At 41.9% G+C, this 288,358-nt stretch overlaps 1 protein-coding gene across 3 annotated transcripts; it reads right to left on the reverse strand.

Annotated features, from left to right (window-relative positions):
• Positions 1 to 124,108: 124,108 nt before the first annotated feature.
• On the reverse strand, positions 124,109 to 229,397 carry HDX (highly divergent homeobox). 3 transcript variants are annotated; one of them, XM_027839902.1, is made up of 10 exons: positions 229,282 to 229,397; positions 201,073 to 201,219; positions 194,975 to 196,087; positions 184,063 to 184,116; positions 167,501 to 167,647; positions 156,776 to 156,983; positions 148,323 to 148,402; positions 141,713 to 141,796; positions 129,307 to 129,429; positions 124,109 to 124,234 (listed from the first exon to the last, which is right to left on the reverse strand). In XM_027839902.1, the coding sequence occupies exons 2-10, from the start codon at positions 201,217 to 201,219 to the stop codon at positions 124,109 to 124,111; spliced, it is 2,082 nt and encodes a 693-aa protein (XP_027695703.1). In that variant the 5' UTR covers positions 229,282 to 229,397. The 3 variants fall into 3 exon arrangements, with proteins under 3 accessions (XP_027695703.1, XP_027695711.1, XP_027695717.1); XM_027839910.1 differs by lacking the exon at positions 229,282 to 229,397 and adding an exon at positions 228,702 to 228,732; XM_027839916.1 differs by lacking the exon at positions 201,073 to 201,219.
• Between the last annotated feature and the right edge of the window lie 58,961 nt (positions 229,398 to 288,358).

Here is a 288,358-nt window from a genome sequence, read left to right on the forward strand (position 1 = left end):
CTGTTTTAGCTCTAGATTGCATCAAGCTGTCCATACTTGCTCACTAGGTGCCTCTTTTGATTGGACCAAGCATTTTTAGCTGAAGTGATGGGTCCTATTTATGGTTTAGAACAGTTTGGGTTTGGTTTTCCTGCGCAAAACTGAGCCAGACAATGCTAGACTTACAACCACAGCCTTACTAGCGTTGAAGTCAACTGAGCTAACTTTCAAATGATTTCTTATACAATAAAGCCTCATTAAACCACGCTACACCTATTCCAAGTTGGCCATCATATGAACAGGGATTCAGATAAAGTTTTCCTTTGTACTATCTATGAAAAGAAGAGGCTGAGAAATTTTAAATGTACCAGTTGTAAGGGAGGTATTTGCTTAGATACAAGGAGAGAACAGATTGGTTTTGAGAATGATAGCAAGACCTAACTACAGATAATCCTTTCACATCATTTGAGTTACAGTATGTTTTTTGAAAAGCAATAAACCTGTACTTTTAAAAAATAATATTTAAGTTAGACCTTTAGTTCAAACTAGCTTTCTCTCTAAGTCTAATCAGGTTTAACTTCAGACCACAGGCACATTATATCATGAGTAGAGCTGAGGAAACATGATTCTGGTCCAGGGAATGGTCAGGACTTTAAGCAAGTCACTTAACCACTCTGGCTTCAATTTCCTACTTTGTAGAAGAATAGGGTTGCACTAGGTGACTAGGTCCTTTCCATCTCTAAATCTATGAAACTATGAAAACCTTCACTTGGATGTACCACCAGTAACTCAAATTCATCACGCCCCAAACAGGTTTTCTTTCTGCCTAAACCTGTTCCTCCTCATGATTTCGCTATTTCTGTCAATGGCACCTCCATTCACCCAGTCTCCCATGTTCTTTACCTTGAGGTTGCATATCTTTAACTCTTTTCTCTCCTTTACCTTTCATACCAAGTCTATTACTAGATATGAGATGAAAACCAAGTCTTGCTGAGTCTGCCTCTATAATGTCTCACATCTCTGGTCCCTCTTCTGTTCTCATTACTACTACTCTAGTGGAAACCTTCTTTAGTATCCAAGTGGGATATTACAACAGCCTTCTAATAGGTTTTCCAGCCTGTAGTCTAGCTTCCCTCCAATCTATCCTTCAGACAGGCTTGATCATATCACTCCTGTGCTCAAAAAGTTTCAGTGATACCCTTTTAGCTATTGAGTAAAGATCCAATTGTTATTTAAGGCCTACAATCTGGCACCAATCTACCTTTCTAGGTTTATCTCATATTACTCCTTCCCATATGTTCTGCACTTCACCAAACTGAACAACTGGATGACACTGTGCCCTTCAAATGTGCCCTGATATTTCCCACATCAGTGCCTTTGCTCATTTGTCCTATGCCTAAAAGGCCTTCCCTCTCCCTCTTCATCTGTTGAATTCATATCCCTCCTTTGAAACCCACCCTAAATGCCAGCTCTTCCTCAAAACCCTCCCTTATTCCCACTGTGGGTGATAATCTTTTCACTCAGATTTAAATTAAATTTTTATTTTGTGCTTTCCTAATACACTTGTTAGGGAATATAATGTACTATAATCATCCACGTATATGTCTTATTCCTTAAAAGATCCATGAGGGAAATATAGTGAAAAGTGTCAGACTTGGAGTCAGGAGAGATTTCAAATCCTGCATCTGACACTAGCTATGTGACCCTGAACAAGTCACAACCTCTGCCTCAGTTTCCTCTTCTGTAAAATGGGGTACCTACCACACTGGACTGTTGTGTGGGTCTCACAAAATGATGTATATAAAATGCTTGCCAAACCTTAAGTGCTATATAAATTTTAACTATTGTCTAAACTTTATATCACCTCTTATACAGAGTATAATGCCCAGTACAGATTGAGTATTTAATTTCACAAGGTGGTTGTGAAGATCAAATGAGAAAATCAAATTTGTAATGTGCTAGCACAGTGCCTGGCACATAGGTGCTATATAAATGCTTATTCCCTTCCCCCTTCATTTCTTACTGCACATCACTATACCATTATCTTCCCATACCATAATTTGTCCAGCCATTTCCCAATGGATTGCCACCCTTTGGGGTTCTAGTTCTTTGCTATAACAAACAGAGCTGCTGTAAACATTATGATACATATGGGTATCTTTCCTCTCTCTTTAATCTCTTTAAGGGTACAAACCCAATAGTATTGTTGAGTCAAAGTGCATGTACAGTTTAGTGATTTGAGAGGCATAGTTCTAAATTTATTTCTAGAATTATTGAACCAATTCACGACTTGGACAGCAATGCATGTGTTCCTGTTTTCTCACAACAATTGTCATTTTTCATTTTCATCATTTTTGCCAGTGTAATTGCTATGAGATAGAATTTCAGAGTTATTTTAATTTACATTTCTCCAGTGATTTGGAGCCTTTTTTGAGACGGCTGTTGATAGCTTGGATTTCTTACTTTGAAAACTGCCTAGGAATGGCTTTTATTCTGCTTAATTATATTTTTTATGAATTGAAGCTATTTGAGGACAGAGGCTCTTTCATCTTTACCTTTGAATTTCCAGCACCTAGCACATTTTGTCTTTCCATCCAAACTCTCCCTCTTCCTAACTTCCTTATTACTGTCGAGGATACCACCATGCTCTCAGTCCCCTAGTTTTATAACATAGGTGTCATCCTTGACTCTTTATTCTGTCTCATTCCCCTTATCCGATCTGTTTCCAAGTCCTGTTGATTTTACCTTTATGACATCTCTCATACTTGCCCCCTTCTTATTCCATTGCCAGTACCCTGGTTTAGCCTCATCACCTCACTCGTGGACTATTACAATAGCCCCATAGTTGGTCTCCCTGCCCTGAGTCTCTCCCAACTCCAAACCATTCTTCGCTGAGCTGTAAGATTAATCATCATAAAATATAGATGTGACCATGTCACCTTCTCCCCCCATTCAATTGTTGTTGTTCGTCCTTTGTTTTTGTAGAGGACCAATGACTTGCTCGTGAATTGGATTTAAGTGAGTCAGAGTTGCACAGAGTTGTCAGCCTCACTATCTCTTCCTGAGTCATCAAAGTCCAGTGGCAAGACAAAAGTCAAGACAACTGCAGATGGCCCAGGATGCAGTGAATGACCTTGGTGTCTTTGATGTCTGACCAAGTTCTAAGTGCTCCAGTGGCCTTCATGGCCTTTAGAACAAATTGTTCTCACCCACCCTTTCCACTGGGAGATGTCTTCACATGCTGGGGGTAGATATCTCCCCTAACTCACCCATGGATTTGAGGCCTGTCGGTTACCCCTCAACCTGGTTTAGCCCATTTGCTGAAACGGTTTTACTGGAGTGTGGCTACTGAGAATGCTACAGCTTCTTGGAGTCACAAGCGAGAGTTGGGTGGCAGATGGATACCAAAGGTGAATGAGCAGCCCTGGAAAGGGCTCAGCAAGTCCTCACTCCAGTGGTGCTAGTCCTCCTTGAACACCTCAATTCAGTAAATGCCTGTGGTTCCCTATCACCTGCAGGAATAAATATAAAACCCTCTGTTTGACATTTTAAGCCCTTCATGACCCAGTCCCTTCCTACCTTTCTAGTCTTCTTACACCTTATTTCTCTTCCCCCTACCTCACCCTGCAACTGTACTCTGTGATTCAGTGACACTGGCCTCCTTCCTGTTTTTTGAACAAGATATTCCGTCTCCAAACTCTGGAAATTTTTTCAGACTGTTCCCCATGCCTGAGCTGCTCTCCCTTTTAATCCTCCTAACTCCCCTGGCTCCCTTCAAGTCCCATCTAAAATTCTGTCTTCTATGAGAAGCCTTTCCTGATTCCTCTTAATGCTTTCCGTCTATTGATTATCTCAAATTTATCTTGCTTAGATCCTGTTTGTACATTTGTGTTTCCATATTGTCTCCTCCCATGAGCTTCTTGAAAGAAAGGATTATTATTTGTCTATCTTTGTATTTCCAGTGCTTAGCACACTGCCTCGCACACAGTAAACGCTTAAATGCTTATTGACTGGCTTAATTGTACATAGTAGGCATTTAATAATTATTTGTTGACTCCCATTAGGTCAGGTAGGACAAAGTAAGACCGGGACAGGCATCTGGTATTTGGGTAATCAAAGTAAGGAAGCAGAGGTAGTTTGACACAGAAACAAAACTGGTCAGAGAGAACTTTAGGATAAAGCTATTTAGTATACTGGATAGCTCCTAAGGAGAGTTTTGAGGCCCTACTGAGGCCTTTTTTTTTTAGACAATTGGGGTTAAGTGACTTGCCCAAGGTCATACAGTGATTGAGTGTCAAATGTTTGGTCTGAGGCCAAATTTGAACTCAGGTCCTCCTGACTTCTATGCACTGCACCACCTAGCTGCCCCTTATCGAGGCCTTTTAAACCTTAGAGCTGAAGATCTCCTTAGTTGTATTCACCCCTTGGAGGAATTCCTTACTTAACAATGGGGCCTCAACCACATGTGCACCCTACTTAGTTTCTAGAAACCAGGATTATCTTCATCCTTCTCCAAGAATTTCCAGTTTCCATAGCAAATGAGAAACTACATCACTGAATCATAAAGTTGAAAGGGACCTCATAGACCATTTAGTCTAACCTTGTTGTTGTTTGTCTTTTCTACTCGAAGAGGACCAATGACATTATGATGTTGGGGTCAGGGTACGATGTGTTTAACTGGCTCAAGAAGGCTTTGCCACAGGTAGGGCACACAGTCCATTTGAACATTTATGATGGAAATGTCTCTAGATTTGCTCATCTCATGTTTCCTTTGTGCTATGGAGATTTTGCTTTGCTCATAGAGCATAGCACTTTCTTTGATGTGGGCATACCACACTGGATGGTCATTTGCCAGCCTCTCCCATGTCTCACAATCAATATTACAGTTCTTCAGAGAGACCTTGAGAGTATCCTTGTACCTCTTCTTCTGACCTCCATGTGGGCACTCGCCTTATGCGAGATCTCTGAAAAATAGTCTTTTAGGTGAACTTGTGTTTGACATTCAGGCTTCGTGGCCAGCTTTCAGAGACTTGGTATATAGTACTGCATTTGCTCATCTGGGCCAGAGCACTTGCAGACATCAGGATTGGCTTGGTGAAAATGGTGGGGAAATTCAGAAGCTGCTAAATGAAAAAACGAGACCTCCACAGGGTTTACCAGTAGGACAGTTCATTTGTTTCTAAGAAAGCAGCATTTAACTGCATCAAAAGTAAAGTGCAAGCAAAACTTAGAGAGATGCAGGATTCTTGGCTCAGGAAGAAGGCAGATGAGATTCAGTTTTATGCTGATAGTAACAATCCAAAATGCTTCTACAATGCCCTGAAGGTTATTTATGGCCAAAGACTTTTGGTACATCTCAGCTACTCAGTGCTGATGGAGCCACACTGATCAGTGACAAGGACATAATACTGGAGAGATGGGCCAAACACTTCCATAGTGTTCTCAACAGACCGTCATCAACCAATAGTGAAACCATTGACTATATACCTCAGATTGAAGTCAGTCCATCTCTAGCCAAACTTCCAACTGAAGGAGAGGTTTTGAATGCCATTAGGCTCCTCCCATATGTCAAAGCACCTGGTGCTGATTCCATTCCAGCAGAGATCTACAAGGCAGGGGGTCCACTGCTCATATAGAAGTTAACTGAAATCTTCTGAGTTATATGGCAAGAGGAGGTTATCCTCCAGGAGATCAAAGCTTCCTCCACTGTCCATCTCTATAAAGGAAAAGTAAACAGGTTGTCCTGTGACAATCACAGGGGAGTCTCTCAGTCATTGCCAGCAAGATTCTTGCCAGAGTCCCTGTTAATCTAACCTAAACCTATGTAGGAATCCCCTCTACAACATCATGAACAAGTGGTCTTCTAACCTCAAGACCTCTAGTGAGGAGGTTCCCAATTATGAGGAAGTTTTCCCTTCCATCAGAGCTATATCTGCTTCTCCACAACTTTTACCACCCTCACTCTTCATTGTGGCCTAAGGAGTCAAGTAGAACAAGGCTAACCCCTCTTGCACAGGACAGACCTTCAGGTAATTGAAGATGGCTTTTATTCCCCCTCTGCCCCCAAACAAGTTTTCTTTTCTCCAGGCTAGACATGATGTCCAGTTTCTTCAACTAATCTTATGGTATCATATTAAAGCCCCTCACCATTCTAGTCACCTTCTTCTCAGTGTTCTCCAGCTTGTCACTGTCTTTTCTAAAACATGGTACCAAGAAGTGAACACAAGACTCCGGATGTGATCTGGCCAGGTCAGAATATAGACAGATTATCACCTTTCTAGCCTTGTCTACTTGTCTACTGCAGCTTGTCTGCTATGCCTATAATAATTAATTAGACAAAGGGAATGCTAGCAGGCACATTCTTGTCTAACTTGGGACTGTCTGTGTGTGTATGTGTGTGTGTGTGTCTGTGTGTGTGTGTGTCTCTGTGTGTGTGTGTCTGTGTGTCTCTGTCTCTGTGTGTCTGTGTGTGTGAAGGGAAGAAAGGAGTGGGGTAAGACAGTCGCCTTCCTTATCACTAAATGATTTGTCTTCATGGGTCCCTATCTTTCTTGGTCCAGGCATCGAGGCTGAGGACCTGACAAGTTGAAACAAAGTAAGACTAATAAATCAGCAACCATCCAAAATGGTTCTTCCATCCTGAAGAGATTTAAGAATTATTTTGATTATTATTCTTTCTAGCATTCAATTTGAAACTATAAACCTTCAGTAATAGGCATTCAGAATGCATTTAGCTCAGAGGATCAGAAGATCAAAGATTTAGAAGGGACCTTCTAAAACAGTTCACTGAATTGACCTAAAGTAGGATTTAGACAGCTTTTAAAATTAATTTTATATGAAAGAATCCCATAATTCATTTGAATTATTTTAGAAAACATATCCTACGTAACCAGAGAAAAGTCTTTCAAAAGTGGCAAAGCGACCGCCTCACTTCTCTGCTAGTTACTGCCCTGAGTATGATCTGGTATATTTGAATGGAAATTTAATTAAAGTCAGATTGCAGTATACTCTGAATCAGAAGTCCAACAACACAATTGCTTTTCTAATGAATTTTAATCACTTTGAAGAATGGAACTCAAGCCAAATAAAATCTTTTCTTAAATCCTTTCTTTATTACAACTGAATCTAACATAGTGCCATTGGATTGAGAAAAATAATCTGATTATAAACATAAATGTTGTACCGTAAGGCAGAGCCTTTTGTGCTAAACATTCAAATTAAAACACCTTTCACAGGCCTTGAATGCCATAGCAAGGTATAGGGTCCATAGGAAATTATACTCTCCATTTCCCTCCTACTGAACATTTTTATATAGGTAAAAATCTTGTGCAAAAGAACACCAAAGAGAACTTTGCTCAATGGAACCAAGAGTGTGAATGTTAGGAAAAACAATTGAGAGAAGTATTGCCAGAAGAATTGGCCAAAGATGCAGAAATATCCCAGAACTACAACATGCAGCTGGAGGGATGAGGGAGAAACAGAGAGAAGGATGCTATTGCAAGTTCCTCCCCCCACCCCAGTTGCCTTGGTGACAGGTAGAATCATTTAAGTGCTGGTTGTATAAGAACTTCCCAGCCATTTTTGAATACTGGCTGGTGGCACCATTTCCTTCTCCTCCTCCCACCCACTGCTATCCTGAGTCACTGTGTAACATAACTCTGGCTTCCTGGTCTCTGCAGCAACACAGGGTCCTGCAAAGCATGAGGCTCAGAGCACCTGCCCCAATTTGCTATATCCTACAGACTGTTCTTCTGTAACTACGAAGAGTAACTAAGTTAGATGCTCTCAGAAATTTGGTAGCTTTGTATTTTGGAACTTTACTGTAGTCTTCTGTGGACTTGCAGTCAGGAAGACCTGAGTTCAAGGACCACATCAGTCACCTTGTGTCACCTTGGGCAGGTCACTTAATTCATTCTTCAGACTACATACACCACCATGCCTCAGCTGCTTCCTGACCGCTCTTGTGGGCCCCTTCTCTCATTGGTGAGTTCTTCCTGGAACCTCCATTTTGGGGAATGGTCCAGACCAGCCACCCCTCATTCTCTGGCTTTAGCCTCCATACCCCCCAAGTGGGCACTCCCCCCCTCTGCTTTTCAGTATACCTTTTATTGTTGTTATCTTCCTCCATTAGAATGTAAGTTCCTTGAGGGCAGGAACTGTCTTTCTTTTTGCTTGTATTTATAGCTCCAGTGTTTAGCCCAATACCTGGCATATAGTAAGTGCTTAATAAATGCTTGTTGTTAACTGATTGACTGACTTAACCTTTCTGAGCCCCAGTTTTTCCATCTGTAAAATGGGAATAATTATAGCATTTACCTGGCAAGGTTGTTATAACACTCAAATAAAATAATGTATATAAAGTATTTTGCAAACCTAAAGGTGCTATATAAATATGAGTTATGATTATTATTATTTTCCTTAGGATTTTAATAAAATTTAGAGATATTTGGAGACAATTTGAAAAAAAATTATAGTTTCAGTTTTCTACAAAAGGAATGGAAAATATTCATTTGCTATTCATGGTGTTTTTTCTTGAAATGTGTTAGAAGGTAGATTTTAAGTTGCATTGTTCTGTTCCTTTGATGAGATACATGTATGTGTGCATATATATGTATATAACTTTTGTTTGAGGAAGTAAATTTCTTTAACATGTAGTCCTTCATACTTAGAACTAGGCACTATATATGTAGGTATAAGAATGAAGATGTTGAAAATGTTGGTTTTTTATTAGCAAAGACAGTAGTGTGGTGTTTTGCCCTTATAATTGTATATCCATTCAGCAGTAAGTCAACAAACATTTATTAGTATCCACTATGTCAACAAACTGTGCTAGGTGATGGGGAAGATGAAAAGATAAATAAGACAGTCTTCACCCTCAAGGAGCTTGGAATCCAGTATACTGTAGGCTGGGTCTATTGAGGAAGCATGATGAATGGTAGAGGATGGAGCACTGGACTTCTAGTCAGAGAGATCTGAGTGCAAATCCTGCCTTAGATGTATACTAGTGGTGTGACCCCAGTCACAGAGTCACTTAACTCCATCTGTGCCTCAATTTCCTCATTAGAAAGATGAGGGGGGTTGGACTCTATGGCCTTTAAGCTGGTTTCCAGCTTGAAATCAATGATCCTCTGATCTCTTAATGTGTTTGCTCTGAGTTTATGCTACAGCCAGTGAATTCAGAGAGGCATTATGGCATAGTAGAAAGAATACCAGCTCTTGGAATCTGAAGAACTCAGTGAAATTCCCTGTTCTCATGCTGATTAGCTGTGTGACCTTGGGCAAGTCCCTTCCCTTCTCTGAGCCTCAGTGTCCGTAGTCCTCCCTACTTCATGAGGTTGTTGTAAGATCAAATGAGATTATGTATGTGAAAATACTTCACACCTGTAAAGTGTTGTGTAAATATCAGCTACTATTTCAGCAGGAAAGGAAACCCTTTTAAACTTTTTTAGAGGTGAAAGAACAGTTAAAATTCTAGTTTGTTCAGTACCCCCCCTTCTCCCTCCCACCAGCTGGCTGCATGTCATTGCTAATTCTTCCATTACTTAATCTTAATTATACCTCCTCCATGTAAGGTAAGTGGTAAATTAGTGCAAGAGAAGTTTAAAATGACTTATCATTGCATTGTTTATATCCACTGGGACAGACACAAAATAGGAGTTAAATTAATAGGAGTTAAATTATCCACAATTACCATACACCCCCTCTACTTAAAATCCATCAAAAATTAGTAACCATATGTTTTCTGATTGCCACTTTCCTTACAACTAAATGCTAAAACTAAAACCTTAGGACACCTTAGCCTGCTTAAGAAAATGGAAGAGGTATTATTTCAAATAATATGTTGTATGTTAAGCACCTCGATTTCAAGATTGATTCGTTCAACGACCTATCATTGAGTTTCGGCTGTGTACAAGGCAGTGGCCTGCATGCTGGTGGGAGAGGGGGGTTAAAGAAATGAAAGATATATACAGTCTGGGCCCTCAAGAAGCTTACCCTCAAGTATAAAACATGCACACAAACAATTATAATAATGATATATTAAGTGAATAAGAGCAGTAGAGAACCAAAGTACTATGAGAATGCAAAGGAGATCTGACCCTGGGGGACTAATGAGAACATACAGGGAAGGCAAGAGGAATGAGGAACAGGTTCATGGAAGGGAGTTGATGAGTTCAGTTTCTAGAAGAGGTTAAAGGAATATTTCCTTAAAATCCCAAAAGTGGGGTTTTTAAAATACAGCGTTAAGTAAAAAGGTGTTGAACAAACCAAAGCTGGCCCCTCTAGTTTCCTTGGCCACTATTCTATTTTTTTCACACTAAAGAAATGCTATAGTAGGTTACTTCAATACATAATCCTCTCTATTCAAGACACATAGCTCATGATAAAGAACTGCACTTCCTCAACAAGACAGGGCCATGAAACCTTAAAAAGAGATTCACCCCCTTCCCTGAGGTGTGGACTTATGGGAGCTGAACTATGGAAATGAAGGGAAAAGATCATTAGTAACTATTTGTCAAAAGAGGAGATGCTTGAAGCCACTCCTACCTAACCCCCCCCAACATCAGTGACTAATGTGTCATTTAATAAATCATTCCTCTATGCCAAAAATAACCTCAAAGAGTTGATGCATGTACCAGCATTTTTGTACTCACTGGCAGAATCTGTTTGGTTAACCAGAACACCTATCCAGTACCACTTAAAATTCTGCCATCAGTGAGCAGGTAGGTCACAATCTCTTTGTGGTTCCATGTGGGTGATTTCATCAGTGTGGAAATTCCATACACTGGCATGGGCAGTATAATACAAAGTTGCCTGGGGTCACTGAAAGATTAAATGACTTACCCAGGCCCAGACAACCAGAGTGTGTGTGTGTGTGTGTGTACATGTGTGTGTGCATGTGTGTCTGTCTGTGTCTGTTTTGGAAGGGGAATATGTTTAGATTTGAATGCAGGTCTTCCTGATGCTGAGACCAGTCTCTGAATCCTCTGTGCTCTATTGCTACTCCAAGTCTTATGCCCACACAATGCCCTATTTGCCAAAATCATCTACCATTGGGCAATAGGCTCATTCCATTCACCTACAAGAAGCACTTTTTTCTTCCTGGCATTTTGAAGATTTACAAGTGGTTCTATTTAGGTAATCTTTACCAAATGACTAAACATATTGAAAAGATGTCACTCAACTTATCAGATTCTTGCTTTTTGGTTAAACCCATGAGGATGATTGATATTTATAAGTACTCACTGTAATGGTGGGTGATTGTGATACAGCTTTTCATCCCCTATGGCCTGAATTCGGACCACTCATTTATTTCACATAAGTCTTAGGATAGGAACACTATCACTCTTGATTTCAAACTGATTCAAACCAATATTTAAACCATTATTATAACCAAATATGGCTACCTGCATTTGCTAATCCCCATCCAAGAGGGTATTGAATGTTTGCAGTTTTGTTTTTAAGCTTGCCATTACTTTTATCCTTCTACCTTTCTATAGTCTGCATTTGGATTTCTATACCCGATAGATAAAATAAAACTCAATACATGATGTACAATGTGTCTTATTTATCTGTAGATTTAGATTTAGAAGTATTCATCAAGGTAAATAAAATGATGTTGTTTTCCCAGATAGAAATGAAGCTGTTGGAAAATGTTTAATCAACTTGACTTTATAACCATTATAGAAATGAACTGTGTATCATCCCTGCTACATGGTCTGGCAGGTCTTCTTTTTCAATCACTGGAAGAACTCCTTGTCTGGAGCTCTAATCTTTTTTTCCTTCCTGAATCACTATACCCTAGAACTAAAAATAAAATTCATTTAAAAAACAGAGCATCCTGGTTAAAAGAATGTAATGCAAAATTTATTTGAACTAGTCGATGCAATTTCCCCCTCAAGTCCAAGACAGTGCTAGCTAGCAACAGTTCCTCCTGGGAACGGATTGAAGAGGCGCAACCTCCATCCATTTCTGTATTCCCTTGGCTCCCTCTTCCCAGACTTACACCACACTCAAGCAAAAAATAGCTGCCACCAACCAGCATTGCTTTGATTGTGAAATAAGGGGACCTTCTACCACACTATGCCCTAAGAGTACATAGGTATGGGTATATCTACCACTTAAACTCTGATTCTGTCCTTCTCACTTCTGTGCCCTTAGGGACTTCCATGCCCTGAGCAATTTGGTCTCACTTGTGCCGACAGAAATAGTGGCAAATCAGGCCCATGAAATCATCTAGTCCAATGTTTCTCAAATGATACTCCACTGAGTCTCACGATTCTGTAAAATATTCCTAGGTATTGTGTGTGGGGGAAAAAATGTGATAGAGGAAGAACACAGCAAATGCACTCGTTCTGCTGTGCTGCTCATCTGTGCATGAAGCTAATTCTGAGGACCGTTGTAGATTGGTCTAAATCCTATAAAAGGTACAGGGTCAAATCTCAGAGATCCCTTCCAGTTCTGAGATGCTATGAAATTGATCATGTGAACAAAGATTTTTTTTCTTACTGATCAAGAGTCAAGCATGGAATATGCCCAATAATGACATGCAACCAGGTGAATGTCACTCTGGTTCATTTTAGACTATTATTGTTTCGCTAACAATTTTTTTGGTAACAAATTAACAACCTGAGTATTTCACTGGTACCCAGGAAGGATAACCAGAAGGACCCCTAGTGTGTTGGGAGAACACGAATAGAAACTGCACAGGATAAGAAGGCATGAGTGGATTGTAATCTACACCAGCAAAAGAGGGAGCACCATATTGATGAGATCTCAGGTATTTAACTATTGATGAAGTATTGTTTTGCTATCTGGAGAGGTAAAACTTGGCCCTGAAGGAGACCACAGAACAGTGTGATCCAATCCTGTACAAGGATTTTTAAAAAATAGCATATAATCAGCAATTAAAATGGGAAACACTATCAATCTGAAGAAGAGTTGATATAGCAGATGATATATTCAAAGCCATTATCACAATACTATGCAAATGCAGGCATTTGCAATGCCTTTGCTTTTGTTGATGGACACTGAATTTACTCTGGCAAGGAGAAATGCTATTAGAAGTGAATGTTAAGTCATTAGAGCCAGCTGGCAATTTTTTAAAGCAGTCCACTTATTCCTTCCCCTTGCAATTCTCCCCTATCATTCCCGCACCCCATTCAGTTACACAGGTAGTTAAATGGAATGGGCAATATTTGGTACTCACCTAGTATAAATTGTTACTTGCTCAGGATAAATGCCCATTTCCCAGCATAGAACATGTAAAAGGTGAATTTGGAACTGGATTCACAATTTAAAGACTCCAGACACCCAGAGATTAGAGATTTCATCACAGGGAAAAATGCACTATAAATGTTTATGCCAGATTGCTCATATAAAACACCCAGCAGATAATGCATTTCAGACTGTGTCTTTATGACTATAAAACATGGTTGGATTTGCCACAGTTCAATTTCATTCCCATAGAGGTATGGCTTTTGCTTCTTAGCTACACAATTCTGCTTCATGAATGAGCCACACCCAGGTAACTGACCACATGCTAGAATCTACACTTAATTAACATAATGGTCTCTATTTTTTTAACATTTTTATCAGGCACTTAAAGGCATAGAAAGCATGTTTATCAAATTTGCATGTGTTTCAAAGTTTGAAGGGGTAACCAACATACTGGATGATAAGAGCCAAAGAGATGTGAAGAGGCTAGAACAATGTAGCTGAATCTAATAGGATGAATTGGGAGTGAGGGAGGGAGGGAGGTCTGGATCTATGATTTCATCAGTGTGGTGAACTTCCACTGTGGAAACTGATGCAGACCACAGACAAGAAGTCTTCCATAACTTAGGTTCTTAGAGGGTTGCCTTAGGGAGGAGGTGGGAGGGGAACTGATAGGTTAGATGATTTATCATAACTAGTATGTGTCAAAGACAGGATTTGAACTCGTCTTTCTGGCTTCAAGATTGGCCGTCTAACTACTATATTATGCTGCTGTCAAAATGGGGAGATTTAGCCTGCTCTCAGGACTTGGAGGAGATGGTAATTAACAATTCCATTCCTTCCGATGAGGTTCCAGACTACCAGGACTTAACTTATTTTTGCCTATCAGAATTTGCCCCACTGCTGCCTTCTAAGGTTCTTCAGGACTTGCAATCTATACCCTGCAATCCCCTGACAGAGGCATGACCTGTTCACGTAGCCTAAAGACCTCTGGATGTTACTATCCACCCCACTGCTCACCCTTAGGCCTTCTGAACCTTTCCATTTGCCCTGCAGTTTGATTTTTTTTTTTAATGTATTATCTCTCCAAATTAGAACCTGGGCTTCTTGAGAGCAGGAACTGTCTTGAATTTTTTCTCTTTGTATCCCCAGCTCTTAGAACAGTGCTAGGCACATAGTAATTGCTTTATAAATGATTTTTCAGTAATTCATTCATTGATTCAAGGGAAACATGATAGCTTTCTTCAATATTTGAAGGACTGCCTTGTGACTTATTCTCCTTGGTCCCAAAAGGCAGAATTAGGAGTGATGGGTAAAAATTGCAGAGAGCTTGATTTAGGTTCTATATAATGAACAATTTCCAAACAATTAGTGCTATCCCAAAGTGGGATGGACTTCCTGAGGAGATAGTGTGTTGCCCTTCATTAGTAGCTTCAAATAATTAATGGTCATGGATCTTGTCAGGGATTCTGGATTTGGGTTGGGTCAGATGACCTCTGATGTCCTTTCTGACTGAGATTCTATGATTCTTTGATGCTGCTATCTTGGCTCTGTGAAAGGTTATTTGTGCTTTACCAACTTCTTATCTTTCAAACCTCTATAGGCTAGACAGAATTTAATTCCCAGATTTCTATGTCAAAGAGTTTTATAGAATGTATATTGATCAAATGAAATTGGTAGAAATTGTATGTCCAACATATATACATGTGAACTTGCCCACAGAAAAGAGATGTAACTGCTTTCTTAAAATTTAAACATTTCTCAAGTTACAGCAACTCCACTCAAGTCCTCCTATGCTAATGTCTTATGGCGGGTGTAGAGGTGGTCCTGGGTTCTCAAAGGTGCTGCCATCATAGCACAAGTTCTGGTAGACCTTACCAAGAAGAATAGGTTTCTGTGGGTCCAGTAATGAACTATATGTCATCCAAGGACTAGTCAAGCTAGGTTCAGAGAGGCTCATCACTAAGTTGGTTGTGGGGCGATGAATTTTTTGGCTGTAGTAATTCTTCAAGACCTTCTACTAATGCATAGGTGAGGAGTACCTACAGCAATGAAATCACAGTAAGAAGAATTTAGTGTAAGCAATGCAGCAAGCACTGTGGAGAAAATAAATATGGGGAAGGCCTCTGTTCAGAGAACTAAATTTTATTATTAATCATCTAAGAATCAATCAATCAATAAGCATTTATTAAGCACTTGCTATGTGCCAGGCACTACTCTAAGTAGGAGGAAAACAAAGAAAAAGTGATACAATCGCTGCCCTCAAGGAGCTTACATTTTAATGGAGGAGACAACATGTAAATAACTCGGTATATACAAGATACAGATAGAGTAGATGGAAGGTAACCTTAGGAAGGAAGATACTAGTAGCTGGGAGGACCAGGAAAGGCCTCCTGTAGAAGAAGGCATTTAAACTGAGTCTTGAATGAAGTTGGTAATTCTAAGACACAAAGGCAAGAAGAGGGAGCATTCTACGAATGGGGGACAATCAGCGGAAAATCATAGACATGGAAGATGGAGCATCATATGTGGGGGACGGCAAGTAGGCCAGTGTAGCCAGACTGTAGAATACACAAAGAGGAATACAGTACAGATAAGAAGCCTAGGAAGGGATGAGATTGTAAAGAGCTTTAAATTCCAAACAGAAGACTTTATATTCAATCCTAATGGTAAAAGGAAACAAGTGGAACTTACTGAGGAGGTGGGTAACATGGTCAGATCTACACGTCAGAAAATCGTTTTGGTGGTTGTGTCAAGGATGAATTAGAGTGGAGAGAAACTTGAGGCAGGGAAAGCAACTAGAAAGCTACTGACATAGTCTAAGTTAGGGGTGATGAGAGACTGAACTAGGGTGTTGGCTGTGTGCGTGGAGAGAAGGGGATGGAAGAGAGAGATGTGGAGGTAGATACAAGATTTGCCAATGACTGGGTATGTGGGATGACAGAGTGAGAAGTCAAGGATAATATTGTGATTGAGAACTGGGATGACCAGTGGTACCATCAACAGTAATAAGAAGTCCAGAATAGGAGTGAGTTTGGAGAAAGAGATAATGATTTCAGTTTGGGGTGTTGAGTTTAAGATGGGTATGGGCTATCCCTTACAAAATGTCCAGTAGGCAGTTGGTGATGTAAGACTGGAGCTCCTAATATGGAAATGTTTTGTGTGACTTCAAATGTATAATGGATATTGCATTTATTCCCTTCTCAATGGGTGTGGGAAGGGTAGAGAAAGGGACAGAATTTGGAATTGAAAATAAAAATTTAAAATTTAAAAATGCTAGCTATTATTAGCTATTGTTTACATAGTTAAAATAAAAAAAAGACTGGAGCTCCAGGGAGAGAATAGGACTAGACAAAGAAGTATGGGAGTCATTAGCGTAGAAATGATCATTGAAGCCATGAAAGTTGATAAGATCACCAAAAAATGAAATAGGGCCCAAGACAGAGCCTTGAGAGATGTCCGTAATTGGTGAGCATGTCATGGAAGAAGATCCAGCAAAGGAGACTAAGAAGGAGCCATCACATAGGTAGGAGAAGAGCCATGAGAGAGCAGTATTATGAAAACTCCAAGAGGAGAGCATATCCAGTAGGAAAAGGTGATGCAGTGAATAAAGTGCTGGGCCTGGAGTCAGGAAGACTCATCTTTCTGATTTCAAGTCTAGCTTCAGGCACTTACCAGCTGTATGAACCTAGGCAAGTCACTTTGCCCTGTTTGCCTCAGTTTCCTCATTTGCAAAATGAGCTGGAAAAGGAAATGGCAAACCACTCCAGTATCTCTGCCAAGAAAACCCCAAAAGAGGTCACAGAGAGTCAGACACGACTGAACGACAACAATGAGGAGATCATTGGTAACTTTGGAGAAAGTTTCAGTTGAACAATGAAGTCATAACCTAAATTGGAGAGGGTATAAAAGAGCAAACGAAGTGGAGGCACTTAACGTGGATGACTTTCCATGGAGTATAGCTGAGAATAGGAGGAGAGAGGTATAGGATGATAGTGAGGATGATAATATCTAGTGAGAGGTTTTGGTTTTTTTTTAAGAATGGGGGGACATGGTCTGTTTGCAGGCATCAGGGAAAGAATGAGGAGATAAGGAGAGATTGAAGATTAGAGAGAGTGGGAATGATAGTGGGGACAGTCTGCTGGAAAAGATTGGAGAGTGTGAGTTCAAGGGTGCATATAAGGGAGTGGGTCTCAGTAAGGAGAAAGGCTACCCCTTCATTAGAGTCTGGAGTGCAAGAGGAGAGAGCGGGGGATGATAGTAGAGGAACAGGAGTTGAGGAAAAGAGGGAGCTCTTGTCAAATGGCCTTGACTGTTTTGGTGAAAGTCCTCCACTGAGAGAGTAAAGGAGGTGCAGTGAGAAGTTTGAGGTGGGAAGAGAAGGTTTGAAATAGTTGTGGTGAGTGGGATAGGAAATCAATTAGGAGTAGAAGGTTTACCAGCTGAGATAAGATAACATTAATTTGTAGTAAACCCAGTTAGCATAGTTCTGTGATTTCCTCCAATTCTGTTCAACATCATGTGAATAGGAACAAAGGAGGCAAATGGTGGGAGTAATCCAGGATTGGGATTTGGTAAAATGTGCTCAGCAACAGGACAAGGGGGCAAAGAATTCAAGAGTACAGGCCAACATAGAGTTGAACTGCTTCATTAAGAGCTGAAAATTGTAAATTGTAGTCAGTACAAGGGCAATGGCCTGAGAAAGAAAGGAGGCATGGAGGATCACAGTGAGGATGAAAAGCAGTGTTATGGGTCATAAACTTTGAGTGATTGTAAGCTCAAGGGTATGATTGGCCCTGGTGTAGCTGATGTGGCATAGAAGAATATACTGTTCATAGGAGTTGAGTAGACTGAGGAATTTAGAGGTTAGAGTATTTGAGGGAACATCACTATGTATACTGAAGGTCCCTAGTATGCAGGCAAGAGTTGAAGCAGAGGACTATACAGATGATCTGAGGCATTGAGCCTCTTTATCATGTTTCCTTCAACCAAGGCTCTTTCCTGCCCTATATCTATCCCAATATGTCAAGATGAATCCCTTAAAAACCTTTTATCTACCTCCTAGACTGACCCTAATCAAAGGATTCCAGTCAAAAGGAGGCAGAGAATAGGATTGCACTGTCATAGAATCTTAAAGCAGGAAGGGAGCTGAGAGGCCATCTAGTCCAACCTGTTCCTAAACATAAATCCCCTCCATAACAGCCCTTACAAATGGACATCCAGCCTAAACTACGAGTCCTTTCATCCATCTTCCAAATATTATTTGAAGACAAGTATTTGAAGACAACTAGCAAGTCCCTGTAAGTCTTCTCTCCTCCAGGAAACAGTCCCAGTTTCTTCAACTGATCTTCATATGGTATAATTTGAAGCCTCTTCCATATCCTGGACACCCTTCTCTGGATTATGTTCCAGTGTGTCAAAATTCTTCCTAAAAAGTGGTGCCCAGAACTTAATGTAATCCTCCATGTGTGATCTGATTAGAGCAGAGGACAGCAGGACTACCGTCTCCTCCAGTCTGAGCAGTAGGCCCATCGATGTTAGCAGCCTAACACCACTTTGTCTTTTTGGGTTTGAGTGTCACACTGGCAACTTAGATTGAACTTGCAGTCAATTGAAAGACTCAGGTCTTTTTTCACATGAATGGTTATGTAGCCTCATCCATTCTGAACTTGCAAAGTTTATTTTTTAGAACCCAAGTTTGTATTACATATGTGTGTGTACATGTGCACATGTGTGTATCCTTTACCACTCCTTCACATATATGTATATGTGTATGTGTGTATATGTACATGTGTGTGTCTATGTATACATATACACACATATATGTGTGTGTATATATATATGTATACATAATTTCTAACTGGGCCTTGCACATAGTAAATGTCTGTTGAATTAAACTGAATTGAATTGACCTCCCTCCTGGATGAAATTAATTCATCAAACACTATTCTTTGCATCTACTCATTCAACCAATTCTGAGTCTACCTAATGGTATTAGTGACCAGTCCATCTTGCCCATAAAAATACTGGAAATGACTGTTAAAAATCCAGGTTCATGATTTCTATGGTCCCGTCCTGATTGATCAGTCTTGTAACCATGGAGATTTTCCAATAGGGATTCCAACTTGGGATCTTTCTGACCATGTTGCTTCTCAGTCCATAATTCGGTCCTGTCCTCTATTAAAGTATGACCCTTGGCTTTGATCCTTGGACAGATTGCTGGCCATAATTGCTTCATTACCTGGACCTAAGCTGCAAGCTTAGTTTGCAGAGCTCTGTTCTAGGATTCATCTTGGTCCATGACACCTTTCTCTTTCCAGAGTATCTCCATTCTCTGAAGTCTTTGCTTCCCTTCAGGGGATATACAGCTCCAACTCAGTACATCTTGTTCCTTAGCCATCCAGAATTCCTAGGTCTCTAACTCTAAATTTTTCCTTCACACCTACACTACTTCCATCTGCCACCCACTGGGGGAGATAGGCAGAGAGATGGGTAGGTGGATAAGTTTTTTTTTCTTTCATATTTGCAAAGCCGAGTTGGTTGGTAGTAACAAAGCAAACGTTTTGAGAAACTATAAAAGTATTTCTAATATAGTTTGGAACATTGGAGCAGAAGATCAGACCATATCTGGATTACTGCATTCACACTTTATGAAAGACATTGACAAATGGGAACATTACAAAGGATGGTGAGTAGGATAGTGAAGGGATTTGAAACCATGTCACATAAAGATTGATTGAAGGAACTGTGGATTTTTAGCCTGGAGAAAAGAATACTTAGGGAGCACTTGATCAATGGATACTTTAATTCTTCAGTCAATCTCATTAATGGGTGTGTTTTCTCCAGTGGTACAGAGAGGAACCCATCTGTGCCTTCTCACCTTGTGTTACTCTTTTCCCTGTTTTATAAATCTCTCATTGGGACGGGGAGAAGGTCCCTAAGCATTGTTCTGTGAGCATTCCTCCAGATCTTTTGATATTACATGGGCACCAATGAAACACATGGGTTCCCCATCTATTATCTCTCATTCTCAAGAAGTGACTGACCCAATTTCCCTTGTGATGACATTTTTTATGAATTTTATGTCTTTAGGGTATGCAGTACTTCATTGGATTAGAAATGTGGAATGAAAATATGCTGCAGCCCATTTATACTCACCAAATTTCTCTTCATTTCTTGTTGGGCAACTTCTTTTGGAACTACATAGTCTATGATTCATAACCATTTAGCATAGCTGAAGAATATTAGTGTTAAAAAAGATGGGCTTTTGTTTCAAGGAGAAGCTTGGAGTAGAAGTCCCTAAAAGCACTTTGTAATTTACCAAATACTATCATATATATATATATATATGTATATATATATATATATATATGTATAACACACACACATATAAATATATATATACACACACATACATATACATATATTCTGATGGATCAGCTCTATGGGTTGGCCATTTAACTGTACATCATGGTCTGAACAATAAGAATTCTTTATAGACTTGATTTTTCCCCACAAAGATAGGCTAAATTCATTTGAGTGATTATTAATCTTATTTAGTAGGCTCTACAATATTCCAGGGCCTATGCATTCAGCACAGTATCATGTACAAACAGAAAGACCTTACTATCTATAGGGAATCTTTCTTCTGTTTGGATTCTACTCTGGAAATCTATGACAGTAGCCTAACTATCCACATAGGAAAAACAAGTGAATAAAGAATGCATATTGTCCACACTATCCAGTTGGATGGATGACTGATAGAACTGGCCCATGAGTACATATGTCTTCGATAGACACAGTAAGTTGTTTTACTTATCAGAAGTACTTACTTACTTACCAAAACTGAATAAGAGGAGATCAGGCTGGATTGCCTGAAAGCCATATGGTCCAAACAAGAAGACCCTATTTTTTAAACACTAATATTCTTCCAGGCACCTCTCTAAGACCATATGTTAGAGTTGGTTATCAATCTGCTGTTAAAGGGAGGATCCTTACTGTGAGTTCCCTATACCAATGAAATCATAAGTCTTATCCAAATTCTTCTAGTTCTTCAGTGTGACTTAGACTGATGGAATGTCATAGTCTGAAGAACTGGAGCTGGGTATCACTCAAAGAGCATTGCAGAGGTGCGTCGTCGTTGTGAATAGGTTGCAACACATTATTAATTAAGAATAGCCCGAGAGAAGTAAAGATTAAAAGAATATCATCACAAACATTAATAACTAGGAAAGAAGGTGAGCTGGGGCAAGGGAAAATGGATGGATGATAACTCAGCATTAGCAAGAGATCTGGTGAAAGGCCCCAATACACTGGGTGAGCCCTATGTGAAGGAATTCTGGGAGGAAATGGACTAGAGTGGCCCAGGATGAGAGGATAGGCACGGCTTTTGATCTGTACCTTTAGAGGTAATACCCATACTGATGAGATCACAGAGTCATTGGAATATCAGTATGTGAACTACTCAATTTATGCCTCCAAATATGCTTCCTTTTGTTGAAACACAACTTCATACTGACTCAGACTGAAAGGTAGAGCTGCAAGGCACCTTAGAGAACATTTAGTCCTGTTTCTTAAGTTTGTAGTTAAACCCAGAGTGGGGAAGTGACTTACCAAGGATCATACAACTGATTAGTAGGGGAGCTTGGATTAGAAGGCAGGTCTCTTGACTTGCAATCCAGTGTTCTTTCTACTACTCCATGCCACCAATGGACAGTTTTGATGCTGGCTAAGAAGAGGGGGAGCCTCATTAGAGGCTAACTGCCAAATAATTCCATTGACCATAATTGACTGACCTGCCCTTCAAGAAGGGATCAAGCAGTGCAAAAAACTGCCTTCTGATCAGCTACTTTGGATCTATCAGCAGCCTTGGTTTCAAGAACTCTAGATTCATTAAATCTACAGTATTATTCTGCTGCCACATTCTCTTGGTCGATTTGCTTCCCTGACATTGCTAATTAATGTAGATAAATTAATTATGCGACGCTTTCTATTGCTCTATAACATTGTTGAGCAATAAAGACACTTTTGTTGCCTCATTTCTACTTGTAGTTTCAAGTAATGACTGTGGGAGTAATGCACATTTTGGTAGTGCAGAAAATATCCTCTAATCATTCAACCATCAGCTTTTAAAATTGCTTTTTACTATGCTCCATAGGAGTTGATTTGCCACCTTTTAAGCTTCATGCCTCCTTTCTCCATGTTGCTAGATAATGGGACAATACCACCAGCAGCTTCCAAGGTCATGACCAGAATCTCTATTTTTTCTGCTTTGTCTCAGGTTTGGACTCACAAGCAAAATCTTAACATTCCTATTTACCTTTGACCAATGCTTTTCATAGCAGGGAACAGTTCATTGTACATTTCAGTACTTTCTGACTTGTGCTCCACAGTTTTCTGAATAAATGAGGCCTCAAAACATTTTTGTTTGAAGTATGTAGGTATGATAATTGAGGCCAAAGTAGATTCTTCTTCCCTTCCTTTCCTTCCCTTTCTCTTCCCTCTCCTCCCCTCCCCTGCCTTCCTTTCCCCACTCTGGCTAATTGTTCTAGTTTTCCATTTTTTTTTTCAACAAAATAGTAAAGTAACTGATTGAAACATTCAGTCAACCAGCTAGTTGATCTGTCAAAATGTGCAAAACAATTTTTGATTGACTTTTCATCCCCAGAATTGACTGAAATTTTCAGTTTTTTGGGTGTTTAAAGACACTGCCTTGGTGTCCTTATTTATATACAGCTAGGTAGCTCAGTGGACAGAGCTTTGGGCCTGGAGTCAGGAAGACCTGGATTCAAATGTGACCTCAGACACTTACTAGTTGTGTGATCTTGGGCAAGTCACTTAACCTTTGATTGCCTTAATCCACTGGAGAAGGAAATGGCAAAGCACTCCAGTATCTTTGCCAAGAAAACCTAGTGGACAGTACTGGCATGCTATGGTCCATGTGGTCATGAGGAGTCAGACATGACTGAATAAGAGCAGTGACAGGAAAAGTCACTCTAACAGGCCTCTAGAAGAAGATCTCTTTAATCAGAGAGTTTTAGAACTGGAATGGTCATAATCTCAGAGTGGGAAGGAGTTCCAGAGGACAGTAAGATCAATCCATGTGTGAATGAGAACTCCATCTATAAAACACTAGCCTTCCTTGACAATCTAGACCCTACAGGTAACTAGTTGTGTTGTCCTCTGCTTTAGAACCCATATTCCCTTGGCCTCTCGTGGACAACCCTGGATTGTCCCTACCAAATACCTTCTCTGTTCCTACTCATATGCTGTTCTACATGCTAATGAAGGAAGTCACGTAACCATGCTGACTGGGTCCGCACTAAATTTATGTATTCTAATTTCCAACTGGGCTTCTGCTGCTTCATGACTATCCTTTTATTCTGCTGAAGAGTGTACTTGTACATGAAGTCAAACTGGCTCTTTGTGCATGCCATGTCCCTTTCTAGATGATAGGATCATAGATTTAGAGGCAAAATCAAGTCAAACACTAAACCATTCTTTTAATAATATGTCCTTAAAATTTGCAGGGACTCCAAGTGAAGCTCATTGACCTATAGTTTGGAGACTCTATCCTCTTAAAAAAGATCAAGGCACAATTTACCTCTCTTTATTCTTGCACTTCCTCCGCCATTCTCTGCAATATTTCAGAGATCACTAGCAATGTCTCAGCAATTTCATCTGCCTGTTCTTTGGGTACCCTGGGATCTAGTTTCCTGGGGCCTGGTGACTTGACCTTATCAAGGACAGCTCCTTTTCCTCTCTCCCTACAAATGTTGAATATCAACTCCCCATCCCCATCTTTGTTATCTTCTAATTCCGAAGGTCGTTTTTCCTTTGCAAACAGAAGCATAATAAAAATTTAACAGTTCTGCCTTCTGTCTGTAATTCATAGAGATCATCTCATTAATCTCTCTCATTTAACAGAGGAGAAAACTAAGGTCCAGCAGGGTAAAGAGACTTGGCTAAAGTCACATAGACAGTTGGTGGCAGAGTCAATGACAGAAGTCACATCTCCTAATTCCCAGCCCAGTATGCCTGCCATCATCCCCTGCTGCCCACTTGTAAGAGCTCCCACTCATTCTTCCTCCCCCAATATTTAATCAGTTGAAATAAGTTTAAGTTTGGAGAACTCCTGTTGATCGAGAGTAAGAACTGGCTGCCTCTGACAGTTTTCCAGCCTACTCTTAATTTTAGTCAATTATCAGAAACATCTGCATCGTTCATGAGGCAGCAGAGAGCAGAAGCTAAACCAAATAAGGCTAACCATATTGGACAATTGGCTAGAGAATACTTGCACAAACACTCCATTTTCCTTGACTGGAAATATGTCTAGAAGGGCTGGGTAAACAAATGACAAATGTGGAGGCTCGATGAAAACTTGAAAAACATTGGTATCAAATATTTGCAAATGTAGAAGACATCTGGGAAATCTTAACAAAGTCTTCAAAACTGATTGTGGAATATGCACCCCCAGAGGGCAAACACTATCAAAATCATAATTGGAAGCAAAATTGATGGTTTGTAGCAAAATCCTATCTTTCAAACTTTTAATACCTCAAAGATAAGGCAACTGCTTTCTCAGAAGCCCAGAGCTGCCAAGGAGCTCCCAAGAAGGGCCTCACAAACTGCTACTCCCATTGCTACAGCTTGTCATCAGCTACAAAGCCCCACAACAGCCCTGGGAAGCACAGTGCAAGTAAACTCTTCCTTTTTGACAGAGGGGGGAAACTGAGCCTCAAAGATTGCCTGAAGTCACACAGCTAGTAAGTGGTAGAGCCAGGACTCTCACCAAAATCTTCTGACTCCACAGCCAGTGCTCTTTCTACCACGCCTGCCACGTTAGCCCACCGACACTGAAATTATTTCCTAGAGGTATTTGTCTGCCCTATTCTTAGAGAACTCTAGGGAAGAAAATAACATCTTTACTCATAGCATATTTGAGCACCTCAGCATCTCAGAGAGTTGAGAAGTTTCTCTCTCCTTTCTCCTGCTGTAATTAAAGCACATTTATTTTCTCTCCATTTGACTTTGGTGAACAGCTGGCCACCCTGCCCCCACTCCCCCTACACCCACCTAATATGATATCTCTTCAACTATTTGAAGCCTGTTGGTAAGCAAACACTCCAGAATAAATGTTCCCAAGTTTCCTAGACTTCTTTCATAGACACAACGCCTTTCAAATGAATAATTCTGGCTAGTTCCTTCTGGTCCTCTTTTCAATACTCCTTATCTCCCTTAAGCCATAGATGCCAAAACTGGATATTTTATTCAAAACTATATTCTGAAGGAGGCCTAATCAATGCTTAGTATAGTAAAGAGGATTATCTCTTGGCCCGTTCATGCTATTAATAAATGCTAGGATCATGTTCACTATTTTGTCCATACAGCATTCCATTACTGGCATGTTCAACTTGTGGCCCTCTATGACCCCAAGATGTTTTTCAGCTATGCTTTGACATAACCATTCCTCTTTTATTTCTGTGTACAGTTTGATTTTTGTCCCTAAATAGACTTGTCTTTAATAAACAGAATCCCATTTATTTTTACCTATTTCAAATTACGAATATCATAGACTATTAGAACTGGAAGGAACCTTGTAGATGATCTTGTCCAATCCTCTTATTTGACAACTGAGAAAACTGAGCCCCAGAGAGGCAATACACCTGAGTTCACACTGGTAGTGAGTGGCAGAACCAGGGCTAGAATTCAGAAGGCCTGACTAGTAAGATTATAGATTTAGAACTAGAATAAACCTTGTAGTTGTTCAGTCGTTTCAGGTCCAACTCTTTATGACCCCATTTCAAAGATACTGGTTTGCCATTTCCTTATCCTGCTCATTTTATAGATGAGAAAATTGAGGCCAACAGGGTGAAGTGACTTGCCCAGTGTCACACACCTGGTAAGTGTATGAGGTTGGATTTGAACTCAGATCTTTCTGACTCTAGGTCCAGTGCTCTATCCACTGTACTGCCATCTAGCTGCCCTCAGAATGGGCCTTAGAGGTCATCAGATATAACTTTCTCATTTTACAGAGGAGGAAACTGAGGCCCTAAGAAGTTAAGTGACTTCCCCATAGATACAGAGAACATAAGTGAAGAGACCCAGGATTCAAACTTAGGCCAGCACTGTGCCATGTCTCAAGCTTGTCAAGACTGGTGACTCCATCTTATTTTTCCCAAGTCAAACTTCTACTGGCCTTAAATAAAGCCACAAGTGAAGGCTTCTACCATGATTCCTAGGTTGCAGTACTTGGCTCAATTGGAGAATAATTAGGCTGTTCCTCTACTCTTCACTGCTCTGCTCATTTCATACTGCCTAAGTGGCACAGTGGATATAATACTGGGCCTGGAGTTAGGAAGACTCGAGTTCAAATCTGGCCTCAGATACTTACTAGCTGTGTGACCTTGGGCAAGTCACTTAACCTCCGCCTTAATCCTCTGCAAAAAGGAAATGGCAAACCACTGTGCTATCTTTTTCTTTTTCTTTTTTTTTTTCACTCTAGTATCTTTGCCAAGAAAACCCTGCACGAGGTCATGAAGAGACTGAAATGACTGAACAACAACAAGAAGCAAGACCTGTATGTTCCAGGCCTCTAGCAACACTGGTAAGGTAAGAGGCTAATTCTCCACAACTGCTAAGATGCTGTAGGACACCCACTGCTCTGTTTCCATGCGCAGACCACTTGGACTACGCTTTTCTCCAAGGGGATTCTTTCTCTGAGGCCCTGTCACTTACCTCTATTTATTGGCGTCCAAGTGGTCCCTCCCCTCACTCAAAAGTTTCTACCAATCTCAGATGCAAAGAAGCCATAGTACCTATGTGGGCAGCATTTCACCTTATGCCAATGCATTTTAGGGAACTCATCTAGGCCAGTACCATAGGGTAAGTAGGGAGAGAGAAAGAGGAAGAGTGTCTAGAACAGAGGGTCAGGGAGGGGTTTGCCACAATTAAACACTTACAATATTTAAAAGTAAAACACTTACAGAACTAATTATAAAAAGGTATGTGGGTAGGTGGTGGGGGGGTTATGATATAACACAAGACTCTGGGCTAACAGGGGAGGGGAGGGGAGGGAAGACCTGACAGAAAGAAAAACAAACTTCATCATCATCACTGGGAATGGGAATGAGAGGAACTTGCTCATAATGTGGAGAAGGGTTGAAGAATGGATCAGAAAGCAGAACTCAACAATTTTACTATATGCAAAAATATGATTACAACATAAAGATTCACACTTTCATATTTTTATGCATCTGTGACATTATTAATGTGGGCGGGGACCCCCTCCAGTGACACAGCTCACAATCCTTCCTTGCCTGCCTATCTTCTGTGATGCTTGTCCATGTTCTCCCCTAAATCTGTCACAGGGGATCCACTTAGCGTGCTAAGAACCTTCCTTTTGGCACCTTGTGTGGATATCAATGGTGTATGTAGGCAGTCCAGTTCTTATCCCTCCCTCACATATATCAGTCAGCAAACAGATCAAAAAGCAAAACACAAAATGATTCTTGCACTCAAGGAACATCTGTTCTATTGAGATAGACAACATGTGCACATATAAATACATGCAAAGTTTATGTAAAATCAACACTGGGGAGTATGGGGAAGGAGGAAGGGAGGACATTGGTCAGGAAAAGTTTCATGTAGAAGGTGGTGCTTGAGCTGAGTTTTAAAGGACAGAGGGGATTCTAAGAGATAGAGGTGAAGAAGGAGAGCATTTCAGGTATGAAGATGGCCGGTGCAAAGGCAGATAGACAATGGCGGGGTTGTACATGAGGAACAACAGAAAGGACACAATCTGGCTGGTCTGTGGAGTGCAGGAAGCAGAGTAATGTATAATGAGTCTGGAAAAGTTAGGCTATGGCCACATCTTGAAGGGCTTTCAATGCCAGTGTTTATGTCTGATCCTAGAGGTGATACGGGGCCACTGGAGTATATTGAGTAGAGAAGTGGCATGACCAGACTTGCACTTAAGGAAAATCATTTTGGCAGTTGTGTGGCCAATGAATTGGAGTAGAGACACTTGAGGCAGGGAGATCAATTATGAGGCTATTGCAGTAGTCCAGGCAAGCAATGATAAGGGCTGAACTAAGGTGTTGGCCATATGAGTAGTGGGAAGGGGAGATGTTATGTAGCTCGAAATTACAAGACCTGGCAATCGATTGGATATGTGGGCTAAAGGAGAACAAGGAGTTAAGAATAACATGTAAACTGCAACCTGGAACACTAGAAGGTACCCTTGACAGAGATGGGGGAGTTCAAAGGGGAGGGAAGGGGCTGTGTTTGCAGGGAAAAATAATGAGCAAAGATTTACATAGAGCTAAAATGAGTGGTTGTAATAGAATATATTACGCTTCATCTGAATCCAAAAAAGCAGATCTCATAAAAGGCAAGAATAAAAATAGATTTGGTCAAAAGAGATAAACAGGGAAGTTACATTATGCTTAAAGGCATCATAGATAATAAATAAATATCAATATTAAACACTATGCACTGAATGGCATAGCATCTAAGTACTTAAAGGAAAACTAAATGATTATAAGAAAACCCAGAGACTAATATTGGCGACTTCAATTTGCCTGTTTTAGATTTAGACAAATATAGAAACATAAACAGGAAAGCCTTTAAAGATCTCAACAGAATGTAGAAAAAAACTGGATATGAGAGCTCTTTGGCAGTCATAGAATGGGAAACTTAAGGAGTATATGTGTTTTTCTGTATTGCACGGCATTTAACAATAATTGACCATGTGCTATGGCATAAAGAACTCAAATATGTGTAAAAGCCAGAAGTACTAAATGGATACGTCATAGACCATAATAGGTTAGAGTTGAAACCAAAGCAATAAAAATTGAAATCAATAAAGGAAATATGAACATAGGACACAGAGAGACCAAATAATGTTATCCTGAATAATGAGTTGGTTGAGGAACACTTAATAGAAACAATAAAGAATTGTATTCAAGAAAATAATAGCAAAGAAACAACATATCAAATTGTGAGGGACACAACTAAGACAGTCTTCAAAGAAAGTTTATATATATGAATACCTATATTAACAAAAGAGGGAAAAAGAAAACCAATAACTTCATGTAGCTAAAAAGTACCTTGAAAACAAGAGACTAATAATACCAAAACAAGTACAAAAGTAGACATTTAGAAAATCAAAGAAGACACTAAAAATTGAATACAAAGACTATTTATTGACCCAGTAAATAAAACACAAAGAGAAGATAGCTAAATTGTTGAAATAAAAAACGAAGTGGTATAATTAACAACTTCACAGTAGAAAGGCAGCCACAGTATAATAGATATAGAACTGACGTGGGAGTCAGGAAATCTTGGGTTCAAGTCTTCCTCTTACACAGACTAGCTTATGGCCCTGTACAAGTCACTTAACCTATCAATGACCCAAGCAGCATTCTAAGACTATAAATTGCCAGGAAGGGTACTAATATGCATAGGTAGAAGTAATTACTTCATCAGGGAGTTCTCCATACCAATGAAATTACAGGTCTCTGCCTCCCCCTCTCCCTAACCCAACAACACACATACACACACAATATATGGAAAAAAATAAAATTATCCAAAACTACTCAGTTATATCTCCACAAAACAAAAAAAAACTGTAATTAGATGGATAAATATTCTTAAAATGAAATATCCAGAGCAACAAAACAGGAAATAAAGAATCTAAACAACTTGACCTCAGAAAGAAGAAGAAGAAGAAGAAGAAGAAACAAGCAACCCATAAGTGAACACCAAAGAAAAGACTCCTAGTCTAGGAGGATTTACAAATAAATTCCATCAAACATTTAAAGAACAAATAACTGCATGTTACATCAACTGTTCAAAATAACAGAGAAAGATAGCACCTTGCCAAACTCCTTTAATGAAACTATATGGTCTCTACTCCCAAACTCAGGAGAGAAATAAAGCAGAGAAAGAAGACTTATATGGACAATTATCACTAATAAATATTGATGTAAAAATATTGAATTCAATATTGTTAGCAAAGAGACTATGGCAGTGTAGTCAAATAATTTATTCATCATGAGCTGGTTAGGTTTATACTAAGAATGCAAAGATGATACAAAATCAGAAAAATAAAAAAACATAATAAATCACATTAATAACAAAAATAATCATAAGATTAGGCCAACACATGCAGTAAAAGCTATTAACAGGAGAGTTCACTAAACACTAAGAAGCATAGAAGTGAAAAGACTTGTTTACTGAGAACAAACATTTATTTGAAATCGGGAGTTAGCAATAATTGTAATGAAGAAATAAACACTGAAAACTTTCTCAATAAGTTGAATAGTAAAGCAACAATGCCCACTATCTCCACTTTTATTTGATATAAAGTATTTTCTTTTATTTATTTATTTTTTTTGTTGGGCAATGGGGGTTAAGTGACTCGCCCAGGGTTACACAGGTGGTAAGTGTTATGTGTCTGAGGCCAGATTTGAACTCAGGTCCTCCTGAATCCAGGGCCGGTGCTCTATCCACTACACCACCTAGCTGCCCCTGATATAAAGCATTTTCTAGAAAACTGCTAGTTATTGCAATAAAAATATAAAATTGAGAAAATAAGCATGAGCTAAAAAGAGGTCAAATTATCTCTATTTTCAGGCAATATATGACGGATTATTTAGGGAACCCTAAAGGATCACTGAAAATTAATCAGAATAATTCATAGCCTCAGTGAAATATCAAGATACACAATAAACCTATAAGAGTCATTAGCCTTTCTGCATCTCACTAAAACTCCAGGAGAAAGAGCTAGGAAGAGAAATTCCATTTAAGACAACAACAAAATGCATGAAATAGCTGGAAACTAACAACCCCAGAAAACAATTTTAACAGAAAGAAAAGACCTAAATCAGAGAGACATTCAATGGTTGTGAATGGGCAATGACAAAAAGATTCTGAAAATACTGTCTCAATTATTTCATTGATTTAGAGCTGTAGTAATCAAATTGCCAAAAGGACACTTTAGACAATTAGAGAAAATAATGACATAATTCATTTGGAGGAATAAAAAATGAAGCATGATTTAGGAAGGGATATAATGATAAAAAGTTGGAAGGTGTGGGACTTGGAGCTACCACGTCTCAAATGATACTACAAAGCAGTAATTAACAAAATGATATAGTACTGGGAGAAAAAAAATGGAAAGGTACATCTGTGGAATAGGCAAGACCTAAAAACAAGGACTACTGCAGTCTAGTTTTGTTTTCTTCTGTTTTTTTAACTCAAGAACATTAATTACTTTGGAAGAAACTCTTTATTCCAGCAGAATTGCTAGCTAAACTAGAAAGCAATCTGGAGGAAGGAAGGAAGGAAATGAGCCTTTTTAAAGTACCTACTATGGGGCAGATACTATGCTAAGTGCTTTACAAATATTATTTCATGTGATCTTCACAATTCTGGGAAGAAAGCACTATTATTATTCCCATTTTGCAGTTGAGGAAATTGAGAGAGACAGATGTTTTGACTTGCCCAAGATCACATGGCTGGTAAGCATCTGAGACAAGTGAAAAAGAGGGGTGTGAAAAATAGATTTAGATCAGCATCTTAATGCCTTGTACCAGGGCACTTTGAAATGAATAAACTATTTAAATGTAAATACAGCACCATTAAAAACATTCGAGGAGAATGGGAGATTAAACCATTCACAATTATGGATAGGGGGAAAATTAATAACCAGACAGGAGATAGAGTAGATCATAAAAGAGAAGATATGCTATCTAAAATCTACAAATACACAATCTAAAAATTAAAAGCTTTTGCATAAATAAAGCCAGAGCATCCAGAATCAGAAGAAAAGACATGATTTGGGAAACATTTTCTTTATTAAGCTGATAAAAGTCTGACTTCCCAAATCTATAGGGAATTGACACAAATCTACAAAGTTAAAAGCCATACTCCAACATACAAATGGTCAAGTAACATAAATGTTTCTGAAAGAATAAATACAAGTTACCTACAGCCACCTGGGAAGTTGTTCAAACCCACAAAAAAATCAGGAAAATACAAATTAAAACAAATCTAGAGGTATCACCGCACACCAATCAAGTTAGCAAAGTTGCTAAAAGATGGAGGAGAAAACCTCTTTTGTTGGAGGGGCTGCTGGAAGATAGGCATTAGCACCAATTCACTACTGCTTGAACTCTGAACTAGTCCAACTGTTCTAGAAAACGATTTGGAGTTATAAAAGAAGAATTACTTAATTGTTCATACTCTGACTCAGAGATTCCCTACTTGTGACTCTACCCCAAGAAGGTTGACAGTAGGAAGAGATCCATATGTAGGAAAATGTATAGCAGTATTATTTTTAACAGCAAATATGATGAAAACATGAGCGTGTGTCCAGCAATTGGGGAGTAGCTGAATGAGCTGTGGCATATGCATGTAATGGAATAGTACTGAGTCATAAGGAATGACAAACATGAAGAATTCAGAGAAACATGGAGAGTCTTATATGGCATGATGCAGAGTAGAGAAGGCTGAACCAGAAAAAAATGACTATAAAATGTAAATAAAATCAACCTGGAACAAGCACCAAACTTAGGTCATTTACAAGGTCTTTGTTAGTGGTGGTGGTGGTGGTGGTGTCGTTCAGTCGTTTTTTTAGGGGTGTCCAACTCTTTGTGACCCCATTTGGGATTTTCTTGGCAAAGATACTGAAAGAGTCTGCCATTTCCTCCTCCACTCATTTTACAGATGAGGAAACTGAGGCAAACAGGATTAAATGACATGTCCAGGGTCACACAGCTAGGAAGTATCTGAGGTTGGATTTGAAGTCAGGTCTCCCTGACTCCATGCTCAGCACTCCATCCACTGTGCTAATCAGCTGCCCTTTGTTAGTGTCATACTGTCATCATTAAAAGGCACATCCCTCTTTTTGGGTTAACCCTGAATGAACTAACTGTTGAGGAAAGAAGGAGAATGTACTTTGTAAGGGGGCTTTGGCGTTTGTTGGGCAACATTTGTTGTATCAAAACAAAATGTATCAATAATTGTTTTAAAAAGATGTCATCTCCAGGAATGCATTGTGTCTAAAAGCAGGAACCACTGTGTGGGTTTTCTCCAGTATTCTGATTGAATGGCTGGTGATGGGACAAAGGATAGACCCCACATTCTGTAGGGTGAATCCCCAGCTTTCCTAGCTTTAACCCTAAACCTCTGCAGGGTATGGGGCAGACCTAAGTCTGATTGTCTGCAGTGAGGGCAGCAGTTTTCAGGGCCAGTTCACCCTTCTCTGGGTGCAGGTGTGACCCCATCCCCAAAGAGATTGCAGGAGGGAGAATGAAGGGTGCTCTTCTCCTTTCTAAGCACAGGAGACACCTTTTCTCCAGATACAGGGAGGGGGATAATATCTTTCCCTTCTGTTTTCTTCTAGGATGTTCCCTTTCTCATTCTTACTCATCTTCCTGGCGTTCCCATCTCCAAACTGTCTCTCTCTTCCTGAGCAATTCCTGGCACCAAAAAAATGCCCTCTACCTCAGCCCAGACCTCCTGGGCCCCTAGCCAATCAGCCATGTTCTTTCTGTCAATGATTCGATTGTCCCTGATTACGCAGAAGTTAGATGCCACAAATATCACTATAAGAAATGACCTTGGATCTGAGCTCATATTTCCTAAACATTCAGTACCATGTCAGGTCATTATAAATGCATATTATCATGTGAAATTATGGGAGAATTTCAAATTGGCTATATTGAAGCATCAAATATTTTAGGAGATGAAATAGTAGGCTGCCTGTGTAGTATGAGTATGGGGAAATGTAGGTAGGAAGAAAGGTCATATTTACAATGTTAGGCATTTACAACATTAGGAGATAGAGGAAGGGGCCACCTTTGAATTGAATATTCGGTAAAACTACTTCTGGGTTAGCCTTTCTCATCTAAATATTGATAAAGAACAATCAGAAAGCTTTTTGCCACTCCCATTTTCTGTTGAATGAGCCGGCCAATAAATCCAGGTGGAGAATTGGTTTTATCTTCCTTTCATTGGTGAGACAGTTGTGAGCCTCAGTGTTTGTAAAGTGCTGTGCAAAACGTAAAGAGTTCTATGGGGTGCCCCAGAAGGCTTAGTAAAGTTTTAGGCTATTAAAATTTAAGAAGAGAAAGGAAGGCATGGAGGCCTAGTGCTTACCCCACAAGCTTATTCTGTGTTGGGTCTGGGGGAAGAAGCAATGCTGGAAATAGAAGCAATGGAAAGAATGCTGGTTTCGTAATCAGGAGAGACCTGGGTTCCAATTTCACCAGTTCCTAGTTTTAAGCTATTAAATCAGATGACACAAAGCTAGGAAGGGTCACTAACACATTGAAGGTCAGAATCCAAAAAGGCTGTGACAGAGAAGAACATTAGGCTGAATTTTTTAAAAGGTACAAAACAATAGAGTACAGGAAGACCTGAGACACTTGACACTTACTAGCTGTGTGACCCTGGACAAGTCACTTAACCCCAATTGCCTCACCGAAAAGCAAAAAAACACAGTTAAAGTCCCAGGCTGAGGTTCTAAAAATCAAGTATAAGATGTGAGAAACAGGGTTAAGCAATAGTTCCTGGAAAAATGATCTGGGGGGTTTTAGTGAACCCCAAGCTCACTATGAGTCAACAGTCAGATATGGTGGCCAAGAAAACGAATGTGTCTTAGGCAGCATTAAGAGAGTTCCCCAGAACTAGGGGAGTACTAGTCTCCTCATACTCCACTCTGGTCAGGCCATGGCTGGACTATTGTATTCACTTTGAGGTGCCACATTTCAGAAGGGACATTGATAAGCTGGAGAGCATGAGGGGGCAACCAAGAGAGTAGAGGGCCATAATATGATGCCATATGAGGACTAGTTGATGGCAATGTGATTGATGTTTAGTCTAGAGAAAAGAAGACTTAAGAAGGACATGATGACTATCTACAAGATTTTGAAGGGCTGCATGTCAAGAAAAGTTGTTGTTGTTCAGTTGTTTTTTCAGTCATATCCAACTCTTGGTGACCTCATTTGGAGTCTTCTTGGCAAAGTTACTGGAATGGTTTGCCATTTCCTTTTCCAGCTCATTTTATAGATGAGGAAACTGAGGCAAACAGGGTTAAGTGACTTGACCAGGATCACACAGCTAGTAAGTGTCTGAGGTTGGATTTGAACTCAGATCTTCATGATTCCAGGACCACTATATACTGTGCCACCTCGCTACCTCAGTGATACAAAGGTAGCTTAGTGGGGAACACTAGGTTGATGATAGAATTACTTCTCATTCCCTCTACCCTCTCTTCTTAGGTCTCAACATTAAGAGTCCACAAAGTGAGGTCTGTGAACAGCCCCAGAAGATATCCATTGAGCTGACCTGTCTCTGAAGAGATTATGGCTTTCCATATTGCTGAAAATTGTTGCCATCTCTGAGTTGGGAATTCAGGAATAGGCCAATAAATCCCAGGATAGAAGGCTTAAATCTGTCAGAAGTAAACACTAAATACTACTGGAATAAAAAGTCTCCCAGTTTTGCCCATCTGTTTGTAATCTAATCATTTACATAGCCATATGAACTCTTGAGATTAGCTTTAAAAAATCAAATTAAAAAAAACATTGTCCGGTAAATGATAATGATTAAACGTAATCATCAGGTGTGAGAGGACATGGCTGGCCCATTAATATTTGAGCACCAATGCACAACGGACTCCAGGTTTTTATTGGCTACATATATTGGCTGACAGCTTGATGGATGGTGAAGAACTAGCATTTCTCCCAACCAGGGCATGCACATATTAGTAATTCAACAGCCATAACTTAGTTCTTGGAGGCCCTGGCCTGGATATGAAGGCCGGATTTGAGTCTGTGACCTGACCTATCCTATCAGCCATGTGACCTTGGGCAACAAAGTCCTTTCCTCTCCTCTCAGTTCTGGGTTCTTCATTGGTAAAATGGAGGGAATAATACCAGCCCTGCCTTCCTCCTGCACAAGGGTGGCTGTGAGGCTCAAAATGTGAAAGCACTTTGTGAATGATGGGGAGTCTGGCTGCTCCTTCTGGCTTTCTTTGCTTCTTTTTCCTGCTAAAGTTCCTGGAGTAATGAACTGTCTCTAGCACTCCAATTAATCTGTAATTCGACATGATCTTGTAGTCTTCGCTCTTGTTTCGTGAGCTTGAGTTTAAATCTCCAACTCATCCATGAGCTCTTTGGGAGCAAAGACCATGCTATATACATCATCAGGATCTCCCACAGCCATCAGTGCAGGGATGGGCACACAGTATGTTTTCACAAAAGTCCTATTGTCTGATTGATGAGAGCCTTATAGAAGCTAGATCAAAGAACACTTGTCACTGAGGAGTTAAATTGTGTAAGCTCGACAACTGAGGGGGCTGCTTTTCAATCCCTCAGTCACTCTTTGGCCAGGGAAGAAGTTTAGTACTGTGAGAAACACATGGCCTCTTTTAGCAGAGAGGAAATAGTATTTCAGAAAAAGTTGATCAAAGTTAGGGATAGGGTGGTATAGTAGGAAGCTATAGACTTATGGGCAAGAGCTGGATGATAAGGAAAGCTGAGCACCATAGGATAGGCAGGAGACCTGGGTTTATATCCTGACTGGACCATTATTTACCTGGGTAGCCAAGGGCAAGTTACTTCTGTTCCGCAAGTCTCAGTTTCCTAATTTGTAAAATGGGGATGACAATACTTCGACTACATGCCTCACAGGCTTGTTATGAAGAAAACACTCTGCAAACCTTGAAGGGCTAGAGAAATGCTTTCAATAAGCATTATTACCGACCCCCCCCCCCCAGAATCTAATGGCCCCATCAAGCTCTTCTCTTGCCAGTGGGTCCTCAATGGATTTGTGACAGAGCATGGAGTGGGCCGTGAGAAAGTGAAATGGAATGGGGGTTAAAGAGAGAGAATGAATGATGACTTGCTGTTGAGTGAGTGGGGAACAGTGAGGTGCAGGTGTTAAATACTGGGGAGGAAGTGTAAGGAAGAAGAGATAGGTGTCTAAGTCTGCATCTTAAAAGCTGATTCTGAGTTCAGAGAGTGTGGGAAAGGCATGGTGTCCTTAGGGCCTGCCCCACAAGCTTATTCTGGATTGGACTGGAGCAGGGGGCAGGGTGAGGCAGTGCAGCTGAAAGAAAGAATGCTGGGCTTGTAGTAAGGAGAGACCCAGGTTGAAATTCTAGGAAGCTAGGTGGCGCTGTAGTGGATAGAGTGTCGGGCCTGGATTCAGGAAGACCTGAGTTCAAATTCGACCTCAGACACTAGCTTGTGACCCTGGGCAAGTCACTTAACCTCTGTTTGTCTTAATCTGCTGGAGAAGGAAATGGCAAACCACTCCAGTATCTTTGCCAAGAAAACTCCCTGGCCAGTATTGATGTGATATATTCCATGGGGGACGAGTCGGACATAACTGAACAACAATAAGGTTCAAATTCTACTGCTTCCTAGCCATGCAATTTTGAGCGAGTCACTTAACCTATCTAAGCCTCAGTTTGCTCATTTATAAAATGGGGATCATTAATTTAGAGGCAGAAGGGACTTCAGAGTTCATCTGGTCCAACCACCTTATTTTATAGGTGAAGAAACCAAAGTCTCAAGAAGCCGAGCTGGAATCTGAACCCGATTCTTTCCACTATACTCTGCTGAGTGCCACCCATTGCTGCTTACTTCACTGGGTTGTTATGAGGGTCAAATGACAATGTATTTAAAATGTTATACAAACCTTCATAATAATAGATAGCATTTATTTAGTGCGTTAAGGTCTGCAAAATGCTTTACATGTGTTAGCCCTTTTGATTCTCAAAACAACTCTGTGAAGTAAATGCTGTTATTATCCCCATTTTCCAGATTAGAAAATTAAGGCTCAGACAGGATAAGTGACTTGTTCAGGGTTACACAGTCTGTAAGCATCTTAGACAGGATTTGAACTCGGGTCTTCCTGACTCCAAGGCCAGCATTGTACCATGTACAATTCTTTCCTTGAGGAGCAAGCAGTATACCATATTGGACAGAAAACTGAACTTTGTTACAGTAGGCTCAGACTTAAGTGCCTCCTCAGACACCTACTGAAGTAGGTGTGGGACCCTGAACCTCAGTTTCTGTACCTGTAAGATGGGCATAACAATGCTGTGCTATCTACTTCATGGATTAGAGATTGGGAGCCTTGGGTCCCAGTGCTAATTCCCATGGAACAACATGAGCATTTTGGAAGCTGTCAAGACCAAGGTCTAACAGATGTGAATGCCTGATTGGCACAGAGATTAATTTTCTCAGGGCGACGTGCTGGCCCTGACATGGAACAGACAGCAGCAAGTAGTATGCGCTTGTGTATGTATGTGAGGCAGTCTGTGCCACCTGCTGCCAGGGAGAAATGGCTACATCAGCACTGGTTGCTTCTGATTAAGGCAGGGGCAAAGGGACAAGCCTTCCAGAAGGTTCTGACCAAATTATATCTGGGCCTCCCGCTCCCCCAAGACCTCCCCCCAGACCTTGAATGGATCTCAACAGCTCCCGAGACTAGCCAGGGTGCAGGGGAAGTTGGGAGGAGGAAGCGGGGCTGAGGGCAAGAGGTGAGCAGGGCAAAAACAAAGCTAGGAAAGATGTGGCCAAGCATAGGGGCCCTTTGGGGGAAAAAATGGAAACATCTGTTTCCTGAGTGCACACCTGCTTCTTACTGCCTTCAAGGCCTGACTTCTTGGGTATTTGCTCAGAACTTTGAAGTATCTATTTTGAATCTTAACCTCCCAAACTCCAGAGATTACCCCATGGCCTCCTGGACCCCATCTTCAGCCAGGCAACTGCCTATGCCACCTGGCCCAATGCCTTGCATGCAGTTGGTGTTTAATAAATGCTAGTTGAGTTCTCTTGAAGATGTCTTGGGGGGGGGGCAGCTAGGTGGTGCAGTGGATAGAGCACTGGCCCTGAAGTCAGGAGGACCTGAGTTCAAATCCGGCCTCAGACCAAACACTTGACACTTACTAGCTGTGTGACCCTGGGCAAGTCACTTAACCCCAATTGCCTTAAAAAAAAGATATCTGGGACTAGAGGCCCCCAAACCTTCCTTATGTAGTCACCTCTTGCCAGTACCTTGACACTGCCAAGGCTGTATTTGTTAGGCCCTCACCAACTGCTCTTCCTCCTTCTCCTCCTCCCCACTATTTCCTAGAAGGTAGTACTAAATGCTCCTCTTTTCTCCCCCTCCCCTCTAGCCTCCTATTCTTTAAGTCTTACATGTCTTATTCTTTTGGCCTTTTTTTATCAACGCCTCAGATCCTAAGCTTTGATTATTTGGGTCACCCTTTCCTGGATCTTCTCCAGTCCCCCCTAATCTTACACCAAACAGAAAACTAATTTCCCCAAAGAAAGGAAGTCAAAGAGCTTTTTAATAATAATAATTTTTTGAAAAGCCCCAAAGCTTAAATGCTGAAAAAGCCACAGTTTAACAAAGCTGGGGAGGGCGTCTTTGTCCTCTCAGGCCAATACTGAGTCCAGGGCGGCAGGGAGGCGGCCTGTTTGCTCTTAATTCCTGGCCACAAATGATGGTGTGCCTTGAAGTGCAGGGGACTAAAGCCCAGTAACGAATTACTCATGGTATATGATTTCCAGCTCCTTATCAGCTCTACTCCTCTTCACAGCCAGATGCCATGCAAAGGCACCATTTTACAGATTACTAATAAAGGATTTCGGCAGGCTGCTGGCTTCCTGCTGAATCACTCAGCCGGCCTCAGATTTCTTCCAACTTCCATTGCCACCTACACCATGGAAACAAAGGCATTTCAAGTCAATTCTCATTGCCCTCTAACTTAACCCACCACAAGACAACTTGTAAAGAAATCCCAAGACTGGAAAAAGCAATGGAACAGTTCATTGGCACAGCGCCCACCCTCTGGTGTCTCCTGCAGGACTTGGCCCAGCCTAACTGAAAGGAGAGGGCCAGACATGGAGAGGAAGAGGTAGGTAGCCCCTGGGCCGTTGTCTTCCCTTCCATCGCTTCCTTCTCATGCCTATGGGATGAAGAAAGCAGGCAGCAGGAGACAGAGGAGTTCATTGGCCCTGATGAGCTGGAGACATTAGGAAGCAAACACTGGAGGTGGGGGGGCTGCCCAGGTTGCCACCAGTTAAAAGCCATTGCTTCTTGAGCAGAGGAGATATAAAGAATGTCAGGTGTTGGGAGCAATGTAGTTGAGTTCTTGAAGATGTCTGGGGTTGGAAGCCGTCAGACTCTCCTTATATAGTCATCTGCTGCTAACATCTTGACACTACCAAGGCTCTATCTATCAGGCCCAATGAGACTGAGGAGATAAAGGAAAGTGGTTTTCTAACTCTGTGCTTAGCTGTTCCAGAATGATGGGGTGATATTGGGGGGTTAGTTCCAATCACAAGCCTGAGCTTCACCATTATTTACTCTGGAAGTGGCCTTCAGGGTCTAGGGGTGAAAATGCCTGCAGATATGGCGGGGCTATCAGTCTGCCCAAAATAGACAGCCCCTACATTGTGCCTCCCAGCTAGGGCCCATCATTAAATCAATCAGTGAACAAACATATATTAAGTGCCTACTATGTGGCGGGCACTGTGCTGACAGCTGGGGACCGAGCACCAGAGGGTTAGGACAGTGTCACACACCGTCTCAGTCTCTGCTTTGGTGCTCTGACACCCCCTGCTCTGTCAGGAAATTAAGTGGTCAGACGCTGAGATGGGCCTACCTGGCACCCTTATTGGGCACCCCCCTCTTCCCAGCCGTCCATGTATTCATGTTATCTTCAACTGTCTGGGGTACTCCATGACAGTGCCCCTTCCTTGTCACCTTTCCTGGGGTCATATCTCCCTCTCCCCCTTTCTTTTCTCTTTCTTTTCCCTCTCTCAATATCAAAACTGATGCCATTCTTTCTGGGCCTTGCAAGGACCCTGAAGCTAGTCTGTTAAAGTAGCCAATAAGATGTTAACAGATGATAACAGCTTAATGTGAAGTATCATGGCCTAGTAGAAGGTCAGCTAGACTTGTAGCCTAGTCAGCTACTTACTAACTTGTCTGTGTGCCCTTGGACGAGTGGGTCCTCTCTCTGAACCTCAGTGTTGTCATCTGTATAATGTGGATCATGCTGCTGCATGGCCTATCTCAGCCTCGTAGAACTGAGGCTGAGGGAGGTCAGATGATAGTATTTCTGCTGAGTGCCTTGTAGTTGTAAAGTTATTCTTAGAAATGTGAGCTCAACAGCTCAAATATATCAATGTTACCTCTCCCTGGTAACACATTTGCATCGGAAGATGTAGTTTGGCACTGGATAGAGTGTCTGACCGACTCAGGAAGGATTGGGTTCAAATCCCATCTCTGCCATTTACTAGCTGTGTGATTATAAGGGCAAGTAATGGTTTGTAACATCTCTGAGCCTTGCTTTCCTCATCTGTAAAATAGGGATAATCATACTTGGGCCTTACTGTGAGGCCCCAATGAGACTGAAAACTTTAAAGCCCTGTGTAAATGTCCATTACTATTATCATGGTAGCAAGGGTCTTCAATGACAACCTGAAGAATTGAATGAGGTGGGCATCCAAGTTTCTCCTCATAGGGCCTTTCCTTGTGCTTCTTGCACCATACTTGTCCTGTAGGCTGGGGCCTACTGCACTAATGCTTAAGGCTGGCCTTTCCATAGGACAAGAGCCAAAGGAAGTCCTCTCTACTTCTCCAGCCCATGTTTCATTTTGGCCTTTACCCTCAGTCCCACAGGGAGCTTGCTAAGACCATAATCACAGAGAAGGTGCCAACCCCCATTGAGAGAGGGAGTTTCCTTCCTGGGCAGTATCCTGAAAGCACAGGCTAAGTATCTACTACCATCCTTCTCTCCACCTTACCTCAGAACCCCTCGTTCTGGCTCCTCCATGAGAACTAGAGCTCATCTCCAGGCCCCCTGGGGATGCTGCCTCTTTTCTTCCCCTCCCCTCTCTTATAATGTGATTCTCCCTGACTGGCAAGTGCTTAAGTGCTTGGACAGAAAGGGCCAGGTGATTAATTATGCAGGTATCCTCTGAGGCCTCCCTAGGCAATGGATTCTCTTGGCTAGACTGAAGGCTAAGGAAACCAGCTGACAAGCACTTTGGGACAAATGGGCACTCGGAGTTCCAGTGACCCTCCCCACTACTGGCAGTGACAAGTTTGCTGGTGTCCCTGCTGCTCCAGACAAATGGAGACACTTAATTGGAGATGCATTCCCCACCCCACTAATTGGATAATACAGCTGGGCTCTCCAGCTCAGAGGAGGGCTGTTCCAGGGATGGCCTTGCAAAATGCTGTCTGCGGATGAGGCCACACCTACCCAAGAACTCCCCATGTCTTCAATGGAAAACTTTCCCTTCCTCTTTGAAATAGCTTTTTTAAAAAACCATTGGCCATTGAAAATACTTTTAAAAGCCTTTCATTTGTTTTCCAACGAAGGGGAACCATCAGCTTGCTGTTACAAATCAGGGAGCAAATCCTGACACCCTCACTTGGTGGACAGGGGCAAATCACTTAACTTCTCTGAGACTCTGGCAACTCTAAGATCCTAAGAAAGAAAGGAGTTTTAATTTGTCTGGTAGAAGGCGCTTCCACATAAACAAAATCAGAAGTCTTTGACATATTGACCAACTGAATTTGGAACTGGGTTTCAAATCTTGGCTCTGCCGTTTACTGAGTGTGTGACCCTCTCTGAGCCTCAGTTGTCTTATCTGTAAAATGATGGGTTTGATTAATGACTAAAGTTCCCTTAAGCCTTCATGACTCTGCCTCCGGTAACATGAGTAGTAAAAGGGAGGTTTTCCCACAGAGAACCATTACTAGGGCTGGGAGACTGGAGACTCATAGATGTAGAAATGGAAGGTCTACAAATAGATGTAGACCATCTATTCCAATGGCCTGCTTTTACATATGAGGAAATTCAGGCTCAGAGAGAATAAGTGCATTTCAATTCAATTAAATAAACATTCATTAAGCATCTACTATGTGCCAGGCTCTGTACTAAGCTCTGGGGAGACAAAAAGAGGCAAGAGACAGTCCCTGCCTTCAAGAAGCTTACAATCTGATGGGAGACAATGTGCAAACAAATACATGCAAAGCAAGCTATATACAGGATAAATAGGAAACAATTAACAGAGAGAAGTCACTGGTTGGGGAAGGCTTCCTGTAGGAAATAGGATTTTAGTTGGGACTAAAAGGAAGCCAGGAAGTGACTTGCCCAGGGTCACACAGCTAGTAAGTAAAGTTCTACCTTCTATGAGAAGCCTTTCTCAGTCCTTCTTCACCTTAGTGCCTTCCCTCTGAGACCACCCCCAATTTTTCCTCTGCATACTTTGTTTGGAGATGGTTGTTTCTATGTTATCTTCCCCAATGGAATGTTTGGTTTGTTTTTCTTTATTTGTATCTTTAACACTTAGCACAGTGCCTGGCACACAGTTGATAATAAATGCTAGTTGACTAAGTGGTAGAACCAATATTTGAACCCAGTTCCTCCGGACTCCGAGTTTAATACTATCCGCTACTCCATGTCGCCTCTCCATATGCCTATTCCAAATTAGCCTTCCGGAAGGCCATCATCAAGATGGGGATGGCCTTCTCGTAATGGTCTGTCTGCCTAATTCTTTGCTGGTCCTACTCCTAGGGACCCATTGTCATGGCCATGGCCCTCTACTGCTTTTCCCTATACCACCACTATACCCCTGTCTGCCACCTCCTCCCCAAAATCCCCTTCTAGAATTGGAAACTTGGAGTCACCAGAGGCTGTGCCCAGGTCAGATTCTCTAGGAGCTGGACTTCCCTCTCTTTCCTCATACCTGACCACAGTAGACTGTCCTATATTGTACCTTTCAGGAGAATGCCTGTGACATTTCTATCACCCAAAGGAGACTGGGGTCATTGGCTCCTTCCACAGGGCCATGTGTCTCAAGGGCTGTCCCCTTCTCAATTGAATTGCACCGTGGACCTAAATTCCTAGCTATGGCTCTGATGCCATGCCCAATTTCCTCATCTCCACAGCAGGAGGGCTGGATTAGATGAACACCAGGCCTCCTCCTAGCTCTAAATCTTATATCCCACGAACTGGAATATGGCTGTAAATTGAAAAGCCCGACAGATGCTCCAAACAGGGTTGTTGGTTTTTAAAAAAAAAAAAAAATGGAAAATGCTCCAGAATATTGAACATTCCAAGTACCCCTTTGCAAAGAGTTCAAGGGGCACATAGTAAAATTCTACTAATTGCTTTAGAACTGCAACGGCTTTGCAAACTCTCCATGAATCACTCACAGCTCTCCATCTCCTCTGATGCCTCTTGGGCTCACTCCTCCCTCTCTCCTCTACACCTCCACTTTCATTCACATAACGCATTGTCTGAGTTGAAATAATCATTCTTTTTCACTGCTGGCCTACCCCGCCAGTTTTCTCTGAGTCATAGCCCCATCATTCCGGAGGCCTTTCCAGCCTCTTGCTCCTAATTATGGTCCAAGCTTGATCCCCTCCAGTGTCCCTGGAGTGATGGTGGGCCAGCAGCAGAAGGTCTGTAGCCCTCTAGAGGCAGGGTGCCAATGGTGGGGTGATTAGCGAGGGTGTCCGCCTCAGCGGTGTTCAGCTCCTTGGAGCTAAATGAGAAGCTTCTTCTAACTCCAGCTGAGGGCTGGGGCTTTCATTTGTGATGGGGAAGGATTCAGAACACCCAGCACAAGCTATGATGTATAGCCTCAGGAAGAATGGAAATGCTAATGAGCCCATGAGTAATGGTTTTCTGCTCTGAATGGTATATACTAACTCAAGCTATGCAGAATCACTCACTGGGCCTCGGACTGATTTAAGTCCAAATGTCTTTTTAAAATTAATAACCTATTCAGCATTCCCGTGGCGGAGCGCGGCCACGAAGGTGAACGGCACTCGCTCACTTGGAGAAAGGGTCCCCCAGCTGGGGAAATCTTGGAGATTTGCGATCAAAATTAGAATTAGATTCAGACCTTGATACAACAAATACTTTACAAGACACAGAGTGTCTGTCTAGCTGCGGCCTTTCATCTCAATAAACTCAGTGCATCAACAAACCTGCAATCCCCAGCCTCCCTTCTTGGGCAAGCAATGAAATTCCTCTGTTCCTGTGGGGATGGAGAATGAGGGGTAGGGGTAGTCAGGTGGTAAATATGTGAATCCAGGCTGTCTGTATGACTGTATTTTTATAAGGAGCACGTGTCCAGAGGCTGGATTCCATGAGATGCAGCTTGGCTCAGTGGATAAAGCTTCTGACCTCAAGTCGGGAAGACCCTAATTCAAATCCTATGTCAGACCTTCCCTAGCTGTGTTCTTGGGGAAATCCCTTATCCTCTGTGAGCCTCAGTTTCCTCCTCTGTAAAATGGGGATAATGCTAGCACCTGCCTCACCGGGTTGCCCCGAGGACCGAGTTTCTATACTAAAACCAGATGTTTCTGTCCTGGCTACAAGGGGGTGTGGCTGACATGAGGAATAGAGGAGGTCATTTCAGCAAAGAACACTGTGGCTTCTCTGCCTTGCTGTGTTATAAAATTGTCCGCAGGGCATAATGACATAATTTAAAAAGATACAACTGCTTACACGTGGCCGGGGGGAGGTGTGCAGACCCACCAGTTTATCAGCGTAGGGAACTTCGGGTGCAGTAAGTCCCTCCACAAGTGCAGATTGGGAAATTGTTTCTAATTTATGGTATCCAAGAGTTACCTAGAACAGAGGCTTCGTAACAGGCAGTCTGCAAGACTCTGAGGGAAGCCAGAACTAGATTAAATGTAACTGGGAAATATTTAATAAAATTCAAATAGATCTCTGACCTATTTTATGTCAGAAAAACAATGACAAATTCAATAAAACATAGATAGTGTTAATATATGGTTTTCTGAATTAATCTGTGCCGGTGGGGATGCTTATGCTTGGTTTAGTGCCCCCTCACCCATTTCTATTTGAGTTTGACACCACTGGTCTAGAGCTTTTTGATGCTAACCCTACTATAGCCCACTGCCTCTCCATTTCTGTCATGGGCTCCCAAAATGCCTACTGCTGATCTCATAATTATGAAAGGACCTCCCCAAATTATTTATAAATGGGCTTTAAGCTCATAGAGCTGGGAGGAAAGTCAGAGATTTAATGCTTTGGAAATAGCAAAAGAGGTTTACAGGACACCCTCAGGACCTCTTATTCCCTGACTACCTCAGAGGGAGCTGAAATAGACAAAGACTGGGAGCTGAGTTGATGGTGGACATAAGAGGAAGAGATGGTAACAGGATGGAATGGAGAGCATGCTGTCCGTGAAGGCCACAGCCCATGAGTTTGACCCCAGCTGTGCCACTGACAAGCTCTGTGACCTTGGGTGACTCATTGTGCTACCAGACTTTCCCCTCCATCAGATGGGGCTGGTGATCCTTGCACCTTCCACCTTACTGGAATATTCTTCTCCTGCCATCTGTCTACTTCTTCATTTTTGTCCAGTGAAGATTCCATCACCCATTCATAGCATGGAGGGTAAGAGAGGCATCATCCCCATGGTCCTATTCTTCCTCATTCTTCTATTTTCCTCCCTACTTTCACTGCTTCTTTTTAGTCACACCCTTTTCCAACAAGTCTCTAGTCTTTGAGTTCTGATGGCTCAAGGCTAAGGTCTCCTGCTGCACCCAGGGCCATCTCCAGTCTTCCTGATCTAGATCTTGCCACTGGACCCAGCTGGCTCTGGGCTCTGGAGGAGAGAGTGAGCCTGGTGACTTTGCACGGCCCTCCCTCACTTAAATCCAATTCGCTTGCATATCATGGCATCACCTCCCTGAGGTCACGTTCCTCTTCAAGAACGAAGGTCAAACAACAACAACAACCACCACAACAATACTTCATAATCTTTTTTTTCTCTTTTGGAAATGACATGATTGCCCCTTCTGCCTCCATGTCTTTGGAGGAGGAGGAATCTATTGCTTTGGTTCAGTTCCTTCCCCTACCCTCTGTGAACACCAAAGCAAAGAAATTAAGTTAATCTTTGGAAATCTGTGCCTTTCCTGAGAAGTGATCATTTTCATTTTCTCTCTCTGCCCTTTCTGCTTCCTTATGTTCTTGGAAACTTTTTTGTTATTTATCTTTATACTTTGTGCAACCATCGCTTCTTTCTTTTATTATAGATTTGCTGTTTTTTAAATCCTCCCATCAGTTTGCTCCATTTTGTTATCTGTCATTTGATGCTCTTGGGGTTCCTCTGGACCCCTTAGCTGGCACACTAGAGCTAGACAAAGCCTGTCTGGTTGAAATGAGAATTCATCTGTAAGCTTTAAAGTGAACATAAATGTTCACTGTCATTTTTGTTGTTTAAAAGGAAAGATCGGGGCAATCTTCTACATTGCATTTATTCTTTGAAATTTCAGGATGGAGTTTGGCTGAGCCTTTTGTCAGGGACAAGGTGACAAACATGTTTAGAGATACGGCATTAGTTCTCTATTTCAGAGACATAATCCACACTCTACCCTGCATCATCAATCAGAATTCCTTGGGCGACCACCAGCTGGGAAAGAACACAGTGAGTTGCTGGGCTCTATTTTAGAGTTTATACCCCCTCCCCCTTCCACACACATTTCCCCTTGTTTCTGTATATATTAATCACTCTTTGTTGAATGACTGAGGAGCAATCAATATGAGGAATTAGACATGGGAAGCAAAAGATGTCATCAGTGAAAGGTAAGACTGTAAAGAAAGATGGAGTGGTCATGTAGAGGGAGCAAAGAATGACCGATGGGATAGCCTGACTGCTCTACTGGTATTCATGTAATACCATGACATCTAAAGGAAGTGCAGAAAGAGATGGACAAGAGTGGAATGAGATGGGCAGGTTTGAATGGGTTGCAATCTGCATCAATGGAGGGAGAACCTACACAGATGCAACCACAGATCCAGTGGGAAGCATTGCAGACTTCATCACTGGTAATATTAGTTAATGTTCTCGAACTCCAATCAAGCATCCTATTATCCTAGGGCGGGTGGACCCAAATGGTTGATTTTGAAGCCTTACCTGGTCACACTCCAAGCCCTGACAGTCAGGGGTGGGAAGTGATGCAGTACCCTCATCCTTTTATCACTTGCATCCCCCACCAACCAGACCGAATCCTTTTCAGGAGAACGTTAGAAACCCCCTTGTCGTAGGCAAGAACTTGAGCACAGCCTGCTACTAAGGCATCGATAGCCCATTAACATGATGGAAGCTCTTTCCTGTAAGCATTTATGTGCTGGAACCCCAAGGAAACAAGGAGGTGAAGCAACACATGAAAACAATTATTTTCACCAGAGGTCAGTTTCACATTGCGGCCCATGGAAGGAAGGGATCTACTTAGCAGTGAGCAGACATACGAAATTTCAGGAGCCCCCAAGACAGTTGTAATATTTCTGTTCCCAGTGTTTTGGCAGATACAAGTGTTATCACTGAAGGCGTGTGAAATGGACAATAAGAATGAACAGGAATGTAATTATACTACTCATATGAAGTCGCTCAACTAGAAAATGAGAGGCTAGGCAAGGAATGTATTAGCAATGTAGTCCCCAGAATCCAGTGCAGATAAGTAGTTGAAGCGAACAAGTTGTTATAGCTTAGTGATTGGCTATTTCAGAAAAAAGATTCATTAACTCTACCTGTGAATGCCACCAAACAGGTGGCCACAGAGGAATGAGGGCTCAAATAGCTAATGAAGTATCAGAAGATGGGACTGTTCCATGAAATAAAGAAATGAGGGAATGTGGGAGGGAATGTAGTGTGGGGAAGGAAGGGAGTTTGAGATAATGGGCTTGCTTTCAGAAGATGGGGGTTCTACGACTATGTGACCTTGTTACTTCTTCTTATGGACCTCAGTTTCCTCATTCGTAAAATGAGAAGATTGGAATAGAGCTGATAGTTAAGATTCCTTTCAGCTCTAGCATACTGTGATTCTGAGTAACAAAGGAAAACCCAATGGTGGTTGTGAATGAAAAGCACACAGACCAACAAATGCTTAATTTAATAAAAGACCATGTTTAAGGATACTTAATTCTCCTACCAAGACCAGATTACAAGTAAATATCCCTGTGACTTTTGTCTATGGGTCACATTTTATTGAAATCCATTAGAAATGAGAGAAAATATGTCCATTTGAACATTTTATTAGCCACCATTTTTTCCCAGTATGGTAGACCCAACTATACTTTGAGCTTAAGGCTTATCTAGTTATCCTTTGCGGCAGCTAAGTGGAGCAGTAGATAGAATGCCAGGCCTGAGGTCAGGAAGACTCATCTTCTTGACTTCAAATCTTACTAGTTGTGTGACTCTGAGCAAGTCACTTCACCGTGTTTGCCTCAGTTTCTTCATCTGTAAAATAAGCTGGAGAAGGAAATGGCAAATCATTCCACTATCTCTGCCAAGAAAACTCCAAATGGGGTCACAAGGACGTACTGAGCAACAACAACAAGGCATCCTTTAGGAGAATAGAAAATTCAGTCAAAATTATTTCTTTGAAAGATTTTGTTACTTACTAGCTGTGTGACCCTGGGCAAGTCACTTAACCCCAATTGCCTAAAAAAAAAAAAGAAGAGAAAAGAAAAGAAAAGAAAGATTTTGTTGTTATTGTTTGGATCTGTGATTTCATTAATTTAGGAAACTCCCAGTAAGGAAATACTCTCTACTAATGAAAATCAACAATGATTTTATAACTTATAGTCTCAGGATTTTACCTAGAGAAATAAAAGGCTTGTCCAGGGTCCTGTAGTCAGTATAGGTCAGAGATAGCACTTGAATCCAACTCTGATGCAACCATTTATCCACTGTGCCAAATTGCCTCTCTCTGATTGTGAGCTCTTTTGCCTTTTTTTGTATCCCTACCAGTTAGCACAATGCCTGACACACAGAAGGCACTTAATGAACGTTTATCAATTCGCTGACTCTAAAAATTGTCAGGGAAAAGGGAAATGCGTAATGCTGAGTTGCTGAGTTGTAAGATAGATTTCATTCATTCAGTCACCAAGCAATGAACTCTCAAACATGAGTTGGTAAGAGAAATTTCAACCATTTCTAGACAAAATCACTACAAGATCTTTTGGAAGAGAGCGATGAGAATAATATAGTGAAACCTGGCCAAATGATTAGGTCTTTCTCAAGTTCTCCTGACATCCTGAGAGTACCAGTGGAACATGTGGGCCATCCACTGGCCTGCCCTGCCAACATGACCAATCTATCTTCCTTTTCACTCCTACGTTTCTTTGATATCATCCTTTACTCTGCTTATTTGTCACATGCTACGGCCTTCCTGTGTTCCCGTTGTGCATTTTTTCATTACCCTGTGGATAATGCTCATCATCAGATCTTTAGAAATCGTAGACTATCTATAAAAACCTTACAAAAACCTTCACAGAAGTCACCAATGACTGTGCAGCTCTGGAACAAGAGCTAAAGCGAGAGCCAATTGTCACCTCGACAGCTGGAGTGGTTTCACTGCTGTCAATTAGACATCTGGTGGGCTTGAGGATCTATCATGTTTTGGTGACAATTCACATCAAAGGTCCTGCTTGACCTCTCACCAGGAAATGTCTAGCCCAACAACAGGTCAGTGTATGTTGTTAAGCAACAGGCACCATGTTGTTTAAAAGTATTTCTTCCAGGCTCATCTGCATTTTGAAAAACAAACAAAAAATAGCATCTTTCCTCATCCTGCTACATAGTATACTTTGACACATTCTTTGAGGCCCAAGCTCTCCATTGACTTGCAGGGGTAAATTCATGTGTGATTCCAAATTATAGTCAGAATGGGGATGATTAGCAGAGCCATAACTAGGAATTCTTGAACCCGGGGTAAGGACCACAAATCGAATCTGGAGCAAGCAACATGAAAGGGATGGCAGAGGGTAGTAGGGAGAAGACAGAGACTTTGGTACACTGGGGAGGAGTCACGGTAGAAAGCTATCTGGCAGCTTTTTATTTTAACTAATTGTTCTTTTGAATTAGGTGCTAAGCTCTGTTGAATAATGACCAGAAAGACATTAATTAAGTGCTTACTCTGGACATGGGACTGTGCTAAGTCCTGCTCTCATACATAAGGCAGGAGGGGGCAGATGGGAATTCATGAGCAAAGTGGCACCATGAATGGCAACTGCTTCCCTGGACTCCCTGGCCTCCCTGGACTTGGGCTCCTATAATTAATAAAATGAACAATATTGTCATTAAACCTCTAGGGGTGTTAGGGAACACCAAGTTGTCATAGTTTTAGATTTGGAAGGGGATTTAGAGAACATCTCGTCTGATGCTCTCATTTTACAGATGAGGAAACTGAAGCCCAGAGAACAGAAACAATTTGCCCAAGCTCATCCAAACTAGTCTTACTAGCAGAGCTGAAATTTGAACTCAGGCCCTCTGACTCTAAATCAATTTAGGTATCTAAAGTCATTAGGTATTTCTTCATAAGATCTTCTTTAAATATAATATATATATATTATATATTTTATTGATGCCTTTTGTCTTTGTAGTCACTTCTGATAAAAAGAACAACCCTTCCCAAATTGAACTTTCCATTTTAACAAAGAAGATAAACAAAAATGCCCAGTACAATAACCACATCTGACAATATCTACAACACTGTGCCTGAGTGGTCCTCTACCTCCCTGCTATGAGGAGAGAGCTATGCTTTATTATCTGTTCTCTAAGACTATCACTAGTTTTCCCTTAATGTGGATTTTGACTTTCTTGTCATTTGCATTGCTTGTATAATGTTCTCTTGGTTCTGCTTATTTTGATCTGTGCCAATTCATACAAACCATCCCAGGCTTCTCTGAATGCCTCACCTTCATTATTTCTTACTGCACAATAGAATTCCATCACCTTCATATACCATTGTTTTGAAGGTCTTTTTTTTAGTCATTTCCTTATCAATGGGCACCCATGGCACTTCTAGTCTTTTCTGAAGAGAAAGCTATTATAAATATTCTGATATAGATATATGCATACATATACATACACACATATGTAAAACACCTTTGTTTCTGCCTTTGTTTTCCTCAGGGTTATCTCTTATAAGAATTTTGGACCAAAATAAATTTACTTGACTTTCTAGCCCTGCGAAGTTAACCTTCATTTCAAACACCATGGGAATAAGCCTCATCCCTTCTATGCACCTCCATTACCCTAAACAGAAGATAGCCCCTACAAAGTCCCAACTTGTCACTTTTCTGTATATACTATGGTCACAGTTAAGACCAAGTATAAGGCAATCATTGTCCTTAGCAGTCTGTAGCCGTTTGTACTCCCCACGATGGGAGCTCTCTTGACAGGCACTGCACGGGGAGAAATCTGTTCATGTGTCTCTAAAATGAACCCAGAAGGAGTTCAGCAGATCACTAGTATCAAAGCTCAGGTAACTTGGTATACCAAGCTCAAGCAGGAAGTGAGGGAGTCAGACAACTGAACAGAACCCCCAAAGCTCCAGAGATAATCCCCCTTGGCCAGCTAGCACTGGAAGATGGAATTGGATGAGAGGCAAAACTTTAATTGCCTGCATTTGGATTAGGTCAAGAAAGTACCTTTGGATCTTTACTGGCTGAAAGTGACCATAAGTCTTGGCGCTGTCCAGAGGCCTAAGGTGTCTTGGAAACAGGCCGGTTGAGGAAGTGGCCAGCCCAGGGCAGGCTTGTGTTTCTCTCCTTCCTCCTCCCTCCCTCCCTCCACCTCATTTTTCATTTTGCACACACTCTCTATGTCAGAGAGATGTACGCAGATAGAGAGAGCAGCCTATGATCTAATCACACACACGCAGGCATTACACCCAGGCTTGCTGACGATTTTTAAATATCTGATTGATGTGGTAGCTTAGAAACCAATTGTATCTTTGTAGCTAGCTTCAAGTTGCAAAAATCAATCGCACACTGATTTAACAGATTGCTTCAGTGGGGGAGAAACAGAGCAATCAATGATGATGTCAGTAGGCTCTCCGTCATGCAGACCTGAAGGAGTCCGCTGTAATCGGTCTGAAGCAGGCAGCTTGGCCGTGGTGGCCGCCGCCAAGCTAACCTCCCAGCCAGGCCTTGGTTTCTTTAGTGCTAAAACAATCTGATCAAAACATCAGGAAGAAGCCTGAGGGTCTGAAGGAAGCCCGGCAAAAAATGAATGATTTCCACATCAGATATGTTAGTGAATTGGGGCTTAAAATGAAAACAGGGTGAGACGTATTGGAAGAACGTATTTTATATTCAGAGAACTATATGGAAGTGAATTGGATTTTTTTTTCCCCAAGGGACCCCAGGGGAAGTGGTATAATTGGGCGGGGGGGGGGGGGGGGGTTTGAGTGGAAAGAGAAGCAAACAGTTGTAATTGATATTTGGCAGAATTATGAATTTAAGGGAGGCTTATGTGGGTGATTGCAGCTTGGAGCTTGGAAAAGGGGGCAGAAGGAGAAAATTATTTTTATATAAAGTATTTGGCAGAATCCACCATGTGCTTGTAATATAAATGGGAACATGGGTATTACTAGCTATTCATTCAGCCCATCCTCTGCATAGAGACGAAGAGAAACGAAAAGGACCATTTCTGCAGGGCTCTGAATAGGCGAATAGCAGAATCTCATAATTGCACAGGAATGTGGCTCTCATACCACCAGTAGGATTATTTGAATTGATCTAGCACCTTTCCTGAAAGAACCTGAAGGCTCACCGATGGATTGGCACAGCCTTTTCATCCCTAGGAGGTATCTAGGGGTCAGATCTGCTTGGCCCTAGGACTACATCGAACTGATGTGCTTGGGAACAGTCACCCTGGTAGTCAGGGGGAACGTGTGGGCCACACTGTAAATATTCTGCCTCCCAAGCCACAGGGAGAGTCATGGGGGGAGAGGAGAGAGGAAGGAAGGAAGGAAAGAAGGAAGGAAGGAAGGAGGCTGGGGCAGAGACAGGAGACAGAGACAAGGGAGGTGGAGAGGGATGGAGGAGGGGAAGAAGGAGAGAGGAAAGGAAAGGAAAGGAGGGAGGAGAAGGAAGAGGAGAACAGAAGAAGAGAGAGGGGACTGGAAGACCAAAAATGTGATAGATGAGGCAAAGGGAAAAAAGAGGTGGAAGGGGGAAAGGGAGAAAGGAGAGAGAGAGGGAAAGGGTACAGGCAGTACAGTGTATTGGAATGAGCATGGGATCTGGAGTAAAGGGACCTGGGTTTCAATCCCACCTTTGTCTCTTAGTGTCTATATGACCTTAGGCAAGCCATTTCCTTTAGGCCGCAGTTTCTTCTCTATCCAATGAGGGAGATGGGGTAGATGACCTCTAAGGGTTGTTCTAGCTCTAAATCTGGGACCCTATAAAAAAGAGATGGAAGAGGGGGAAAGGAGAGGAGAAGGAAAGAGGTGAAGAAGAAGGGAAAAGATGAAGAAGTAGATGGAAGAAGTGGTCAGGGAAAAATGAAGGAGAGGGAGAAAGAGGGCAAGTGAGGCAATTGAGAGGGGGGAGAAATCGAATTGATTTCCACTGATCTTGTTAGCAAAGCCCAGTGTATCATTTCATCCATGATCAGTTCTTTCCTTAATTCAAAGCCTGTCTGGGGGTAAAATCTTTATCTGAGGAGCTGCTTGTGTCCTGATTGGCAGCCCAGCAATGGGGACTGAATTCTAGAACCACCCCCATCCCCCCCCCCCCGCCACTTCCACCACCCACCTCTCTCCAGGGCTGACTGCAATGGGCCGTTCTTCACACAGCAATGGCAGACCTGACCCACTGTCCAAAGGATGCTTTGAGTTGTGTTTCCCAGAGTGAAGCTGGCTCGGCTCTGCCCCGGCTGCCCTCTCTCCCCTGATTTCCCTGGTGCCCAATAGCACACATTTGTGAGCTGCCTGGTTGAAGCAAAAGGTGCAGCCTGTGTCTGGGAAACAGATTGTGGGGTTTGAAAATTATTGCTAAGAGATTTAGAAGTCTTAAGAGAAATTCCAGGAAGTCCGAGGCTTCTGAGTAATAGGCAAATGGGGGGGAGGCAGTACCCACCATCTTCTAGCAGAAAGTTGCCCTTTTTTAATGACATAACAAGGTTAACAGGGTCAGCCTCCCTGTAGCCAATTTCTAGCTGACCCTGTCTAATGATGCATGGGAAGCCAGGAGGCAGGGAGAGACTGGAAGAGGAGGCGTCCCCGTGCTCCCCCTGGGGCCCTAGTATGATCATACTAACTCACGTTTCCATAGCACGCCACTGCAATCTTACTCTGATGCTTCATCAGGGCGGGGAGGGGAACCTCGACCATGCCACTGGGTAAGGCAATGAGCCCCGAGGGGGGTGGAGGGGAGAGGGGTAGGAATACAGATGGATCCAACTGCTTCAATAAGAATAATAGCTGACAATAGTATTTTCAGGTCTGTAAAGTGCCACATGTTCATTATCTCATTCTGTCTTCCAAGGACCCTCCTATTCTCTCCCATTCTCCAGATGAGGAAACTGAGGATCAAAAAGGTGAGTTTTTCCCAGGTTCACTCAGCTAGTAAGTATCTGTGATAGGACTCAAACCTAGGTTAAGCCAACACGATAATCACCACACGATTGTCTCTTCAAGTCATGTGAGAGCCCCTGGAGCAAGGGTTCCCCAAATATTACCACCTGTCTCTTAGAGAGAAAGATGGTAAAGTTCAGGCCTCCAGACCCGAAGGCCAGCACTGTGCCCATTTGGGGCTCCCTCTCTCTCCAGGCTCTCATCCAGAGGGTGGCCATGCTTTGCAAAGGTTCTCCTGTCTGGCAGTCCAGGAAGAAATAAAAACTGTTCTAAAGCCTGGCTGGAATTCCTCCTTTGAGTGAGAGAGACCAGTGGGCATGTGTATCTTCCTGCAAGTGGTCCTGGCCCCCAGGCTTGTGGCTCACAGCTCGCTTATGTTGGAAGTTTTGAATGCCGGAGCTGGTTTGTGAGACTCTTTGGGCTCGGCTCGAAACCTGAATGGGCATCTGTTCTCACTTAGCAAAGCTCTGGAGCTCTTCCCTGAATAATGGCAAGGTTCTCGAAAGATCGACTTAGGAAGATAAAACCTTGTCGGTCAGCTTCCAACTCCTTTACTGGACATTCAAGGCCTTGTGAATTTCTCACCCTTGTAACTTTCCAGGATGATCTCCTGCCATTCACCTCTGAGTAGCTTCTGTTTCAGCCAGCTGAATGACTTTCTGCCCCAATCCCCAACCCACGCCCTACAAACCATAGCCCGTGTCTTCGCATCTCTGTGCCTTTGCCTAAGCTGTTCCCCATGTTTGGAATGCGGAGTCTCCCTTCCCCTCTTCATCTGCTCGATTCCTCCCCACCCTTTAAAGCCCAATTGAAGTGTCATGCCTTCAGGAGAACTGTCCTTGCCTCTGCCCCCCAACTCCCCCAACAGCTCTCTGAAATGGCTATCATGGGTTGTTGTGTATTGTAGTTATCTGTATTGATATTTCATCCCTCAGCTAGGTTGTGCAAACCCCGGAGGACTTTGGATTTCCCCCAGCCCCTAATCTGGTGTGCTCTACACAATGAGTCCTTAGGAGTGGGTGGAGACCCACCATGACACCATGGTGACACCATGGAGACACCATGAGGCATCAGCCCAGAACTTGGAGTGACCCCGAGAGGCAGGGATATAGGTAGCAGGAGGCACCCAAAGTGTCCCAACCAAGATCTGTGGCTTAGCTTCCCAGAGCAGAGATCTCAGAGTAGAAGAGATCTCAGAGTAGAAGAGATCTCAGAGTAGAAGAGATCTCAGAGGTCATCTACTCCCAGAGAGGGTAAGGTCACTTGGATAGTGAGTAACAGAATGGTCATTTGAACCTAGAGCCTGTGATTCAAAATCTAACATCCTTCCCACTATGCTATGATGATTATTTTATTAATAATGGTATAGAAATGTTTTACTATAATTAATAATATTAATTCATATTTATATATGTGTATGTACATATGCACATATATTTTTTCATTTAGACTTATAGTTTCATCAATATAAGGAACTTTGAGTATAAAAACTCTCTCCACTAATGAAGATTAGCAACTATTCTTCAACTCATAGTCTCAGACAGTTGCCTGGGACGCTGAGAGTTTAAATGACTTGGTCAGGGTCACACAACCAGAGGCTGTGTCATCATCCGAGGTAAGACTTGAACCCAGGCTTCCTGCTTTCTCTATCCATGAGGTCTTGTTGCCTCACTAATATTTTCTGTGCCTCTTCACATGTATAATTCATGAACTACTTTCCCTATAACAACCCTGTGAGGTGGGGTTAAAGATATCATTATTGCCATTTTCTAGATGGGGAAAGTGGGGCTCTGAGAAATAAAGTGATTTGTTTACTATGGTCTCACATCCAGCAATTATCAGATACTAATTGCTTTAATTTATGGCCCAATCGTCTCTTGCTAATAACAGGGACAGGTTTAGGATAGTTGTTTGAATTCATTAAATACCAGATTCATTTGACTTCCGTTAATAAAAAGTAATGTTGACACCCAAAGATCATGGTAAATCAGAGTCTCTGAGAACTCCAGTTATACTCTGGTGGTATTGGAAGAACCTTTGACCTGCTCACTTACTCATTTACTAGTGTATCATCCAGTAATTTACCAGAATAGTTATTGACTACTCAGACCCCTGGTCACTTAAATCACCAAAGGAGCCGCAAACAACCAGGATTAGAAAGCTGGGTCATTCCTTTAGATCTTCAAGCAGTGGAGTAGAGTGGGAAAAGACCTGGTTATCATCGATGGAATTCACAGAAACATGGGAAGAAAGGAGACCCAAGGGAATGATATGCCAATGGCTACAGTAATGTGAATGAAAACTGCACTGAAAGTCATCAGAAGTCTGATTTAATGCACCCGCAATCTAGGCTTCAGAGAACCAGGTAGGGTCTCTGCTTCCCTCCTTGAAGTAGAGAGGTGGCAGACGACAGCTGAGGAATAGTGCAAACTTTGTCAAATACTAAAATAATAACAATACCATAAGGAAAGAGCACTGGATTTGGTCAGCAGGCCTGGGTTCAGATTTGGCTTCATTTTCTTTTCTCATTGTCATCCTTTGCAAACCGAGTGCATTGGATGGGAATCTCTCTAAGGCCTTTTCAAGTTCTAAATCCTATAATTTCAAAGAAACATCTCAAGGCTGGCAGGCAGGAGATAAGTTTGTGCTTGGGCACTAAAGGCACCCAGAATCTCAAGAGGGATATGCGCCCCTTGTGCCCCATCTCCCAACATGTTTCCTCTGTGAAAGTGGATTTAAATGATCAGCAGAGACAGCCTGGAAGGGGGAAAGAATACACATGTGGGCAGGCTGAGTAGGGTATAGAGGGGGGAAAGGCAGAGCTGCCTCCTCCCCCACTTCACCTTGTCGATAGTGGGGGATATAAGGACTGAGATGAGCTTCAGGTTTATTGGAGGACCGGTTAGAGGAGGATCCTGCCTCTCTCCTATTGGCTGCATCCTCATCTCTCTATCTAACCCCCGGCATTACCGCCCCCCCCCCCAAGTCCAGTGCCTGGGGCAGGTGCCCAGATATGCTATGTCCTAGGGCCAGCCTGACCAATAACCAATATGGACACACATGCCATCCCCTTACCAGCAAAAGACCATCATGCTGACCTTTGCTGGGGCACAGGCCTTGGTGGGTATGTGCTACTCAGGCTTCCCCAAGGTCCATTTCCATTTCCAAGGGGCCCTTTTGCTGCCTCTGCCTGGAAGGGCTGGCTGTGCTCACAGAGTCTTGCCTGCGTCATTCCCGAAGGGAGTCAGAACTCCTGTTTACTGCTACAGCACTGCAGGGAGAATGAAATGCAGTGGGGATGACTCAGGGGTAGCAACCAGGCCCTGGAGATGGGCATTCACTTTTGGAAATGAATGTGGAAAACAACAAAGAGCTACAATCAGTGCCATAGGGAGGAAAAAGCTCTGGCCTCAGAGAACTAGAGCTGGAAGGGACCCCAGAGCCTGTGCCCTCTGAGTCCAACACCTCCATTTTACAGATGAGGAAACTAAGTCCCAGAGAGAGGAAGGAACTTGCCCAAGGCCATATGGATGGTAAATGGCTGAGGAAGGATTTGAATGCAGATCCTCTGAAGATCTGGAGCCAAGCCTTAGCTCTGTCATTTCCTAGCCATGAGTTCATAGGAACTTAGGACCCTTGATTTTACAGGGGAGGAAACTGAGTCCCCCAGCATTGAAGTGACCTAGATAAGATCACACAGCCAGCTTTCAAACCCAGGCTTTCTGACTTTAAACCAGAGCTGTTGCCAATGGTTCTGGTGCCTGGACCAAGCCCCACAAAGTGAACCTGTAGCGGGTGGTACAAAAGACGCCATTGAATCACTTTTTTTTAAACATTGGCTCTGTGAGCAAAGACCCCAATGCTGAGGAGACCATCACTGGGGAAGAGCATATCTACAGAGTGGCCACTGTGGGAAGGGGAAGGAAAGAGAATAAGCATTTATACAGTGCTTGTGAGGGGCCAGGCACTGTGCAAAGGAGGAAGAATGCCATTTGGGAGCTTTCTATTTTCAGTCAGTGAGTTAGCAACAAGCGCTTACTATGTGTCAGGCTCTGTGCTAAGTTTTGGAGATACGGAGAAAGGCAAAAACAGTCCCTGTCCTCCAGGAGCTTATGCTCTAACGTAGGAGACGACATGTAAATATGTCCACACGAGATACTATAGTCCTAATGGAAGGTAATCTTGATGCTGAAGACACCATCGTGGAGTGGGGGTGGGGACCATGTCAGAGGTGGGGGTGGGGTGGAAAAGGCTTCCTGCAGAAGGGAGAATTTGAGCTGAGTCTTGAAGGAAGCCAGGGAATCTAAGAAGCAGAGGTGAGAGGCAGAGCATTCAAGGAATGGGGGACAGCTAGTGTCAAAATACATGTGAGGAATGTATGTGAGGAACAGCAAACAGGTTGGCATCACTGCACGGTAGAGCTCATGGAAGGCCAGGTTAGGAAGAACTTTAAATGGCAAACAGAGGAGTTTAACCTATGACCCTAGAGGTAATAGGGAACCAGAGGAGCTCACTGAATAGGGGAAGGGGATGACATGGTCGGATCAGGCCTTTGGAAAATCACTTTGGCAGTTGAGTGGTGGTTGGATTGGAGTAAGGAAAGAGAGGCAAGGAGACCCATTAGAAGGCTACTGTGATAGTTTAGATGAGAAGTGATGAGAGTGAGAACTAGGATTGTGGCTATGTAGCACGGGAGAGAAGGGAGAGAAGGGGACCTTAGATAAGTTATGTTGTGGAGATAGAAATAAAGAAACTTGGCAAAGGATTGTAGATGTGAGTAAGTGACTGGAGGAGTTGAGGATGGCATTCGAGCCCCGGTGAATGGGAGGGTAGTGATCCCCTCAACAGTAATAAGGAAGTTGGGAAGAGGGGAAAGTCTTGGGGAGAAGGGGGGAATTGTCTCCCCTTCTGTTTTGTACATGTTGACTTGGAGATATCTATGGGCATCCACTTTGAGATTTTCTTTTTTTTTTTTTTTAGCTTTGACAAAGAAATATTTAATTCAAATTGTGCAAGCAGCTTCCCTTCCCGACATTTGGTGAGGTATAATCCTCCATCACCACCGCCTTACACCACCTCAATCTCTGGGGAAGGGAAAGGGGTTAGGTTAGTGAGTGGATAGAGTGCTGGGCCTGGAGTCAGGAAGTTCCAAGTTCAAATCTGTCTTCAGATATTCACTAGCTGTGCGGGATAAGTTATTTCACTTCTGTCTGCCCCAGTTTCCTCATCTATAAAATGGGAAGAGTAATAGCACCTACCTCCCTGGGTTGTTGTGAGGATCAAATGAATTAATCATTATAAAGTACTAAGCATGGTGCCTTGCACATATATAAATGTTAGCCATTATCTCCATTAATTATTATGATAATTATTTATTATTGTGTTCCTAGCTTAGCTCAGTTCTTATATAGCAAAGTCCCAGTTCTAAATCCAAACTCCCCTTGAGCTCAAGTCCCAGGCACCCTGGCTTCTTAGGGCTTCCATGGTGGGTGCACTTGGATGCACCACCCTGCCTGCAATCCTGGCTTCAAGGTCTCCATAGTTTGAATTCCCAGTTTCCTGGGGATCACCTCTGGCACTTGAAACTGAGGAAGACAAACAACACAGAACAGAAACAAACACTCTCAGACCCATTTCTCAGAGTCAGAATAAAAGAGGGAGGACAGGGAAGGAATCCTTCCCCTTTTCTCAGTTCAGTTCCTGGCACCCAAACTGTGGGTGAGCTGGGATCTTCACCCTCCAGACACAGCAGACAAGAGTGATGGGAAAGAAATCAGAAGAAAGGGTGATGAGAAAGAAATCAGTGTCCAATTAAAGGAGGCTACCTTCACTTGAGATCTTCAATAGGTAGTTGACAAGCTGAACAAGGCAGCTGGGTGGCTCAGTGGATAGAGCACTGGGCCTGGAGTTAGGAAGACTTGAGTTCAAATCCGGCCTCAGACACTCACTAGCTGTGTGACCCTGGGCAAGTCACTTAACCTCTGTTTGCCTTAATCCACTGGAAAATGAAAACTACTCCAGTATCTTTGCCAAGTAAACCCCATATGAGGTCCCAAAGTCAGATACAACTGAACGACAATGTGGGACCGGAGGTCAGGAGAGAGATTAGGCCTGAATATACAGATCTGGGAATTGTTTGCACACAGGTAGTGATTAAATCCATGGGAGCTAATGAGATCCTTAAGTGAGATAATATAGCAGGAGAAGAGAAGAAGTCCCAGGACAGAACCTGGAGGGACATCCATGGTTAGAAGGCATGTCACAAATGAAGAACTCACAAAGGACAGATAGGAGAAGAACCAGGAGAGAGCAGTGTCAGGAAAACCCAGAGAGGAGAAGAAGTGATCCACATTCTCAAAGGCTGCAGAGAGGTCAAGAAGGAGGAGAACGGAGAAAAGGCCATTTGATTTAGCAATTAAGAGATCAATGGTGAATTTGGAGAGCTTAGTATTGGTTGAGTGATGAGTCCAAATGCTAGGTTTCAGAGAATTTAGAATTAAGTGAAAGGAGAGGAAATAGAGTCATTGAGTAGAGAGAGATAGTTTTCTCAAGGAGCTTAGTTATGAAGGGGAGAGAGATGTGGGACTAAAGCTAGTAGTGATAGTAGGGTCAAGTGAGGGTTGTTGTTGTTTTTTTAGGAAGGGGGCAACATGGGCATTTTTGTAGGCTGGACAGAAGGATCCAGTAGTTAGGAAGAGATTCAAGATAAAAGAGAATGGGGAAGGTTGTGGAGGCAATCTGTTAGAGAAGTCAGGAAATGATGTGATCAAGAGGGATTAGCCTAGGTAAGGCAAAGGGCCACTTCTATATCAGAGACCAGAGAGAAGGAGATAATGGGGGAAGAGATCTGCGAGATGTGAGATAAAGAGGAGGGAAGAAGGAGGAGCTCTTCGCAAATAGACTCAATTATTTTGTTGAAGTATAAGGTGAGGGCCTCTGCTGAGAGAGTGGGGGAGGGGGTACCATGGTAGGCTTAAAGGGAGATGAGAAGGCTTGGAACAGCTACTGTGCAGAGTGTGAGAGCAAATCAATTAGGGAGAAAGAGAATGCTTGACTTGCTGCCATTAAGGCTCCATTGAGATTTCATTGTTCAGTCATTTTTTAGTCCTGACTCTTTGTGAGCCCATTTGGGGGTTTTTTTTGGCAACGATACTGGAGTGGTTTGCAATTTCCTTCTCTGGCTCATTTTACAGATAAGTAAACTGAGGCAAACTGGGTTAAGTGAGTTGCCCAGGGTCACACAGGTGGTTAAGTGTGTGAGGCCAGATTTGAACTCAGGAAGACCAGTCTTCCTGACTCCAGGCTCAGCACTGTATCCACTGTACTACCTAGCTGCCCCTCAGTTGAGATTAGATAACATAAATTTTAGTGGACCCAGTCAGCATAGTTTTGAATTTTCCTGCAGCAGAATTTGAATAGGAATGAAGAAGGTAGATGGTGGGAGTAATTTAGGGAGCAGGGGAGTCGAATAAACAAGGGAGCAAGAGAATCAAGAATAAAAGACCGTCTAGAGGTGAATTGGTTCAACAAGGGGTCGAGCTCGGGAAGGGAGGAGAGTGTAGCTAGTACTGGTGGTGACAGCCTTGGGAAGAAATAAGGGATAAGAGAAAGGAGATAATAGTGAGGATGAAGAACAGGGTTAGGGGTCATAAAGAGAAGAGAAAGGTGGAATGATAAAAGATAATAATCAGATAAAGGAATTTTGGAGTTAATGAACAAGGAAGTGGACCACTTGATGGCAAGATCAAGTGTAGCCAGAGGTGGAATGGAGGAGAAGGTCATGGTGATTGAGTAGACTGAGGAGCCGGGGAGAGTATTTGAGAGACCATCAGTATGAATGTGAAAGTCCCCTACTGTGAAGGCAGGACGTGAGCAGGAAAGATCGTGAGACGGATACTAAACTTGTTGAGGAAAGAAAGGAAAATACCACAGGGGTCAATAGATAACAGCCACCAGGATCTGAAATGAGTGATAAATTCAAATAGTAGGAACTTCAAAGGAGGAGAAGTTACTTAATGAAGTGGAGTCATCAGGAAGAAACTAGCATCGGTGAGAACCAGAAGATGGAAGAAGTGAGATAGGAAGGGCTTTAAGATGCAAGGAAATCTGTTAATTATGGAGTAGGCATTGCAGAAAACACAACAGAATGAGCAGACAGATCTGGGGTGGGATTTGGGGAGTAATATTGAGGTATATAAGTGGGAGGGAGAGGAAGCAAGTTGGAGATGGAGGAACTTTTCTAACAGTATCTGGGAGCTCTGAATCATTTGATTGTGGTGAATATAAAGGAATGCAAGTATGCTAACCGTTGAGAAGTGAGTTCAAGTGGTTGGAGACACCCACTGAGAAAGGCATGTGATCAGACTGTTCTAGATCATCCCTTGAGATTCAACATTGTGGCAGGCAAGTCGTGATGTGTGTTCTAAGGTGCTATCCGTAACTATTAACAACCATACAAAAGAAGGCTCTGAATGACTAATGATATGGGATATACAGATCAAAACAACCCTTAGGCTCTGCCTTACACTCAGCAAGTTAGCAAAGAGGACAAAAGAAGGGAATAGCGTTAGAGGGGTTACTGAAAGACATTGTTGCTGGAGCTATGAATTGTATAACCATTCTGGGAAGCAATTTGGAATTATGCAAATAAAGTGACTAAAATATCCAAACCCTTTGACCCAAAGACTTCACTGCTGGTCATATATGCCAAGATGGTCACTGACAAAGGCTTCATATACACCAAAGTATTTATAGCAGCACTCTCCATGGTAGCAAAGCACTGGCAACAAAGTACATGCCCATCCATTGGGGAATGGCTACATGAATGGAATGGAATATTGCTGGACTATAGGAAATGGCTAATATGATAACTACAGAAAAGCCTAGAAAGGCTGACATAAACTGATGCAGAGTAAAGTAAGCAGAGTCAAGAAATAATATATACGACTGCATTGGACAATATAAATGGAACAATAATGTAAATGGAAAGAGCCACAACATAACTGAAAACGAATGCTATAAAATTACAAAGCTTTGGAGCTTGGCTCAGTTCCATTACAGAATTGGGGACGGGGTGTCCACAAGTGTGCAATGTTGCATGGAATGCTAGATTCTTTTCGATGTATTGATAGGTTTTGATTTAATTTTTTTCTCTTCTTTAAAAAAAAAAATTCTTTCTTGGGGCAGCTAGGTGGCGCAGTGGATAGAGCACCGGCCCTGAAGTCAGGAAGACCTGAGTTCAAATCTGGCCTCAGACCAAACACTTGACACATACTAGCTGTGTGCCCTTGGGCGAGTCACTTAACCCCGATTGCCTCACCAAAAAAAAAAAAAAAATTCTTTCTTATAAGGGATGGCCCTCTGGGAGGGGGGAGAGGTAAATACAAGGGGAAATCTAGACAATGTAAGAACAAAATGTATTAAGATATATTTTAACAAGATTGGTTTCTACCCCAGCAGGAAGCATTTAAGAAATTAGCCTTCTCATTCCTGAGAATCTAGCCACATAGCATGTCAAAGCTAAAAAGGACCTTCAGAGATCATCTCAACTAAGCACCTCACTTTGAAGATGAACAAATGCAACGCCGCAAAAGAAAGGTGCCTTCTCCGAGTTCCCACAGCCAGGTTGGGCAGAGGTAGGGCCAAAACTTGGGCCACTTTGCCTCCTTTTCCTGCTTGCTGATGTTCTGTCCAGTTTGGGATTTGTTCCCTTGTGCCCTCTTGCCAGTCTGTACTGATAAGCTGAATCTAGCAAGGTGGAATCGGTCAGGATCAAGTGTCAATTAGAAAGCTGTTGTAATAAGAGGTGCTGGAGTCCCAAACTAGGACGCGGGCTGGGTGAACGGAGAGCACATGGGACAAATATGAGATATGTTGTGAAGGTAGAAATGCCAAGATCTAGCAACTGATTGGGTATTAGGCTTACTTAGAATCGAGGAGGACACCAAAATTGCAAACTTGGGAGACCAGTAGGATGGTGGTCAATAATAACAGGCAAGTAAGGAAGAAGGGAGAGTTTGGGGATGACGGCTTCTCTTTTGGACATGTTGAGTGTGAGATGCCTATGGGACATATGATTCAACCTATCCAAGAGGCAACCAGACAAGTCCCTACTGTGTGTTAAGCACTATTCTGAGTACTGGGGAGACCAAGACAACATCATGACCTACTAACCTTCAAGGAGCCTCCATTCTACTAGGGCGGAAGTAGATGCGTGAATGCAGAATATATACAAAATAACACTGTGTAGTTTGAGGGGTTAGGGGGAGCCCTGACAGCTAGGGGGGATAAGGAAAGGCCTCGAATAAGAAGTGGTACTAGAGCTGAGTCTTAAAGAGACGAGATTGCAAGAGATGGAGGGAAGGAAGGAGAGCATTCCAGGCATGAGGGACAGCTGGGGCATAGGCATGGACACAGGGGATGGAATGTTGGCTGCCCTTCCCAGAGTCTCAGTTTCCCCCCATGTGAAATGAAGGGTCTGGACACAATGGCTTTTGAGGTCCCTTCTGGGGCTCCAACACTATGATTCTGAGATGTGGAATAGTAATGATTTTAAGGCCTCCGATTTGTGGCACTTTTAGGCTGTGTGTGTGTTGGGGGGTGGGCAGACAGAAGGGTTTTCTGAAGTAGTGAAGATAACGAGAACCCCCAGAGCCAGCTGAAGTGAGAGGAAATGACAGAGCTGAGAACAGACGGCAATCCTTCACATTTCATCACGTGGGCAGTGGGACATGCCATTTCTTTTTTTAGTGACGCTGAAGAGCAGGAAGAATGAGCAGCAGGAGAGCGGTTTTGAGTTACATGGGCAAGGGGGCACTGCGAGCTGGGTGTTTCCACGGGGAGGGGGGAGGCCAGCAAGGAAAGCTAAGAAGAAAGGGGATGGCTGGGGGGGAGGGGTGGCGTGGAGGAAGGCAGGCAAAGAGAGCCTTAGACCAAAGCTTTACAGCCTCTGAAAGCGCATTGAGGGAGAGAAGCTCAGAAAGGGACAGCAATACATAGGAGCCTGTGTGGCTGAGCCGTGTGTGTGTGTGTGTGTGTGTGTGTGTGTGTGTGTGTCTGTGTGTGTCTGTGTGTGTCTGTGTGTCTGTGTGTGTGTGTGTGTGTGTGTGTGCGTTTCTTTGTGTGTCAAATTTTGGTAGGTGGACTTCATTCTACTTAACCAATGAATGGTTATTGGTATCTTAATATCATAACAATATGTTTTCAGTTGGTATGCCAAAATAAATTCATTTAAATTAAAAAGGCATTTATTAAGCACTTACAATGTGACAAACATTCAACTACTTGCTGGGCATACAAAGACAAAGATGAGACAGTGCCTGCCCTCACGAAGCTTATGTTCACATATAAGTACAGTTCATGATCTTGCAACCCCAACACACACTGGAGGTGTTCAGGCCTTGATCAAGCCTAGTGAATAAATCAGATGTTCCCACCTAATAAATGCATCTTATCACTTACTGTCGGGGTGCTGGTGGAGGGAATTTGATCGATTTAGTCACATGACCCTTACCCTTACTGAGTATACTCAAAATATATACAGAGTAAATATAAAGTGTGGGGGGCAGAGAATGCAGTAACAACTTGGGGAGGAGAGAAGGCCTCTTGGGACACTCAGCTAGAGGGGGTGCTAGTGAGGCAGAGTTCTAGGTCCCTTCTAGCTCTCAGTCTCGAGCCTCCCCTCCTCTTCTGGCTCTCTTCATTGCCTCTTTGAGAATTCATCCTTTCATAGGCTTTAACCCTTCCTCTCTGCTGAAAAAGGCTCTCCACACAGCTTCATGGCGGTTGACCAATGTGGGGGCCAACATTTAGCTGTTCACTTACAATCCACAGTCAGAAGGTCATTCATTGGTTACTACTAGACATAGTCTCCTACTCCAAGTCTAGTAGTCTTCAACATGAGGACCTCAACTCTCCTCCTAGCAAAACTGAACTCTTTTCTTCCATCTTTACCTTCTTCTCTGGGCCCAGAGAGTGAAATGGTCCTCTTCCTTGCTTGCCTTGACACCTGGGCTTCTGCTGCCCTCCTGGCTCCTTTGGACTTTGCTCCAACAATTGGATTCTCTCTCTCTCTCTCTCTCTCTCTCTCTCTCTCTCTCTCTCTCTGTTTCTATTTCTCTCTCACTCTCTCTCACTCAGTCTCATCTTTGTTTCTTTCTCTCCCCCCTTCCCCCTGCCTCCCCTCTACCTCTCCCATCTCTGCTTGTTTTTCTTGTCTCTCTTTCTTCCTCTCCCCTTCTCTCCTCCACTATGGCTTCTTTCCACTCCCCTGCCCCCTCCTATACCCTCATCCCCTAACCCCCACCCCCCAAATGCTCAGTTCTTCCATATTCTAAGGACACCTTCCCTTGGTCCTGTAAACTCCTCAAGCTACTGTTAACATTGCTTTTCTATCCTTTAATGCCAAACTTCTCAAAAAAATGAAAAGCAATATACAACTTGCTGATTCCAGTTCCTTCCTGCTCACTTTCTCCCCAAACCCTTGCGATCTGGCTTCAATCCAAAACACCTGACTGAAGCTGATCTCTCCAAGGTTGCCAGTGCCCTTGAAACTTTAGTGCTTACTGACTACAGTCCCTTCCATTCTCTGCACCTCAGATACCCTATCCATCAGATGAGGGTGTCACCCTCGATGGTCTCCAAGGGCCCTTCTAGCTCTTAGCCCATGCTCCTTCCTTTACCACTTTATTTCCCAGGGCTCACCTTCACATACCCAAACTGTATTACTAGATGCTCAGTCAGTCACGAAATATTGACTTAAGTAGTGCCTATTGTATGCCAGGCCCAGACCCTGTGCTGGGTCCTGGGATAAAAAGATTAAAAAATGAAATAGTTCCTACCCTCAATGAGCTTACATTAGAATAGAATGGAATTAAGTTCTTCGATGTACCCCTGCCTTTACTTCACCTATGCCCCCTCAAAATGTTCTCTCTCCCTATCTTTGCCTGTCAAAATTTCTGCCCATCCTTCAAGGTTCAGATGAAATGTCACCTCCTCTGTAAAACCTTCCTAGATATCCCCTTTCTAATTTCCCATCACCCTTAGTATTTCTGTTCTAACATTCCTCTCTTTTCTGTTTTGCCCGTAGTTTGTGAACTCTTATACCTCTACTAGGCTTTAAGAGCCTTGAGGGTATCTGGGTCTCATCTAGATTGGGCATGACTACGGGGCCCAGGACATTGCAGGCACATAGCAGGTGCTGAATTGGTTGATGTGTCTCAATCTTGCTCAAGGTGGAACCCGTCTCCCTGGGGACAGAGGCAGCCCCATCCTTGTGCTCTAGACTTGCCAGCCTGCCCTGAATCTTGATGCCACAGTGGCACTCTCTCCTCTGACAGTCTGACAACTGGCAGGCGGGCCAGGCTTCCACGTTTGGTTTCATTTCCTTTGCCATTGTGTTCCCTGGAGATCAGGAGTTAATAGCAGCCTCTGCCCAACACTAAGAACGAGCATTCTTGGCTGGTGCTGGTGTGAGGGCTTCCCAGTGGAGGCCAGGCACAACCCCAGCTTCCTCGTGGCACATCCCCAGCCTGGGCCTTACTTCTAGGCTCTGCAGAGAGGGCCTCACTTCTTTTTGGCCTGTCAATCAATCAACAAGTAGTTACCGGGCGTTCACCGAGTTCCCAGGCCTTTGGAGGGATTTGTGTGCTGTTTATTGGGGCTAGTTCTGTCCAGTCCCCTATGGCCTCAAACATGGCTACTTATCATGCAATACTGGGCATCTGAACTATCCAAATTGGGCTCTAATCTCCCTACTGGACCTTAAGTTCCATGTGGAAAGGGAACCTTTCTTGTCCTAAATTTTGTTTCTCCCCCAGGACTCAGGACAGGACTCTGCACACAGTAAGCATTTAATAAATGTTGTTTGGGCTGTATTATATTGTATCAAACATAGGCTGGCCTGGTGTGGCCTCCCAAAGCCCTTTGGCTTTACTCAACTAAGTGATGGGAAGAGGTTGAACATGACCCCATGAGCTCAAGCACAAAGAAGGCAAATCATTTGGGGCCTAGGACCTGGGGAGCTGGGCCAAATGATGGAGAGTGAATACAGCTTGGGCTTTCTTGGTGAGCTCCTGCTTGAACCCCTTATAGTACTGAGGTTTCCACTTCTTTATCTCAGTTGAGTTTCATTCCAACCCTGAAGGGTAGGGACTATAGCTATTATTATTATCCCATTTTACAGATAGGGAAACTGAGTCTGAGAAATAATTTTTTTTTTAATGTCTTGCCCATGTTGACACCTAAGCATCAAAGGCAGGAATTGAACCCAGGCCTCCTGATTCCAAGTCCAAGATACTTCCTACCACACCATGTTGTTTCTTGGCATTTAAGGTACAAAATAGTGACAGGCTACATCTCTGCCCTCATTATATGGTATTTCCCAACATACACTAGACAGAGTGCCCTCTGTTGCCTATAAACAAGTCAAGGTCATTTCTATCTCTACATTTTTGCTCTTGTTATGCCATCTGCCTAGAGTGTCCACCCTATCCCCTACCACAGTTCCAATCCTGCCCCTTTGGCAGTGTCTAGCCCAACTGCCACTTCCTCCATGAAACCTTCCCAACTCACTCCGGACCACAAGGCTCCTGCCCCTCTGAACTCCCATGGTCCTCATAGTATATACCACTCATGTGGCCCTTATTCATAGACCGGCTCATATTATTACCTAGTTTACATTCAAGTCTACTTTCTCCAGGAATTTTATAAGCAGAACACTGGCCTTGAGGTCAGAGGACTCTAGCCCTGGTTCCCCTACTTTCTAGTCATGTGACCTTGGGCAAGTCACTTCCTGTCTCTGGGCTTTAGTTTCCTCAGCTCTAAAGTGGAGCGGTTGGACTAGCTCTTGAAGCCCCCTTCTTGCTCTGCCTGCTATAATTCTATGATCTCCCCAAGACTTACTTTCTTCATCTGTAAAACTGAGAGAACGCTAAAAGCCCTATCTAGATACCAAGAGATGGTTGTGGAGATGTCTATGGAAGAGCCTTGATGAGTGTCAAGCCCTATCCATGTGCACTTGGAAGGAGGCATTCTCTTTCTCTTGTTTCACCCACAGTGCCCTTGGACAATACACTCAAGAAATGGAACTAGGGGGCAACTAGGTGGCGCAGTGGATAGAGCACCAGCCCTGAAGTCAGGAGGACCTGAGTTCAAATCCGGCCTCAGACCAAACACTTGACACTTACTAGCTGTGTGACCCTGGGCAAGTCACTTAACCCCAATTGCCTAAAAAAAAAAAAGAAAAGAAAAAAGAAAGGGAACTAGGCCTTCCCTGGTGATGCAACCCATAGAAATGTGTGACTGGGTGGTGAAATCTCAGTTTTGCTGCCACCAGTCTCTATTTCTGCTTCCTAATTTAACATTTTTTCCAAGTGAATGCTGCTATATAGCATTTAGCTAAAGAGACATGACCCGGTACAATTTGTTCAATGAAATCATTCCCAGGGTTCAATTTTTAACCAGAAAAAGTGACTAATTGTTCTTCGGACACTTAACGCTCTTATTAAATGTCAATAATTATTCTCGGCTTCATCCTATCCAGTTGTGTCTTTGCTGAAGCTATTACATCATTCCAAGGTTTGCTTCAACTTGAGGGGGAAAGTGCCTGCAAGTTTATTGAATTGTCAAAGATTCAAAAAAGAGATTTGCTTGCAGTTAAGACATCCTTAGTCTTTGAATACACATACCATCCTCACCCTACAAAGTGGGGCCTGGGGGCACTTGGCAGGACTCCAACTTCCTGATGGGCTTGGCCATCCCTTCGCACTTACTGACTTCTGGAATGTCAGAGAGGGAGGGGAGAGAAAGAGAAGGGAATAAGCATTTATATGGTCCCTATTAAGTGCCAGGCACTGTGCCAAGCACTTTACAACTATTATCTTCTTTGATCCTCACAACAACCCTGCAAGGTAGATGCTGTTATTGTTCCTATTTTACATTTGAGGAAACTGAGGCAAACAGAGGTTAAGTGACTCAGCCAGGGTCACACAGCTAGTGTGTGTTTGAGTCTGGATTTGAACTCAGATCTTCCTGACTTCAGGCTTAGTACTCTATCCATTGAGCCACCTAGCTGTCTCAGTTCCTCAGAGTAGGAAACTAAGGCCCACAGAAGGGAAATGATTTGCCCAAGGTCACCCAGCTATTAAGGAGCACAGCTACAACTTGAACCCAGGTCTTTTGACTATATCTACATGCTTCCTCAGTGCCCCTACATTCTGCTTCCAAATTGCTCTAAGGTTTTGTGTTAGCCGGCCATCACAAAACCTTAGGGGCAAACATGGATTTGTCAAGGACTGGGCCCTCCATGGAGTTTTTGAAGACAACATTCCTTTGGGGTAGGCCTCAACTTGCACAAAACCTCTGCATCCAGCTCTGGAGGAGGCAAATAGGAAGTTTCGTCTTTAGGGGAGGAGTCGAACACTCAAGTTAGAGGACCTGAGTTCAGGTCCCTGCTCTGACGTTTTATGACCTGCATGACCTTGGACAAATCACTAAGTTTCGTTGAGCCTCAGTTTCCTTCTTTTAAAAAATAAGGAAAATGGGGGAAGCTAGGTGGCATAGTGTTCAGAGCTCTGGCCTTGGAGTCAGGAGGACCTGAGTTCAAATCCAGCCTCAGACACTTGACACTTACTAGCTGTGTGACCCTGGGCAAGTCACTTAACCCCAATCGCCTCACCAAAAAGCAACAAAGAAAAAAAAATTAAGGAAAATGAAAACGTCATCATAGGGTCATTGTGGGGCTCAGATCAAATAAAGTACATAAACCACTACCGAAATGGCTACCTAAGTGGCTATATGATTGTTTTTGCTGTTGTTGAATGACTGGATAGTCATTCTGGGCTTTAACCTGTGTTCTGCCAAATGAGGAGGATGGGTTGATAAAAAAAAAAAATCACCAAGTCCTCTTCCTCTTCTACCACTGTTCCTTCTAAGGCCCCTCCTGGCTTGGAGAATCTCTGTTGTATTAGCCCTTCCCAGCTCTGACATTGTGCATTTCTAGATGACTGAGAGCAGACGGCCTGATCCAAAGGCATGAGCAAATAGCATCAAACAATATGGCAGGGGGTTGGACCAGATGACCCTTCCAACTCTACGTCTTGGATCCTCTCATGTGGTGAGGGTATACAGATACACAGGTTGCTCTCTTAATTATTTCATTAACCTTAAAGGAGGCCTTTTACAAAATCTCTACACAGATTTTGTTCTACTACTCTATGTGAGGCAACAGGATATGACTGAAAAGGCACTGAATTTGGTGTCCAAGGTCCTAGGTTCAAATCCCCTATCTGCCACTCACTACCAGTGGGATTTGCGGCAAGTGACTTTAACTCATTTTCCTTATCTTTAAAACAAGGGGCTGGACTAGATGACCTCAGAAGACCTCTGAGATCCCTTTTGGCTTTACGTTGGTGATGCTGTGATCTGCTTGGGAGTATGGCACCTATAGATAATCATTTTCACCTCCTTTGGCACCAAAGGGTAGGTTCAGTCTGGAGAGAACCAGGCTTCTCATGCTTTCAGCTCAGCACTATCAGGATACATGGGTTATGTGTGCTCAGCATCCCCTGTCAATGAGTCAAGAGGAAATGAATGAGACAAAGATCTTGAAGCCTCGGATAATGGCAGCCCATGGTTCCATGATGCTTCAAATACCATGTCTCATCTGAACCTCACGGACCCTGTGAGGGAGGTGGGTAGATGGAGCAAATATCCTTATTCCCATTCCACAGATTAGGAAACTGAGCTCAGAGAAGTCAAGTGACCAGATAATAAATGGTAGAGCCTGGACTTAGGAATGTAAATCACAGAATCATAGACTTGGAGCTGAAAGGGACCTTAGAGACCATTCAATCCAATCCTCTCATTTTACAGATGAGAAAACCAAGGCCCAGAAAGGTTGAGCAACTTGCCCAGGGTCATATAGGTAGTGTATAACAAAAGTTGGGATCTGAACCCAGATCTTGCTTATTTTGTGTTCTCAAGAACAGAGATTCTCTGACTGAATTTGTTTATTAGTGGCTTTCAGAACAACCCCCTTCTTTCAGGCCAAGGTACCCTGGAGTGTAGGATCCTGGCAATCAGAGTTTCTTTCATCATCGTCATACTTCCTGGTTTGAGGGAATCCAGGCCTGTGGCTTTGTCTTGGAGGAGGGATTGGAATTTTCCCACCAGAGAGAAGGATCCCTTCCCCTCCCCCCAGCTCTCTCCCCTGCCCCTACAACTTTGCAAAGCTCCAACACCAAGGACCGCTCTATGCTTGGATGGGCCGAGGCTGCTAATGAATGAAGAAGGAATGGAAGGAGAGCCAGAAGGGGGAGGGAGGGGGAAACCTGTGGGAAAGAAGATAGAAAATGACAGATGAGTCAGGCTAAGGAACTAGTCAAAAAAGGAAAGAAGAGGATGCAGGGAAAAATAAGCCCGATCCAAGCCCACGTAGAATATTGAATAGAGTCACAGAGACTGAACAAAGCCAGAGAGCAGAAAGAAGCCAGGTAAATGGAATTCACAGACCATCAGAGCTGAAAGGGACCTGAGGGCCCACTGAGTCTAATGCTCTCATTTTACTGATGGGGAAACTGAAGCCCAGAGAAAGGAAGTGAATTCCCCAAGGTCACACAGGTAGTCAGGATTTGAACCCAAGTCCTTCGACTCCAAAGCCAGTGCTCTCTTGCCTATATGCCAGCTGCCTTTTGAGTATAAGAGGAGTGGTTTATGAAGGGCCTGGGAGGGAAGGGAGGAAAGGAAGAAGGAAGGAAGGGAGGAAGGAAGGGAGGGAGGGAGGGAAGAAGGGAGGGAAGGAGGAAGGAAGGGAGGGAGGGAGGAAGGAAGGGAGGGAGGGAGGAAGGAAGGGAGGGAGGGAGGAAGGAAGGAAGGAAGGAAGGAAGGAAGGAAGGGAAGAAATAAGCATTTACTTAAGTGCCGATTTATGTGCCAGGCACTTTATTAAACTCTTTCCAAATACTGTCTCATTTGATCCTCACAATAGCCCTGGGAGGTAGGTGCTATTATCATCCCTATTTTACATTTGACGAAGCTGAGGCAAACTGGTTAAGTGACTTGCCCATGATCACACAGCTAGTGTCTGAAAGAGGATTTGTCTGAGGCTCTTCCTGACTCAGGCCCAGTGCTCTTTTGGCCTCTTAGCACTCCATAAAAAAATGAAGTTATAAAGATGGAGATTTAGGGCTGGAAGGGATCTTAGAGATGATCTGGGAGAAGGGAAATGACCTGTACAAGGCTATCCAGTTAGTGTGTGACAGAATTCGAGTTCAAACTCAGGTCTACTGGCTCCAAATTGCCTTCTTCCTCCAGGCCCTTAGAAGTTTTAGTAACTGTATGTAACACGCTAAATACCTGATTCAAAGACATTCAGAGTCATAGAACCTCCCAGCTGGAAGGGACTGGAGAAGCCATCTATTCCACCCTACTCCCCCCTTGTTTTTAGAGAGGGAAAAACTGAGGCCAGTGACTTACCCAAGGTCACACACAGGAAGGATCCTACATTTACAGCTGGAAGGGACCATCTCATCCAATCCCTTCATTTAAGAGAGGAGAAAATTGAGACCCAGAGAAAGGCAACGATTTCTTTGCCCAGGATACCACAGAGGGGATATAGCAGGAGTGGGATTCCCACCCAGGTCTCTGCCTTCTTAACACTGTCCTTTTTACCCTATACTGCAGGACCTACACAACGTAATAGCTGCTCCCCAGCAGCCTGATGGAAAAATATGGAGACATTTTCCAATGAGACAATATATGTAAAGCATTATACCATGGTAAGCTTTTGCTGAAAATTGGTCAGCCCTTTGGCCTGCAGGCCCGATTCTAATTGCCTGGTGTCTGCCGGTGAGCTTGAGGAGGGAGTACATTATGGACAGAGTTAGCTGCCTGGGTGTTGGCCTGAATGACTGCAGTGGGGGCAGAGGGGCTCGAAGAGTCTCCCCAGTTGCCACTTTTTCTCTGCAAATTGGACTGATGAGCAATACCATCTCTCCCTGGGCAGACAGACTGGGAAAATAAAGGTTCGAAAATTTCAGTGTATTGATGAATCACTGGGAGCCGCTAATGGGCTCCAAGACACACTCAGAACATTATATGGAAGAGATATCATGAGGAAGGTATCCTCTCATTTGCTCCAAACTATATATATCTATAACTTGTAATGTGCACTAAAACCATCCCTGCTCCTCAAGTTACTCAGCTGGAAAATGATGCCTTCACATTTATTGGCACCCAAAGAGAATGTTCCACCCGGCCAGCAGGAGGAATAAGTATAGACTGTCTAACCTTCTGTGTCCCTGCCATGGCATGAGGTGGGGGTGGGGAAAGGAATGAGGAGGGGGGTGGGGCTAGGGGAAGAGATGCCCTTCAAACCACCTTACAGCGTGAGCCAGTGCAAAGAGCCCTGGATCAGCAGGTAGAAGATCGGGGTCCACATCCTGCCTTTGATTTACTGCCCCTGGCCAACTCCCTTCATCTGCCACGGCCTCCCTTTCCTTCTCCATGAAATGAGGGGCTTGGCCTAGATCAAGGATTCTTCATCTTTTTGTGTTCTGAAGCCCTGGTAAAGCCTGAGGACCTCTTTCTTTCAAAACAATGTTGGTAAATAATTGAAGGAAATGCTAAATTTTAGTTAGAGGAGGTTAGTGAAAATGGAATTGTAATTGTTTTCCCACCAGAGTTCAGAGAGACCTTCTGAAATTTGTGGGCTCCCCAGGGTGAGAAATGATCTTTAAGGTACATTCCAGCACTAAACGCCAAGGATCTTAATTATGCAGTTGTAGAAATATAGGGCCAGACTTGAGCAAGGATGGTGGATGAAAGGAGGAAACAGGTGCTATGGGAAGGGCACTCCTGAAAAAATCCCCTTCCCTCTCCACCCCGCCCCCCAGCCTTCCTTTGCATCTGAAATGCTACTATTAGGATCTTTCCTTTGGGATGAAGCATTGTTAGAGAGAGGGAAAGACACAGAGAGACCACTTATTAAACATTTAAGATGGCCCGAGTTCTTGGGATAGAAATACAAGCAAGCAACACAATGCCCCTGCCCTCCAGGAGCTTACATTTTAATTCTAAAGGGGGCTGGAAAGGGGGATATGAGCAGAGTAGAGGAAGGTGAAGGCCTGGATCCAGGCAAGAGAAAGCAAAAGCCCAATGAACAGTGCCCAGGGAGATCCAGAGGCAGAGGCCAAGTCTCCAATGAGGAGGCAGTGAGGATGATGGCAGGAAAGCAGGTGGCATGATCTGGAGGCTGTAGGGATGTGATGCTTGGGAGAAAGGACTCCCAGAAACACTGTCTCTGTACCATCACTACCTATACCTCTTCGACTACATCTGGCCTTATGCTGTCGATATTGGCCTCCTTTGTCTTAACTCTTCTATTTAGTAAGCTTCATGAGGGTAGGGACTGGGTCTTATTCATCTCTCACACACAGGGTCTAGGGCTTTACACAAAGCAAGCAATGAATAGAGAGGCACTGTGGTACAGTGAGTAGAGCCCTGGACTTCAGGTGAGAAACCCTGAGTTTGAATCCTGCCTCATACACTTACTAGCTGTTTGACGCTGGACAAGTCATGTCACCTCTCTGAGCCTCAGTTTCCCCATCTGTAAAAAGGGGTCAGCAATAGCATTTACCTACATAATTATTTGCCAAATAAATACTGGTACATAGTTCTTTCAGCAGAAAGAGAACTCTATGAATTTGGAGTCAGAAGATCTGGATTCAAATTCTGTCTCTGTTGCTTATTAGCTCTCTGATCTTGACTAAGTCCTTCCCCACTCTGATTCTCAGTTTCCTCCTGTGTCAAATGAGGGGGTTAGAGGAGAGGCTCTAAATCTATGACCCTAAGTAAATAGATGTCATGTGGTGCCCAGAAGCAGTACCCAGTGTTCCATGGAGTGATTTGGGAGCTAACTGCCTTGGAAGCAAAACCATCTACTCAATCAGTGAGATCTTTCAGAAGCATCATCATACTCCTGTGACAGCCTGCCCCCCAAAGATTCTGTTTCCTCTGCCGAATGTTTTGTATTTTGTATTTTAAATAGACAGTCAAGTGATTTTCTCCTTTGAGACATCATAACTTTTTTCCTTAGCAAAGTAGCTAGTAAACTCAGTGCAAGGCATTTTTATAATCTTAACAAAAACATCTGCTTAGATTATGAATGATTGTCATGACCAATGTATCATTTACTGTTGCTGTTGAATGGTGTGAATTCTGAGCGCTAGGGAAGTTGTCGATTGCTGATAGATACGCGATCTCAGAAAAATACTATTAAGGCAAGATCAATTTACGGGATTGTTTTATCCCCTTGAGAGTTTTCATCCAGCAGTCTTTCAAATTAATTTCCCTTTGAATTCATCAGTTTTTGAAAATGGTTTTCTCATGTGAGGGGAGAAATGCGTTGTCAATTACGGAACTTTCCATGAAGCCACTCACAGAGGAAATGGGGAAAATGGCTCCTGGTTCCATTTGAACCTACATTTGAGGGGGAAAAATTCTATTAACCAACAGCATCACATTTCCAGGGAGCATGCATAAATAATGCATCAGGAAATGCCATTTTGTGGCAAGACGGACGAGGGAGAGGTGCCCACTTTGAGAAGGAACTTGTAATAGGCTTCTGCCCTGATGAGAACAGCACTCTTCCTTCCATTTATTCCACTAACTGGGATGGCGCAGAGGTCTGAAATTGATTGTACTTTCAGAAACCTCTCTTGACACTGCCATGTAATAATTAAAGCCAATTGATGGTCATTAGTAATGTCTAGACTATTTTTAAAGGTCCAATTTACAGCACAGGGCAAGAAATGGTCTAGAGAACATGGCAGCTGAGGGAACAGGGAGCTGGGGGGTGGCATGGGGTGGGAGTGTGAGTGGGGTGGACACACTGGCTCCATCCAGTCCCTTCTAAAGTCTAAAGAGGTCAGAGCTGTTCTCCGGGCAGCGACACCAAATAATCTGTATGAAATCATTGACCACATGATCCCCAGATATTTACATGAGATGACGGGATCATAGATGCAGAGCTGGAAGGTATTTCTCTCCCCCCCCCATATGTACCCCTTTTACAGAGGAGGAAACTGAGGCCTAGAGAGGTGAAGTAACTTCTTGCCCACAGCTGGTAGGTAGGCAGCAGAGCTGGGATTTGAACCCAGGTTCTCTGACTCCAACCGGAAGGCTCTCTGCACTCCACCATGCTGCACTGTTCCCTAGGCCTAGCCTAAAATAACTTCCTGCCTGTTCTTTGTCTGTGGAATTCCAACTTTAAAGTGCCGCCGCCTCCAGGAAGCCTTCTCTGCTCTCTCTCAGGCCTCCCATAAACATGTCAATTTGCCTCCTCTCCTCTACCTAGCACGTATTGCCAAGGATTATGGTGTCAAACTCCCCTACTAGAGTATAAGCTGCATGAAGGCAGGGAACCTGTCTTTTCCTTCTCTGTGAAATAAGGATAAGAATATCAGCTCCTTGAGGGCAGGGATTGTTCCATTTTTGTATTGTACAATCCCCCAGCACAGTGACAGTCCTTGAAGGCTTGCCAAAGGTTCCTCAGAATCCTCTCATTGGAGGACAACCTACAGTGATTATCATCCTCAGACAAGGAGACTGAGGCTCAGAGAGATTGTCACTTGTCCAGAGTCACACAGCTAAAAGAGTAGATGCTTATTCAAGAAATTAAGTTGAATTGAATCGGACTACACTCATTACTTTCAGAGTCGTGGTCAATCGTCAATCAATCAACAAGCATTTATTAAGCATGCACTATATGCGGGTACTGTGCTAAGCACTGGGGATGCAGAGAAAGGCAAAAGCAGTTCCTGCCCTCAGTGAGCTCACATTCTAACAGGGGAGACAGCCTGGAAACAATTAGGTACTTAGAAGTTATATACAGACAGAGGATGGCGATCTGAAAGAGGAAAGCTTTAGCAACTGAGAGGTGAGGGAATGGAACAGAAAGTCTTAGGGAAATAGGCACTGTCTTCAGTAGCTAAACTTAGTATCTCCCCTCAGTGCCTAGCACAGTACTCTGCCCACAGGAGATATTTAAGAAATGCTGATTGAATGGATGAATGAACTCCACTCTTTTCTTTATCGCTAAGCAAATAAGGCTAAATCATTTCAATAAGCATTTACTATTTACTACTATTTACCAGGCACTGTGTTGAGCACTAGGAATACAAAGACAGAAATGAAATAGTTTCTGCCCTCAAGAAGCTTGCACTTTATTGGTGGTGTCCCTGGGTTCAGAAAGAAATAGGATATATCCTTTCTTGTGCGTTGCCTTCTATCCTGGGCCTTACGAGGCAGGTCTGTAATGGGGAAGCACCCAGTGATCCCTGGCAGAATGGATCTGGGACAATATTGCTATCAATAAAAGTGGCTGTAGCTTCCCTCTTTCACGGAGCTACACCTAGCCGAGCCTTCGCATCTTTCTGGTTTTCGTGGCCTCAGTGTGGTCTGTGCCCAACTGCAGGGGTCAGGGTTGGTCCCCAGATTATGCTCAAAGTGCATATAACAATCTCCGTTATTCAGGCCATAGTGATTGGGAGCTGGAAAGATCCTTAGAAATCATCTGGCCTAACCCTTTCATATTACAGATGAGGAAACTGGGGCCCAGAGACATGCAGTGATTTGCCCAAAGACACACAGCTAGTCAAGGGCAGAGCCAGGAGCAAGCCTTGAGTAATGGGATTCCCAGGCCCCAGTCCTTTCTACTGCTCTCAGTATGTCTTCCTTTCTCCAGCTTGTAGCTGCCCAGAAATCTCAAGCAAGAGAGGAGATTAGGGGTTGAGAGGCTAGGATAAAACTCACAAAGTTGATCAACCTGAAGGTCTGTGAATAATACTGGGATGGCAAGGGCTCTGGGACCCATTGGTCTGAGGAACAGTTGAAGGAATTGAAGGTATCTTTCCTGGAAAAGAGAAAAGTTAAGGAAGGCGTATTTACTATCTTCAAATGCTTACAGGACTCACGTAGAATAGGGAGTGAGTCTGTTCTAGATTGTTCCAGAAGGCAAAACTAGGACCAGTGGGTAGGAGAAGTCTGGCTTGGCTCATTATAAGGACGAACATTCTACTAGGATTGGGCTGCCTCACCAGACAGTGAATCCTCCCTCACTGGAAGTATTTAAGCTAAGAAAGGAGACTTCTCTTTTCAGTGGAGGCATAGGTGGGTTTCCCAGGTTGGGTAGGCCCATTTGGACTAATGACCTTTACAGTACCATCCAGCTTACAGATTGTGTTATTGGATACATGACTCTGCCAACTTATGGCCTAGACAGGAAGAGAATCTGGCTTTCTGGAAGCCTGTCTAGTCACTCTTTCCTAAAAGCTCGGCACAGTGGGGACAGCTAGGTGGTGTAGTAGATAGAGCTCTGGCTTTGGAGTCAGCAGGACCTGAGTTCAAATCCAGCCTCTGACACTTGAAAATTAGTAGCTGTGTGACCCTGGGCAAGTAACTTAACCCCCATTGCCTCACCAAAAAGCAAAAAAAAAAGTTTCAAAAAGCTCTGCATGTCTTGCTGACAAAGCCAAACAGAATCACCGAATCAAAAGGGGGAAAAAATCAACAAGAAGCAAAACCACTCTTATTTTCTAACTCCAAATGAGAATGACAGTCAAGCGCCCCCCTTAGCCATGACTGACAGGGCACTTCAGGAAGACACATTTCAGTGTCTGCTTCCGAACCTAGAACATACTTATGATGGCAGATGATGGAGGGGGGTGGAAAAATGTTAAAATGATCATGAGGAAGAGCTGACTTAAGCAAGGGCTGGTTGGAAGATGGGACAGGTAGACCATAGAATGTTAGAGCCAAAAGGGACCTTCAAAACTGGCCCTTCCAACCCCTTCATTTTATAGATAAGGAAACTGAGGCCCAGGGAGGGGGAAGTGATTCAAACTAAGTGTTACGGGTCATGAGTGGCAGAAATACGACCAGCACCTGGTTCTTCTGAATCTGATTTCCACTCTACTCCTCAAATTGATAAGAATGCCATCTGCTGCCTAGAATATCTTTGGATCCTTGCCCTGCTGCCCCATTGATGAGGGTTTACCCAGGACCTCTACAGTGCCATGCTAAAGGTAAGTAGGTCTAAGGAAAGGACAAGCTCCTTTACAGGGCAATGAGATTTTAGAAAAGTCACTCACCTACCCTGTGCCAGCTTCCCAAGACAGCCTAAAAACAAAGACCATTTCCTGCACTTTCCTGAATGAGACAAAGTATAGGAGAATTACGTCTATAGTATTGTCATTGGCCACTCAACAGGCCAGGTCTCTAATGGGAACCTCCTATCACGTTGTTCCCCAAGCTCCATGCCATGTGGCAGCCTTATTCCAAGGGCCTTCTTGGGTCTCACTGAGGTCCTTTGGGTGAATCCTTGCTGAATTCTGCTCTAGAGTGAATAATGTTCAAGCAAATATAACTCTTGCTCACCTGTAGCTTGATGTGGATGAACTGGAATGGATCCAGAAGAGGAAGACCAAGACGGTAACAAGATGCCATACAAAGATCAGCTGGAAGAGCTTGGTATGTTCATCTTGGGAAAGAGAAGACTGGAGTTGCTCTGCTTGGCCCCAGAGGACAGGACCAAAATGATGGGTAGAAATTGGAGGGAGGGAGATTCTGGAGCTGTCTTCAAGCAGGTGAATGGGCTACCTTGGGAAGGAAGGAACTCCCCATCTGCGGGAGCCATTATCCAGAGCCTAGGTGATCACTTTTTGGGCAATCATGGCACACACCAGGGCTGGTCACGATGACCTTTGAGGTCTTTCCTAGTTCTAGGCTTCAATGATTGGTTGTCCAGGTTGCAGTTCAGAGGATGGGAAGTCTTCTAGGAGGGGCTTCTCTCCCCTGGCCTTCTCCACGGAAGGTTGGCTGGGGAAACCTACAATACCTGTTGGAACCAGGAAGGAAGAGTTAACTCCCAAGGAACTTCAGTGCTACCCATCCCTATGCTATTGCTTTTTATGCACTCTCACTACCGCTACAGGGGCTCACCACCACAAACCAGACCTTATTTCCTATATCTCTGCTTACCACTATTTAGTTGGCATCTCTGTTAAAACAACTTCATTTAATTCAATTGAACAAGCATTTGTTAACTGCCTGTTGGTGTGTGGGGTATTCAAGGAGGATGACACCTCTGGTGGGAGGGCTTGCCAAGCCATTTTCCTGGCTGCTCATCCCCCTTCACCCAACTCTCACCTGTGGCTCCAAGAAGCTATAATATGCACAGGGGCCACACCCCAGTAAAACCACCTCAGCAGATGACCTAAACCAGGTTGAGGGTAACTGACAGGCCTCAAAACCATCAATGAGTTAGGGGATGTCTACGCCAAGCATGTGAAGCCTCTCCCAGTGGAATGGGCAGATGAGAACAATTTGTTTCAACAGCCACGAAGGTGGCTGAAGCAGGTGCTGTGGAGCACCGAGAGCTTGATCAGTCATCGAAGACGCCAAGACCATCCACTGCATCCCGGGCCATCACCAGCTTTGTCCTGCCACTGGACTTGGATGACTCCGAAAGAGAGAGTGAGGCTGATAACTCTGATGACTTGGTGCAAATCTGCCTCACTTAGATCCAATTCAGACACAAGTCAAGACATCACTTCTTTGAAGATGAAGGAATAACAATAGCCCATTATGTCCTAGTCACTGGGCTAGGTTTTGGAAATACAAAAACAAAAGCAAAATTCTCCCTGTCCTCCAGGGTCTTACATTGCTACACTGGATATACGTATATTGCATGGAAAGTGCTTTACAATGTTAAAGAGCTATACACGTGTTGGTTCTTCTCACCAATCTCTTATTACAGTGGTTTCGCCAGTATTTGCCACCTGGTTGGGAGAAATTGTGCCTTTAGCAAACACTTACACATACAGCATCCAGCATCTGTAGTAGGCCAATAGAATGCCCCTTGGACAAAGGATTGGGAGGAAGGAGGATTTGTAATAAGCAGAGGTACATCTGCTGGGGATCCTAGGCCATCCATAGCCAGAACCAACGAGCACTTATCAAGGGCCCATTATTGGCATAGTACAGGGTGCTAGAGTGCGGTGAGGGGTGGCTTGGGGCGGGGCAGGGAGATGAATGGTTGACACAGCCTAGGGAAGAGAGGCTTCCTGCCATTTTGGATAGCCCTGTCTAAGGATTGGATGATACAGGGCTGTTCCCAGGTCAGGTGACAGATCAAAATGAAAGTGATGCCTCCTTTATCTGATCTCATAGCACTTTCTACTTGCATCTTTAATATAGGCAGGCAGGTTTAAGTAATCTTTCTTTCTATCAATGAGAAGAGTCTTATGCATATACATTAAGCCTGAATCCCAGGTAACACTTGATTTGAATTTGCCTTGTATTTACTTTTGGACTGGTCTGATCTCCATTATTAGACTGAGAATTCTACCAGAGGAAAGACCATGTGTCATCTGGGGTCCTATCTCCCCCAGTGTCAGTGTCCAGCACCATGCTCAGGACCATACTACATATTCTTCTATTTCCAGCAATAATGGTTTTCCTGGAGTTAGACACTCCCACTGCTGATGAAGATCTCAACCTCTCCACACCTCTGGAGACACTTGCTTATGTTGCTATGGCCTAAAAAGTATGAAAAAGTTCCCAGAACCCCTCTAGGCATGAACTCCCTGAGCTTGGGTGGGCTAGACCTTAGGTACTAGATACATAAACCATCTCTGAGACTCTACTTGAGGCCTGTCTAGCTCAGTGGGATCAGAGAGCCCAAGCCTGGGTTCTGCTGGCATACCTGATCATCACTGTAACACAATGAGCTATGGCAGAAGGCTTACGGGAGAGATGGTACGTCCTAAAAACTCCGCAACTTTATGAAATGAATGAATGAATTGGTAAAAAACGAGCTTTTCCTGACTGGCCTGGGTTTCAGAATACTAAACACCATCACTAATAGGCTTTTCCATACTTAAGTAGATCTCGAGAGGAAGCATGGTGTGGTAGATAGAGGGCCAACCTTGGAGGAAGGAAAACTTGGGTTCAATTTCTTCTTCTTCTGACACATGCTAGTGAGACAAGTCACTTAACCTGTCAGTCCCCCCCAGGCAACTCCCTAAGACTTGAAGTTACAGATGAGTTGCTGTTTTGTATTAGTGAAGGGAGCTGAGATTCCCGTACCGGGAGTTTCCATACTGATGAAATCATGAGTTGCCATCTGATTTTGCTGGCTTGGGGAGCTTTCTGTTGGTGCGCCCATGTCCTCTCTCAATGGCAGTTGGGTGTCATTGCTATGGCTCCTGTGCTTTCACAGCTCTACCAACTGAGTCATGCTTAGGCCCTATTTGTCCCTTCAACTTGCCCCCAAGTAAGGGGAGAATGCTACACACACACATACACACACACACATACACACACAAGTCACATACACAAATACACACAAACATACCGTCTCACACACACAAACACACAGACACACATACAGATACACACAAACACACAGACATATACACAAACACGCATGCAGACACACACACACAAATATACACACACATCAATACCGCCCCCCCCCACACCTCCACTTCATGCCTTCAATGCTGACATTTTACACTGAAACTCAGCAGCAGAGGGTCCCAGCATGCAGCCAGCCGGACAAGAGGCAGGTAGCCAGCAAGTAGCCCACAGTGTGGGGGGCCCAAGGCTTATTCTCATAAAAGCACACTCATCTGCCTTCCTTTCTTCTGGCTGTAATTGGCCCATGAATCATTCTTTCGGCTGAAACAAAACAATCAACAGAAGAGACAAATTATCCTGTCATTTGTATCTTTTCAGGTAAAATCTCCCCACTGCATCCTACACACCCCCCTCCTCCAGAACCACGTGATTCGCTTTTTTAAGAGATGACTTATGAATTCTAAAAACACATTTGCTCAAGGGAAAATATCTGGAAGTGTACCATCGCCAGGCAGGAGTGGAGGGGGGAAGGAATGAGAAAGGCTGTCCCTTTAGCCCTGGCTGGGGGCTGCCTCTTTGCTGGGCTCCTTGCCTGCCACATTCTATGCTCAGGATATGTTGGCCTCCCTCCTTGTCGAGGTGAGATGTATGAAACTGCTTTGCTAGCTTCCTGTTATCCCCAATGCATCAGTCGAAATCTGGTTTTGACCTACCTTTCCAAACTGCCTTCACGTTCCTCCTCCTCCTCTCATGCTCCCCATTCCAGCCAAACCAGTCTGTTTGCTGTTCCCTGTACATGACTCTCCATCTCCCACCTCCAAGCTTTTGCAAAGGCTGGCCCTGATGCCTAGATTACTTTCCCTCCTCACTTGTGTCTCTTATAATCCCCAGCTCTCAGTAATGCTAAGTTAATTTCTGGTTCCTACAAGAGAGCTTTCCTGATTCACTCACCTAGTGCTTCCATCCCTGAAATTGCTTGGGATTTATGAGGTATGTATTTTGTATTGACTTATCCATGTATATGTTGTTTCTAGTAGCATGTAAATTCCTTGAGGGCAGAAAATGTTTGATTTTCATCTTTGTATAGCCAGCACCTTGCCCTGTTCCTGGCACATAGTGGGGATTGAATAAATGGTTGTTTAGTGGAAATTAAATTAGTTGAATCCTTTCAGTTGCCTTGTGAGACCAGGGAAGGTCTGTAAATATGGCTCTGGCGAGCCAAGGGGAGAGGAGGTGAAAGGAGAGGAGGGGAGACTGAGAGATCTTCTTACCTCGCTGCTCCCCATACCTGCTGGGTTAAAATAAGACCCCGAGACCCATATGGAATTCTAAGTAGCTTGCCTGTAAATCTCAGCATTCAGATCACGGCAGGAATAGTTACTGTCATGCCCACCGCCCCGGAGGAATCTGTTTAAATTTGATCCCAAGTAACCAGCCTGGTCACAAACAACAACATGAAAGGCATAAAGACAAATGTCTAGAGCCACCACACCCTACGAAGAGACCACGAAACCACTTGGGGCTGAGACCTTGCCAGATGGGGTTTCAGGAGAGGACACAAATGTTCGTCTGCTTAATGAGACGTGGAGGAGGAATACAACAGACTCTTTCTAACTCCGCTTTGGGATGATTCCTGAGTCTTGGTGCAGCACGCACATTTCCCCAAACCTATGGCGTCTAGACTAGCCTGACCGAAGGCAAAAACTGTGCTATAGGTAAGTTTACCTTTGGGTGAGTAGCACAAAGCAAGCACTTAATAAATGTTTAGTGATTAATTCTGCACTTTTGGCATCACCCCCCTCAGGTGCCTGCTAAATGCCCTAAACTTGCCCCTGCCTCTTGTTTCCCTTTCTGTCTGTGACCTCACCATTAACCCAGGCTCCCAGGCTCCCACGCTCCCAGCCTTGGCCTTACCTTTGACTTCTTCCACTCCCTCAGCTCTCCATCAGTTCCCAAGCCTTGTCAATTCTCTCCCTATGTTATCTCTCTCATCAATCACCTCCTTGCTATTCTCTGCTAGCACTATAGTTCAGACCTTCATTATCACCTGCCTAGATTATTGCAGTAGGTTCCTAAGTGGCCTTCTCACCTCCACTCACTTACCTAGCTCCTTCCCATAGAATGTAAGCTCCTTAAGGGCAGGAACTGACTTTTTTTTTGTCTTGGTACTCCCAGAACTGCCCAGCTCATAGCAGGTGTTCAATAAATTGAATTGAAACCAATTGAATCAATACAGAATAAACTTGCTCATGTGTAGTTCTGGTCACATCACTTGTTTGTTCAAAACCTGTCCATGCCTCCCTATTATTCCCCAAGTAAAATATGCTCCTTTGCTTGGCTTTCAAGGTATGCACTACCACAATTTCCAAAGGATCAAAGTTGCAGGTGACCCAAAAGACAATGGAGTGATGAATGATAGACGCTGATAGGAAGTAGTGAGTGGACAAGGTTAATCAGCATGAAAGGAGTGTAAAAGATGGCAGCCCTGGAAAGTAAGACCAGAAATGAGATGAGTGAGAAATGGAGAGAGAGGATGAGGAAAGTTAAATGGAGCAGGAGAGATTTCCACTCATTCATTCAGCAAATATTAACTACCAACTACATGCAGGGGACCGGGTGAGACAATGGCGTTCACAAAATGCTAAAGGAGTTAGAGGAAGGCCTCCAGTTTACCAGGTAGATTGTGAGCAAAGGATTTACTGGAAGACAGGGGCCTGAATGGAACAGGATGAGAAGGCGAGGACCAGGTGCAATGAGTCTCATTGCAGGAAGGACCCACATCAATGAGATCAAGCATACGTTTACTTCGTAATGTTTATGTCTTATTCCCCTGCTAGACGATGAGCTCTTTGAGGGCAAGGGCTATGTTTTATCAACATTTTGTATCTCTCCTGCATGTGCAGCATAGTGCTCTGTACACAGTAGGCAATTAATAAATGTTGAATGAATGGAGACCCTTCACCCCCAACTTTGGCCTTCCTCCCCTATCCCAGACTTTCCTGCTCATCCTAGGCTAGCGTCTCATGCTCTATACTTGAACCTTTCCTTCTTCCTGCCCTCCATCCAAACTTCCTCATTCTGTGTTCCCATTCCCTTTGGGCCTTTCTCAGGGACTGGAGTTAGTTCTGATAAATAAATTGGAGCTCAGGTGTTAACGGTTCTTTGTGGTCTTATATGTTCCTTCTTCCCAGGTAACACTTGCGTTTAAACTATAAAATGTAGCTAGTTGAGGGCACGCAATGTTTTTCAGTCACTTTTATATCCCAAATGCCTCAGTGCGGTGCCGTGCACGTAACAATCAATCAATCAACAGGTATTCATTAAGTACCTACTGCATACCAGGCACCGTGCCAAGAGCCCAGGATACAAACACAAAAGTGAAAACAGTCCCTGTCCTCAAGAAACTTACATTCTAATGAGGGAGAAAGCAACATGAACATGTGTGAGTACATAGAGAGTACATGAAAAATGGATTTTGTGAGGGAGGACACTAGCAGCTGGAGTGGGGGAAGGGGAAAAAGAGAAACATGAAAGGCTTTGTGTATAAGGTGGCCATCCAGCTGAGTTTGGGAGGAAATGAGGGATTCCAAGAGGCAGAGGTGAGAAGAGAGAGCATTCCAGGCATGGAGACCAGACTGGGCAAAGACAGAGGTAGAAAATGGAGCATCGGGTGTGTTAGGACAATTACGGCTAGTCTACGGAGAGTGTGGAGGGGGATAATATGTAAGAAGGTCGGGAAGGTGAGAAAGGGCCAGATTGTGAAGAGTTGTAACTGTCAAACAGAGGAGTTTATGTCTGGTCCTTCAAGGAATAGGAAGTCACTGGAGTTAACTGATCAGGGATGGATTGGAGTGGGGAGAGACTTGAGGCAGCGACACCCAATTAGGAGGCCATCGCAGAAAGGGCTGACCTAGGAAGATGGACGTGTGACAAGGGAACTTACATAAGTCATGTTGTGGAGAAGATTTGGCCACTGATTAGCTCTGTACAGTGAGTGGGAGTGAGGAAACACAGTTGACACTGAGGTTTCAGACCTCACAAGCAAACATTTAATAAATGTTTGTGGGATTGGATAGGAACTGGGGCTATCAGTGCTTTTCCCAAAGAAGTAAAGTAAATAACATGGGGATTTCAGAGCCCCTGGCAGACTGGGGTGGAGAAGATATCTTTGGATAGGGAGCCTTAGCACCTCTCACAGTGTGCTAGAGAGGTTTGTACCCATTCAACCTACTGATATATAAAGGTATCTTCTCAAAGAGAGAGAGTTGGGGGTGGCATATGAATTCTGATAGATTTCTTCTCTGCAATACATCATATTAACAATACCTAGCATTTGTATTGCTACTTAAGATTTACAAAGCACCTTACATGCATTATCTCATAACAACCCTGTGAGGTAGGTGCTGAGGCTGCTAAAATCTCACCTTCTACAGGAAGTCTTTCCCCATCTGTCTTAATTCTAGTGTCTTCCCTCTGCTGATTCTCTCTGATTTACTCCATATGTAGCTTATCTGTACATAGTTGTCCATGTGCTGTCTCCCCCATTAGACTGTGAGCCTCTAGAGAGCAGGGACTGTCTGTTACCTTTCTTTGTATCCCCAGGGTTTAGCATAGTGCTTGGCACATTGTCGTCTGACCCTTCATGACCCTGTTATGGGATTTTCTTGGAAAAGATATTGGAGGAGTTTGCCATTTTTTTTCTCCAGTAGATTAAGGCAAACAGAGGTTAAGTGACTTGCCCAGGGTCACACAGCTAGTAAATGTCTGAGACTGGATTTGAACTCCGGTCTTCCTGATGCCAGGCCCAGTATTCTACCCACTGAGCCACCTGGCTGCCTCTGCTATATGCCTGGCACATAATAAGTGCTTGATAGCTCTTTATTGACTGACTTGCCAGGGTCAGATGGCTCATAAATGTCTGAGTCAGGATTCGAACCCAGTCTTTCCCCATTCTTCCTGACTCCAAGTTTAGAACTCTATCTACTTTGCCACGTGAGGAGTGAGTTTTTGTGGTAGAGAATCATGTGGGTAACATCAAAGTTGGTGGAACCGTAGGATCTCGAGCTGAGAGACAGCCGATCCAACCTTTCAGTTTGACAGAGGAAGAAAAGGAAGCCCAGAGACAGGAAGGATTTGCTCAGGGTTGTGCTGGGATTTAAAGGAGGGGTGGGATTTCAACCGAGGTCCACTGAAGCCACTGAATCCCAACTCCCTTTTTACTGGGCTACACTGTACATGCCCCCGGGTACCTCCTTTCTGGTCTAGACCCAACAGTTCAGGAATTTCTCTCAGCAGTAGTGATGCAGAAGCTCTAAGCCAGGGGTTCAATTTGTCATTCCTTTTGCTAAGAAGAATTGCTCATTTGGGTTTCTGCTGCATTGTCCTCCCCCTCCCCGTCGTCCCTGCCCCCCAGACCCACCTCCCCCAGGATTGCAAGGAGCACTCTGCTAGAGCATAGCATTAATCAGTATATCCACCGGCTTTGGATGCAGCTAATGAGCTGCCACAATGGCTGGAGACTGTCAGAGCCTTGTACTGGCAGAACAACCCCAGGGCAGGGGCCTTTTCATCTTTATCTCATGGAGCTGCTCTGTAGACAGCTCGAGCCACTCTGGGCCAAGGGGCAGTCTTCAACATTCCGATGGAATCTTGAGCAAAGGCTCCGAGAATTACAGACCCAGAGCTAAAAGGAGCCTTAGAAGTCCTCTAGTCTGGCCCTCTCACTTTAACTAATGAGGAAACTGAGGTCCAGGGAGAGACAAGTGATTTGCTTAAGGTGGCACAGCTACTAAATGGCGGAGACGGGGTTTACACTTGGGTCCAGCAAGCCGACAAGAGGCCTCCCGAGTTCGGGGCTCCTTCCGCTCTGCCCTGCGGCTATTTTCTGTTGCCCGGCTTGTTTATAAAATAGTGTCAAGGATGGCAAACCAGAAAGTGGGAGGCACATCCCTCCAGCTCGCCCTCACTGCAGTTATTTACTCCTTCGTTGCCAGTTACTAAGATCGACGTGCTACTTTGCTCTGGAGCTTCCCCACTCTGGGGCGGCAAATGATCTCTGGGACAATCTCGAAATTCCCCACCCCTCCTGACCTCCCCAGCCCTCAAGTGAATTTTAATTCTCTCGAATTGAAAATAGAACATACAGTATATAGCAGACAGCCTTTTTAGGAGAGAACAGGAGGCAGACAGGGGGTGGGGGTGGGGAATGACTGTCCTAGACATGATCGAGTGTCTGAGCTCCCCCAAAGTCAGGAATTGGTGCTGTAGACACTAAAGCATTTGGGTGGTGAAGAAGCCAAGAGGAGAGGCCTTCCAGCCAATGGGCTCTGCCCCCACAATGCTCGAGCAAAAGCTGGGCTAAAAATATGTGTCTTACACAGTTCCCCGAAGGTCAAAACCTCAAGCTCAGAGACCTTATGAGGTAGGGAATTCCAAAGACAGATGAGCTATTTTGGCTTCAAGGCATAGCTGTGCATTTTGGGAACCTGAATGACAGGTATATGCTTTGGGTGACGACATGGGCAGAAATACACACCAAGGGACTGTGTGCATTGCAGGGGGCCCGAGAAAGGAGAGGTCCAAGTCCATTGGAGAGCTCTTCTGTCCACAGTGCACAGAGGGCAGCAGAGGAGGGGCACTTTCTCAGATTTGGCTCAGGGGCCCTAGACTGAAACTTCCAGCGAGAGACAGGCCTGTGGAGTTCAGGGGCTTGTGCTTGCCAGGCTAAAAAAGACAGCTCCGATGTTTCCAATATGCCCATGAACAAGATTTAAGAATTCCACATGGGAGGCACTAATAAGAATACAGGACTATGTGGGTCCTTATGTGGACATGGTCCTGGTCCTGGATCTGGGTTGGGCAAGTCTGTTAATCTCTCTGCACCTCATCTGCCTCATCTGATAAATGAAAGGGTTAGTACAGATGAGGGCTTTTCTGTGTCTTTAACTTCTATGGTCATCTGGTGAAGCCTCTGGACCTCTTCTCAGAATAATGTTTTCAAATGCATAAAATAAAATATATAGTATTACTGAGGCAACCAATTACATTGAAATACAACTATCAAAAAATATATATATTTTTTAAGTTCACAGACCCTCGTTTACAAGTCTCTGGTATAGATGAGAGGAGTCAAACACATGACTGTGGGCTGCATGTGGCTGGGTTACATTTTTGAGTGCAGCCGAATCAGATTAAAATGTAATTGGGAAATATTTAACAAAACAAATAAAAATACGATAAAACATAGATAATATTACATTTTAAAATGAAGTCAATGTTCAGTCCACAGGGATCCTTATCTATGGGTTAGTGGTCTAAGTGCTCCCCACTTGCCCCTCCCCCATTTGAGTTTGACACAACTGGTGTGAATAATCTTAAAGGTTCGTTCTGAACACTGACATTCTATGTGATTCCTCTAGAGAGATCCATTTCAAATGCGATGAGGATTTGAACCCAAGTCTTCCTGGCTTCAAGGTTGACTCTGTAGCTTCTCTATCATGCTTCCTCCCCATTTAAATCTGCCAAATGTAACGTTTGCCAACTTGCACTCCACTCTGGGTTTCTCTTTGCCCGTACCTGAGGACAAAGATCAGGAACCTGTGGCATTGATTCAAAAGGTGAATGTGGATTGTAATTTTTTGTAGCAGGATGGCTAGGGATATGAAAAGAATCAGTGAGAAGCATCAGGACCAGATCTGGCAAAATTGTAAGTCAATGGAGTTGACCTTTGATGCTCTCCTGCCTCTTCCATCAGCCTCCGCTGCTCTAGCCTTTTCCCACTTCCATTTCGGGCTAAGTTGTTAATCGATAACTATGGGCTTATGAGTAACCATTCTCCGGCATAGCTGTATTTTTATTAGAGTACTGTAGCATATCCTTAAGGCTCTAGTAGGTGGATACCAACCAAGGCACAGACACAGCAACCAGTGTGAAGATTCACTAGGCAAATCTCCAGAATTCACTGGTAGATAGATGCATGTCTTCCTGTTGGTGACTCCTGATTTGTGGTGGCTGGTGTGTGGAGAAATGCGAGGTGGCAAGGGGGAGGGGGAGGGATTAAGGAAATTCATGAAAGCCACTAGGAATCCCTAAACTCCATTTAGTTATGAGTCTCAGCCTCTACTGAATGCTCATGGAGCGAATGGTTCAATCCTCAAAACGTCAGAAGGAGCATGCTTTCAAGGACTAGCAAGGTGATCCTCCCTCCATACCTTGCCCCCATCAGACCTCATCTGGAGTATCATCTTTACTTGTGGGTACCACATTTGAGGAAGGCTCTTGGTAATTGGGAGAACATTCCTTGGAGGGGAGCCAGGCTGGTAGTGCAGGGCCTTCAATCCATGCCATGAGAGGGTTCGTTGAATGAACTGTGGATGTTTAGTTTGGAGAATGCAAGACTCAAGATGGACAGGAGAACCGTTTTAAAGAATACAAAGGATTGTCATGGGGAAGAGGGATAAAATATTTTCTGCTTGGTTCCACAGGGCATAACCAGAAGAAATGGGAAGAAATTGCCAAGACGCAAATTTATGCTAGATGTGGGGAACAACTCAGTAATGATTGGAGCTCTCCCAAAGTGGGATAGGCTGCCCAGAGAGGTAGCGGGCTCCTTCTCCTTGGAGTTCTTTGAGCAGAGACTGATCGATCATATTTAGGTTATGCTTTAATAGGGATTCCTTCCACATGCAATTTGAACTAGATGACCCCTGAAGTCCGTTCCAAATCTAAAACCTCTATGTATTCATTATTTGCTTGGTGTAGATATTCCCTCTACTGATACAGACGATGACCCCTTCATGTCTTAGTTGCTATAGCTGAAGTCATTTGTTAGCTGGTGGCCACTCCTCTAGTGATGAACCTTTCTGCACTTAGCTGAGCTGGTTCTTCAACTTGGCCCATCCTCAAAGCATTCTAATTTGGTGTAACTTGCCAGAGCTTGCCCTTCATTGGTGTAACTTAGAAGAGTGGATATGGTTCTCACCTCCTCTCCTCCTGTAACGCTTTTGGATGGAGTTGCCAAAGAACACTGCCCTGGAAAGCCGATAGGAGTCCTAGAAGAAACATGCCCTAGAAAGGCTTACAAAGTGGATAATGAGCACTTGAATAATACAGATCGGGCTGTCCAAATGGAATGGTACCATCGAGTCTGATGACATCATTGACAACAAAGAAATGAATTCATTAGTGTAAGTGCCCCTTCCACTGATAGAGAAATCAACCCAATCACGCATGCTTGTTTTAGATGACTTGTATTCATATGCTTTCGTAAATCCGCCCTACCAGGTTTCCCCAACGTGTCAATGGCCTTCCTTCAGGTCTTCTTTTCTTAGGAAATATGCTATATATTTCCATTGTCCTTTGAGTCACCTGCAATTTGGACTCTCCAGAGATCGTGGTAGTCCGTTACTCACAGCCGTATAGCAGTACCAGGAGGCTAATGCTGCTAAAGAGATGAATTTTCAGGTCAGGGGGCAGCTTGGAAGCATTGAAAACGCTTTGTGATTTCCCTAGTAAAATCCAGCCCTGCTATTTTCCTCCTATCCAGTTCAATTCTGTGCTTAGCTAATTGGTTCTCTGCAGCTCCCGCCCAAAAGATAGGCACTTATAGACAAACTTAAGAGACTACCCACCCAACTCCATGGCATAGTCTGGGCAACAGGAAATTGGGTGTTTAAGTCATCCACCAGCAAAGACAGAAGTTATGGAATGGGAGGACAGGGGTTGGGAAAATGAGCCCAGATGAGGTGCTACTCTTACAACAGCTCAACACAAACCGTCACTCGAGATGGAGACACCTAGGTCTAGCAACGAGAGGCCCAGGCCCCATACTGGTTTTTCCCCTTTTTCTTTTCAGAAAATTAACTACAAATGGCAGCATCTGGAGTTGGCACTCATGGACGTTCCTTTGCCTTGACTTTCCCGGAAGCCTTTCGTCTCACCCACAACCCAAACTCATTTTCAAAGAAAAAGGCAACATCTGAATTTGTCCTCAGAAAGTCCGGCCTCTAAAAGTTGGATGGTACGTCATCCTACAACATCAGCTAGCCAGATTTTCCTCCCCTGCCCGCCTCACTAGCGGGCCTGCAGGTCGGGCCATGTTGTGGGAGTCCAGAAAAGGCCTTAGAACACATGGTGGGTGCTCAGCTCTTCCTGAGCAGTGATGGGAAGGCATGTGCATTCCTGTGCTGCCCCCTTGTAGTGAATGTCGAGAAGGGAAGGAAAGAAGTGTCAGCTGGGAAGACAGCATTACCCCCACCCCCTACTCCAGCCTAGCCTCAGGCCTCGCCCAGCCTCAGTGCCAACGTCATGGAAAGCCCCAGCTTTCCAGAAATAGAAGCCAATCAGTCACTCACTTTGCAAAGGTAGCATGTGCTTAGGGCTACTCTGCCTGAACTCACTGTGTAATGGAGTCATTTAGCCAAACAACCAATTTGGGGTTTGGTTTGGAGGGGGAGGGGAACTCCTCCACTGAGTTGACTGGTTATTTTGGCTGTATGTAGAAACAATATCCCTGTGTTCAGAGTAGATAAGAGATGACCCAGGAGTTAGGAAAACCTGGGTTCAAATCTTCCCTCAAATACTAGCTATAGGAACCTGGGCAAGTCACTAAACCCTGTGCCTCAGTTTCCTCATCTGTAAAATAAGAGGGGTCCAACTTTTAAGTCTGTGATCCATTGAACATATTCTTATAAGTATCTTGTAGAGAAATTTTTTCATTAACCTCAGAAATGAACATTTGGAATTGAATTAAGGGCTGCTATCTATGCTGGTGGACTGACTAACCTAGCTGCTTAGCTTAACTTGGCCTTTGACTGCTTCAGGATCTCAGATAGGGCATTATTCATAAGGAGTTCCTGTTTTCATGGTACTTCAAAGTTTACAAACTTCCTTTCTCATGGCAACACCAAGGAATAGGTAGGTGAACTGTCGTTCTTTCCATTTTATAGGGGGAACGTGAGTGTCTGAGAGGGGAGGTGACTTACTTGGGAGCATGGAGCATGGAACCTGTACTTGAACCTAGGTCTTCTGATTTATGGACCAGTGCTTCTTCTGACTCTGCTGCCATCAGAGCTCTGACGCTTTTCCTGGGTGGCCAGTACAGTCCCATGAGCGCCTCTTTCAGAGGGCTAGGAGGCACATGGCGAGGGCTCAGAGTAATCTGCAGCCTTTAGAAGGTGGCACTGCCAGCTTAGCAATCTAAGCCTCACTCCTGCCACCTGGAGGCAGCCTGCAGTCCCAAAAGAATAGAGTGGGGTGGGGGTGGGCGCTAGGGGAAGCGGGGAGAAATCAGTGGGCAGCAGACAAATGTTGTTCCCATACCTCTCCTTATTTGCAGGAGCACTGTCATGGAAACATGACGCAGACATGCATCTCCGGAGTCGTACCCATTGACCCGAATTCAGGAGGCTTACTTTTTTTTCCTTATTAGAGAAGAGGGAGGAGAGGGGACGGCAGGCCTGAAAGGGGTCTCAGAAATCCTCTTGTCCAGTCCCCTCATTTACAGGCAAGGGAACTGAGGCCCCCAGTGGAAAAGGGACAGGGCCAAACTCCCCCCAAGCAACTCATGCCTGCCGTGGGGCCTGCCACCCTTTCCGGTACCCCAAGCTGCCTCAAGGGGAGGTTAGCCTAAAATATGGAATGAGGGAGTCCCAGCAGAGTTGGGGACTTCCTGCTGGAAAGCTTGGAGACAGAACTTTAATGCATCATTTAAAAGGCAGCCAGATTCTTCTCTTGGTGCCTTTCTGAGCTTTCATATTTAGAAAACAAGAAACCTAACACAAGCAACAGGGCATTACCAGGGAAATAGAGTCAGTGTGGCACAGAGGATGGAAAGTCAATCTAGAAGCCAGGAAGACCTGGGTTCAAGTTCTACACACAATGGCTGTGTGACGCTGGGAAGTCCCTTAACCTCTCAGTGCCCCAAGGAAATCTCTAGGACTATAAATTGCAAAGAGAGTGTTAATGTGCTCTGGTGAAGAGAGTTCTCTCATCCAGAAATTCTCTAGAGGAATGGAATTACAGGTCTAGTCCTTATCTTTTTTTTACCAGAGAAGCAAAATACTGAACTGAAGTATTCTAAATGAGAAGGGGTGAATTTAGTGTCAGGGGACCTGGGTTCAAATCCTGTCTCTATCATTTAATCGCTAGGTACAAATCACTTAAACTCTCTGGGCCTCAGAAAAACTTCTCCTTCCAATTTCAGTAAAAGAATGTTGTGGGAGAAGGAACCAGACAAGAGTGAGAGACTTGAGATGTATAAGGAGGAGAAAGAAATTGTTGTAAGTGACTTGGAGAAGTTTCTACTAGTGAAGCTGGTCAGAGATTGAGTGTGGGGAGGAGAAACTTGGCAAAATTTGGAAGAAATTGAGAAAAACTTGAAGGAGGAAAATTTCTAGGCCCAGATACTGATCCAGATGCTACTTCCTGTTGGAAAGAATCAAGATCAAGGACTCTCAAGAAGGATTTAAAAGGAGGACTAGGGAATAGAACCTGAAGAGATAGACTTAAGAAGGAGAAGAGAAAGGTAGTTGGCAGCACAAGGCAAAGAAGGTAAGCGGAGCAATTAAAGGCATAAGAAAATTGATAGAGTGAGTTGGTGGGTGGGCCAAACTGGTGAAAGGCTGAAGTGGTTGTGTCTGGGGCTTGGATGTTTTGAGACAAAGGAAAGGAATTTGAGTGGAGCTGTCAAGTTATTAAGAGGTGCTAGTTGCATGTAAAAGTTTTAACTAAGTATTTTGTGTTGAGATATAAACACTCACTACTTTAAAAAACAAAAAAAACAAGGCTGAAAAATATCAAACGTTAGGGAGAACAGGGGAAACTGGGCCTGAATGCAGTATGTGATGTTTATATTTCTGCCACAGCCAAGTGACTGTTATCTGTGTTCTAAGTGGAGACTGATCTCCTCCCGGAGGACGAGATGAAGGAATTAGCAGACATACCTCTCCACCCTCCAGATTGGAAGGCAGAAGAAATGTCCCTGAAGGTGGAGAGGCAAAGCTTCAGGGGGAGAAAGAGGGAGCTGAGATGGAAGGAGGTGAGACTTGACTCTTATTAGGATGATGGAGAATGAAGGACTGAGTGGAAAGGAAAAGTAGGAGAGAGCTGTACAATCATGGCTTCAAAACAGGTGAGAGACTCTTCCTGAAGAGAAGAGATCTGGATGCTCTGATGAAAAAGAGGCCGAATGGTACAGTTGAGTCACAGAAGCTATGAGGTAAGAGGTCATTTAGAAAGGTCAAAAAAGATGAAAAAATGAGAATAGTAGGCGATTTCTTCCTCAGGAATTAGACCGAGGCAGCTATTTGTTGACTTCATAACAATAATGTAGAGGTCTGCCATCTTCCAAGATGGACTATATCCAAGATGTACCAGAAGCCCCTCCCCCTCCCCCAAGACTTATCAAAATGGACAACAACTACCCACTTCGGTGATTCATTTGGACGCAAATGACAAGGCCAGAAAGAACCGAGAAAGTATAGCCAATGATTATGAAGTCTTGGGCAAGAAACTGAAGAGCAAAGGGGCACAGGTTGGGTTTTCTTCACTGTTGCCCATTGAAGGAAAGGGATGTAAAAAAGACAATTTAATTTGGATTTGATTTGCTGTTTGGTTTCAGAAGGCAGAACCAGGAGTAGTGGAAGATGCAAAGAGAAAACTTTAGGCTCAATGTAAGGAAAGACTATCTCACAATGAGAACAATCTCAAAATGGGCTGCTTTGAGAGGTGGTAGGTTCCCTCACCATGGAGGCCTTCAAGAAGAAGCTGGACCACCACTTGTCAGGTATGTTAGGGGGGCATTGCTATTGTGTATAGGCTGGATTGGGTGGACCACCGAGGCCCTTCTAACTTTCAATTTTCACTGTGGGAACTCTGGGAGGGCATTGGACCAGATGGCTTCTGGGGTCCCTTCCAGCTTTAAATTTATGATCCTGTTCCCCCGACTCTCTCTGGGCCCCAGTTCCCTTGTTCACCAAACAAGGGACTGGCCTTGGTGACTTTCAAGGTTCTTTCCTGCTTTATTGGGTATCCTGGGATGTCACTTGTGTGGCTTTGGGCAAATGCCATCTCTGGGCCTTAGCTTCCTCACCTCGAAGGCAAAGGCATCAGGCTAGGTGGCCGCTGAGGTCTCTTCCAACTTTTTTTTTTCAGTTTCTGGCTAAATCCTATGATTCTTGTATCCAAAAGGTAGGGGCGGGGTCACCATCCTTTAAAAAATACTCGTTATTTCTGTTCAACTTTCTACAAGCTACCAGTCTCTCTTCTCCCTGCAGCCATTTTAATTTTGTAGTTGGAGAAAGGTTCACATCTTTGCATGGATTTCCAAGGTTCAGTAGCTCAGTCTTTCAAATATTTCTTAATCATGGCCTTTGGCTGGCTTAAATGACCGCCAAGGATCTTCTTTCTCTTTGTGGGGATTAAGGAGTGGATACTTCAACAAGAGTCTAGACTCTAGAGCACTGCCAATCCTCCCCTAGACTCTAGAGCCTTGTCCATCCTCCCCTAGTCTCTATAGCCTTGTCCATCCTCCCCTAGTCTCTGGAGCATTGCCAATCCTCCCCTAGAGTCTAGACTCTAGAGCACTGCCAATCCTCCCTTAGTCTCTAGGCTCTAGAGCATTGTCCATCCTCCCCTAGACGCTAGAGCCTTGTCCATCCTCCCCTAGTCTCTAGAGCCTTGTCCATCCTCCCCTAGACTCTGGAGCATTGCCAATCCTCCCCTAGACTCTAGAGCACTGCCAATCCTCCCTTAGTCTCTAGACTCTAGAGCCTTGTCCATCCTCCCCTAGACTCTAGAGCACTGCCAATCCTCCCCTAGTCTCTAGAGCCTTGTCCATCCTCCCCTAGACTCTAGAGCATTGCCAATCCTCCCTCATGTGCACTTGGGCATATGGCACTTACTACATCCTAGGCTTTCTTCAAGGTAACACATTCCTCAGAACCCAAGAGTTGCTCTTCTCATGAGGTTTCTTGGAGCTTCTTAGCTGAAAGTCATAGCAACCCTCCAGTGACTGAGTCCCAAGGTCCCTTGAGAGCCCAGCAACACTGCGATGAAATGGAGCTTAGAGGCGGCTAATCTCCCCAAACTGGCTCTGGCATTGGAGACTCCAGTCCCAGGCCTGACCTAATTACCTAACCCCCATGCCTGCATCTGACCCATGGTAGCCAAGGCAAACCTTATTTCAGTGTGATGGTCACTGTTGATTGATTTGCTAACAATCTGACCAGAGGTGACACAGACCAAGGACTGTTGTACCCTTCAGAGTTGTCCACCCAGGATGACAACTTATATGCTTACTCCAATAATATCCCCTTTCCGTCAAAGTGATCCCTTCTTTCTCTGAACTCCCATAGCTCTTTAAACTTCTCTAGTGGCCCTGATTGCATTCTGCCTTACTATAAAACTATTCAATCCACCTCCCACCCCCATCCCCATTCCAATTCTTCTTCAGGCATGACCATGTCATGTATAACCTATTGTGTAACCCACAGCATTGATCGTATACAGTACGATGGACTCAATAAATGTCCACTGAATGAAGGAAGGAAGGAAGGAAGGAATGTAGACCAATATGGTGCTTCCATGTAATAAAAATTGAGGGAGGAAGAACCATGGGGCACTCCAGGCAGAAGCAATAGCATGAGCAAAGGTATGTAGGCAGGAAAGTACAGAGTGTGACTGGGGAAATGGTGAGGAGATCACTTTGGTTTGAGTGGGAAATATGCATAGGGGAATAATGAGAGACAAAACTAGAAGAAGTAGGTTGCAGGCAAATTCCAGAGGGCCTTGAATGTCAGGCTAATTCAAGACAAACTTGTTTATACTTAGAGACATGCTTTGTCCTAAAGAAAGAGGTGTTAGATGCAATAATCTTGGGGGTAGGGATAGAGATTGGGCTTGTGATTTCATTGGCATAGGAAACTCCTGGGCAGGTAAACTCCCTCCATCAATACAGGTTGATACCTACTCTATGATTTACTGTGTTACAGAGTTGCCCAGAGTACTGAGAGGTAAAGTAACTTGCTCAGGGGAACACAGAAACTATATGTTAGCTGCAGGGCCTGAACCCAGATTTTCCCAGCTTGGAGGTCAGCTCAATATCCACCAGTCTCTCAATGCTACTTCTCCAATGCTGGGAGGGAGAGGGATGAAATAGATGACCTTAAATGGAGGTCCATCCCAGACTCATTGGTTCAGAGTGCTATAGAACAAAGGGCCCTGCATTTGGAGTCCAAAGGCCTGGGTTCAAATCCTGATTCTGTTACTTACTAGCTGAGAAACTACTAACATTTCCTTTAACTACCCTGAGCTTCACTTATGGGATGTACCTTGCAAGAGTCTCCCAAGGACAGACTTTCTGGCAGTCATGGTGATGATTGTACTTTGATGTTGCTGCCAACATTTGGTTATTTTTTAATATAAATTCTCATTGAAATGTAAGGCAGGGCACTAGGGGGCAGTTTTCTCCAAAGATCTGTAGCAACCATTTCCAGAATAAGATGGCAATTGTGCCAATGTCCCTGGCGTTGGGAAGGTTGAGCTGTGATGACAGATAATTGGCATTAGTGGTCATGTCCTTTGTTGTCTCTGGCCAAATATCGTCTCTTTTTCATTTAAGTAAACAGGAATACGTCATACCCTCGGACACTAGCCGAGATTGTTTTCTGCCGGCTATACAATGGAATCTGACATCAGTGATATTGGGTGAGTGTCGTCCAAAAGCTCCCGAGGAAGAGTCACGATTCCATGGGGGACAGGGGGACCCTTGTCACGGGGTTGAGTGAGAACATGGGAACCATTATCATTCCTTCCAAGGTTGTGATAGTAAGGATTCCATTTTGCTTCTCAACTCCAATGCCCAAATGTGAAACATTGGTGACCAGGCCCTGTTGCAACATGGCATGCCTATTGAGAAACCTCAGGCTTAGGAGGCAGTATGGTCCAGTGGGAAGATCCCTAGTTTTTGAAGTCAGAGGACCTGGATTCGAATCCTGACTCTGCCACTTATGGTGTGACCTTGAGCAATCCACTTCATTTTTCTGAGCCTCCACAGACTCCTCTAAAATGAGGGCCTTGGACTACGGGACCCCCCTGAGTTCCCTCTAACTCGCAATCTCTGCTCCTGTGTATCAGGCTGCCTGCTTTGATGCATCTCCCTTTCCTCCCTATGTATCCTAAACCTAATCCTGAAGAAAACAGCACTCTCAGGTCAGTGTCCCGCCATGTCTCCATCTGCTTATTTTCTTACCATGGTCTCAGGCACTCCCCTTCAAAGACAGTGCCTCCACATGCAAATACGTGTTTTGGTATGGAGACACAATGAATGATAATATCCACTCATGTTCTAGAAAGCTATTAGGACATTAACTCTTATTATTAACTAATGTTTCATCTCTGATGGCCGTGTCCCATCTAAAGTCATGTTGCAATATGCAAGCCCACATCTCACCAATTTGTCCACGATCCGATTAAATTCAGCCATTTAGAAAGCACCTACACCTACTGCGTGCAGGACAATGTGCTAGGCCTATGGTTACCCAGAGAATGGTCCCTTATAGTCTTCAAGGATATTTACACTCATCTGGGACGGGGAAGGGCATGCAACATGCATACAGATCAAAAATCCACGGTTGTTGGTCATCGGCCACAGTCGTTGGTCATCGGCCACAGTCGTTGCTCATCGGAGAGTGGAGGGAGTGTGGGGGGGAGGGGAGAGACAGGGAAGCCTTCAGGAAAGAGGTAGCACCTGTCCCAAAGCTAGAATAAAAGAGGCGAGAAGCAGAAGTGAGAAGGAAGAGTTAACCAAGCCTGGGGCTGGGCTTGGTCTTCTAGCAATTTGGGCAAGAACCTAGTCATCCGCTCTGATTGGACCAGATTTCATGAAAGTGAGGAATGTGAGTGAATAGTGGAAATGGAGAAGTGTGGAGGCCTTTAAATGCCAGGCTGAGGAGTTTCCTTTTTCCCTAGAGGCCACAGGGAGCCATAGAAGGTATTTGAGCAGGATAGTGACTTGGGCAGATTTGTGCCACAGGAATGATTCTTTTGGCAGCAGCAGAGGATGGATTGGAGAGAAGAGAGACTCAAGCAAGGATACCAGTTAGGAGGCTATTGCAACAGTCCAGGTGAGAAGTGAAGAGAGCCTAAAGGAATAGTAAGAGCCTTTATATACAACTTTTAAATTTGCTAAGTACTTTGCATATGTTATCTCATTTGATCCTCACAACCACTCTGGGGCATTGGTGCTATTATTATCCGCATTTTACAAATGAGGAAACTGAGGCACAGAGAATCTGTGATTTTCCAAGGGTCACACAGCTAGCAAGTGTCTGAGGCAGCATTTGACCTCAAGCGTGCCTGCCTCCAGGTCTTTCGCTCTATCTAGCAGACCACCAATGTTGTGAAGGAAGAAATGTCCAAATTTGGGAACTGATTGAATATGGGGGGGGGCGGTAAGGGAAGGGAAGCATTAAGGATGATTGGGAGGCTGGCGGAGCCCTCTTCTCAACAGAAATAAGAAGTTTGGAGGAGGAACAAGTTTAGGGGGAAAGATGTGTTCTGTTTTAGACATGTTGACTTTGAGAAATTGACAATGCCAGGTGGTTGGGATTACAGCTCAGGAAAGATGTCAGGGCTGGATACTGAGAGATGGGAATCAACAACACAAAAGTCATGACTGAACCCTTGGGAACAGATGAGGTCACTGGGGAAGGAGGGACACAAATAGAAGAGAAGGCAGTCCAGGACAGAGCCTTGAAGGACACTCACATTTAAAGGACAAGGGATGGACGATGAGTCACAAAAGGAGACGGTCAAGTAGGTAAGAGGAGAACCAGAAAAATAAATGTAATAGAAGCCAAGGGCGGAGAGACCATATGGGAGGAGGTGGTCAACAATGGCCCAACTGCAGGGAAGTCCAGGGGAACGGGGACCAAATAAAAGGCATCAGATTGAACAGTTCATATGCTTACGAGATTAGTTGGATCCCCGGATTTCGAGGTAGAAATGCCCTAGAGATTACCCAGGCCAACCCCTTCATTTTACAGCTGAGGAAATCAAGGCCCTTCAATTGAACCTTTTTAAAGAAAAAGCCAAAACCTTACAGCCAAGTGATTGAAAAGTCAAGTTACAGATCTACTTTTCTACAACACAGAAAACACTTTGCTGTGTTTGTTCCATTTACCCCCTAAAGCTATAGCACAGGATTCAGTTATTATTTAACTGAGCTAGCAATTCTATAGCAGAAAGAGCACTGACCTTAAAATCAGAAGGCCTGCTGGCTGCACCCAGCCTTGTGACCTTGGACAAGTCAGCTGACTGCTCCAAGCCTCCATTTCTTCACTTATAAGAAAATAATTTCTGGACCTGTGATTTTATCTGTGCAGCGAGTTCCAGAGGCGGAAGGTCCTCCACAGCTGCTGGTCAACAACTTAGATTGCTGCCCAGAGCACTGAGAGGTTAGTAGATATCAGATGAGCTAGTAGGTATCGGAGGTAAAACTTGAACCCAGGTATTTCTGAGTCTAAGGATGAACCACTATGTCCCACTGCTTCTCATTTTCTCATCTCTGAAATGGGTAGAAATGATATAATAACTACAGAGAAAAATAGAGCTTCAAAGTTCGCAAATCACTTTACTGGCTTATTTATATGCCAGGCACTCTGCTAAGTGTTGAGGATGCAAAGAAAAACAAAACAATGATCCTTGCCCTCAGATAGTTTACATTCAAATAGAGAAGCCATCATCTAGAAATAGGAACATAAAGGAGCAATACCGAGTAGACAGGGGAGCCTAGGAGGGGGGCTACTTTGCATCTCTACTGTATCTGCTTTAAACTCCAGGGAAAAAGACGGCCCTTCCAGGATGAGCTCATCACGGCTAAACTCGTCACCAGGTGCTAAATCAAGCCTTGATTGATACCACCTCCCTCAACCTCCTCTCCGCTGTGACTGGAAGGTTAAAGGACAGAGTACCAAGTTCTTCCCAATTTCTTCTTTACAGAGGGCAGAAACTGGACTTAGCTTACTTCTCTTTGCATCTGCTGCCCTGCCTCGTCTCAAGTCCATGGAATAAGGTGCCCCTATATCAGATACCCCGTGGCACAGGAAAGGGGGGAATCTTTCCTGCCTCCTTTTGTGTGTTGTAGAAGGTAAGAAGTTTGGAAAGAAAGGGCTAGGTTTTGAAGAACTTTAAATGCCAAACAAAGGACTTGGGGGTAGGGGCAGATATACATCAGAAGGAACAATGATAAAACAATGATAAATCAGCATGCAGTTAGGGTTACTCTTCTAGTCAGTCCAGGACTTAAAAAAAAAGACTGCCAGAATCCTGTGGAAATGCAGAAAGGGAACAAGCTAGGAAGAGTGGGAGGTGAAATGAAAAATATATCTCACAACAGCAGACTCAGAGCAGCAATTCTCAGCATGAGACCCCGGGGCCCTATCCATAGTGGAAGACAGAGCCAGAGCATCAGCTCCCAGTGCAGGGTGACCTAGGGATTCCAGCTATGGCAGAAGACCAGGACAGACCAGCATCCACGATGCCCTGGTCCAATCCAACATCCAAGCAGCCTGGGCCTGAATCCAGGAGACAGGGCCAGACAATTCCTGCAGCAGGCAGGAACTAATCTTAGCCACTGCACTCAGGATCAGGCAGAGCCTACCAACACCATCCAAAAGTGCAGGAACATAGTCTGAGCCAAGCACTAGCCCCCAGCCCAGAGGCTGAGGTTGGAGATATGAGTAAACAGAAGAAAACAGCAATGGAGAAATACCTTGGACTAAATGATACCCAAGGGGTAAACCCAGAAGAAGAGAGTAACTTAAGTCCAAGTAGAAAAGAATGTTTTGGCCACAAAAAATCTAAGAGTACCTGAAAGAAATGAAACAAGAGATACAAAATGGAATAAGTAAGGAGAATATAATGGCAAGGAGAATTAATACCTTTGAATAGACAGTGGTAAACTCTGCCCAAGAATTGAATTCTGAAAATTATAATGGGCCAAACAGAAAATGATGACTCTATGAGGCAATAAGAAATATTAAAATAAATCCAAAAGAATAAAAAAGAGGAAAATATAAGGAATATAATATCTCAAGAAATAAAGAACATAAAACTGTCTAGATCTCTTAGAGCCAGAGGGCAAAATCATCTCCTGGAAGGAACCCCAAAATCCAAATTCCCAGGAACCAAAATCCAGCCAAAATTCAGTTTCCAAGTCAAAGAAAAAATACTGTAAGCATCCAAAAAGATGTTCAAGTACTGGTAGCTTCTACCCTGGACAAGAGAGGCCCTTGGGATACAATATTCCAAAAGGCTGCCTTAGCTAATGAAGTATTGCATATAGAACACACTAGGCTGCAACCCTGTGAGCTTGGAAAGTTCAGAAGATCAAGTCAACACAGGTCCCATATTGGAGTTCATGCTAGAGTTTGCAGGCAGCTGAGTCCGGGGAGGAGCGAAAGCCCATGGTACCTGCTTGACCAGTGTAGCAATGGATAAAGGGAAAATTCATCCATTGTGCATTGGTTATACTGGATTTGGAATTGAACATGGCGCAGGGCAAATGCTTCTTGCAATCAAAGTAGAAGAATGCAGTGAAAGATTTCTATACATTAACAACTGATTAATATAAGGAATTCAGAGAAACATAGGAAGATTTGTGTGAACCAGTGCAGAGTAAAACAAGCACAATCAGCAGAAAAATGAATACAATGACTACAATATAAATTAAAAGACAGCTTGAAGGAATTTGAAGTCTGAATAATGGAAAAATCAATGAAGGTCCTAGAGAAGAAATAATGAATGAAACACAATTCCTCACTCCCAGCAGAGAGGTGGGGGAATACTAGGACAGAATATTATATACAGTCAGATATATTTTCTGTAATGGATTTTTTTTAGCTTTTTTGTTTGTTTCAGAGATTGTCCTCTAGTTTTGTATCTCCAATTGCCTATTGGACATCTCAAATTGTATGCCAAATGGGTATCTGAAACTCGGCATGTCTAAAACCAAACTCATTATCTTTTTCTCAAAACCCTTCCCTATTTCAAAGTTCTCTATTACTGTCAAGGATACCATCGTTCTCCCAGCCACCTAGGCTCACAAGCCAGGTGTCAACATCATCATCATCATCATCATCATCTTCTTCTTCTTCCTCTGCCTCTCTCCTCCCCCTCCTCCTCCTCCTCCTCCTTCTCCCTCCCTCCCTCTCTCATATCCAACCAGCTGCCAACGCCTGTCAATTGTACCTTTGCAACATCTTTCCTCTATGTCCCCTCTGACACTGCCATCACCATTGTTCAGTCTCTCATCACCTCACACCTAGACTATCGCAATAGCCTTCTGGTTGGTGTTCCTGCCTCAAATCTGTCCTTGTTCCTGTCCATCTGCCACTTAGCTATCAAAGCAATCTTCCTAAAATACAAGTTTGATTGTGTCCATACTTGTGCTCAGTAAACTCCAATGGCTCCCTATTACCTCCAGGATCAAATAGGACATCCTCTACCTCTAAAGCCCTTCATTACCTGGTCCCTTTCTACATTTTTAATCTTCTTATACCTTACTCCCCTCTGTGTCTCTGTGATCCAGTGACACTGGCCTACTTCTTATTCCTTGAACATGACCCTCTATCTCCTGACTCTGGGGATTTTCGCAGCCTGTCCCTCATGCCTGAAACACTGGTCTTTACCTCCTGGTCTCCTCCTTCTTTTTTTTTTAAATTTATCAATTTTTTTTTAGTTTTTAACATTCACTTCCATAAGATTTTGAGTTCCAAATTTTTTCCCCAACTCTCCCCTGCCCCCAACCCAAGATGGCATGCAATCTGATATAGGCTCTACATATACATTTATATTGAACTTATTTTCACATTAGTCATGTTGTAAAGAAGAATTAGATTGGGATTCTCTAATGGGAGAAACCATTAGAAAGAAAAAACAAACAAAAAAAAGAGAGCAAATAATATGCTTTAATCTGCATACAGATTCCATAGTTCTTCTTCTGGATGTGGACAGCATTTTCCATCATGAGTCCTTTGGAGCTGTCTTAGGTCCTTGCATTGCCAAGAAGAGATAAGTCTATCAGAGTTAGTCATCACACATTGTGGCTGTTACTGTGTACAATTTTCTCCTGGTTCTGCTCACTTCACTCAGCATCAGTTCATTCAAGTCTTTTTAGGTTTCTCTGAAGTCCACCTGCTCATCATTTCTTATAGCACAATAGTATTCCACTACATTAATATACCACAACTTGTTCAGCCATTCCCCAGTTGATGGGCATCCCCTCGATTTCCAATTCTTCGTAACCACAAAAAAGAGCTGCTATAAATATTTTTGTACATGTGGATTCTTTTCCCATTTTTATGATCTCTTTGGGATACAGACCTAGAAGTGGTATTGCTGGGTCAAAGGGTATGTACAGTTTTACAGCCCTTTGGGCGTAGTTCCACATTGCTCTCCAGAATAGTTGGATCAGCTCACAACTCTACCAAAAATTCATTAGTGTTCCAATTTTCCCACATCTTCTCCAGCATTTATCATTTTCCTGTTTTGTCATGTTAGCTGGCCTCCCTCTTCTGCAAGAAGCCTTATTACTAGTGCTTTCCCTCTGTTGCTTATCTTCAATTTATTTATATATCTTGTTTGTACATGGCTGTTAGCATGTTGTGTCCCCCATTTGATTGTGAGCTCCTTGAAGGCAGAGACTAATTTTTGCCATCTTTTTGCCAATGTGTTTGTCACAGTGCCCGGCACATTGTAGGTGCTTAATAAATGCTTGTTAATTGATTTATTATGTCAAGGAAGATTTCAATCTGGTGGGGGGGATCCATGGGAAATAACTCTGATATAAAGCCAAAAGACATCAATATAAAGTGATTTTTAAAAGACAAATTAAAATAAATTTAACTCATAAATATAAAAAGAAAAAAACAAGCAAAATTTGGCAACTGATTAGTAATGAGGGGTGAGCCTCAAGCAGGTATTTTATGTATTATTATCTCTATTTTACAAGTGAGGAAACTGCAGCTCAGAGAGGTCAAGGCAATTGCCTAGGGTCACCCAGCTGGTCAGTGGCAGAGGGCAGACTCCCACCTCACAGGATTGCCATGGGGCCCAAATGAGATCATGCATGCATGTGAAAGTGACTGGCAAAGTGGGAAGTGTAGTGCCCCTTATGATTATTATGGATATGCGGGCTTTTCATATTACTTAGGCCTTTCTGCTGAGATGCCAAGAGACATTACAGAAATCCGGTGGGAGGGGGAGCCATTTCCCTTTGGTTCTTCTCCTCATCCATAGTTGAGCACTTGGCGGGCTCCATGCCAAAGCTATTTAACTATGGCTGATGCTTCTCCCCTCGCCCAGAATCCATCTTGTTCACTTTTGAGCTTAAAGTGGCAGAGCTCTTCTCAGATAATGACAATTTGGAATGATCACCCCAAGTCCAGGCCTTTGGGGGGCCATAGCACTGCTGACTCAGGTGCTAGAGGGAGGCAAGGAACCCCATCAGCTGGGGCTAAAAAAAACACTGAAGCACATTTGATATTGTCAGGCTATCAAATGGAAATCATAATAACAGATTGGTGGTGCAGAGTCAGGAAGGACTGAGTTCAAATTTGGCCTCAGACACTCACTAGCTGTGACGTGAGGATCAAGTGAGACGATATTTGTCTAGCCCTGAGCACAGTGCCTGGCACATAGTAGGTACTATATAAATGCTTGCTAATATTATTAAGGTTTGCCAAGTCTTTTACCCAGAAGATCTCATTTGAAACTCCTAACAACCCTATGAGCTAGGTGCTATTATTATCCCTATTTTAAAGATGAGGAAACTGAGGCTTGGGAGAGGTACTAAGTGCCTGAGGCAGAATTCAAACTCAGCTCTTTCTGACTCCAAGTCCAGCAAGCTATCAGACATCTTTAAGCTAGACTACCCTATCCCAGCCTTTCCATACTGTCCTCTTTCTCGTTCAAGGCTGCTCAGGAGACTCACTGTTACCAGATTTCACCTGGATGAACATGTTTGGCAAGGAGGGAGAGGGCTCCTAGGGTTGACTCCACAGCCCTCTGGGGGGAAACCCTGGCGTGTCAAATATACTATCTAGATTTCAGGTTTTGTTTCCTTGTTACAAATGTAATCTTTCAAGCCCCAGGGGGTCTTATCCCAACTTCCACTTTCACTTGCAAGTTAGGCTCTTAGACCAAGATGGTATATTCCCCTCAGGTTTCTATGGATATCCCTCAGGGGTTAGGGGTGTTTTCTTAATGCTATCAGCTTGATAGCTGATTATTCTGATGTGTTCTTCCCAGATTCAGTATAGCTAAGATATAATGGATAAATGACTCCCTCTGGCTGCCTTTTATCTGTTGCTACACTGGTCAAGTGGATACCTTGAGACTTCACTCCTCACCATCATTGGGCTTGATCTTCTGAACTTTCCAAGCTCACAGGGTAGCAGCCTAGTTTGTTCTGTATCTAAAACTTCTTCACCTAGGCAGGAAAGGATAGACGCAACAGGGACAGAAGCAATAGCAGGTCTGTGTGCTCATAGCTTCATGAGGCTCTGGGTACTAGATTGCTCTCTCCCCACCCAGAGGCTTTCAGCAGTCCTTGTCTCCTCATTTGAACACAGCCAGGCAGAAAAGAGGGTTAAGTTTCCCCTTTTAGAATCTTTTGTATGCATATCCAAATCTGGCTCAGCAGCCAACCAAAAAGGCAGCTGTAAATGGACCAGCAATGGTCAGAGAATATCTGCATGTGTTCTGAAGTGGGGGGTTGGGCCATTTCCTTCCACATCATCAGGCACTTCCAAAAACAGGCTCACCAAACAAGCCTGCTCTCAGGACTGAGCCCTCACTGTTTGGTCCCCCATTATACAAACTAAACAGTTTTCTTCTTTTGGCTACATACAGAAACCACTATTAATCAAACCGAACACTCTTGGGGATGGTTGCAAAGCAAGGGGGCAGTTTAAAATCCTATCTTTTTCATGACAATTTTCACCGGGCATGAGAGGGCCTAGTTTATACCTAGCTTTTTCCAGCCTTGCTCAAAGTCCCAGTATGATCTGAAACTCAATCCAGACATTTCATGAGTTAGAGGGAGCCATATTTAATGCTCCTTGTAAAGGACAAGCTCAGATTTGAAATGAGCAGTATGGACTTAAGAATTCAAGAAGTAGAAGGCTTATTTCCTCAGTGATTTGGAGCACTTAATGGGGAGAAATTGATCCCCCTTGAAAGACTGCTGAGCAAGAGAACAGTGGCCCATTTTCATGGGATGAGAAGGAACTGATGTGAAATTTACATGTTAGTGACAGCTTGTCTCCAATCCACAGCTTAGGCTACATGAACAGAAGCTAGTGTCCAGACAGAGAGAGGCGACAGACACACTGTACTCTCCTCTGACCTCGTCAGACCTCATCTCGAGTGCTGTGTTGACTTCTGGGTGGGATGTTGACAGGCTAGAAGATGGTGGTCAGGAGATAGACCTCAAAGGTCGCTTCCAATTTTGACATTCAGATTCTCCATCAAAATTGACTTTTCTCCCCAAATACATTGTAAGATCTCTGAGGTGATTTTTTTTTTATAATTCTGTATCCCCTAAAGGGACTTAATAGTGCTAGCTTCATAACAGACAATCAAGACATACCTGCTTCCTGATCTAACCTAATCTAATCCAGTAAGTATTTATAGGGAACAACTCTGTGCTGGGGATACAGACACAAATCAGACAGTCCTCACTACAAAGGTGCTTCCATCAATCATAGGGGGGACCCAACCCAGAAATGGATAAATACATACATAATTTTAGGAGGAAGAAGGTCAAGAAACGCTTCCTGCAGGAGATGGTACAGAAGCTGAGCCTTGAAGGAAGGTACCAATTCTGAGAGGCAGAAGTGAGAAGGACATCCATTCTAGACATGGGGACAGACTGGGCATAGGCATGGAATGGAGCCATTGAGTTTGGGGACAAGCAAAGAAGACCCAGAAGTCATTTCCTACCATCTCTGCTTAATGGACAAAGGAGAGACTGAGGCCAGTAGATGACTAGGGAGCAGATCCTCTCTTTGAAATATTTCAGCCTATGTCCAATTCAACTAGTTCAACATTTAGTAAGCAATGACTCCATGCAAAGTCAGGGCGCTGGGCAGGAATGAAGCCAGAATTTCTACCAGATAAAAGGCCAAAAAGGGGCTCTTAGGAACCTCCAGTTGGGTCTAAAAAAGTCTTATCTCTTTGACAGCAGCTTTACTGCGTCTCCAGCTTGACAGTGTGTGGGTGCCTGCAGTCCAGCTCATTCTCACCTCACAGCTCTTGTTTATACCCTCAACCATCAATTCCACCATTCCCTGTGAAATTACTGTTGTTTTTCCAATTGAACTGTTTTCTTGCTTTGCTTAAACATAAAATAAAATAATAATAAACATAAAATATTAATACAGAAATGAAATCTTTATTTCATTTCTCTAACCAGTGTCATGGAATTAGGAAAATAGCCTCAAGTCCAGTAGACTGGTTTAGCAAAGATAAATAAATCACCCTTCCCTCTGAACCAACTGGCTAGCAGATATGTGTAAATGAAGGATTTTCCAGAGTACCCAGGATTAACCAAGGAAAACATCACTGAATAGCAAGGATGCATTTAAGAATGGACAGGAAAGCTATCTAAAAATAGTCTGTGCAGCTTAAAAAAGAATGCATCATTTGGAGTCAGAGTCCTGAGTTTGAATCTGGACCCTACGTCTTCCTAACTGTGTGACCTTGGGCAAGTCACTTAACCTTCATAGACCTCAGTTTCCTCATTTGTAAAATGAGGGGCTCAGACTCCACGACCTCCAAGGTCATTTCCAGCTCTAAGTCTCTAATCCTATAAGATATAGCCTAAATAAAATGAGTTTAGGCCACAGGGTAGCTTTGCTCTTGCAGAACTGATGCTACTGGCTAGATTTTCCTGGGTTGGGAGGCAGACGCCCACAAATGAATTCCTGTAGGCAATCTATATTCTCTATATCACAAATGTGCGTGAACTAGTTCAGACAGAGACCAAGATTTTCCATAAAAATAGGGGAAGAGTTCTACAGAAAGAGTTGTAAAAACAAATGGAGTTCACTTCTAGGTGGTTTTTGGGGGGGCCATAGTATCTCATAAAGATGGTGTTCTAAAGTGTGGAGGGGCTGTGACCAGCATCAGCGAAGGGGGCACCCCGCTATGATCAAATGAGATAATATTTGTAAAAAGCACTTAGCGCAGTGCCTGGCACATAGTAGGAGAAACAGGAATGCTTCTTTCCCGCCTCTCTCCCCTCCTTTAAGAGGAAATGGATTTTTGAGGTGTCGAAGTATATTCCTCATAGACTAGCACAGGAAGATAGACTCTTTTACTGAAAGTGGATTCTTTCTTCCAGACAAGCTAAGGAGCTCAATTTGCCTATTGTCCAAGCCACTACCTGGTACACATGGAGGCAGATGAACCCAGAGCCCATGAGAAGACCAACAAGGGAAAAGGCTGATTTGTTGCTCTCAGTAGGTGATGGACCAAGGTACTATGGAAAGAACAGTAAACCAAGGTTCACATCTCGGCTGTTCCATTTCTTGGTGGGGTCAACACAGGAAAGGCTTAGTATCCTCATCTGTAAAATGGGGCTAGCCATCCTCCTCTTCCTACCTGTCAGAGTTAGGGTGAGATGAGGGCATTGTGCACAGGTATAGGCAATGCCACTGCTGATAGGGTTGCTGTGTTGGGCTATTCTCCTAACGGAATCATCTTTGGAAGAAGTTATCTCCTAAGTGGGAACCTCCAGGCTTTTCTCCTCAAGCCCTCTGCTCTGATGCTCCATTCCAGTTTGACCTCCCCAGAGGTACTTGATGCTGCAAATTTACCTCTCCCCCTCTTTCCGTGACCTGTTCCCCAGAAAAATCCCACTAGTTTAGTAAACAGGTCTTAGCTAACTGTGGGAATCAGCTACTTAGACCAGTTCCTATTAAGGTATGGATGACTTAGTGCACCCCTTTATGCCCCAGCTTTAAGTCTTTGGACAATATTTCTATTTTAAAGCAAATTAACCCAAAGAAGGGAATCTTCCATAGTTGAGCTGGGGCTAGATAGTGGAAAGCACACTGGATTTGGCATCAGGAGACTTGGGATTGAATTTCGCCTCTGCCATTTGTGTGACGTTGGGCAAGTCATTTCTCGATAGCTGTCCTGTGGAAGAGAGCTCTAACTCAGTCTGCTCAGCCCCAGAGGGCAGAATTAGAAGCAGTTGGTGGGAGCTGTAAAGGGGCAAAATGGAGCTTGATGTCAGGAAACAATTCCTAACAATTAGTGTCATTGAAAAGTGGAATGGGCTGCATCAGGAGCGTTTGCTTCCCCCTCATTAAAGGGCTTCCAACAAAGGCTGGATGACTTTGCGGACTGGAGTGGGGATTCTTTTTCAGGTATGGGTAGGACCAGGTGACCATTGTGATTCTGCCTACACCTCTTGGGGCCTCAGTTTCCTCATCTGTAAAATGAGAGAGTTGGATTAAAAGATCCCTTTCAACAAAGACATTTTTAGATAGAGGATGGCCTACCCAATACTCCATAAATTGAACCGCACAGGTGAAAGGCAGGCTGTGGTCATCCATTCACACTCTCTTACCTGGTCCTCTGTGGCCAGGGACAAGCATTACTAAGAAGTGGTTGGGCACACTCAAGGAATGTGACCATGGAACAAGCCTTGAATAAAGGTAACCGTCCTGACAGGGATCTACACCCGTGAATCCTGGTCCCACCCAACTTAAGCTATGTGGACCCAGGTCTAGTATTAACTGCTACAGTATCTAAAGCAAAGGATTATAGCTTTAGAGCTCGGAGACTCTAGAGGCTGTCTAGCTCCATGGCCCTTATTTTGCAGGTGAGGGAACTGAGGCCTAAAAAGCTCAAGTGACTTGTTCGATGCCACACTAGTAAGTGGCAGAGCCAGAAGTTGAAACCAGGGTCTTCTGACTCCAAATCTAATACTCTTATCTCTTTTACAACACTGTCTTCTAATAGGGTGATGTCATAAGCCTCCCTCAAGATCCAATTTATTATCAAGGAATGATAGAGGTAGTGGGAAAATCAGAGTTCCAAGAGATTCCATGGATTTGAGATCAAAGTTAGATGGGACCTTATAGATTTTGTAGTGTAACCACATTTTCTAGAATAGGCTGCTAAATTATGAAGGTGTCACCAGGTATTTATTAAACACCTACTATGTTCTAGGCACTATGCTAAGTGCTGGGACTACAAAGAAAAGCAAAAGACTTATCCCTGCCCTTGGGGATCTCACAGTCTAGTGGGAGAGAAAACATGAAAACGACTGTGTCCAAAGAAGATATATACAGGATAAACTGGAGATAATCGGAGGGAAGGCTCTGGCATTGAGGCTTCTTACAGCTGGGATTTTAGCTGATACTTGAAGGAAACCAAGGAAGCCAAGAGGTGGGGAAGAGGAGAGAAGGAAGGAAGGAGGGAAGGAAGGAGGGAAGGAAGAAGGGAAGGAAAGAAGGAAGGAAGGAAGAAGAGAGGGAGGAAGGAAAGAAGCAAGGAGGTAAGGAAGGAAAGAAACAAACAAACAAACACTTATTAAGTGCCAACTCTGAGCCAGGCACTGTGCTGAGTGTTTTACAAAAATTGTCTCATTTGATCCTCACAACAACCCTTACTATGCCCATTTTAAAGTTGAGGAAGGGCAGCTAGGTGGCGCTGCAGTGGATAGAGCGCTGGAACTGGAGTCATGAAGACTCATCTTCTTGAGTTCAGATCTGGCCTCAGACACTTACAGGCTGTGTGATCCTGGGCAAGTCACTTCACCCTGTCTACCTTAGTTTCTTCATCAGTAAAATAAGCTGGAGAAGGAAATGGAAACTTCAGTATCTCTGCCAAGAAAACTCCATATGGGGGTCACAAAGAGTTGGATATGACTGAAAAACAACTGAAGTCCCCTGAAAGTTGAGGAAACAGAGGCTGAGAGAGGTGACATTACTTGCCTAGGATCACATTGCTAGTAAGTGTCTGAAGTTGCACTGGAACTCAGGTCTTCCTGACTCTGGGCCCAGTTCTCTATATGTTGCACCCACCATCCAGCTCTCTCTAAGGAGGGAGAACATTTCAGGCATGGGGAACAGGCAGTGAAAAGGCATGGATTTGAGAGATGGAGTATCATATGTCACTGGATCATAGAGTACATGGAGGGGAGAAGGTATAGGAAGACTGGAAAGGTAGTAAGGGGTCAGATTATCAAGCACTTTGAAGGCCAAACAGAGGATTTTATATTAGATCTTGGCGGTAATAGGGAGCCACTACAGTTTACTGAGCAGGGATTGGTGTGTGTGTGTGTGTGTGTGCATGTGTGTGTGTGAGATGTGGTCAGATCTGTGCTTTAAGAAAATCACTTTGATAGCTGAATGGAAGATTGACTGGAGAGGGGTCCTTAAAAGGTGGTCTTGCTACACATAATATTATGTTATTTAAATGATGTTGGGTGGAGCCAATGATTAAACGATATTGTGGTGAACTTTGGGTAAGGTATGGACAAGAGTCACACTGACTGGGCAAGCAAGGACGGGCTGCCATCTTCATAACTGAAAGGAACTCTTACATCAATGAGGTGATGGATTCATTTGAATATCTGAGTAAAATGAAAGCTTGAGATCAATCACGCTTTCACAGGAGAATTCAATATTAACACAATTTACAAAACCTGCAAAAGCCAGCTCTTCCAAAGCAGAGCTCTTCCTGGGCCTAGCTAGCTAGCCTGGCTAAGTTCAGAGAGGCTCCTCCCAGGCTTGGCCACAGTCACCACCATGACTTTCTGAGTCATCACTCACAGGGTGAGAGGCGACCTGGGGTAGTGCCCTTGGAGTCAAGAAGTCCTGGGTCTTGGCTAGGATACTGCATGGCTGTGGGTAAGTTGCTTCACCTTGCAGCAGTCCAGACAAGGCTCTAGGACTATACCTCTTAGAGTCTAAGTTACACAGTTACCAATCTGCATCGTGGACGGAGTTTCCACACGGGGGGTTCCTTGCATTGAACAGGTCTGGCCCAACCCCCTCCTTCACCAAAACGCTAATCTATGTAGATTCAGAGAGATCATGATTTACATTTACGGAGGAAGCCCCTGAACCCACGAGGTCATGGATCTTTGAAGAATGAAATACTTCTGCCTCTTCTACTCACAGACTTCCTTTAACACTCTGTTCAAGCACCACCTTTTGTTCCCAGTGCCCCCACTAATTCCCTTCCAAAGTCATCTTGTATCTTCTTTGTAACTATTTCGTACTTGTATCACATACAAGTTATCTCCTCCATTAGGTTGTGAGCTTTCTGAGGCAAGGGTCTATTTTTTTTTCCTTCTCCCTTTTATCCCTTTTATCCCTTTTATCCCTAGCCCAGTGCTTGACATATAGTGAGACGACTAAGAAGTGTTTGTTGATTGATTCCCATAGTTCATCTAGGCATGTGCCAAACACGGTTTTGGCAAGGATGGAACAAAAGTGTCATGGATTTCCAAGCCACATTATTTCTGAACCCTTCATGTAAACTGATAGCCACCCATGTAGGGAACTTTATGTCAAAACAACATGAAACAAAAAACCCAAAATATTTCTTTAATATAAGATTTGTTCTTGAGTTTTCTAGTGTAAGAGTAGTAGCTTCCTTGGCAAAGCCATCACTTGGTAACATCTTAGATACATGGGAAAGCCTGTTTTTTTCTCAAGTAGGAACACATTCAAAGAGTTACAATGCCTTTGGTGTCCCAGGCAGTATGTTATGCTATACCTGCATTATGTATTTGGGGGAATTCCATTTTATGAGCACAATTCACTCCCAAACTTCCAATTTAAGTCAACTTGCTCTGCTACCCATTGCTTTGAAAACGTTTTCTTTGCATTGCCTTCTTAAGCAAAGATGTTTTCAGAGATAGGAGAAAAAAAAGACATGGCATTTCAGAAGTGGAAAGGATTTTGGAGATCACTGGGTCCAAACCTTTCACTTACGCGTGAGGAAACATGCAGTACATCGAGGGGAACCAGTGCACACACATTTCCACTTCTGGTAATATTCTTGACAACCTCCTGTTAGCTAAGAGGGGAAAATGTCTGCCTCAGTTTCCTCAACTGTAAAATGGGGATAATAATAACACCTACCCCTCTCCCTCCCCACCACACGCACTGTTGTGAGGATCAAACGAGATAATATTTGCAAAGCACTTAGCATGAGGCCTAGCATGCAGTAGGTGCTTATTAAATGCTTGTTCCCTTCCCCCATCCCCCTCAGTAGTATGGGCCTTTTTACTCGCCATGAAGTTTCGACAAGGAAGGGATGTGTTTCCCCTGAACTGAAAGCACACACGAGTGGCGGCAGGAGGCAGGAGGATTTGGGTGCTTGGAGGAGGACAACAAACAGTGTTTGAGAAAAACACTTGTCTTTGTTCACACTGCTGCATTGCACATGGTGGATTTCCTATTTGCATATCCTATCTTGAACAAGAGTCTGTTGTCTATTAGGGAATATTCCTTTTATTTCCTCGGTACTGGAACAGTTCTCTGCTCCAGTCTATTAAAAGCAACACACACATCAAATGTTCTGGGTTTTCCACTTCTCCCTTCCATTCTCGATCCATCACCAGTCCCTGCCTTATTTCCCTTTTTATGAGCAACTTATTTGGGGAGGAAAAAAGCTACTGAGAAAGAAAATAAAACTTGCATGAAACACAAAAGCTTCGAAAATGAGCAAAGGAAGAAATAGATGTGTATTTGTTGGAAATCATTTATTGCCTATAAAAGTTTAAATAAAAACCCTACAAAAGTTCACATTACAGTCTGATGTGGCTTTAAATGGTAGTGTTTCAGAGGTAGTAAGCATGACCCGGGATGCAAGATTGCAAGAGGAATCATTAACTCAACAAGTTAATACTAAATAGAACCTTCATATGGCCAAGAAGTTTGCAAATATCCCCTTTAACAAATCTGCTCTTAAATTTGGTATATTTCAGACAAAGGGATATTAGCTGTTGGCATACAAGTTGGTAGGGGCTTTCATTATAGCATCCCATAGCATTGCCCTGGGATGTGAGTGGTACAGTGCTATCTGCCAAGGATGACACCAATCGCAAACACAGTTATGTCTTCTGACCTATGCTTTGGGCATTCAGTAATTCATCTGGACTGTGGTAATGAACATTTGGGTGACAGCACCACAAGGTGGCATCAACAGATCCAAACCTACCAGACCTGTAGCTCTAAGACACCTTATTGCACAGTCTTAGGCTCTAAATGACAATCTGATCTGGCAGAAAAAGAGATATTCCCATAAGTCAACTGTCCCAGCACTGACAGGTTAGTGCTCTGAGCATTTTCCCTAAATACGAACATAGGGCATCCAGCTGGAAAAAGGAAGAGACCACTCAATGAAAGGGGGATGAATCCCAAAGACCCACAAGGCCAAGCTCGGGGCAGAAGACTTTCAAATACAATGTAACCCCCCCACACACACCATACACACACACAACCTACCCTACTGCTCCCCACCCAAATCTCTAACAAGATTCCGGAATATGAGGGGTCTTTAAGAATAATACTGTTTAGCTGCATGGCAGAGTCCTAGCAGTGAAGCATACAGAATGGGCGAGGTGAAGTCTCATTGGCCCTTTCTCCAACAATGTCCAACATTTCCATTAAGTGCCTACCACCAAAATGGTTCTGCTAAGAAGAGCTCACTAGCTTTCTTGGGGAAGTCCATTTACTTCTTGCCTTTCTCCCTGCATGCAATCATTTGCCTGCCTCCCAGGGAGTGGTTTCTCATTTTCTCATGGCTATTCAATGGTGACTTGACTGAAATGATGAAGGCACCCATGGGAGCCCTGAGCTCATGGCAGATATCAAAGTGGAGAAGTAGCTCTTCTGTTGGCCTTGGCCTTCCTGAGAAGCAGTAGTGATCCTTTCTCTAAGAGTTGGCTTGCAGGTGGCAGCTAGGTGGTACAGTGAATAAGCGCTGGCCCTGGAGTCCGGAGGACCTGAGTTCAAACATGGCCTCAGACACTTATTAGCTGTGTGACCCTGGGCAAGTCACTTAACCCCGACTGCCTCAAAAAAAAAAAAAGAAAAAGAATTGGCTTGCAGTAGGAAAAGGGCTGGGCTGGGAATCCAGAGACCTGAGTTCCTAGTTTTTACCCTACTGCTGACTCACTATATGATGCTGGGCAGGTTGTTTTCCCTTCTCTGGGCCTCAATTTCCTCCTTGAAAAAAATGAGAGAGTTAGACAAAATCTCTTCCACCTCTCAAACCTGAGGTGCAATGATAACCGGCAACAGTGTAAGCGATAACATATTACAGAAGAAAAACTGTCTTTTCTGGGAGCGAAATTTTAAGTAAGAAGACTCTCTATAGCACCATTTAAGCCATGAATTTTTTCTTGCTCTAAACTCAAATCAGTCACAGCATGTTAGAACTGGAAGGCACCTTAGAGGTCATCTAGTCAATCCTTTCATTTTACAGACGAGGAAACTGAGGCCCAGAGAAGAGGAAACTTGCCTATGGGCACACAGTTCCTAGCCCAGTGCTCTTTCCCCTCTACCGCAATGCCTCCTGGGAGTCCATCCTTTTTGGCCTCATAGTTTATTAATAGAATATTTGACCTTGGCATCCTCTTCCAACTCCACTGTGCATAATTACAATCTGCCAACCCTAACCCTTCTTCCTGCCCAGAAACAGCAGTGTAGTGTTGCTGTTTCCGGCTATAGACGGACCGTGTCCCAATTTAGAAGCATCTTAATTCCACCGGTGGTGAGTGAAGTCGTTCTGAATGGTGCAAACACCAGTGTGCCAGTGCACCACATCTTCAGGAGCCAGAGAGAACTGATGTAGGCTCCATTCTGACCAAATGTTAATGCAGACTGGGCCTTAGGAGTCCTCTTGGATCACCCTTACAACTGTACCCTATGTTTCCATCTAGGAATCACCCCCAGGAGACTCCTTAATGTTTAATCTATTCTATTTCAAAGGGAATCACTTTTATGAACACCACTGAAACAGTTAACAAGAAAGAATTCTTGGTAGTCTTGGGGAATTAGGATGCAGCACAGAGCATGGGGTGTTGCAAAGAGCATACGCTCAATAAATATCTGTTGACTGATTGATTATTTAGCCTACAGAAGAGTCTGAGGAGTGACAATTATGGTCCGAGCATGCAAAAGGTTATTATAGAAAAGCTAATCAGCCAGTCTTCATTTACAGTGAGAAGAAAACAAGGAGAAAAGGCCTTCAGTTAAAATAAGATGTAAGAAGAATTCTTCATTTCACAGGGTGCTATAGTCAAAGGATTTGTCACCTGCTGGCCAGTCTACTGGTGGTGGCTTTCTATAGAGTTAGGGTTTATAAGCTAGCTGGTCCTTAGACAGTCCTGTCACTGGGCCTGAACTGAAAGCTTGTCCACTGGCAGAGTCTTGAATAAGTCAGGGTTACTTCTACACTGGGCCAAGGCCTCCTGAAAACACAGGACTGAAAAGGGGGGTGGGCTAGTTAGATAATGAGATTAAGGGCTAGCAAAAAGCCCAGGGGCTACTGGTACTCCATAAATGTCAAAAGAACTTGTGGATTTGTTTCAGGTCACTGAATGGGTGGGGCCTCCACAGAGGATTTATAGGAAGACGTGGACAAGCACTGAACGAGAAGCCTGGATGGGCAGCAATGGGCGCCATTAGAGGGAGGCCCAGATCAATGAGCTCATGGATTCCTTCACTGATACTGAAGGCAAACTCATTGACTGTAAAAGAGATGAGCCTTTAGACACTGGCTGATCTGGGATCTCCTTTCCTAGAGATATCTTAAGAAGCCAGCTCCTTACATCTGCTTTATATCATGGGTGTTGTGTCCCATGCAGAAATCCATGTGAAATGGCCAAGTTTATCCTAGTATTTGAGATTTTATGGCCGCGCTCATATTCAAGTCCATTGGTGCAATTTGGATTGTGGGGAGAGAGGGAGAACAGGGAGAGCCTAATTCTGTGTGTACATGTACGTGGGACACACATGTACACACCCCTCAAATAGTCTTCGTCTGCTGTCTCCTCATGATGTGGCTATAAGCCTGGTTTCCTGAAGTCTCTGTCAGTGGGGTGCATTCCTTGGCAGGTCCTAACAACCTGGGAAGGCTGCAGGTACATGTCTCACAACAAATGCATAGCCATAACAACTCTTAAAGACTGCCTACAAAGTAGTAGGCGAGTTGGAAGGGTAATGCTAGTGAAAGCATGGCCACAGACAGTATTAAAGAAATGGGTGCAGATATATATCAAGATAGGTACATACATACCCTAGGGCAAGTCAGCCAACCTCTATTTGCCTGAGGCAAATAGACTTAGGACTAGGTGAAGTCCTAGATTGGTTATAATGTGTTTTAGTGGAGAGATTTCCCACAAGAGGAGTTCTCTACATGGACAAAATCACAGACCCTTCATGAATTCACCCATAGATGTACATGCACATATATGGGCATTTTGGGGTTGAATACATTTCACAACTCCTCCTGTGGAGTCAGAAGGAGAGATCTGTGAATTTTAAGGGGTCAAACCTGGTTCTGATGATGACACGCATGAATACTTAGAAGGAGTATTAGATTTTTGAAATGACCAACCTAGCCACCTACCACACTGACCCTTCCTGTATTTAACCATGCAACTCAATTCCACACTGCCAAATCACAAAGCACTGTATGCTTGGGGACAAGTTGGCATTTACCTGGATCAGGTCTAGGTAATGCCATCTGGTGCTCAGGAAGCCAAGTCTTTTCAACAGTGAGTTGCCATCTGGTGCCTGCTAATAGAACAATTGGGTAACATGCCCAACTGGCCTGAACGCTCAGTAAATGGCATCCAGGAAATTCCAAGGCTCCTGATTAACAAGAGTGGGGCAGCTTTGGGAGGATGGCAGGCATCTTTGGCTGATGGCACTGTACACATTCTACATGGAGAGCGCGAGGACTCTTAGAGGAACTAGATACAAAAATTGCAGTAGCTTACCTTGACTTTTCCTGTTTCACGAAGCATTGAAACACATTATGAAGGCAGTGATGAGGGTGGGACATTCCTGCAATGCTTTACCTAGCTCAATTCCAAAAATTCACCAGTACAGTGTGAATCCTACTGATATTTGCCACTTGTAGTAATCAAGAATTCCCATTAAGAGTCAAATCTTTTACAACAGTTATACCTTTGTTTCTGGACTTAAATTAAATGAAATAATAATTTATTGGACTTCAAGTTAATGAATTGATCTTCCACAGTCTTCCCCCTGCCCCATCCCAGACATTTTGGTAAGAGGATGGAAGAACAGCAACGATTTACATGACATAATTACACGCTAGTAAGCACTTCTCTAGTTCAATCTCTGACTTAAATTAAATTTTCACAGGGGTCCAAGAATAATTCCCCACACTCATCCGAGCTCAAACTGGTTTTTCATGTCCATGTTCAACTCTAAGCTTGCTTTCCTGAGTACAAGTGTGTGTGGATTACAAGGAGAGGAGAGAGAGGGAGGGAGGCCACAAAAACCAGGCTAGCCAAGTTTGATCGTCTTGACAGGTAGTGTTGAAATACTTTTATTTTTTATTTTTTTATTTTTTTGCATTCTTGGTTCCCTGCTCAAAGCTACTGTTCAAAATAAGACTCTTCTACAAAACAAAAGAAAAACAAAATCTCTCCAAAATTAGACATTTAAGTATTTCATGGCTGTACTGCTAAAAATTAAATAAAGCTTTCCCCATAGAGCTTCCTCAGTTTACAAAAAACCCCCAAACCCCAAATACTAAGCTTTGAAATCCCATATTTCTTTTCACTCTAAATTGCAGCCATTCTATCATGTCCATCCTTCACAGAATCTGTCTGCTTCCCTCAATTTGTTTTTCCAACTGAAGGGTATCAGGCAACAAAATGCAGTTATCTTGAAATGCACACCTGTTAGGCAGCCCAAAGGCTGTGGCATAGATCGCCCCCCCCATCCCCCACCCCCTCCCCGAATCACAAACTGTCGGAGGCATTTTTCTCTGATAAAGAAGACAAACTGAATGAGGTATCATCAGGCTCTGGTGAGGCATGATGGAAATCCAGCTCTTCTAATTCAGGGGGTAAATCTGACAGCAGGGCCTAGATCAGAAAAAAAAATCAATTTTTTTGGATTAGTATATGGACAGATTCACTTAGGTTTATGTTAAAAGTTGCAAGCGTCTCATTTTGATTTATTCCTAGGGATTTAGAGAAAGAATCCTCTGTCAGCATGGTTCTCTGGTGAGAACATAACACATTCCTTATCTGAAAGGGAAATTTTCATCAACAATTTAATAATTATAAAGCAGGAGACACTGAGGAGCACGGATTATGCAGGAGAGGTACTCTGGACAAAGGGGAAATCAGGAGGGAAGATGAGTAACCATTCTCAAACAAGTACTTTGGAGAGCTTTGGGCATCTTCAGTTTGTCACGACTAGTACAGCAGGGTCTAGATAATCACCACTAAAGAATCAGAAAATTATGGGCCTTATTAAACTCTGCCAGTACCAGTTATGCTCTGAATCACTGAGACAATTTCCATTTCATTGCAAGCTATTTTGCATATTGGTGTGAGAACAAGTGCCTTTAGCAATATGGATTAGGACAGACCAAAGAGGCCCAGGCAGCCTCTCCTTAAGCCATGGCCCAATCCACGGGTGACCCAGCAACCTCCCGGGACACAGTGACATTGGCGAATCCAGATGGCTAAATGATCCATCTGTACCAATGTGTGGCAACTGGGCTGCCTGGACAGACCACCAGGGACTAGCCTCTGCCATTGGCCGATTGCTTTGGCAGGATGAAGAGAACTGGTGTCTGCCCACTCCAAACAAATGGTCTTTATTTGGCTGGCTTCTATGTGGCCATCTTGCCATTAGGGCTTAGAAGTCCAGGGGCCATTTGGCCACTCCCTCAACTGAAAACAATGTAGTAGAGGTAAGCAATTTCCAGTCCTTAGTCGGGGTCTTGGGTACAGACTAAGGGATGTGAACAAATTAAATAAAGGGTAGGTGTGAAGACACAAGATCTTCTGATGAAATAAGGCAGGATGCATTTCCTTCTTTTAAAAGATAAAGTACTTTTTAGCCTACCACGCCGAAGATTAGAAACACACTCCTTGGACATGCTATGTAACAGAGGGATGTCCAAGTTACTTTAAGACCCATGTGGAAATGAGGCTTTCCTTACTGAAGCAGGGTTGCCATTTATTTTGCTCAGTTTAAAAGTCTGAAGTTCTGGCTGAAATGGAGATTATTGATACAGAAAGGTCATCTCCAAAGTGCTACGTGGCTTCTCAGATGCCATATCCCAGTAACGGGATGCAGAGGCTTTCATCTCCGGCATGCTGGTTAACCTCTAACCAAGGTCAGATACAAGGAAGTCATTACTGGCACTGGCTAGCCAGAATCTGTACAAAATAAACGACTGGACTTAGTTCAATTTGTAATTGCCAAGCATCTTCATTAAGGAAGGCAAACCACTGCGACAGACACTAATGAGACCTTTTGTGAAGATTTTCAGGAGATATGGCAGGGGCCAAAAGGACGTGAGACAACTGCATTATCAAATCTAGGAGTAATAATTTCAAGTCTGGGAAGAGGATTATGTATTTGTTCAACACTGAATTACCCATGACTGACTAATGTCGGTGTCTTGTGAAGTATGAAGACTTGAGTCTCAGAGGCAACATGTCTCTCTATTTATATTTATTTCTGTATGGGTATGTGTATGTATATAGAAAACAAATAAAACTGAGTGCTGAGGCATAAAGTCGACTAAGAAGTGGTGATTTTCAATGTCTTACTATGACCTTGACTTTTAATATCAACACCCTGAACAAATCTTGGGACTACTTTGACTGCTTCTATTGCAGAGCAAAGAAAGTAAACAGTTGACTTTATTGACTACTGGTCACCCTTCAATTGCTGGAGGTCTTGGGAGCAGAGACAAGTGGAATCTGACTGAGCCAGTACCATATCAGTCTCTGTAACGTCAGTCTGAGGCCAACATGGGGGTGGAGGTGGACGGAGGCATGGGGGGATGGCAAACTTTGTGATAATAATTGCTCTTTACCCTCATGATAAAGGTAGAGAATTCAAAGTTCAGGGAAGCTGATTGGCCAAGATATCTCTCTCTCTTTGTCACACACACACACACACACACACACACACAAAGTTTCCTTGATGTCTTTTATTTTTCACACGAGACACATTTCCTGCTATCCATGCCCTCAGCCCCCGTGAACTAAGCAAAACCAGGTAACACAGCTGTTAGTGTCAGAGAGCGTATGCAACATTTAGTACCCATAGTCCCCAACCTCTTTACCAAGAAGACAGAAAGAGGTTTCATCATCTGTCATCAGTAACCATTTTTCTCTTTTTTTTTTAAGATAGGTTCTAGTGATGTCTTTTGTTTTTACATCACAGTCATTTCAAAATATCTCTCTTTTCCCCACCAGGAACTGAACCATCCCTTGCAATGAAGAAAACCAACTAAGTAAAAACAACCAGTACAGTGGCTGTGGCTGACAATGTCTTTAACAGTCTGGGGCAAATGTAATGGTGCTCATTGTCGTCTCTGTGTATTAAAAACCTAGGTAACCTGCAATCTCCTCTACACCAAGCGTTCTCCAACTTTTTCAGTCCCTGAACATGCTGCTGGGACAAAAGATTTTGTTGCTTATCTACCCTTCCTGTTTCTCTTTGTTACAGCAAAGACAAGCAAAACAAGTCATCGGGATTGATAGGAAAGTGATACTGCCTTCAATGACACACTAACAAGATTATAGCTGATTTCAAGATTATTAAATGTCAAATTTATTCATTCCTTCCAGTAACAGAACTATAATCGTGTAACAATAGAAATGCTAACAAGACAAGAGATCAGACCTTAGGCCACCTGAAGACCATGGCAGACCACACTCTGAGGATCCATACTAGCCACTGGTCACCAAAAGAGCAGTTATTCATTATTCAGGTAAACGCTATCATAGTTGTGCATCAGCACCTCCAGCTTCCTTACCAGAGAAGAAGAAAAAAGGGACAAGGCCCAGCTTACTTGAGTTCATTCTGCTACTGTTAGTAATGATAATAATAATAATAATAATAATAATAATAATAATAATAATAACCTGTTCACACTGATATGGTACTTTATGGCTTGTAAAACACTTTCCATAGTTTGGATCCTTAAACAACTCTAAGACATAGGTATTATTACTATGTCCAATTTACATATGAGGAAACTAAAACACTGAGAAGTCAGATGACTTGTCCAGAGTCACAAAGCTAGTGTCTGAGGCCTTAGTAGTCACTGCGGCACAGAATCTGGGCCACACAAGAATTTGGATTAGCTTCCTTTTTTTTTTTTTCTTTTGAAACTAAAACGAATTTGTGCGTTGTTCGTGGATTTCAAATGCCACTGGTGATTCCAAATTGACCGCATAATTGGATTCATAGTCCTATAGTCTTGGAGTCCAGGACCACATTCCAAAGGTCAGTCCTAGTACTGGGTCAAATTTTGTTTTTTATAATTATTCAAAATGTATAATGCCTCTGGGCCCACATTCTAAAGCACTGCAATTAGCCCTTTGAGCCTATACTTTAGATTTCTGAGAATGAAGGGACTGCAGAATCTCACTACATACGTGCAATTGAGAGCAATGCACTTGAACCAAGTTGGAAGTGGCAATTAATGGTTGATTGAACTGGGGCCATGAGCAGGTGGAGAGGTGGATGAAGACTGGTTTGAGTCTCATGAGTGAGTTAACTCTTTGGCCTTGAGCTTCATAGTTGAGGTTTCCTCTAGAATATATAGAAAGGAATTGATGAGAGGCTTGGATTGCTAGAGCTCAATAGCTACAGAATCTCCTTCTGCATGATGGGTTTGGAGTCAGAGAGCTGGGTTCAAAGCCTCACTCTGCCCCCTTTCTGAGCCTCAGTCTCCTCATCTGTAAAATGAAGGGCTTGGACTAGACGGCATCTAAGGGATGTTTTCACTCTGGCCCTAGGATCATCCGCTCCTCCAGTTTTCTGGGATGGGCCTAAGTGTGGCCCTGCCTTAGGGCAAAGGTCCAAACTGGCTGAGCTCTTTCAGTCCTAGGATTCCTTATACCTTGGAGGACATTCCCTGAGAAATGTTTCTCTGCCCCTTGAGTCGCTAACGTATGTTCTATCTCAGATTAGTGATACAACATATGGTAACATTTAGCTTCGTTTCAGTGGAAATGAATTTGTGGAAAATTCACCTTAGCAAGAATAAGAAATTACTAGAAAAAATAAAAGAGGGCAAAGGTCTTCATTTTGACACTCAAAATATGAAAAAGGCAATGGTGTCCATTGATTTAGAGAATGGCTAAACAAATTGTGGCATAAGAATGTGATGGCAAGTTACTGTGCTGTAAGAAACAAACAAAAGAGGTAGTTTGGTATAGGTAGAGGGCTACACCTATGGCTGGGAAGGCTTAGATTTAAATCTCATCTGAGACACTTAACATTGTTTTATGTTTAAAAAAACAATTTCTATGCTTCTCTCCTTATCCCAAGACATAACACTTGATCTTTTAAATGGAACAATCAAACATTCTACCACAATGAAAAAAGGTGATGTTAATGACAGTCACTGGGCATTTCCCAAAATCCTTTGCTATTCTTTTGTGAAGAGTATTACTGAGCCAAAGACATACACCTCCATTAGCTGTTGCATAAACAAAAGGTAAGTGAGGCCCAGGCCTGGCACTCTCTTCCTCCACAGCCTCTGGATTGGCCAGTGCTCCCATGAACTGCATCCTGGGAAGTGCCCCAGCCAAGGCCAACCTCTCCTCCTCAGAATATTCTGGGCGGGTTGCCCTTGGCCCTGGATTGCTTTGTTTTTAAGGATGTCCTGTGATTCCTTCCCAAAGGCAAGGATACAAATTGACCAAATGTGCTGGTCTGCCATCTTGTCTTTTCACTAACAGACTGTGCCCAAAGCCTGAAGATAGAGAGAAGAAAATTATATTCCTGGGGCCGGGGGGTCAGGGGAGGAAGAAGGAAAATCACAGCATAATAGATCCTTTTCAGTGCAAAACCAGAATGAACAACAGACGTGACAAAACACGCAGAACAGCAGTGGTGTATCGCACTTCTCATCACAATATACGACAGCCTCCCAGTGTCCTCTCTGACTTACCTGCTGTTGCTCTTTATCATCAGCTTTCATGGCTAGTATCAAGCTTCTCACAAATGCCTGGAGTTTAAAGTACTTTTGTTTCTGAATCTCCAGCTCATTTTCCATGAATCTGACTTCTTCATTCTGCAGGCCAAGACAGAAACAGCCCCAATGACATTAGCATATGTAAAAGGTGGAAATTCTAAAATCTATCAAAGCAAAGGGACAAGAGAGAAAATCTAGTTCTAACAGGGGAGAATATAATGAAGCAAGCTAAATTATTCCAGTGCTCAAAGGTTGGCCGTTAATAGAATTGCCATAGAAAACATCCCTCAGGGTAAAGATGATCAAGTCTGAGTTTGCAAGGTCAAAAATCCTGCCACAAAGTAAGAGAGGAGGAAAAACCTCAACAAAACACAAAACAATTCCTTTCTTGGAAAATTCCCCAAAGCCTAATCAGCACTTAGATTAGGATTAACAACAGTCAAACCCCTATTGACTGAGAGCAAGGAGGCAAAGGAGAATCTCATAGCCTCCTTGATAAAATGAGGTGCTGGGAATAGCTAAATATGTCACCCTCTCACAAGGTGGCCAGCACGATGGAGATTGTGAGGACTGGTTTGGGCACCTGTGCGTAAGCTTGATGCCTGGATCTTCTCATACGACAAACTGGGTGTCCAACTTCTCCTAAGTACTCACATCAGTGGGGTGGAATGTGGCCAAGGATCTCTCTGGGAATCAGGAGGCCTCCAGTCTAAAACTGGCGTATGTGATCCTGAGCAAGTCACTTCCTTGGAGCCTCAACTTTTCTCATCTGGATAATTGGCACCATACCTGCCCTGGTAGAGCAGAAGACTCAGGTTCTAATCCTAGTTCAACCATTTATGATCTGTGTGACCTTGGCCAAGCCTCTTAATTCAACAAGCATTTATTGATTGAACCCTTCCTATATACCAGGCACTGAGAATACAAAGACAAAAAGGAAACATTCGACCTTTCTCATTTGTAAAAGAAGGGGGTTGGTCTAGATGGCATCCCAAGACCATTTCCAACTTTTAATTCCTCATAGTTGTTGAGATCAAATTAAATAATGAGCATGAAAATGTTTTGGAGAAAAATGAATTAAAAACATAAGTTGGTATCTAAATTATTCTCCAGCTAAAGTGCATTGGGGGGCCAGCTAGGTGGCACAGTGGATAGATCACCGGCCTGGATTCAGGAGGACCTGAGTTCAAATCTGGCCTCAGACACATGACACTTACTTAGCTGTGTGACCCTAGGTAAGTCACTTAACCCCAACTGCCTTGCAAAAAAAAAAAAGTGCATCAGGGATACACATTTGGCTTGGGCAATTCAGATCAAACAATTAGAGAAAGTGAGAACTGGAAGGGCCCTTAGAAATCATCTCTCAGCCTTCTCATTGTATAGAGGAGGAAACTGAGGCCCAGGGAATTAAAGTAACTTGCCCAAGGTCACAGAGCTATAAAAGTAAACAGTACTAGAATTCAAACCCAAGACTTCTGACTCGAACTACTGGGCTTTTGCTTCTTTACCATGACATGCCAGAGGAGAGAGAAATGTGGTCAATCTGATGGAGATAGAAGCCTGGTGTAGTGGTCTTAACCAGTACAGAGGACTAGCAAGGGCTTTTAGCAGTGTTGATTGAGGGGCAGAGCCAAGATGGCAGAGTGAAGGTAGGGACCCGGGTAAACTCTCCAAAAATCCCCTCCAAACAACTTTAAAATAACACCACAAATCAAACTCTGGAGTGGCAGAACTAACAAAAGGTCAGGGTGAAACAATTTTCCAGTCTAAGACAACTTGGGAAGTTGGCAGGAAAGTTGGGCTAACCAGGTGGTGGTTGGGCCTGGAGCATAGTACAGTCTGCGCATCAGCAAGCCAGCAGTTGGCCTTGGGGGCAGCTGCATTGGCAGTAAGGGGGTTGAACAACTGGTCAGAAGGAGATTACTGGGGACCCTTTGCTGGCACTGGGCACAGAACTTTATTGCATTGCCCCTACACTGCTCTGGGTCTCAGTCCCAGGGTGAGGAGAAGCGCTATCTCACTAGCGCCTACAGCCACAGGAGAGCGGGGACCCTGGTTACAATTTCAGGGTAGAGAAGACTGTTTGTGGTTGCTCATGGGGGAGCAAGGGATCTAGTCTCAGGTCCAAGACAGAAGGAAGCACTGACGCTTGTGACTGCAGAAGAGCAGGAACAGGGTCGTAATGGGCAAAAGCACTTGGGGAAGCAGGGGAGCAGGGGTCCTGGACACAGTTCCAGGGCAAAGAAAAGCGCTAGGGAGTCACTCACAGACCAGAGCATAGGCAAGGAGAGTAGTGATAACACGTCTCCTTAGATGATACCACCTTGAAAGAACTGAAAACTTACAGATCCCCAGAACTAGCTCTGAAAAACCTGAAGCTTGGGACAGTACCCCCTGTACCCTGGGAGTAGAACCCAATTTTAACATGAAGTTAAAAGTCAAGAAATAGGCTAAAACTTGAGCAAACAACAACAAAAAAGAACATGACCACAGAAAGTTACTATAATGACAGGGAAGATCAAGACACCAACTCAGAAGACAACAAAGTCAAAACAGCTGCATGCAAAGCTTTAAAGAAAAATGTGAATTGGTGACAGGACCCAAAGGAATTCCTGGAAGAGCTCAAAAAGGATATAAAAAAATCAAATAAGAGAAGTAGAGGAAAATTTGGGAAAAGAAATGAGTGACACAAGAAAATTATGAAAACAGAGTCAACAGCTTGGTAAAGGAAGCACAAAAAATAATGAAAAAAGCACCTTCAAAAACAGAATTAGCTTAATGGTAAAAGAGGCACAAAAATCCACTGAAGAGAACAACTCCTGAAAAAGCAGAACTGGACAAGTGGAAAAGGATGTATAAAAGCTCACTGAAGAAGATGATTCCATAAAAATTATAACTGGGCAAGTGGAAGCTGATGACTCCATGAGACATCAAGAAATAATACAACACAATCAAAAGAATGAAAAAGTAAGAGAAAATGTAAAATATCTCATTGGAAAAACAACTGACCTGGAAAATAGATTCAGGGGAGATAATTTAAGAATTATTAGACTACCTAAAAGCTATGATCAAAAAAAGAACCTAGTCATGATATTTCAGAAAATTATCAAGGAAAACTGCCCTGATATCCTAGAAACAGAGGGTAAAATAGAAATTGAAAGAATCTACTGATCACCTCCTGAAAGAGATCCTAAAAGGAAAACTCCAAGGAATATTATAGCCAAATTTTAGAGCTCACAGGTCAAGAAGAAAATATTGCAAGCACTAAGAAAGAAACAATTTAAATGTTGTGGAGCCATAGTCAGGATAACACAATATTTAGCAGTTTCTATATTAAAAGATCAGAGGGCTGGGAATGAGATATTCCAAAGGGCAAGAGAGCTGGGATTACAACCAAGAATAACCTACCCAGCAAAATGGAGCATAATTCTTCAGGGTAAAAACAGACATTTAATGAAATAGAGTACTTTCAGGCATTCCTGATGAAAAGAACAGAGTTGAATAGAAAATGTGATTTTCAGATATAAGACTCAAGAGAAGCATATAAAGCTATACATGAGAGAGAAATCATAAGGGATTCAATAAATTTAAATTGTTTATATTCCTACATAGGAAGATGATACTTGTAATTCCATAGAACTTTGTCATTATTAAGGCAGTTAGAAAGAGTATACATAGACAAGGAATATAGGAATGAATTGACTATGATGTGGTGATTTCAAAAAAATAAAATTAAGGGATGAAAAAGAAAGATGCATTGAGAGAAGGGGGAAGGATAAGGTAGACTGGGGTAAATTATCTCACATAGAAGAGGTGTGAAAGGAAGAGCTTTTACATTGGAAGGGAAGATGGAGGTGGTAAACACTTGAACCATACTCTCATTGGAATTGGCTCAAAGAGGGAATAATGTACACACTCAGGTATAGAATCTATCTTGCCCTACAGGGAAGCAGGAGAGGAAGGGAATAAGAGAAGGAAGGAATGACAAAGGGAAGGGTGGACTTGGGGAAGCAGTGGTCAGAAGCAAAACAGACTTTTGAAGAGGGAGAAGGTGAAAAGAGACCAAGAGAAGGACAAACACTGGGAAAAAAGAGGATGGAGGGAAATACACAGTAATCATAACTGAATGTGAATGGGATGAACTCACCCATAAAACAGAAGCAGATAGCAGAGTGGATTTAAAAACCAGTATCCGACAATACATTGTTTACAAGAAACATACTTGAAGCAGAGAAACACACACAGAGTAAAGGTAAGAGGCTGGAGCAGAATCTATTATGCTTCAGTTGAAGTAAAAAAAGTAGAGATAACAATCATGATCTCAGACAAAGTAATAGCAAAAATACATTTAAAGAGATAAACAGGGAAATGATATTTTGCTAAAAGGTACTTTTGCTAAAAGGTAGTCAATGAAGTAATATCAATATTTTTTTTTTGCATTTTTGAAAACCATTTATTTGGAGACGATTTTGTTTAAATACCTTAAATTTCCTATATTTATCTTTCTCACTATTCACTAGGGAAATGTTCAAGAAAATTGAGTATTTGATGTAGAGAATTCATCTCATCCTACTGTTTCCTTCTCACCCACAGATGTAATCCTATATACAATCTCACCCTCTTTAAAATGGAATCTGGAAAACTGTCATCCACAAATGAGAGGGTTTTAGTTTTAGTTTTTGTTCTTGCTTTATTTAACTAGAGGAGGAAGAGTAGATAGCCTAGCCAGAATACCAGAATTTACACATAGCACCCATAAGGACAGGCAGTTTCCTTTCAATACAAAATATTTGAAATAAGGATGGTTACAGACTCCTCTCCACCCCAATACATGATATGCATAAATGTTTATTTAACCTGTTTCATTTTGAAAATGTATCATACTAGACATTGAGAACAATATGAAGTGATATCAATATTAAACATATATGCATCAAATGGTATGGCATCCAGATTCTTAAAGGAAAAGTTAAATGAGTTATAGGATGAAATAAGACAATAGAACTATATTAGTGAGGGACTTCAACTTTCCCTTCTTAGAACTAGATAAATCTAACCATGAAATAAACAAGAAAGAAGTTAAGGAGATGAGCAGAATTTTATAAGGGTAGGGGTAGCTAGGTGGCGCAGTGGATAGAGCACTGGCCCTGCAGCCAGGGGGACCTGAGTTCAAATTTGGCCTCAGACCAAACACTTGACACTTACTAGCTGTGTGACCCTGGGCAAGTCACTTAACCCCAAATGCCTAAATAAAATAAAATAAAATAAAATAAAATAAAATCCCATTTAAAAAAAAAGAATTTTATAAGGGTTAGATAGTGATAGGCCTCTGGAAAAAAACTGAATGGGAGTAGAAAGGAATATACCTTTTGCTCAGCAGTAAATGGCACCTACACAAAAACTGACCATGTATCATGTATCACAACCCAATGCAGAAAATTCAAAATATTAAATGCAAACTTTTCAGATCATAATGCAATAAAATTATATTCAATAAACAGCTGTGGAAACAGATTAAAAATTAATGAGAAACTAAATAATCTAATCCTAAAGAATGAATGAGTCAAAGAACAAATCAAAGAAACAATTTAATTTCATCAAAGAAAATGACAACAATGAGACAACATATCAAAATTTATGGGACATAGCCAAAGCAGTACTTAGGGGAAAATTTATATCTCTACACACTTACATCAATAAAATGGAGAAAGAGCAGATCAATGAATTGGGTATACAATTAAAAAAAACTAGAAGAAGAACAAATTAAAAATGCCCAATTAAACACCAAACTGGAAATCCTGAAAATTAAAGGAGAGATTAATAAAACCGGAAGAAAACCATTGAACTAATAAATAAAACTAGGAATTGGTTTTGTGAAAAAATCCATAAAAGAGATAAACTGCTGGTTAATTTGATTAAAAAAAAAGAAAACCAAATTACCAGTATCAAAAATGAAAAAGGTGAATTCACCACCAATGAAGAGGAAACTAAAGCAATTATTAGCAGCTATTTTGCCCAAGCATATGCCAAGAAATCTAGCAATCTAGTGAATATTTATAAAAATATAAATTGTTAACAGGTTAACAGAAGAAGAAATACAATACTTAAATAACTATTTTAGAAAAAAAAAGTCCCCAGGCCCAGCTGGATTCACACAACACTTAACAATTAATTCTAATACTATATAGTTAACGCTAGTATCTAATACTATATATTACTAATCTAATGCTATATAATTAATTCTAATACTATATAAGCTATTTGGGTAAATAGGCAAAGAAGGAGTCCTACCACATTACTTTTAAAACACAAATATGGTGCTGATACCTAGACCAGGAAAAGCAAAAACAGAGCAAGAAAACTATAGACCAATTTCCCTAATGAATATTGATGCAAAATTTTTAAATAAATTACTAGCAAGGAGATTATAGCAATACATCACACAGATTATACACTATGACCAGCTAGGATTTATATTAGGAATGCAGGGCTGGTTCAATATTAGGAAATCTATCAGCATAACTGACCATATAAAACAAAAACAACAAAAACCGTATTATCTCAATAGATGCAGAAAAAGCTTTTGACTAAATACAGCACTCATTCCTATTTAAAAAAAAACACTTGAAAGCATAGGAATAAATAGAATTTTCTTTAAAATGATAAGTAGAATCTATCAAAAATGATCAGCAAGCATTATCTCTAATAGGGATAAGCCAGAAGCCTTCCCAATAAGATCAGAGGTGAAGCAGGGATGCCCATTATGACCGCTATTCTTCAATATTGTACTAGAAACGCTAGCTATAGCAATAAGATAAGAAAAATAAATTGAAATAGAACAGGCAATGAGGAAACAAAACTATCACTCTTTGCAGATTATATGTTGGCATACTTTGAGAATCCTAGAGAATGAACTAAAAAACTAGTTGAAAAATAAACAACTTCAGCAAAGTTGCAGGATATAAAATAAACACCACATAAACTAGCAGTTTATTATCAGCAAAGTCCAGCAGCAAGAGATAGAAAGAGAAATTCCATTTAAAACAGTGAAAGACAATATACAATACTTGGGAGTCTACCTGCCAAGACAAACCCAGGAACTATATGAACACAATTACAAAACACTTTTCACACAAATCAAGTCAGATCTAAATAATTGGAGAAATATTCATGGCTCATGGGTAGGCCAAGTCAATATAATAAAAATGACAATTCTACCTAAATTAATTTACTTTATTCAGTGCCATACCAATTAAACTACCAAAAATTATTTGATGGAGCTAAAAAAAATGGACAAAATTCATCTGGAAGAACAAAAGGTCAAAAACATCAAGGGAATCAATGAAAAAAAAATGTGAATGAAGGTTGTCTAGCAGTACCAGATCTCAAACTGTATTACAGAGTGGTAATCACCAAAAAAAAAAAAAAAAAATCTGATACTGGCTAAAAAAAATAGAGTGATGGATCAGTGAAACAGATTAGGGACTCAATACACAATAGCAAATGACCATAATAATCTAGTGTTTAACAAACCCAAAGATCCAAGCTTTTGGGACAAGAACTCACAATTTGACAAAAATTCCTAGGAAAATTGAAAAGCAGCTTGAAAGAAACTAGGTATAGATCAACATCTCACACTGTATACCAAGATAAGGTCAAAATGGGTACATGATTTAGACATAAAGAATGTTATCATAAGCAAATTAGAAGAGCATGGACTATTTCACCAGTCAGATTTATGAATAAGAGAAGAATTTATGACTAAACAAGAGACAGAGAGCATAATGGGACATAAAATGGATTATTTTGATTACTTTAAACTGAAAAGTTTTTGCACAAACAAAACCAGTGCAGCCAAGATTAGAAGGAAAACAGAAAAGTGGGAAAAATTTTTAGAGCAAGTTTTTCTGATAAAGGCCTCATTTCTCAAATACATAGAGAACTGAGACAAATTTATAAGAATACATGTCATTCCCCAATTGAGAAATGGCCAAAAGATATGAAGGGTTATAAAACCGTATACACCATGTGATCCAGCAATATCACTATTAGGTCTATTTCAAAGGGATTAAAGGGAAAAAAAGGACTTATTTTTACAAAAAAATATAGAGAGCAGCTCTTTCTGTGGTGGCAAAGAATTAGAAACTGAGGGGATATTCATCAATTGGGGAATGCCTGAGCAAGTGTGGTAAATGATTGTGATGGAATATTATTGTGATATAAGAAATGATAAGCGTGATGCTTTCAGAAAAATATGCTAAGACTTATATAATCTGACGCAAAGTGAAATGAGCAGAACCAGAGAACATTGTACACATTAACAGCAATATCGTAAGGATGATTAACTATGAATGACTTAGCTATTCTCAGCAATACAATGACCCAATACAATTCCAAAGAACTCATGATGAAAATTGCTATCCACCTCCAGAGAAAGAATCGATGGAGTATAAATGCAGCTGGAAGCATACTTTTTTACTTTCTTTATTTTTCTTGTTTTTTTTTTTTTGGTCTGTGTTTTCTTTCACAACATGACTAATATGTTTTGCATGACTGCACATGTATGATCTATTATCACATTGCTTGCCTTCTGGAGGAGGGGGGAGGAGAGGGAGGGAAGGAAGGAGAGAATTGGGAACTCAACATTTTAAAAAATGAATGTTAATTGTTTTTACATGTAATTGGAAAAAAATAAATAAGACATAAATTTTTTTTAAAACAGTGTTGACTAAGAGCCATATAAAAACATACTAACAATGAGAGTTTCTTGGCATTTTGGCTGTCTTGACGGAGATGGCCAAGGGAAAATCACATCCAATGCATGAAATGTGTTGGCGACACCATTTACCACACTGCCTCTGGGATCTGCCTTTGCAGACAGCTTGATCAGAAATAAATCATCTGTACAAACGGAGTTCCTTATCAAGAGGTATTTTGTATTGACAAGCAGGGTTACTACAAGCTTGGCAATAAAATTGCCCACGTCCTACTTCTAGCAGGCTGGCCTCATTTAAGGCCTCCAGCCTTTATTACTAGTAGTTGTCAAGGCAGCAGTATTAGTAAAGTGCTACCCAGGAAGCCTTTTTTCTATAAAGCATCATTATCCCCCATTTGGCCCTTATGCAGTCCTTTCCTAGCTGCACTCACAATCCATTAGAGATCACTTTTAAAAAATTAATTCATGCTTACAAAGGTCATAGTTATCTTTGCAGATTCAGGTCCCGTATTTTTCAGACAAATTCTAAGGAGTCATGTAGTGTTTCGAAAACATAAACAGCTTTGAAATCATCTTCTAGGCCCTTCTATAGGCAGCTATTTGCAAATATACTGTCCGTTTTCTAGATCATCTGTAATTTGTTATGTGTAGCCCGAGTAATTTCCGGGGAAAAGGAGGAGCTTGTGGGAAGCACTGAAATAAGAGCACTGACTACCGAATTGCCCACACCACAATGAGCTCATTTGTCTTGCTGCTAAATCCACTCAATTAGATGGAAGCTCTCATCCAACAGGATGACCCATAGGAAGCATTCGAAGAGCCTTGCAGAGCAAAGGAGGCAGCTAGTAGCACAGTGGAGAGATCGCCTAGCCTTAAGTCAGCCTCAGACACTTTCTAACTGCGTGACCCTGGGCAAGTCATTTAATGTTGGTCTGCCTCAGTTTTTCCAACTATAAAATGGGGATAAAAGCAGCATATACTTCCCAGGGGTGTTGTGAATGAAGATTAAATGGAAATAATATTTCGAAGGTGCTTAGCAGTGCCTGGCACAGAGTAGGCCCTCATAAATGCCCATTTCCTTCCTTCTTTGCTGACTCCATCATTGAGTCTGCTTACAGCTGCCAAGTTGAGGTAGTTTTTCTGACCCAGACAATTGGGCCTCAGGGCCTTTGCGCACCACCCTGCATCACACAAGGCCTTGGTCTTGGCTTGGGTTTCCAAAGCTCCGACCTAATCGGAAGCTTCCAAATGTCTACGCTCAGTATCAATGGGTAGCAATGAGAGAATATACAAAGAAGGGATTCTTTCCATTTGTAACATGGAATCACAAGAATAACATGTAGATTCAACTCAGTGCTCAGGGAAAAAAAAAAAACAAAAAAACAACCACTCGGAGTAATTTATAAGTAGCACCGAACAGAAAAGCTGAATTGATTTAATAGCATCACAGAACTGCAGAGGTTGGGGGTGGGGGGGAGGAGCCTTCCCAAGATGACACTCTACTACATAAATCAATGTTCAACTAAAAAAAAAAAAGTCACTTGTCTAGAGGCGCCAAATAACCGTGTGTGTGTGTGGGGGCGTTTACACGCACGGTGTAATAATTTCTTTTAAGCAGGGTAAAGGTAAACCACACATTATGATCCAATACAGATTAGGCTGTCAAAAACAAAAACAGGCATTGCAAGTTGATTTTCGATGCGGCCTTTCTTGGGAAGCAATCACGCCAACACCAGTTCTGCAGTTCTCTGGCTACTCTACATGTATTGGTGTTTGTGAGTTCCAACAAAGTCGTTCATGGGGTTATGGGGGAGGAGGGGAGGACTCCAAAGGCCCTCCTCCCCCCAAGTAACAGTGAAACAGCTCGTTGTTCCCTACAGCACCTGCTACAATGAAAAGGGCCAGGATACTAAATGCCCTTTACAGCCTGGCACAAAAGCTAATTGGCATAACTGGACTGTACAACCTCCTCTGGGCCAGGCCTTCAAACTTCCTCAAGCAGCTCAGAAGCCTCAGGCAAAGGAGGCTTAGGAAGTGAGCTTACTAACTAAGCCCTGGGCCCCCTCCCATCTGCACTGCTAGGAAACCGCTTTATAGTCGGACAACGTGGCCCTCTGACCTGGAGTCAGAGATTGTGCAGCTACAGGGGACCTTTGATAGTCTCTATTCCAATCCCCTTCCACAGACAGGGAAATGGAGGCAAAGAGAGAAGGGACTTGATGAAGGGACAGATGTAGGGCTGACTCCTGATCGAGTCCACCTGCTAAGTGGTGGCTTGTGGAGCTCTATCAGCTTCCAACTTGGGGTGCCCAGGGCTTTGCATACTGGAGGTGCCTGCTCCATGTTTCCTGACTCACTGAATGACATGGAAGAGGGATTAGAATGTGCTCTTGTCCCCCAGAAGGGCTCACTCGAATAATTCCTAGTGGGAAAGACAGCTGTAAGGAAGCACATGATCAGACTGTCCTCCCTGACCTCCTTTGCAAAGATTGCTTAAAAGACAGTTTCCTTCTGTATTTGTATTCTTCAATATTTGAAAACCTGATGTGTTAGGAACATTTGGAAAACAGAATCTGGCCAATGAAATAACTAGCAAAACTGAAAAGATTTTGTAGAGAATGACAGCTGCTGTCTTTTCCAATTAAATGCTACTCTCAGTTAACATCTCCTGATTTCCAGCTCTGCTCTGAACACTAAAGGTGCTCAAAGAAAAGAACCTTGGGGCGTCAAAAGACAGCCACAGAATGCTACAAAGTTCTCCCTGGGTAGAGGATTCCCATTCACCGAGGGACAGCATGAACACCTATGCGGGCAACATATGGACAGAAAGACTGATCGCCGATGTCAAAATTTAATAAAAACAAACAAAGTTATGTATGGCATCCTGTCACAACAAGCCATTCAGTTCAGTGACAAGTGACATTAAGAAAAGGTCACCTCTATTCATAGTCATTCTGTAGTCTCCTGAGCCATTAAAAATGCTCTGAAAATTCTTTTTTTAATGTCCCATAGAACAGGTAAATTACCATATAAAGAAAATAATTTACTCTTTAGAACAAATTCTATTCCAAGACAAAATTATGAAAGGCTTTTTGCTATCCCAAATGGCAGAGAATCAAAAATATCATGGTGCAAGTGGCTCCTGAAGCACCCCCATTTGAAAAAGATCCATTTGGATATAAACAGATATGATGATTAAAAAGAAAAAAAGTTTGGCATCATGAGCCCCTCCCCCTGCCCCTGTCACCAGCAGTCCACAAACTCTGACCTCACCAAAGTCTATTTCCCCTGGTTCCCTAATTGGTACCAAGGTGGGTTGAGGGAGTTGCTGAGATACCTTGGGGCACTGAACTTCCCAGAAGGGAGTAGCACAGGCCTGGGGCCAACATGTGCCATTAATGCCTTGGGGTTATCGAGATGCTTAGTTGTTTATAGGATGCATCGCCCCCACTGGGAGATGAGTTCCTTCAAGACAGGGACTATATTTTGTTTTGTCTTATATCCCTAATGGCTGACATAATGATTTCCACACAGTAGGAGCTTAATAAATACTCATTAGATTACTTCAGATAGGATTGGATGAGAGTTGGAAATGCAGAATTCAAAATTATTTTTAGCAAGACCAAATGATATCAATGAAGATAAAAAAACCCAAATTACTTCTACCTTATAATCCAAGAGAGAACTCATTTGCTCCACTTCTGAATTACTTATCATATCACTTTCTTCATCATCAATTATTTCTATTTTCTGCAACATAAGGAGAAAAGTGCGAATAAATGCATAAGGTTATTGCCATTGTACACACCCCTATCCAGCACAAGCATATGCAATCGATTTTTGATTATCTGTGTGGGGACTATCCACTCTGGATAATTGGAATAAGCTCTAAGTTCTAGGCTGGTCTCTTTATACTATGGTAGACCATTTCCCTGTACCTTTCATTGACATATGCCAAAAATGGAAAATCATTTTAACATTAAGACTATTGCGGAAGCTCAGGGCTAGTGGGACCTTTGTGGTCATCCGGTTCCATTGTTCATCCAATGTGGTGATCCCTCTATAGCCTCCTCTCCGGCAGGCTCTCCTTGAATACTTTGAGTACCAGGAAGCTCTCTGCTTTGGGCCTCCATTCATCAGTCTGTTAAAGGAGGGGGGTTGGCCAAATGATCTCTAAGTTCCCTCCTAGTTCTATCATATTCTGATACTGAGACTGCCATGTTCCAAGGCAAGCCATTCATTTTTGGACAGCTCTCATCGTTAGAACACTCTTCATACCACTGTGTCAAAATCTCTTTCCCCTTAACTTCTGCTTGAAAGCAGCAGCAGCAACAAGTCCAAGCCAGCCAGAGGACACTCCAAAGCCAAATATACAGGATTGTTATTATCTGTTCTTTTCGACAATCCATGCCACTGCTTCTTTCCATTAGGCTAAATAATTGAGAGCTGACTGTACAATTGAAAGCGGCTTTTAGGATGCAATGCTGAAAAAATGCCTGATAATTTGTTTCCTTCAGTGGCCAATAACCACTAAACAAAGAGAGGAATAAAAACTAGAAAATACCAAGCTCGGGCATTAAAGTATTTGAACCACAGCACTGCACACACAATAACGCACTCAAATAAATATTTGTTGAATGAATCTGCCTCTTGCCAGAAATCCAAACTGCCAACACAAAAATCTAGCCAGAGAGGCAAGTTTGCTAAGAACTGAAATTTCTGGCTTTGGGTTAAACCAAACAAAGGGGTCCTCAGAAATTCAGGGCTAGAGCTCTCTCCCTTTAGCACATGAAAAACACAAGTCAAAAAAGCCAACAGCCTACAATTCTCTCAACCCAAACAGAGGACCAAATTAAAGCAAAGCTAGGTCTGGTCACTAGGCAGCCTTTAAGAAAGAGTACATTAACAGCAATATGTCATAGGCAGAAGCCGAAATGAGGCTTCCCACCCAGCAATATATATGGTGATTAAAAGTCATAGGCAAAGTTCGAAAGATCATATTTGATATATTGCCTATGAGGATACAATACCATTATGGGGCTTGTGACCTGAAGGCTTCTGAGTCAGTAGGATGGCTGCAGTGAAATTGCTTTCTACTGCTGCCTGGAGATGAATCTAATGTTTTGTTTTCTGTTATAATCACAATAAACTTGGGGCTTAATCATGGAGGCTCTCATCGGACTTTGGAGCTGGTCCTTTTTTTTTTGGGGGGGGGGGTCTGGATTGGGCTCTGGGAAAAGCAATTGGGAAATTTTCCTGTTGCCTAACCTGTAGGGAGTGGGCATGGGCCACCCTAGAGATTTCAGCCCACAAATAGACATGCTAAGCCTGGGTAATTTGTCATCCATAAATAATTGGGGGCACTCAAAGGGTACAGGCAGAGGCGAGCAACCTTTGAAAGTTTGGAGTTTGGTCTTTGAAAATCAATTGTTCCTGAAAAATTAGGTGCCTAAGTGACTGTGAGTCATCCGATGCCATGACTTCATTCATTATCTTCAAATGTCTGCTGCAGAGGAGACATAGTGCAGAGAGAGGCAGGCAACAAAACAAGCATTTCTTTAAGGGGGAAGAGTTTTATATCTGTACAGCCTCCGACTGGCATCTTGCAATGGAACGGAAATCTATAGCATGGCTCTGCTGTTTATGCTGGGGGGAGATTACCCTGTGGAATTTAAGAATGTTATTAACACAATTCATAACAGGGGAAAATCATTACTACCTACCTGAGGAAAAAAATACGACTTCCCCTAGAACAAAGCAAAACCATCTTCCCTTTTGTTGCCCCATTAGGGATTGGTGGATGTAATATTCGAGTGGAAAACAGCCAGAGCTAGCCCCCACCAGCATCGAAACCAGTGAAATCCAATCTACAACTCTCCTCGTCTAGAGATTTGTGTGTTGCGAGCATGGAAGTAATAATCAAAATATTAACAAGGCTGTCCTTTGCATAATGTTTTTCAGTTTACAGAATGCTCTAACATGCCTTCTCAGTCAATCCTTATAATCTTGTAAGATTAACAGTGCAAGAATTTCTTGTTCTCGTTTTCAGGGGAAGGAAATGGAAGCTCAGAGATGATACATTTAGAGCTGTAAAGGACCTCAGACATCATCTGATCCCAACTCCTTAATTTCAAAGATGAAGAAACTAAAGGCTGAAGAAGTTAGGTGGCTTGCCCAAGGTCACACAGCTAGGAAGTGGCAGAGGAGGGATTGGAATCCAAGTCCTCTGACTCCAAAGACAGCCCTCTTTCCACTGTCCAATGCTGAATGACGTGTCCAAGGTGGTCTAGCTAGCAATGGCAGTCAAAACTCAAATGAGGATCACTCCAACTCTAATCCAGTGTTCATCTTAGAAAGAAGGAATAACACTGATATTACGATCGATATCATGGGCTATTATGAGAAAGTGCTTTCATAGAATCCCAGGATTTAGGAGGTGGAATGGGTCCATATTTGAAAGGAACCATCACTATGCTTTACTGCCATGAAGTCACCCCTGCCAGGAGGAGGACACTACAGCTCACATTTGTATCTTGTTATAAGGTTTGCAAAGCGCTTTACAAATATTATCTTATTTTTTCCTCACAACAACCCTGGAAGGTAGATATAATTGTTATCCCCATTTTACAGTTGAGAAAACTGAAGTCAGTCAGAGGTTCAGTGACTTGACCAGGGCCCACATGAGGCACATTTGAACTCCAGGCTTCTGACTCCAGGCCTTGTGTGCTCTCCACTGTACCCACCACCTAGAAATCACTACCTCCTCCCAAGGCAGCTCCTCCCACTTTTATTTTATTTTATTTTATTTTATTTTATTTTATTTATTTATTTATTTACTTTTGCCTAGGCAATCAGGGTTAAGTGACTTGCCCAGGGTCACACAGCTAGTAAGTATCAATCCTCCCACTTTTAGAACAGCTCTTGTTGACCAAGTTTTTCCTGACATCAAACTTGAATTTACTGCTTTGTAAAATCCAAACCTCGCTCCTGTTTCTGCTTTTTGGGGCCAAACAGAACAAATCTAACCTCTCTGGTGTGACGGCTGCCTTTCAAACACTTGAAGGGAGCTAGAATTTTCTCGGTCTTCTTTTTTCCAAAGGAAAAGGCCCAAGTCCTTTCAGTCTCTTTTTATAGGTATGACCCAGGCTCAAGGCCTTCTGCCATCCCAGCTGCCTCGTCTTGAGGCCCTCTAACTTAGTCAGATTGTTTTTAAACTAGAGCACCAGAAGTGAACACGATACTACCAACGTGGTCAAACTGGGCAAGAGGAGAGAGGGACCGTCACTTGGCCTCTTGTGGTGTAGGCCCAAGTTGCATGAGCTTTTAGGGTTGCCACATCACACCTTGCTGATTTCTATCAAGTCTGCAGTCCACTCAAATCCCCAGATCTTTTCCCAAACCAACTGCCATTTAAGCATGCCTTCCCCAGGGAGGCCAGTTTACTGAACTCAAGTGTAAGACTTGACATTTACCCTTACTGAAGTTCATGGGATATTTAGTTCCTGATCTTAACCTTGTCCTCCACTGTGTTGACTCTCCCTCCCCACCCTCTCCAGCTTTGCGGCATCTACAAATGTGATGAGCAAACCAAAATGCTTCTATCCAAGTCATTGATAAAAAAAGATTAAACCACAGAGATCCTTGGGGCATGCCACTGGATACCTGCCAAGCTGACATTGAACCATCAACGACTATTCTTTGAGTCTAGCCATTCCAAGTTTTCCAAATACATCTAATTGTATTACTGTCTAGTCGATATCTCTCCATTTTTTTCCATAAGAATAACATCGGATACTTTGTTAAATGCTTTGCTAAAATTGAAGTGAACTAGATACTATGCAAATGTGAGCTGTTACTACAAATAAAATGGGGCATGAAGAGGGGCTTTCCTGCAAGGAGGAAAACAACTGACACAATTTGTTAACACATAGGTCTTACTAACTGTTAACAGCTCAGTGTGAAGCCCCGTTGTGATTTAAAAGCAGAAACTTGGAGAGGATAATATATGCCCCTGTGTAACCTGAGCACAGCCAGGTGGTACAGTGCTTAGAGCACTGGGCTTGGAATCAGGAAGACTCCTTTTCCTGAGTTCAAAACTGGCCTTAGACACTGATGAGCTGTGTGACCCTGGGCAGGTCACTTCACCCTGTTTGCCTCAGTTTCCTCATCTGTAAAATGGGCTGGAGAAGGAAATGGCAAACCACTCCAGTATCTTTGCCAAGAAAACCCCACTGGGGTCACGAAGTGTTGGACACAACTGAACAACAACAAAAAAACAAAAGGTACTGGGGAAAGCATTTAGGAGAGTGCATAAGCTGTATGAAATAATACATAACACATACTCAAAATTGGGGCTACAGAATAATGTGACTGATGGAATTTACAGGGACTGAAAATTCTTAAATGGGGGGAGAGAGAGAGAGGGAAGAGAACTTAGCATGATCCAGGAGGAGTCACTTGACTCTCTGGCAATTTCAAGTGTATGTGTATGTGTATATGTTTATGTACGTGAGAGTGACGCTGTCCCATCCAGGGCAACACTATAAGTCAGGAGGACTATTTAGGTGTCTCGGTAAAGCGGAGGTCAACCAGCAAGGGAAAGGAACTGGACTTGACTGTTTATAGACTAAAGTATGAGTTCTTTACGTTTTCTGTTAGGTTAAATAAAATGTGTTCCATGTATGATGTTTTGCTAGCCTGAGCACTTGACTGGGAGCTAAAGTCCATTTTTCTTTTTTGCAAAGACCAAGGCAAGAGACAAATTCTGACATTCCCAAGGGAAACTGGGGGAATACATGAGTTTTTATTAAATAGAGGTCACCAAGATTGAACCCAGTCCATTTTAGCCTTGAGTTGTGGAAATGAGCAACATATTATTATTACCCATTGCAACATTCTAATGGTGAAAATCCACAAACGGGGATCAGGGTGAGTCTAGGGAGCAATGTCACATACATTAGAAAATCAGCCTCAGGAGCCATATTTTTTAAAGGTTGAGCATAAAAACCAAATACTGACTTAATGGAACCAAAGCAAATGCACAGGGCTCTTTTCTAATGTGCCTCAGTTTAAAGTTGGGCCTGGAATCTGAATCAATCAATCAACATTTATTAAGTGCCAGGCACTGTGCTAAGTGCTGAATATCTTGATAGCATCTGAAGAGAAAGAGATAACATTAAAACAATGTTAACACTCTTGCCTAGGATGGGGTTTGAGCAAACTATGCCCCATGAGCCTGCTATTTATTGGGTGTCATATTCTGATAAATCACAACTTTTCTGAGCCTTGGTTTCTTCACCTATAAAATGGGAATACTAATATTGCAATGACTTGATAGGGTCATTGTGACAACTGAATTAGATAATTAATGTCTGCACTGTGCTTTGTAGCTATAAAGCACCGATGTAAATGAGTTACTCTTATTCTTGGTTTAAGGTATAGGATGGCATAGTGGATAGTGGGCTGGTCTCAGAGCTCACAAGACTCAGGTTCAAGTTCATCCCCTGACATATTATGTGACTCTGGGCAATCACTTAAATTCTCAGTACCCTCTAAGGCTATACATCTTGGATGAATCGAAGAGCTTCATTGGTGGGAAACATTCCCACACCAGAAATTCTCCATCCCAAGGAAATCACAGCTCTGGACCCACCTTTCCTTCTCACCCCCTTTCCCCCAACAACAACAACAAAGACTCTTATTTATATTTTCAAAAGCTGGTTCGATTCATATGTACATACATGTACACAGACTCCTTCTTGTTCGTCTGCCTCTAATGCTTTTTTTTTTCATCATTTCAAACTTTCCCAGGTTGTTAAAGGGGTCCCACTTCCCTTAGAAAGATGAGAAAGCTCCCAATATGCCAAACACTGAGGCTACCTTAAGAACTGATATGATTCAAAGAGGCAGAGGTGTGGTCTACCAGGGAGAACTGGAAGCCAGGAAGGCCTGAATACGAGAGCACTAACAATGGCTTGCTTCATGTTCTTGGGCTTAATTCCGTTTGAATCCTACCATCTGTCCAAAGAGGAGAATTCTGCTGCTTTCCAAGGGTGCTGAAGAAAAACGACTTCTTAGGTGTAAAATGCTGTATGAATACCAAGCATTCATTAGCTATTTACATTTGTGACTCTCTGAAAAGAATAATTTCCGGGACAGAAATGACAACATAAAAAAACTTCCCTTTCTAACAATGCTGACATTGTCACTGACTGGAAATGTCTGTCCTTTTATGAGCCTGTCACTTGGTTCCAAAGGCATTTCAAAGTGTACATACCACGTTGTCTGTGGACACTGCGCTGGGGTCTTCTTCCTTGTGCCTGCTTGCTTCATTTGAAACTGCTTCACTGGGCTCTTCTATGGAAATTAAAAAACAAACAAACAAACAAACCTACCATTAGTCACATTCTCAAAGTTTCATTCACGATACTCCCCAAAGGTGACAGATATTGCCTGTATCCTTAGAAAAGCACTTTGAGAGACACGGCCAGTGAGCAACATACAGGGCCCAAGTCAGGGATGAGAGTGCTGACCCACAGGGAAGTCACATAGATGCTGCTCGGGCTCCATTTTCCCCTCTACAAAAAAAGGGACAGCCAAATTTTCTAGAGTGTTTCTGGAGCATCATGGCCTGGGGATCTGCTCAACATTTTCAAGGCCTTTGGTTTCGTCAGGTGGGGCTAGCCTTCCACTGGCCATTTGTTCTCTGACACCTATTGTTTCTTAACACCTATTCACTTACTGTTTCTTAAGGCTAGGAGGTAGAACTAGATCTTGGGAATTATTTATCTAGCACTGGCAAAGAGTCTTAGCTGTTTAGGGGCATTTTCTACTTTTGGAGGAACCCAGAACAAGGATTTCATCAAGAGAGAGAACTCTGAGAGTAGAAAATCACTCCATCAACCTAGCTCAGCAACTTGTCTGTAAATTACAATCTTGGAGAGTTGCCTAGAGCAAAGAAAGGTTAAGTGACTTACCCAGGGTCACACAGCTAGTCTATGTCAGAGACAGGACTTAAACCCAAGACTTTCAGTCTCAAAGGATGACTCCCTATCTAAAATACCACACTTTTTGTCTCAGGAGTATTAAACAAAGCAACTTTTTGGATGAAATGTTGTCTCCATTGTACAAATGGGAAAACTAGGACAAAGAAAACCTAATTACATTGACTGAATCCTGTTCTTCCAAGGAGGTTAAAATAGCCCATTCCAAATAAGGGCTGTTGATGAGATGTCTCTACCCAGAGGTGAAGCTGAGGGGAAAGGTCCTGGAGGGGAGGGGGCAAGGGTGGGAACTGGTACTAATTTGAAAACGGAGAGATTTTTCTCCATTGGATGGAGTATCCCCATTGAGGAAGCCCTGATCTCCTCCAGCACATGGCACAGCACTCTCTCTGTACATGCTTGTGCCAAGACTTCAAGGAACCCCGATGTCATCAGTGTAGGCATTCCCTGTGCCACTGTGGCTCAAAGCTCTTCCACACCTGAGCAAAGGATCTCTGTGAATCACAGGAGCTGAAAAAATGTCTCACTTCTTAATCAAACTTTTGATGAGAAACCCTTCCACACTCTGCAGAGCTAGTTCTTGGACAACACATGTACCATCTATTTCCTTGACCCACAGACTGGGCGGAGCTAGTGCTCCACCCATATAATCTTCAAAAACCCACAATCACTTCCATGGCAAGGCCTTGGAACAGTGGTTCTCAACCTTATTGACTCAACACTCTTAAAAATTGTTGAGGAACCCTCAATCAAGAGGGTTTATGTGGGTTATTTCTAGTAGGGTCATTTACCCTACTAGACATTAAAACATCTAAGTATTGGGGCAGCTAGGTGGCGCAGTGGATAGAGCACCGGCCCTGAAAGCAGTAGGACCTGAGTTCAAATTCGGCCTCAGACCAAACACTTGACACTTACTAGCTGTGTGACCCTGGGCAAGTCACTTAACCCCAATTGCCTAAAAAAAAAACAAAACCAAAAACAAAAAGAAAAAACATCTAGTATTATTAAGGAAATAAATTTTGACCTTGTAGACCTACTGAAAGGGTCTTGAGGACCCTAAGGGGTCTCCAGACCATACTTTGAGAACTATTACCTTAGAATAAGCCTTGAGTTGAGGTCATAGGGATTACTTGAATGAATAGAAAGGTACTTAGATTTCTTTAGAGTTAGATATTACATTAGCCCTATTAATCAGCAGCAAAATATTTTTGTCAGCTCTCTCAAGCTTTTTTTTCAAGCCCATGACCCCCCAGTAACGGGGAGACAGGTAAAAGACTAAGCTCAAGACTTAATGGATGGGAGTTCAAAGTATTTAAAGAGCTCTCAGAAGATTTTTTTAATCAACATATGAGTAAAAGTAAGACAATTTTTGAGGAAGAAACTTATCTTGTTAATACTTTTTACATTTCAAAGCCTATTTAATCAGCAACCTTACAAGAAGAAGGGGTGGGCAAGGTGTCATCAGACTTAGCAGTCAGTATCCCCCTGTGGTGGCCTCTTCTCATCGGTGATTTTACATGTGTTATTTCTGGAGGTCTATGTCGTGTCTCTGCTCTCATTTTCTCATAACTTTGTGCATCAATATGCCTTCACTAAAAACTTCTCCTGCCTGATTCTTTACATTCTGGAAGGGTTGCATAAAATCCATTGCAGGATTTCAAAATCAAAAGGGTATAAGAGAAAAAGAGATGCATCTCAGAAAGTGATGGAGGTGACTGTTTAGAGGCAGGTCAACACAAGCAAAAGTATCACAAAACCACATTTTTCTTGTCTTGGTATTTGGAAAGAAAGGAACTTTACTAAAGGGAAAATAAACAAATACATAGTTATTGGTTAGTCAAATTCCAGAGAGCCTGCTAGACAAAGGCAGTGTGTTCCCACTAGGGAACCAGTTGGAGAATTTTTTCACGAGCACAACAGATATAGCTCAAAAGGGGTATCCTGGAAGAATTTAATGTTAGAGGTGCTGAATGGGATAGTTCTCCAAGCACTTTACTCAGTATAGTAGTTGTAAGGCTTCAAAAGCTCTCTTAGCAATCCTACTCATTTTTCTCTCCATGAAACATAAGCCTTTGAAGCTTGTCTCTCCATGAGATGAGACTAAGGAACTTGACCAGCCAACTGACAGCATGGTGTAGTGGAGAGAACACAGGATGTAGAGTCCAAAGACCTGGATTAGAATCCTAGCTCTGCTATTTGGTTTTTACCTGGGTCATTTTGTGAAAGTCATTTCATCTCCCTGAGCTTGAGTTTCCTCATCTGTAAAACTGACAGGGTGGGACTAGCTGATCTCTAAGGACCCTTTTAGCACTAAATTATATGAGCCTGTGTTGTTACCTGAGCCAGGGCTGGAGGTTGGGGGGCAAACAGAGCGATCATAGTGGGTTCTCCATCACTTCTCACCATGCCTCCTCTACACATTTCTGAGGGAGGGAAAGAGAAAGAAGGGGAGAGGACAAAATTGGAAAAGAGAAGGGATGAGATGTGGAAAGTACAGTATTCCCGAGCAGGGAGAAAAGAAGCTGAAGCTATGGAAAGAATCATCAATGTTTTAACAGAAGGTTATACTAAAGAACAGGTGATCCTAAAAGGATTTTTTTTCCCTCCAATTTTTGGCATGATTTTGCTAGATATAGAGATCATTTCTTGGCCCCAGAAGAACACGTCTCCTCTTTTCAAAGAGGAGTCAAGAGAACATTAGGATTCACTTTATAGAAATTCATCAATGAACCTGCCTTAAGGACACCTGCATAGATCAGAAACTGGCTGGGTTTGCTGGCTTGGGAATAGGAAAGCAAAAGACTGAACCACCTCTTCTGATTTTCAAGACTTGTTAGAGTATGAGGTGTGCTAATATGTGAGGCAGATCCCCAAAGAGAAGAGTCGTGATAGTGAAGACCAGGTGGATAATTAGAGAAATCACAGCTCGAAGACCCAAGGACATTCACTAATCATTCCTTCAGGGTAAGAAATGGAACCAAATCTTATTAATTATTTACCTGGAACTTTAGCTGGTAGTTATTCGGGGGCATTACTAGAAGCAATTATTTGATGAAATGTTATCCCCATTGTAGAGACGGAAAACTGGGACACAGAGAGACTAATCACGTGCATTGAGTCCTTTTCTTCCAAGGAGATCAAAATGGCCCATCTGAGTAAGGGCCGCTGATGAGGCACCTCTGCCCAGAGGTAAAGTTAAAGTGGAAAAGTTCATTGTCTTTGGTGGTGCTAAAATGAAAACTATGAGATGATTTTTTTTCCTAAAGACAACATCTAGTCCCTTGGTGCTTAGACTCTTAACTACCAAATAGACAAACCTTAAAAGTCAAAACCCTGGATATTTTTAAATCCCTGAGAGAACAGAAAAGTATAGCTGGAGAAATCTCAGGCTGTTGCTGTTGTCTCCTGCAGTGAAACAACTCTTTTTGGTTAGTCCCACTGGGCCTGGAGTCAGGAAGGCCTCAGTTCAAATGTGGCCTCAGATATTTGCTAACCTGATTGCCTCGGTTTCCTTGACCATAAAATGGGGATCATAATAGCACCTGTCTCCCAAGGTGGTTGTGAAGATCAAGTAAGATAATATTTGCAAAGAGCTTAGCACAGTGCCTGGCACAATAAAAGTAAGGACTTCATAAATTCTTGTTTCCTTCTAATCTTCCTTCCTGAGCCAGAGATCGGGGACACTGAGATTCTGCCCCCTAAGAAACTAACTGTTTTTGTCACTTCCCTTCTCAGGGCTTAGACTACTAGGTGATCTCTGAAGGTCCCTTCCAGCTTCCCCCCAATCCCCCTCCTACCTTGACCATGAACCAAAGAACTGCCTTGGGCCTAGTTCTAATTTTGTCCTTTTCTTTCTACCTCTGGATTCCTCCTGATCAGGCTTTCCTAGAACCCTAGACTATCACAATGCACCTTGGGAAGATGCAAAGGAAGCTTGTTTTCTGCTTTGACATGCATTCTGGTGGGTGAGCCCTCCCCTAATGTTTCAGTGGCATCCATTTGGTCCAGGGGCTACAACTCTGGATTCCTTTCAGTTGCTTAGCTTTTGTCACTCAGCAAGGGCAGCCAATCAGATCATAAACTTGGTATCTAGAGTAAAAAACTAATAACCTCCAAGAAAGACTTGATAATGAACCTCAAGAGGCAGTGTGGTAGAATGGGAAGCATCAACAGAGACTTGGTTTTGAATCCTGCCTCCAATACTTTACCTAGCTATGTGACCACTGTTGCTTTATCTCTGTGAGCCTCAGTTTCCTCATATGGAAAATTTGGCTAGTAATACTTAATAGGGGGGAGGGAGAGGGTACAATGAGGTAGAGTGTGGCTAGCCTCTGGAAGCCTTAAAACATGATCTATACTTTAGCTGATGTTATTTGAAATGTTCAGGCCCTGAGAATGGGAGCTGGTTAGCCTGGGAGAACACCGTTTCTTTTGAGGTTAGATAATATTAAGCCAGGCCAGATGACACAATCGTACTTAATCGCGACATTCAAACCAATCAGATTAGCATTCTCTCTGAACAAAATGAGCAAGAGAATAGGCTGGAACCAGGGGTCAGCTCTCTGCACAAGGCTCCTTTCAGCCTAGGAAATGCTTTTACGCTTTTCTGTTGCAAATTCTGAGGAGAATAAAAAGGTTTCCATGCAGCTGTGAAAAATAAGCCACTGAGAGGAATTGGAGGCAATCTCACTTTTCATCAAGTGTTCTCTGCAGCGGGCATTAAATCCCCTCTCCCCTTTCTCTCATTAGGTCTTGATTACCATGCTAGCTGTCTAAGAGAACACACCATTCAGTGATAAAGGATGTCAATGGAGAAGCCGTGGTCCATTGGCAACTTTAAAATGAACTTTCACTTTTTTCCATTTAAAATTTTTCTTTTGGGATCTGGAGTGGGGTAGGGAGCAGAGAGAATGACAACCTCTCATGTTTCTTGGTTTTCCTGGTCTCTCTCTGGTCCCTAATATTTCTTTGTTTTCTTCTTCCCTTATAAGAGAGAGCTATCAGACATTGCTTCCCATCCTCCTAAGTCCAATGACTAATGCCTACTGGCTTCCAAGCACTCCCTCTGATACTACTAGATGTTTCCTCATGAGTTACCCTAAACAGTAGGAAAATAACCAAGCCACATTTTGGTTCCAAAGCTCATCTAATGGACCAAGACCTAGACTGCAAATGAGATGTCATGTAATATGAATTCTATTTCTCTCAGTCAGCCACTGTCACTAACTCTGTGCCTCAGTTTCTCTGTTTAGTTCTTTCATTTGTTATGGAAGCAGCAGATACATAAGAATGGTGCTTTACCATCTGATGCATTTCAAAAATAAAGGTGACTTTTTAGGAATGGTCTTTGTATTTCAGTAAATGCAAGTGGGATTTCAGAATCAGAAAATGTTCAAGCTAGAAACAACCTCAGGAAGGAGGAGAATCATGCCAATACAATGTCATGGAGGACAAGGAGATATAGAGGAGGAGGACAGAAAAGCCAACCTCCCCAGCCTCCTCCCCCCAAACCCAAACACCCAAATACTGGATCTGGCAATGACCTTGTAGAGGACTGTTTCTTTCTAGTAGAAGGGTCAGAAACTAGTGGTTGAGGTAGCTTGAGTAACGTGTGGTGGTAGAAGCAGTTTGGATTGTTCTTTCTGGGAGTTTGGCAGTGAAAGGGAGGAGAGAGATGGGATGATAGCTTGAAGGGGAGACAGGATCAAGGGAAGGTGGGTTAGCTGACTGGTGTCATTGTTGTTGTCATTTTTAAAGAATAAAGGAGAACTAAACTTGTTTATAAACTAAGGAGGAATAAGACCCATGGGCAAGGAGAGATTGCATACTGCAGATGAAGGGAGGCTGAATGATGTAGCATGCTCCCAGAAGAGAAGGGAAGGACTAGGCTCTAGGGTCTTAGCAGTGGGGCTTCTTTTAGTGAGAAGAAGGCCATCTCTACCTCTGAGACAACAGAGAAGGAAGAAAGGATGAGAGAGGCCACTGAGAGGATTAGATGAGTGCAATTGAATAAGTTCACTGATATCAGTCTCAATAGTTTCAGTAGAATAGAAGGCAAAGCTATCTGCCGATAGTGAAGGAATAGGGGGGACAGGGGGTTAGCAATAAGAGGAGAAGCCCAAGGGCTCTCGAGCCAACTTTGGGAGGCAAGTAAGGTATTTCTGTGTAACAGAGAGAGTCCAGGGAGCAGAAATTTATATTGAACCCAGTTCTGCAGATTTCTGTATTTTTTCCAGCAGCCTTTGGCACCTCAAGAAATAGGAGCAGAGGAGGCAGATGGCAGAATCCCAGGGCTGGGGGTTAGCAGGGAACAAATATTAAAAGGTCCAGGAGACAACGAATTTAGGGCTGGAGGAGGGAGCATGCTGAAGCGGCTGATCATAAGGTCAAGACTGGTTAGAAAGGAAAGTAAGGCAGACCTGGTTTGATAAACAGGGAGAGCCAGGAAGAATTAAAAGGCCAAAGGTCACTATTCAGGCAAGGAACAGGCATGGAAGGATAAAGGAGTGGAAAACGTTGAAGGAGAGGAGATCGTGGTAAGGGTCTGGAATTTCAGAATTCAGGATTTGTAAGAGAATTTAGAGGCCATCAAGTCCAATCTCTTCACTTTATAGATGAACAATCTGAGACAAAAAAGAAGTTAAATGACTAGCCCAGGATGACCCAGCTAGTAAGTGTCTAGCGTGGGATTTGAACCCAAGTCTTCCTGACTCCAAGTCCAGTATTCTATCTACTAATCTATGGTGCCTTGAAGGTGGTACATTTTCAAGGGATGGTGAAGCCTAAGGTATGGCCATCCTATTGGGTGGTTGAACTCAAGTAGAGAAAGAGGTCATAGAAATTGAGAGGTCAAAAAAGATTGAAGATGTGGTGTTGGAGGGGCCATGAGTGTGACTAGCTAAATCTCTGAGGGGGATGGCCAGGGAGGGGGTGGCTAGCTAAATCTCTGAAGGGTTGGCCGGGGGGAGGGTGCTAGCTAAATCTCTGATCCAGATGCCAAAATCATAGCAAAAGTTTGGACAGTAACTAGGTGAATGACAGCAACAAAGATCAGGAGAGGGTGAGAGAGTCAGATGACATGGACTCCAGAAAGGCTGGTGGGTGCTGGTAGCAAGTAGGGAGTACTAGATGAGAAAGTGCTAGAAGGAAGCAAGGAGCACCTCTATGCATAGGAGAAAATACAGGGTGTCTCAAAATGTTCAGTGCAATGACATTAAGCTTTCATAGTTTAAAGTTATCAGAACAGAGCTCTTTTTTTCTGTTTGAAGTCAAATGAAACACAGTGCTCTTAAATAAATATTTTAGGGATATTTAAAACATTTGACTCTTGATTCAATGGTCCTGCTGGTCATAGGATCAGGGACCCAGGGCAGGGCTCTTTCCATGATACCATTACTAGTTTTCAACATGGTGGGTTTTTGATGCCATACACTTGATCACATTTCCAAAAAGAATCAAAACAAATATTTCCTTAGTTCTGATATAAAGCCTGTGGCAAGAAGCAGAAATTCCAAATTTGGGCTAAGTTCAGATGAAAATATATTCCTTCTTGTGGCCTAATGTAGAAGGATGTGTAAGAAGAGACATTTTAAAAAATCAATTTCTCTTTAAATGCTTAACAAAATGTATGGACCTTAAGTGCAAAGGCTGAAAACCAAGTCAAATAACCACTGAAAAGCAGCCCTTTGTCAAGGCTATTTATTAGGAGATGCAGTGAGCAGAGTACCTTGAGAGCTTCCTTCAGATAAACAGATGGATACTTCATCATTTCTGTCGTTATCCTCCACTACCTCAGGTCCAGCTTCCTCTCCCGATGCTAGTGCAGACAAAGGGCCTGACTCTGGCTGCTCCGAGAAGTCAGCAGGGCCGCCTCTGGGAGGTGGAACTTCAATCCCCATTAAACGATATTTTCTTCTTCGATTCCCAATCCAAGTCTTTATAAGGGAGATACAATGAAAACTTTTGAACACATAGACACCTCATTAGCTCTGAGCATGAAGAGAAAAGAAAGGCTCTGAGTAAAACAGAGTGGAGTTTTTATTTAAATGAGAAACATAAAAAAGCAAAATACATTGAATAACGATCAGCTCTATTCGCCTTTAAATAACACTTGGCAGTTCACAAAGAGTTTTCCTCACAACCATCCTGAGAAGGATTTTGGTTGTTGTTTCACTGTGAGTCAATGAAGTATGAGCAAAACAGCTTAGCTGCAAGATCATATTTATTTAAAACACCCACAATGCCAAGCAACATGGAGTTCATTACTTTTTTTTTCCCAGAGAAAATAATCCGCCACATCTTTCAAAAGAAAAACAGAATGGTTGGGTTCCCAAAGGAACTGGGCATGTAGCTATAACTAAAGCTTATGTCCCATTTCCAATCTTGCTTTTCCTAGGTGAAAATCTGCCTTATTGACTTTCATCCTTTCCCTATCAGCTCGGTGCTTCAAGTAGCTTCAAAGCCAGGTTTATTGTATTGATAACTAATTTGCATCTCAAGTTCCTCACATAATTTACACAATGCTCATTTTTGTGGCTAGAATTTGTGGCCTCACCGGTCTGGTCAACGTCATTCCACAAAACTCAAGTTGAATTATTGTTTCTTTTTTTTCCCCTTGTAAAGATATCTCTGAAATAGTACAGAAAACTAATCAATGCAATGCAATGATTTCCTGCCCCGATTTGAATACAGTTAAACAGCTCGTATCAACGAGGCTTTCTGGAGGGCTATCGCTGTGGAGGAAATGACCTCCAGCGTTAGAATTGGATATCCCTCCCAGCTTAAAGATTCTGGGATGTCCTCTAAGACCATCTTCTACAATTTTATAGATGCAGAAAGGGTCTAGAGAGCAGAAGTGGCTAGCCCTTGGTCACACAGTTTATTCATACCACAAGTTGGTTCCCCAGGCCTCCCACCAAGTCAGGGTCCTTGCCATTGTATCATACTATTCCCCATTCTCAAAACAATGCCTCTTCTATTTGTACTGTTTTAGGGACAAGACTAATGCAACGTAAGAAGAAAAACCAAAGACTAAGACCAAGAAGACATATTCGTTTTCATTTTTGCCTGTGTATTTTCCCTTCAAATTCAGGAAATGTAGTCTCTCGAATGTATTCAGTATTCAATACTAAATATACACTCTGAAACACATGGATTGTTTTTGTGAAGTCCCAAGTGAAAATTACCCCGTAGGAAAGAAAAATATTTATGTATATTAATTTTCCTGGCTTTGCTAACTTCTCCCCTAGGAGAAATACTCGTTTAAACAGTAGAATTCCATTTAAATTCCCCATTACATTGTCTCTGTGAAAAAGTACTGTTACACTTCAGAAAACTTAGAAGCTGAAACTTCTTACCACAACCCCATTAAATTGTCATGCACTTCCTATATTTCCTAACTGAATATTGATGCTTATCAAGTAATAACAAAAAAAGTTTCCTTTCATTTTATGATATGATCCATGGATACCCAGGAAAAACCATGGTAGGGACAGAAGAGGGAAGATGTGGTCTCTCAAAAAGATTCCTAAGCTTGCTTGAGTTATACTGGGTGGGAAGGAGCTAAGAGTTAGGAAAGAAAAAGGGTCCTGAGGCGCACAAGCCCAAGATGCTCCCCAACTCAATTTTTCTGGGGGTTGTGTATGCATCAGTTGCATGTGGACGAAAGGCAAAATATTCCTTAGAATGAATATTAGGCTTCAGTGTCATTTTTATTACTTGTGGGAGCTAAATTTTCTTCTGTGGAGACACATCTTTCAAATTATAACAGAAAGCACTGGGAAAATATGATTCTATAAACAGATATAATCCAAGTTGTCTTGTGCAGTATTACAGGATCACAAAATCATTGAACTGGAAGGGACCATCCCAGTCCAAGCTGGAATCCCTTCTATGTCTACATTGAAAAGATCGCCTTCTTTTCTTTGCTCGAATACTTCCAGTGACAGAGGGCTTCCTACTTTGTGAGGCAGCTCATTCCATTGTTGAAAAGTTCTATCTGAAATTTCTTTCTTATAATGAGCCAAGCCAGACTTCCCCATATCCCCAAGTCCTAGCTTTGCCTTCTGGAGCAAAAGAAAATAAGCCTACTCTCTTTTATATGTGAATCCTTCAAGTATTTGAAGATGGCAAATATGTCTTCCTTAACTTGTCTCTTTTCTAGGCCAGACACTCCCAGTTCCTTCAACTGTTCTCAGACAAGATGGTTCCCAGATCCCTTGCCATTCCATATTATACACAAATCTTGCAGGTTGATTAACTTAGTGGGTTATAGCCCAACGACCCTGCATGCCCTCCTCCCACTCTGCTCCCCCAAACATCTGAAAATGCTGGACAGGCTACTCAACCTTCGGTGCTCTTTCCTAGGACAGAAACATATTGAGAGCAGCAGAAAGGACTGTAGTCTGGGAATCAGGCTACTCAAGACTTAGTCCTGGCTCTGCCCCCAACTAGCTGTGTGTCTTTGGGCAAATCACTGCATGTCCCTGGGCCTTAGTTTCCTCATCTGTAACAGGCAAGGATTAGACCAGATGATCTCTCAGCATCTTTCTAGCTCCCAGTCACTAAGACCAGATAACAGAGATTGCACTTTGAGCATAACTCTTCAGGAATATATCTAACTTAAAGCCAAAGTAAAGCTGTATTACAAGCAAAAAGCTACTCTTCTTTTTAAAGAGATTTCAAATAAATCCTGCTACTCTGAAAGTAAACACCATGCAAAACAATGAAAAACAAATCTGCTTTCCAAGAAGTTTATTTCAATCCAGAAAAAAATCACTTTGACAGTGTTTTGCCAACATTCAAACATATGCCCATCATTCAAGTGCTTGGGTGCATGAGGGTGTATTTAGATATCGATCCACTCTGACCTTGACCCACATGGGAGAGCTCCTCCACTAAACTCCACAAACCATGAGAGATCTTAGGGTCCCTGGCATATTGCTCAGCACCCTGCATACAATAGGTGCTCAATATGGACCTGTTGATGACAATCAAGCTGTACATTAAAGGGCCCATCAAAGAACCAAACGAAAATAACACACAAGGCCAGGAGAGAAAAGTCCTGAGACTTCTCCCTTGGACCCTTTAGAGACAAAGGTCAAGAGGCAAAATAGGAAAAAAACAAGCTCTGCCAATTCTTCCCCCTTTCCCACCAATCATGAGCCAAGGACCACAGAGTGAGGTATAAGTGGTTCATTTCACTTACCCACAGCTGAAAAAAAGTCAGCTTAATGTTTCTGTGGACATCTTTTTTTCACAATATAATTTATTTATTTTTAGTTTTCAACATTCACTTCCAAAAGATTTTGAGTTCCAAATTTTCTCCCCATCTTGTCCCCCCCACCCCAAGATGGCGTGCATTCTGAATACCCCTTCCTCTAATCTGCCCTCTCTTCTATCTCTCCCCGCCTTCTCTTATCCCCTTCCCCTTCTATTTTCCTATAGGGCAGAATAGATTTCTATATCCTATTGCCTGTATATCTTATTATCCAGTTGAAGGTGAAAACAATTTTTAACATTTATTTTCAAAACTTTGGGCTCCAAATTTTCTCCCTTCCCACCCACTGTCATAGAGAAGGCAAGCAACTCAATACAGGTTATACATGTGTAGTCATGCAAAACACTTCCATAGTAGTCAGGTTGTGAAAAACTAACCACATTTCCCTTAATCCTACCTTGCCCCCTATTTATTCTATTCTCTCTTTTGACCCTGTCCCTCCCTCCTCAGAAGGGACTTCTGATTACCCCCTCCCCCAATCTGTCCTCCTCTCCATCATCCCCCCAATTTCTTATCCCCTTCCCCCCTATTTTCCTGTAGGGTAAGATAGATTTCCATACCCAAATGAATGTGTATGTTATTCCCTCTTTAAGCCAAATCCAATGAGAATGAGATTGACTCAATCCCTCTCACCTTCCCCCACTTCCCCTCCATGGTAAAATCCTTTTCTTGTTGATTTTATGTGAGATAATTTACCCCATTATACCTCTCCCTTTCTTCTTTTCCCAGTATAATCTTCTCTCACCCCTTAATTTTATTCTCCAGATATCACCCCTTCATCTTCAACTTACCCTGTGCCCTCTCTCTCTCTCTTTGTCTTTGTGTGTGTGTATATATATATATATATATATATATATATATATATATATATAATTTTTTTCCCTCTAACTACCCTAATACTGACAAAGGTCTCATGAGTTACAAATATCTTTCCATGCAAAAATTTAAACAGTTCAACCTTAATAAGTCCCTTATGATTTCTCTTTCCTGTTTACCTCTCCATACTTCTCTTGAGTCTGGTATTTGAAAATTGAATTTTCTATTCAGCTCTGGTCTTTTCATCAAGAATACTTGAAAGTCCTCTATTTCTCTGAATATCCATTTTTCCTCCTGAAGGATTATACTCAATTTTGCTGCGTAGGTGATTCTTGGCTGTAATCCTATCTCCTTTGACCTCCAGAATATTATATTCTAAGCCCTCTGGTCCCTTAACGTAGAAGGTGTTAAATCTTGTGTTATCCTGATTATGTTTCCACAATACTTGAATTGTTTCTTTCTGGCTGCTTGCAATATTTTTTCCTTGACCTGGGAACTCTGGAATTTGGCTACAACATTCCTAGGAGTTTTCCTTTGGGGATCTCTTTCAGGAGGTGATCAATGGATTCTTTCAATTTCTATTTTGCCCTCTAGTTCTAAAATATCAGGGCAGTTTTCCTTGATCATTTCTTGAAAGATGATGTCTAGGCTCTTTTTTTGATCGTGGCTTTCAGATAGTCCAATAATTTTTAAATTCTCTCTCCTGGATCTATTTTCCAGGTCAGTTGTTTTTCCAATGAGATATTTCACATTGTTTTCTAATTTTTCATTCTTTTGGATTTGTTTTACAGTGTCTTGATTTCTCATAAAGTCACTAGCTTCCAATTGCTCCATTCTAATTTTTAAGGAAGTATTTTCTTCAGTAAGCTTTTGGACTTCCTTTTCCATTTGACTAGTTTTGATTTCTAAGGCATTCTTCTCCTCATTGGCTTTTTGGACCTCTTTTGCCATTTGGGTTAGGCTATTTTTTAAGGTGTTATTTTCTTCAGTATTTTTTTGGGTCTCCGTTAGCAATCTGTTGACTTGTTTTTCGTGATTTTCTTGCTTCACTCTTAGTTTTTCCTCTTCTTCTCTTACTTGCTTCTCAAAATCCTTTTTGAGCTCTTCCTTGGCCTGGGACCAATTCATCTTTTTCTTGGAGGCTTTGTATATAGGAGCTTTGACTTTGTTGTCTTCTAATGGTTGTATGTTTTGATCTTCTTTGTCACCAAAGAAAGATTCTATGGTCTGACTTTTTTTTTGTGCAGTTTGCTCATGTTCCTAGCCAATTACTTGAGTTGTAAACTCTTTGTTAAGGTGGGGGTCTGCTTCCAGTGTACTGTCCCAAGCTTCGGGGGTTTTGTGCAGCTGTTTTCAGAGATACTTCTAGGGACCTGTAAGTTTTCAGTTCATCCAAGGTGGTACGATCAAGGGTGAGGTGTTTGCTCCTTTCCTGGCCAGTGCTCTGGTCTATAAGTGACCACAAGCACTCTTTTCTGCCTTGGAACTGTGAAGAGGATTCCCTCTCCACCGCCACCACAAGCTCCACCACACCAGCACTCCTCCTCTCCCCAGGACTGCCACTCAGAACTGTGACCCAGATCCAAGCATGGGCAAAGCAAGAGATTCCTGCCTCAGTACCAGCAAAGAGATCCCTGCAATCCCCCTTTCATCAGCCACTTGATTCCTCCTCAGTCTGTGGGCCAAGCTCTGGAAGCAGCTGCCACCCTGAGGCTGCACTGGGACTGCGCTGGAACTGGGGCTAGGACCAAACTTCTCTCTCACTATGGTCACAGACTTTTCCTACTGACCTTCTAAATTGTTTTTGGGGTTTGTGGGTTGAGAAGTCTGGAAACCGCCACAGTTGCCCGTGATTCAGTCCCCTGAGGTGTTCTGCAGGTTCACTGTGGCCTGGTGTTTGCCTGCATGCCCACGCTGAACTGTGCTCCTCTTCCAGCCTGGCGCGATATACCTTTCCAATCAACCATCCAGGTTGTCTTGGGCTGGAAATTTGTTTCACTCTGTCTTTTTGTGGGTTCTTCTGCTCTAGAATTTGTTTAGAGCTATTTTTACAGGTATTTGGAGGGGTTTGGGGGAGAGCTCAAGCAAGTCACTGCTTTTACTCCACCATCTTTTGTGGACATCTTAAAAATCAATCAATCAATCAAAGAGCATTTATTAAGTGCCTACTATGAGCGTGGTTTGGTGAGGAGCTCAAAGTGTGCTTTGGGGGGAATGAAGCTATTTAGTGTTACAGAGCATGTCATCTTTGCCCTCTAATTCTCTTAAGAGAACCCATTTCCTCTGGAAGTCCACTGGGCCCCACACTATGGGGGAGATTGTAGGCTCCCTAGCTTGACTGAAGCTTCTGGAAGTCAAGTCAGAGGCTGATTCAATTCCTCCTTCTGAGAGAGAAGGGACTGGGGAATGAGGAGTGAAATTTTGCTTCGCCTCTGCATTCTGTCAACAAATGCCTCATTAGAGGGGACACCTTCTGGGAGGAGATCTGAGAAGCCTAGAGCTAGATGGGAACTCTCAGGCCTACCCAATCTGCCTGAACAAGAACTGGTGGTCACCTAGCCTCGGTCTGAAGATCTCTAGGGAAGGTTGGCTCAACTACCTCTCTATGGTGTCCATTTCATGTTGGGATCACTCTCAATTTTAGAAAGTTTTTCCTTACCTTGATTTGTCTCTTTGCAACTTCTACCCATCATTCCTAGCTCTGCCCTATGAGACCAAAGCAAACAATCCTAATAGCTCTGAAGCTGACAACAGCTATCATGTACCCTGCCCCCAGGTTTTCTCTTATCTGTGTTAAATCTCCCCAATTCGTTCAAGAAACTTTCCTATGGCATGAAGCTAAGGACTTTTAGTGCCCTGGTTGCCACCTTCTGAACACTTTCCAATGCATCACTATTTCTTAGTGCCCAGAACTGAGTACAACACTCCAGATGTGTCTGACCAGACAGACTATGGTAAGACTACCACCTCCTTAATCCTGCATACTAGGCCCAAGAGCATGTGAGCTTTCCAGGAGGCCATATGTCATCAGTGACTCATAAGAAGCCTGCGGTCCACTGAAACATCAGAGATCTTTTTTCAGAACTACCACGTAGCCACACCCACCTGGCATAGAGGGGGAGAATCAAGAGCCATAATTTGCCTTTTATTAAATGCTTTTCAATGGAAAAAGGATTGAAAAAGACTCATTTCTTACACAGTCAGCTCAAGGTCTACTCAGTTCTCACCTACTCCCCAACAAGGTCTCCAATACCCATTCCTGCCCACAATGCTTTCTTCTGTCTTTGAATCCCTAAAGTACTCATGGTCTGTATCTCTCAATGTGTTATGCATACACTCCCTTCTACTGCTGGTTCACCATTTCAAGAGCCTTTGCCCTATCTCCTCAAGTTGATCGTAAGCTCCTAAGGGGCAGGAACTATATGCTCTGTCCCCTTCTGTATCATCTGCACCTGTACCAGGCTAGGAACAGAGCAGATCCACTGGATCAAGTGGTTCCTACTATTCCAAATAGCAGATAATCCACTGAGCTCAGCTACAAGGAAATGTGCTGTGGCCTCGAGCCAGCTTTTTGCAGGAGGTGGGGGTAAACTAGGGAAGGGCTGCCCCCAGCAGGTGTGGCACAGGCAATGCCAATTTCATTTCTGCTGCCAGCCCAATAAAAGGGAAGGGGTGACCCTTCAAAGCAATCAAGTGCCATGGCCTCTCCCTGGTGAGGAAGGCAGGAATCATTCCCTTCCTGGTTCCTTCTCTGCCCATGGACAGCTGCCTCCCTGCTCCAGCTTTTCCAGGTGTGGCAGCACAGAGTTGGAAGGGACTTCAGTGGGCTTCTAGTTCCTTCAGCTGGACCCGAACCCAAAGTCCCCTACAACATACCTGACAAGTGGTCCACAACATCGCTCACATCCACTCACATGGCCACCTTCTTTGTTCAAGTCTTGAGTAGTGCAATGGCCTCCGGATGATCTCCCTGCCTTAACCCTCTCCCAACTCCGGTCCATTCTTCAGTGACTCCCTATTACCTCTCGAATCCAAAGGCCTCCAGTAGAAGGTGGGATATGAATTGAGACTTAAAGGAAGCCAGAGAAGCCAGAAGGGGGAGGCCCTCAAGGAGGTCGAGAAATAGAAGTTCCTCCTTGAAAGCTGGGATTGTTTCATTCTTTCTATTTCTATCAGCATCTAGCACAGTGCCTGCCACATAGTGGGAGGTTAATAAATGCTTATTGATTGATTGATCACCCAGTCTTTCCTCAAAGTAGAGAACTCAAAAGAGCACTGGATTGTAAATCAGAGGAGCCTAACTTCAGTTCTACCTCTGTGAAGGGCCACATGCTTTGGGCAAGTGACTTCATCTCTCTGGGCCTCAGTTTCTTCCTCTGCTAAATGGGGAAGTTAGCCCAGCTGCTCCTTTGGTCCCTACTTTCCATAGCCCACCTGAAGCCGAGGAGAAGAATTCTAAGCTAGCCAGGTGACCGGCAGCTGGGAGACCTGTGGAAATGGGAAGTTAGCTATATTTCTTTCCAACACAGATCTATTTATTCCTTTCCTCCCTTAACATCAGCATCTATCAACTGCTTTCAGGAGGGTGTGGTCTACCCTAGTTAGCTGTTGACATGACTTGTGACTTTTCCCTTTTCTGCTGCACTCCTCTCAAGCAGCTTTCTGGGACTGGCCCTGACTCCCACAGTACCCTGGATGTTGGCCATCATGTTCTACAAAGAGGAGCCGGCATCAGACAAGTGCATGGACCTTTTGGTTCACAATGACTGGCCAAAGGTCTCTTCTAACATTACCCTCCCCCTTGAGCCCTCGGGGTCAGCATCTTTGTCCCCACTGTTTCCTGTGCCTGGAGGGTCTATGGAATTCTACCCTTGCTCAGTCACTTCCTACCTGAATTGCCCATGGGCAATTCACTTCTTCCTGGACTTCCACATCTGCAAAATGGGGGAGTTAGACTGTCTATCTACAGTCCCTTCCAGCTCTGATCTCTGATTCTATGATCTACAGAAAAGCCTTCCTTTCTCCCTTGGACCTCACATAGCACTTTGCTCTTCAATTCCCAAATGCATTTATGGTTTGATATAAGGTTTGATACAGTCACGTGTGTTGGAATCTCATCCTTCTCCTAGGCTACAAAGGCTATGGGGACAGAGACTCTGTCTTCCCTAAATTTTGTTTTATTCCTGTGTCTAGCATAGTGCTCTGCACACAATAGGTGATTGATACCAGCAGGTCAACTAGACTTCATCTTATTGTCTGTTCTATTTGTTATTGTATACATTGGGTGTCCCCAAAGTCTTAGTGTAGTTTCAAGCTTTAATAGCTTATTAAAAGCAGAAATAAAGCTTCTTTAAGCCTTACTAGCTTCTGACTGCACTAAGACTTTGGGGACACCCACTTTCATGTATGAGATATCATGCTGCTATGTCCCCTTTCACCTTTCCTATGCTACCTAGGTCCAAGAATAAAAGCAAAAGGGATCAGATAAATCAGAGCCGAATTGCTCTGATTGTTAAAGCTCCAAATTCTGGCGCCCCTTTGCCCCCACTCAGGGACAGAGGTTGGCTTTATTGCTCATGCTCCAGCTTCACCGAGATGGGTTTTTGGCAGCGTTTCGAAAGTGAGAGGCCAACTGGATCATAAATCCTCCAACTCTAGAGTTGTCCTGGCTTCCATCAACCTTCATATTGTTAATTCCCATCTGAATTCCAAGGAATAGAAACAACTGAGCCTTCTGCAGGCAGCCCTGTTCCCCACCCCTGCCAGTATCTGAGGGCATGAGACAGGACAAGACTGGGGAGTCAGAGGAGGCTTGGAGGATGAGCACTGAATGGAATGTCAGAAGACTCAGCTCTGCAACCTCCTGTCTCTGAGCCTCAGTTTCCTCATCTACAAAGTGACAGGATTGGACTAGATGGTCTCCAAAGTCCCTGTTAACTCAAAAACCGACAACCCTGTGACTTTTTCCTTCATGGTCACTCTCTCTCTCTCTCCGCCTGACTCTGTTTCTCTCCCCAAGCATTTATAAGAAAATGCTTCAGACCTTCCTCTGAAGAGCATTCCATTCCATTCCAACTACCACCTCCTCTTGGTCTTCTGGGATTATTGTCACCACTGAAATTTTATGTAAACTCCTTGCAAATGGACTGTCAAATGTGGCCTTCCTGGCTGATCAATATCATCTTCAGCTAGAGGCTTTTATCTCCACATAGTGGGGGAACAAGCTCAAGAGTGCATCGGAACAAGTTCATTCATTACCTACCATGTGTCGTCTATTTCAGGTTGCCTCATGCAACTTTAAAGGCATCCTTCCATACTCCCCTTCCACCTCCATCAGAGCAGGATCACAAGTCTTACCCGGACTATTTCACAGTCAACATTTAATTCTGCGGCAACTGCTTCAATTTTCTCTCTGCAAACAGATCCCAAGCTTGTCATGCCATTGTCCCAGTATTTCTTGAGGGTGGCTAAATCTCGGTCGCTGAACTGGGTGCGGTCCTGGAGCTGCAAAACAGAATGCTCTCATTAGAAGCCTGGAATGAAAGGATTGTACCAAGCTGCTGCCCAGGATGAGATGTGCTAGATTATTTGTGCCTGGCTGACCAGGTCAGAGCATCTCTTTGATGTTTAATGGGATCAGCTAGCCTTCCTGAGCACATGTGGTGATGGGCTTTGAGCTTCACAGGATTCAGAACTGGAGAGAACCTTGGCTGGCCCTGTCTTCCAGCCCCCCTCATTTTACAGATGATGAAACTGAGGCCCACAGGGGTTATGGGATTGGCCACACAGGTAGTAAGTAACCTGGCCTCAAACCTAGGGCCTCTGATTTCCCAGCCATGGCTCTTTTCAGGACACCCCACTGCCCAGAAAAATAACAATGGAAGTCATTTTTTGAGATGGGTATTTTCTGCAACATTTAACATGATATGACTGGGATCGCCTCAGTCAAACCTTTCAAAGGGGAGGGCTTTTAAACTAAACTCATCTCAATCTGCCTTCCATGGGCTTCCTTTCAGGGCTCTCACTAAGGCCAACAGGAGAAGTATGGAAAGGGAATGCAAATGCAGCCCTGCTGGAAGAACTCCAACTGTGGCAGCAGAGGCCTCACTGATATGCCCAGCTTAGAGTGTCAAAATCTTTTGCCATGTCATTCCGTCTAACAATGATACAAACACCTCATACTTAGAGCATGGCTTTAGCAATTGTTTTAATTCAATCAATCTTCGAGGCCCCCTTGCAGACTGAGGAGTGAGACAGGCAGTGGGATATAAGTGAAAGAAAGAAGGACGTGGGTTCAAATACTGCCTCTTATCTTCCTGCATACTACCTGAGTGACCACGGGCAAGGCACTTACCCTGCCTGGGCCTCAGTTTCCTCACATGAAAGGTCTGGACTAGGCAGCTTCTGAGGTCCCTTTCAGTTCTACATCAATGATTTTGTGACCTGGGTTCAAATCCTGGCTTTTCCACTTATTACTTGTGCAACTGTAGGAAAAGCACTTCCCTTTCCAAGACTCATATGGTCACCCTCCCATTTCACAGAGAAGGAACTGAGGAAAAGGAGTAAAATGACCTGTCCAGAGTCTATGCCAAAGCTCAGAGAAGGCAGGACTTGTAATTGTTTGTCCAGTGACCTGTGTGCTAGGCCACCGATTCCTAATTATACTTTTGCAATAGCTCAGGATGACTCCAATTAGCAAGGGGGCAGGGCAGTCATCCTGAAAACCTCCAAGAGAGGGTACTCCTGCAAGGGAAAAGACACCCTGCAGTGGGAGCCACTGGGCTCCCCTCTAGCCTGCTGGCCATTCAAAGGGGATGAGTTCTTGGGCCCCAGCCAGGAGCTGAAAAGCTCTCCTCCTGCACACAGACAGTGTGGGAAAATGATCCTGACAGTTAGAATACCTCAATAGGCAAAGGCCAGGTAAATGAGGGGAGACCACATGGAGTATGCTTTTGAAAGTCTTATGGGAAGTAAATCTTGCCACTTGGTGGGGGAAAGCACTCTATAAATTCCAGAGTTACTACTCAGAGAATGAACTTAGATCAAATAGTAATTAATCATTTATCTAGTGCTTTGAGGTTTGCAAAGTACTTAAAAAATTCATTATCTCAATTGATTCTTCCAATAACCCTGTGAGGTCAGCACTACAGAGATTACCCTCATTTTACAGAGGAGGAAAGTGAGGTTTATAGAGGTTAAGTGACGTGCCCAGGGTCCCAGACCCAGGAAATGTCAGAAGTAGGATTCGAACCCATGTCTCTCTTGATTCCAAGGCCAGCACTCTCTCACTACACCACTCTGTCTCTCCAATTAAAGTAGATCTCTTCCTAAGAAATGTACTGCTACAGTTGTTCATATTAGTCAATATTATCTGCTAAATCTGTTTTCTTCCTGTCCTTGAAAAAAAACTAATGATTAGTAACATTCATTATAAGTACTAGTACTAAATTACATCTTCCCAATAAGTGAATCAAAATATCCTATCCAACTTTTTCTAATCAAGAGGAGAAACTCTTGAAGTGATTTATAACATAAAAATCTCATTAGGTACTTGGACCAGACTGATTGCAAAATAGATGGGGAGCTGAGATGTCTCAAAAGAAAAGAGAATGCAAAGAAATTGTAGCAAGGTCCTGGGTAGATGCAGATAACCCAGCAAAATGACCAGACTAAATACTCATATAATTTTCCATTGTCCCAAATGCCCCGATGCAAGCTAATGTGCATTCCTGCCAGTCTGAAAGGAATAATAAGCAGAACGCTGAGCACACTCAGCCAATTAATTTGTAATTCATTTAGAGGGCACCCAAAGCCGCCTAGTCCCCTAAATTGAACTAAATAAAAACTGATTTGATTTGCTGGAAATGTGCTGGGGTCTCAACATTAGCTGCACTGAAAGCAACCTATTTTGACAATGCCTTTTAAGTAGAAGCTTATTAGGAAGGAGCAATTATTTTTAAGGCTCCTAAGAGCATATTTTAACTAAGAAAATAAATAAGGTAATAAAAATCAATTAGCATTAAAACTTCAAAAGCCCTTTTGGAAAAGGAAAAGGAGCTGGGGTTTAAGGGAGAAGGGGAACTTCTCAGAGAGTACTCAGGGAAAAAAAATCAGAGTGACCTCTGTCTTTCACTGGTTGTATTGGATTTGAAAGCACAGGCTTCACGCAGCACATATACGCTGTCCAAGGTCTAATGATACAGTCCAATGCAACAAATTCAACACTGATAAAGCACCTACTATGTGTGAGTGCTAGCCCAGACTTCCCTGGCTAAAGTGAAGGAGGCAAGTCAAGTAATTATTATCTTCCTAATTTGGTGAAAAGAGCTATTTGGAGATCATATCTGAGCAAAAGAAAGAGACTTGGCACAAATGACTACATAACTCTGTTGGTATCACTATGCCCATGCAGACCTGGTCCAACTGCAGGGCAAGGGAGAGTAAGGCCATGAAACTTTTTTGATCTTTGTACTGGCCACAGAGCCATGACCAGCAGTTGAATTCCTGCTTCATTTTTTTTCTTTTAATAAAGGTAGACTTGACTGAGCTCTTAATTAGGGGTGCGGAGCTCCTGTTCTAAGTAACAGGCACCTCCCTGTCTTTCATTTATTGTTTTCTAAGAGTTTCTCTTAAAGTCATCATTTTTATTCAGAATGGCAATTGGAGCACAGAAAATTAAAAGCTGTACATAAACCCAGAGGATGACGTTGGAGAGGGCTGGCCAAGGGAGAAGCCCTTCTGGGCACCAGTCAAAACCCTGGGGACTAACTTTTTAGAACATGAGCCCAAATCAACTTCATGAGGGCATGGGTATGGTGGAAAGATCACTGGACTTGGCTTTAGTCTCCCCAGGGGCCTCAGTATCCCGATCTGGAAAATGGAAGGTACACCAGATGACGACCAAGGTCTTTCTAACGCTGCATGGTCTATGACAGCCCATAGCCTAACAGTTTATTCCATTAGGCTTAGGAGCGGATGAAACCCTTTAGCAAATTGGGGAAAATTGGGAGATAATTCTAAGCTGCATCACTGGATTAAATTACATTGGAATTGAACTGTCTTATCTTTATTTATAAATAACCTTGACATGGGCAGCAGTGGTGGAGAGGTGTCAAGACAGGTTTCAGAAATCTGATCATCAAGAGAGGATGGAAGAGGTAGGAAGAAGGAAAAAAAAATGGCTGGTAATTGGATTCTGCTGGATACCCTGTCACAAACAGCTGCAGGCAGCTTGTTTGAATTGGGCCATTGACAGGAAGCTGCTAATTGCCAATCAAAGGCAGCTGAACAAACTAGCGTCATTACTCCAGAAAAGACAGGAGGCCCATTATAAATAAGGCCTAGCTTGAGACCCCTGAAGCTTCCTCCCCACCCCCATCCCCCCAATCTTGAAAGCTACCAACAAGAACGATAGAGAACTAAGGATCTCACTTCCAGGCATCGTGGAGGACCAGGGGTGTTTTGCAATAACCTGCAGAGTGCGTGCTATGCTCATGTTTATTCCCACGACAAGTACCAGTCATGTATGTACACAACACAGTTTGTTCTCCTTCCCAGAGGAGGAGGCAAAAGCACTGAAGGAATGACTCTCTACTCTCCAGGCTCCTGGGGAGAATGAAGTCTCCCACGGGACAATGGGGAAAAAAAGGCTTTAAAGATAAAACAAAGAAGGAAAAGAAGCTGAGGAGGTAGAGGGGGGTCCACCTGTGTCTGAGAGTGGAAAAATCTGACAAAATGAAGAAAACAAATAAGAGAAGTCAACAAACATCAGTCACCCATCTTTGATAGAGTAACTAGCCTGGTAGATCAAGTGAATGCTTGGATAGCAGCAAAGCATTTGACAAATTTTCTCATGCCATATTCTTGTGGGAAAAAATGGAGAGAATGTAGGCTAGATCACAGTCTAGTTAGGGGGTTCAGGATTGATTGAATGCCTTTACCCAAAAAGTAGCCAGTAACATTGGTCAACGTAAGCATGGGGTGAGATCTCTAGTCGAGTGTCCCAGGGGTCTGGACTTGGCCTGGTACCATTCAACATTTTGGGGAGTGATTTGTAAAAAGGAGCAGATGGCATACTTATCAAATTTTCAGGTGAGAATATTCAGTTGGCTACGTTCGTCAGTGTTTTCTCAAAACTTTCCTGGTTTTATGGTCATACCATGTGGACACACAATCTATAGACACTGTATACACACACACCCCCTTAAGCAGTTTAGTGAAATAAGAGGCCTCAAAGTGTAAGGAGAGCTCTCAAGTTAATAATCCATGACAGTCATGCATGGATAAAAATATTCCCATGGACAAAAACCATTACTTGATATGGTATCAATCATAGGAGAGAGAGAGAGAGAGAGAGAGAGAGAGAGAGAGAGAGAGAGAATACAGTCCATAATACCATTGATTAAAAGACTCAATAAATCAAAACAGTAATCCTGCTTGAATACAACAATCTATTTGCTAATATCCCCCAACACTCTAGGATTCTTCTTCAAATAGAGAAATCCAGCTTTTATCAGTCTCTTTGATTAAGCACAATCCCCAGATTTCTGAGTAAAACACACCCACTTTCCTTGACAGAAGAAAGATGAACCTTTCCTGGAGGGCATCCTCCCCACCCTCACAGGCTTGGGATGCTGGGATGCAGCAGGTCCTTTGACCTCCACACAACAAGACTTCTATGAGGGGGGAAATAAACAAAATGGAAGTGGCTGATGAGTTATCCTTGCCAAACAGTGGTGGAGCTTGAAAAGCCAGGCCGAGCCAAAGTACTGCAGTTGAAGGTGTGGCCACAGCAGAGAACTGATGGCTATGTTCTGTAACTGGCAGCCCAGGCTGCCTGCGTATTTGCTGTACTGCCCAATTCTGGGAATTCCTTTGTGAAATCCATTTTTCTTTTTCAGAAATGGAAAATGCCACCTGACACAAGATCTATTTCATGCCCTTTTAGACAATTAAAAGCAAGTCTTTGGCTAGAGAGAAACAGATGTATCATCATCTTTAGAAAAAAAATCATTTCAAAGGCTTTTTCCCCTATAATAAATGGTTACGGTGCCTTGTACATAGTAGGTAGACAGATAGACACACATACACGCACTCACACAACATGTGACAAATGAAGCAAAGTATTCTAACAGGGCGTTACTTAAGCTTAGATTCACAACTGAATGGAGCAATAGATGTAAAAATATTAGTAATACATGCAAAATTCATTTTCCTCAAACTATTGGTCCTGAGTAATAGTACAAATAGTGTAATAATATAATGAAGTTAATTGGGTGTATGACCACTAAAATAAAACCAGACAGATGCAAAATAAATGGACCTTATTAATATCAGAAACAATTCTTAGCTATATTATTACACACAGGAGATCTAGCCATCCCTGTAAACCTACAGGTCTCTCCATTTCCTATTAAATTTTAAAGCATCTGATGGGGGGCAATTCATCTAGCTGAGAGAGACAGAAGAAGCAGGGTTCATTACATTATCTACGACACTCACAGATAGATAAACTTGGGCCGTCATTTTTTACAATGATTTTTATAAGCAAGCCATAACTTTCCCTTGTTTGCTTTCCTTCCAAAGTACTTTGTACTTATGAAACATAATGCACCTCCAATATCCTGGTCGGTACAAACCTCTCTCACTGGGCTGGCTTATTAGAACTAATATAGTCCTCTGGTGATTCTCCTAAAGGAGCATCATAAATCTTCACAATGTAGCCATGCAGGCAAGGCTTCTGGAAGGCTCCGTTCCTCTTTCTTTCTTTTAATCAGCAATAAACTCCAGTGCTGAAACGGATATTGCCGAGCTAACATTTCAATGTCTTTGCTCGTCACTCAAGCCCTTTCGATTGCTGCTACCTATCTGCTAGAGGACTGTCACAAAGAATGATGTTAGACAGAAACGGGGGGGAAAAATCCCTTCAACTGACAAGCAGAAGGGGGTGGTGGTGGTGGTGGGGAAATCCATACTATCATTTCCAGAAATAAAACTACTGAACACAGAACACCAGACTTGTTAAGGAACTCTCTAGAGTAATCTCATGTTGTTTGGACAGGAACATCAGAGTTTCTTTTCCAAACTTAGTGGGCAACAATCAAAAAATGTACTCTAAGAATTTTTGCTCAGTGTTAAGGAAGCAACCTCACAAGTAAGAATGCTAAGTGCCCCCACCCCTGCCCCCAGCCCAGCTTGATCACCCAATTCTTGATGTTCCCTAGAAGCCAGCAGTGGAACAAGTCAGATATACAGGGAGCCTGGAGCTGCCAGCAATCTATTCTCCATCATAGCCTGTAACTAGATTCAGTTATCTCAGGGGATAATTCCTTCCCGCACTGCCCCACCTCAATCCTCCCCCTCCAACCAAAGTGCCTAGTGGTCAGTGTGTAGTAACCTGCACTTTTAAACAGGATGGACCCTATGGCATGCTGGGAATTTGCCCTGTAAGTTTTGTGGAAGTAGGGATAGATGAAGATTCCAGAACTGGGAGAGACCTTAGAAGGTGCCTAGTCTACCCTCCGTCAATCTCATCCCATTGGTTCTCTTGTACCCTGGTGGTATGAATTTGCATATTTGCAAAACAGGGAATATGGTATTGCTTTTAGCTATTTCCACCAGAGGATCAAACAGGCCCCAGGATGGGACAAATGCAACAAACAGTTGGAGCTGATTTCCTGGTCAAGGTGAGGTAATAAGATTAGCGCTGCTTAATGGGTATCCCCCTCCCTGGTTCTTTTTAGGAGGTGGTTGGGGGAGCCAATGATCCCATGGAGCATTTCTTTACGTGAAGGTTGGGGCTCTGATCCCCTGAACTGGAGAGGCAGCCAACTGGTATAGGCTCTTTAGCATATGGCACCTGGTCAGTGGCACCCCCTCCCCACTACCCCTCTCCCCTTCTAGTTGTAACAACCCATGAATTATAAGACAAGCAAGGAACATTAAATGTACAATAGAGAGCATATAGGCACAGTTTAATTTAAAAACACACACACACACACACACACACACACACACGCATGCACACACATATATCGTTGTTGTAAGACAGCAGTCCTCTGAATGTATGCCTTGTACCTCTAAACATTTCCAAAAGACAACTGCTACACGATTTGGGATGAGAAATGAGAGAAATTCAGTACTAACTAGATCTTGCACCACTTTATATCTTAATATAAGATTTTCTAAATCTTAATGTTATTGTGGGAAAAGCACAGATACATTTTTCACGTTAGGTAGTTCGTTTTTATTTTTTTGTGCAGTGTTATATCAGGTCACCAATATGCTCTGCTTAATATGTGATATAAAGAAATGCTTAATGAAAAGAACTTTCTGCATAACTTTAAATGCGGCAAGAAATCGATGGCCAGCCTTTTGCTGGAAAAGATGTTTTGTCAGCCAGCCAATTAACATTTATTGACTGTCCACTGTGTGCATGGTACGGGATTGTATGGCAGCATTGTTTACAGAGGTCTGCAGTAGAAAAAAAAAATTAAATAACTGAAAAACAACCCACCAGTCTGCTTTGGGTGTCTCGGAAATTTACTGAAAGACTGAGCACCTGCAACCTAAGTTCCTTCCCAATCAAACTTGTTTCTCCTCAATTCTTTTTCCTTTAGCTAAAGCTTTGTTGCAGACCATTCCTTTCAGGGCTGTCTCTTTAAAATTTCTTCATCTTCTTGTGCTAAAGTCTAACCAATATTTTAAATTGTTTTTGTAAGTTATTAAAATTGGAAAGGCTCAACAGTTTGAATCACTGCCTAGACTTGATGGGATGAGGGGGCAAAAGGGCCCCTACCTGGGAATGGGCAAATATACTCATAAAAATTAGAAATTCGATTTGCAGCAGCTGTGAGTCAAGACTAATTTAATTTAATAAAAACTCTATTTAACAGGAAATTACCCTGCCACCCCCACCCCACAACCTGCAGGTGAAAGGGAAAAAAATAGATATAATTATTCAGACTACTCTGTATTAACAATATTCATATTTTTGAAAGTGGCTGTGTTAAGGTAACCTATGTCTCATTACCATTCCCCAGCTTTGATTTGGTTTTTCTTTATTGAAAAGATGTCAACTTTAATAACTATGGCTCATCCACAAATTTATTTTTTAATAACATTTCCAGAATGGATAGGAGAAACAAGATCACAAGGCTGTGCCAAAGAGTTAGGCTTATTTCTTGCAAGCATATCCCAAGCCTCTTCTTTTCAAAAAGCACCACAGAGAGTCCTTGGAAGGAATAGGAGGAAGGCCTCAGCATCCAAATGCCTCAGACTGGTACACCAAGGCAGTGGCCAACATTAGACTTTCCAGGGGGTGGAGTGAGGTGATGGGGTTAGAACCACTTCTGAACACACTGGCCCCTTAAACTTGAGCTTGGAAAATTGAAGGGCATGGTGAAAAAATTATTGCCCCCATTTAACAGATGGGGAAATGGAAGATCAGAGAGGCTAAGTGACTTTCCCAAGGTCTCATGGCTTCTGAGTGGCAGGGCCAGGATCTCACAGCTAACACTCATCTTCCAACTCCCAAGCTGGTGTTTTATCTGGAGCTCTGAACCTTACACTGGCATTATGTTAACATCTGACCCACTGGACAGTGGACTTGAATTTCCCATATTTCTAAGTATCTGTAAGTTGAGTGTTATAGGATTGCACAGAAGAAACACAACCAAGTCACTCAGTGTGTTCTAGCCTTTGTTGTTTGTGAAAATATGAGAATCTGGCCAAATAATCTGAAAAACAGAGGTTTTGTGTCACCTAAAGACCCAAAGCAAAAGCTGCCTGAAATGAAAACGAAGTCCCAAAGACTTCGATTAACTCCTGAAATAATTTTATGAAATATTTTTCTTGGTAGGGGGAGGGCTTGTGATTTCATGACCAGGGTTGGAGGGGACCTCCTAGTGTGGAAATAAATAATCTCTTCTGAGTGAAGATAGGTGATTTCTGTGTACCATAGCATTAGAGAATGACTGGGTTCGGGGAGAGACCTGAGAGGTTAAGTGACCTGCCCATATATGAGAGAGGTGAGCCTAGGACTCCCCTGGTTCTGAGCCTCAAGCTCCATCCATCTCTGTTTTAACAAAGGAGAATTTGTACAGCCACAAGACCTCCATGTGAAATGCTCAGTTTTCGAGCTCTCAGTCACTCACTGGAGTAAATAAGTCCAAGGCCTGAGAACTTCTCTCCCTTCTTCAACTCCCAGAAGCATCATTTTGAAAATTGAAGATCTGCTGCAGAATGCCATCGCAGGGACTACTCGTATCTCTACAGAATCATGGCATCTCAGAGTTGGAAAAGATCTCAGAGGCCAGCTAGTTCAACCTATAACTAAACAAGGATTCCCTCTACATCATGCTTGACAAGTGATCATTAAACCTTCATTTGAAAGGCTTCTAGTGAGGGTGAACTCACTACCTCTTAAGGCAGCCCATTCCACTTCTGGCCAGCTCTAATTGCTACAAAGTTTTTCTTGACACCAAGCTGAAATTTCAGTCTTTGTATCTGCTGCTCATTACTCCCAGGTCTGCCCTCAGAGGCCAAACAGAACAAATCAATTCCTTCTTTCACTTGACTTGAAGACGACAGCAATCAGGTCTCCCCTAAATCTTTTTCCCCCTAGGCTAAATATCCCTAGTTCCTTCCAGCAATCCTCATGGCATCGTCCCAAAGCCCTTTGCCATTGTGGTTGGCTTCCAGCTTCCGGTGCTCCCGATTTTCCAGATGTGGTCTTCCTAGGGCCAAGCACAGCAGGACTGGAACCTCCCTTGCCCTGGGCACTATGCCTTAGCTAATTGCCACCTAAGACGGCATTCATTCTTTTGGTCGCCATATTAGTTTGCAGTCCACTAAAGCTTCCAAGTCTTCTTCAAATACACTGCTATCCAGCCACACCTCCCCATCATGTACTTGGGACACTGATTTTTTTTTAACTGAGTATAAAACTGTACATTTAGCCCTATCAAATTCACACAATTGTACCATCACCTAACTTACATCTCTTCATTTCCCCCACAAGAAAAATATGAGCAACTTGGGTAAAATGCTTTGCTAAAATACGGGTAAATTATATCTATAGCATGCCCCTGAAGAGCTGATCTACAGTCAGAAAGCTGCTCACAAAATTCTGCCTGTTTCCTACTCACATTTTCAATAGGGATAGCCTCAAATACATGCAGAGACCATTTTCAATGACTTTATAGATATCAGAAAGCAAGCATGGGAGTCAGTAGTTACAGATGGCTTCTCAGTCACTGTCTTGGATAATTTTATTGTCCATCCTTTTCTATTCTCTTAGAGCCTTCCCCTCTTTAAGATAAAATCTGAGAGCTAGCTGCAAGGGGCTAGAGAGAGCAAATATTCCAAACAACTCATTTTACAAACAAGGAGCCCAAGGCCCAGATTATCTAACTGACAAGGCTAGAGAGTCAATTAGTAGCAGAGTTAGGTCTAGAACCCACATCTCCCCAACGCTTCCCACCCCAGGTGTGTTCTTTCTGACCTGCACAGACTCCAAACCATGCTCAACTCTGCCACAGGACAAAACTTAACAACAGATCAGGGCTTTGAGCCAATACCTAATCAGGCAGAACTATATAATGTCAAAGGTCAAGTCCAACTAGTACCTAGGTAGAAGCCACCTCTCCATCTCTAACAAGTGGTCACTAAGCCTCTATTTGAAGATGTCCAGGGACTTGAAACTCATCTCCTGTGGTAGTTTGTTCCAATGTGGGGCAGTTGTCTGATTGTTAGCATGTTCTCCCTTCTAACTCAGCTGAAATTTCTCTCTCTGCAGCTTCCACCTGTTCTGCCCTCCGGTGCCAATGGGAACAAGTCTGATCTTGCTTCCACCGGAGAGCCCTCCCAATATTTGAGGATTACTAACTGAGCAGGTCTTAACAGTTCCACTGCTTTCCAATGATCCTCCTGTTGTTGCTGGTTATTGTCTTCTGGACATGCTCTAGCCTGTTTTGGCCCCTCCTCCCTAAAACACGATGCCCAGAACTGAACACAACACTCCAGACAATGGTCGAGTCAGAGCAGAAAAGAGGGAAACCACCATCCCTCCCCAGTATCCGGACACTAGGCCTCTCTCTTAATGCAGCCCAAGACCATGGCAGCTTCTTTTGAGCTGCCTGTCCACTAAATTTCAGGATTTTTTTCCATAGGTATTGTCATTTAGCTATTCCTCCTCTATCCTGGCTTGAATTTTAAAAATCAGCTATACAGTATAGGACTTTACATTAATCTCTATCAAATGTCATCGAATTAGATTCATTTTAGCTTGATCTCGATTCTATTATCTAACCTAGGTTGACCATTCCTTCTGGTTTCAAGTCATTCACAAATTTGATAAGTCATCCATCTATGCCCTTCTCCAAGTCACCGATAAAAATGCTGAAAAACATGGCGCTAAGGACAGAGTCCAGGTCATGTGGTCCTCAACTCATTTTTCGACTACTGGTAAGTGGGAAAAAAGTAACATAAACAACACTGGGAAAGCAGAGAAATTGAAAAATAAAGTCTTTTAGAGGCAGTTTGTACTCATTTCATATTCCTCAAAGCACTGAATGAAGTCTATTCATCTCACATTCTCTTCCACAAACATTTCAAAAATCAATCTCATCTAACCATATTTGCTATTTTGTTGTTGATGTCATCACATAAAGAACGGTTAGCATGCACTGAGGCTATCTCTCTACTGGGCCAATAATTCTGTTCTGGGCCCTGAAGCTGCTTGTTTGGCTCTAGAGAATCGAAGGAAGGAAGGAAGTTATTCAAAAGTGCTTCTGAGAAGAGCCAAATATCCACAGATCCACATACTATGGACCATTCTGTGGGAAATAGCTTTGTTATAGGGAACCTTTGTTTTACTGCTAGTCATTTGAATTGAGTGTTCCTTATATCTAGTCTAAGACGGGGTGAAGAAGATGCAAAGTCAACCGTACAACTTTCCAATGTTGTTTGCTGCAAAAATCATTCTAAAAAGAAAAACAAAAGAGTTTGTGAAGCACCGAGAGTTATGAGATCGTGGAACATCAGAGCTGCAATGGACCTTGGAATTCAATAAGGCCATCTCTCTCATTTTGCCAATGTTATGTGACTAGCTTGAAGTCAACCAGAAGGTGACAGAGCTGGGTCTAGAACTCATGTTTCCTGACCTGCAATCCCCTATATGCTACCTCCTTTTGGCTTCAGGTCAAAAACATCTTTTCTTGTCAAAGAATGTAATGAATGAATCTACTGAATGTAATGCATTGCAGTGTTCCAGAGCAACTCAATTCCCAAGTCAAGAAAGGCTCAACTGAATCAGGCCAACTGGAGTTTTGAGATGGGAATGTATACACCTAGTATCTTCTCCCTGTTCCTTCCCCCTAATCCCAAAGGTTCCATCAGAGATAAGTAAAAAATTTATCCAGGGCAAATAAGCAAAATTCTTGTAAACTGGATCAGCTCCCTTTTTTGAATAATTATTTTCCCAATTTTTTTTTTAAAAGCACATCTTAAAATGGATTGTGCCTTTTTTTCTTACCCACAAAAACTAATGTGAGCAGGAAGAAAGTACTTTACTAAAAGTAATAGTCTTGAAGCAAAGTTCAAGTATACCTACAGTACATTTCTTTTTGTAAAGGAAAAACATCATCTCATGGGCAGCTCTTCCCTATCTGTGCTGCTCAATCTCATGACCTCATTGGCTAGAACTAAATGTACTTTGACGTTCGGCAGATCTTTTATTTGCAATTGTAGATGGAGAACCATGTATATTAAAAAAATGAATCAAAAGAAGATTAATTGATTTTACAAGTCAAATATCTCAAATGTCCATTTTCTTCTGTTTCCAAGGCAGTCTGTTGAGATATTATTGAAAAAGATGAGCTTTGAAAAACAATCACCAAACTGCAATACCTAATAAATTTCTTACCTCAAGTAGAGAAAAACAAAACAAAACATGGACATGCAGCCAAGTCCCGTGTCCAAGCTGTACCTAGAAATACAGGCTTCTGTTTTCTTTGCCCATGCAATTCACTTTGAAACCATTTTCAGAGTATTCATACGGTATATAAGTACAGTACATAAGTATGCACTATCAAGACAGTGCCAACCTGCTATAGAGGGTGATTCTAAGAGTAACAAATATCAAACTTGGTGGTGGTAAATGTTGTTCTCCTTATACCCACCAAAATGGCCCTGGTCATTGGTTTATCCTTGTCTGGTCAAGCAAGAAGTAGGTTCATTTCAAGGTAACAACCACAGAGATGGACATTTCTCTAGTATTTTTTTTTAGTTTGCATAGCATTTTAAATTTGTAATCTCATTTGAACCTCACAAATCCCCTGTGAGTTGGACACTACAGTTAATACCACCATGTGACAAATGAGGAAACTGAGGCTCAGAAGGGGGAAATGTGTTGCTGGGTGGTAGAGAGGAGATGCAAACCCTCGTATTCCTGATTCCAAGTCCAACACCTTACCCACCCCAGCAAACTGCCTCTAGTTTTGGCTTTGCTTTTCAAACTAATACATTTCAATTTTACGTGTAATTTAATAATTACCCCCAAATTAATATCAAGTAGAGTGAACAACGGGCTCCTAAATAATCCTTTCTTACATCCTCATATTTTCATAGGAGATTTACAGTATCATTGCAGCCTGGAGATTTATAGTCCCAACTCAGCATGGCTTCCTTCCTGTATTTGCCAAATTGTACTAATGCCCATAACAATGAGCCCATAACATTAAATAACATGAAACTAAGAAAGAATAAACACTCCAACAGAATTTTAAAGGCATTTAACAGCTTATTTCCCAAAAGTATTTTTATAATTATTTTTAAAAAGAAAGTAAACTAGAGGTTCAAAGGGTTAGCTTAATTATCTACTAACATACCCCCCCCACTCTTTCCTTGAACATAACTCCTTATATTTTCTTTATTTGAAAACCGTTTAACATTCCCAACAGTGGTGAGTACCTCTTCACTGGGTTTCTTACACACCCTAAGATGACTTAAGCCTCTTATTAGCAGAATTGGAGATATGTTGTGATGGAACTCAGACAGTAGTTTGTCACATGCTCCTTTAAATCAGGAAAGCTTTACTTTCAACAGAAAAGTTCTCTCAAGACTAAAATAATACAAAATATCATCTTAAGGGCTCTAAGAAGTTGGTATATGCAGAGGAGAGCAAGAGGAAATTAAGGAGGATTCAAACCAAAGGAGAAATAAATTTGGTTGGCTTTCAAAATCGGTGTCTTAACAAAAAGGGAGAAGGAGCTGATCCTCCAAGATGAGTCTTCGTGGTACAAAGCCAACTGCTGACTTTCCAAAGTAGGGTTCCCACTGAGTAGTTTGAGCTCTCTTGGTGGAGCCTGTGGGCCTTCCCAAGCCAATAAATCTCGAAGCCAGAAGCCACTGCCACGTACATGGACCTTGCTCTCAGAACTTCCTGCATTTTCCAGCTCTCCTCCCCCCTATTCAACTCATTTGAATGCTGTTCCATCAACTGAATTAGATAAACAATAATTGAACACTCACAAAAAAAAGTTTAGGGATACAAACACAAAAGACAACCAGCCTGAGGAAACAGGAAACCCAGTTCTCTTCCTCTGCTAGTACTGAAAGGCTACAGCTTGATGAGAAACAGTCCAGGTAAACATACCAAGGACACCCAAAGCCCCTGCCATCTTTTTGCCCAAACCAGCCAGGTAGGAGCCAGTTTGAATGGCTGGCCCGCCAAAGCTCAATCTGCTATAATGAGCCTGTTTCCATGCCCCAGCCAACATTCTCAAGCTGCTTTGATGATATGGGTGGAACAAATTTGATTAAATAAGAAATCTTCATTGCCAGATGTGCTCACAAGTCACTGTCCATTTAGCAGACCATCTATTTAACAAAGACTTCCTTTTGGGATGGTGCTTATGTACAGAAATTATCTGCAAATACAACACATAATACTACATTCTTAATAAAGCTTGACATTTTCTTCAAGATGCGTTGGGGTATGTGTGAGGGGGTTGGGTGGGAGGGGGCAATGGCTTTACAGTGCTTTCATGAAAAACTGGAGAGTTGTGGGCATGCAAGTTAGCAGTTTCTTTGGAGCTCTCATCTTCAAGACTCAATCCTCAGTGCAAATTGGAACTGAGTATCCAGGTCTTAGAAAGATGCCAGCCAGAAGCATAGAGAGGGAATGAAGTGGTTAGCAGACAGGGTCAGAATAAAGAGAGGCAGAGACAGGGATGTTAGTTAAGTCAGATCATTCAGGGAACAGGGATTGTTGGGAGAAGAAGAGGCTGAGGGTAATCAGACGTGGAGGAATTTGAGCCGAGTAAGGGCTGGAGAGAACAGAGCATCAAGGTTTACACAGAACTGATGGGGAGAAAGGCCAGGCACCCTATCACCCATTCCAAATCTCTGCAATATTGATTGCAAATGTTTCTAGAACCTGATTGCTGAAAACCAGTGTAGGAAAAAAAAAAAGATGGGCACAACATGAGGGTTTATTAGGCCCCTCTGAACATTCAAACACAAAGTGATAAGAGAAACTATTCAACAAAGATTAAAAATTCCTTCTAATTTTGGTCCCAATAAAGATTCAATCGTTAAGCCAAATTAGCTAGCACCAATCAGACCCAGGAAAACTTACCAATTACAGTTTATGAGCACGATTTTCCAGCTGTAACAACCTGTTGCAAGACTTTCTTAGGTATGCTGATTGCAGTATTTTTTTAAAGGTTACCTTTACTTAGTGGTATTTGTAAACATTGTGTAAATATTACTTCAAAATATAGCCTCTGAGATAAAACAGTCTTAATGAGGTTCTATATTCCCAGCATTACAAAACCAGGACAGTGTTCTGCACGGCATTCCTAACAACAATAAGGAAGGTATGACCCACTTGCTGCTTTATATAAAAATTTACTTACTGCTCTTTTTCTAGAACACCCTGTAATCCAAGGCACAGTAAGGTTTCCTGAAATCTGTGGAAACAACAAATGGAGTCTCGGTCAGGTAGACATTGACATGGGTGGGAGGTAGATCAACATGAAAGAGATGGGTCTATTTCCAGAGCACATCCCCTATGCCAACCAAAGTGATTCTTTAGTTTACCCCAACAGAGCTAAAGGGCCTTCTTCATTTTAGAAGGGGTAACAAGGCCCCCCTAGAAACTTAGAAATGTTTTCAGAACATTGCATTGTGGAATTATTTGGGCAACCGAGGAAACAGTCTGGTTTTGTTTTAAGTCTGTACACAATAAAGTTATTAAAAACAAAAGCAAAAATATGGCATAAATCATAGACATGTGAGAGATGACCTCAGTTTACCTTTTGGAATCATCACTGGACTAACCCTACACAAGTATTTTTTTCCAAGTATTCTTGGAATGAAATTTTGCTCAAATGGTAAAAATATCTGAAAATCCCCACTCCCACCCTTCTACCAAAAAAAAAGCAGAAAAAGATTATTATTCAAATGGTTATAATTGGTAGAAGTAAGTTTACTCCTCTTTTAGGGAATGATACAATCCCTATTTTCAGAGTTTCATTAACTTCAAGAAAGTTTCAAGTATAGAAAAGACCTATGAATACAGAGAAGGGGGAAGGGAAATATGAGTCTGAGGCATAACTCTATGGTGTCAAATTTCTGCAGAGAGGAACATTTCTCTAAAAAGACCTGTCACATTCTGGTGCTCAATGCTGATAAAGAGGTTTTAGATAATGCCATCACCTTACTCTTACATAGCGCTTTCAGAGAACTCAGACCACTTCAAATTTCTGCAAATGAACTGCAGTCATTTCCCATGAATGTAAAGAGACTCTGAGCTTTAATTACAATTGGGGGGGTGGGTGAAGAGGATCCATTTGACCCATTATGGCTGCTGAGGACAAATTTCTCAGCCCACTCTCAACTGTCCCCACTGACCTACAGAAAAGATACTGAATGCAAGCTGCAGAATCCCATTAGATAGGGTAATAGTCCAACTCTGAATAGAATTTACCAATGCATCACACCATTGTCACTTGGGAAGTGGGGGAAGGGGAGAATAGCACTCAAAAGCTGTCCCCAGGGAGTGTGGGCAAGTGAGTAAACTAAAATTTATAGAGTACCTACCATGTGCTAGGCAGTTGCGGGGCTAAGCACTGGGGATACTAAGAAAGGCAAAACAAAGAAACAATCAAGAAAAGGTAAGGATAAAAATGTTCCACTATGGAACCGCCCCAAGCATATAACTCAACCCTAGGACAACCTACCACTCCAACCACCTTAGGGGGCTCTAGGGTACACCATCAAAGGCTGAATCAAAACTGGTCTGGATTTTTCTTAGCCAGGCAGAGCCAGAACCAAACTTTTCTCTGCAGGTAAAAGAGCCGTCTACCAGGAAAAGCCATTCTTTCTGATAAATTATACTCAGGGCTGGTCCGTTATATCTACCGACAAGAAAACTGCATCTCGGAGATGTGAGAGAGTGCCTGTGTACAATAATTCAAACATTGGGAAAAAAACCATTACTGTGCCTGTGCTACTAGGACTGTGATCTGTCTTTAAGATAATAACAGGCAAATCGCATTAGGCTACTCAGCAGCCATTCATTCTACAAATTTTGAAGTGCTTGCCATGGCAAAATACTGGGCTGACACTAAGGGAGACACTCAGTTTAGTTAAGACATGCTCACTTTCATGGAGTTTACAATACAGCAGGCCAACATGAGACCAAAACATAATTCTAATACAAAATGTTACATGCTTAGTACACTAGAGAATTGCAGATCAGAGAAGCTATCACATTATGTGTAAGGTACAAGGTCATTACCAACTGGGAGCATCAAGAAAAGCTTCATTGAAGAGGTGACCTGAGTTGTATTTTAAAGCATGGCTAGGGGCTCAAAAGAAGAAGAGGGGAGGAAAAGGGCATGTTCCAGCCATACAGAAGACTACGAGCAAAGTGAGACACATAGGAGAGCTTAGGGCACTGTGAGGTGGGGAGGACGGTGCAATGGAGGTGGGGAAGAGTTGGCCAGTCAGTTCAGTTGGAATATAGAGTACATGTAGGGGAGTGATCTGAGATAAGGCTGGAAACCTATCGTATGTCTTGAATGTCAGGCTAATAAATTCAAACTTGATTTGGCAAGTGATAGGGAGTCAATGAATATTTGGGGGGAAGAGCCATATGAGCAGATCTACATATAAAAAAGTTTATTTGGCTGGCGTACGAAGGATGGGTTGAAAGGGAGAAAAAAGTAGTCCATGTAAAGAGGCTATGGGAAGCTAGCAGGTGCTGTAGTCAGTCCTGATGTCAGGAAGACTCATCTTCCTGAGTTCAAATCAGGCCTCAGACACTTCCTAGCTGTGCGACCCTGGGCAAGTCACTTTACCCTGTTTGCCTCAGTTTCCTCATCTGTAAAATGATCTGGAGAAGGAAATGGCAAACTACTCCAATATCTTTGCCAAATGGGGTCACAAAGAGTTGGACAAAACTGAAACAAGAGAACAACAAAGAGGCTATCCCAATAGTTCAAGCCAGTGAGAATGGGGGAGGAGACAAATAGGAGAAACGCTGCAAGTGTACAATCAACTAAACTCGATAAATCACTTAACAGAAGAAGTGAGAGTGAAAACCTTCCTACAAGTACCCTATTCTACCCTGCCACATGATGTCCTCAATTCTTAGTCTGCATGTGTCCTCAATAAAGCAAGCTAACTAAAACAGAAGGTAAAAGTAATCAATAAATCAATCAATAAACATTTATTAAGTGTCTGCCATGTGCCAGGCACTGTACTAAGCAATGGAAAGTAGAAAGCAGAAAGGAAGTTTGCTGAAAGGAAAGAAATTCATATGTAGCATTCTTGAGCTAAATAAAAATGATTTGGGTTTTCAACAATTTTGGATTATCTGTACAATTGCTCCCTTCTCTTGGTGAGGCTAATTGAGAATTTGCTATACATAATTGCTACTTAAAATATGTAAAACTAAATGAACTGCAAAAAGCAATAACTACTGCAAGATTATACTTGAAATAATCAAAGGCACGTATACAATAAACTTGGTAATTGAATTTATATAAACAGTGACAAGGCCCATCTGTGGCTGTAAAATGTGTTTCAGTGTTAAAATCAATTATGTGTAGCCAAGAAAATGGGCTACTCCCATAAGCACTGGTCACTTCCAATGTCCTACAATTAAAAAAAAAATACAAATAGGAAGTCCATGTAATGAAGTTTGGCCAGAATTAAGTTCTCCTTTTTATAAAGCAGTCACCAACAGTTACCACATAACCAACTGTCAAATTCAATTAACCTTGACTTCAGCTAGCCAACAAGTATTTATTATGTACTTACTATGTGCCAGGCATTGTGCTAAGTGCTGAGGATACAAAAAAAGGCAAAAATCCCTTGCCCTCAAGGAGCTCATGATCTAATGGGGGGAAGAATATGCAAACAACTATGTATATACAAGATATATATAGGGAAAATGGAAGGTAGTCTCAGAGGGTAAGGCACATCATGGTGGTGGCAATGTGGGGGGGGTGAGAAGCATGGAGTATGTATGAAAAAGGACTCTTAAAGAAGGTAGAATATGAGCTGAATCTTAAAGGAGGCCAAGAAAGCCAGGAGGCAGGGGTGAGGAGGGAGAACATTCCAAGCACGGGGGACAACCAGTGAAAAGGCATGGAGTCATATGAAAGGAAGAGCAAGAAGGCCAGTATTGTTTGATGCCTGGCATACAGCAAGTGCTATATAAATGTTAGCTATCATCATCGTTATTATAGTGGAAGGAAGCAAAGTGTAAGAAGACTAGGAAGATAAGAAAGAACCAGGTTTGGTTAAAAAACCAAAGAGATCCTAGAGGTAACATGAAGCCAATGGAGTTCATGGAGTAGGATGATGATTGGGTCAGACCTGAAATTTAGGGAGATCACTTTGGCAGTTGAATGGAGGATGAACTGGAGTGGGGAGAGACTTGAGGAAGGAAGACCAACCAGAAGGCTACTGTGATAGTCTGGGCATGAGGTGACATAGGGCCCATGACAGATTGTTGGCTATCTGAATGGAAAAAGGGGGAAGTATACAAGAGATATTGTAAAGGTAGAAATGACAGAACCTGGGGCGGCTAGATGGTGCAGTGGATAGAGCACCTGCCCTGGATTCAGGAGGACCTGAGTTCAAATATGGCCTCAGACACATAACACTTACTAGCTGTGTGACCCTGGGCAAGTCACTTAACCCCAGTGCCTAGCCAAAAAAAAAAAAAAGAAAGAAATGACAGGACTTGTCAATAGATTGAATATGTGGGGTGAGAATAAGAAGTCAAGGATTGACACAGAGGTTGTAAGCTTGGATGACTTGAGGATGGTGGAGCCTTCAATGGTTACAGCAAAGTTTGGAAGATGGTGGGTTTGGGGAAAAAGACAATGGGTTCTATTTTAGACATGTTGTATGTGAGATGTCTACAGAAAATCAAGTTCACCATATCCAACAAGTAGTTGGTGATGTAAGTCTGGTTGGTGAGATGATGATGTGAAGAGAGGTTAGGGCTGGATAAATAGATGTGAAAATCATCTACGAAGAGTTGATTTTGGAACCTATGAGACCTAATGAGATCATCAAGTAAGATAGTATAAAGGGAGAAGAAAAGAGGACCTGGATAAAGCCTTAGGGGACACCCAAGTCATGTCTGTATTTCCATAAATTTGTGGTACAAATAAGGTCAAGCAGAGGAGTTAATTTTCAAAGTGCTCTGAAACAAATTACCATTCAATTGCATACGCCCTGCCCCTCAAACTCTGAAAGTTATATTTTCCCCTTCTCCACAGTCAGTCATCTTGGGAGGTTACTACACACTTATTCCAGCAAGGGCACCATCAGTCCAAATCTTTTGGGCCATCCCCTTCTGAAATGGTATTCAGAACCACATCATACACAGAAATCAGTGTAATTATTTTATAGTCACATAGCATCTTGGTGTTAAACTGTGTTACTTTGCTTGGTCACATTATTCACCCAACTTGGTTACAGATGGTTTTTTGGTCATTTTCAAAAACCAAATTGACCCTCAAAGCACAAGAAAGTATCAAAGGACTCAGAGTATTCAAAAGAACAGGTCATCAATTCATGCTAGTTTCAATGAGGAACTCTAATCATTTGCCATTCTAGTGGAATATAAGCTCCCTGAAGGCAGGGATCATGTCATTTAAAAAAAAATCTCTGTCTACACATCTTCTTAGCAGAGTTTCTAGTATGGTGTAGGTGTGTGATAAATGTTTGTTGAATGAATGGCTATATAAGCATGTGTATCACCTCCCCTAATTTGGATATCTACAGTTTGGTCACAATACTTTGATAGGCACACTTCAGAGAGCACTCTTTTGATCTTGGAAATTACCTAGTTGGAAAGATAATTCGTCATCTGGGTTGATTACCCCATTTTTAATATTTCAGGTCCATTTATGGAGTGGGGAAAAAAGATGCTTCCTGAAATATCCTTTGCATTATGTGAGGTATAAAAGTGGATATTTTATTAAGTTCCATTTCATTAAAATGAATTTGATTAACTAAACCAATCAACAAGATTCAACTAACATCCAACCAGGTAGCTGCTCACTGACTTTTGGCAATAAGAGATTCATAAATCAAAGCTTTACCTCTCTGTCAGCCACAGCTTTGGCATTAGCTGGGTATTAAAACGTATCAATCACTCAGGTTTAATCTGCAGGGTTTCCTAAGTTTTTCAGAAGTGGTGTTTTTCAGTCCTTACGTTAATGAAAGAAAATGTTAATATCTTGTATGGCACAGAGCCTGCTGCTGAGCATGCAGTAGGCACTCAATAAACGGGGGACTGATTGACTGAATTCACGTGAAGGCCTTGTAGTATTCACTAACCATCGCCTGTTGAGGGCCCAAGAGAGGACATCATGCAAGAGATGAGGATCTCAGGGAAAAGGACCTGCTCCTGGCTGGGAACCATGAGTACTAGTGGACAGAAGAGAAAGTTCCCTTGGGACATTTAAAAACTGTAGTCGTCCCTTTCCCCTCCATTCAGTCTTTTGGAAATGAGACTTAAAAAAAAAAACCCACAAGAAATAATACTTTCAACACCACAGCCTCTGGCTAAACAACTCACACAGTTTTAAAGCACATTAATTTTTCTTCTGTTCAGTGATCCGAAACTAGTGCCTGAGAAAGTTTAGCATCCCTGAAAGCTCTGGCAACTAACAACTAAGCTGCTTTGCAGTTTTTTTCCACGTGATTTTAGCAGCTGACCTTTTACAAACCACAAGAGATAAAGATCAGGTAAATTGGAATTCCATGCTGTTTCCAATGGGATTCTAAAAGAATGATACACAATATACAAACCTCATTTTAGCAGCAGCTGCTAAAAATCATGGCAAAATTAAAGGGGAACTCAACAAGGCCCCATTCAGAGTGACTTGATCTCCCTATGCATTGGTTTGAGGGGTGAAAAAAAAGGGATATAAGATCTCGGAATAACAGCCCTTCCTTCTTTATCAAATACTCTTGTAGGATCAAATATGGCTATATTCAGTTTTCATTTTTAAAAATGTACTGATCACATCATTAACTGCTGAATTACAAGCCTTTTCTTTATTAAACAGAGCTATAGAGAACCCTGAATAAGAAGTTCTAACTTGTACCCATCTAGCATCTTATCGTGGTTGCTGTTCCCCAAAAGAAGCACATCCTCATTTGTTTTACCTAGCCTTCTCTTTTGTACTCAAAGCTGGAATTTAAACAGATTTAAAAAAAAAAAAAAAGAAGACCCAACAACAACAAAACAAAACATGCCTGGCTGCTGTCCTAAACCTAAACGGCCCGGCAAATTCACACTGTGACTTCCTCTTTAGAGGAATAAAAACAAATAAGGATCGAAAACAGGTTTGTTTTAAGATTGAGATATTTTGGCAAATCCGGAAACAAGGCTGTTTTAGCAGGTATTTTCCCACTAAAAGGGGGAGAAGAGGAAAGGTTATGCTGGATACTGTAGGTATAACCTACCACTCCTTTCTCCCTCCCCTTCCCCAAGATTCTGAAGGCTGGCCCACACTGACCCTCCCTCTGGACCTCTTTGAGGCCTCTTTTTTAATTTTCATCAAATTACCTCTTGTTCAAGTGGGTTCTGATCAAGCCTTCAGAACTGGACTGCTGGCTAATCTAAGCAGCCAGGGGCAAAGCTGAAACAATGATGGGGAGGAGAAAAAAGACACATATCTCCTCTTTCAAATGGGGACAGGGAAATATATTTCAATAAATATGATACACAGAGTGTCCCCAAAGTCAACACAGTTTTAAGCTCAAAACTATTAAAGCTTAAAATTGCACTGACTTTGGGGGCACCCGGTATGGCCAGCATATTTGCACAAAGGTTATGGAAAAAAAGCTGGCAAGTGCAAGCAAGTTGTGGTAAGTTCTCAGTGACAGCTTCTGCATTGGTGATATGCTCGGCCAGATGTGTGATCTAGGTGCAAATCTAGGTAAACTCGATCAGAAACAGAGGTGGGCTTGGACTTGGAACAGGAAACAGAGGGGCAGCTAGATTGGTGTACTGTTGCTCAGGCAACACTGGAAGAACAAGACCGTAGTCCTCTAGAGTAGAGGTGTTGGCCCCAGGTTATAAAACGTAATTGGGGAATATTTAACAGTAATGATAGCTAACATTTCTATAGCATCTACTATATGCCAGGCACTCACTGTGCTAGGCATTTGCAAATATTATCTCATTTGATCCTCACGACAACTTGGGGAGGTAGGGGGCTATTATTATCCCTATTTTACAGATCAGGAAACTGAGGCAAATGGAGGTTAGGTGACTTGCCCAGGGTCATACAGCTAGTAAGTGTCTGAAGCTGTATTTGAACTCACAAAGATGAGTCTTCCTGACTCCAGGCCTAGCAAGCTCTCTAGACACTGTGCCACTTAGCTGTCCCAAAACAAAATATATAAAAATAGAATAGAATATAGATAATGTTAGTATGTGGTTTTCTAAGTCAATATGCACCCTGCAGGGATCTGTTTCTATTTGAGTTTTGACATCACTTCTCCAGAATGTTGGGGGATTTAGGGGAAAACCTGCATGAGAATCAGACTGGACAAAAAGGTATAGAGGAGGGAGGGTGGGGGCTGTGATCTGGGCCAGCAGAGGGAACACACCCATTGATGAGACAGAAGACCTTTCAAAAGACCAAAGTACACACAGCAAGAAGCAACTTTTCTGTGTGTGTCTTTGACCACATGAAATAAAGATGGAATAACAAGATGTACTTAAGTCCACAAATACTGGAGAGAGGAAGAAGAGGCTACCAAGATACTGTCACTAATGAGGATGCTTTGTGTTTATAAAGTGCATTTTAGAGGGACTCAAAGTGCTCTCCTTCCATTAGCTCATAAGATCTAATGAAATCCCTGAGATGGGAATGCAGTAAGTACAAAGCCAAAATAAGAATAGCAATAATAAATCTTGAATTTATATAGCACCTTGCCTCCAAAAGCTCGAAGCTCTTCACATAGATGGTCATTAATTATTCATCTTTAATCAGCACAGTAAGCCTATCTATGATATACAGATGGTTTGACATTGAGGAGAATTGCACAGTGAGCGAAACTCCAGGGACCAATACGATTGCTGGTCTCCTCCAAAGGAGTGAACTGAGTCTAGGGAAAGCCTAAGGTGGCTCCAATATGGAACACCCCTAAGCCAAGGCACCCTGTCACAACAGCTGGTTCTGAGGCCTGCTGGGAACTATTGTTTCTGAAGCTGATAGAGCTGAACTCCAGTCTTCAAGAGTGGGATCAAGGCAGATCTGATACCAACCTCTCTGGTCACTTTGGATGTCTTACAATCTGCACCCATCATGGAACACTAGAAAGAATGCTAGACCTGGAAGCAGGAGAGATTTGGGATTGAATCTCATCATGAACAGGGACTATCTCTGGGACACTGGGAGAGTTATTTGACCTCTTTGAGCCTCTCAGTTTCTTCATTTGTAAAGTGGAGGGAATAATGACTGGAGGAGTCCCTAACTGAGGGTTGCTGAGATAATGGATGTTTCCCAAGAAGGGTTGAATGTTATGCTCAATTATGATTAAATATTTTTAAGGGGGGAGAGGACAGAAAAGTGTGGTTAGGGTGGTTCTAACTACACAGATGATGGAATCAACATGGAATTGACATGCAGCCATCTACCCATCCACCAATTCCACAAACATTTATAAGTTCTGTCTGTGTGCAAAGCATTGCGTTCAGTCAGGGCTCCCTGAGAAGGGTGGGGACCAGTCCGGACCATAGTCTCAGCTCATGGACCTCAGCGCTCCCCTCCCAGCCAGGTTTGACCCTGGAGGCTCTAAAGCCTGGCATCTTTCCCTAAGGAAACGGGACACCCCCCTACCCTACCCCGCCCCCCCCCCCGCCCGTGAGCTAGAGCTTTGTTGGTTTGCCTTTAAGGGGCCTCCCTCCTGGCACTGTCCCACATACAGAAAGTACTCATTATCTATTCACAATTATATTAGCTATCACGCAACAGAAAGGTGCTTGACACCTTCCTCATGAGATTTCATAGAACTTAGAACTAGAAGGGTATTTAGAGATCGTTCAGCCCAACCATCTCATTCCCAATAAAGCTAAGGTCTCCTGGAAGTCAGGGCAGGATACCTGGTGATAGAGTGGGCTATGAGTTTTAGTTTTTTGTATATAAATGCTGAAGAAGAAGAGGGATGGAGCAGTTTTTCCTCACTAGGACTAGGAAGACAAACTGACTTCATAACATAGGTGTGAATGGTCTGGCATCATCTTGGGTACAGAGAGGCATCATGCCTACAGCAGGAAGAAACAATTCCAAAGCAGCTTCAGGGCAGCTACAGCTGGAAGACTTCAGACCCATAGAACAAGGAAGTCCATGACGTAGTCTCTCAGGGAACACCAGAGATGTAGCTAATTAGTAAATGAACTAATGAAGTACAAGGGAAAAAAAAAGAACAATTTTGGGCCTAGGTGTTTCTTTAATTTCTATAATTTCCTATAGATTTATGTTCTTACATAAAATAGTCTGATTAATAGTTATCTTGATGGCTTTCTGGAGTGGATATCACTACCTTCTTAACCATCAGTCCTCAGGACAAGAGGGAAGATTGAAATCACCTTTGTATTGTATTTGAACAAAGCACCCATCCATCTGGTGGTAACCAGCTAAATTGCAGGCATAGGCCTTATTATTAGAGCAAGGTTCTTAATCTTTTTTGTGTTCTGGACATCTCTGGCAGTTTGTTGAGTCTATGGATCCTGTTTCAGAATTTTAAAAATTTTAAATGAATAAAAATACATAGCATTACAAAAGAAACCAGTTCTATTGAAATACGGTTATCAAAAAACTTTTTTTCCTCAAAAGTTCACGGCCCTCAGGCTAAGAACTCTTGCCTTAAAAGAACAATTCAGGTTAAAGAGGATGTAGCTAGCTAATTCAATCCAATTTTAGTGGCAGAAAGCATTGTACTTCCCATAAGGCTGCCACCATTTCCTGACAAATCAACCTCATTTCAAACCTTATGGGAAACCTGCCAAAGTGTTAAAATTACTATCTTCAATGGAAAAAAGTCAGCATTTCTAAAAAGGGCAAAGGAAATACAAGATTCTCCAGGATATGACACCAAAACACCAAGCCTTAAAGGAAAAAAAAAAAGATTCTCAATATTTCTCCAAACTATGAGATACTTGACCCAAGTCTCAATCTGAGGAACGATCAAACGTAAAGAGACTTTGATACTTAAATGTAGACTTTGACCAGAAAACCCAAACAAACAAAGAAAACCCAAACAAAACTTGCAAATTACCTGGTAATTATTTTGGTTTTGTGATAGCCTCAATTGGTTTGATGATACAAAATGTGGAGAAAAATGACTTCGTGATGGATTAGCACTGTTGTACAGTGTACTAGATGGTGTATGCAATGAGGTCCGTGGCGCCAAGTGGTAGTCTCTATGATAGAGTACATTGTCAGGCAAGTCTCTGGCATTCACCAATTGTGAATTTGCCATATTTCTCCCTGGTCCAGGCAAAGTTGCACTTTGGTTCTCAGCTCGAAGGGAACTGCCTTCATAAAACCTTGAGTAGTTTGGGATCTGGGCTCCCATCAAGGCCAACTCTTCTTCTCTGGCATATTCATCATCAACATCACCTGTCTCCATTGCAATGGACAGGTAATTCCCTTCTGCTGAGCTAGGCTTGTGTGTGGTGTGCCCTCCAAGCATTTTTTGTGGATAGTCACTAACAGCCAACGAAAACACTTCCCGGATTTCCAGGTTTTGGGCACTACAGTAAGGGTCTCTGACACCTGCCCTTTGTCCGGATGAGCTGTGTGGTATGAGACTTGAATGCTCGGGCTTATATGACCTTTGACCCCCTACGGGTTCTGTTTTGCAAGGTCGATGGCACGCCGTTGACTTTTGAGGTAATGGCATTTCAGCAGCTTGGACTGAGGCACCGCCATAGTTTTTCTTGGCCTGGTTATATACAGGGTTTCCAGCATTTAGTACGCTGGTCTGTCTTGACAAAATAATCGTTTTTTCACCCAGGAGCAGTGAGGCATTTTTACAGTGTGCCATTTGCCTCTGCACAGGAACATGCAGCTGAAATTCAGGCTCATTTTTTCCCAAGGATCTCTGAATGGGGATTTTATGAGTTTCTGCCATTTGAACATTTGTCTGTTTGGTGGATCCTTGCCTACTGGAAGAACTAGCTGGGCTATAGATACCAGTCACTATGACATCGTTGTTAGAGGCCCAAGAAGATTGCTGGCTTGGGGGTCGAGCAACATTAACATTGACAAGGTTTCTGACAGCCATGTCTGGAGATGCTTGAGGGGTACCAGGTATAGTCCCTGGGGTTGAGGATCCAGACTCTGCATTCTTGCTGCTCATTTTTCTTCTCTTGTTGCCAACCCAAGTCTGGAAAGACAAAAAAGTTCATATGAAAAACCAAAAACCCTAACAGCTCACCAGCAAGCCTCATATTTTAAATAATAAATCGTGTTCACATTTCCCATCAGACCACTTTTAGCTAAAAGATAAGAGGAGCCAAATAAAAGACCTCTCCAAAAATTAATTATGATCAAAGTATAGACAGACACTTGGTAGATACTTCAAACCTTTCTCTCAAACGTACTGTACCACACCCTTCCCCATTACACGGCAGCTAACCTTTACACAAGGATAGTGAAGATGTTTTATAACGGCCAACCCTCAACTACAATGTGCTTTGATTCTTGGTAAGATTTACTCGATTTTGGTAATGTTAGTTATACTAGATAGAAAACCAATGCTACTTTCAAAAGGAGGGTGAGGGAGTAGAAAGACCACTGGACCTGGAGTCTGGAGAGACCTAGGTTTGATTTCTAGCAGGCCTACTTACTGGACAAGTAACACTAAATTTTTTTTTAGCTTTTCCTAGCTCCAATTTCCTCATCTGTATAATGAAGATAATACTACACAATAACGTTAATATGATATAGCGGACCTGCTTTGCTATCAGGAAGACCTGGTTTCAAATCCTGCCTTTGACACCTACTAACAGTGTGATGTTGGGCAAATCACTTAACCTCTCAGGTTCCCCCCACCCCACCCCAAACTCTCTAAGACTAAGTTACAGAGAATTTGTGGGTGGGTTATCAGGTAGAGGGAGTTACCATACCTAGAACTCCTCATAGCAAAGAAATTAAAAGATTCAGGCCCCAATTCCCTGCCTCCCATGGGTGTAGCATAAAACGTAGAGTGTTAGAAAACTGTGATTTAGTATTAGTACCACCTGAAGCATCATTGTTATTATTATGACTGTCGAGAAATTCTAGAAAGAGGCACCTGTGCTTTGATGACTAGCTTATGTCCAAATGAGGACAATGCCAAGGTAGCTATGCCGGGTTCAAACTCGTTCTGATTGAGCTGAAGCAAAGAGCAGGAGAAAAGCCGCTGGCATAACATAGCTGAATACTAACAGCTATGAAAAGCCCTCATCTAAAAGCTGAGGAATTGGGGATGAGGGGATGAGATCAGCTCAAAAATCTTGAAAATTCTGAGATCCTATAAGTCTTGCAAGGGCCGAGATAGAACTGTCTAGCGAAACCATTATAAGAAAGATATATTTTAAAGCCTAGTCCAAAGGAAAAAAAATGTCTACAGTCCATGTCTTTGGCTTAATAATAATTAAGCAAACACAACTTCCATTTTAATCCTGACCCCAAATAGAAATGCATTAAATTGTATTGGTATTTAGCAACCACTTGGTGATTTCTCAAATTTAGAAAATCAAGCATGGACACCATGTTGCATATTTACATTCACTTGACAAACAAATGATAAGTAATTCTCAGTGTCCATATCTGTAAAATGAAGAGGTTGAACTAGATTATCTGGCTTGGTCCCTTCTAGCTACAAATCTTAAGATTTTAATAGAGGAGGAAAAATTGAAACATTCTAATAGGGAAGTCTCTTCCCTGAAGCATTCCCTGATCCTCCCCAGCTTAAAGTGCCTTCTTCCTCTTCAAATAGTCCTGGAGCATTTTGTCAGCTCTCTTCTTTCCCCTATCACACCCTATCTTGTATAATCCTTATCTAGGGTTCCTGTTGCATTCCCAACCCCCTCACACCCCCCTTTCCAGTCCCCCACTAAGTTCCTTAGGGGCAGAGATTGCATGATTTTTTTTTCCTCTCTGTATCTTCAAATCCTACCATACTGCCTTATACAAAGCAGGCACTGAATGTTTATTAGAAGAATGAAAGCTATATAATTCTCTAAGAAATTCTGAAATGCTTAGCTCTAGCCTCTTGGAGAGAAGTTTTGGAACAAATATGCTCTCCCCCATTCCCTACCCCTCCACACCTGAACTACCATGTTTTCGCTTGGATTGCAAATTTGAATTGGAGACATGCAGAATAACCTGAATATACTGTAAACTTATGGATTATTTTATATTATGTTACATTGGAGATTTGAATGAGGCACATGACAAAAGCTAAATTATATAAATACCCCAAAGAGCTAGAAAATTTGCCTATCTAGGATAAATCAGAAAGTAGGCAAAAAAAAAAAAAAGATTTCCAAGCAGCCAAAAGACATATCACAAAAGCCCATGCGCTGAAACTCATGCATGGGCTCCCAAGAAATTCTTTCAGGTCCTCACTCAGAGCCTCTTTCCTACTACTTTACACACAATTCTAACAAGCTTGGTATCTTGGCTTAAGAAACCCACAGCAGATTAGAAGCAACATTTCAGAAGGCTGGGAAGACTGGCAACTATAGACAGAAGTGAGAAGTGATATCTGACAGCCTGACAAAGGAGGACATGGGGGGGGGGGCGGGGAGATGACAACACGACCAACTATCAGAAGCAGACAAAAGAATTCAAAAAGGACTGAAGTCCGTGGGGGCCAGGGAGTGTGGAAGCAAAGGACCCTACCACACTAATTGGCCCTGAGGGCGTCACTGTCCCACAGCAGTGTACTGTGATTGATGTTCACGGTGATGCCTCTGAGTCATCAAGGAAAGGTTAAATGATGGTCAATATCCTCTGTTTGAGAATGCAAGGAAGTGGGAAATCCAGTTAAGGAAGATTTCTTTTCAAAATGGTTGACATAAAAAAAAGCAAACAATTCATACGTGAAGGAATAAACCCTCGGCAATCCAGAATGACTCATTCCTGAAGGGTTCTGTATAAGCCAAGGTCTAACTGTTATTTCTATAGTAGAAAAAAAAAAGTTTAGGAGTCTTGGGAAGAAGTCAACAACTCAAGCATGTATGTTTGATGTACACTGTTCTACTATACAAATGTTCTATTGTTCTGAGATGAACAAATGGGTCAAGTGATAATATTAGAATCTTAGTTAGGAGCTGACAAAGCAACACTATGCACAACTCAAAAGCGAGATTTATCTGAGGCTGACCCTTCATATCCATATAGATCTCCTTAAACTCAACTTGATGCTTAGCAACTTCCTCTCAGCGACCCTCTTCCCCTTCTCTTTTCCAGTCTCACACTAGATTTATTCTCACTTTATTGGCCTAATATTTGGAAGTCTTCTTTCTACAGGAAATGTTGTTTACAAGCCCTCTGAACCAGAAATCTGGAGTTCTTTGGAGAAGGGGTACTGTGAATCAAATGCATAACGACCTAAAGAAAGGAAACAAAACTCTCTCTCAACTGGGGCACAGAGAACTAGCAAAGGCTGGGGAGAAGACTTGATGCAGCTCTCTTCACCCTGGGCTGGAAAAATTGCCCAAATTCTGTCGGAGCGTGGATTAGAAAGTATGAATTTCTGCATTCTTTACACTTGCTTGGATTGGTGAGCACGCGTAAACTTTACAAATTTTCTAATGCTTTGCTTCAAATCTTATTTGTAATCTTATGTTCTAGGCATCGATTTTCTTTATTCCCATTAAGTCCATTCCCTGTTTTGGTATCGGCAACAGCACAATTCCACATCTTTGTATTTCAACACACTCTCAATTTTCAAGCACAAAAAAACAAGTTATTAGAGGAAGATTGCAATAAGCAATTGGAAATATGAAAGCTAAGAGTCTGCCATACAACTGCCTGAGAACACTTTTTACATCAAAGTAATAGGAAGATAAAAGGGGGGAAAAACAAAAGGAAGTCACACTTCAAAAATGAGAATTTGCTATGACAAAATGGGATCTCATCAACCTGAGCTACTATTACTCATTCTTTTTTTATTAAATACCCTAAACACAACCAAGAGGAGGCTTGTAGAATAGCCACTTTTTCCAAAATGATTTCTTTTCTTTTTTTTTTTTGAACAACTATGGGGTTAAGTCAAGGTATTTTTTGCAATACAACACTGAGCTACCCAGGGGATACATCTCTGGTCCTCACATAAATCTATTTTGGTTGAAGGTTGAGCTCAGCAAACAGGAAAGCTATGTTTTCAATTTGTTTTTCCTACGATTAGTGATACAAATCCTTATTTGAAAGGAATATGTTCTCTGACTGAAGGAAATGTACTCTCCAAAGTATTCTGCTTGACAAGAGATTTCTATCTTTACATTTCTTTGAAGAGGTTCCACAGAAAAGTACATTAGAAAATAAGACTTATATTCTCTCCCAAATTACTCTAAAAGAATGCCGAAGTTGGGAAATCTGCTACTCTTTGACCCACTAACTTGGGTGTCTGGAGGAAGGTGAGCATGTGCCAACAACTATTAAAGGATGGATGAATTCGAGATCTTCCCCCAGCTCAACTATTGGATTGAGGCTTTTTAGCATGTGCATTCCTTTGGTCTCTCCCAAATGGCTAACAACTATGATTTACATAACTCAACTGCCCTGGGTACAAAAGCATCATTCACATTGGAATGCTATGTCTTTCTGGGAATGCCTCACTCATTCAACCAACCTGATGAAATGAATATATTTTTATAAAACTAAAAACCAAAAAAAAAAAACTCTTTCTTTAAAACAGGTCAATAAATGCCCATGTCATGAGTGCCTGGTAGTCATTCGATTACATCAGGTGTATAGACTTCTTGGGAAGTCTACATCCAAAGAACAGGTAGTACTGTGTCAGACAAATCTGGGGCCCCTTAGATAATTGAAATCAATCTCTAGGAAAAGGTCAAATTTCATTAAAGACTTAATGATAGCCGAAAAAGGAGAAGCAACCCTCAATAAGTTCATTTCTTCGATGGACAGGGGCCTCCCTCCCCCCACAAAAGCTCTCATGCTCCCAAGACATTCACAGGAACATCAATACAGACTACAGATGGAGCGCTTTTGCTACAAAAATTAGCATTAAGTTATACCAGGGAAACTAAGTTGTTGAGAAAGTTAGTGCCTTCATGCCCAGCAGTTGTTTTCACGTTAAACAAATATCATTTGTTATGAAATGACGTCAATTCAAGGGTGGAAGACCTCTGTACTTACCCTGACTACACTGAAGTCCAGCTTAGTTTCTTGCGCACACTGTAATATGAGCTGAAAGCAATTTTTACTTTGATTTGTCATCCCATTTTCATAATAACGCTGCAAAATCCTTTGTTGCTCTACAGTAAATACCGAACGCAGATTCATCTAAAAATAAAAGAAGATACTCTGAACATTGGAAGCAATCGTTTAAGACGGACGAATTTGCAGGATCTCATTTATCTGGACAAGTTCAAGCTACCAAGCTAAAAGGTTTTTCTCAGTGAATTAATCCCCACTAAAGGGCAATAAGTTACTTGGGCTATGGGGAGACAGCTCTTGCTGATAAAATGCACATCAGGTGAAGACTTATTGTATTTGTTCAGAGAAAGTATCAACTTAAAAGGCTGCCAAATAAATGGAAAGTCCTTATCTGGTTAGTTTAATGTATGAAAAAAATAAAACACATAAGGCTTCTTTCACTGAAAGCAATATACATACACAGCTAGGAAAGCTTGGCATGGTTACGGCCATCCTTGGTCAATTCTCACGAAGGCCAATAGCTGTTCTTGGTCAGGCAAGAACAAGCATCATGTCTGACAGATACCTGTCTTACAACCAGAAACAAATCAGTGCTTTTATTTTCCCTTCTTTCTGGGAGTAAAGCGATCCTTTGGGGAAAAACCAAAATACCCTCCTTTAAAGCTATAATGTTTATGGAAATATTGTCAAATAATCTGGCAGGTATGAGTGGGAGGCTCCCTGTTCTTTTGCAGCAGTGCTAACCAATGTCATGATTTTGATACCTATATAACACAGAAATCAAAACCCCAAATCATGCACATTCAAAAGAAAAGAAGCCATATCCAATCTATTCCCCTTCACGTTAAATTAACACTGGGTCTTAATTAGACAACAAGAAAAAACAAAACATTCTTCCTCGTTCTTGCACAACAGGCTAGATGCTTTAATCCTAAGGGAAAAACAACTTTGGGCTTGCCACTGAGAGATGGCAGGTCCATCCTCCAGAACAGGTACATTCTACTTGCATATTTCAGAAAAGATAATTCCTTTCAAACCCGGCCTCAGACCAAACACTTGACACTTACTAACCGTGTGACCCTGGGCAAGTCACTTAACCCCAATTGCCTAAGGAAAAAAAAAAAAGAAAAGATAATTCTTAGGCTCTGGCTAAGGCAATCTCCAGATCTTTCTTAGAGTGATCACTGAAATGAATATTCCTAAAAGCAGGCAAGACTTTCTAGCAGAATGCATCATAAAAACCAGAAGAAAGAGGGGGGAAAACAAGCTGAATGATCTCGCAAAGAAACAACAAAATATTAGCAAACCCAAAGGAAGTCTTTCCTGGCAACTGCAGATAGAGACCACCTGGTGCACAGGCACGTGAACTTAAATCGATTTCCCCTTCTCTGAAGGTTTCAAACAATAAACCAGTCCAGCGAAGAAATGAGAAAAGACCCACACTGCCTGCTACCCCAGCAGCTAAGAATGTACCTGCCTTCCTTCTCTGCCCATGCAGGCATCTCCAGGAGGGGTATGGTAGGAGGAAAGTGGAGGGGTGAGGTCACAAAAAAGGAAGTACACTTGGTTCCCTGCCCTGTGTTGGCCTGGTGAATTCAGAAACCCAACTGTCCATCTGTTTCGTGGAGGGGGGTCTGCTTAAGGTCCTATGTCTGCCACATAACTGGATTTTCCAGGGTTTTGGGGTCAGTTGGCAGTGGCAGCAGCCACAAAAGTCACTGCTAAGCACCACTGCTGCCACCTCTGAGAACCCTAACTCGGTCCATCCCCAACAGGGATGGTAGATAAGGGATCTGGTATGCCAACACGGTGGCCTACCTCTCCTGATCTGACCAAATTGCAGGATCCTCTGGCTATCTAAAAGCCCCTCTCGTGACACAGGCACCGACTGACCTGTTTTAGTGAAAGCCTTTCTGTTTTGTTTTTGTTTTTTTATAAAATATGTTCATTTCAGTAGGTTGTTCAGGTGAGTGAGGCTCCTGGTTTTCTAGTGGAAATGTTCTAGCTAAAAGAGAAGCAGTATAGGCCTGTTCCTTTGGGGGCTAGCTAGAACCAGTTCAATTTGACATACATTTATTATACACCAGAAGCATGCAGAGCACTTTACAAGACACTGGTGGGATACACTCCATTTAAATCATAGTGGCCAATTTAGATTCATGGCAGGCATTTACTGCTCCAGCTTTGCCCCTCCCTAAGGGGACAGTAACAACGGCACAAAGCCTAGGAGCGAGAGGGGATGAACCACACCTAGGTGGGACAGTACCTGCCCAAATTGGGGGGGGGGTGTCTTCCTATTGGCATTACTCCAGGAAAATAATGGGCACTTTCTCAGTTCTGAGGCCAGTCTCACAAATCCCAGCAGGTTCTCCATTACTGACACTATTAGCTAAACACAACGGCTCCAGCTCTGGTAAAAGACAACGCTGTGACCTTTTCCATTTTCTCCATAAATTCAGTAGCATCAGCAGGAAGGCCACTTTGCTCAGGAGATCTATTATTTATCTTCCAAATTAAAGGAAGCTAATTCTTTCCCACAACAACTAGATAACCCTGCAAGAACAAGATAAGTTGTCATTATCTCCGCCTACCCCAGTTATCTTGGGCAGTGAGAACAGGAGATACCCAACTGTTCAGCTGATGCTCTTAATTGTCTGCAAGAAAAGTTTTTACAATCTGACTTTCAAAGGTGGGATTCTTATTTATTAGAAGCAGAAGAAAAAACATGTTTTCCCATGTTAGACTACATGGGAAAAGTAAAGGAAAAAAAACGAGTAACTAAATAATGAAGAATGTGTTATGTCTTTGAATGAGTTAAGAGGTGGACCAAGTCCTCGGTCTAACAAGCACGGCTCCTTTCTATCTGAGGCTCCAGCCTGGAGAACTCCTTGGAGCTCAATTCTGAGGAGGAGGGCAAAGAGCATCCCATTTCATGGCTGCAAAAGCAAAAATCACTTCTCCTCTCTGAGACTTAGTTTCCTCACTGGTGAAATGGGGCCAGCACCATCTTTCCAATCTATCTCACAAGGCTATTTTGAGGACTGAAGGAAATGATGTATTCATTCAACAAATATTTATTTAGCACCTACTGGGTACATAGCACTGTGTTGGGTTCTGGGGAAAGAGACAAAATTTAGAGAAGATATGGTTCCTGCCCTCATAAAATTTACAGCCTGGGAAAGGGATAAACCAAAAACAGACGATGATAATATGCAGCAACTGTGTTACTTCTATGCAAAAGCATTTGGCAGATTAAGGCTTTTTCTTACTAGTATTATTATAACAACCGGGTCTTTTCCTTGCTGTACTATCATCTTATAATATTCTTGAGTTAATTGGCAAAAGCTAAGAAAACGTTAGGCACAGTAAATGAATGGGAATAGTGCTAAACTGGGTATAAATTCACAAGAATTCATTGACTTAGTACTGGCTTAGCACAGTGCCTGGCACATCGTAGATGCCAGATGAATGGCAGTTGACTGGCTGACTGATTTATATAGCACTTAAAGGTTTGCAAAGCACTTGGAATACATTACCTCATGGGAGCCTCGCAATCCCATTAGAGAAGTGCTATGACTATTATCATTCCCATTTTACAGATGAAGAAACTGAGGCTGAGAGTCAGTGACTTGCTCACAGCTAGTGACTGAGGTGGGATTCAAGTCCACAACCTTCCTGATTCCAAATCCAGTTTTCTATCCATTACATGAATCAGAACTAAGTCCTAACCCTGGTCTTGCTGATATACAACGATTTTGGGTATTAAACTATTACTTTGGACCTCACTTTCCCCCTAAAATAAAAAATGAAGGTAATTCCACCCCACACAGGTTTACACAATATAATGAGTCAAGTAATTTTACCTTCTTAGGAGAAAATAAGTAAAAAAAAAAAATCAAGACAGACTATACAGGGAGCCTCTCTAGAAAGCCATTCTTGAAGTACAGGTCACTTACTACCTTTACAACCTTAAGGAAGTCTTTGAACCTGTCTGGACCCCTTTCCTCATCTCTAAGATCAGGGGGCTGGATTACATGACTTCTCATGTCCCTTTCAAAGCTAAATCCGTGAGCCTGTGTAATTGCTTTGAGATTGCCTCATACCTATGCCCTTTGGAGACTCCAGCTACTTAAGTCAAGAGAGATGCACTGTGTACAGAATCTCACTCTAGAGCAAATAATGTCACGACTCCAGTCTAAGCACAGACAATTCAACACCCACAATCATCTCCCCCTTTATGTTGAGAGCAGTACTTCAGTAAAGACTTGTCATGTATGGCCATTTTTTAAAAAGCGTGTGTGGGAAGCTAAGTGGTCCAGCGGATAGAGTGCTGGGCCCGAAGGCAGGAAGACTCATCTTCCTGAGTTCAAATCTGGCCTCAGACACTTGCTAGCTATGTGGCTCTGAGCAAGTCACTTAACCCTGTTTGCCTTAGTTTCCTCATCTGTAAAATGAGCTGGAGAAGGAAATGGCAAACCACTCCAAGATCTCTGCCAAGAAAACCCCAAATGGGGTCATGAAGAGTCAGACACAGCTAAAATAACTGAACAACAAGCATAGCATTGGGGGCAGTGGTATTTTGAGTATGACAAGGAATCTTCCTGGGACATTCTAAGAATCCAGTTATTCTCACAGCTTTGCCCTGAAAAGCAAACACCTATCCTGCTGGCAAATGAATCCTAAGCTTTAAGCCATGGATTTTAAGTCCTGACAGTACAAGGTCACTGAAGAGCTAGGGCCATTCTTCATCGGAGCTAATACGGCTACCAAAACAAGTTTCTACCAACGTAAATTCTCCATGTAGCTTGGATCGAAAGTAAACACTGTTCATCTCCTGCCCCAAACTGTCATTATCTTGTACTTAAACTGCTGGGGAAATTCACGCCGGAGCTAAATGCAATGAAGAAATAACTGCTCTAATAATTTCCAGGGATAGTTGGCATAATATCTGTACTTTATGAATGAAAGGTGGCATAGAAATATAAAAGCAATATAATACCAAGAAGAGTACTAACACCTCCCCTATCCAGAAACTATAATTAATGTTCATAAGGATAAGTGAGTCATCAAGAAAGATTCAATTATGTTTAGTAAGCCCTGTTTAAGAAAGCTAAAAGTATGTGTAATAAATCCAATCAATCAACCAGCAAGCATTTATTAAAGTACCTACTGTGTGCCAGGCATTGTGCCATATGCTGGGGATACATAAAAAAGCAAGAATAGTCCCTGCCCTCAAGGAGCTTACATTCTAAGGAGGGACAGAACACGTAAATAACTAGGTACATACAAGATACACGCAGAGTAAATGGAAGGCGAAACAACTGGACTTTCCCACATGGCCAAATCTCTGCTTTAGCCTGAGGCTATAATCCTATCAACTGGCCTTTCATTTTGGCTACACCCAATCTCCCAATTCTGTTAACCTAGCCGGCCTTCCTTTGTCTTACCTCCCTATGTATGACCCCTGGTCATTTCCCACCCTTAATCCTAGCTAGGCTCCATTCTCCCTTGGCCATGAGGTCCAGGTCCCAGGAGTTCTGTTCACCCCAGCTCACTGGCCACTCCTAGGTCCCTCCCACAGTCTTTCTGTATATAAGGACCACTTTGTCTCCATTAAGATGCTTAGATTCTTATAATCTAGCCACAGCTGAGATTCTTAAAATCTAGCCACTGGTCAGATTCTTATAATCTAGCCAATAGCTTACCCATGTTCAGACTCCTTAAGAGTCTGCCCAATATGATGGATGTTCTAATAAACCTTGTCTTTGGCTGAAAGAAGGCTTGGGTCAAATTCTTTCGGGCAGGACCCTCGTGTTGTGATTTTGGGGTCCCAGGACCCCTGAACCCCTAAACCTCATCAGCTCCACTAGCCAAGATTCTTCTCTTTGGTGACCTTTCCTGGCTGTTATGCACCATGCTCTTGTCCCTCTGCCACCCTTCTCCAGAGACCTGCCTTCCCGTTTTGTATAATGCCTTCGGGCCAGGGCTCTCCAGGCTACCTGCTTCCAGTGTGACTAGACCCACAGTGAGACCATTGTCTTGGTCTACCATTCCTCACCTCTTTCCAGTTATGGCTCCATCTGTGTGCCATTTTCTTCAAAAAGGCAACAAAGGGCAGAAAAGACTTTCTGATGGCATTTTGTAAATGATTTAACCTTTTTAAGGTATTATGAAGGCAATAAATCGATGTTAAGTTTCATTGAGGGGCAGTGTAGTATGATGAATGGAGTGCTAGACTAGGAGGCAGAAAGACTTGGGTTCAAATTTTGCTTCTGACTATTTCTAGCTGCATGACTCGACTCTGAGCAACTTAATCTCCCTGAGCCTCGGTTTCCTCATCTGTAAAATAGTCATCCTGGACAGCCAAGCTTTCCAGAGAGCAGAGGAGTCACGTCTGTGAGTACTCAAGCTTTTCTGTTTCATCCATTTGATGTAGAAATCTTTCCAAAAAAGCACTCTATACTTCCCTGTCTTCTTTGATGGAAGATATTGAACATCTTTTCTTGAGAACCCAGAATTATAATCACAGAATTACAAACTGTAAAAGCTTAGTTAAACCCTCTCACTTGACAGATAAGAAAACTAGCCTTGAGGGGTAAAATGACTTACCCAGAGTCATACATCTTGGAATTAAGGTTAGAAGTAGGGAAGCTAAGGATCTAGGTATCCTGGCTAGGTGCTTTTTCAATGATTAAACAGGACTATAATACAGAGAATGGCTCAGGATCTGCCTTGCAAATACTATGAATAGACACAGTTTAATTTCATGCCTACATATATAATCCATCCATCCATACATACATCTATGCACATATACATATATGTATGCATACACACATACATATATACATACACATGTATGTATACATACACATATACATACATATGTATGTATACATACACATTTTCAATCTCTTTTCTTACTACCACTTTTCACTGGGTTCATCCCAAACTCTAGCCCTTATATTTTTTTCCCATTAATCTCAGAAGCCAGCTAATCTAGCTCATTAGAAGTATACATAAAGTAAGGGCAAGGAGATTTTAAGTTGAAGCCTGAAGTTCCTGCCTTTGAGGAAAATCCAGCACTTTCCAGGACTTGGTAGGCTCCCCTTTTGGCAATTCAAAGCCCTCCTCCTACTTTGTCTTTGTTTTTTTTGTGATGTTCCTAACTGGCCAGGATGCTCAATGTCTGCATCTGGTACGATATTATGGTACCCTTCTTTTTCTCTCAAAGGCCTCTGTGGGGTTAAAAAAGGGACTTCATTTTACTACCCTCAACTCACACTGAGAAAGAGTTGGAAATAAAGTTTGATTAAAATCAGCGTATTTGAAGATCCTGCCAGGAGGGGTTTTGGCAAAGTGACATAATTTATTCCATTAATAGCTTAATGAACCAAATGTCAGAGACATTACTCTAGTTTTCATTCTGCTTAATGCTGATTAAACAAGTCAAACAGAAACATTAGATTAAATATTTAAATTGTTATTAGTAATATTACTTCATCAAGTAAGCAGTAACACTAAGGAGAAATAAGACTTTGAATTGGTTCTAGAGCCTTTGGCTCCTGGTGCCAAGTAAACTTGGGTGCTTCCTTCCCAAGTCTTTCCACAAACTACAGAGATCCCAAGGTTAATGACTGGTCAGGGTCCACTGGGCAAGTATTCCTGTGTGGGATACTGCAAAGGATACTAAGATCATAGATTGAGAGCTGGAAGGGACCTTAGAGGAAGCCATCTAATCCAATCCCTCATTTTACAGATGAGGCAACTGAGGCCCAGGGAAGATAAGTGCCTTACCCAGGGCCACTTGCCTGTTGAGTGTCTAAAGCAGGATTTGAACTCAGGTCTTCTTGACTCCAAGGTCAGTGCTCTATCCACTTCATCACACTGGTTGAAGGAGGTTGGAATGTTTAATGGCCTATCCAACATGGAACTCACCTGCCTCTATGTTAGCCATTTAACTCAAACAAAGGGGAGCAAAGAAAAGGAACAAAGGGAAGAATTCCTTTCCTCTTGGCTTGACTGTGTATTTTCCTGATTTCAAAGCAGGTTAAGGGCTCTAAGTACAGTCAGGGGTAGAAACAAACTGAACCAGACCCAGAAAAGCCTATAAAAGGCAATGTACACAGAGACCCATAGACAGATAGATGCTCTCTCTTTCTGGGGCTCTCTAGTATGCCCTGAGCAGAAGTGAAATGCTATAGGCTTACCTACCCCCTTTTGGCAAGGAGGGAACTGGGAGAATTATGTCATTATCTTATCTTTACTCTGATGAAGAAAGAGAGTTATCTGCTAACTCTAGGGGGAAAAAAAAGGGAGAAAAAATCAATTCCTCATCTGCAAAATGAGGGATTTGGGATTAAACATTCCCTCTGGTCCCTTCTAGCTCTAATAATCTATGAGTCTGTGATTTCTAGTCTATGAAAAGATAAATTTCATTATAACAACACTACAGACTGGAATTAACAACATCTACTCCCAAACTACCACACTGGAAATTTCCATATGTGGAACATATGGAACAGTCCTATTTGGGAGATAATGCACAGGCAATAAGGGTAAAAATAAAGGGCATCCTCTTTTCTCCAAATGCCCTACTTCCCAGCCCTTTCTCCTTTGGCCTGCCAAAAAAGGGTTAACCAGATCTCCAATGCTGTGAAATCCCACACAATTTAAGCCTTAGTCTCTTTTCATAGACAGTGAAGTTATAAAATAAATGGATGGAGATAAAAAATAAACAAATGGATCTGGAATAGCTATTCCATAGAAAAGTCAATCGATGGCAGAGCATTCAACTGATAACTCATCAGAAGTCCACTTGCAATTTCACGAGTTTCCTAATATGAAGAAACATACCTAATGTAGTTTGTCTTGGAAGTCAATAGCTGCCCTTAAGAAAAAAATCAGCTTGGAGCCAAATGAGAAGTTCAAATTAATACCTGTAAATGAAAAGCTGAGCCACAAACAAGATTTGCTGATGTCAAGCTCCCCTCAGAATTATACTAAATAATCACTGCCTTTCACATACAGGTGGTCTTCCACCGCTGGCAGTCTTCAACATCCACTCAACCATCTGGGTACAAATCCTTTGAATTACGGATTCGATGCATGCTCCAGGGTTTGTCTGCCCCCATCATCAATCAATTCTTCTCAAAGTAGGCAGAGAGGTGAGAGCTTAGTTTAAAAAATATAACAAGAAGCCAGAGTCTGTTCTTACTGGAGGTTTTTCACAGTTGGTGATTGCCAAACACCATTTTTTTTTTGCACTTTCCTTCCTTCGGTCAATGCCTCAGTAACAGTGCCCTGGGAAAAATACATCTGGTCAAAATCAGGTGACCCTCTCTCCTGGGAGTCAGTATCATCCTATGCCCCTGAGATCCCCACCACAGATGGACAAAGAGGAGGCAGGAGAAGCAGATGTCAGCTATTCTCCTCAAAGAAATGCTGGTGAAGCCTGTCTATAAACCCCTTTTGGGGAGTTTGAAAGTCAACAACCTTGGCAAAGTTGCCACTGCATTCTGGGCCTCAGTTCTTTACCTGTCAAATGGAGATAAGAATATTTGTCCTACCTGCCTCCTAGAGCAGTTGGAAGGAATAAAGGAGATGAAGGTGTGGAAAAGGACTTTGTAGCTGTATAAAGGAGCATATAAATATAAATGCAATCTGTGATGACTATGCTTTCCACACGTATCAAGAGACATATGGTGCCCCTGCACAGCTCCTCTGTGCTTAGTTCCAGAACTAAACATGGTGCAGAGGGCATCATGCAAGGAAAAGGTCTCTCTTTTCTGCCATTAAACACCAATCACAAGTTGGCAAATCATGAAACAACACAATCTCAGAAGAACCACACCTGCAGGTAACCAGAAAGGAAGCAGAGAAATGCAGACATGGTAGGTGTGAGGAGCCAAGCAGCCAATTATCAGTGATGATTTTTGCATAAGAAGCAGAACAGGTATGGAAAAGGGGACTGGTTGGTCATGTAGCAAGAGTGAGGAATAAGAAGAGGGCATGCCCAAATGCTACAAGGTTAGCCAAGAAATATGTCAAGGTCCAGAGTAACGTCCCCAGGGTACTGGGGTGGGGAAGAATCCTCTATGAAGGATTTATGAAAAGGACAAGAATCCCAAAAAATGAAAGGGCAAGGGGGAGAGTACTCTCTGCAATGGAGGGACTAGCCACATTAATCAGGTCAGAGTTTTTCCAAAGAATTTTCTCTTAGAAGCAGTTAGAAGTACACAGTAAGGAATTTTATACTTACAGTCTAGTGACATTTTGCCATTTCTACATCAAATGGCACCCTGAACTTGCTTTCATCAACCATTATTTTGGTCTGTGATTTATAATGAACAGTTCTCTTCTTTTCAAAAAGCATTTTCCACCATGGGCTTTTCTTTTGTTCTCTTTACCTTTAAATTAACTTGTCAGAAGTTGCAGAAACAGTTAAAAAATAAATCGCAACAACTTCTAAAGATATCTCTAGCAATAGATACAACTTGTGCTCTACTAGTATGAAAGGACGTTAGTTCTCTGTTTGCTGGGCCAAAGTCGATGATTATACTTCTGCACATCCTTTCCTCTTCCCTTTTAAAGAAATAATTGGTCTCCATCGCTTCATCGGGAATATGAAACATGGGGAACTTTTAGAACACTCTAGCTTACAACTTTGTCAAGGAACAAAGAAATCGTACACCAACCACATTCAAAGAAATCCTACTTTTAAAAAATCCTGAAGAGTTAATATATAGTCTATCACCAATTACATAGAACTTAGTAAGTTTTTATAGGAAACTAAATGGAGATAGAGTTATATGAAGGAGATCTCTCCCCACCAAAAAGGCTCAAGACCATATAAGTTAATATTTGCAGCAGGAAAGGACAATTAGCAAGCTGATGAATTTGTATTGTTTATAAATATATTGTGAATGTTAATAATTTTTTTAAATTTCATCAGACCCTTATGTCTTGATTACAAGTGCCAATATGTGAAAATACTTATAAATTTCAAACACATTCTCAATCACTGGAAGACACTGAAATTATTCCGCTTTTGTTGAAATGACTAAAACACACACATGACTAGAATTGGCAACTGACATGTAAACAGAGACCCAATGGATGATTTGCTGGCTGGTCATCTGCTTTGGTCTTCAGTTATGAGATAGAAATAGGGACTACACAACTTGCTCTTTGGGAGTTTCCTAGAACACTGAAAGGTCATGTGATTTGCCCAGGGTCATACAGACATTATGTCTCAGAGCTCAGAGGTGGTACCTGAATCCAGGGCTTCCCGGCTTTAAGGCCATCTCTGCTTCTTAAACGCAGAAAATATATTACAACTAAAGGCCAAAACCTGATCAAATCTGCAGGACAGATGAACAACAGCGTCTTGCACATAGTAGGCAGGCCATAGACAAAGATTCAATGAATGGGTTGTTTTTGTTTACATTACTATGCCCTCAGCTAACGAAGCAAAAAAACTTCCTCCACTATTACAGTCACTAGTTAATGAAAGTGCTCTTATTTCCACAAGCACAGTGTGTTCAAATCTGACAAGTCTTACATTTCACACTGGGGAGCAGTAAGTTTAAAGTGCTTCTTTTCATTTGTTAATTTCATTCAGAGAGAAGCTAGAGCATCTCTAGCCCTATACAATGGGAATGCGATTTCCAACTATTCATTATAACTAGAATAATCTGGATGTCCTAAGGAGTCCATTACAATGGGATTTTGCCTTTATTACCTCTTCCTCCCTTCATTTTCCCAGCCCCTAAGCTAAATCGCCCAGCCAAAGTTCAGTCCAGTAGTTAGAACCTGTTTTGGAAAGGCTGAAATTGTATTTCTTTACTTAGGTTTTACTAGGCCTGGATTTCCAAGTCAGATTTACACAGTGATTTCCCAGAAGAGAGAAACACACGTATGCTTAAAATGTCACCTAGATAGGAACAGAAAGGGTCCTTTGTAGTCCTAATTCCATGCTAGCCTATTAAAAAAAAGGGAGGGACTTCAAAATACCTGAGAGAAATTCTTCTTGTAAGTAGGTATCTAGTTCTTGAGGGGTTAGTAAGATCTCTCAAACCTCAACATCTAATTGTAGGTAAGTCAACGGTATCATATATATTTTAATTCACCTAATCAGAGTAATAATGATAGTCCTGGAAAGAGATTTTAAAGCTGGGAGGGTCCCTAAAAACTGAGTTCAATCCCTTCATTTAATTTTTTTTTTCTGGTCATCAATTCAGGGAACTCCTAGTGTGAAAAATTCTTCCACAGAGATAAGTCAGTAACTCCTCTGTAGTTTAAAATCTTGGAGAATTCTCTGGAGATACTGAAAGGTAAAACTGCTTGCCTTATCCAAAGCTGATCTAAAACCTGGGTCATCCAAACTCCAAAGCTGGCCCTCTAACCATCAAATCAAATGAGATTGAATGAGATAATATCTATAAAGTGTTAAGTACAGTGCCTGGCACATAGTAGGCAATTGATACATGCTTGTTCCCTTCCCCTTCCCCCTTCTAACCACCCTACCATGATGCCTCTCATCCCATCATTTTGTAGATGAGGGAAATGGGGCCTAGATAGGTGAAGTGACTTGCTTAATGTCACGGCTAATTAGAAACAGTCTTCTAATTCCCAGTCCAGTGCTCTTGCCCAAAATTAGCTGATTGTCTTTAGACAAAGAGGCTGAACTCTGTGACTAAAGAGTCCACGTAAAAAAGACAAATCTAATGGCAAGAAGAATAAAATAACTACCTTTTCCTAAACCTGTAGAATTAACACTATAATCTCACATCACCACCATACATGGATATCTAGATGACTTTAAAAGTAGACGTATGCATAAGGCCACAACAGCTAAACTGGAGTTCCTGGGAACACAGCCGTTGTCACCAGCCAGGGTAAGGGGAGAGAGCTCACGTCCTTCCAACAAAAGAGAAACCAATTCTGATACTATATAGAACACGATACTGTCCAGGGTTTAACAGAACAGTACAATATAACAAATATAACAAATATGTATTAAATGGTGCTGACACAGGGAAGATACAACATTTTGATAAGCCATGATTCCTTATCCTCAAGAAAGTTAGGAGAAGGGGAAGACATAAACACATACTGTAATAAAATACACAGATCTAAGTCCATTAGGGGGTTACAAAACCAAGGGTCTTGAGAGGTCTGAGTGGGGAGGGGGTCATAATAAGCCAGGGGAGAACACAAAAAGACTTTAAGAGGTACCGTTTGAGTTGGGAGTGAAAAGACGCGAAGGAATTCAATAGGAGGGAGGACATTCCAAGCCCAGAGAACAGTCTGAACAAAAGTATGACAAGCACGCTTGGTCATTCTGATTCTGTTGCCATCATTCAATTCAGGTAGCTTGACAGCCATTTGCAAGGAAAGACCACCATGGCTGCTTGGAAGGTATTACATTCACTTGTGTTTTTCCTACACATCTTGCTTCAATATAACTGTCAGGCCTGAGAGATTGGAATAGAAACTTGCAAAGCAATTCTCTCTCCTCCAGTCAGTAGTTTCAAAGGATGCTGAGAGATACAAAAGAGGTGACCACTTTTTGTCATCACTTGGAGATCATTTGCCCTTCATTTAATGAGCATTTATTAAGCATCTTTTGTGGACAAGCACAATTAATGCAGGGTACGCTGTACAAGCCTTAAACCAAATTTCAAAGGGGTCAAGAGAATCAGGAGAACAAAAAGATAGCACCTCCTTTGAACTCGAAGGTGGGAGAGCAGGCATGAGACGTCAGGGATGGCAGTCATTAAGGTACTGCTTCGTGAAGAAGGGCCAAAAACTATTTTGAGGGGTTTGTTTGCACATAATATATTTTGTTAATTTTATGTGTTGAGGCAATTATTTTTGTGTGCTCATTAATGTCTGTCATTTCTGCCTTAGATTATAAACTCCCAGAGGGCAAGGACCAGTCAATCGTATCCAACAAGCATGTCTTAAACCTTTATTAAGTACAGTTATTACTGTGGGTTATAATCTGAGAATACAAAGCCCAAAATGACAAACAGTTCATGTCCTCCAGGAATTTATGTTCCTCTAGGTGTATGAGAGAAGAAAATCAAGGCACATGTATGATTATTTGAAGAGGAACCAAGGACATACAACACATCCATTTGTACAGCACCCAGCATAGTGCTTCACACAAAACCTTACTTATCAAATGCTTCTGACGATGATAATGAGCAGACATCAACTAAGGGGGCAGAGCTGACAACCTGCTTCGCTAATAAGACCCAAGTCAGGTTGGCTGACTCTTACGGGTCTCATAGTCCCATCAATTCATTGTGCAGATTTTTTGGCATTCTTAATGAGTACAGAACCTCCTTTGCTGTGTTAAAAGCCAAATTGTTATGACAACTCCAATGTCCCTAGACCATTCACCTGACTCTGGAGAGACTTTCCTCTTTAAGTGGAAGGAGCCCTGCTCCCAGTGAGAGGCTGATGCTGAAAGAGATTACAGTTAAGGCTAGAAGCGACTAGAAAGGTCACCATTTGACAGAGGAGGAAACTGAGGTCCAGATGATCTGGACAAGCCAGGCTCCATGCAACTGAAAGCAATTCCACTGTACGGGTCTTTACCGATACAATGCTGGAGGGAAACAGCCATACTTTTTTCTTGATTTAAAATGAGATGATAACCAACTTCATCCCAGCTTCCTCTCTGTTCTTGCCACATGTCTCTAAGCATTGGAATCTCCCAGCACCCTACAAGGATATAAGAACTTTTAAGGAGCTACTGTATCAAGAACAGTTTTCAATAGATACAGATGCACCAGGGCACTAATTGGTCCCTCAGAAAGCTGTGGAATCCACTCTAACAAGTGCCCAGCTGGAGAAAATCGGACTCAAACGGACCCACTCCATCATCTAACTGTGAACCACTGATACAAGGAGAGTCGAGGGCTCATCCAAAATAGATCACAGGTGTGTCTGCAGGAGGAGGATTTTGTTTGATAACTGACTACCCGATATTCAAAGGAGGCTTTCTGTTACCGCTATGTCTTCCTAAAAGAGTGGGCCAGACAAAAATCAAAGATCCTTGTAGTTCCTGTAATCCCTTCAAGCCTGTGCTGGTAGAACTGATTCTTCATAGTTCACTGAAGTTCTTCTAGGCTCACCCCAATTCCCCTTCTGTCCAGCCCTGCTGTTCTGTTTAGCCTCTGTTCAGCCTGGCCAAGGAAAGGGCAGAGCTGTTTAAGAGAGACTTTTAAAGGATGCTGCCTGCCCATGTGGGAGCAAGATCCTGACCATTACCAATGTACAGTGACAACACGTATCCCTAACCGACCAAACAACAGAAAAACCAAAGCAATACCCGGAACACATGAAACTTACCCAGAACTGTAAGTTATCCTTGACTAGAACCCGACTAAGAAATCCTCTCATTGTCTCTTACTTAATTAATTACTTATTCCAATCTCTCATTGTCCCTTCCTTAACTGTCCTTATTGTCCTTACCATTTAGCCTAGTCTTACTTGGTTTGGAGAAACTCCCTAAGGATCTCTCAAGGAGCTCTCCTCTCCTTGATTTGTCTTTCCAGGTACAGGTTTTCACCTCTGCTGAGAGGGGAAGGAACATGCTATAAAGCCTCTCCCTCCTCTGACATTGGGAAAAGTTCGAGGGCAAGAAGAAAAGCAAAATGTTAACAAGTATACTCTCACCCTATCTGCCCAAGCTAAATACCATCAATGGATTAAGCTTACCCCTCTCCCCACCCCAGTTAAGCCCGGGTCCTTGCTATCCCCCATATCCAGTAGGCCCCTTCCCATCTCTGTGCCTTCCTTCCTATCATCTGAAATACCCTTACAAATACCCACTGTACTAGGAGTTGTGAGGGAAGCGCCATAGAAACTAGACATCATGGAAGATGTTCAATTACTACTTGCTGGCTAACTCAGAAGTAATCCCACCCCTCTCCACTCCTCCATGGTATCAGAGTGCCTTTTTCAACAGTCTTCCAAATGAAGCAGTTTCCATTGCTTACTTTGGGGCATGGCAGAAGAACTTTCTGTTCCACCCTCCCCAGAAATGGACCATCTGGGCTACGATGGTCCAAATGATTCCCTTACTTTCTGTAACCCCAGGGAAGGAAGCAGAACCAACTGCTCAAGCTGTTGCTAGAACAACAGCTGGAGTCCCTCACAAATGAGAGGCGAAGCTGCTCTGGGCACACAGGTGAGCATAGCTGTTTGACGAACCTTAAAAGGGTCTTCACTACTGTCTGCATTGCAAGAGAGCATGAGCGACAATTTGTCTGAGAATTTGCCACATTATGACCTGTCACTTGGAAAGCCTCTATGACAGGCCTGTACAAACTGTGGCCCACAGGCCACTCACGGCCCATGGGCGGCTTGTGGCATGCCAAGGATTTCCTCTACATACAAAGGATGTTTTCCTCTACATTTTTCCTGGCTGTCTGCAATCCTTTGGCATACCATCTCTGCTCTATGAGGACACTTGCACACTGGGAATATCCCCAGAAAGGGCAGTTGTCATGGCATATAGCCACATGTTATGGCCTTAGTTCTCCATCCCCCATTTATCTGAACCTCTGGTTTTACACAGCCCCGTTTGTGTTTCTAGGAAGTTTACAGAAGGGGATTTCTCCATCAGAGCAAAGGGCTGACTTACTTAACCTGAAAACATCTGCACACTGGGAGGGAGCTCAGAGTATTGCCAATGGCTCCTCACTGCACTGACCTTTCTCTTTTTCCCAATACAGAGATACTCTCTGGCCCCAAACAATCAGCAAACAAGAGTTAGACTTTATGGCAATGCAAATGTGCGAAGGAGAAGACGATTGCCATCTTTCCACTCAGTGGTGTTCCAATACAGTAGGCAATGTGGTAGGCAGGACAAATGCCCAGCATCTTTTCCTTGAGTACCACCTGTGCTTCCACCCGGTTGTAAGCTGCCCCTGGCATGAGTTAGCAAGGACCTGCAAACTAAATAATCCTCATTTCAAGGCAACCCCTGAGCAAAGGTCAGAGCACATCTTAACTGTTCTTTATGAATGAGTAGATTATAAGATTGGCTAAGTTTTCCCTATATTAATGTACTGAGTTAATATCCATTCATTCAACAATGATCTAAGACAACTCCAAAAGACTTATGATGGAAAATGCTACCCATATCCAGAGAAAGAACTATGGAGTCTGAATGCTGATCAAAGCATACTATTTCCCCTTTTTGTTTTTGTTTTTTCTTTCTCTTGGTTTTTCCCTTTTGTTCTGATTCTTCTTTCACAACATGACTAATGTGTAAATATGGTTAATGTTATTGTATGTGTACAGCCTATATGAGATTGCTTGCCATCTTGGGGAAGGGGCAGAGGAGGGAGGGAGAAAAATTTGTAACTCAAAATCTTATAAAAATGAATGTTGAAAACTATCCTTACGTGTTGGAAAAAAATAAAATACTATTAAATGGGAAAAAAATTTTAAAATATTTGTTCATCCAATAAAGACTTATTAAGTGCCTACTATGTGTCAGGAATTTTGCAAGGCACTAAAGATATAAAGACAAAAACTAAATAGTTCCTGCTCTCAAAGAATGTACTTATATTCAATTAGGAAAAACATCATAAACAAAGACCAGTAAATACAAAGTAAATGGAAATTACTTTCCTGGGTGAGACTGTAGTAACTAGAGGAATTTGGATGGGCCTCACAGAAGACGTGGTCCTTAAGCTGAAACTTGAAGAAAGGGGAATTCTAGAGGCAGGGGTGAGGAGAGAGTGCATCCCAAGCACCAGGGACAGCCTGTGCCAATACACGGAGGTGGGAAATAGATGGATATCACAAAGGCCACTTTGGTTAGAAGACATAATGAAAAAAGGAGAGTAAAGTGCAACAGGTCTATTGCAGGTAAGCTGCAGTCATAATGAAAAGGGATCTCAATGCACTATTCAGTGCTGCATGGATAAGAGCAGAGGAGGATGGTGGGTTTGAGCAAGGCATGAGTAGCAACAGGGCAAGGGGGCAAAGAATTTGGTCATATAGGACTATGTGTAGTTGAGCTGCTTAACTACAGACTCAAGACTGGGAAAGGATAAAGTAAAGTCAGAGCAAGACTTGAACCTGGGAGATAAGTGAGGGTCAGAGGGTCTGAAAGTCATGATGAGAAGGAAGAATAAGTTTAGGACGAGGGAAGCATAGGGAGAAATGAAAGGACAGGAGCCTGTAGTCAAATAAAGGAATTTCGGAGTTCTTGGCCATGGAAGTGGAACACCTGGGTGGTGATGAGTTATGGGATGACCCTTGGTGCAGCTGAGGTGGAGTAGAAGAATAGGTCATAGGAGATGAGGAGGAGGAGGAGGATCAACTGGGAGGCCATGATGTTAGAGGGGACATCAACAGGTATGATATTGGAGTCCCAAGTCTAAGGGCATGGGTTAGAGTAGAAAATACTCTCTGTTAGCACAATGCTCCTGGCGACATAGCTAGAATTCAGGAATGTGAGCCTTTATTCAAGTAGAACATAAGCTTCTTGAGGACAGGGACTATTTTTCCTTTTTTCTTTGTCTCTCCAGTACGTTGCACATAGTTCGCATTTAACAAATGCTTCCCGGATGAGACAGGATTTCTATTTTACTGGGCTCTAATCTTGAAATCAATGTCAAGAATTCATATTGTGATCCTATTCTCAGCTACTGTAAACAAAATAATAACATAGCATAGGCATGCTAATACATTAATTACCTGTAATTTGATTGAGAGGCTCAGAAGCAGAATGATTCTAATGTAGTCTTTCTATCTTTAAGGCAAAATTCCATTCTACAAGCTTTAACTGGGACTTCCTGACAGAGAATGCATTTTAATGACGTATACAGTGGGATCCAGTGGCAAGAATGCAGGATCTAGAGTCAAAGAACCTTGCTTCTCCCACCGACTGCTTGTGCAACCTTGGACAGGTCACTTGCCCTCCCTGGGCCTCAGTTTCCCCATCTGTACAATGACGAGTTTGGACTAGATGGCCTCGGAGATCTAAATCTATGATGCTATGATTCCCTGAAGTAGATTTATTTGGTAGATCTTCGGACAGGCATTAAGTTGGGGTCTGTGGATCAATTTTGGGGGTTCACGAACTTGAATGAGAAAAAAACTTACATCTTGATTTTTACGAATTTCTAACTTAGATTTAGCATGTCTTTCAATAATTTAAATACATTATTCTAAGAAGGGGTCCAGAGGTTTCACCAGATTGCCAAAGGAGTTCATGACACAAACTGGTTAGAGTCATTTTTTAAATCACTGAATTTGTAGGAAAGAGAATGGGATGAAGGGGAGAAACTGTGTGGCATCACAGGGCAGAGCCCTGGACTTGGAGGAGACCTGCATTTGAATCCGCCACTAACTCACTGTGCAAACAGGATCAAATCACTTAGCCCCACCGGACCTCAGTGTCCTCACTTCTAAAATGAGAGGATTGGACCAGATAACCTTGAAGATACCATCGAACTCCAGAATTTGATGATCTCACCCTTTCTTCACAAACTGAACACAAGATCACCTTCTGACTTCCCCACTTCCAACAGTGGTTCCATCAGTCACTCAGTTGCCCATTAAAAACCTTGGTGTCATCTTTGCTTCTTCCCTCGACCCTTCCAGCCAGTCAGTTATCAAGTCCTATCACTGCCACCTTCCTAAGATCTCTGAACTGCTCCTTTTCACTCTATTCCCATTGGTGTTATTGTTTAGTTGTTCGGTCATGTTTGACTCTCTGTGACTCCATTTGGACTTTTCTTGGCAGAGATACTAGAGTGACTTGCCACGTCCTTCTCCAATTCATTTTACAGATGAGGAAACTGAGGCAAACAGGGTTAAATGACTTGTCCAGGGTCACCCAGCTAGTCAGTGTCTGAGGTCAGATTCAAACTCATAAAGATGAGTCTTTCTGACTCCGGGCCCAGCACTCTACACACTGCAGCAGCACCTAGCTGCATTGCTGACACTTTAATTCATGCCTTCATTATGACCTCCCTGGACTATTACAATAGCCTCCTGGCCAATCTCTACCTCAATCACATTGCTGCTGTATTACACTTTCTCATGCACAGATCTGATCACGTCATTCTACTGCTCAAAACTCCTCTATGGCTTACTACTGTCTTCCAAATAAAGTTCAGACTCCTTAACTGGGTTTTCAGGGCCCTATAGAGTCTGGTCCTCCCGACCTTTCCCACCTGTCTGCACTAGGCTCTAGCTAACCTAGACTACTTATCAGCCCCAGGGCACCCTCTATGCAGTCTCACTTCTGTGCCTTTGTATTTCCATGCCCTACATCAGGAATGCCATCCCTTCAATCTCTTCCTGTTAAAATCATATCCCTTCTTTAAAGCAGTGGTGTCAAAGTCAAATAGAAATAGGGGACACTAATCCTTACATAAGGACTGCTGTGGACCACATATCGACAGCTTGAAAACATAATATTATCTATGTCTTATTGTATTTTTATTAATTTCATTAAATATTTCCCAATTACATTTTAATCTGGTTCAGGTTGCCCTCAGGGGTGTTGTGGGCCAAATGCACCCATAGGTAGTGCTTTTGATACCTCTGCTTTAAAGGATGGGTCACCTGCCCCCTCTTCCATGATGCATTCCTTGATTGCTCCAGTCAATAATCACTCTGTAGCCTGAGACTCCAGGGTATTCAGGTTGTACCTCTTTTATGCATTTATATATAATTTTGTATCATTCATTCAACAAGCATTTATGAAGGACCTACTGTGTGCAGAATACTGTATCAGATGCTAAGGAAGACACCAAGTTTAAATAAGACACAGTTCTTGCTCTCACAGAATTTACAATCTAGGAGGGTGATGACACACACAAATAGATAATTATTACAATACTATGTACAATAACTACATTAGAAAGTTTTAAAATAAAGTTTAGACCATTGAGATGGCATGTGAACCATTTGCGATGGGCTCTAAAGGATGGCTAGTAATGAAAGACATTCAAGACTCAAGGAATCACATGAGCAAAGCTATAGAAAAGCAAGCTTTCTCAATTCTAGTGCCTTCTCTCTGCTAATTATCTCCTATTTAGCCCTACAGAGCTTGCTTTATATGTATTTATTTGCATGTGGTCTCCATTAGATTGTAAGCTCTTTGAGGGCAGGGGCTGTCTTTTGACTCTTTTTGTATCCCCAGCACTTAGCACAGTGCCTAGCACACAGTAGGTGCTTAATAAATGTTTATTAATTGATTGATTGGGGAGGGGCAGAGATTAACTACTTTTACTGAAGTATAGAGTTTGAAGGAAAGTGATATGAGATGAGGATGGCAAGGTAGGGTAGCACCAGATTCTGGAAGGTCATTAATGCTAGCCAAAGAAGTTTGAATCTCACTTATTAGATAGTTAGAGTTATTTGTGCACATGTAATATCCCCACTATTACTAGATTGTGAATTCTACCTCAAGGACCTCTTTATGTAACTATCGTTGGATCATCCCCTTAAAAGGAGTTGGGCTAGTCACGTAGAGAAAATGACAAATGAGAGATGGACAGCCGAGCTGGTATATTGGCACCCCCAAGACATAAAAATGAGAGGAAGGCCTCCTGGATGTGGGTTTTTCATGTAGGATGTATGGAAAGCCAAAAACAAGAATCCTCTTGTGACACAATAGTCAACCTTGGACTAGGGAAGACCTGGGTTCAAGTCCTGTCCCTGATACATATTGGCTAAATGACCCTGGGCAAGTCACTTAAACTCTCAGTATTCAGGCAACTCTCCAACACTACACATTACAGAGCAGATGCCATGGCCTCAGACACATAACACTTACTAGCTATGTGACCCTGGGCAAGTCACTTAACCCCATTGCCTAGCCAAAAAACAAAAAAACAAACAAAAAAAAAAACAGAGCAGATGCCAATCTTCATTGTCAGAGGGAGTTTCCACATTGGAAGTTCCCTATACTAATGAAATCATAGGTCCAGATGTGCTCCTCCCTCTCCCAATATATCAAGAGTCACATAGGATGAAAGCAAAGACAGTCTGTGAAAGGTAGGGTACTCACAGCAAAGAAGCCATGCGTCTAGCAAAGAAGTCAAGTTTCTTCCTCTGGTACCTAGCATAGCACCCTACACAAACAATTCAGTATTATTACTTGAAATTAACATTTCAAGGATGTCTATAAATCCATCAGAGTGTGCACTCCATGCAGGGATGATGATAATTCTTTCTTAATAAGTTACTATGGCCAAAAGAAAAGTATCACCTATTGTTTAAAGGTCTCGGTGATGAGCCTTTCTACACTTAGTTAGACTGGTTCTCCCCCAACAAAGACATAATCCATCCCCATGGTCCCACTTTTCAGCTTGGTTGGACTTGCAGTGTGGTTGGCACTAGCACAGTCTTTGACAATGTAGGGTTACCTCCGCACCACAATGAGGCATCCAAGTAGGACCTTCATTGAGTACTCTGACATGTAAAGGACCCTACTAATTTTGGGTGATCTAACCTCTCCTCCAGCCAAGGAGGCATAGTGGTACAGAGGAAAGAACACTGGATTTGGTATCAGAGGAACTGGGTTCAAATCCTGTGGGAAACTTCGGGCAAGTTGATTTACTTCAATTTCGTCAACTATAAAATGGGGGTGACCACACCTATAGTCCTCGCCTCAAGGGTTGTGAGAACCAAATGAGAAAAAAGACGTACGACACTTGGAAAACCTTAAAATGCTGTATAAAAGTCAACTCTATAGATCCTTTATATATCATCATAAAGAAAAAGTGCATTATTATATTCTTATGGTCCATTAACAAAGCTCTAAGCTCACACACACCAGGTTTGATTTTGAAGGCTTTTTAATCATTCTATGGTTCATGCTCCTACCCAGGTCTCCCCAGGGGAACATCAGAATTTTGGCTCATGTTTAGGTCTCCACAAACAAGGGAAGAAAGCCATCAGTCTCCATGAAAGCACTCAGGCTAACAAAACATTAAATATAGAATGAGTTTTATTTAATCCAACAGAAAACTCAAAGGACTCACACCTGAGCCCATAAAGTCTCTCCTCTGGTGTGCCCTACCTTTCCAAGGAACCTAGACAGACCTCTAGATCAGATGTGTCAAACTCATGGGCAGCCCACAATCCTCCCTAGTGCACTGGAACCACATTAAAATGTAATTGGGAAATATTTAACAAAATACAAACACAATAAAACAAAGATAATGTTAATATGTGGTTTCTAAGTCAACATGCACCTTCAGGGATCCTTATGTATAGAATAGTGGCCCCATATTTCTATTTGAGTTAGGTACTACTGCTCTAGACTTACAGTACTATTCTAAGTGCCTTCCCCAAAGAGAAAAGAATTCAGGGTTGCTAGAGAGTCAAGTGACCTTCCCTCTGGCAATTGTCCACCTCCACAGGTATCTGCACAGTCCACCTGACACACAGTATCACCCTGGATGAAACTTGTATAGTTTACTCCTCTATGTCACGGCTCCTTGCTATGCCAATCTTTTTTCCTATTTACATATGTTCTAGCAATGTGTCTTCTCTCCTTCCAAATTTCCATCTGACACTGGTTCCTCTCTTTCTATATCTCCCCATCAGTCTGCATCTCTGTACCAGTCTGTGTCTCCATCTGGTGCTGATTCCTCCCTGGGGGTCATGTGATCCTACTGGCCTTCATACTCCAGGTCCTAGAGGGTGTGTCTGTCTCTTGACTTCCTAATGGTTTACATCTTCATCTGGCTCTGGTTCTTGAGTGTACAATGGTGGGCCACACAATTGTGGAGATGGAGGCCTCTTTCAAAGGAATCATCTTTGTCTAAGTATAGCTCCCCTCTTTTCCGTCTCCTCTCTCAGGTGGACCTCTCTGAATTTTCTAACTTCTTCCTCAGTTCAGGACAACCTCTCTCCAGTTCCTTCTCTGTCTTCATCTGTTGATGATCTTCCTTAAGCATGAGTCTGACTACATCTCCTCCCCTGCTCCATTCAACAAACTCCAAGGGTACCCTATTCCCTCCAGAATCAAGTATAGAATCTTCTGCTTGGCCTTCACAGACCTTTATAGCCTACCCCCACTCCTGCCTTTCCAGTCTTCTTCTACCTTACTCTTCCCTCTTCCCCATGTCTTTTCACTGACACCAGCCTCCTTGCTGTTCTTCAAAAAAGCAAGACACTCTATCTCCTGAACTCATGCATTTCACTGACTGTCCCTGATCCCTAGAATGCTCTCTCTCATTGTCTCTACCTCTCAGCTTTCCTACCGTCTTTCAAGACTTAACTAAAATCCTACCTTCTACAAGCCTTTCCTGGTCTCCCTTAATGCTGACATCTTCCTCTGTGATTAGCTCCAATTTATCCTGTATATGTCTTATTTGTACATAGTTGTTTATACTTGGTTCTCCCATTAGATTGAGGTCAGGGATTGTTTTTGCCTTTCTTTGTATCCCTGGTGCTTAGCACAATTTCTGGAACACAGTGGCACTTAATAAATGCTTCTGGACTTGACTCACTGATGACTTTTCTCCTGTGGAAACTCATGGCTGTACTGCCTTCCCTTTGGATACTAGTGTGCGCCTAACTCTAACTCCCTACAATGATGTGTCTCCATATGATGCCAGTATAGTTCCTCAATGCACATGGTTTCAATCCTAGGTCTGCCACTTACTGTGGACCTTGATAAAGTCACTTAACCTATATGAGTCTCAATTTCTTCATGTACCCAATGAAGGGGCTGGACTTGATGCTCTCATCTAGCTCCATATCTATGGTCTTATGATGATCATGGGCTGTGTGGCTTTGAAGACTTCTCTCTAATCTCATTAGTACCCACCTCTCTTACCTCTGGGCAACCTCTCTTTCTAGCTATTTTCCTTTCAAAGGCCAAACCAAAGAGCAGAGCTCGGGTGAAATTTAATCAAAACAGAAGGAAGGCCTCATGAGGGGAAATGAGGACTCAGAACCAGGGGAATTCACACCTTGTTAAGGAGACACAAGATGGGGGAAGGGAGCATATATATGCCTAAGCACACCTTCTAAATCCTCATTGAGTTAGTGATTATGCTATTCCAAAGATTTTGGGGGGAAAATAAACACACCCCATGTTCACACTTTATGTTATCTATGTCATTCCCCACCCCAAATATGGGAAGCATCAATTCAGCACATTCCATCCCATCTCCAGATCCCCAGCTTGGAGCCGTTCGGGTTAATTTGTCAGTGTCTAGTAAAAAAAAAATGACCCCATGAATACCGTGATAAATGGACACACAGGCTAAAAAAGCCTGGGAGAACTGCATAAATTAGAGAAAGGAGAAAAAAATTAATGAGTAACAGAGAAAGGATTTTCTCTTATTAGCATCAACATACACAGTTTACTTCTGATGGTCTACAACAGTGATTTTTCAAATTTTTCAAATGCTGATTTTGAATTCTTCCGAGTTGATCTACCATGACCCAGAACCCTAAATCTTACTGAGGTGCTGGGGCAGGACTGGGAGGTAAGGGAACAGACATAAGTAAAGATTGTCCATGAAACAGCAAATTGTGTGAGAGCATCCAAAAAATATGAAACTTAAAAACCTAAAAAAGTATGAAACCTACAACAAGGGAAACAAATGATGTCATTAAGAAATGTGAAAGAACAGAAATCCTAACGTGATTTTTCCTTCCCTCTTCCCCCCAGAAAAAAGAACTGGAGAGAGAGCAGACAGCATCACTATGGGGTATGATAGTCTGTGGGGACTTATGTCCCTTACATAAGACTATTTCCTGAGAATACCATAATGCTTTTCTTTGACATTCATCTTTATATGATGATACCTGAATTACCAAGTGACTCCATCATTAGAGCTGGACATACTTAGTAGCCTGGGGCCTAAATAATAAGAAATTGGTGGCAGACTTCCCAAGAAGAGGACTGTTTTGTCTGAGTATGGGCAGATTGTATCTCCGACAGATATAGCTCTTACTCTAAAAATATTATTTGCTTTTCCAGGCAGTCCTTTACTAGGGAAAGAAGGCCTTGTGTAGCTATACTATTTCAATCATTTAGTATTCCTTTAGCACTCTGCAGGATATAGAATAAAAGACAGGATCCCCACCCTCAAAGATTTAACTTTCCTCTTCAGTAACAAGACTGTATGTAACATGTGAGAGAATAAGAGAATGGTTCAGTCTACATTTAACTAAGTGCTCAAGCTCCCTTTCAGAGGGCAGTCTATGAGTGTTCAAGGAGCTCAGAGACTGGAGAAGATCAACGAAGGCTTGGGGTACAGTGGAAAGAACACCAGATCTGGGGTTAGAGGATCTGGATTAAAATCCCAGATTATATATATCTCCCCAAATCTACCCCCCACACACATATACGCATATTCATAAGGTGTGATTTGGGCAAGTTTCTTAACCTCCCTGGGTCTTAGTTTCTTCCTTTGTCCCTAAATCTGTTATCCTACATTTAGTCAGCCCAAGGCTTGAGTTGAACCTTGAGAGATGGTGAGACACAGAAAGGAAAGTATTCCAGATGTGCGTGGGTGGGGGGAGGATTTGGGGAGTGAGAGGATGGGGTAACAACCCAAGTGAAGGGATAGAGGTGGGAATGAGTACAGTATGTGTTCAGGTGACAGTGAGGAGACAGGCAACAGGGAACAGCGAGAAATAGAAATGGACAGGCAAGGTGCGACTTTGGGAGCAGACAGGCAGGCAGGCAGAAGAGTTTAATTGTAGTGTAGCAGGTAAATAGAGAGAAACTAAAAATTTCTGAGAAGGCAAATGACATCATGAAAGTGGTATCTGAGGAAGATTATTCTGGCAGAGATATACAGGATAGATTGGGGAAGGGGAAAGGGGGAGAGCTAAGAGTTTGTAATTAGTTTGAGATGATGATCGTCTGAACCAGGGTGGTAGCAGTGGAGACGCAGAAGGAAGAAAACCCATCCGGATTTGATGACTGCCTTCACACACAGAAGGGAAAAGAATAATCTGACGGTATGGATTCACCAGTGAGTCAAAAGCACAGAATGGACACCCAACTTCTTCAGCCAATAGCACTTAGTTTCTATGGAGTACAGAAGGGTAAGTAAGTGCCCTGCAGTACAACTTGTCCTGATGACTAGTGTACCACAGGCCTGGGAGCTTGTGGTTCACAATTAGTCTCAAGCTCTGACTAATACAAGCCCAGCGGATGAGAAGTCACCCCAAATTGGAGGGTGCTTATGTGACTTTGGGAGAATCTGGGGGCCAAGGGAGTGGGATCTAAGAGGGAAAACTCAGAAACAGGGTTTCAACTGGAAAAGAAGGCATAGCAGAAGGGAGAAAAAAGACACCAAGAAGGCCCAATGGCCTCAAGTGGCCCCAAAAGCCCAGTTTCCGTTGCGAGTCTTTGCTCAGCATGAGAGAATGGGGCTACAAACCACAGAGGGACAAACAAGGTAGCCTTAAGAGCAGCTCAAGAGGTTGTTGTCAATGGGAAGCAGACCGAAAGAACCTCACAACGATATTGGCCACTGGAAGAGCTGATGTTATAACCCCGGCCACACAAATCCCATCTCTACCAGGTCCAACTTTCCACCTAGGGTTCCCTCCAACTTCTCAAATCTCCCTCCTCCTACCTCCTCTCCAGCCCCCAGGGCAGAGGGCAGCCCCAAGCTCAGCGGAGAAGTGCGCTTGCGCACGCCCGCCCGCCCCTCATCGCGCGCCCCACCCTCGCGCAGGTGGGACTGCGCAGGCGCAGCGCCCTCCGCGCGTAAGAGTCGGGCTGTGGGAAAGCTACTGTCCAGTACAATCTAGAAGCGGCAGAATTCTCCCCCCTCTTGTGAGAGGAAAAGGCGCCACCTCCTCCTTCTCCTCGTCCTCCTCCTCCTCCAGCGAGGCCAGGCCAGGCGAGGCAAGGGGCGATCCCCGAGCTCGGCAGCTCCGGAACCCCAGGCCCCGGGCCCTCTGGACTGTGCCCGCGGCAGCCCCCTCCCCAGCTCCGCTCCGCTCCGCCCCGCCGCCGCCGCCGCCGCCGCCGCCGGCCGGGCCCTGTGGGGAGCGACGCTGGGCTCCCAGGGACCCGCGCTGCTGCTTGGCCGCCCTGGCTCCGCAGGCCTCGGCCCCTGAGGGCCCCCCACTGGGCGGACCAGTCGCTCAGTGCCCTGCCCCACCTCCTGCCCCTCACCCCCAGCCCACTCCACTAGGTGCGGGGCTTACCTCGGGCGTGATGGGAAAGCGGCCGTAATCCGAGGCTCCCCGGGGCGGGCTAGCGCCAGGCAGGGCGGATTCAGCGAGATTTTTCCTGGGTCTCCACCGCCGCCTCAGACAATGAAATCAGCGTGTCCGATCATCAATTCTCATCATGATCGTGACGTCACGGCAGACAGCGGCCAATGGGAGCCCGAGATCAGCTCCGGACAGTCCCCGGCCTCAGCCCAGAACCCACGAGAGGGGGGAAGGGGAGATGGCCGCCTGCAGCGGGGGGAGCCTCCTCCCCTCCCAGACCTGGCTGTGGCCATAGCTAGGTCTCTTGGTGTCTGCCACTCCCTCTGTGAACTGCACCGATCACCAAGCATCCCTGCCGCTGCAGGAGCTAGAGATAAGCTTGTTGGGCCGGTACTGCCAGGTCTTCCAACTTGACAGTCACCTACAGGAGCAGCCTAATTCTTGCACGCTGCCAAGAGCACGTGATTATGTGTAGCTGTGGGGTTCTTTATGTTAGATGTTTATGTTTATGTTCTCTTAGAGGAAGAGAAATACATTTGGAGTTGATAAAATCCGTAGGCACACATCAAGCCCCACTTAAAGACCCATCAAAGTGATTTTCTGTTTACTGGAAAACTGCAATTAATTCAGACAAAGTAGAACTTATTTGCCCAGAATTGATGTTCTCATTCCAGCAAGAAGACCCCAGAACCGGAAGAGACCTTAGAAACCAACTCTAGTCCAAACCCTCCATTTGCTAGATGAGGAAACTGAGGCCTGCGCCCAAGGTCCTAGAGTAACCCCTAGTTCAAATTTCAAGTTCAGAGTTCTTTGCACGTCGACTCCAAGTTTTCTGGTTTACATGGGGGTGCCCTGTAAGTAGTGGTTAGTGTACTCTTGTCTGTGAGCATAAGGGACCTGATGTCTCAGTTTGGAGTTCCAAGGTGCTAAGTCCAAGTCTGCCTTCTTACAGATGTGAGGAGAGACAGAGTAAAACTGAACCAGTAGGGTTCCAACAGCGTTATTGGAAAAACAATCCACAAGCACTTACTGAAGTGTTCTATGTCCTATACTGTGCTAGATATTATAGGTAGGAAAAAAGGACATGTGGTCCAGAAAAAGAGGTCCTTACCCTCAAGACACTCAGTATTGTTGGGGCCAGGATAACAAGAATAACACCCTGAAACAGAAAAATTAGACATTAAATATTTGAGCTTCAATAAAGTCCTCTGATGCTTCATCACTGCATGAAGGTAATCCTGGGTTTTTGAAGGCTATACCAGCAGCCTATAAACCCTGACAGATCTTCTTGATCCTGTGGAACTGGAAAGATTTTTGAGTACAGATCCAGGAAGAGACTGTATGTTTGTCTTTTGAAGACAAGTCTAGCTAAGGGCAGAGAAGCTTATTAACAAATTGATAAGTTTTCAGATCAAGCAACTCTCAAAAAGACTGATGTGGAGGGGACAGTCACGCAGATGAAAGAAATCACAGGTACTGAAATGATGAATTGTGTTCTAAGTCATAAGGTATAGCCTTATGTACCAAAAAGGATCAGTGTACTTGAGGAAGGCTTCATGAAGAAGGTGGGACTTGAGATAGGCTTGAGTGAAAGACAAGTGAAAATAAAAAGGTAGAATGAAGAAGGTATGGTGGCTGTGATGATATTACTATTATTAGGACAGAAAGTCTTATGATTTAATACAAAAAATAACAAGCAATACAAGACAATATATAATTAAGTGAGGGGAGGGGCAGGTAGGGTATAGTGGATAAAATACCACATATATATTATGTGGTGTGTGTATGCATACATATGCATACATGTATATACATATATGCACACATATGTATGCATGTGTATACATACATATATGTGCTTTACAGTGTTGCCACACGGGACAGAACTAGAACCAATGGATGGATGCTAGGGGTGGGGAGCAGGGTGAGAGGAGAAAGGTTTTGACTCAATGTAATATAGTCCCTTATCACTGGAATTTTAGAAGATGAATGTCTGTCTTATGGTTTAATACAAAAAACAACGAGCAATACAAGACAGTATATAATTAAGTGAGGGGAGGGGCAGGCAGGGTCCTTGAATTATGTGGGAGATGAGACTGGCTTACCTCTGAAGTTGATTACAACTCATAAATAATTTGGGTCTGGTACCTAAGGAAGATAGGGAAGACTTCATGGGGAAGGAACTTGGAGTCTTGATGAGCTTGATCTTGAAGGAGGTCTAGAAAGTAGATGGGTGGTAAGGGGTGGAAGAAATTCTAGGTAGGAATAGCATGAATAAAGGAGATAATGTTGTCTGTAATATTCAGCACATGAACCTGAAAATGGAATTTGTTACAGAATTGTTTAGTTCAGCCCAATCTTGCATATTCCTCTCATCCTCCTCTTCCAAACAAAACAAAACAAAACAACAGATTGAGGTCTAAAGCTTTAATTTTGCCAAATCATACTTTTTTTCCACTGATTGTGAGCTATTTTAGAGTTTACTGACTACCAGGGCAACTGTTGATAAGTGAGATTATCAGGACACATTTTATATATGTCAATAGAATGCTAACAATCTATATTGCTAGGTTCTAAAAATGAACTTGGAAGCTATTTGTTTACCATTTGGGGATAACTGAGGCACTTTATTTCCCCCCCTTCCTGCTGCCCACCTTTTAATCATCGCTCTACTTATTGACATCTCCACCAGAGGGAGTGCAGGAGCATGGAGAGGAATTGAAAACACAAGTCAATTTTGTTTATTTCTTTGCCCATTCAATTATAAAATGTTGTGGGAAAGAAGGTTGAAACAGATTAAGACTAGAAGTTGTCCGTGGATTTAAATTCTCCATGATTATTTTGTCCCATGTTACCTCAGATAGCAAAAGTGACATGGATGTGCCCATGGCAAGGTTGCTCTTAGGAAAGCAGCTGTGGGAGGCAAGGTGTCCAAGGACAACCCTTCTGTGAAAAAACTCATTTAGTCATCAGCCTCTAAGTAATCCCTCATGGACTGTAGGTAATCTGTCTTTGGTGCCTCCAACGATCAGGAAGTTTTTGTTTTTACAATTTGCTTATAGGTGAACCTCATTTTACAGAACAGATATATTCCTGAAAGCTTCCTATTAAGCAAATTCCTATGAAGTGACCCTGCCCCATTATGATATCGGAGCCGTATTTCCACATGTCCTGCTATGGTGCAAGGGAAGACTGGAAGCCAGTCTGAACATCAGCTGAAAACCTCAGGTGAGGTTTATGAGTAACTAGCTCCTGTTTTCCTTGACATGTACTTAATGTCAACCCTTGGAATTGGTGGAAGACAAACTTTCAATACACCATTTTCCTGCTTTCCCACCAATAACGGGCTTAGGAAGGAAGGAAAGGAGAATAGAACATGAGAGGGCTGCTTCTTAATACTTCAAACTCTAGATTTTTCCAAAGGTTTTCTTCCCCCTTCTTCCATCAATGACAGAACAAAAGGAAAAAATGGGAGAGAGGAATATCATCTGTCTTGCTGCAGGTGATATATAGTGTACAAAAAACTAGAGAACCTATATATATGTGTATATATATATATGTGTGTATATATATATACACACACACATACATACATACATATATATGATATAGAGTGTGTATATGTATGTATAACATATATGTGTATGCATGCACAGACACATATATATACATAATATAGTATGTATAATATATGTGTGTGTATATTCAGGAATATTCTATAATTTGTTTCTTCTTTGAGCTTGTATTGAATTCTTTCCTTGATTTTCTAATTTCATTATAACTATTTCTAAGTAATGAATCACCATAAAAGGGGCATACCCATATTTATAGATTCTGTCTTCCGAAAACAACTTAAACCCTGATGCTGAAGTATCCTTACAGCAGGGAGGAGGGCTCCCTTACGTATTAGTCTCTGAAGGGCTTAAGGTTATTGGTGAATAGATTTCTTAGGTTGGAAGGAAGAAAAGGTTGCTACTTAAGAAGTCATAATCTTCATTCATTGGACTATTTCGGAATGTTTGACAGGGTCGTAGGACAGAATGGAGAATGTCAGACCTGGACGGGATTTTGGAACATAGTATTAGAGCTGGAAAGGGTCTTAAACAAAGAACATTAGATCTCGAAGGGACTTTAGAACCTAGACCTTAGACTTATCTAATTTAATCCCCACATTTTACAGATGAAGAGATTGAGACCCCTAGAGAGGAAGTGACTCACCCAAGGTCATACATTTAGTGGCAGAACTGGAGTTTTCCAAGTTCAAATCCAGTGCTCTTTCCATTACACCATAATGCCTTCACACTACTCATATCCTTTCTTACTTTTGCACTCCTTCCTCCATACATATTATCAAGAGCTAGGAATATAAGGAGTTCCTTTAGTCCTGCTGAAAAACCAAGGCAAACATTCTCTGCTTTAGTAAACAGAATGCTTTTTGAAGAGGTACACAAACTAAGTCTTTCGCCAGCTATGTAGTTTTAGGAGAACTTGGCAGAAGGGAAGTTTTATAAAATCATTATTTGGGGTTTGGAGAAAATGGGGGAAAAGAATAAGTTTGGATGAATCATACAATGAGGTTGTCAACCTCAAACAAAAAGAAGTAACTATATCTATAGACATAGTGTCTATGTTCCAGGAAGGAATGTAGGCAATTTAGGTTACAGACAAGCCTAGCACATTTTTCTTACTTAGAACATGTTTTTGATAGGTGGAGAAAGTGAAATACAAAGAGGCTAAGTGACTTGTCTAAGGTCAATGGATCAGTAATTTAGTAAATGGCACCCTTATGGTCAGCTACAGTTAATGCACCTCAGAATGTACCTGGCAGCTTACAATCAGTTCAGTGTCAGCTTTGGGAGTATGGGCAGCAGGAGGTGAGTAGTGTGGAAACCAGATGAGAAAGGATTGGGCTGGGAACACAGGATTTATTTGTTCAGGGCAGGGAGGGAAAGTAAGCACAGTAGTGGCCTGGATCCAGGAATAGGCCTGGAAACTGGCAGAAAAGGTAGAGCCAAAGGGTCTAGAACCAGGTGAGTAGTTAATAGTTTAAACACATACAATCAGATAACAGTGTGTCAGAAATACACTTAGCCAGGCAAGGCATGAAAAGAGCAGGCAAGTGTTGCAAAGGGCAAAATGGAAGTGGTAGTAGGTCCAGAATCTAGGGGATACAAAATTGCTATCAAGGGTTGAGAAATGTCCAGAAGCCTGACCTATGAGAGCAGGCAGAAAACAAGTATACCACAGGGCAGATCAAACCTCAAAACAGATAAAGGAGAACCATCCAAAGGTTGTATCACAGGGGGAAGGAAGTGGGTCCTCAGGAATCTCTGGAGACAGTCAAAAAGGAAATGACCGGAATCTGAAAGGGGAAGACAGCGACACATAGCGGAGCAGGGGCAAAGCCTATTAAAAAATAAGTTTAATAACTGAAGAAGTTCTTCTATCTTGGGCCCATAACTTTTATAATCCCAGTGTGGCTAATCTGGGCCCAGAAGGTGGGAGCAGGTAATTGGAAGCACCAGGCTGAAGTGGAATGTGTGGGTGGCAGAAGTAATGGCTTCTGGCAGGCAGATCCTGACAATAAGCCTGGAAGGAAAATATCAAGTATTTTGAAACCTTTTTTTTTGGGGGGGGGGGGTAGATGTTACAGTTGCCTTCTAAGTTTAAACTAGCATTATTGTTTCAATTAGTGTATGTTTTCAAAGTGACATGTAGCAAGTGATTTGGTGTGGAAAATGTTTGTGATTTCTTTTCAGAAAATAATACAACCGGCTTCTGTTACTGAGGATGTGGAAATGCCACATCATCAATAAAATTGGCCTTATAAAAGTTTTATTTTTAATTCCTGTTATTTTTCCTTCAATAAAACCCTCACTCTGCTTCAGAGTATCGATCAGTGTTGTGTTGCCTAGATTCACATCCCTTTGCTGATCACTATAATTTAGGTTCATTTTGTCATCCCAAATGTATTTGATGGCACAGGACATAGGAAAGGGACAGTAATGAGCTGGTTTAAATTGTTCTGCAGTGTAGTCCATTTACTCAGTTGGTTGCAATACTTGAGTGCTTTCTATGGACTCTAAAAATCTAAATCTACACACTGTTAGTATTATAGATTTCCAATTAGCGTTCTGCAATTAGAATGATAAGAGCAGTTTCTTAACATTTAACATATGCATTTGGCAGCCTAGCCTGCAGTGACTCACAGTCAGTGCTTGGGGTACCTGCTGTAGAGTTTATCCTTCAAAGTTGTAGCTGTGGCTTTAGTTTTAAAACCCTAAATATATTCTGTGTTCACTGCACCTTAGAAACTTGGTCAGTCTGCCAATGGAATGACAAAGTCAATGGATGGGGCTTTTGTACTGTTTTAAAGGTAATGAATAATGTCATCTATCCTCCTCTTCTCCACTCCCCACCAAATCATAATTTTAACCAGAGTGATGAGGTAGAGCCAGTTGGGGATAGGGGTTTCATTTAAGAGCCTTTTCCCTAGGGATAAGTGAGTGGGAAGATGAATTTGTGAAAGGTAATGCACCTTCAGTGGAACTCTGGGATCAAGCTTAGGAGAAGTACAGGTGAGAGTGACTCATGGGAGATAAAAAGAAAGGAGCAGTTGTTTTGTAGTTGTTATAAACACTAAAATACTTAATGTATCTGGGAGATTGTAGAAATGGCAGTAGCAATTTACCATATATCTGTGCCATCCAAATTCACTTAAGTAGAAAATGTTGTATTTAGCAAGTGCCTAGGATCCATTTCACTTTCTGATACACTGCCATGCTGCTAAGTAACAAGGTTATTTGGTTCTTCTAATATTCACCTTTATCCTAAAGTTCCATCTCTGAATTTAAAAAAAAGAGAGAGAGACTAAGAACTTTTGATTCTTGGAAGAAATTTTTGAATTCCATTTATTTTTTAAAAATGATTTGTATTGACATATTTTGTTTTTATATCAGCAACATTTCCCAATTTACCTCTTTCCCTCCCTCTCCCAGAGAGCCACCCTCTACAACAGAATTTTTTAAAAAGGGGAAAAACAATTTAGCAAAACTAACCAACATAACAAAAAAGCCTAATGTTATAATGTAATGTTCCACATCCATAGTCCTCCATCTCTGCAAAGAAGTGCAAGGGGAGGTGTCTTCTCAAGCATATCTCTTCTTTAGTGTCTAGCTATGTCATTTTAAGTTTGCAGCATTCAGTTTTGATTATTTTGTTGCTCTTTCCATTTACATTGTTGGAGTCATTGTATGTGTTGTTTTCCTGGTTCTGCTCACTTTACTTTATATCAATACATAAGTCTGTTGTTGTTCAGTGGTGTCTGACTCTTCATGACTTCGTATGGGGTTTTCTTGGCAAAGATACTAAAGTGGTTTGCCATTTCCTTTTCAGTTCATATGCCTATCAGTTCTTTAATATATTCATCATTTCTTACAGCATGGTAATATTTCATTCTGTTCATGTACCCAAACTTGTTTAGCCGTTCCCCGATAGACGGACATCTACTATGTTTCAAGCTCTTTGCTGCTACAAGTATTGCAATAAATATTTTAATATATATTAGGTCTTTCTTTTTCTTGTTGGTCTCCTTGGGGTGTATACCTACCAATGGAATCTTTGGACCAAATATTGTCCAATGCCATTTAAAATTATAGGACTGAAGAAGAAATTACTTTTCAGATCTGCAGATCAGTAGTGTTAAAGTTAGAATTATTTTCTCTGATAAAGGCCTCCTATCCAAGATGTACAAGTAATTGATTCAAATTTATGAGAAAAAGAACTATTGCTCAATAGATGAGTAGGCAAAAGATCCAGGTCTCAAAGGAAAAAATCCAAGCCGTCATAGCTGTAAGAAAAAATGTTCCAAATTGCTTATAATTAGAAAAATGTAAAGTAAAACAGCTCTGAGGCTCCACATCATACCCATCAGACTGGCAAAAAATGTCAAAAAAGGAAAATTATAAATATTGGAGAGACTTTGAGAGGAATATAATGGTATATTATTACTCTATAAGAAATGATTTAAGAGGGGCAGCTAGGTGGAGCAGTGGAAAGAGCACCGGGACTGGATTCAGGAGGACCTGAGTTCAAATCCAGCCTCAGATACATAACACTTACTAGCTGTGTGACCCTAGGCAAGTCACTTAACCCCATTGCCTAGCCAAAAAAAAAAAATGATTTAAGGTACAATTTCAGAGAAACTTGGGAAGACTTTATGAACTGACACAGAATAAAAGTGAACAGAACCAGGAAAACAATTTATACAATAAAAGTATTATAAAGAAAAACACTTTTGAAAGATGTAAGTACTCTGATGCAATGATCTACCATGATTCCAGATCACCAGTGTAGGTGTAGCTTGTTACTCACCTTCTGTCAGAGGAGTGATGGATTCAAGGTACAGAATGAGACATAAATTTTTGATGTATCCAATGTGGGAATTTGTTTTGCTTGACCAGACATATTTATTACAAGGGTTTTGTTTTTTGTTTTTCTGTTTCTAGGTGTTTTTTTTTTCAGTCGGGGCCAAGGGACCAGTAATAGGGTTGCCCTCCCCCCAAAAAAAGGAAAGAAAGAAAAGAAGGTCATTGAAGAATTTTTTTAAAATTTATTGTTTATTTGTTTTTAACATTATTATATTAAAATTTTGAGTACTAAATTCTCTCCCTCCTTCTAGCTCCTCTCCCGCCCATTGAGAAGTTGAGCAGTATGATATCAATTGTACTTATGGGGCATGTTTCCGTATTGGCCATGTCATTTTTTTTAAAGGCAGTGAGAAAAATAAAGAAAGTAAAATTTTTGCTTTTGGCAGCATTTTTAAAGAATGTATAGGAGAGTACAGAAAGAAGGTCAGAAGGAAATACACATAAGCAGGACAATTTTGAAAGCTACATGTTGAATTCATTATATACTTAAAAGGAAAAGTAAGCTATATATTGAGATTTCATTTCATGTACAGTCCTCTTTCTGTTCTAATTTGTATATAGAAATACTCATTTTATTTGACGGTTAAGTTCAACATAAAAAGATGAATAAAAAAGCTATTGCATGGCAAAATAAAACAAAATTATAGGATTGTAAAGGATCTCAGGAGTTCATCAAGTTCATTTACCAGCATCCAAATAGACCTATTCAACTACAAAGAATTAAAATATATAAACAAAGTTTAGTGTTGTAATGAAATTATATAACAAATTTAATGTGACATTTAATGATATGCCACTTTTACTTGTATGACCCAGGGTTGAGTTTTCCTGTATAATCCCTCAAACGCTGGGTTTGAAGATAGGGGCCTTGGGTTGAATCCAAATTCTGCTACTTAGTACCTACATAATCTTGGGCAAATCACTTAAACCCTGTGGGCCTTGGATTTGTCATCTGCAGAAGGAATATTAAAAAGCCTCTAAGGTCCCTTCCAGCAATAAATCTTTGATTCTGTCATCTTCCCACTCCAATCCTTCCACATGGGGATTCATGAGCAACAGATATGGCTTTTCTCTCATCCTCGTCATCTGCTAGGAAAGGTCAGCCTTAGGTAGCCTTGGTTCCAAAGGGCTTAAAGCAGAAGAATGGACTAAACTTAGTGGCATATACCAGTCATACTCACTAACTGGGATGATTGACAAAGGAGGATATTCTGAAGACCCAACACTAGTATCCCATAGGAGACCCAAGTCCTTGGATTTTGCAGATACTTGATAGAGATCCTGAAACACATCCAATAAAATCCGTGAAGATGTATTATTTCCCCCATTTAACCCTGAGGATTTAGGTTTTAAAACTTTTTCCGAAATTTTATAGCAAGTTTCTCTGATAAAGGCCTCATTTCTCAAATATATAGAAAACTAAATCAAATTTATAAGAATACAAGTCATCTTCTAGTTAATAAATGGCCAAAGGATATGAACAGGCAGTTTTCAGACAAGGAAATCAAAGTTCTCTGTAGTCATATGAAAAAATGCTCTAAATCACTGTTGATTAGAGAAATGCAAATGAAAACAACTCTGAGGTACCACTTCATACCTATCAGATTGGCCAACATGACAAAACAGGAAAATGACAAATGTTGGAGAGAATGTGGGAAAATTGGGAAACTAATGAACTGTCAGTAGAGTTATGAACTGATCCAACCCTTCTAGAGAGCAATTTGGAACTATTCCCAAAAGACTATAAAACTAGTAATAGTATTACCTGGTTAGTATCCCAAAGAGGTTTTAAAAAAGGAAAAGGACCACTGTGTACAAAAATATTTATAGCAGCTCTTTTTGTGGTAGCAAAGAATTGGAAATTGAGGGGATGCCCATCAATTGGGGAATGACTGAGCAAGTTGTTGTGTATTATTGTGATGGAATACTATCATGCTGTAAGAAATGACAAGCAGGATGCTTTCGGGAAAACCTGGAAAGACTTACATGAACTGATGCAAAGTGAAGTGAGTAGAACCAGGAGAACATTGTACACAGTAACCACAATATTATATGATGATCAATTGTGAATGACTTAGCTATTCTCAGCAATACGATGATCTAAGACAATTCCGAAGGACTTAAGATGAAAAATGTTAACCACCTCCAGAGGAGGAACTGACGAAGTTTGAATGCAGATCAAAGCATAGTTTTTTTTGTTTTTGTTTTTGTTTTTTTGCTTTCTATATTTTTCTTGATTTTTTAAATTGGTTTTTGTTTTTGGTCTGTGTTTTCTTTTATAACATGACTAATATGGAAATATGTTTTACATGACTGCACATGTATATAACCTATGTCAAATTGCTTGTTTTCTCAATGAGGGGAAGAGGGGAGGGAAAAAGAGAGAGAATTTGGAACTTAAAAAACAAATGTTAAAAATCTTTTACATGTAATTGGAAAAAATATTTAGACTTTTTCTGGTGCCTCTATGAACTCTCAGTCCTGTACTCCTTGGAGTTGTTTGGTATTTTTCAACCCATATGTTCTTGCCTTTCTTGATCTTCTATCTTCTGAACCCTAGCAGCCTAGGGCCTTTCCTACTATTAAGAAGTCAGACCCCAGTCATGCTCACAAATAAAGCAGTATCTGAATTTTTACTCTTTGTATGAGTTACTTGACATATAAAATAAAATATTTTCTGTATATAATATTTTAAGTACCCCAAAACTGACTTTCAAGCAAGACTACATTTGAGTACTTTTCCACTAAAATTCCTCATGCAAGTCAAAGAGTTTGAATGACTAAGAAATAAAAAAAATCAGGACGGTAAAATTAGTGGTCAGTCAACAGGTCAGTTTGGGATAACTAGTTCTGGAAACTAGACTACTTGCCCAAGCTGGCAGGCAGTGTGAGAGGATCTGGCAGCAGGTAGTAGGTTCACTGAGAGGACTGGCAAGAGCAAGGTAAGGCTCTAGTCTCAGAGGGACTGGGGGCAGGGATCAGGGCAAAGAAGCAAGAGAGAGATTGGGCACTGGGAAATGAGATTGGGCCCTAATACAGAGATGGAGTACAAGGTAGGGGCTTGGCCCCAACCTACAAAGCAAGAGCCAGATTGCTATAGATTCTTGTGTCTTCCATGCCTAAGGACTAGATTATTTCCAAGGCCTAGGATATGGCTAAGCCTGCTAATAAGAGCTAAATGAGTCATTTAGATGTAGATGTAATGGGTAGGTAGCCAGGCTAATAATCACAAAAGATGATTTTAAATCCTTTATGGCACCCACAAAAACTTCCCAAGTCTGTTTTCTTTATTTCCAGAATGCAGACCCGGGACGCCTACCTCCCGGTGTCAATTCAACAGGAGATTTAGTTAATGGTCTAGAAGCAAGAGTGGTGGAAGCATGGATCTGGATTAGGTCCAGAAGATAAGGTCAGAAGAGTGAGATTTGGGGAGCTGAGGTATGGGGAGGGCTAAAGTCTAGGGGATTCATTATCTGTCTAGGAAAGCCAGCAGTCTAGAGCAGAGGTGTATAACATTTATGCAGCATTGCAGACTGCAGCACTCCAGGTGCAACCCAAGCCATATTAAAATGGAATTGGGGAAATACTTAGCAAAATAGAAATATGATGGAACATAGATAATATGAATGTATGGTTTTCTAAGTCAATATGTGGCCTGGCAAGGATCCTTATGTACAGTTAAGTGGCACCTGTTTCTATTTGAGTTTGACACCACTGGTTCAGAGAGCTGATATCCAAGGGAACTAGTTTGGGTTCTAGAGATTAGGGACTGAAAGTTCCAAGAGTAAGGGGGCTGGATGTTTCCTTAACACTGGCCTGGCTGGTTGTGAGGCTGGTGTTCATTCATCCGGTAAGTATGTGCATGCAGAGGAATACAAAGTTGTATCAACGGTGTCTCAGGCCTCAAGGAGCCTTCAGATAAGCCTATGGCCACGAAGTCTTGGCCCACAGAATCAGATGGGGAAAGGAAAGGGCAGGGTAATTGGTATGGGTCAGTGCATGGAGACTGGGTAGGCGCTTGGACACCCTGGGAGATTCGCTTCAATTCAATTCAGCAAACGCTTACTAGGCGCAGAGTGGTACTAGGAACAGTGATAGGCTCCAGGAATACAAAGTTCAAAAAACAGCAAGAAACAATACACTCTTCAAGTTTACATTCTTTTGGGTGTGGGGTTAGGCCTTAGTTTAGGCCTTCATCAATTCTATGCGAGAGCCTCCTAATTGGCCTCCCTCACTCAAGCCTTTCCCCATTTCAGTCCATTTCAATACAGCTGTTAAAGTGAGTTTGCCAAGTGCTGCTCTGACCATGTCACCTCTTTCCTCTTCAATGAACAGCAGGTAACTCTATGATCAAATATAAAGTCTCCTATTTGATATCAAGGTCTTTACAACTGAGTCCCGTCCAGCCTTTTTACATATTATTCCTTTCCATGCCCCCCAAACTGGCCTTCTTCTTGTTCCTTATGTGAAACTTCATCTCCCATCTCTGTGCCTTTTGCACAGGCTGTCCCCCAGGCCTGGAAGACACTCCCTCCTCATGTCTACCACTTGGAATCCCTGGCCTCCATGACTGAACTAAAGCACTATCTTCTGTATGAGGCCTTTTCTGGTCCTTTTAGCTGCTAATGCCGCAACCTCTCCCCTCAACCAAAGTGACCTAGTATCTGGTTCATATGTGTTCTGTACATACCTGTGTGTGTGTGTGTGTGTGTGTGTGTGTGTTATCCCCCCAATTAGAATGTCAGCTCCTTGAAGGTAGGGGCTGTTTTGCTTCTGTCTTTATATACTTAGTACCTAGCACAGTACCTGGCACATAGTAGGTACTTATTAAATGCTTGTTGATTGATTGACACAACACTATATAGAGAAGTAAATATAAGATAACTTGATCAAGGAGAGGACTGTAACAACTTAAAGGAATCAGGAAAGACTTCCTATAGGAAGTAGCACTTGATTTGAGTGTTGAGGGAAACTAGAGAAGCTAGGGTGCAGAAGTGAAGCAAGTATGCATTCCAAACATGGGAGATGGTCTATGAAAAGCCCCGGAGATGGGGAATGGTATGGCAAATTCAAGCAACAGCTAGCAACATTCTAGCAACTAGAATGCAGAGGGTGTGAAAGAGAGTCATAGGAAATGTCTGGAAAGGGAGGTGGGAGCCACATTATGGAGAACTTCAAATGCCAAGCTGAGAAGCTTGTATTTCCTTATATAAGCAATAGAGAGCCACTGAAGATTTGTGAGTAGGGAGTATCATAATCATATAATCATAACCTTTGTCTTAGGAATATTTGGCAACCATGTGGAGAACCAATTGAAGCTAGGAGAGACTGGCAATAGGGGGTCCGATGTGGAAGTTTTTAAAATGTCCAAGTAAAAAGTGAGAAGATCTTGAACAAGGGTAGTATCTGTGTAAGTGGAAAAATGAGCAGGCATAAGGGTATTGAAAATGTTGTAGACATAAAATCACCGAGACTTGGTTGCCAATTGTGTGGTGGTGGGATGAAAGAAAAGGAAGAGTCAGGGATAACTCTGAGACTGGAAATCTGAGTGACTGAAATGGTGGTGTTGCCCTCATTGGAAATGGAGCAGTTTGTAGGAGGGGCAGGTTTGGGGAAGGGGAGTGAATGAGTTCTATTGTGGACATGTTGAGATGTCCCAAGGACATCCAGGGAGAGATGCCCTTAGGCAGCTGGACACATAGCACTGGTGTTCAGGAGAGAGGTTTGCTCTGGATATATAGAAGGAGTCCTCTGAGTAGAGATGCTGATTGAACCCGTGGTTGCTGATCTGTGGTTGCCTGGGATCTTTTGCAAAGTTGATGTTGAGTCTTTCAGGATCATCTCCTATTTGGACAGCCCCTAGCAAAACTAGATCTTGATTCAGTACCTTGTGTTCAGACTTTATGGGGAAGTTTTAGGTTCTAGTTCTGGGTCTGACATTGTGTGTTATCTCTGTCAAACCTTTTTCCCTCCCTAGGCCTCAGTACCTCAGTTTTCTCATATGTGAAAGGTAGGGGTTGGGCTATATGACTTCAAAGGTTCCTTCCAGATCTAATATTCTTTGTTCTTAACTTTCTTAAATAATTAGGGAATATTAGTATTAGTTTCAAATTCAGACAGAATACACCCTTTATTGTTGAAGCTTCTCAAGGCTTTATATTAAGACCATGTTCTTATGTTTCCTTGATCTTATGAAACAAACATTGTATGTGTAACATGACAACTTAGTGGAAAATAGAGATGGCTAGATATTCTAACTGGTAGTGGTGAGGAGCACATTACAAATGAACTTCAATGGTGCTTGTCTTTGGAAAGGATGTTGTTTTTACATTTTAATTTATACTTAAATCATTCAAATTGTGTTTTGTTCATATTCCTTACATTTTCTAAACAGCCCTTGATTACACTGTCCAAGCCTAGGGGGGAAATACCACCAACCAGTTAGTTTTGACACCCTGACTTGACAACATTGTGTTGATTTTCCAGTTTGGAATCTAGTGAGACTTTCTTACTGTGTTAAGTAATGAGGTGATGTGCCATCTGCTGGCAAGCTTTCCAGTATCTCATTTGTACACATTTAAACAACTCTTGGCTTGGCAAATCTAATCCTGAAAGAAGATACTTTGTGGTTATACGTTATGCATTTTTATGGCACCTGAAACTCTCTCAGGCATTTGGCAGCTCTGGATATAATTCAAAAGGCAAAGTGAGTGTCTTGGGGTACAAATAAAAGAAAGGCTTCACTTAGAGTATCTATCACATAAAGGAATGGCACTTTCCTCTACCCTGCCCCTCCCATCCCAAGAAGATGCCCTAGGTTGGGGGCTAATGTGTCTCTGACCTCACGTTTGCAGACACGATTTTTCAAGGCTAGCTCCCAATGAGATTGCTGCTGCCACAGGACTTAGTACAGTGGTCAATGCAGAGCAAAGGTCTGCAGAAGGAAATTCAATTTCCAATCTTTCCCTACTCTCACAGCAGCATGCCACATTTTCTCACATTCTCACTCTCACATGGTACCAGTAGATTCAGACTTAAAGTCCCATATAAAAGATAGAGTGTTTATGAGTTACTGACTCTAATACCATTTTAACCCCCTTCAGTAACCAGGGAAGCTTTTCATTTATACCCATGACCAGCAACACTGTTCTGCTCGCACTTTCGGTCACCCTGTACTCTCTTCAGGGGCTTAGATTTCAGACTTAGAAATTTCCTCACACTTCACTTATAAGTCCTGCCTCCAGATTTGAGAAAAGGCTATTTTAAAGGTAAATAGCATACCTATATATGTATAGGTAATGAGAGCTTGAGTTATATAGCAATACTTTTTATTCAGTTCAATTCAGCAAACATTTGGTAAGCCCCTACTGTATACAAGGTACTGTATTTGGTGCTGGGGATACAAAAACAAAACAAAACAAAAACAATCTCTGCCCTCAAAGAATTTCCTTTGTTTGTTTATTTATTAACTTCCCTTCTACTGAGAATGAAACTAGTTGGAAGGCAGGTAAATGGACTAGCTTATAGGATCCTAAGATTTAGGGCTAGACTCAGCCCTCAGTAAGTCTCACCTCATCATTTTGCAGATGAGAACTGACACCCACAGAGGGAAAGTCACTTGCCCAAGCACATAAGGATAATAAACAGCAAAGCCTGAACTCAAACGCTAGTCCTTTCACTCTATACCCTGTGGCTTTTCTGACTCTATCACTGTTCTTCACACCCTCTGAAAGGTTTTAATCTCACTTTTATATTACTTAATATCTTGCCCTCTAATGAAGCCTAATCAGACAACTTAGTTACTTCTAGGAAATTCAACATCTTGCTTCAAAAATAGAGATTTCTTTTTCTTTCTCCTCCTGGAACTAAGAAAGCACAGCATTGATATTTTGACAGATTTTTAACTAGTTCTTAACGAGTGGAAATCACAGGATCATAGCTTCAAATTAGAAAGGATCTAAGAGATCATCTAGTCCCACCTTCCCCCTCCATCTTATAGTTGAGGAAATGGAAGCCTGGGGAGGAAAAATGACTTGACCAAGGGTTATCCAGGTGTTAAACATCAGAGACAAATCTGAAGCCAGGTCATCTGACTTCAGAGCCAATGGTAATTCTATTATACCATGCTTCCTCTCAGGCCTAACCTACAGAACCAGCCTCAGAGGCAAGCAACACCTGGGAAGAGGCTCCCAGGATTTAGTTGGAGAATTATGATTTTTAAAAATTTTTGCCAAAATACTCTTTACAAATGATCTATGAGCTAAAAATACAAGCGCCCTCAGAAATCTTGAATATTGTAATAAAAAGAGCACTGGATTTGAAGTGAGAGGACTTGGTTTTGAACCAGATTGAATCATAAAATTTGAGAATTGGAGGTTACTAGTCCATCTAACCTGACCAAGAAGCCTTACTATAAACCCCCAACCAGTGGCTGTCTAGCCTCTGCTTGTGGGCCTCCAATGAGGAGGAACCCCCCCCCACCCTGAGGCAACCTACTTCCACTTTTAAATAGCACTAGTTGTTGGAAAATCTCTTCATACAGGGAACAGAATTCTACCTCTTTTCAACTTCAACCCATTGTTCCTACTTTTGCCTTCTTCTACCAAGCAATACAAATTGAATCCCTCTCTCTCATGACAGCCTTTCACATCCTTGAAGATAACTATCATGTCTCTTCTAAGTTTTCTCTTCACCAAATCCTTGTATGTTATAGTCTCCAGGTTTCTCACCATCCCTGTTGCTCTCTTACAGATGCTCTTTAGCTTGTCTATGTCTTTCCTAAGATGTGGTGCCCAGACCTGAGAAAAGCATTCTAAATCAGTCCTGAGTGTAGTGAAGCTATTACCTCCCTTTTTTCTGGGCCTACGCTAGCATTTGCATTTTCAGCTGCCATGTCACACTACCAACTTATATTGAGCATGCAGTCCCCTAAAATTCCCAATCTTTCTCCTAAATACCTTAGTCTAGTCATTCCTTCCCCATCCTGTATTTGTGAAGTTCATTTTTGAAACCTGAGGGTAGAATTTTAAATTTATCTCTTTTCAATTTTATTCAATTTAATAGAACATATAGTTGTTTTAGCATGTGGTGATCATATTTTGGATCTCTAATCTATCATCCAATGTATTAACTATTCCTTCAAGCTTCATGATGTCTGCTATTTGATAAGTATGTCATCTCTGCCTTCATTCAAGTTATTGATACTAATTTGGAACACCTCTAAGCCAATGACAGCTCCATGGGACACTCCACTTGAGACCTCCCTCTAAGATGATATCAAATAGCCTCTTTGAGCCCCGGTGCCTTTTTTTTAAAGGAGGGGGCTGAAATCCCCTCCCTTTCAAGACTTGTTTCATATTATTCCCCTTCACATTCTCTGTTCCAGCAAATATGGCCTGCTCGCCATTCTTTTTCTGTTTGTTTGTTTTTTGGTGAGGCAATTGGGGTTAAGTGACTTGCCCAGGGTCACACAGCTAGTGAGTGTTATATGTCTGAGACTGCGTTTGAACTCAGGTCCTCCTGACTCCAGGGCCCACGCTCTATTCACTGCTTCACCTAGCTGCCCCAGTGCTTGCCATTCTTTGAATTTAACATGCTATCTCTTTTCTATGCCTCATCCTTGCAATGCACTCCTGCCTCTTGGAATTTCTAGCTTCATTAAAGACTCAGCCCAAGTGTCACCTCCCATGTGAAGCCTTCCCTGCTTCATCTCAGTTGCCAGTGCCCTCCCCTTCCTCAAAATATCTTGTACCTACTTGCCTAAGTACATAATGTATTCCTCAGTAGAATGAAAGCTTGTTGAGAGTCAGCAGTATTTGATTTTTATCTTTGTCATCTTTGTATCTCCAGCACCTAGCACAGTGCCTTATACATAAGTAGGCCTTTAATAAGTATTTTATAAATTAACTAGATGGCTGCGAAGATTCCTTCCAGTTCTAAATTCCATGATCCTTTAAAATAATATACTTTTTTTTTGCTAGCACAGAAATAATATAAGAATACTAAATAAACTATATACCTTCTCTCCACCCCCTCCCAAAAAATCCCTATTTTTTGCAGGAATTGTTTATTTATAGAAATATATGTTACATTTTTAATGTCCTTTACACCATTATAGATGTTAGGACTGTTTGATATGTTAACATTCACTTTTTATACCTCTGGATCATGTTTTAATACGCATCATATTTGGTGATTGCTGTTAAGTTTGATTCTATGCTGTTGAGTTCAATTCTGTTTTCAGTTCAGTAAGCTTTTATTAAGCCTACTATGTGCAAAGCAATTGGAAAATTATTGAAATGTATTTCAAAACAGTAATTATATTCTGACATATTGGTGTCTCTCTTATCTGTTCTAAAACGGATATGAATTTTTTTTAATATCAAAAATATTGCTAGGGATGCAGCAGTGTAAATTACCACTATATAATCTGCCAAGGATACCTTCTTCCATGTAACAGGAGGACAGATTTAAAGGTGATATTGCAGTATTTTGTCTCAAAGATCTAAGTAGCTATACTTGAAGACTCTCCAACTGAAATTACATTCTGAAATGCAATCTCAGTGACAGTTTTAAAAATGTGGAGCATCCTTTGACCCCATCGGGCCTGCAAGAGAGAATGTAAGTTTGTGCATTGGAAAAACTGAAGTAGAAAAGTTTCAAAAAACCAGAAAAAGTTACAATAAGCCAGACATTATAAATTGATTTATAGTATGTATTCTATTTGAAGCAAACATTTTTCCTCGAACCTGAAATATAGGTCTGCGATTTAATCTTTTCCATGAAGCACACATTTAGTATAAATTGTCCTACTATTGGATAACCCAGTATTTAATGAGCAATATATTTGCAAGCTATGTCTTGAGAAACAGCAACTAATATCAAATTGAATAGTGAGGCATTTGTAAGGGGATTGCTTTATGTTAATACTGAATACCATTTAATCTTTTCACTTGGTGAGTTAGGAACACTTTTTTAATGGGTTTCATGGGAAGGGTGGGGTCATAACTTAACTAGAAACAACTGTTTTAAATGTTGGGTGTAAGAATCACTTTCAGTTTACAGAGTATTGGGAAGCAGAATGAGGGACCCAGTCAAGAAAAAAAAAGGGCTTTACTTTTTATGTATTTTACTTTAAGCCTGAAAAGTCACCTCTTCATTTGAAGCCTGAAATGAATTGCCTTCCCTGATGACTCCGACCCACACTGAGCTCTCTCTTCCCCAACACTTATTGCACTGAGTCAGAACCATGCAATTTAGCACTTAATTCTCTAGCCCTTTAATGCGTGTGTCAGTCAGCCTTGTCTCCCCAACCAGGCAGTAAGGTCCTTTAAGTATGAAAATATCAATGTCTTCTCTTTTATCGCCCTCAGTACCTAGACCCAAACTGGCCTGTAACAGAGAAGCTTAATACTTGGGGGGCTGATACAGGCAGACCTCGCCTTTCCCAACGCTCCCTTATACTGCCTAATGAAGATCTATATACTTCACTGTCTTGCTGCTGTCGCCTGTTCACTTGATCATTTCTGCTGGCATCTAGATGGACAAAAAGCTGCAGCAAATATGCACAGACACATAGAGTCAAGATAGCAACTTAAGGCCAACTGCCTAGATGGGCTCCAGGGAGGTATTGCATCTGTACACAGGGTATCTTATATTTGAGGTGATTAGAACACATTTCTTTGTTGTGGTGGTTGTTTGTTGGGGCAGCTAGGTGGCGCGGTGGATAGTGCTGGGCCTGGTTTCAGGAAGTCGACTCTTTGGGAGTTCAAATCTGGTCTCAGATACTTACTAGCTGTGTGATCCTGGGCAAGTCACTTAACCCTGTTTGCCTCTGAGCTGGAGAAGAAAATGGCAAACCACTCCATTATCTTTGCCAAGAAAACCCCACGTAGGGTCATCTAAATATAACTCACATTTCTTTAGCATTTTCCAAAACATTTCCCCAAAATTATAGTGTGAGCTAGGTGGTATAAGTTTTATTATCAAGCCTATTTCGAATATAATGAAACTGAGGCCCCCAGAAGGTGAAGTGAGTTGCCCAAGGTCACACAGGTAGTAAATAATAGAGCTGTGACTACAACCCAAATTCTGTCCTTTGCCTTCAAATCCAGTACTCTTTTTCTACTACATCATGTTGATTGAGTACACTCTGTATCCAAAATCCAAACCCATCTGAAAACAAGATTGAGGAAAGGTACGAAAAACAACTAGCAGGTTTGAACCACAGGAAATTTTATGTATGTGTCTGTCTACCCAGAAGTAACAATGCCCAAAGAAAGAGTGAGAAGCAGTTCCTTCTCTACAGTTAATAATGATTCATATTTATATAGTGCTTCAAAGTTTACAAAGCACTACCACAATAACCCTCTGAGTAATGTGATTCCAATTTTCCAGCTGAGGAAACTGAGGCTCTGAGAGATTATGTGAGTAGCTGGTCACACAGATAGTAAATGTCAGTAAGTTTCAAACTGAAAGCTTTTCCCTGTGCCATGCAGCTTCCCAAAAGGTCTAGCTCCCTTGCTGCAATCACTAGCTGTCCTAGAGCAGACCACACCTTGGTTGTTCAAAATGCTGCTTAAAACCAGGGCAGAGGGCAGACCTACTATGTCCTGAAATCAATCATCAAACCCCAATTATGCTGTTGTGTGAACCCATTTACCTATGCCAAGTCTGAAGATGCTGTTCCTGGTCTGAACTCCATTTTATCAGGCTTGAATACTGAATCCTGACCTGTTCCTGAACACTCAACTCCACTCCTGTGCGTATCCCCTTGCTCCGTTTGGACCTCTGGATGCTGATCTGACCACACTGCTGCCTTTTCCTCCCTGTGCAGGTTGGTCCTCTGAGTGCCAACCTTGACCACTGTAGTCCAACACCAGACTTTGCACACTGCATTCCAGCTTTAACTGGATGCTCCAGACTCTGACCCCAGTGTCACTAGTTGAGCCTGGCTTCCAGGCCTGGCCCCTCCTGGCCTGTTCTGTCCCTCAGTCACCACCCTCCCCCCAGCATACTCAGCACCAAGACCAGCCAAGCAAAGGTAATAGCTAGGTAACTGAAGTTTTCCCAAAAGATCAGGTATTTCTTTCCCTTTGAAACTCACATATGCAGCTTAAAAGCCTTTGAGGTCAGCTGGAATTTCTATGAAAAATTCAAGATATTTCAGTTATTTTTTAACATCACAACTTCTCTTCAAAATGAGAAAGTGCTTCTGCTTCTCTACCTATTAAAATCCTTTTAACAGGAGATAAATGTCTTCATTCAGTAAATAGAGATAAGGCTTAAATACAAATACCCCTGGGTTAGGCAATGGTCATTTAAATTCAAAATAAGTTATAAATAACTAATATCAAATTCTTTCACAACAGCAGGTTTTGATAAAAGCAGGGAGAGGAACGTGAGAGTATTGGCTGCTCAGAGGATCATACTATGGTGAAGGGGGCAGGGTTGCTGTTTGGAAGCGGCATAGAAACCCGAGCACTGAGGCTAAACTTTACAATTCCCAATTTGACCTTAACTTTACAGTGATCTTATGAAGAATAAACCTGTATATGAAGTTACTTGAAGGAACAGTAGCTTTACACATTCCTGTTTTGGGTTGCAAGCACCAAAAGGCCAGGAACTACATGTCTTTGAAATTCCTTTTGTCCAGCTCCAAGCACTGAGCTCCACAATTAGGTGCTTAATACACGCTTTTGATAAGGATACCTAGCTTCCTAAGAAGAATTAACTGACAGCACTCTCTGAAATCAAAGCAGCTCATTAGAAGACACCTCTGGAGATGGCTTATTTTAACTTACCTGATCAGTCAAAATGTTACGGAGTAGCCCTAGGTTGAAGATTTTCCTTTTAATAATAATTTTTAGTGATGCTTCATCTCAATGTACCAAACTACCCTCAAGTAGTATTATTTTTCATTATGCAAATTAAAAATGATTTGGGCAATTCAGTTTTTTTTTTCTTCGAATGTTCCCAGTCCTGGTGCCTGATAAAAGGGATAGAGAAATCCAATTTAATAAAGAAGACTTCAGTGAGTCCAGAGCGATATCTTGTGACCTTGCCTACTGGCTCTCCATAGCCCTATTAAGATCATGTCTGTGAGAGGCAATATCCAAGTAAACATTGGTCTCTGTTAGCAGAGTACCTACCTTTCTTTCCCACCCCACTCTCAACCTCATTATTTCAATAGGAAGACCATTTAAAGACTATAGTCTACTCACTGCCTAGGATTAGTTGTCTACACACACATCAAACTTGGATAGGTAAATAAGTGTGAGCTTAAGACACAGGATTCTAACCTGGCTGCTTACAAGTGCACAGAGTGCCAACTGATAAGAAGCCTAATGTTTCTCTGCTTCCCATATGAATTCCTCATATGAATTCTCTGTCTACATATGAAGGTCTCCTCAAGAAACAAAGCATTTTAGATTTTTCTTGGTGGGTCCTTTCAGAACATATAAGTTAAGAGAATCTCAAAGGGTTCTATAAATGCTAACAAATAATTTCAAGAGGAAGCTGGTGAAGCTAGAAACGGGATCTACCATTTAAGAAGACAGGGGAGTCATCACATACATCATGTCCTAAAGTCCAATGGAAAAGAGGAGTCTGGAATGGAGACGAGACAAGGCATCAGGAACTTATCCTCACAGGGAATCTTTGAGGTTTGTTTCTTTGAAAGAAAGAGCAAAAGAAGGATTGTGAAGAAAAGGACAAAGGGAAGGAAGGAGAGTCCAAGGTTGCTGTATTCTAAACTGAGCCAACCTAATCAGCATTTTCTAAAGTGGGAATTAGGGAATGCTAGAGCTCAGTGATAGCTCATTTTTTGACACAACATTAACCTTTAAATATTGGCATGTACTTATTACGTTTCAGTTGCAATATTTGGAAAGGAAAGACAAGTCATCAGCTAGTAGTCCTTCTTAATTTAATTATGGAATTGGGGTGATCATTTCTGCTTCTTCTGCATAACTTTGGCTGGTCTTTTATAGCACAAATTTTGGATTAGATGATGAAATCATCATGAACGATGAAAGGAAAAAAATAATCTCATAAAGAATAATACAATCTATGTTGTGAAAAGAGTCCAGACAAAATGAGAGTCAGAGAGACCTGGGATCAAGTTCTGATAAACACTTCCTAGCTCTGTGACCCTGAGCAAGTCACTTTATCTCTCTGAGCCTCAGTTTCCTCAACTGTAAAATAGAGTTAATAATACTTGATGTTAGACCTTAATCATCGAATCTACAATCCATGCCATAAAGGACCAGCCAAAGTTATGCAGCAGAAACAGAAATGAAAGTGCTTTATAAACCACAAAGTGCTCTCACAGATGTGAGTCCTTCTCTGATGCATCATTGTAGTGTGGAGGTAACTCTGGGTTCTTGAAAACTATGTCAGCAGTATGCAAACTCTGACAGGTCATCACTCCAGCCTCCACTCCTAACTCTCTGGACTTTTTCACCTCCTTCCCAGCAGCCTTCTCACCATGTAGATGCCTCTACTGTATGGTCCTCTTTTCTGATTGATGAGTGTCTGGCCCAGACCGCCATTTCATGGGATACCCAGGCTACTCCTGACTCTACTCTTGACTCTCTATACTTTTTATCTTCCCAGCAGCCTTGCCCTCTGGTACCCTCTCTCCTCCTCCACCCTTCCAGTCCCTTTTTATGTGTTCACTTTCCCCCTTAGAATATAATATCTTTGAGGGTAGGAACTATCTTTTTTGCTTAGATTTGTATCCCTAGCACTTTGAATGGTACCTGGCACATAGTAAGTACTTAGTGAATGCTTTATCTGTCTGTCAAATTGGAAAAGTTCTGAGAGATGGACTGTATGTCTTTAGTCTGAGGACCAAATTAGCTAAGTTTGGAGATGCTCAGCTCAAGAAGATTAGATAAATGGGGATGAATTTTTTCAGCCACAGTGACTTCTGAGGCAGTTCAATAGAATCTTGGCCTTCCAGTCAGAAAAATCCCAGGCAAGTAATTTACTTTTAGGAGCTTGTATACTTATGTGTAAAAGGGGGCTAAAAATAGGATTGTTTCAAGAATCAAAGGAGATCCTCTACATAAAGGGCTTTGCAAACCTTAAAGCAATATATAAATGCTAGCTATTATTATTAACTACTACCATGTAGACCATATATAGTGTCAAGGAACTGTGATATGAATTCTAACATGTGTCCTTGAAGAAGTTGTATTATTATCAGTCTGAAGGGCCCTTTCTAGAGCTCATTAGTGCAATTTCTGATTGTTCTTTTCCCAAGTCTAATAAAGAAGCAATCAGTGCATCCAGGCATGCAATTTGTATGCATTTAGATGATCCAAATAGTAAACATACAAAAAAATGATCTTCAGGCCACATCTTCAATGGTGTGTGTGTGTGTGTGTGTATTTTTAGCAGATCTGTGATTTCATCAATATAGGAACCTCTCAGTGAGGAGCTTCCTGTAACAATGCAAGTCATCACTCTGCCCTTGCAGCTTTAGAGTTGCCTGGGGCACTGAGGTAAGTGATTTGCCTGGGCTCCCACAGCCACTGTATTTGTATCACAGGCAGAACCTGAACCAATCCATCTCTGTCTGACTCCAAGGCCAGCTCTCTGACTACTACTCCATGTTCCCTCTTAGCAATGCATTTTGGGGGCACAAAACTCTTACCTTAATTCAAGTTAGGCATGCTTTGGAGTCTAGGGGCAGCCAGGTGGTAGTACAGTGGATAGAGTGCTAGGCCTAGAATCAGAAGGACTCCTCTTTGTGAGTTCACATCCAGCCTCAGAAGCTTACTGGCTGTGTGACCCTGGACAAGTCACTTCACCTTGTTGGCTTCAGTTTCCTCATCTGTAAAATGAGCTGGAGAAGGAAATGGCAAACCACTCCAGTATCTTTGCCAAGAAAACCCCTTTGGGGTCACGAAGAGTCAGACATGACTGAAAAACAACTCAGCAGTTCGGCAACAAATTGTTTGGAATCACAACATGATTTTCTCATGGTGGTACATTGAAAGGCATGGAGGAATGTGGTTTCAAAAGAGTTCAAGTGGGAAGTATTCATGAGATCTGCTTCTCATTTTTTGTGTTTTTACAAATCTTCGTTCGCCCCATTCTGAAGAATTACAGCAAACATGAATTCCTGACTCACATACAGAAAAACTATGATTTTTTTTTCTCTGACTAGATATAGGACAAGAGCATGAAGAGGTCAGCATAATAGATTGTGAACTCCATGTCAACCATATTCATTTCAATTTGTGCACACAGATAGTGAAAATTTCTAAAAATACCAGCAAACATTTAACAAGGCATTACTGCGTACTAGGTGTAGCACAGGGACATACAGAGAAGGAGGCACGCCTCCTAGCCTCATGGAGCCTATAAAAGCTTCCTTGGGCATCATCCCCCTAAATTAAAGTAGAGGCAGGAGCTAGAAAGAGAATTGATTTATTTACACTCACAAATAAATCTGACCTTTTCTGTTGTTAATCCTGCAACAAACAAATATTAAAATAGAGGCAGCATGCTGAACATAGATATCTATATATGTCCAAGTATCATATTCTCACTGCCTATCTCACAGGGTTGTTGTAAGGATCAAATGGGATGATGCACGTAAAAGCACTTGGCAACCATGAAGATGCTAGATGAATGTGAGCTGCTATTATTAATAACAAGGATGGCAGTTATATTTCTACAAGAGAATATTTTTAATATATGTATTTTTCCAGAGACTATTTAAACAGGTGCACATTTGGGTCAAACAGAGAATACAAATATGGAAGCCAACAATACAAGTAGAATGAGCAAATACAATAGTTGTTATCCAAATACAATCGAGAAATAAAAAGTATTTATAAATGGAATGTTTATATTTCAATTGCTCAACTGTTTATTTGTTTAGGAATTTTGATGTTTCATGTGCCTAGATGTGCACAATGAGCTTATATGTTTCAAATCTGGTAGTATATGATTGGATTATCTGAAACCCAAATGTGGCTTTGTATGATACAGCTAATTAACAAGCATTTCTGTTCTTATGCAATCGACTGGTGGAGGAGTCTTTAGGGAGGGAAAGGGAAGAGAAGAAATATAAGAGAAAGTCAAGTTACATGGAACAAGCGCTTTACTAGAAGTTGGAAGACCTCAGATTCTATTACTGACTTACTAGCAATATGAGCTATGAGGTCTCTGAGTCTCACTGTCCTAACCTATAAGGTGACAGTAGGAATTATTGTACCTCGTAGGATATAATATCTGAAAGTACTTTGTATATCATTTTACAGTTTTACAATAATGAAGTGTTATTAGTGGGAGCTGGGGATGTTTAGCTTGGAAAAGAGATTTAAGGGGCACATGATGTTTCATCTACACAATGAAACAACTGGAAAACACCTGCAAAGCAGTATGTTACCAAACTTGATGACACCAGAGAATTCCAACAGATTTAGCAGCATCCCTTGACTTTGGTGGTAACTTTACAGGTAAGGGTTGTTTGGTCTTAGGAATTTTCAGTTCACAGTATCTCAGTTCAGCTGAGTAAATGTTACTGATGAGAAACAATGGATAGGTTGTCTTTGTACCATACATGCTTTGAAAGCAATCTCCTAATACACTTCATATCAAAGAACTGAGAAAAATGTTAGAACTGAATAAAGTGTTATTCATTTATATTTGACGTGACTTTGATTGGGTGCATACAGAATAGTATATTATGAGCAAAAGCTTTAGAGTCAAAAGATCTGGTCTTGAATCTTGGCTTTGCAACATCCTACCTATGTGACTACTTCCCTTCTCTGAGTCTCAGTTTCCTCATCTGTAAAATGAGAGGATTGGACTAGATGAGTCATCGGGTGTTTTATAGCTCTGGATCTCGCAAACAATTTGGTTTTCATTGGTTACATTTTTGTCACCCTCTGGCTGGGGGCGTATAACAAGGAAGCCTGAGAGTAGATGTACAATCCAACTAACAGACTGGTCCTATCACTGTAAGGGCCTAAGCAAGAGACCATAGACAGATGCAGAGGGTAAGTCAGTGGTCTGTCTGTTTGGACAAGGCTGGAAATGGTGAGCATGAGATTGCCAAGTCAGGCATCCAGTCCAGCTATATTCACCAGGTGACAAACAACAAATTCAGATGTCAAATAGAGTCTTTATAGCATGGAGGTAGCTGGGGCCCCCAAACACAGCCATTCTATGGCTCTGTATTTATCTGTACTGAGTTTGGTTCTCTTTAAATAAGTGGATGGTGGAAAATGTGCTGATTCTGAATTTTCCCTAGGTAGAGTCACAAACATGATTTATTTGGGACATTATGTTTATTTTCAAAGTTTTCACTTTTATCCACAAGGTCTTCTGTGGTTGAGCCTAATGGATTGCATCACTGTGGATTTTGTTAATAAGGGAGGTAAACATCCTAGTCATTTTTTAAACTGAAAATACTTGAACTCTTCATCTTCTCCCAGCATTGTGAGAAACTGTTCTCTTGAGACACCAAGGGAAAAAAGAAATCTTGGAACCAATCCTGAAGCAGGGGAATAAATCAGAGGCAGTATCACTGTCATCTTGTACCCTGAGATAAAAAATGCTAATCAATTACTGAGAAAAATTGGGCCACCATGAAAAAAGAATCTTTCAGAATGATCAATAAATATATTGTTAGTCTTTAACCATAACCTGTGAATTACCCAGTTTCCTTAAATCCCCCAGGATTCCAAGTGATCTTAGGCTTTGCTCATTGTTCTCCAATGGATATACAAGGGAGTGAGATAGTATAAATCTTTGAGGGTGCTCTGGTTTGGGGGAAGCTATTAGATTGAGAAGCCAGCTGAAAGATCATTCTAGAATTAAAATAAGGGAGTTTTAGCCAAGGAAGAAAATGGTTGGTGAATCCAAACCTGTCAAGCCTTTGAAACAGACATAAGCCTCTCACTGCAGTCAAATGCTTTTTCAGCATGGAAGAAAAATGCACCCCTGGGCTCATCCACCTAATTGGCTATTTGGCCACACTTTTCAATATCATATATTCGGTGGTAAATCTAACTATAATGAGAGAGAATAAAAAGAATGACATTTGAATACGTGTCTGAGGATTAAAAAATCAGAAAAAGGAAAAGTCTGATACAGTGAACTCAGCCTGGTTAATTAAATACGGTCATGTACTAAAAAGCAGGATCACCAATACAAGACTTACAAGCAACTCAACATATCAACTATTGTCCATATTTATGGACATGTATCAATTGTCTTGCATATTTTCAGGGATTTAGAAATCAGTTGAGATTCTAACAGGAATGGTGACTTGACTTGATGTGAGTGAAGTCCCTAATTATAGCTCTATACCTCATCCCAGTTCTCCACCTTTCAAGGCCAATAGCCAACTCCAGAGACAAGCATATCCTAAGCTTAGGGCAGACAGTTAGCAAATTATCACTTCCATAGATGTCCCTCCTGACCATAGGAAGCTCAGCCATAAGGCGCATCTACTATGTGAAGGACTGGGGCTTCCTGACTTCCACCGTTATTCAGTTCAACAAACATTCATCAAGCCCCTACCATGTGTAAGGCACTGTGCTAAACATACAAAGACAAAAACAAAACAGTCCCCCATCTAGGAGATTTTAAATTCTACTGGGGGGTTGTGCCCTGTACACAAATAAAGAATACACAAAATTGTTCGTCAACAGGCATTTGTTAAACATCTACTATGTGCCAAGCAAATTAATTTCAGTAAGTATGTACTAACAAGTGGTAGCATCAGGAAAGACCTGATGTAGGAGGCAGCACCTGAGATGGGCTTTGAAGAGAGCTAGAGATTCTAAAAAGCCTCGTGGGAAAGGAGCGCATTAGCACAGAGGTCTGAGGAGATGGAATGGGGTGTGTGTGTGTGTGTGTGTGTGTGTGTGTGTGTGTGTGTGTGTGTAGAATACCTAGTAGTCCAGATGAACTGGAACAGAGAGTGAACAGTAGGAAATGGAAAGAAGACTGGAAAGGTAGGTGGGAGCTACATTGTGGAGGGTTTTAATTACCAGACTCAGGATTTTATATTTTATCCTAGAGGCACTAGGGAGCCAATAAAAATTTTTGAGTTGGGGAATGACATGATCAGATCTGGTTGTTGTTGTTGTTTTTAATAAGTGTGTGTGTATATACATATATATATATGTATACATATACATATATATGCTGTATGGAGGGTATATTGGAGAGAAGTGAGACTAGAAACAGGGAGACTCTTCAGACTTTTTCATAAGAAGCTTTAGCTTTCTAGCCTAAGGTTAGAACCAAATCTAATGATGTTTCTCATGCCCTCGGACTGACTCATTGCTTTGAGCCTGGCTGACTCACCAGCATTCTGGATTTAAATGACTCCTTGATTTTGATATAGGAATTCTGACATTCCCTATACCCTGAAAAGACAATGCTGAGAATTAAAGTTCCTACTTTGTTCCCAGGTTCAGAATTACATTTATTCATTGCCACAGCATTTTAGAATTGGAAGGGACCTCAGAATCCATTCGTAGCTGCAAGGAATCCCCACTACAGAAGAGTTGACATATGATGGTCCAGCCTTAACTGCAATGGAACCTCTTGAAGTATCCCATTCCACTTTGGGGCAGCTCTCTCATTAGGAAGTTTCTCTGACATCAAGGCCAAATTGGCATCTTTGTAGCTTCCAGCCATTGCTCCTGGTTTGCCCTCTGAATGCTTGGTATATTTTGAAGGAAACTAGGGATCCTAAAAGGAGGAGTAGAATTAATGCTAGAACCAAACAGAATAGGTCAGGTCCTGTTTCCACTTAATAGCCCTTCAGATACTTGAAGCCATCTATCAGGTCCTCTCTAAATCTTCTCTTCTCCTGGCTAAACATACCTAATTCTTTCAACTAATCTCCATATGACAGGGACTAAAGCCCTAAACCAATCCTGGTTGTCCTTTTCTGTATGATCACAAGTGTGTCAATGTTGTTGCTAAACTGTGGTGCTCAGGACTAAATAAAATTCTCCAGATAGGTTTTGAACAGAGTGGGGCAGAGTACATAGAGATTGTCACTTCCTTCCTGGAAGCTGAGTCTGTCTTAATGCAGCCCAAGATAGTGTTAGCTTTGGGGGCTTCCACATCACACTGCTGACTCATATTGAGCTTTCAGTCCACTACCACCTCCAGATGTTTTCCAGACAAATTATGGTCTAACCATGTCTCTCCCTTCTGGTACTTGAGGGGTTCATTTTTGAACCCAAGTCTATTGAATTTTATCTTCCTAGATTTAGTCCAGTACCAGCCTGTCAAGATCTCCTCTTATCTAGCTGTTTTTGGTTGTTTCCCTTTCCAGTTCTCTAGATCAGTCATCAAGAATTGGCTGTCACTGTTATCAATTTTGGATACCGGGTAATTAAATTGTGGGTGGAGGAAGGGCAGCAAGGAAAGTACTGTTGCCAAGCCCCAAGAAAGGCACTGTCCTCTCACTCTGAGGATGCCAAAGAGAACAAATAAAGGCAGGGACAGCAAGAACTACCTGAGACACCTTACTATCATACCTGCCTAATCCCATTCTGTTACCTGGTTCTGACACCGCTAATCCTGACCTCACTGCTTATCTGGAACCTTATATTATAAACATGGAAGATTTTAGAGCTTATCTAAGCTCTATCTAGCTCAACCCTCTCATTTTGCAGATGAGGTAATGGAGGCTTAGAGAGATGAAATGACTTTTATACACAAGAATGACCTACCTGGTACTCCTGGCTCAACTCTGATTTTTGATACCTTCCTGTTACCCCTCCAAACCTTGCTGTGGTTGCCCCAGCCTTGTCTGCTGAGCTGTGTTTTCTATTGCCTGCTGCCTATAATAGAGATTCTTTAATCCTCAGGATGAAAATAAGGATCTTTATCATGTAAATGCATGTACTAACTCAAGAGTTTGCCAGAACAGTAGAATAATACCTTAATATCCTCCTCAAGTATCATAAGATGCTTTCAGCCCTACTTTCATGGAGACTGGTGAAATCTTTTTCACACCTTCTCAAAATGGAGCATTTTTAGTAATGGTATATGTTAAGCATATCCAAAAGGTGATGTTGTCCATGCAGACTTTGTCTGGTATTAAGACAATTTGGCTGGCCAGTTCTATGGAGGTCACCCAACTCTATACCTCAATTGCTATATCAATGAGTATTGTGAACCTAATTTATAACACAGGAGGTTAAAATTATCATATTATTTACTTGTTTATAGAAACTAAAATGTTTCTAAAAATTAACCTCTATTTCAATAAACAGTATGGTACACTGTGGCAAAAGTATTGCACCAGGAATCAAAAGACATCACTTTTGGTCCTAACTCTACCACCTATTGGTAGCTGAAATTGGTGCAAGCCCCTTTATTTCCCTGAGCCTCAGTTTATTCCTCTGACAAGTAAGCATAATAATTTCCAGTCTGGATCAAATGAGGTATTAACTTAAGCTCACACTTAAACAGTGTTATATGATTTATCCTACTTGATGCAGGCCCTTATCACCTCATACCTGGACTACTACAAATGGTCTGCTGGTCTCCTTGTCTTAAGTTTCTGCCCATCCAGTCCATCCTCCACTCAGCCATCATATTGATCTTTTAAAACAGGGCTTTGCATACTATTTGCTTTCTTATTATTTCTTTTTTTTCTCATGGTTCCTCCCATTGGTTCTAATTCTTCTTTACAACAATGACTAATTTGAAACTATGTTTATTATGAATGCATATGTAGAGCCTATATCAGATTGCACACCATCTTGGGGAGGGGGGAGGGGAGGGAGAGGGAGAAAATTTAGAATTCAAAATTTTATGGAAGTGAATGCTGAAAACTAAAAAAATATATTAATTAATTTTTTAAAAACCAGGGCTTCTTAAACTTTTTCCACTCGTGACTCCTTTAGCACAAATCTAATCATGTCATCCTCTCTCTCCATTCATTAAATGCCATGGCTCCCTATCACCTGCAGGATCAAATAAAAAATATATCAATCCCTAGTCCTTCAGAACCTAGTCCCTCCTACTTTTCCAGTCTTACACCTTACTTCTTACCATAAACTCTGCAATCCAGTGACACTAGCCTCTTGGCTGTTCCTCAAACAAGATACTCCATCTCCCAATTCTGGGCATTTTCACTGGCTATCTACATGACTGAAATTATCTTCTTTATCATCTCTGCATCTTGGTTCCTCTGGCTTCCTTCAAGACTCAACTAAAATCTCATCTTCTGCATGAAGCCTTTCCTGATTCCTCTTAATGATAATGTTTTCTTCCTGTTGATTATCTCCAAATTATTCTGTCTATAACTTGTGTGTACATGTGTTTGCATGTCATCTTCCCCATTAGACTATGAACTCCTTGAGAAGAGGAACTATCTTTTGCAATTTTTGGTGTCCCTAGCCTTTAGCAGAGTGCCTGGCACATAATAGGCACTAATAAATGCTTATTGAGGTTTTAGATCATGTGAGCAACAAGATAGCAGACTAGACATTTTTCCCAATCCCCACAACCTCTCAAATATGAAATGCTAACAACAGCAATAAGAGAAAGGAATAATAAAGAAGAGGTAGAACTATCCCTGTTTCCTGATGATATGATGGTTTTCTTGGAAAACCCTAAGGAATCAGCAAAGATACTAAAATGAGAAAATGAATAACTTCAGCAAAGTTGCAGATTACAAAATAAATCCTCACAAATCAATAGCATTTCTATGTAATAATAACAAAACACTAGAAGCAATAATAGAAAGAGAAATCCTATTTCAAAAAACTACAAAAGGCATAAATATCTGGAGATCAACCTCCCAAAGCATACAAAAGACTTGAACAGATTAAGTTACAAAACACTCTCTAAAGAAATAAAGAACAACCTAAATAGGTAGAGGAATATTCAGTGCTCATGGCTAAGTTATGCCAATATAATAAAAATGGCAATACTAGCAAAATTAATTTATATTTTTAATGCTATATCAAACAAATTACCAAGAGAATACCTTACAGAGTCTTGTAAAATAATAACAGCATTCTTTTGGAAAAACAAAAGATCTAGAACATCAAGGGAAAATGATGAAAGGAAGTAAGGATGAAGGAGGAATACTACTTCCAGACCTCAAACTCTATTATAAAACAGCAGTCACCAAAACTATTTGGTGTTAGTTAAATAAGACAGAGACAGATCAATGGAACTGCCTAGACAAGGGATATTTAGAAACAATAGAACTAAATAACCCTCTGTTTGATAAAGTGGAAAACATCAGTTACCTAGGGGAAAACTCCCTATTTGATAAAAAACAGCTAGGGAAACCGGAAAGCAGTCTGGCAGAAATTAGGTTTAGACCTTACATTGCACTCCACAATACATTCTAAATAGATATGTGACCTTAATATTAAAGATCATATTTTTTAAAAATAGAAAAGAAATGGATCGTGTACCTCTCACAGCTATTGATAAGAGGTGTATTCTTAACTAAACAAGAGATAGAGTCAATTACAAAAGATAAAGTAGTTAACTTTGATTACTTGAAACTAAAAAGCTTTGGCACAGATAACATTAATGCATCTAGGATGAGGAGGGAAGTGGTCAATTGGGAAAAATCTTTTTATCAAATTTCTCGATAAAAATTTGGTATCCAAGATATATAAACAATTAATTTATATCTATCTATCTATCTATCTATCTATATATATATATATAAAAATAAACAAATACAAATATATATAGTACAATATTATATATAACATATATATATATATATAAAATATTTTCCAAGAAATAAATGGTCAAAGGAGATGAACAAAAAGTTCTCAAAGGAAGAATAGCAAAGTATTCACAACCACATTAAAGAATATTCCAAATCGCTAATAATAAGAGAAATGCAAATCAAAACAATTCTGAGGTTTTACCTCATACCCCATGTTAGTTTTGCACATGGATAAAACTAACCAAAAATGGTATCAGTCAATGTGGAGATAAGTACACTAATGCATCATTAATATAACTGAGATGGTATAACCATTTTGGAAAACAATTTAGAATTATGCAAATAAAGTAACTAAAATGTCCATACCCTCTGAACCAGAGACTCCACTACTGGACTCATACCCCCAGGAAGCCATTGATAAAAATGAAACAAAACCAAAAAACCATTCTCATGTACTCCAAAATATTGATGGCAGCACTTTTTGTGATAGCTGAGAATTGGAAACAAAGTAAATGCCCATCAACTGGGAAATGGCTAAACAAATTGTGGTACATGAATATCATGGAATACTACTGTGCTATGAGGAATGATGTGTAATAAATACAGAGAAGCATGGAAAGGTCTCCATGAACTGATGCAGAGTGACGTAAGCAGAGTCAAGAAAACAAATACACAATAACTGCAACAATATAAATGGAAGGAACAATGACATATCAAAAAATCGAAAGTAAATATCACAACACTATAAAGGTCATGTTGGACTCAAATGAAGAGATATGAGAAGGCAACCCCAAACTACTGCATGCCATATGGAAGTGAGAAGTCTACAGGTGCTAACACATTGCACAGGTTTTTGGACTTTCTCAATATATCAATCAGTTGTTCTAACTTTTTTTCTCTCTGAAAAAGTACCATTTGTCATATAGGATGGCTCTTGGAAAGGAGTAGGGATACATGGGGTACTAAGGTAATGTAAGAAACAGATAACATCAGTAAAGATGATTTTAAAAAAGAAACTGAAAAAAATGCTTATTGAGTGATGAACCAACTTGAACTTCACAACATTCCTATGATACAGGTGGCATAAGTATTATCATCCCTTATTTATAGGTGAAAAAATTAAGGCTCAAGCAATGAACATTTATCATGTTTGTTCCAGGTACTGCTCTAGTCTCTTGGGGATGCAAAGACACAATTGAAGACAAAATTAGAAAGCACTTGCCCTTAAGTAGCTAATATTCTGTCAGGGGAGAAAACACCGACACATGAGACAACATGTACACAATGTATGTAAAATAAATACAGGCTAATTTTGGTTTCAAGTATATCTCCATTCCATGCTCTGAGAGGTGAAAAGACTTACCCAAAATCATAGAGCTGGTGAGTGGGAGAGCTAGAACTCTAGCCCAAGGCTCTTTCTGCTGTATGATGTGGTAGAGTTTGTAAACTGTAAAGTACTATACATATGTAAGATATTCTTATTGTTATTTTTACTTGGTGATATACTTGGAATCTAAAGAGGCCTGGGTTCAAAACCTAGCTCTGACACTTAGTAGCTGTGTCACCTTAGATAAGTCATTTCACTTTTCTGAGTCTTAGTTTTCTCATCTGTAAAATGGGGATAATAATACCTTTTGTATCTATCTGACAGGGTTGTTGCAATGCTTAAATTTGATGGTGTGAGTGAAGGATTTTGCAAACCTTAAAGTTCTTTATAAACATCAGCTATTATTAGTATTATTCTTTATGTTTAGGTTCAAATAAATCACAAACCTATTTATTAGAATAATTTTCTTAGCAGCAGATGTATTTAAAATGGAGTGAAACAGGCAGGATTTAACAATATAGGAACTCCATTTTTTTATAGGATTTTTTAGAATGGGAAAAGCAAGACAACCTAATTTACTATTCACTATTTAGATTTGATTGTATTCCCTCCATTCCCTCCTCTTTTCAGGGGCAATACAGAAATCATCCCCACAGATGCTTGGATAGCTGTGTTTCAACTCCCCATAACTGATGTGAATGCATGGAATGGAATAAATGGTGAAGTGTCAAGACGCGTTTGGATAATGCAGCATTGCTTCTTAGAGCAACGTACTCCTCTGCATTGACGTGGACACAGCCGTGGCTGTGTCAAGCTTCAGAGCTAGAAGGTTAAAAAGCCTAGTGACAGAAAGTGAATCACTGGTATTAGCCTTATTTTTGTTTTGCAATCTGTTGGCTTGGCTCTGGAGGGGAAAGAGTAATGATTGCTAACTGCCTTTCTCTAAATACCACAGACAAAGCTATGGCAACAGACAGGCACAAATGCCGCTAAGCCTCCCGGTTGCTGGATTTGCCTGGGAGCAACTGCATTATTTTAATTATCTGGGCCTCATAATTAACGAGAGCTACTGGAGCACAGGAAAATCCCCCAAGCTTCAGCTTTGATGCATTCTGGTCTGGTTGATGGAGCAAGAGTTAGATGGGAAGATGGACATAAACTCCCAGTGTACAATGCGGAACCACACAGCCATCCATCAATTGGCCCCCATTATTGTGGGTGCACTAAATCCAAGGAAGTACAAAATTGCTGTTGAGCAATGATCTGTTTTTTGTTTTTCCAGCAGCATATTTTATCGGGCAAATGAGAAGCAGGCAGAGCTAGTCCATTAGATGAAGTGTATAATGTCAAGAGGGGAAATCATCCCCAGAACAGAGAAGTTTTGATCGGAAATGCTGTCATTTTGTTACACAACTTTCCCATTTGCTAGTGGATGATAAGTAAATAAAAGCCTTTGGGCTGTGTTCCCATCCTGCTTATTTTTTATCATCAAGTTAGAAAAGCAAATGGTCAAAAAGTTGACCCACTTGGTAAAATTTTAAGCTAAAAGCTCTATATGTGCATCTTTTTATGACAGAAATATTGGCAGCAAATAGAGGAGGAATTTATTGAAATGGATGCTAATGGGTGTTGTTGAGATGGCCCCTCTTGCTAGTTAGACAGATGTACCACAGTAGGCCAAAAGCATGCTTCAGGAACCATTGTTCATTGACTCACAGGATTTCATACCTGGAAGTCTATATTTAACAGGACAGGAAAGTGAGGCACTTAGAAGGAAAGTGACCACAATGTCACCCAGCATGATATTGACAAATCCAGGACTAGAGTCTTATCTTCCATGTTTATCCCACAGCGCTTACTGTCTTCCCTCTAAGACACTTAAAATATATTCTCCTTCTCATAAAGCTTACAAGGCTACATTCATTCAAACATAAAAACAATTAGATTCCTTAGTTATAGACAACAAATGCATGGTACCCAATGCTTATTACTGATAATTACTCAACAGATGGCATTATGCTTCCTAGCTTATATGATGTACAGTAGTATATAAATGGCAGAGTGAAGCAGAATCTAAGCTGTCAATTACACTGTAAGATGCTGTGGCAGGATAATTGATGGATTAGTGTGATCTTACTGTTGTTGCTACATACAACTGGGCTTTATTCTTCCATTTTCTGCATGAACATTAGTAACACCAGCTCTAGGCCCTACTTTAATTCCCTTTGGGCTCTAAAGACACTGGTGAATATTTCTGCACTGAAGCCGGGGCAAAAGATCTCTTCTAATAAACTTCAGTGCTTCAAGGTGATCTCATTGATGTACGGATTCCCTCCATCAGTGCAAATTACAGCCCATCCATGCTTTACAGAAGATCCTAGAGGCATTCCTCTAGATATTTTTTTTTAATATTTTGTAAGTACCAATGAAAATTTGGGGTTCTTCATCTGATAGTCTTTGCTTCCACTACCTGAGCATCCCATTTCCTTTTCAGATTATGTATTTCCTTGGTAATATCCCTTATGCCACTTCTTGCACATATATGGAAGTGTGCTGCAACCTACTATATCCATCACGTAAGTCTCTATTGAACTTTGGGTCACTTATAGCTGATTCTTTAAAGATCATAGTCTTCAAGATTACTAACCATATAGGATCCATGAATCCTGGGTGCAAATGATATTATAAGCTTTAGTATCTTATTTGAAAGTTAATGCTGTCAGATCTGAGAGTCAAGTAGTGGCTTCTATATAAGTGAGAGTCTATCTTGGTCCTCAACAGTAATTATGTGACTTAGAAAAGGATTTCATAAGAAAAATAAGTAGATTAGTAATGCATAAATTAATGAGCTTTTTATTATGGTGCATTGTAACTTGCATAATGAGTAACTCTAGGCCTGAAACAAATCACCCAAGGGCAGGAACACAGCAAAGCAGGAGCACCAAGGGAAAAGGAGTTCTGAGGATAAGATGTACTTCGGTTTCAATTGCTGGGTGAGTCAGAGCCTTGGGTACTCTGGATTTCAGGCTAAAGCAGGAAGAGAGATCGGAATCAGGGACGGTTCTCAGGAGAATCTGTTCTCAGACCCATCACACCTAGGCTCCACCAGGCTCTCTACTACTCTTTCTCCCCTGTGTTGTGATGTCTAGGTTTTCGTCTTCTTCATAGCAGAGCAGCTTATCTCTTCATAGAGTTGTTTCTTTATAGAAATGGGAAACTCATCCTAGTTCCCTCTTCACTCCAAATGTCACAAGTATAAGAACTAGCCAAGGCTCTTTTTTTCACAAGTGTCAAATAGTATCTAAACCATGAGGCCTGCATTCTGGCCATCATCCTTACCCTCCTCAACTCATTTATATCTCTCCCACTAGCACCTTGGACTCTGAACCTAGGACTATTCTAGGCTCTTATAGGTGTGATTTCCATCTTATCTTTCTCAAAACTAGGCCTCTGCAGTAATGTCCTGGTTATTTCCAAACCATGCCATTACACTCTTTATTACTCACTCCCCTTTCCAGCTCCTCTTTACATGTTATCTTCCCCCAAGAGAACGTAAGTTCTTTGAGAGTACTGACTCTCTTGCTTTCTTGTATATATGTCCTCAGTGCCTAGCACATAATGTGCATGCTTTATCATTCATTCATTCATTCATTCAGTTGATAAGGCTGTTTATATAAGAATGTGGCTTGCAGAGTGTTTACACAAAGACTCAAGGGGCAAGGGGCAAGGAAGTGAGTAGGAGGGCTTATTGCCTTGTAATTTATCTGTCACAAGATAATTTCAGGCTGTCTCAGAGTCATTGTTGGAGGTAATCAATCGCTGGCAATGTCCCATAAGGGCCTGGGCTAGACTTTAACACACCTGCAGTCAGCTCCAGTTTTGCCTCTCCAAGTACCTGCTCTCTGCTCAGATGTCCCACTGTTGCTTCAATCTCAACATGCTCCAAGTCATTTTCATCAGCTTTTTCTTCAATCTATTTCCCTTCCCCATTTCTTTGTTAAGGTTGATTGATTGATTGATTTATATGTTTGTTTATCTATTTATTTATTTATGTTTGGCTGTTCTTCCCTCTCCTTTACCATCATCCATACCCCTCTACCTCTCATATCCAGGCACAAAGTATTGTTCCTTCTTCCTTTAAAATGCATTTTAGATTCATCCTTCTGTCTCTCCCAGCTGCCAAAGCCTATCCCCACTCCCAAATTACCTTGTATTTAATTTGTCTATATTTTGTATTTATTTATATGTCTACATGTTGTTTCCCATGATAGAATGTAAGATCCTTTTTGTCTTTGTATCTCCAGAAGCTAGCATAGTGTCTGGTACATAGTAGGTGCTTAATAAATGCTGGTTGATCAATTGGTTGATTAGAAATGGTTCGAAACTGAAGAATGAATGATTGAATGAATGAATGAAAGAATGAAAGAAAAAAATATATGAAGTGCTTAGTATATGCTGGTAACTGTGCCAAGTGGGCAAGCAAACAAGATAGTCCTTGACCTCAAGAAACTTACATTCTAATAGAGGAAGACAATATACAGAGGAGAGTCATAGCCAAGGAGGAGTCTTTTGGTCCTAGAAGTTACAGGATTGTAAATTGGATTCATAGAGCAATTGATTGACATAGCCTTAGTGAAAATGGCAATGCTATTTTGAGCATAGAAGCCCCCTGTCTCTCAGATGGAAGAGACCAGGATTAATAGACATTCATGGGCAGGGGCCTCGTCTATGGGGTGGGAGCTGTCTCAGGAACTCACAGGAAGTTTTCTTGCTTTCTGTGCTGGGGGTCTGGTACCCCCAAGGGATCTAGAGAAGAGCTCTTCTGACTGCTAGCTCAGCATAGAAGCCCAGCTCTGGCCAAAGTTAGCCAGTCAGTCAAGGAACATCTAAGCCCTTTCTATGAATCAGACACTGCACTAAGTGCTAGCAAATAAAAAAAGAAATTTCTTGCTAAAAAATAAGAAACACATTTCCTGTCTTCAAGGAGCTCATATTTTAATGGGGGAGACAACATGATCTTATATACTATATTATATATGTATATATATGTATGTATATATATACACACATACATATTTGGATATATTTGGATATACATTATACATAATATAAATACTCTATATGTATATTTTGCTTTCCCCCTGAGATTACCTTCTATTTACATTCTTTCTCTCTCTTTCTTTCTCCATATATATAGATATATGTATGTATATTTATATGTATATGTACACGCATACACACACACACCCCTTCCATTTACATTCTATATATATTGTATATAAATGGAAGGTGATCTCAGAGGAAAGGCACTAGAAATTGGGGGAGAGAAGAGTAAGGGGGACAATTGGGAGGAGCTTCTTGCAGAAGGTAGAGTTTGAGTTGAATCTTGAGGGAAACCAAGAGGCAGAGATAAGTAACATTTAGTAAGTACTATGTTCCAATCACTGTGCTAAATTCTGGGAATACAAATACAAGCAAAAGAAAGACTGTCCTTTCACTCAAGGAGTTCACATTCTAACAGGGGAAGAAATACATAAAAAGGAGTTAAAAAGGGAGAGGAGAAAAAGAGAGGAGGAGAGTGGGAGGGGAAGGTAACCAGGTTGGGGCCTAGTGAAGAAATCCAGAGTCAGAAGCACAGCTAGGAGGGGAATGAAACTTGGCCCGTCTGGGCTCATCCCCAAAAGAGAGGCATCAAAAGGAATTCTTTAATGGGAGATAGGAGATGGGATGGCTAAAGAGTGTTCCAGGGTGAGAAGGCAGCTGAGTCTTAGTGGCAAAATCCAGAGGGTCAGGAGGGAGAAGATTCCAGGCATAGCCAGTCCCCCAGAGAAAAGAATCAGGCTGTAGCAGTACAGAGTCTGGGAGACACCATTCTCTGGATCCAGAACTGCTCTGACATTATATAACTGTATAATAGGGCATGTAGTCCCTTTAAAAAAAGGATGGTCAGATAGATTACTTTTATGACTTGTTTCCCTTTCGGTATTTTGTCCAGTATACCAATATACCAAGAAGCCTCCACTAAAGTCATCCTCTGATGCCACACCATCAATAGAAGTGACCCTGGGTTCTCAAAGGTTGTGTCGGTGAAGTAAAATCCCTGATGGGTCTTATCAAGCCAGAAAGGCTTCAAATATGTACACGATGGTGGACAGTATGTGTACTGTCTAAGAACCAGCTTAAGGAAGGTCAGAGAGACTCATCAGTTGGCCATAGGGTGATGAATTTTTCACTCACAACAATTCTCAAAAACTATCTACTAATTCATAGAGGAGGTGGGATCTGTCAGTGAAAGGAATATTCATTGCAACAAAACTCCATAGCTACGACATATTGATTTATTGACTTATCTCAAGAAAGCTTGGAGATAAGTAATCTTCCCCCTTGACACAACAAACAAAAAGAGGCAATAGCCAATCATGTCGCATGGTACTAAAAGTTCTTAGAATTCAGAGGTGGAACGGACCTTAAAAATATCCCTCATTTTATAAATGAGGAAACATTTCCCAAGAAGGGAAATGACTTGTGCAAGGTCACATAGCTAGCAAGTAAAACAGAACTAGGAGTCAAACCTGGGGTATATCTAACTACATATACAGAGACCAAACTGATTCTAGCTGATCACAGATAGGATTATAGATATCATAAGATTGTAGATATCATGTTATCCAAATCCCACATTTTATGGATGGAGAAACTGAGATTGAGAGGTTAAGTGACTTGTCTAAGGTGACATGGGTAGTAAAAGGCAGTGATGGGACTTGACCCGATGTTTTCTGACTTCAAGTCCAGGGTTCTTTCCATTGGACTATTATAAATCTCTGTGATGGCCATAGTGGTGGAAGCAGAAGGGTGGTCAGAAGCAGAATGATCTCTAGGATAGGATGAATTGGGGTGATTGTTCCAGGGCCCATGCTTTGGGGGGCACGTCTGGTAGTCATCCAGCTGGTAAGGAGAAGTGCTTAGTCAACAAGAATTTATTAAGTTCCTATGATGTACCAAGTACTGAGCTAGATGCTGGCAATACAAAGGCCAAGGTGAAGCACTCTTCACCCTCGACAAGCTTATAGTCTTGCTGGGGGAGACAATGTAAAGATTTAGAATTATGTAAAATCAATTCAAGATAATTTAGAGGCAGCCAGGTGGCAAAGTGGATAGAATTCAAGACTTGGAGTCAGGAAGACTAGAGTTTACATTGTGCCTCACACATTTATTAGCTATGTGACTCGGGCTGAGTCACTTAACATCTCTCAGCCTCAGTTTCTTCATGTGTAAAAAGGAAATAATAACACTTACCTCACCGGGTTATTGTCAGAATCAAATGAAATAATGTGTGTAAAGTGTTTTACAAACCTTGAAGTGCTATATAAATGCTAGCTATAATAATGATAATAATAATAATTATTATTATCATCATTGTTAGGAGATCAAGAAAGATTTTCTATAGAAGCTCCACAACTTGATCTGAGCCTCAAAGAAAAGTAGAAAATCTTAAGAGACCGAGATGAGGATGAAGTGAATTTTAGGCAGGGGAGATGGCATCGAACTGGAAGGTGGAATGCTGTGTATGAGCAATAAGGCCACTTGGGTTGGGTCATAGTGTGTGTGAGGAGGAGTTATGGTTAATGAGGCTGACAAGGTAGGTTTGGACCAGTTTTTAAAGGGCTTTCAATTCCAAAGAGAGTACTTTATCTTTGATCCTAGAGGTTCATTGAGTAGGCAAGTGACAGTCAGAAGCCAATGGCTCCTCTAGATAGTTCCTCTAAAATAGACCTGAGGTTCACATAAATATACTCAACCCTTAAATTTTCCCAGTGGACCTACCTCTTCCTTCTTCTTTTGTTCTCTCTCCCCTCTCCTACCCCAGCTGTTCTTTTGTGATCTTTTCCTCTTCTGGCTAACCATGATATTCATTTTCATCCAATTTCATCCAATCTCTCCCATGTTGGAAAGGGGAGCATATATTGTGACTTGCTACAGGACATTGCCCCCTAGATGGGGGCTCTTCCAGCCACCTTATCATATCTTTTGGTTGAAGAGGTTTTGCCACTTCAGACTTCCCATAGTGAAGTCAGAACTCGGGGAACAGCCATCTCAGTTCTAAATGCCTTGATGAATTGAAAATAACTGTCCCAAAAAACAAAGCAACAAATAACAGGATAAAATGCTACCTTAACTATTTTTCAGGGTTGACATATTGTCATATCCATTAAATTGTTTGACAACTTCATTGAAAGGTAAAATAGAACAGATACACAGTGTAATAGCTTTTTCACTCAGAACTCTATCAACCAGGACCTTCAAATATATATTAGATGGACACCCTATAGAACTTGGCCAACAGTATGTATATCCAAGACAGCACAGATGGATAATGAGCTCCACTCAGAGTTGAAAAGTCAGAGGAGAGTGGCTAGATTTGCTTTCAGGGATCTGCCAAGCTCTTTTACTTAGCTCAGGCTTCCCACGAAAGCAGAGGCACATCTCAATACTGACATTTTACCAGTGTTGCTGTATGGTAGTAAGTCCTGGACCATCAACCACTGCCTGCAAAAAACTAAAGATGAATATCACACCGAGGAGGTTGCAGAGCTGTGTTGGTGGGTGTGAGCAGGCTGAAACATATACCAAAGGGGGAACTTTGAAAAAGAACCAGAGTGAAGAATGTTATCAAGGAATTGCATGACAAGATGGGAAAATGGGCAAGAACAAGATCCTTTTGGGGGACAACATAGATAAGAGTCACCACAGGGTTGGCAGGCATGGATGTGATTTGATCTGTATCACTGGAGGGAACTCCTGAAATAATGAGATAACAGATTGATTTGAATGTAACACACGTGCATGCATATACGCGCATACACACATACATATATAATATACACATATGTGTATTTAAACATTTTCTCTGTGTGTGTGTGTATGTATGTGTATGTACACACAGACATCTTACACAATGTTGTCCACCAGTCTCTGCCTTTTTCTATTAAGGGTAAAAATACTATTCCATTATGCCAAATCCCTTGCCCCGTCTCTTGCCTTCTGTAGGGAAAGGAGAAAGGCCTCATTGTTCCAGGTCTCCTGCCTGGCCTCCAGCCTTCAGAAAGGGGAAGTAATACCATTCCCTTAGCTTCCTCCAGTTGACCCCTGACCTGAACTGCCTAAGACCCTGAGAGAACCCCATCCTGAGGCTAAACCCCTAAGAGTATTGATAACCTACCTGTACTCATTCCTCAATGATTACCAAACTCCTCACTGGCTGAACTCCCTATCCCAAGTGTTTTGACCTCTCTGATATCATCACTTAAACCCAGTTCTCTACCCACTACTGCCTGTTCCCTTATTACCATCCCCCTCAACCTAATACAACCCCCAAAATGTCCTTCTCTGAAGCTACTGAAATGCCTGCTCCATAGAGAACAACATTGATTTCATCTTCAATCTTTCTTTTCCCACTCCTTCTACCTTTTGGCTCTCACTGAGACCTGGCTCCCTCCTGATGACACAGCCTCTTTGGCCTCCTCTTCCAGCACTGGCTACACTTTTAGTCATTTCACTACTGATTAAGGTGGCAGAATTGGAATACTCCTTGTTCCCATTACTAATTCCAGGCTCACCATCACTCCATAACCTCTCCTCATTTGAGATTTATTCAATCCATGTATACCACCCAATGAAAATTCTGTTAGGTACTGTCAGCAACCTCCAGGACACTCCCCTTCTTTCCTCAATGAGTTCAATGACTATGTCACATTCTTTCCTCTCTGACTCCTGCCCCCTATACTAGGAGATGTCAACATACATATTGATACTCCCTCAAACACCTTAACCTCCCAGCTCCTCAATTTACTCATTTCGCATGAGGCACTCTTCCACACCTCAGCTGCACACAAAGATGGTCATACCTTTGTTTTTACCAACCCTCACAAACGTACCACTTCCATGTACATGAATTCTGAAATTCCCTTATCAAAATTTATTGTCATTACATCTCTCCCTCAGCCTTTCCACCACCTACTCTGTTCTTTATCCTCACTACTGTGACCTCCAATCCTTTAAGCCCCTAGTGCTTTCTCAGGGCATCATCCCTTTTTTTTTTTAAGTGAGGCAATCAGGGTTAAGTGACTTGCCCAAGGTCACACAGCTAGTACGTGTCAATTGCTTGGTCTGAGGCCGGATTTGAACTCAGGTCCTCCTGACTTCAGGGCCAGTGCTCTATCCACTGCGCACCTAGCTGCCCCTTGATGGAATCATTCTTGCACTAGCTACACACTCCTCTCCAGCCTATCTGACCCCTAAGTGAACCAGTTCATCTTTACACTGCCTTCTTCTCTTCAGTCCCTTGTCCCCTTATTGTATTGTAGATCTTGTCCTGCCAAGCCTCAGCCTTGGATTATTCCCACCATCTACTGCCTTTTCTCCCGTTCACCAGCTGCTAAACAAAGCTGGAGAAAATGATGAAATTATGCTGACTGGGTCCACTCCAAATTGATGCTACATAATCTCTGCTGGGCCCTTACTATGGAAAAGCAATCCTCTTACACCTACCTAAATAATTCACTGGCCCACTCACCACAGTAGCTTTTCCAAACCTTTTCATCCCTGCTCAAACCATTCATGGCTCCCTGTCCCCCCACCCAATTCAGCTGAGAACCTTGCCTCATGTTTTATTGAAAAAGCTAAAACCATTTGCTGGAACCTCCCTCTTTTCCACTCCTCATCTCACATCATTCAGATGACTTCTGCCACTACCTTCTCCTTTACCCCTGTTTCGATTAAAGAGGTAGCCCTTCTCCTTGTCAGGGCAGATCCCTGTATATGCACAAGTGATACCATTCCATCCTGTCTTCACTAGCAGACTACCTCCCCATCCCCACTCACTCACTTCTCTTCAATCTCTTCTCATGTATAGGCCTTCTCCCTACTGCCTGCAAACATAACCCTCCTCAAAAAACCCTGCTTGATCTGTCCATCACCACTTACTAATGTTGTATATCTCTTCTCCCTTTCATGGCTAAACTCCTTGAGAAGGCAGTCTATAACAGATGCTTCCATTTCCTTTCCTCTTACTAACTTTTTTAAAACTCTCCGTAGTCCACCTTCTGATTTCATCATACAACTGAAAATCCTCTCTCCAAAGTTCCCATTGATCTCTTAATTGCCAAATCCAATGCCTCCTTTTCCATCCTCTTCCTTTTTAACCACTCTGCAGCCTTTAATACTGATGATCACCCCTCTTCTCCTTGATACTCTCTTTTCTCTAGGCTTTAGGGATACTACTCTATTCTGGCTCTCTTCCTGCCTTCTAACTGTTCCTTCCCAATCTCCTTTGCTGAATCTTCATCCAAGTTTCCCTCACTCAAGGTGAGTGACCCCCAGGGCTCTGTCCTAAGCCTTCTTCTCTTCTCCCTCTATATGTTTCACTTAGTATTGGTGATCCCAGAATGACTTAAATGAAGAGATATGAGAGCACATCCCCAAACATCCCTTTGTGGAGGTGGGAGTTCCACAAATGTTATACACTGCGCATGTTTTCTGGATTATTTCAACTTATTGATCAGTTGTGCTGATTTCCTCCCTTTTCCCCCCTTTTTGTCTTTAAAAATACTATTTGTTACATGCAATGACTGAGAGGAGGAGGAGGAGGAGGAGGAGGAGATATACTGGAGATAACTGTGATGATATAAAAAGCAGAGGTCATGAATAAAAATTTATTTTTAAAAAATTAGTGATGTCATCAACTCCCATGTATTCAATGATTATCTCTATGCTCAAGATTCTCAGATCTACTTATCCAACCCTAACCTCTAGACTTACATCTCCAACTACCTATTAGACATCCCAAGGGGGCCCTCTCCAGTCATCCTGATTGATAGCTGGCCACTAGACTCCAGATGGCTCCAGAGGAGAAGGTGAGGCTGGTGACTCTGCACAGCACTCCCTCACTTAAATCCAATTCACTTGCATGTCATGGCATCACCTCCCTGATGCCATGGTCCTCTTCAACAACGAAGGACAGGCAACAACAAGACATCCCAAACTGGATGCCTAGTAGACAAAACTCTGGACAGTAGACATGTCCAAAACTGCACTCTTTATTTCCTCTCCCAAACCTTCCCCATTTCCAAATATCCCTTTTACTTTCAGGGGTACCACCATCCTCCCAGTCAGTCGTTCATACTTACAACCTAAGTGTCATCCTCAACTGCTCACTCTCTCTCACTGCCCCTCCCCCATATCTAATCTGTTGCTATGGCCTGTTGATTTCACCTTTGTAATATCTCTTGGATATACCCCCTCTTCTCCTCTGACACTACCACTCCCTCGGTGCAGGCCAGTCTCACTCCTGGACTATTGCAATGGGCTGATGGTTGGTCTCCCTCCCTCAAGTCTCTCCCCACTCCAAACCATCCTCCCCTCAGCTGTCATAGTAATCTTCCTAAAATGCAGTCAATCAATAAACATTTATCAAGCATCTCCTATGAGCCAAAAACTCTGCTGGTGATACAAAGAAAGAAGACAATTCTTGCCCTCAAGGAACTTACAGTCTAATGGAGGAAGAAAGATGGAAAGGGGGTGGTGGTATTAGAAGAAGGTACCAGGCACTTGGGACATGGTAGAGTCCAGTCCAAGGAGTGTGGCTGGACTGTGAGCCCTCTTTAAACGGAAACTTTGGGAGGGTTTCTTTGCTTCACTCTCCGGCCCTCCGGTTAGAGGAGAAGAGGGCACTGATGGTACTGAAGAGGTATAATACCAGAGCTGATACAGTCTCAAAGGATGATGAAGAGGTTTCCTGGGAGTGCAATGATGATAGAGGCCAAGCCCAAGGAGTACAGCTGGTGGGAAAATGCAGCTGTCAAATACTATGGATTTTATTTGCATAACTTCTCTCCTGATGCTGCCACCCACCTTGTGCAGGCCTTCATCACCTCACCCTTGGACTATTGCAATCCTGTTTAAACTAATAGGGATGTTTAATCTCCTTTCCTCAAGTCTCCTCAGTTCAGTCCATCCTCCACTCATCTGTCAAATTAATCTTCCTAAAGTGCAGGACTGACCATGTCACATCCCCCTACTCAGTAAACACCAGTGGCTCCCAATCATCTGAAAGATACACACGCACATGTATACACACACAGTGTTTATATGCATGGTTTATATAGATATACACACATGTGTGCATACATACACACATGTACATATATGCCTACACACATATGTGTATCAGTTAGGCAATGAGCATTTATTAAGTACCTACTATGTGCCAGGCACTCTACTAAAGGCTGGGGATGCAAAGAAAGGCAAAATAGTTGATGTTCTCAAGGAGCTCAGTCTAATAATGAGAGAGACAATATGAAAATATCTCTGCACAAACAGAAAATAATCACCAAAGAAAAGGCACCAGCATTAGGGTGCAACAGGAGAGGCATTTTGGATGAAAAAGGTGGGATTTTAGCTGGGACTTGAAGTTAGCCAGGAAAGTCAGGAGGCAGAAATAAGAGAGAGAATTCTAGGCATGGAGAATAGTTAGTTAGGGCCTTGAAGACCAAATGGAGGGTTTAATATTTGATCTACAGTGCTTTGTGCTGTGCCCAGCACATAGTAGGCACTTAAATACTTATTCATTCATTCATTCAATATCTCAATATATCAGATACCTATAAAGTCAGGAACTACATAGTTGGAATAATAATTTAATGGAATAGAGTTCGAATTTCCTTAAGGCTTTTCTTGGGGCTGCCAAATGAGGAGACAAGAAATTAAAAAGAAAATATTCCCAGAGAAATGTCTATATCTGGGAAGAACAGTCACATTTGTTTTCCAACACCTTTCATAGATACAAGCAGCACAGGCACCCAGATAGTTGAGTTTTAATATTCTATTTAAGGCAAATATTTGTAAGGGAGCAAAGACTTGGTGAGATTTCGACTTTTTGCTGCTTCCTTTAATCCCTTGAAATGTTTAATCATCCAGAAAAAATGTCATATTACTTCTTTAACAATTCTGTCTGCTCAGGGCAGCTAGGTGGCGCAGTGGATAGAGCACTGGCCCTGAAGTCAGGAGGACCTGAGTTCAAATCCGGTCTCAGACCAAACACTTGACACTTACTAGCTGTGTGACCTTGGGCAAGTCACTTAACCCCAATTGCCTCACTAAAAAAAAACAAAACAGAAAAAAACAATTCTGTCTGCTTCCACTCAGCAACAAGAAATATTCTCCCCTGAAATGCTATTCATAATAACATTTTCCACAAGCACTTTCTGCAAAAGTGAGGTTTCACATGGCCCAGGTTTCAGTAACTTCTGGAAGCACAGGCAACCTGGGCTACACCATGAAGGATGAGTTCCCTTCCTTCCCTGTCATTGCTCCTTTGCTCTCTCTCAGGCGGCTTCCTTCTCTGTACTTCACTGCTACCCTTCCTTCATTGACTCTGTCCTGAATTACATTTTGGGGAGACCTATGGCATAAGGGAAACCTGGTATATAGTCCCAACTCTACCCCAACTTGCTGTGCGACCTTGGGTAAGTCATTTCTCCACCTGGGTCTTGGTTCCTACCTATGTAAAATTAGGGAACAGAACTAAATGATCTGAGGTGCTTCCAGCTTTTAACATTCTATGGCTCTAATCCCTGCTATGGTTACCTAATAATGTCCTAAGGCCTGACTGGCCCAGCCAAGGTATCTGCATTTTTATAGTGAACACTTAAAAAAAGTCTTCAAATTCAAAGGCCTGAAGCTATAATGGTGGAATGATGGGTAGTAGAGTTGATACTGTGAGATAGGATTAGAAGGGGGAGGAGGCTCAGAGAGAACAGGGATGAGCTGAGGATTGTTAAATTTTCTGTGTCAAGAGTTCCTTTTTACCTAAGAAATTGGAAAAATACTACAAATCAGAGTTTTTGATGTTTTATTGATTTTTAAACTTAAGAAAGTGATGGAGAAAATGTTAATACTCCAGATTAAACTTGGGTACATTCCCTCTCCCTTCCCAGGAGCCATTTGTTAAACATTTACCAGCGTACCCCTGAGGAGAGATCTCCTTCCTGGTGATTTCTTAAATCATACCACATAGGAACCACATGTTTCACTTATTCCAAAGGCCACCACAACACAGGGTACGTGCAACTATTCCTTTTCTTGTTCCCTGGAGAATAGAGAGGCAGTAAAAACCAATCAAATGATAGCTTGTATATGTATACTTGTGTAACCACTGTGTCACAGGTGTTCACATGACTAGAAGAGCTCAGGTACACTGGGAAGAATTTCTCACCTCTGACTTGTTGCTTCCATCCAGAAAATCTAGAAACTTTAGTACATGGTACTATACAATGTATTGTCACCAACTCTCCTTGAAATAACAATTTAGTCAAAAAATTTTTATTAACTACTTACTAGTGCCAGGCATTGTGCTAAGTAGTAGAGATGCGAAAAGAGGCAAAAATAATGCCTTCCCTCAAGGAGCTCACATTCAAACAAAAGAGACAAACATGAAATAGCTAAGTATGTAGAAGATACATACAGGGCAGATGTAAGTTAATAATTCAACCAATCAGCAACCATTTGTTGAACACCTACTGTGTGCCAAGCACTGTGCTAAATGCTAGGGATACAAATGCAAAGAATGACAGTCTCTATTCAGAAGAACTTATATTCTAATAGAAGTGACTACAAGTACATATATAAATATATACAGCACAAATATAAAGGGAATAGATACAAATATATACAAAATAGTTAAATACAAAGTAGTTTTGGAGGAAGGGCACTAGGAATTGGGGAGATCAGGAAAGGTTTGATGCAGATGGTGACTGATCAGTCTTAAAGGAAAAAAGGAACTCTATGAGACTGAAGTAAGAAGAGAGCGCATTCCAGGCACAAGGGATGACCAATGCAAAAACAAGGAGACAAAGATGTAGTGTCATGTGTGAGGAACAAAGACAAGGCCAGTTGGGCTGGAGAAATGTAGAGTTCAGGAGAGAGAATAATATCCAAAAAGACTGAAAAGTTAGATGGAGGGCAGGTTATGAAGGCCTGTAAAAGCTAAACAGAAGGATTTTTATTGTATCCTAGAGGCAATAGGAAGCCACTGGAGTTGGTTGAATTAGGGAGTCTCCTGTTCAGATCTGTACATAAGGAAAATCACTTGGTTAGTTGTGTGTAGGAAGAACTGGAAGACTTGGAGTATGATATTCCAGAAGGTAGAGGAGTTGAGATTACAACCAAGAATCACCTAACCAGCAAAACTGAGTATAATCCTACAGGGGAAAAAATGGATATTTAATAAAGTAAGGACTTTAAAGCATTCCTGATTAAAAGAACAGTGTCAAATAGAAAATATTACATTGAAACATAGGACTCAAGAGAAACATAAATAGATAAATATGAGTGAGAAATCACAGGGGACTAAAAAAGTTAAAGTGTTTACATTATGATATGGGGAGATGATACATATTATCTTTCACAACTTTATCATCACCAAGAGTCTTAGGAGTCTAATTAAGGAGTCTGATTGTGATTCTGTTATGTTTGGATGATCTCAGAAGAAGAATGGAAAGACAGGGAAGAGGAATGCACTGGGAGATGAGGGAAGGGAGAGAAAGAATGTAGAAAATTATCTCACATAAATGGGACACAAAAGAAAGAGTTTAAAAAATGGAAGGGATGGTGGGAAGGAGTGGACAATACTTAAACCTCACTCTCATGTGAACTAGTTCAAGGAAGGAAAAATACACATACACACAATTAGGTACAAAAATTCATCTTACCCAACAGAAAAGTAGGAAGGAAAGGGGTTACTAGAAAGATAGGGGAGAGAATATGAAGAAGAGGAGATTTAGGGAGGCAGTGGTCAGAAGCAAACCAGACTCTTAAAGGACAGGGTTAAAAATGGGAAAGAGAATATAACAGAGGGAAATACATCATAGTTGTAACTGTGAATTTGTGCATGGAATGAATTTACTCAGTAAATGGAAGAGGATATCAGAATGGATTGGAAACCTGAATGCAGTAATATATTGTTTATAAGAAATTCACTTGAAAAAGAAAGATACACATGCAGTTAAAATAAGGAGCTGGAGCAAAAGAACATGGTTGACAGTCATGATGTCAGATAAAGCAAAAGCAAAAATAGTTAAAAGAGATAAACACGGAAACTACATCTTACTAAAAACTTACCATATATAATTAATTAGTATCAGTATTAAACGTATGTGCACCAAATGACATAGCATCTAAATTCTTAAAGGAAAAGTTAAATAAGTTAAAGGAGGAAATAGACAGTAAAGCCATAATAATAGGGGACCTCAATTAATCTCTCTCAGATCTAGGTAAATCTAACCATAAAAAATAAGAAAGAAGTTAAGAGGATGAATAGAATTTTAGAAAAGTTAGATATAATAGACCTCTGGAGAATGTTGAATAGGAATAGAAAGTAATATATCTACTTCTCAGCTGTGCATGGCATCTTCACAAAAATTAACCATATATTAGGGTGTAAAAATCTCACAAATAAATGAAGAAAAATAGAAATATTAAGTATATCTTTTTCTGACCATAATGCAATAAAAATTACATTCAATAAAGGGCTTTTGAAGTATATATTAAAAATTAATTGGAAACTAAATAATAATCCTAAAGAATGGGTGGGTCAAAGAATATAAATCATAGAAGAATCAATGATCTCCTTAAATAAAGATAATGACAACAAAAAAGACAACATACCAAAATTTATGGGATATAGCCAAAGTAGTTACTTAAGGGAAATTTTATATCTCTAAATGCTTTTATCAGTATGGAAAAGAAAGAGCAGATCAATGAATGGGGCAAGCAACTAAAAAAAAATTAGAAAACCAATAAATTAAAAATCCCCAATTAAACACCAAAATAGAAATCCTGAAAATCAAAAGAGAGCTTAACAAAATTGAAGGTAGAAAACCACTGAACTAATAAATAAAACTAGAGACTGGTTTTTAGACAAAAAAAATAAAATAGATAAACCACTGGCTAATTTGATTTTTTTTTTAAAGAAGAAAACCAAATTGCCAGTGTCATAAATTTAAAAAGGTGAATTCACAACCACTAGAAGATGAAATAAAAGCAATTATTAGGAGCTATTTTGTCCAACTATGTGCCAGAAAAACTGATATTAATTAAATAGATGAATATTTACAGAAATTATAAATTGCTCATATTAAAACAACAGTAAGTAGAATCTTTAAATAACCATATCTTAAAGAAAGACATAGATGAACTTCCTAGGGGGAAAAAACCAGGACCAGATGAGTTGACAAGTAAATTCTACCACGCGTTTAAAGAACAATGAATTCCGATACTACATAAACTGTGTGAAGAAATAGGCAAAGAAGAAATCCTATCAAATTTCTGCTATGACGCAAATATGATTTTGATACCTAAACTAGGGAGAGTCAAAACAGAAAAAGAAAAGTATAGACTCATTTCCCTACTGAATATTTGATGTGAAAATTTTAAATAAAATAATAACGAGATTACAGAAATATATCACAAAGATCATACACTATGATCAGACTGGATTTATACCAGGAATGCAGAACTGATTTAGTTTCAGGAAAACTATAAACATAATTGACTGTATTGAAAACAAAAACAAAAAAACATATGATTATTTCATAGGTGCAGAAAAGGCTTTTGACAAAAACAATACCCATTTCTGTTTTAAAAAGAAAAAAACACTAGGAAGCACAGGAATAAATGGAGCTTTCAATAAAATGATAAGTAGTATCTATTTAAAACCAAGAACAAGCATTATCTGTAATGAGGATAAGGTAGAAGCCTTTCCAGTAAGATCAGAAGTGAAGCAAGGATATCCATTATCACCATTACTATTAAATATTGTACTTGAAATCCTAGCTATAAGACAAGAAAAATATATTGAAGGAATAAGCATAGGCAATGCGGAAATAAAACTGTCATTTTTTGCAGATGATATGATGATTTACTTAGAGAATCCTAAAGAATCAATTGGGGCAGCTAGGTGGCACACAGGAGATAGAGTGCTGGGCCTAAAATCAGAAAGACTCATCTTCCTGAGCTCAAATCTAGCCTCAGACACTTACTAGCTGTGTGACCCTGGGCAAGTCACTTCACCCTGTTTGCCTCAGTTTCCTCGTCTGTAAAATGCGTTGGAGAAGGAAATGGCAAACTACTCCAGTGTCTTTGCCAAGAAAACCCCAAATGGGGTCACGAAGAGTCAGACATGACTAAAACAACTGAACAATAGCTCTAATATGTAAGTTTCTAAGGAACGTCATCATCTCATTCTGGTGTTATTGTCTGCTGGGAATCTGGGGTCCATGAACACATCATATACTTTACTGTAAACTTCATCAACCAAATCATTTTCCTAATACCTAGCCCTAAAATTACAACATTTTGGAACAGCTAACATGTAGCTAAGTGGCACATTGGATGGAGCACTGGCCCTGGAATCAGGAAGACCTGAGTTCAGATCCAATCTCAGACAATATGTGTCTCAGAAATGACTGAAAAATGCCTGAATAATAGCAACAAAAGAACCAACTAAAAAGCTAATCAAAACAATTAACAACTTTAGCATAGTTGCAAGATATAAAATAAACTCACAGAAGTCATCAGCATTTCTGTATATTACTAATAAAACCCAGAAGGAAGAGATAGGAAGGAAAACTCCATTTGAAATAACTATAAACAAGATAAAATACTTGGGAGTCTGCCTGCCAAGACACACACAGGAACGGTATGAACACAATTGCAAAACATCCTTCACACAAATAGAGACAGATCTAAATAACTGGAAAAATGTTGATTGCTTATGTGTAGGCTGAGCCAATATAATAAAAATGACAATGGTATCTAAGTTAATTTACTTATTCAATACCATACCAATCAAATTACCCAAGAATTACTTTATAGAGCTTGGAAAAAAATCATAATGAAATTCATCTGGAGAAATAAAAGATCAAGAATATTAAGGGAATCAATGAAAAAAATGAAAAGAAAGGGGGACTAGTGATACTAGATTTCAAACTATACTATGAAGCTGTAATCATCCAAATAATTTGGTACTGGGTAAGAAATAGAGAGTGGAACAGATGAGGTACACACTGTGTTATATGAAGTTGATAGAATAGTATTGTGTGGCAGGAAGTGATGAGTATGAGGTGTCCAGAAGAATGAGGGAAGATTTGTATGAATTGATGCAGAATAAAATAAACAGAACCATAAGAGCAATATACATAATGATCACAGCAATGTAAATGAAAAGATCTCGATAAGAGGAAGTCAAACTCTGAGTACTTGAAAAACTAGTAACATTTCCAGAAAAACTAGTAACAGTTAATAATAATAGCTTATATTTATATGGCACTTAGTTGATGAAATGTGCCTCCTTCCTTGTAGTAGAAAGGAAGGGGACTACAAAAACAAAATGTTATTATATACTTTTTATTACTTAATCTCTGTATTGGATTTTCCCCCCTTTTTTGCTTGCAAGGGAGAGTTTAATCTGGAAGTTAGAGTGAGGATTAGAGGAATATTTCCAGATATGACTGTGATACAAAGACAGAAATCATTAATACCACTTTAAAAAAAAAAGGAAAAGAAAAGGTTGGTTCTTTGAGAGAATAAACAGTTCTCGTTTTCATTTGATTATTCCATTATTAAGCATACTGTCCCCATCATAAGAGAGTTAAGTGGACAATGGATAACTATCATGAATCTTAGGGGTATCTGAGAGCAAAATTAGGGCCTCAGTATTTGAATTGTAAGTATACTTGGGAATAGCCGATGTTTTAGTGTTTCTGATAATAAATGAAGAAACATGTTAGCCCTCAAAGAGAGAAGGAAGGAAAAATCAATTCCTCGAGCTATCCTAGCCATCTATGTGCAAAAACTAAATCCTTTCATTACTGTATAAAATTGTAACTCCTTATTTCCTTTCATCAGATACATTATGAAGCCTGTTATAAAATCAGGCCAAGACTGACAACTCTGTTAATAAAAAGCTTCAACTGCACCTCAGCCCCTATTCCCAGGGCCAGTCATTGGCTCAATTGTGAAAGAGGCCTGTTTGTCTTTGATATTTTCGGGCACATGCCCAGCTCAGTGGTTTTGAGCCTGCTTTCGAGGCACAGCCAGAATTGGCTGCTGGAGGAGGGGCAGACCAGCTGTGGCTGTGTGGTAGTCGTTGTCACAACCACTAACGTGCCCCAGACAAAGTGAGGAAGGGGAAAAGGAGGCAGCATGGAGAAAATCCCCATGCCTCCCAACATGTCCTTTGGGGCCTACTGTAGGTGCCTAAAATGCCTTCCATGGAAGTACAGAACATTGGAGATCACCCAGCCTAAACCAAACATTTTACAGAGGGGGGAAAGTGAAGCTCAGATGTGTGTGGAGACTTTATCAAGGTCACACAACTAGTTAGTGGCAGAGCTGAGACCAGGATCCAATTCTCAACTTATAGCCCAGTTGCTCTTTTCACTCCACCGCACTTACTCCCATGATTCTGAAAAGACAGAAGTCCCCTCTGCTAGATCTACTCTTCACAGACTGCCCCTTTTCCATCTCTCTGATCTTCTTACACAATACTTCCCTCCTCATCCTCTAAGATCCAGACACACTTGCCTACTTGCTGTTCCTCATACGCCATACTCTGTCTCCCATCTTTGGCTCATTGTACTGGCTAGCCCCCACATCTAGATTGCTCTCCCTTCTCTCCTCTACCTCTTAGAGGCCTTGGTTTCCTTCAAGACTCATCTCAAATGCCATCTTCTTCAGCTGGTAGAGGGGAGGTCTTCTAAGGTTGCCTTTCATCTTCTCTATGTGTATCACGTATGTACCTATTTTTATACATGTTGTTTCCCTCTTTAGAATGTAAACTCTTTGAGGGCAGGGGCTGGTTTTGCTTTTTCTTTGTGTGCCCAGAGATTAGCACAATACATAGTAATCACTTAATAAATAAATGAGTTTTGACTGATTGGTTATTATGGAACTATGCAGTTCCATGGATTCGATTTTCCCAGCACTGTTTTAAGTGCAAGCTACAGACAAAGAACTTGACTTGATAAACTTGTTCTCTTTAGGAATCCTGCCAATGATAAGCATGAATAAAGATTTTCTTTTCTAAAATGTATATCAATTGTTTATGGTCAGAAGGTTTTGCCCCCTTCAGACCAGAAGCTCTTGGTTTCTTCTCAAAAGAAAGTCATTATTACTGCAACTAATGCAGGTGACTGTTTCTCATGTTTTTTTGAATAACTTGAAACAGATTGAGAAGTTCCCTGATGCTTTTGAAAATCTGTTTGCTTTTTAAAGGGCACCAGGTGTTCAGTGTGCCACCTAAGATTTTCCATTGTTAAAAACACAAAGAAATAAATGAACATATGGCTATCCTCTTAATATGTTCCCATCCAGAAAGGCAGCTCTCTAGGCCTCAAATACACTTGTAAACTATCAGCTGATTGTTCTGCATTCATAATTCAGTCTTTACCTCATACTTAACAAAGCTCTGACGTAAAATGAAAACTGTCACTTGGAATGTTGGTCCACAAATGGACACTAGCATTTTGTATGCAAAGGAAAGTGATTGAGTGAGTTTTTCCATTTCTCACTGGGATGTTGTAATGTTGTATATACACAGCCATTTACAATGTGTCCCATAAACTGGAGAGTTAAAAATTCCAATTCTTGTGTTTATTTTACCTGCATCAGAACAAATTTTAAAAATCTAAGAAACCAGATATTTTACCATTAATGGAAAGGCTAATAATGCTTATTAACTAGGCTCTGTATACTTTTAAGGTACACAGAATCAACTATTCAAATAATAATTTAAATAATAATAAAATAAAAGTAAGTTGATTATTCAAATAATATTACTATTCAAAATTTTAAAAAATTAATGCTAAGAATAAATAAATGAATTTTATTTTTCATGACTTCAGATGTATAATTGATGTTGTATTGTTTACTTTTTCAATGGGTCGGGGAGGAGTATGTGGAGGGAGAGAATTTGGAACTCAAAATTAAAAAAATAATGTCAAATAAAATTACATCTTGGTATGTCCACTCTTTGTGGTAGTGAGAGGCAACATTCTACAGTAGAAAGAACATCAGACTGGAAATCATGGAATCCATTGTCTCAGAGTTGGGAGGGACCTCAGTGGGTACCTAGTCCAACATATATCTGAGCAGGAATCCACTCTTCAATATCCCAAATGATGGTCATCCACTCTCTGCTTTGAGCCTTCCAGGGACAGGGAATGCTTGTGAGGCAGTGAATTCTATTTCAGTATAAATTCTGCTACTTTCTAGAATAAACTTGGACAAGACACTCACTTTCCTGGGCCTCAATGCTCTCATTTGTAAAGTGGAAATACAGAGACCTGATCTGTCTTCCTCATGGGGTGCTTGAGGATGGATCACAAAAGGATGTAACCTTTGTAAGCATTCATGTACCAGGACAATAGGAAACATCTGTATGTTGATCCAAGATTCATTTGACACTTTTTAAGCTCATATTACATAGAAGGTCAGAGGCAGAATGTCAGAGTCAATAGAAAATGGGCTTTCGAATCAGGATGACTTGGGCGTGAG

This window comes from Vombatus ursinus, unplaced genomic scaffold, assembly GCF_900497805.2.
Source record: "Vombatus ursinus unplaced genomic scaffold, bare-nosed wombat genome assembly UNPS02004691.1, whole genome shotgun sequence".
Taxonomy (NCBI): domain Eukaryota; kingdom Metazoa; phylum Chordata; class Mammalia; order Diprotodontia; family Vombatidae; genus Vombatus; species Vombatus ursinus.

What these genes read in the sequence shown, in the direction of transcription:
- HDX (XM_027839902.1), bottom strand. Translation starts at nt 201,219, where the DNA reads ATGAATCTGCGTTCGGTATTTACTGTAGAGCAACAAAGGATTTTGCAG. An exon ending in TGGACTTCAGTGTAGTCAGG is followed by an intron (nt 196,088 to 201,072) that starts GTAAGTACAGAG and finishes TTGTCTTTCCAG; the next exon opens with ACTTGGGTTGGCAACAAGAG. An exon ending in ATCTGAAGGAAGCTCTCAAG is followed by an intron (nt 148,403 to 156,775) that starts GTACTCTGCTCA and finishes TAATTTCCATAG; the next exon opens with AAGAGCCCAGTGAAGCAGTT.